At 42.6% G+C, this 236,559-nt stretch overlaps 8 protein-coding genes and 1 pseudogene across 11 annotated transcripts; 4 read left to right on the top strand and 5 right to left on the bottom strand.

Annotated features, from left to right (window-relative positions):
- Positions 1 to 1,397: 1,397 nt before the first annotated feature.
- LOC120063882 (ubiquitin-associated protein 1-like) lies at positions 1,398 to 38,949 on the bottom strand. Its single transcript, XM_039014203.1, has 7 exons — positions 38,783 to 38,949; positions 17,056 to 17,096; positions 16,833 to 16,957; positions 11,994 to 12,770; positions 11,667 to 11,819; positions 4,585 to 4,686; positions 1,398 to 4,254 (listed from the first exon to the last, which is right to left on the bottom strand). The coding sequence occupies exons 2-7, from the start codon at positions 17,087 to 17,089 to the stop codon at positions 4,114 to 4,116; spliced, it is 1,332 nt and encodes a 443-aa protein (XP_038870131.1). The 5' UTR covers positions 17,090 to 17,096; positions 38,783 to 38,949; the 3' UTR covers positions 1,398 to 4,113.
- Positions 38,950 to 44,994: 6,045 nt separating this feature from the next.
- On the top strand, positions 44,995 to 57,108 carry LOC120063894 (ubiquitin-conjugating enzyme E2 R2-like). Of its 2 annotated transcripts, none has more exons than XM_039014211.1 (6): positions 44,995 to 45,610; positions 45,938 to 46,178; positions 51,191 to 51,277; positions 51,364 to 51,461; positions 52,296 to 52,430; positions 52,614 to 57,108. In XM_039014211.1, the coding sequence occupies exons 2-6, from the start codon at positions 45,960 to 45,962 to the stop codon at positions 52,894 to 52,896; spliced, it is 822 nt and encodes a 273-aa protein (XP_038870139.1). In that variant the 5' UTR covers positions 44,995 to 45,610; positions 45,938 to 45,959; the 3' UTR covers positions 52,897 to 57,108. The 2 variants fall into 2 exon arrangements, with proteins under 2 accessions (XP_038870139.1, XP_038870146.1); XM_039014218.1 differs by having other exon boundaries at positions 45,989 to 46,178.
- On the top strand, positions 53,314 to 53,463 carry LOC120028370 (annotated as a pseudogene).
- Positions 57,109 to 61,639: 4,531 nt separating the features above from the next.
- Positions 61,640 to 66,560, top strand: LOC120026226 (Rieske domain-containing protein-like). Its single transcript, XM_038971053.1, has 3 exons — positions 61,640 to 61,831; positions 63,910 to 63,944; positions 65,786 to 66,560. The coding sequence occupies exons 1-3, from the start codon at positions 61,666 to 61,668 to the stop codon at positions 66,086 to 66,088; spliced, it is 504 nt and encodes a 167-aa protein (XP_038826981.1). The 5' UTR covers positions 61,640 to 61,665; the 3' UTR covers positions 66,089 to 66,560.
- Positions 66,561 to 82,241: 15,681 nt separating this feature from the next.
- LOC120063911 (rho-related BTB domain-containing protein 3-like) lies at positions 82,242 to 109,071 on the top strand. Its single transcript, XM_039014227.1, has 11 exons — positions 82,242 to 82,406; positions 83,338 to 83,530; positions 85,216 to 85,373; positions 85,606 to 85,714; positions 87,660 to 88,052; positions 98,328 to 98,437; positions 99,152 to 99,261; positions 100,505 to 100,674; positions 103,170 to 103,336; positions 107,992 to 108,088; positions 108,939 to 109,071. The coding sequence occupies exons 1-11, from the start codon at positions 82,242 to 82,244 to the stop codon at positions 109,055 to 109,057; spliced, it is 1,791 nt and encodes a 596-aa protein (XP_038870155.1). The 3' UTR covers positions 109,058 to 109,071.
- Positions 108,578 to 114,290, bottom strand: LOC120063922 (glutaredoxin-1-like). Its single transcript, XM_039014236.1, has 3 exons — positions 113,972 to 114,290; positions 112,160 to 112,288; positions 108,578 to 109,077 (listed from the first exon to the last, which is right to left on the bottom strand). The coding sequence occupies exons 1-2, from the start codon at positions 114,176 to 114,178 to the stop codon at positions 112,175 to 112,177; spliced, it is 321 nt and encodes a 106-aa protein (XP_038870164.1). The 5' UTR covers positions 114,179 to 114,290; the 3' UTR covers positions 108,578 to 109,077; positions 112,160 to 112,174.
- A 5,293-nt stretch (positions 114,291 to 119,583) lies between these two features.
- LOC120063933 (RNA polymerase II elongation factor ELL2-like) lies at positions 119,584 to 144,465 on the bottom strand. 3 transcript variants are annotated; one of them, XM_039014252.1, is made up of 12 exons: positions 144,287 to 144,465; positions 140,112 to 140,159; positions 138,965 to 139,086; positions 138,588 to 138,751; positions 135,407 to 135,666; positions 133,734 to 133,858; positions 133,523 to 133,595; positions 132,525 to 133,284; positions 125,273 to 125,339; positions 124,900 to 125,071; positions 124,226 to 124,270; positions 119,584 to 122,504 (listed from the first exon to the last, which is right to left on the bottom strand). In XM_039014252.1, the coding sequence occupies exons 1-12, from the start codon at positions 144,458 to 144,460 to the stop codon at positions 122,388 to 122,390; spliced, it is 2,127 nt and encodes a 708-aa protein (XP_038870180.1). In that variant the 5' UTR covers positions 144,461 to 144,465; the 3' UTR covers positions 119,584 to 122,387. The 3 variants fall into 3 exon arrangements, with proteins under 3 accessions (XP_038870180.1, XP_038870174.1, XP_038870189.1); XM_039014246.1 differs by having other exon boundaries at positions 132,525 to 133,287; XM_039014261.1 differs by lacking the exon at positions 124,226 to 124,270 and having other exon boundaries at positions 132,525 to 133,287.
- Positions 144,466 to 157,561: 13,096 nt separating this feature from the next.
- On the bottom strand, positions 157,562 to 165,113 carry LOC120021890 (globoside alpha-1,3-N-acetylgalactosaminyltransferase 1-like). Its single transcript, XM_038965733.1, has 2 exons — positions 165,080 to 165,113; positions 157,562 to 158,460 (listed from the first exon to the last, which is right to left on the bottom strand). The coding sequence occupies exons 1-2, from the start codon at positions 165,111 to 165,113 to the stop codon at positions 157,562 to 157,564; spliced, it is 933 nt and encodes a 310-aa protein (XP_038821661.1).
- A 16,837-nt stretch (positions 165,114 to 181,950) lies between these two features.
- Positions 181,951 to 210,085, bottom strand: LOC120026237 (neuroendocrine convertase 1-like). The gene is made up of 14 exons (XM_038971061.1): positions 209,897 to 210,085; positions 207,011 to 207,115; positions 206,371 to 206,493; positions 201,847 to 201,993; positions 200,122 to 200,198; positions 195,526 to 195,614; positions 193,610 to 193,782; positions 193,166 to 193,378; positions 192,917 to 193,017; positions 192,552 to 192,785; positions 188,502 to 188,659; positions 183,429 to 183,562; positions 183,085 to 183,246; positions 181,951 to 182,364 (listed from the first exon to the last, which is right to left on the bottom strand). Exons 1-14 carry the CDS (start codon positions 210,083 to 210,085, stop codon positions 181,951 to 181,953), a joined length of 2,319 nt encoding a protein of 772 aa, XP_038826989.1.
- Positions 210,086 to 236,559: the final 26,474 nt, after the last annotated feature.

Consider the following 236,559-nt stretch of genomic DNA (forward strand, 5'->3'; position numbering starts at 1 on the left):
GGCCAGGCTACTTGTGGTGTTCACAGGTCCTAGAAGACTGGTTACTTAAGTAGTAGTAGGTGTAAGCAGCAGTGATGTAAAGTAACCAAGTAAACATACTTTTAAGTACTACTTAAGTCGTTTTGTGTGCTTTACTATTTATATTGGTTTACTTTTACTCCACTACATTCCTAAAGAAAATATATACTTTTACTACCATACATTTTCCAGAAGGTTGACATTTGTCATGAGTATTGTCCTGGAGGCAGAATGGAGCAATTTCCCCTTAGATAGGCCAGTTGCAATGTCAAAAATTGGCTATATTGTAAATATTCAGGAAAACTAAAAATGTGCTTTTTGGTCTTAATTCAAGGTTCGGGTTAGCAGTGTCGATAAGGTTAGGTTTTCAGATTTTATGACTTGGTGGCTGTGACAGATGGGGCAGCTCTGCAGAGTGGTCACTCACAACAAGATTCATGATGAAAAACGCTAACCTGCACATTTTCTCTGACACCCAAAAGTAATTGTTACATTTCAAATGCTCAGGCAGAACAGCATTATGGTCCAATTTATGCACCTATCAATATAACGGGTTGTCACCCCTACTGCCTCCGATCTGGTGGACTCACTAAACACAAATACTGCGTTTGTAAATGTGGAGTGTTGGAGTTTGCCCCTGACCTGGCTGTCCTTAAAAAAAAGTAAACAAGAACATTGTGCCATCTGGTTTGCTTAATACAAGGAATTTGATGCATAGCATTTTTACTCAAGTATGAAAATGTAGTACTTTTCCCACCACTGTACTTAAGTACATTTTAAACCAGACACTTTTACTCAAGTAGTATTTGTCTTTTTTCCATTAAGGTATCTTTACTTTTGTTCAAGTATGACAACGGAGTACTTTTTCCACCACTGCTAAGCAGTGTGGTTATTGCTCTATGCAGCCCCTCAATAGGCAGCCGAGCTTCAATCATATTGCTTTCACCTATACAGCTCTTTGAGATCTGTGTGAACACAAAAAGGCATTTTTCACACTGGCAGTTTCAAAGGGTTCTAAAATGGAACTGGGCATGGAACAAACGTAGGTAGATCATATAACAGTACAGGTCAGGCTCTGATGTCAAAGTTAGTAATAGAATATGAACAGAACAGCCCATCTGCTTTGACTCGGGCAGCAAAAAAAAAAGGCACCAAATATATATATATTTTTTGCTGACCACTCCACAACACTGGAAGTTTCTCGCCTTTACCCACAATGCTCAGGGAACAATCATCTCTTTGCATGGTTGTTGATGTGTCGAACAATTGCCACCAAACCATTGTGCTGCTGTACAAACAAAGTGAAAAACATACCATAGCTAGAATTTATATAATTATTTGTTTTCCAAACCATTGATAAAAAACACCAAGACACCTTATCAATAATAACAGCCACACCATTGAAAAGATGTGCATGTTTAATCACATTGAAGAACTGCCAAATTATTCAGGAGGATACAGATTAAAAAAAAGAAAATTATAAAAACTTTCAGGAGCTACCAGGAACACCACATATCATTAAGACATCAAACTCCAGATTCATCATATCAGACCAGCCCTTCCCAAGACTCTCATTGACTCACAATTTATTTTATTATTTTATTTTTGGGGGGGGGGGGGGGGTTTAGACCCAATAATGTCCACAATGAAAAAAAGCAGGCAAGCACTTTCTGTTCTCTCAACCATCAACGTGTTCTATGTGGCTTGGCTTCTTGTGCCCCCCTCCCCAAAGAAGTGTACAAGTTATCAGGAGGCTGAAGTTCACCTTTAGTTCAGAACAAGGTCTGGAGGTGGCCTGGCGTTTAGACGCTATGCTCACAGTCTAATAACGCATAATGGGATCTAGGGTGTTTTAGTATCTGCAGGCAAGTGGATCCTTCTGGGTTAAGGGCACAGTCATATATGTATTGGCAATATACAATCAATAGAAAGATCAAACTCTACATATGTCCTCAATGCCAGATTGTTCTTACAATAGGCCGAAGTGATTTTTGTCAACCTGCAACAATTGTTCGTTCACGAACTAGAACTAGATACAACCTCTGAGCGAAGTGCCAATTTTCAGTCACGTTCCTATGTACTGCTTTTCAGACCATCTCATAATGTGTCACAAGAGCCACTTGATTACCCGAAGATCAAGAATGCATTCTAAAGAGATCTCCCCATGATTAACAGAGGAGATCAAGACTGTTGAATTCTATAAAAGAGATCTCCCCTTGATTACCAGAGCACGATCAAGACTGTTGTATTTTAAAGAAATCTTTTGTCATCTTCAAAAAGTAATCTTGAAGCGTGAATCGACTGGCTGCTTGGTTGGGAAAGGGCAGAGATACTTTTCTGTGCAAGATTCACACATGAAACGGAGAGCATCATCATGGCACTTCAAAAATACCTGTAGACTCATACACACAGATCAGTAGTCAAAAGGGTCGATGCAAGGTGAAAACATAGCTACAATGAAGTACAATTAGAACATAAAATATCACCATAACGAATTTGGTTCATATCTAACTGGTAAGACGTTTAATCTTCTGACCTGTTCTTGGAAGATTCCTATGCATGACACAAGGGGGAGGCCAAAACACACTCAGACCAGCATGAATGTGTGACGAGTCAGACAAACACTACTCATAGTTGATAGTGAAGCATGAACTCCAATAAATGAGGGGAGTAAAATGACCACAAACAACAAAATCAAATATTTTCTTCTACAGATTTCATCCTCCAGTGAGCGTGTCTCCAGCAAAGGCCATCCGTCATTTTGGGATTTGCTCATTGCTCAGGGACGCCAAAAGTACACTGGGTCTGAAAAAGGTGCCCATCTGTCACATAAAACATCTATTGCACAAACGTTTTGGTTGCAAAACAACCTAAAACTAACATTTCAATTTATCTCGTCTCTCTGTCCAGTCTATCGACCCCAATAGGGACCGTTTCAAAGCACCATCATTTTGCTTGCTTATAATTTTTTCTTCATATTGATCTCATTATTAAATATTACTGTACTTTTTAAATAAGTCAATATCTAATGTTGGTGTGTGTGCGTCTGTGCAGTTTGTCACATCTCTGTGCCATTGGGTGCTTGTATGCGTTTGGACAGGTTTTATATTTCCTGCAAAATAATTGACAATCTCTTCTCCACTGGCCTTGCAGTCTGTTCCAGTGCAGGAGGAGCCAACAGGCAGTAGGAACAGTTAATTACTGTTAATGCACTTCCTAAAACAGAAAGCAAAGAAAGAGAATCAAAAAAAAGGACACCAAGAAAAAATGAAATGAATGTGTGTCCTTTCTAACAGAGACAAATTAACAAGCAAAGTAACAGCATAGAAAAGATGAGATCTGTGAAAGCCAGTCGCAGGAATAGGGCACTTCTTGGAGTCAGTTCTCTGTTCTGCGATGATGCGCATTTAGGTTCTGCCGCCGGTCGGTCAGTAAGTCACACATGGGCCGCTTGGCATCCCCTCCCACCATTTTGTAGGCCTGCTCTAAATAGCAGATGATGGCAGCTTAGTTAGCTGGGAGTGTCAGTGTTAACTGTTAATCTGTAGAAAGTAGAGCCTGGCTAGTGGTTCCTCACAGTTCTGGGTCCATTGGTCCTTTGTCCCCTCCAAGTCCCACCCACAGAGTCACTGCACACTGCCAAAGTGCTGTTCAGCATCGAGTCACCTCTATATGTTCCTATGGGAAGTTCAAGCCTCCTTCAAACCACCACGGAGCACACACACACACGGTGATCGACAGACAAGGTAAAACGGGCATGTGGTCAGCATAAACCAACCCCCTCAATTCACAGGTGCTCATTTGTGTCCATTTGCCCACTGCCCCACACTCTAGGAACACAAGGTCTTATTTCTCACTTATGGAAGTGTATGTGTTCACTATCTTTCTTGGAGTCTCTCTTTTGGAGTCACTGTGTGTGAGTGGGCCAGAGTGGGGTCATGAGCGGACGCCATAGCTACATTGGGTGGGGTGGGAGTTCTCCCCTCTGTGCTGTAACTAGGTTGGGGCATGGAGACTGTGTGTGTTTAGGGGTGGAGGGGCGGGTGGTACTGGAAGGAAGCAAGCCTGGGGCCAGAGGGTGGACGGTTGGGGGGCTCAACTGGCTGAGGCGTGGGACATGAGGTCCTCCAGAGCCTTGTCCTGGTCGTTGTTGTGCAGCAGCAGCACCTCCTTGATGGTGTCCTTCTCAAAGCCCATCTCACAGAACCGCGTCATCAGCGATAGGAACTCCAAGGCCTGAGGAAATCATGAAAAATATGAATTCTTGTTACGGACAGTTTATGTACAATTTAACTAACAAAAAAATCGAATAAACAAAGATTGTTAAAAACATTTCAAAAGAATGTTGGAGGAGGAGAGCAGTAGATGCTTGGTGTATCCAAGTTCAGGGAAAACTGGAAGTGAATCCTACCTTAGGCCACTCGACATTTGTGTTCAAACACATCACAGATAACAGTCAATAGCTGGCTATCAGCATCTTTGTTTCTGCATGTTGAGTGCATCTGTATAAACATGCATATCTGTGTGTGTATATGTATGAGAGAGAGAGACTGTGGGTGGACTCACCTTCTCTTCAGAGTTCTGGAACATATCTAAGCACTCCTCTATGGCACTAGGATCAAATCCCCGCTCACAAAGACGCGCGTGAGTAAACAGGTACTCCAGCACCTGGGTCACAGGATGACAGATATTGTTGCTCTTTAGGTGTGGGCTTCCTGTGTAAGCCCAGACTTTATCTGCTAGCTAAGGGACGGATCGACATTTACAGAATGGTTACTTGAAGGAAAATGGGGGAGGGTCATGTAATTTGTAATTGATGAAATTTCTGTTTTAGGCTATATCGATGTGCGCCTGATGCCACCCCTCATCTCTGATTCGCCGCTGGGTGCACAATACAAGTGTGCCTTTTGGCTATTTAATGTGGTCTCAATCAAATTATCCATAGCCTACTAGCTACGAAGTGTATGCTCAGAGAAGCACAGAACAAAGTTATAATATTTCTAAGATACAGTGCCTTCAGAAAGTATTCACACCCCTTGACTTATTTCACATTGTTGTTTTACAGCCTAAATTGATTTTTTCCCCCTCACCCATCTACACACACAATATCCCGTAATGACAAAGTGAAAACATATTGAGAAATGTTTGCTAAATTAGAGAAAATTAAATACAGAAATGTCATTTAAATAAGCATTCAAACCCCTTTGCTATGACGCTCCAAATTGAGCTCAGGTGCATCCAATTTCCTTTGATGATCCTTGAGACGCCACTACAACTTGATTGGAATCCACCTGTGGCCAATTCAATTCCTTGGACATGATTTAGAAAGAAACACCTGTCTATTTAAGATCCCACAGTTGACAGTGCATGTCAGAGCAGAAACTATACCAAGTCCATACATATTCGAGATATAATTGTGATGAGGCATATTTGAGGAAGGGTATAAAACAATTGAGTGTTGAAAGTTTCAGTGGTCTCCATTTGGAAATGGGGAAAAAATATGGAACTACCCAGACTCTGCCAAGAGCTGGCCGTCTGACCAAACTGAGCAACTGTGCAAGGAGGACCTTGGTCAGCGAGGTGACCAAGAACCCAATGACCACTCTGACAGAACTACAGAGTTCCTTGGCTGAGATGTGAGAACCTGCCAGAAGAATGACAGTCTCTACAGCACTTCACCAATCTGGGCTTTATGGGAGTGGCCACTCATGAGAAAAAGACATATGACAGCACGCCTGGAGTTTGCAAAAAGGCACGTGGAAGACTCTGAGCATAAGACAAAAGATTGTGGTCTGATGAGACCAACATTTTACTCTTTGGCCTAAATGCAAAGCACTATGTCTGGACAAAACCAGGCACAGCTCATCACCTGTCTAACACCATCCCTATTGTGAAGCATGGTGGTGGCAGCATCATGCTATTGCAGGGTTTCCCATACTCTGTCCTCGGGACCCCAAGGGGTACTTTTTAGTATTTTTGTCCCAGGCATTTTTCTCACCCACGTACTATAAATCTTATTAGTCACTTTTGAGACATGCTACTATTTAGCAATTTTTTCAGTGAACTTACATGCATTTGAAAAAAAGGACAGCCGAGTATAAAAAGTTGAATTCCCCATACCACTATTAAATATAAAAGGAATGTCAGTTTCACTCCTTTTAGTGGAATACTTATGGTTATCCCGAACCAAGTTAAAGTAGTTATAGGTACCATACTGTGGACAATCTTACGTACAAGACAATTTCATTTGAGAGACTCTCTCCTCCACTTTGAGCCATCTGAGGCATTCTAAGTGTGAATGGTCAAGAGTATGTGCTGGAAGTTTAAGAATAATCCTGACTAATTTGATCGGAGAGATCTGAAGTTTATTTTTAATTATCTTGTGGGCACTATTGTACCAGAAAGAGCATGTATAGTTTTAGTGGCAATGAACAAGATCCACTGCCAATGCCACCATTACATTCTTATCCAGATATTTAGAGGTTCTTGCCAAAAACCTAATTTTATGGTTCACTTTGGAGATAACCATCTGACAGTGGAGAGCATGGCACAAGAAGTTATTTAGCACACATCCAAGATAATTAACTGAGTATTTTGCTGTGACTATATCACCTACTACCCCCTGAAAATCAGGGGATTCCCTCAGTTTCACTTTGGACCCATACAAGATGGGTCCAATAAGTGACAGCTTATTGTAATATAGCCATTTACTGACATTCAGAAGTTAAGCACATTTTTGTCAAACAGTGCAGAATCATCTGCATAGGGGAAAAGGTCACATGTACAAGCAGTTTTCAGATCATTTATATTGAACAGAAATGGACCCAGCACACTCCTTTCCGGCACACCGCAGTTCAAGATTTTTGGGTTTAGACAGGGTCCCATCCATATCCACCATCTGTTTTCTTCCTAGTAGACACATATATCTACAATAACCATACCACAAAATTTCCAGCCAGATGTGGTCAGTTAGATACATTGCATTCGGACAGTATTCAGACCCCTTGACTTTTTCCACATTGTTACATTACAGCCTTATTCTAAAATATATGTTTTTATTCCCCTCAATATACACACAATACCCCATAATGACAAAGCAAAAACAGGTTTAGAAATTTTTGCAAATGTATTAAAAATGTGAAACTTAAATATCACATTTGCATAAGCATTCAGACCTTTCACTCTGTACTTCGTTGGAGAACCTTTGGCAGCGATTACAGCCTCGAGTCTTCTTGGGTATGACGCTACAAGCTTTGGACACCTGTATTTGGGGAGTTTCTCCCATTCTTCTCTCCAGATCCTCTCAATCTCTGTCAGGTTGGATGGGAAAAGTCGCTGCACACCTATTTTCAGGTCTCTGCAGAGATGTTTGATCGAGTTCAAGTCCGGGCTCTGGCTGGGCCGTTCAAGGACATTCAGAGACTTGTCCCGAAGCCACTCCTGCGTTGTCTTGGCTGTGTGCTTAGGGTCGTTGTACTGTTGGAACCGTCGCCCCAATCTGAGGTCCTTGGCCCCCTGGAGCAGGTTTTCATCAAGGATCTCTGTACTTTGCTCTGTTCATCTTTCCCTCAATCCTGACTAGTCTCCCAGTCTCCACAGCATGACGCTGCCACCATCATGCTTCACCATAGGGATGGTGCTTGGTTTCCTGCAGACATGACGCTTGGCATTCAGGCCATAGAGTTCAATCTCTTCGGCCTGAATGTTTCATTAGTTTCATCAGACCAGAGAATCTTGTTGATCATGGTCTGAGAGTCTTTACCTGCCTTTTGACAAACTCCAAGTGGTCTGTCATATGCATTTTACTGAGGAGTGGCTTCCGTCTGGCCACTCTACCATAAAGGCCTGATTGGTGGAGTGCTGCAGCGATGATTGTGGAGATTGTCCTTCTGGAAGATTCTCCAGAGAAACTCTGGAGCTCTGTCAAAGTGACCATCGGGTTCTTGGGCACCTCCCTGACCAAGGCCCTTCTCCCCCAATTGCTCAGTTTAGCTGGGCAGCCAGCTCTAGGAAGAGTCTTGGTGGTTCCAAACTTCTTCTATTTAAGAATGATGGAGGCACTGTGTTCTTGGGGACCTTCAATGCTGTTGAACATTTTTGCTACCCTTCCCCAGATATGTGCCGCTACACAATCCTGTCTCGGAGCTCTACGGACAATTCCTTTGACCTCATGGTTTGGTTTTTGCTCTGACATGCACTGTCAACTGTGGGACCTTATCTAGACAGTCTCATAGCAAAGGGTCTGAATAATTATGTAAATAAGGTTTGTTTTTTAATAGATTTTCAAATATTTCTAAAAACCTGTTTCCACTTTATGGGGATTTGTGTGTAGCATGATATTTAAAAAAAAAAATCAATTTCAGAGTAAGGCTGTAACGTAGAAAAAGTCAAGGTGTGTGAATACTTTCCGAATGCACTGTATAGTAGGCAAGTGTCGGTGGAATGGGATTTCCTGAAGCCAGATTGAAGCTCATATAGTAGGTATTGTAAGGAAATATGACTCAATCTGCTCAAACAATCTTTTCCATGACCTTCGATAAAATAAACAGGATTGAGACAGATCATAGGAACTAAAATCGGCCTAACTTACTCCCTTTTTTTATACAGAAGAATGACCATTGCAAGTTATAGTTCACTGGGGAAAATCCCTAGTTCAATAGACAGATTTACAAAATGTGAGTTACTCAGGGGATGATAATTACCATAGCATCCCTTAAATCTGTCAGGAATGTTGTCAAGGCTAGTTGCTTTGAAATAGTCAAGTTCTTTCAGCTTCTTTAGCACAGCTGACTCAGATGCTTTTTCATTTGAAAAAGTATCTACTTGAATCCCCTGCGGTGAGTAAAACTGCTGGACTTGACTCTCCCCATAACCGGATTGACTAGGTAACTTGCTAACTAATGTATTAGCTATACCCAAGACGACTCAAAGCGGTTATCACCGCCAAAGATGCTTCTTCAAAGTATTGACTCAGGGATGTGAATACTTACGTAAATTAGATATTTCTGTATTTCATTTTCAATACATTTACAAAAATTTCTAAAAACAGTTTGCACTGTCATTATGGTGTAATGTGTGTGAATCCATTTAAGCCATTTGGAATTCAGGCTGTAACAAAATGTGGAATAAGTCGAGTATGAATACTTTCTGAAGGCACTGTATGTACATAAAAAGGTAGGTATATAGTGACTAGGCAACACAATAGATGTGTTATTATTTACATTAGCCCAAAAACGTTTTTTTTTGTGTTATTATATTACAGCCGGAAAGTATTTCGCTACACCCTCAATAACATCTGCTAAATATGTGACCAATAAAATTTGATTTGCATCTGTTATCCTGAAGTCTAAGAAGCAGCAGATCTGTTCTATGTGCGCTATGCTTCCTGTTTTTAAGTTTTGTTTTTGCGTCTTTTACTTCCGGTCTTGTACATCAGGTCCAAACAGCTTAAAATACAATATTTTTGGTTAAGGAAGATATTTCTCACCGGTTTAGACTGTACAATGATTTTCTACACTATACTTGCTGTTTTCGTCACAAACTGAAATTAGGAAAACTATTAGAATTTTAGCAACCAGGAAATGGCGGCGCGATTTCTGCATAGTGCATCTTTAATCCATTTTGAATTCAGGCTGTAATACAACAAAATGTGGAATAAATCAAGGGGTGTGAATACTTTCTGAAGGCACTATGTGACTGAAACGTGCTTGTCCCACCTAGCCATCATAACTCCAGGTAAAAGAAAAACAAATAAACACCCTTCCAAACGTAAAAAATATATTTTCACATCACGACCTACACTAAACTACCTCAACATGTTTATGACCACAAATAACAATAATTGTAGTGACCCTGTGTTTATAAAACGCGGATATCGACTTTGCCTTTTCAGCGTACTTTTGTGGCACAGTCGCAGGGCTACGGGCCAGAAAGTTGAGGGTTCGCCGACCACCAGACAAGCTCGCTGGCTCTCCCTGCTTGTCATTAAACTAGGATCAGAACCGGCTGCAGACAATGATCAGCTGGGGGGGGGGGGGGGGGGGGGGGGGGGTCACATTTTTGACCTAATAATGCTATATTTATATAACATCTATGCAACACCGATTTCGGGTGCTTCAACATCAAAGTTTTTTTCAACACCACAATCAAATAGATTACGTTAATCTCTACAGACAGAAAATACATCCCTCCCTACCTTGTATCCAGTATTGAAGGTTTGGCTAGAAAATTGTAACAGAGGTCCCTTTTCATTCATCAAATGGCATGACAGGTGCACAGTTTGGCTGCTGGAATTATATTTTGGACGAATGTGCGCAGATAGCCTACAGGAGACTTTTGAAATAACCTAATCAGATTAAAACATTGTGACTGGTTGTGTTTATGACACATAAAAAGGTATACATTTTAAACATAAAAAAATAAATATTTAGGCTATATTGAAGCGTTAGGTTCTAGGTGTGCGAGGAATAGCCGCTTGGATCGGAGGCAGAACAGAGAGTGCGTTGAGCTTTCCTGAATAATTGGGCATGCTGAGAGCATATGTGTCCACATTATTATAGGTTGACTTGGGAGAATAATCAGCTGCAACACAGCGGATCTCAGTATTAGAATTTAAAAAATAAACTGCCAAACTGGCCTGCTACTGTGCCTTTCCGTTATTCAAATGCAATTATTTCCTTTTACAGCCTAGAGTATGTTGTACTCACTTGAATATAACAACGCAACTATTCACTGCATTATGGTGTTGTAGGCTAGTCTACATAATTCCTTTGGGGGGGAAAATAAAAGTACCAATGGGGGAGCTTTTTGAACTGCACGTCTCATGTTTTCACTTTATATTGAAAATTGGTGCAGCTTTTAATGATTTTGTGTATAGTATGATTTCTAGTTAGCCTATTGCAGATCTGGACAACCGATCCACCTACACTATTGTCACTATGAATGGTGGATAGAGGGCAGGATAAACCGTTAGACTACATTGAACTGTGGTATAGTTAGCGTGCAGAAAAGTCAAACCTGCAAAAGGGCGAATGTAAACCATGGAAAAAACGCACTATCCCATGCCCAATATATAAAGAAACACAACACCCCCCCCCCCCCCCCCCCCCCGAAAAAAAAAAGCTAAACAACCCTCCCCTATTTTGGACCACTTCCCCCACCCCGGTAATTTTCTGTACCTTAATATTCTTTGTTGATTAGAGGGATAGCTAAATCCACAATATTATACTCGAGTGATGCTAGCAGGAAAAGTACCATAAACATCCACTGCGTATATCATTACATTGTTAGCTAATGTTTATTCACCATTAACAAGCCCCTAACATGTTTGTTGTGTCTGATGCCATCATAGTGTTGAGGGTTGCATTAAACCAAGGTGGTGGATGGTGTCGAGACAAAAAATGCTTCGTAAATTCAACTGATTTATTCACAACCACCATCCCCATTTTGTTGCCTGGTGGACTTCTAAAGCCACATGTTGTGAACACACACAATCACATAACGATAATGATTTCAGAGTCAACCATGGGCGCAATGGGCAGTGAGTGAGTGACATCAGAATCAAATAGAACATTTCTTTATAATAGATCTCTATGGAGAAATGGGCTTAGGCTGCTGTGGCCTGGAGGAGGGAGAGCGGAGGGGCGCACCTGCTCCACGTTCTGGCCTCGCCTCTGCATGGCCCGCAAGACCCCTTCGTAAGAGTAGCCCATGGCCACTATGGTCTCCACACATTGCCGTTCACTGGGGGACAGGCTGAGCAGCGCCCCGCTGCATGGGAGAGGGGGAGGACCTGCATTTATCTATGGAGGGAGAGAGTTTTTGTAGCGTCATATCTGTATACGGGCAAAAAATATATATACACATCTTCCTCTTGTCCACAAAACCTTGAAGCCTTTGAGAAGTTTCAGAGAATTAAGCAAAGCATTCAGTAATTGAAACTAGGCAAGGCATGTGCGTGCGCGTGCAAAGCTCACCTGCTTTAGTGCCCCATTTTGGGTGTCTTGGGTATGACTGGGTGGCTCCTCCCTCTTCTGCTGGGGTGCCGGCGGGCTGCCGTTGGGTAGGCTACGTGGTACAGGGGCCAGACAGTAGGAGTCAAAGGTTGAGTCCCCGGGGTCTGACAGCTTGGGGAAAGTCAGCGAGCGGATGTTGCAGGGCCGGTCAGGGTCCATTGTCCGTCCCCGAGCCAGATCCCTGGCTCTGTCCATGTCCTGTAGCACCACAAGCCCGTTGGGTTTGTGGGCAAAGACCGTTTTGGCTGGAAGGCTGGTGGCGGGGAGCTGGGGTGGAGGGGTGCTGCCTCGAGATGCTGGCCTGGGTTGGGGTGCCTCAGGCGGGGATGGAGTTTGTGGCTGGGGCTGGCTCTGGAGGATGTTGCGTAGCTCTTCCCTATCGTCCAGTGTCTTGAGCTCCAGCTTGTCGAAGGGGTCCTCCTCGCGCTCAAAGTCAGCCAGGTTAAGGTACTGTGGGGTCGGGATGCTGGGAGCGGTCTGCCTGGCTGGAGCAGGCAGCGGGGTGAGAATAGCATTGTGGCGCAAGCTGGCCATCAGCGGGTTCATTGCGGGCGGGAGAGCGTCCTGCTCCTCGGCAGGGCATGGTCTCTTCCCCCCGCAGGCCGATCCCCCGTCAGGGTCCTGGGCAGGGGGCGAGTGCTCCCTGCTCTCTAGCTCCGCCCTGGCTGCCTCTGCAGCCCGGGCCTCAGCCAGCTCCGCCCCCCAGCGCACGCTCCGCCTCTCCAGGGAGAAATCATACTGCAGTGCCCAGAGAAGAGGGAAGAGAGAGAACCGGCGGGACTAGTTAGTTGAGCAGCAGCAGACATGAGAGTTAAGGAATTGAGATTAATCAAGCCAGCTGAATCTGGTCAAGTCATGAGCAGTGGTATAAAGTACTTAAGTAAAAATACTTTAAGGTACTACTTGAGTCGTTTTTGGGGTATCTGTACTTTACTATTTATATTTTTGCGAACTTCTACTTCACTACATTCCTAAAGAAAACAATGTACTTTTAACTCCATAGATTTCCCCTGACACACAAAAGTACTTGTTACATTTTGACAAGAAAATGGTCCAATTCACACACTTATCAAGAGAACATCCGTGGTCATCTACTACCTCTGGTGAGTCCGCCAGATCAAACACAAATGCTTAGTTTGTAAATTATGTCTGAGTGTTGGAGTGTGCCTCTGGCTATCTGTCAAAATTGTGTCGTCTGGTTTGCTTAATATAAGGAATTTGAAATGATTTATTCTTTTACTTTTGATACTTAAGTACATTTTAGCAATTCCATTTAGTTTTGATACTTAAGTATATTTAAAACCAAACACTTTTACTCAAATAGTAGTTTACTGGGTGACCTTCACTCGAGTCATTTTTTATAAAGTTAACTTTACTTTTACTCAAGTATGACAATTGAGTATTTTCCACCCAATGGTGGAGTATGTGCACATGAGGAGCATGAGGAGTATGTGCACATTATTCAAATTATTGATGCAACCATGGTTTAAATGACACACTACCTTGAATAAGTGCCCCAAAAAATGATGGGATGGACTGGACCAAGACCATTTCTCAATGCTAACATTGACATTTTAACAGTTAGAGGTGCCCCCCTAATACAGACTCAGAATGTGACAAGTGTGAAAATGTCTTAATGTTTAAACTGCCATTTGGTTATCGGTTTTCCGTTAAAACAATAAGATTCATAAAATTCCATGTGAATTCACAATGCAGCTGCACTGCTGTCAGCAATGGTTTGGGTCTCACGGTGCGTCCCTTTCAGATGGTTAAGCATTGCAACTGTACTACCATTACTGTACCGCAAATTCCACCACAAAGTTCGCATTTCTTTCTCATTTAACTTCTCAAAAGTATTGCTGCGTGATCTGAAAAGTCAATTCATCAATAATACTCTTAGAAAAATGGTTTCTTTAATTTACAATCTGTAGAAACTATGAGAATAGAAAAGGTTCAGAACTTTTGTGAAACACCACAGCACAATTGAAAAATATAAAGCAAATTTAAAACTGGATGGTGTTCAGAGATGGATGGTAGGGGTTGAGGGTAGCTGAAGGATGGGACTAAAAACAAACAAAAAGATAACTAATGTAAAAGATACTATATACATTTTATGGACACAGTAAGTCGGAAGTTTACATACACTTAGGTCGGAGTCATTAAAACTCGTTTTTCAACCACTCCACAAATTTCTTGTTAAACTATTGTTTTGGCAAGTCGGTTAGCACATCTACTTTGTGCATGATCCAAGTCCATTTTCCCAACAATTGTTTACAGAGATTATTTCACTTATAATTCACTATCACAATTCCAGTGAATTGGTCAGAAGTTTACATACACTAAGTTGACTGTGCCTTTAAACAGCTTGGAAAATTCCTGAAAATTATGTAATGGCTTTAGAAGCTTCTGATAGGCTAATTGACATCATTTGAGTCAATTGGAGGTGTACCTGTGGATGTATTCAAGGCCTACCTTCAAACTCAGTGCGTCTTTGCTTGACATCAAGGGAAAATCACAAGAAATCAGCCAAGACCTCAGAAAACAAACTGTAGCCCTCCACAAGTCTGGTTCACCCTTGGGAGCAATTTCCAAACACCTGAAGGTACCACGTTCATCTGTACAAACAATAGTATGCAAGTATTTACACTATGGGACCACACAGCCATCATACCGCTCAGGATGGAGACGCATTCTGTCTCCTAGAGATGAACGTACTTAAGTGCGAAAAGTGAAAATCAATCCCAGAAAAACAGCAAAGGACCTTGTGAAGATGCTGGAGGAAACAGGTACAAAACTATCTATATCCACAGTAAAACAAGTCCTATATCGACATAACCTGAAAGGCTGCTCAGCAAGGAAGAAGCCACTGCTCCAAATCCGCCATACAAAAGCCAGACTACAGTTTGCAACTGCACATGGGGACAAATATCATACTATTTGGAGAAATGTTCTCTGGTCTGATGAAACAAAGATAACTGTTTGGCCGTAATGACCATCGTTATGTTTGGAGGAAAAAGGGGGAGGCTTGCAAGCCGAAGAACACCATCCCAACCGGGAAGCAAGGGGGTGGCAGAATCATGTTGTGGGGGTGCTTTGCTGCAGGAGGGATTGGTGCACTTCACAAAATAAATGGCATCATGAGGAAGGAAAATGATGTGGATATATTGAAGCAACATCTCAAGACATCAGTCAGGAAGTTAAAGCTTGGTCGCAAATGGGTCTTCCAAATGGACAATGACCCCAAGCATACTTCCAAAGTTGTGGCAAAATGGCTTAAGGACAACAAAGTCAAGGTATTGTAGTGGCCATCAAAGCCCTGACCTCAATCCCATAGAACATTTGTGTGCATTACTGAAAAAGCATGTGCGTGCAAGGAGGCCTACAAACCCGACTCAGTTACACCAGCTCTGTCAGGAGGAATGGGCCAAAATTCACCCAACTTATTGTGGGAAGCTTGTGGAAGGCTACCCAAAACGTTTGACCCAAGTTAAACAATTTAAAAAGGCAATGCTACCAAATACTAATTGAGTGTATGTAAACTTCTGACCCACTGGGAATGTGATGAAAGAAATAAAAGCTGAAATATCATTCTCTACTATTATTCTGACATTTCACATTCTTAAAATAAAGTGGTGATCCTAAGTGACCTAAGACAGAGAATTTTTACTAGCATAAAATGTCAGGAATTGTGAAAAACTGAGTTTATATGTCTTTGGCTAAAGTGTATGTAAACTTCCGACTTCAACTGTATAAACTGGAAGTAGAAGCCTTAGTGTTATTGTCCATTAGGTTACTCCTATTAATGGAGGGGTGGTAGGGTTAGGGGGAAAATAAGGAAGAAAAAAAAGGATTGGAAATGATGCAGACAATTACATTGATAGAAGCCACAATCTATATGCAATATTAAAGCTGATCCACCCTCTTGCCTTTCTCTGCCATTTTTTAAACTGTTAACGTAAATGACATAAGTGGTGGAGCATAGACTCCAAAATAATTAATTCCTCTACTCCTTGCACGTCGACTCCCAATGTCGACTCCCATTTCTGAGTGTCAAAATTCCTAAGATTAAGTATTTTTGAAAACGGAGGAGACTAATTAGTTGCAGTACTTCCGAGAACAAAAACACTTGCATCTTTCATAGCGAACTAGCAAGGGACGGAGAGAAAGGGGAGGGGGCACAGACTGTCTGCCGCCAGGCAGACAGTCAGAACTGTGCACTAGGCCTATCTGCAATGAAAAGCTGTATCTTGCAATAGAATGCTGTCTCTCACAATTTCTTGGCTTGCAATGTCTTGGAACTTCAGTAAAGCAGGGCATCATCAATGAATAGGTTAGGATATTGAGATGAGCGAGATGGAACACTTCGCTCTCACACAGTATCTGTGCATGTGCACGGGTTCGCATCACGCTGTTCAGTGCGGTAGCGAGGGCCTCGCGCTTCAATGCTCTTACTTGTTACGGAAATTGTCCCACTAGGCCTATGCTGTTTGTTTTCTGCATCTACATCATATGGCTGAGTCTACCTTTCAATTACCCAACTTTCCCCAGGCCTTTATAGCCTTTCGTCTAGTTAGGCTATAACACAGAAAATAATGTTTTGTGATAACTGCACTGTGAACGTATTTTTTAAATATTGTGTAATTTTTTAAATATTGCGTATTTTTTAAAGTGTTTCGGTTACGTATTTTTCTTAAAGTTAAGGATCCCAGACTAATATAAAGAGGGTGCGATACAAATCACCCCCAAGCATCCCAGTCATTGAAGCCCTTGATGCAACAGCGCCAAAGTCAGAAGACTTACCTGCAGATTGGCGAGCACAGAGTCACAGTCAGGCAGGCAGATGCCAACGGGAAGCCCCACTTTGGCAGGGCAGCGGAACTTATCGTTGATTTTGAAGGGAACGTCATCAAGGTAGCTAATGGGTCCTGGAAAAACAGTTTGAGGAGGCAGCCTGAATGAAAATTACACCAAAATGAGCAGATGGATGGAGAAAATTAAGAGGCAGAAAGAGAGACACACTCACCATTGTTGTGGGTATCAGACTTCCTCGCAGCCATTTAGAGTCTGAAACAAACACAGGGCTCATGAGTGGACGCAGTGAAACAAAACCAAGATATCAACACCACATCTACCATTACAACTGTATCCCTGCCTGTCCAGAGTTGCATCATGGTAAGGTTACAGGTTTTGGATACATAAAAGATAAGCACATCATCACATTTTAACATTGCATTTAGGTCATTTAGCAGACACTTATCTAGAGCAATGCATTCAACTAAAGTTAGGTAACACCACATATCACAGTCATCTTTTTATTTTCTTTATTAAAACTGTAGATGTTTCAACCGTCATGTAGCCTACATCAGAATGACTATAAGGTGGCATGCTTCTGGTAAGCCCCCCCTCCCAAAAAGCTCAAAGACAGCTAAGCAAGCCCCCCTCTGTGCAGACAGTGGCATGTCCCCGGGTGCACAGGGCCAATTAAGGCTGGGCAATATAGCTAAAATACCACACTGTCAATTATATGAAAAATAGTGTGATGACATATTTAATGGTATTTTGTGTTTTTTAAACCTGCAATATGTAACTTTTTGGGAAACCCAACCAAATTCACATAGAAATGAGAGTTATAGATGTGATTCTGATTGAAAGCAAGTCTAAGAAACTTAATCAAGCTAGTTGTCTTGATTACTTTCTCGGATCATCACATATATATATATTACTCTTACAGAATTTCCACGTGGGCAAGGATATTGGAAATTTAAATCAAAGCCTACTGGATGATAACTTGTTTATAACTAGAACAGAATAACTTATAACTGACGCTTTCCCGACAACCTAGGTACAGCAGATCCCCTTATTGTTTGAGACACTTTTAAATGTGCCTTTAGAGGCCATGCAATTCAGTACTCATCTATAAAACAAAAGCTATTTAGATCAAAAGAGTCAAGGCGGAGGTAGCGGTCCTGCTGCTGGGTTGTTGCCCTCCTACGGCCTCCTCCACGTCTCCTGATGTACTGGCCTGTCTCCTGGTAGCGCCTCCATGCTCTGGACACTACGCTGACAGACACAGCAAACCTTCTTGCCACAGCTCGCATTGATGTGCCATCCTGGATGAGCTGCACTACCTGAGCCACTTGTGTGGGTTGTAGACTCCGTCTCATGCTACCACTAGAGTGAGAGCACCGCCAGCATTCAAAAGTGACCAAAACATCAGCCAGGAAGCATAGGAACTGAGAAGTGGTCTGTGGTCACCACCTGCAGAATCACTCCTTTATTGGGGGTGTCTTGCTAATTGCCTATAATTTCCACCTTTTGTCTATTCCATTTGCACAACAGCATGTGAAATGTATTGTCAATCAGTGTTGCTTCCTAAGTGGACAGTTTGATTTCACAGAAGTGTGATTGACTTGGAGTTACATTGTGTTGTTTAAGTGTTCCCTTTATTTTTTTGAGCAGTGTATTATACAAATAAAGCGAACTGAATGGAATATGGGGGAAAATGCACCAATCTTCAACATAGAAATGCTACCAAAAAAAATGTATTGAAACTTGTTACAAATGGAGCCACGCATGATTCACCAAATTATATTTTGAAAGAGGAAGTACTTTAAGAATGTTTGTTTCAGTCTCCTCCATCTCCACTAACCGAAGCGAATTGAATGTATTTTGTTCCTATTAATAATGTAAAATTAACATCTGTACAGAAAGACTCATGTGAAGGCCAAATTACAGAGGAGGAACTTCTTGATGCAATTAAAGCCTTTAAGACTGGGAAAACTCCAGGGCTGGATGGCATACCATTGGAAGTATACCAAACCTTTTTTGATATACTCAGGAGGAGCATTATTAGCATATTTTAACCACCCCTATATAAACTGTAGGTTATCGGACACGCAACAAGAAGGTCTGATTTCATTATTACTGAAACAGGATCCAAGTGTGGTGTGTGTTTTATATATATATATATATATATATATATCCAGTCCATTGAAAAAATTGGAGGCCTTTTACACTGTTGTGATGCAAAATTTCTAGGTAAATGCTTGGCGCATAGAATTAAAAAAGGTATTGTCAGATATTATTCATCCTAAATCAGACAGGTTTTTACATGGACGATACATTGGAGATAATATAAGACAAGTACTGGAAACAATAGAATACTATGAAATATCGGGAAAACCAGGCCTGGTTTTCAAAGCTGATTTTGAAAAGGCTTTTGATAAAGTACGACTGGAGTTTATATATAAATGCCTAGAATATTTCAACTTTGGAGAATCTCTTATAAAATGGGTTAAATAGGTGTGTAGTAACCCTAGGTGTAAAATAGTAAATAATGGCTACATCTCAGAAAGTATGAAACTGTCAAGAGGAGTAAAACAAGGTTGTCCACTATCGGCATATCTATTTATTATTGCCGTTGAAATGTTAGCTGTTAAAATTAAACCCAACAATAACATTACGGGATTAGAAATCCATGGCTTTAAAACAAGTGTCATTGTACACTTTTGATTCATGTTGTTTTCTTTTAAAACCACAATTAGAATCCCTCCACAGCCTCATAGAGGATCTAGATACTTTTGCTATCCTCTCTGGATTAAAAACAAATTATGATAAGTGTACTATATTAGGTATTAGATCACTAAAAAAACTTTTACATTACTGTGTAGTTTACCAATAAAATGGTCTGACAGGGATGTGGACATACTCGGTATACAAATCCCGGGAAAAAATGATCTCACTCCAGTAAATTTTTATAGAAAGTTACCATAAATAGACAAGATCTTGCTACCATGGAAAGGAAAATACCCATTTGTTGAAAAATCACCCTGATTAACTCTTTAGTCATTTCACAGTTTACCCATTTGCTTATGCCTACACCTAGTGACCTGCTTTTTAAATTATATGAACAAAAACATATTTGATTTTTATTTGGGAAGGACCTATTTATATAACAAATATGAATTCAGAGGGCAGAAATTATTCAATATTAAAGCATTAGACCTCTCACTACAGGCATCAGTCATACAAAAGTTATACTTAAATCCGAAATGGTTCTCTAGTAAATTAGTAAGAATGTCTCACCCAATGTTCAAGAATGGCCTTTTTCCTTTATTCAGATTACAACTGCTCACTTTTGGTTATTTCTCCAAAATATCGTTCTTTTTTAAACAAGCCTTATAAAGTTGGTTGCAATTTCAGTTTAATCCACCAGAAAATACAAAACAAATAATAAAGTTAAAATCAAATATAGTAATTGATAAAAATAAATCAATAAAATGTTTAAAAAAGGTTTCATTTTTGTAAATGATATCATAAATAGGACTGGTGGAGTTGTGTCACACATGCAGCTAACACAGACATATGGAAATGTCTGCTCTACCCAAACTTACAACCAACTAATTGCAGCATCACCACAAAAATGGAAGAGGCAAGTAGAAGGGGGAAAAGTAAGGAACTTGTCTGTCGGCTCTTCATTAAAAACCATAAATGGTTAAAGAAAATTGTGATAAATAAAAGCATATACCAATTTAATTTAAGGACCAAAAAATTTACAGCTGTGCCATATAAATTGCAAAATAGTTGGGAAAAGATGTTCGATGTACCAATTCCATGGCACATGGTTTATGAATTGACACGCAAAATAACGCCGGATTCAAAACTTAAAATATTATACAAAATTCTTGCAACCAATAGAATAGAATATATATATACAATCTTATATATGGAATATATATATATACAATCTTCCCAGTTCCGCAGATTTTGCTGCGAAGAGGCAGAGTCATTAGATAATTTATTAAGGTACTGTCCATATGTAGCTCGATTTTTGGTTACAGGTACCAGGAATGGCTGAACAATTGCAAAATTTACCTAGAACTAACGCTGCAAATAGCAATATTGGGTGATTTTAAAAGTCATAAGTTTATAATTATTTTAGCAAAAAATGTTCTTTAATTTACAATCTGTAGAAGCTATGAGAATAGAAAGGTTCAGTACTTTTGTGAAGCATCACAGCACAGTTGAAAAATATATGGCAAATAGAAATCCAAAATGGATGGTGTTAATAGATGGGAGGGGTTGAATGGAGCTGAAGAGTGGGACTAATAAAACAAGATACCCAAAGTAAAACATACGGGGTCTCTAAAATGTATTTAGGTTCAGAAATTGTGAAATAGTACAGTTACAAATAGAAATCAAAATAGAAGGACTAAAAACAAACAAAATATCACTATTGTAAAATAGATTATGTCTGTAAAATGTGTATAATATGAAGGTAAAAGCCTAAGTGTTAGTTTATTAGTTGACTCCAATTGGGGGAGGGCTGGTAGGGTTTGCGGGGAATTATAACAGATATATATATATATATAAACAAGTTTTAATGACTCCAGCATAAGTGTATGTAAACTTCCGACTTCAACTGTACATACTTATATATATATATTTTTTTTTAAGTATGTACAGTTGAAGTCGGAAGTTTACATACACTTATGCTGGAGTCATTAAAACTAGTTTTTCAACCACTCCAAATTTCTTGTCAACAAACTACAGTTTTGGCAAGTCGGTTAGGACATCTACTTTGTGCATGACAAGTAATTTGTCCAACAATTGTTTACAGACAGATTATTTCACTTATAATTCACTGTATCACAATTCCAGTGAATTGGTCAGAAGTTTACATACACTAAGTTGACTGTGCCTTTAAACAGCTTGGAAAATTCCAGAAAATTGTGTCATGGCTTTAGAAGCTTCTGATAGGCTAATTGACGTCATTTGAGTCAATTGGAGGTGTACCTGTGGATGTATTCAACGCCTACCTTCAAACTCAGTGCGTCTTCGCTTGACATCAAGGGAAAATCACAAGAAATCAACCAAGACCTCAGAAAACAAACTGTAGCCCTTCACAAGTCTGGTTCACCCTTGGGAGCAATTTCCAAACACCTGAAGGTACCACGTTAAACTGTACAAACAACAGTATGCAAGTATAAACACTATGGGACCACGCAGACGTCATAACGCTCAGGATGGAAACGCGTTCTGTCTCCTAGAGATTAACGTACTTCGGTGTGAAAATTGCAAATCAATCCCAGAACAGCAAAGGACCTTGTGAAGATGCTGGAGGAAACGGGTACAAAAGTATCTATAGCCACAGTAAAACGAGTCCTATGTCGATATAATCTGAAAGGCCGCTCAGCAGGGAAGAAGCCCTACTGCTCCAAAACCGCCATAAAAAAGCCAGATTACGGTTTGCAACTGCACATGGGGACAAAGATCGTACTTTTTGGAGAAATGTCCTCTGGTCTGATGAAACAAAAATAGAACCGTTTGGCCATAATGACCATCTATATATCTGGAGGAAAAAGAGGGAGGCTTGCAAGCCGAAGAACACCGTCCCAACCGGGAAGCATGGGTGTGGCAGCATCATGTTGTGGGGGTGCTTTGCTGCAGAAGGGACTGGTGCACTTCACAAAATAGATGGCATCATGAGGCAGGAACATTATGTGGATATATTGAAGCAACATCTCAAGACATCAGTCAGGAAGTTAAAGCTTGGTCGCAAATGGGTCTTCCAAATGGACAATGACCCCAAGCATACTTCCAAAGTTGTGGCAAAATGGCTTAAGGACAACAAAGTCAAGGTATTGGAGTGGCCATCACAAAACCCTGGCCTCAATCCTATAGAACATTTGTGTGCAGAACTGAAAAGGCGTATGCGAGCAAGGAGGCCTACAAACCTGACTCAGTTACACCAGCTCTGTCAGGAGGAATGGGCCAAAATTCATCCAACTTATTGTGGGAAGCTTGTGGAAGGCTACCCGAAACGTTTGACCCAAGTTAAACAATTTAAAAGCAATTCTACCAAATACTAATTGAGAGTGTGTAAACTTCTGACACACCCCGAATGTGATGAAAGAAATAAAAGCTGAAATAAACCATTCTCTCTACTATTATTCTGACATTTCACATTCTGAAAATAAAGTGGTGATCCTAACTGACCTAAGACAGGGAATTTTTACTAGGATTAAATGTCAGGAATTGTGAAAAACTGAGTCTAAATACATTTGGCTAAGGTGTATGTAAACTTCCGACGTCAAATGTATACACACACTATCGTTCAAAAGTTTGGCGTCACTTAGCAATGTCCTTGATTTTGAAAGAAAAGCAAATTTTTTGTCCATCAAAATAACATCAAGTTGATCAGAAATTCAGTGTAGACATTGTTAATGTTGTAAATTACTATTGTAGCTGGAAACGGCAGATTTTAAAGTATGTACAGTTGAAGACCCACTACAACCATCTCTCCTGTGTTCCAATGGCACATTGTGTTATCTAATCCAAGTTTATGATTTTAAAAGGCTAATTGATTATTAGAAAACCCTTTTGCAATTATGGTAGCACAGCTGAAAACTGTTGTTTTGATTAAAGAAGCAATAAAACTGGCCTTCTTTAGGCTAGTTGAGTATCTGGAGCATCAGCATTTGTGGGTTCGATTACAGGCTCAAAATGGCCAGAAACAAAGGCCTATCTTATGAAACTCGTCAGTCTATTCTTGTTCTGAGAAATGAAGGTTATTCCATGTGAGAAATTTCCAAGAAACTGAAGATCCCGTACAAGGCTAGGTACTACTCCCTTCACAGAACAGCGCAAACTGGCTCTAACCAGAATAGAAAGAGGAGTGGGAGGTCCCAGTGCACAACTGAGCAAGAGGACAAGTACATTCTAGTTTGAGAAAGAGACGCCTCACAAGTCCTCAACTGGCAGCTTCATTAAATAGTAGCCACAAAACACCAGTCTCAACGTCAACAGCGAAGAGGTGACTTGTGGGACGACACACCATAGAGGTTAATAACAAACCATCTGTAAATACCAATAAAGTTGTTATATTACAAGGCAAGCTGGTTTAGCCACATAAGACAGGAACCTTACCGCTAACCATGATAGGCTGAGATAATGAATGTGCTGGGCATGCCGAGAAATAAGTTTCGTATTGGTCTGCCGTGTAGCATCTTGTCTATAAAGTGGGAAAAAGTTGTGATGGACTACTTTCAGGAGGACAATCTTCCCATGCTGGCTCTCTCAGACTCTGAAAATGAATCAGACCATGTGAACCAGGGTGACTTGACACAATGGGCCAAGCAAGCTGTACAAACAAAAACGACACAGGACGTCTTATTCAATAAAAGGGGTTTCAGTCTGCCGTGAAGTGTTCATCCATGTATACGGGTAAGAGTCTAGCTACAGTTTCAGACATTATGCGTTTCTAATTTTGTCAGAAGGTTGTTTTCATTGCAAGTTAAAGCTTACTGTTAGCTAGCTAGCTGACGTTAGGTGTCTGGCTCGCTAGCTAACATTACGTGTATGATCTGTGGAGTAGTATCTCAAAGCCATTTGCATTGCTAGTTATAGCCTAAGGTTAGCTAGCTAACATTGGACCCATTTGGGTAACTTTAGCTAGCTATGACAAAATGGTTTGTATTGCTAGTACTCTATGGATTGGGATGATGGTTCATTGTTTAGCTAGCGAGCTACACGTCTTTTATTTAGACATCTGACTATCCACCAGTCATACAAGGAGAATGGTCTAATGCCTCCCATCAAAAAGAGAGCTGGCCCAAGCAAGCACTTGTTCATCGTGAGCGGTCTGTCTACCTGAAGCTGGTTGCTGACTGCAAGACCACCTGTCAAGACCTACAGTTGTCTCTGGGGGGCCCTACTGAACCAGCAAGGAAAGACATCAGGATGCATTTACAGCTTTGATTTTTCTCAAGTAAGCAATATGTCCTCCTTTATACTGATTAACAGCATAGCTGGATAGATGCACACAAAATATAAACTCAGCAACGTCCTCTCACTGTCAACTGCATTTATTTTCAGCAAACTTAACGTGTAAATATTTGTATGAACATAACAAGATTCAACAACTGAGACAAACTGAACAAGTTCCACAGACATGTGACTAACATAAATGGAATAATGTGACCCTAAACAAAAGGGGGGGGGGTAAAAATAAAAAAAAGTTACATTCAGTATCTGGTGTGGCCACCAGTATCTGGTGTGGCCATCTCCTCATGGACTGCACCAGATTTGCCAGTTATTGCTGTGAGATGTTACCCCACTCTTCCACCAAGGCACCTGCAAGTTCCAGGACATTTCTAGGGGGAATGGCCATAGCCCTCACCCTCCGATCCAACAGGTCCCAGACGTGCTCAATGGGATTGAGAGCCGGGATCTTCGCTGGCCATGGCAGAACACTGACATTCCTGTCTTGCAGGAAATCACGCACAGAATAAGCAGTATGGCTGGTGGCATTGTCATGCTGGAGGGTCATGTCAGGATGAGCCTGCAGGAAGGGTACCACATGAGGGAGGAGGATGTCTTCCCTGTAACGCACAGCGTTGAGATTGCCTGCAATGACAAGCTCTGGCCGATGATGCTGTGACACACCGCCCCAGACCATGACGGACTCTCCACTTCCAAATCAATCCCGCTCCAGAGTACAGGCCTCAGTGTAACACTCATTCCTTCGACGATTAACGCAAATTCGACCATCACCGCCGGTGAAACAAAACTGCGACTCGTCAGTGAAGAGCACTTTTTGCCAGTCCTGTCTGGTCCAGCGACGGTGGGTTTGTGCCCATAGGCGACGTTGTTGCCGTTGATGTCTGGTGAGGACCTTCCTTACAACAGGCCTACAAGCCCTCAGTCCAGCCTCTCAGCCTATTGCGGACAGTCAGCACTGATGGAGGGATTGTGCGTTCCTGGTGTAACTTTGGCAGTTGTTGCTGCCATCCTGTACCTGTCCCGCAGGTGTGATGTTCGGATGTACCGATCCTGTGCAGGTGTTGTTACACGTGGTCTGCCACTGCGAGGATGATCATGACCATGCACAAGCTCCAGCAGTCTGGACCTTCACTTCCTGATCACAGGCCACACCAAGTTTGCCCCCCGACTGGTGCATCGGCCTCATCAAGCAGCACTTCAGAAATACCAGAGTTAACACTTTGAGATTGCTGGTGTTGTGAAGGACAGCACTGTGACAGGGGTCAAAATCCCACAGCTGATTGGACTGGAGGATGGTACGGTGCTGGTGGAAAGCTATGGCTGGCAACAACACCTCACTCTGTACTTCAGGATGCTGCCACAGATCAAGCAGTACCAGCACTTCAGGTGAATATAATTTTCATTGCATGAGGTTATTCTTCTTATCTTAACTTGGGAGGTGAATTGATGTTATGTAAAGTTGTAATTTCACATTTTAAGGGGGGGGGGGGGTTTCCTGTTTTACAGCTTCGATGCACTGGAGCATGGTGTTGTCTCCAAGGAGCGTTCGGACTCAGTCGGGACCAGGTTTCAGCTGCTGCGCAACGCGGACATCCTTCCTGCCATAGATGGTCTGCATGTACAAGCACCACCTGGACTGGCCACAGCTAGACAAACGTGTCTTTGAGAAGATCATGGAATTTTGCGACAGAGGCGATGGACATCACATGCCCTGTACCAAAGTCAAGGGCAGGACAGAAACAGGATCTCCGAATATAGATTCCTTGTTCATGCGTGGTTCAGACAGACCAGTTCATCACTGGGGGCGAGTTCCCAGTCATCATCACTTTATGCAGTGCCTCTATTCACATGACATGCTACAATTTAGTTTTTGTCCTGCTGCTCAGCCACTTAACCCCTGATATAACTACCATATCACTTATATCATTATTGATATTGTTCTTGTACACACTGTATATTATGTTTTCTCTACTGGCATTGACACTATCTATTTTTGATATTGCTACTATGCAAGTAACCAGTTCGCTGTACCGTTTACACCTTCTGTAGAGACCCATCCACTTGGCAAGACGCAGCTGCGGGATATAACTTATCTTTCACATGACCCATCAATTTAGACAAGTGTGTCATCTAATATTTATAAAACATTTTTATCTGGACACTTTGTTTACCTGAAATATTTCCTTATTGTAGGCTACTACTTTTACCACTTAGTCTTAAATCTTTACTACACTACTCATTGTTTAGCACATGACCTCACAATCCTTATAGAGATGGGTGGGGCTGGCTTAAGAGGCTGTGAAGAATGCTGAATGGGAACAATGCTGTGAGGAATGCTGAATGGGTGTAGACAAAGAAGAACTCTACAGTAGGTGTACCAAAACATTCAAGAGCCAAAGTGGGGGTTACAAGTTTATCAACTTTTGAAGCAGAATAACTTTCCCATTGTTCCTCAAATGCAGTGTATGATTTACCATTGTGTAGCTCTGTGTCTCTGCTTTTATCCAATGTAGAACACACCATTTCAAATTTTGCTACATAAGACCGAATCAAGGCGGTCGGTCACATAGAGTAGGCAGCACTATGAATACATTGTTGTTTGACATGACAAATGAATAAGCCAGATAGGTATTATTGTAGAAGGGTAGGACTAAAAGGTGTTGGTCAGCATTTCCCAGGGGACCCTATACAATGTTAAATACCCCTTCATCGTGTAGCTAGCTAGCTAACAGTCATGCTTCGTCTATTCCTCTTTTATTTAGAAGATACTGTACTGCACCAAAAACATGCTGATCGAGGCCTACACCAGCACTCATTTCAGGCTGATATCAGATAGCTAAATGTAATAAGTCAGATCAAACCTAGCTAACTAGCCATCCAACTAACTAGCAATAAGCATTAGAGGCTAACATGATTTATTGTCAGTCACAACTTGCTAAGAAAACACGACACAAACTAAGTGTCATTATAGAACGCTTTGAAAGCAGCATCGTTGTCACTAACATCTTGTTGCGTTTGACCATGCAGACTAAGTGAATGGCATGTGAAGTGCTCTTAACTCTGTGGTCAAGCAACACCAACTGCTCTCCTTTAGTAAAATGGGTTAGGGCTTGTTGTGGGAAGTGGCATGCAGGCAATGATGTATACAGTGCATTCGGAAAGTATGCAGACCCCTTGACTTCTTCCACATTTTATTACGTTACAACCTTATTCTAAAATTTATTAAATAAAAAGGTCCTCAATCTACACACAAAACCGAATAATGACAAAGCGGAAACAGGTTTTTAGAAATTTTAGCAAATGTATTAAAAAATAAACAGATGATAAACAGACATGATTTGAAAAGGCACACACCTGTCTATATAAAAAGGTCCCTGTCAGGGTCCCTGTCAAGGTCTCTGTCTCTGACAGTCCATGTCAGAGCAAAAACCATGGATTGTGTCGAGGCACAGATCTGGGGAAGGGTTCCAAAACATTTCTGCAGCATTGAAGGTCCCCAAGAACAAAGTGGCCTCCATCATTCTGAAATGGAAGAAGTTTGGAACCACCAAGACTCTTCCTAGAGCTGGCCGCCCGGCCAAACTGAGAAAGATCGGCATGACAGCCTGCTTGGAGTTATCCAAAAGGCACCTAAAGGACTCAGACCATGAGAAACAAGATTCTCTGGTCTGATGAAACCAAGATTGAACTCTTTGGCCTGGAGGAAACCTAGCACCATCCCTACGGTGAAGCATTGTGGCAGCATCATGCTGTGGGGAGGTTTTTCAGTGGCAGGGACTGGGAGACTAGTCAGGATCGAGGTGAAGATGAAGGGAGCAAAGTACAGAGAGATCCTTGATGAAAACCTGCTCCAGAGCACTCAGGACCTCAGACTGGTGCGAAGGTTCACCTTCCAACAGGACAACAACCCTAAGCACACAGCCAAGACAATGCAGGAGTGGATTTGGGACATGTCTCTGAATGTCCTTGAGTGGCCAAGCCAGAGCCCCGACTTGAACCCGAACGAAATTGTAGCATCATACCCATGAAGACTCGAGGCTGTAATCGCTGCCAAAGGTTCTTCAACAAAGTACTGAGTAAGGGGTCTGAATACTTATGTAAATGTGATCCATTTAAAAATAAAAATAAATTATATATGTAAACATTTCTAAAAACCAGTTTTTGCTTGTCATTATGGGGTATTGTGTGTAGATGGGGGGGGGGGGGGGGGGGGGGGGGAGACAAATTGATCAATTTTAGAATAAGGCTATAAATTGGTTCGTCCTTTAAAAGTTGCAGCGTACTGCGGCGCAGCTTGCATGGTGCAGCAGAATTCTATGGCAGGTTATTTAAGTGTGAACCACCGGTACCATTAATGCTAGTTAGACTACCGGAGGGCATCTTTGAGAAGTATTTTATAGCCTTCAATAGTGTCTTTACTAGAGAATTTAAAACCTTTTTTGTAAGAACATAGTATACGGGGCTGATAAAGAAATGTTGCTTAATTCATTTGATTAATATTATATTGTTTCTATTCCAGGAAAACGAAAAGCCCTCTGTTTACGTTAGGATGGAAAGGAAAATATGGAGCTGTACAACGTGACAGTCGGGAGTAGGCTACAGTGCTTGGCTATTTAGCTAAAGAATCCCCGTGCCATGCGGGAGACCGGGGTTCAATTCCCCAACGGGGAAGGAGTAGGCTGTCCTTATAAATAAGAATTTGTTCTTAGCCGACTTGCCTAGTTAAATCAAGTTTACACTAAGAGCATAACATTTCAACACCATAATTGCAGTCTAACCAATACCCAAATGGAGATTCAGTGAAAATATCTTTGATTTATCAAGACCAGTCGCCATGCTTGTCTCAAAGCAGCGCGAAACTGTGCTAAAATAGTTGTAGGCTATTGCTTCAAATCCTATTGCTTCTAACTTCAATATGATCTTTAAATAAATAAGACCTACACCACTTTTAACAGCACATTACTCAACACTAGTGAGACTCATGTCGCCTACGGTAGGCCTACAGTATATCGAAAAATATCGATTTAGATGGCGATATCGAATATCGCCATCAATTGCATAGAGTATTGGAGAATTCTAAATTAAAACCAAAAGCCGCCTCACGGGTCTCCCGGTTTCGGCCGGAACGGGTATAGAACCTGCATCTGTTTGTACTGCGGGAGCCCCCATCCACTCTGGAGCACCTATCCAAAGTATCAAAATACAGAGAGGTGTTGTTAAAGGTATATTGTCCTGCTAATAGGCCATAATGGGCTATTATAATACTGTACATGGTGTCCAGGTCAGGATACCCAAAACATTTCAGAAAGAATGCTGGTACTTATTTTGATCCAAAGCCATGAATGAGCGAGTCACACAGCTTTATGTAGGTGCTGGCTATATGACTGTGCCATCAACTTGATTATATATGAGGTTATTTTGTTTTCAAAAATACGAAAGTGAGCGATTGTAATCTGAATAAAGGCCAAAATAATATTTGTAAAGGCCAATACATTTATTTCTGTTTTTAGAGGAAGAGAAACGCTGGGTCAATTGTTTGCCGCCCTATGGGACTCCCAATCACGGTCCGATGTGATACATAATAATACTTTTTGTTGTATTATTTGTTTTGTCTTTTCTGGTGGATTAAACTGAAATTGCAACCAATCACGGCCGGTTGTGATACAGCCAACTTGTTTACCGTCATTAGATAACTTTGTTCTAATATTTCTGTACTCAGTGATATTTATTCCCATAGTAATTCGTTATGGATCCACAACAAAATATCTGCATTTTGAAAGTATTTATTATTTTATTAACGAAAGCATAAAGATGCCATTATTAGTTACATTGTTTTAGTTTGGACGTGCAGACTGGCACTAAGAACAGCGGGAACGTTTCCCCGAGTCAGTGGCATTATTTGTGCAATGCCCCTTAGTGTTGCTCTGTGCTACCCAGTGTGGCGGTCTACCTCCCCTCCCTCATGGGCTAGGTCCGTCTCCTGTACGCGGCTCTGTGGCCCATCCCCTGCCCTCGTACCTTGAGCGCTTTCAGTGGATACAGCTGGAGAACTGCATGGCAATCCCATTGTGCACCACCCGGGAGCCATGACAAATATATATTGTCCTGCTAATAACATATGTGAGAATTTCCAAGGGGCTTTTACATAATTCTAAACTAATAAATAATACATTTTGGAGATTATTTATTTTTCATAACGTAAAACGAGCGAGAAAAAAGCCATTCTTGAACATGGGGTGAGACATTGTTAGTAATTTGTAAATAAAGCAAGTTTGTTATTTAGAAGTATTTATTTATGTTTTTAGAGGGAGAGATACCAAAATGCTACAGTCATCTCATGGGTCTCCCAGTCGAGGCCGGCACAGGTATTGAACTAGCATCTGTAGCAACACAGCTTGCACTGCTATGCAGTGTCTTAGACCATTGCGCCACTCAGGCGCTGTACAACGTGACCGGTCGGGAGTGGCCTACAGTACTACAGCAAGAGCAAAATAATCCTAACAAAATAAAAGAATAAAAACCTTAATGTAATAGCACTTTTAGTAAGTAATACTGAAGTCGTGCACAATGAGTTTCTATTTCGGTTTATGTCACCCATTCATTGTCAGTTAGACACAGTAGGACCCAAAAGCATAATCAGTGCTCCAACTCCCCCTTGCGCTGGTCTGGAGCAATGAAGTGGTGACGCAGGGTACCGTACTAAACGCAGGGTACAGTACTAAACCCGCAGCATAATCGCAAAAGTTTTAGTGGGGCAACCACTGTATATACAGCTGAAGTCGTAAGTTTACATACACATAGGCTGGAGTCATTAAAACCCGTTTTAGAACCACTCCACAAATTTTTCCAATGACTTTGTTGTTTACAGACAGATCATTTCACTGTATCACAATTCCAGTTGGTCAGAAGTTCACATACGCTAAGTTGACTGTGCCTTTAAACAGCTTGGAAAATTCCAGAAAATTATGTCATGGCTTTAGAAGCTTCTGATAGGCTAATTGACATCATTTGAGTCAATTGGAGGTGTACCTGTGGATGTATTTCAAGGCCTACCTTCAAACTCAATGCCACTTTGCTTGACACCATGGGAAAATCTAAAGAAATCAGCCAAGACCTCAGAAAAAAAATTGTAGACCTCCACAAGTCTGGTTCATCCTTGGGATCAATTTCCAAACACCTGAAGGTACCACGCTCATCTGTACAAACAATAGAACACATGTATAAACACCATGGGACCATGTAGCCGTCATTCCGCTCAGGAAGGAGAGGCGTTCTGTCTACCAGAGATGATCGTACTTTGGTGTGAGAAGTGTAAATCAATCCCAGAACAGCAGCAAAGGACCTTGTGAAGATGCTGGAGGAAATAGGTACTAAAGTATCTAAATCCACAGTAAAACGAGTCCGATATGGACATAACCTGAAAGGCCGCTCAGCAGGGAAGAAGCCACTGCTCCAAATCCGCCATAAAAAAGCCAGATAACGGTTTGCAACTGCACATGGGGACAAAGATCGTACTTTTTGGAGAAATGTCTTCTGGTCTGATGAAGAACAAAATAGAACAGTTTGGCCGTAATGACCATCGTTATATTTGGAGGAAAAAGGGGGACGCTTGCAAGCCGAAGAACACCATCCCAACCGTGGATCACGGGGGTGGCAGCATCATGTTGTGGGGGTGCTTTGCTGCAGGAGGGACTGGTGCACTTCAAACTAGATGGCATCATGAGGCAGGAAAATGATGTGGATATATTGAAGCAACATCTCAAGACATCAGTCAGAAAGTTAAAGCTTGGTCGCGAATGGGTCTTCCAAATGGACAATGACCCCAAGCATACTTCCAAAGTTGTGGCAAAATGGCAACAAAGTCAAGGTATTGGAGTGGCCATCACAAAGCCCTGACCTCAATCCTGTAGAACATTTGTGTGCAGAACTGAAAAAGCATGTGCAAGCATGGAGGCCAACAAACCTGACTCAGTTACACCAGCTCTATCAGGAGGAATGAGCCAAAATTCACCCAACTTATTGTGGGAAGCTTGTGGAAGGCTACCCAAAACGTTTGACCCAAGTTAAACAATTTAAAGGCAATGCTACCAAATACTAATTGAGTGTATGTAAACTTCTGACCCACTGGGAATGTGATGAAAGAAATAAAAGCTGAAATAAACCATTCTCTCTACTATTATTCTGACATTTCACATTCTGAAAATAAAGTGGTGATCCTAACTGACCTAAAACAGGGAATTTTTACTAGGATTAAATGTCAGGAATTGTGAAAAACGGAGTTTAAATGGATTTGGCTAAGGTGTATGTAAACTTCCAACTTCAACTGTACATCATTGCATGCAGGAGAGGGAGAGAGGCGACTTGAAAGTAGCTAACAGTAAAATAAAAAAATTGACATTACACACGCATCACATTTAACAAACCAAACATTGAAATTCCGTTATAGAAGGTAAAGTAAAAACTCAAACCAGTCCGTGTATCAATACCAGTATATAGTAAAACAGAGTCAATTACCTTGACATTCTTATTTTACAACATGATCGGCATCTACTTGAACTTGCCAACATTATCACTTCAATATGGACAAATCAACTCCTTTACAAGGAAGGAAAAAAATACCCAGACAACATGTTTTCTAAAGGAAATTGGAACCTTCACAAAGATGCAACTGAGCAGGAAACATCTCAATGAGAAATGCACATTTCAAGCCCAAATCCACATTTTAAAAAAGGTAGGGGTGGTGAGCAATGAGGCTTTGTTTCATCTGACAGAACTCCCCTTAGGACATTAGTGCTCCTTTGACATCCTGGGGAATAGCCTAGTCTTTCAGTCCCCAAGAAAGTTGGTTGTAATCAGTGAAGTCATGGGCTTTCTTTTTTTATCTGCATGACCAGAGCATTAGGACAGTGCGCTACTGAAGAACCATATCTGCCATAGTAATTACATATTCCTCTTTCTGTTCCTGTTGTTCTTTTTCTGTGAAAATGTGTTTTGATTTGCATCTGAATTCACAAACCGGTAAATTGGTTATTCTGCCGCACGCCACGCCACAATCCCTGGCATTATAAATAGAGGCGTGTGTGTTAGTGTTCAGATTTGATTGGAGTTTGCGTTGGGTGCTGCTTCGGCTGTATTCTAAGTAGGCTATAGCATTACAGATGTCAACGTGCGATTGATACTGGGATATAAAACTAACAGAAGCAACTGCTCCAATGAATGCTCTGCCACATACCGAGGTAAAAAGGTTTTATATCAGACGTTCACTAGAAATTTGCCGTAAATGTTCATTCCTCTGATTACTACGAAGGATCTTTCACAAGCAAATGCTTTTGTTAGGGACCGGGCAGATTGCACTTTCATCCCAGTCAAAAAGAACAATCACTATGAGGGCCCTTGAGTGTCTCAGTGATGAGGTTATTTCTTTAAATATATGTACCTTTTAACTGTAAGATCTCTTTGAATGATTGTTACATAAACCTCAAATGTTTTTGAAAAAGCCTGGCCCACTTCTTCAACTAAGTTTTGATTTGATAGAAATGATCAAATCATAACAATATGGCTAAGATAGTAAATCATTGAACATTAATGGATTGAATGGACCTGTTAAACGAAAACGAGACCTTATGTACTTGAAAAGACTGATGTTGCGTTTATACAAGAAACACAACTAACAGGGGCAGAACAATAAAGTTAGAGGGAATGGGTTGGACAGGTATTTGCCTCTTCATATAAAACAAAGACACAGGGAGTAGCTGTGTTGATTAATAAGAATTTACCCTTCTGTGTAACGAAAACAATTATTGAGCCACTGGGACGTTAAGTAGTGGTCCATGGAAGAATGTATTCTGAATCTTGGACCTTGCTTAATGTATATGCACCTAATTATGATGATAATTTTTATTCAAGATATATTCCTCAAGGTAGTGGAATTTCAGGGAACACTTAGTTTGGGGCGACTTACATTTTTGTCTGGATCTGATTCTGGATAGATCCTCAACTAAAGCAACTTTATTGACTAAGTCAGCCAAATGTATTATCATTTATAAAAGACTTCAATTTGAAAGGCACATGGAGACAGCTCCACCCCCAAGATAGGGATTACTCATTCTACTCCTGCCCGCATAACCCAGATTGATTATTTTCTCCTATCAGCAGAGGTAACCCATAGAGTTGTGGAAACTGAGTATTTATCCAGAACTCTCTCAGATCAAAAGTGTGAGGGGAGCTTGGATGCCAGATGGAGTTCAAGGGACCTATAGATGCCGCCTAAACCCAAGTCTTTTCAAGTAGGCAGAATTTTGTCAATTTATCAAAGACCAAATAAAGTTTCTGTAAAAACTGTCCATCCTCTCCCTCTAGTTTTGTACTCGGTGATACATTAAAGGCCTTTCTTATGGGTCAAATCATTTCCTATACCAAAAGGTCAAAAAGAAAATGCACTGCTGAATTAGAGAATTAAATTCTTTCACTACAAAGGAGTGTGTGACCCTAGGGTGGCAACACATATTTTCAAAATTATTTCAATGGGTCTTTCACCATTCGGATTGTTTTATACTGTTCAATTCATGCCAGCTAACTAGCGATTAGCATTAGTGGCTAACACGATTTAGCTTAACTTCCTAAGAAAATACAAACTAGCTGTTTTCAGATGTAATAAACACAAACTAATATTGTAATTATAGAACGCATGTGGATTTATATTAAGATCAAAGTAGAAACAACATTGTTGTCATCAACATTGTTGTATGTGCTGCATTGACCATGCAGACTGAACGAAAGTGTCTCGTGGTCAAGCAACAACAAACGAGCTCCTTGAGTGACAGGGGGTGGGACTAGGTCTGTGTGGAAAGTGGCATGGAGAGAGAGCGGAGAGGGATGACCCAAGCAGCAGAGTAAACTATAAAAATTGACGTTATACACAGCGTATCACATTTAACAAATCAAACATTAAAATACCGTTATAGAAGGTAAAGTAAAAACCCAAACCGGTCCATGAATAAATACCGGTATATAGTAAAATATGGTATAGCGCCCAGCCCTAGCCTGGCAGAAAAAAGCTGAGGAGAATTTGAGAACCATCAACACAGAACGGTCTGTGTTGGTCTCACAACGGTCTCACAATCCGGAAGAGATGATTCATTCATTTAAACAATACACTTCTGATGGAACGAAACCAGCAATGATAGCCACATTTCTGTCTACTATTGAACTACCTCACACACGAAGAGAAAGCAATTCCCTCTCTACAATCTGGCAAATCACCAGGAGACAATGGCTTTCCCCCCCAGGAGTTTTATAAAGAGTTTAAGGATTCGCTTATTCCTCTTGATGGATGTTCTAAAATAAGCTGCTGAGATGCAGAGCCTACCGGACTCCTTTTCCACTGGCATTATAACAATTATACAAAAAAAAAAATCCTCTACAATGCTCTTTCTATAGGCCAATCTCGCTCCTCAATGCTGACTATAAATCCATTTCTAAGGCGATGGCTAGTAGATTAGGACAATATTTGCCAAACCTGATTAACACCGATCAAACGGACTTCAGAAAAGATCCTCCACCAATAATTTCCGTGGGTTATTCAACGTAATGTACATGGCCAGTGTAAGGAGCGATCATAGTATAGCGGTATCGCTAGATGCTGAAAAGACATTTGATAGGCTGGAGTGGCCATACCTGTTCAAGGTCCTTGTTAAATTTAACTTTGGTCCTTCGTTTGTCAACTGGGTGAACACTTTATACCATAAACCGCAAGCCAAGATATCCACTAATGGCATGATGTCAGCCATATTCCCACTCTTTATAGGTAGACAGGGCTGTTCACTTTCTCCACTCCTTTTCGTGCTAGCCATAGAACCCCTGGCGGAGGCCATAATGGATCCTGGCATAAAGGGCTTTCAGGTAGGCCAGATAACGCACAAGATCATTGTTCGCAGACAACATTATTTTGTTCCTCTGACTCGACCCCTCTCAAGACTTCAGATGCTTTTGGGTACATAAAGGTCTATATCAGGTTACAAAGTCAACATGGACAAAAGTGAAATGCTTTGCCTATTATGTACCTATTTGAATCTTTACCCATAAAACTCCAAGGGTGAGCCTGGACAAATTAACATGGGATTATAGTCTAGGAGGTCTCCGGCAACCAAATTTTAAGATGTATTACTGGGCAGCAGATATTAGATTCATTTCATTCTCAACTGAAACAGAACCAGCCCCTTTGTGGACTCAGATGGAAATGTATGCTCTTAATGATGTCAGGAGTAATACTATATTAACAAAAACGACCAATCCCTGTACCATCAATTTAGTAAGATCTTGGTATGAAATTCATAAGTTATTTGGTCTGAAACAAGACTTGTCCCCCAAAACACGCCTGTGGCAAAACAGACTCCTGGAATGAACAACTACTCCATGATAACCATGACTCATAGATTTATATCCATATATTTTTGTATTATTAGTGTAATTAATCACATCACTGAGAGGGCCTGTATAGTGACTGCACTTTCACCCCAGTCAAAAAAACCTAAACAAGAAATCTGCCGGTCCCAAACAACAACAAAAAATATTGTGAAAGATCCTTTGTAGTAATCATAAAGTAATGGAAATTGTTGTCAACGTTAACATAGGCTACCAGCAAATGTCTGTTATAAAACCTACTTTACCTCGGTCTGCCACAAACCTTCCTAATAGTTTGAGCTTCCATCCCCTTGACAACAATTTGTGGACTTAAAATAGCAGACTCATAGTTTGTGGACTTAAAATAGCAGACTCATAGTAGCAGGAGGCTACTATGAACTAAAATAGGCTCCCAGAGAAGACAGTAATGTGTGTTACTCAGCAAAATATCTGTAGCCTATATCTTGAGGTTTAAGGGCCTGTGTCTATTGGCTACTGAGTAGTTTTTCAATATTGACACGGCAATGTATTGGATGGGTTAAGTAAAAACCTGCACACACATAAGCAGAAATCAACACACAAAGTTTAGTAAGTGAGAGTGGCAAGACTAATTGCATAACTCACACCACTGTTCAGCAAGCACAGACCCATCGCCTTTATTATACTGTTACATAAGGCGGCCCCCAGGTACAGTTTGTCATGAGAGGACTCATTGGCGTACCATGGAGTGAGATCTAGCTCGATCAGCCAGAATGTTCTATCTATAAACAGTCAATGCAATGTCCACCACAGCAACATAGCTTAGTGTAGTTTACTCAAACCCTAAACAACAAAAACACCTGAAAATTTGAAGTAGATAGCTAACTGTGTTAGCTCATCGGGGAAACATTTAACGAGTCATAACGTTACTTGCATGACTCGCTACCTGCATCAGAGGTTAGCAAGAGTATCTACAACTTTAAGGTGACAGTTAGGTAATTCATTATAGACATCTGCAGTGTAAAGTTAGCAAGCTAGTAGAAAACGTAGATATGTTGTAGGCTACAGTGCAGTAAGGGCTACCCCGCTAGCCACTTTGACAGCTAGCTTGCTAGATGTCGCTCCGCCTGGCCTGGTTAGCTACTGGTAGCGTCAGCTAGTTTTGAATGAGTGATTCAACGTAATGCGACCAAGGCAAGAGGGACCTGGCGGGTATGTTTGGAAAACAATTAATTGCCGAGTAGATTAACATAGAGGACGACATATAGCTAGTTAGCAAGTCGGGATGTTAACAGTTTCATGACGAGTTAACGTTAGCTAGCAAACGAGTAACGACGTTAAATGGATGACATGAAATAACCAAGCTAACGCGCAGGCCTTAACGTTACTTGGCCAAAAGACTGGCACATAGCTAACTAAGTACATAACTAGGTTACGAATACAATCAGACATACAGAATATCGAATGTCCACATCTTAGCTAAATAGTTAGCTACTTAACTAGCTGGCCTGCTGCTGACTCGTTCACTCCCCCTGCCACCGCCCCTGAAAGAAAATGGACATAACATCTTCCATGAATCTTCTTACCAGTATCTGCTCTGTCTTGCGTCTCCAAAAACGTATTTACACCCCCCGGCAAAACACTGTCTTTAAACTTTCTCTAGACAGAAGTACGTTTTTATTGGAATCGAAATCTCTTTCCTGCATCATCGTGGGACGCCATCTTGATTTGTCAGCCTTCCTATGGTTCCTGTTTGATGTCACATTTTCACATCATGACGACACAGCCGTAGATAAATATTACTGCGTTCAAACCTACTGGGAACTCGGAAATCCGAGTTTTCAAAACAACTGGGAACTCCGACTGTGAAAAATCGATGTGAACGGTCATCCAACTCGGAATTCCAACTCGGGAACTTGGGCCTAAATTCAAGAGCTTCGACTTTCCGACCTGAAGATCACTGACATCCTGATTTGACCACGTATTTTCTGAGTTCCCAGTTGTTTTGAACGCGGCATATGGTGCTTTCGGGACAACTGGGAACTCTGGGGATAATATTTTTGGTCAAATCATGAAGTCGGTGATAATCAGGTTGGAAAGTCGGAGCTCTTGAAAGATGCCAGAGTTTCCGACTTGAAATTCCTAGTTGAATGACTGTTCACAACGATTTCTTCCCAGTCTGAACTCTTTTTTCCCGAGTTCCCAGTGGTCTTGAATGTTGTATTGCTTCCATGCTGTGTTGTTGTCTTAGATCTCTCTTTATGTACTGTTGTGTTGTCTCTCTTGTCATGATGTGTGTTTTGTCCTATATTTTTATTTAATTCTATTTTTTTTTAATCCCAGCACCGGTCCCCACAGGAGGCCTTTTGCCTTTTGGTAGGCTGTCATTGTAAATAAGAATTTGTTCTTAACTGACTTGCTGACTAGTTAAATAAAGGATAAATAAAATAAAAAAATAACAACAATAAAACACTGAACTCGGAAGTAGGAGATTTGCCCTGCAATATTGAAGAGGAATTTATAAGTAATTTATTCTTTGAATGTATTTGTACTAAGATCTTGTTTAGATCAACTGGTGCTAGGGTTCGGCTTGATGGTAAAAATGTTTGACTTTTGTTTGATGATAAGGATGTAGATCAAAACAAAGTATATACACTATATATACAAAAGTACCGCTTCAAATTAGTGGATTCGGCTATTTCAGCCACAACCATTGCTGACAGATGTATAAAATCGAGCACACAGCCATGCAATCTCCATAGAGAAACAGTGGCAGTAGAATGGCCTTACTGAAGAGCTCAGTGACTTTCAACGTGTCACTGTCATAGGATGACACCTTACCATAAAGGCTGTTCGTCAAATTTCTGCCCTGCTAGAGCTTCCCTGGTCAAGTTTAAGTGCTGTTATTGTGAAGTGGAAACGTCTAGGAGCAACACCGGCTCAGCCGTGAAGTGGTAGGCCACACAATCTCACAGAACGGGACCCCAGAGTGCTGAAAAATCATCTTTCCTCGATTGCAACACTCACTACCAAGTTCCAAAACGGCCTCTGAAAGCAACGTCAGCACAAGAACTGTTCGTCAGGAGCTTCATGAAATGGGTTTCCATGGCAGAGCAGCCGCACACAAGCATAAGATCACCATGTGCAATGCCAAGCGTCGGCTGGAATGGTGTAAAGCTCGCCGCCATTGGACTCTGGAGCAGTGGAAACACGTTCTCTGGAGTGATGAATCACGCTCCACCATCTGGCAGTCCGACGGACGAATATGGGTTTGGCGGATGCCAGGAGAACGCTACGTGCCCCAATGTATAATGTCAACTGTAAAGTTTGGTGGAGGAAGAATAATGGTCTGGGGCTGTTTTTCATGGTTCGGGCTAGGCCCCTTAGTTCCAGTGAAGGGAAATCTTAACGCTACAGCATACAACTACATTCTAGTGCTTCTGATTCTGTGCTTCCAACATTGTGGCAACAGTTTGGGGAAGGCCCTTTCCTGTTTCAGCATGACAATGCCACAGTGCACAAAGCGAGGTCCATACAGAAATGATCTGTCTAGATCGGTGTGGAAGAACTTTACTGCCCTGCACAGAGCCCTGACCTCAACCCCATCGAACACCTCTGGGAGGAATTGGAACACTGACTGCAAGACAAGTCTAATCGCCCAACATCAGTGCCCGACCTCGTTAATGCGCATGTGGCTGAATGGAAGCAAGTCCCAGCTGCAACGTTCCAACATCTAGTTAAAAGCCTTCCCAGAAGAGTGGAAGCTGTTATAGCAGCAAAGGGGGGACCAACTCCATATTAATGCCCATGATTTAGGAAGGACATGTTCGACAAGCAGATGTCCACATACTTTTGGTCATGTAGTGTATAACGAATCTCTTCATTATGTAAGGAAAATATTACATACATACATAAATGCAAGTAGGCAAAAGAAAGCAAAATATTTTTTAATTTGTCTTGAATTTGATCTGAAAATGCTGCAAAGTCTGAAAAACAGTAAAGCAAAGCAAACCCTGTATTTTTGTTTAAATGTGTATACCCCTGTGTATACATTTTGTCTCTGTTATTTGATATACTGTTTTGTAAGATATGTTTCTATATTGTGTTATATGCTATTTGTTGTTGATTAAAAAATTAACAAAAATAAAAAAGGATGGCATGCAATTTTTTTCATCGTATTCTCTTTGATAAAAATGATAAAACATTAAATTGCACATAATAGTTGGGCATGTTTATTTTCTAAAATATAATAAAAAGTAGGAAATGCTACACTTTTGGATTACACAAACATGACTGAAATTGGACAAAAAATGTAATTCTCTCAGAAAATACAAAATGTTATTTAAAAAATCATTAAACAATTAAACAAAACAAAAATCACATCCCAGTGCAATGTATAGTATTTTTTTTGGTCCATCATCCGTGGGCTACACTGAAGAGATGTTCCCAAACATTTTCTTTATAGGATTTGTGTCACCCTAACCTGGATTCATTACTTATTTAAGCCCCGTGAAATATATTCTGAACTGGGGTCAGGAGAATATGATGGCTAGTCAGTCAAGTGTTTCCGTGGACCACTATAGGCCGGGAAAGAACAGCTAGTTTTCTCTTGAGCGCCCATTGCCAACGTCGTTGGGTTTATTGATAATTTTCATAAAACAGTGACTAGATTATAAACCCAACTTTGGGGATCCAATGTGGGTAGGAGATTGCGCAAAAGCATATCAACATGAGATAATTCAGCATTATGCATGATTACCCTTTCAGAACAAAATAGCACATGCGACAAAGCATATATCTTCATCTGATCCTGACTACAAATTTCTTTAAAGCCACAGTCCTTGACTTTGTGTTTCAGCCCAACGGCAGCCCCACCACTTGGTTTGTTATAAAGTTAAGGGATGGGGCTGAGGAAATTTAACTACTCTCAAATCCAAACCCAAGTCCCTGCGACTGTTAGTCCAATAGCTTAACCGTTACACAAAGAGGTCCAGGTTAGGTGTTGTTGTCAAGACTTCCGCCGGAGTCGGTCCCTCTCCTTGTTCGAGCGGCATTCGGCGGTCGACGTCACCGGCCTTCTAGCCATCACGATCCACTTTTCATTTTCCATTTGTTTTGTCTTTGTTTTTTACACACCTGGTTTCAATTCCCCCATTACATGTTCATTATTTAACCCTCTGGTTTCCCCCATGTTTGTGTGCGTGTTTGTTTTATTGTTAAGCTGTATCTGACGGCTGGTATATTGTTACCGGGTTTTGTTATTACGCCAGTTTATTTCGTGGTACCGGTATTTTGTCCAGTTTTTTCTTGAATTAAATACCTTGTCTACGCATCTCAGCTCTCCTGCGCCTGACTCCTTTCACCAGTTACCCACAGCCTTGACAGTTGTACTAACATGTCCCTTTAATTCACTCTCACAAGTCCCTTGTGCCCATACCTTTGGGACATACTTTACCAGGGTGAAAGTCCCACTTCGAACACCAATATAGTGAATTCATGGGGTATCTCAACTCAATCGGAGTCTCTTAACGAGATTGCTGGGTGTTGATGTAAGCCTGCTACATCATCAGCTAATTGAAATTACCATTGAAGAACAGGAAATATCCCAGATTGTGCCTTTAATAGTACTATCAGCCAAACTGGACTTCCTTTCCTTCCAATGCTTTGATCAAGGAGGCGGGAGATGCAAAATAAAAAATAATAATAGTGAAGACATCAAAACTATGAATTAACACACAAAAGTTAAACAAATCAAAATGTATTTTAGATTATTCCATATGTGTTATTTCATAGATTTGATGTCTTCACTATTATTCTACAATGTAGAAAATAGTAAAAAGAAATACCCTGGAATGAGTAGGTGTGTCCAAACTTTTGACTGGTACTGTATATATATTTTTTTTCCGGCACTCCTACTTCCTGCGGCTATGTGGTTGGTATGGTTTACAAACTTGGGAACCAAGCTCCAGTGTAGCCCTGTTATCGCCTGGACATGTTGAAATATCTTCACGCCTAGAAAAGTCTCCCATAGCTTCAAAGTACTGTAACACTTGAATCAGTGGGATCTGTTAAACTCTATCAATCATGTTTTACAAGTCTCTTTAAAAAAACATGGTTATTTTTAAAGTGTTAAGATAAGGAATATTTAGAGATAGGGTACTTACTGGGATGTAGTTCCAGTCAGGGTTTTGTCTGCATGGCTTCCCAGAGGAATAACTCTTACTTATACTGTAGAGAGAGAGACACACCTCCACACCTCACCTCCTTCAACGCAATAAACTAAATAGACAGCTGCGTTTCGTGTGTGTGTGTATGTGCGTGAGAGAGAGAATAAAATAATCTGCCAATATTTCTTGATATTCTTTCATTTTACAAAAAAATCGAATTAAATAGTGCATATTGTCCATTGGGTTTTATAAAATGTATTATAATTAATTCTTTATATGTACAGTATGTGTGATATACAGTACCAGTCAAAAGTTTGGACACACCTAAGCATTCAAGGGTTTTTCTTTATTTTTACTATTTTCTACATTGTAGAATAATAGTGAAGACATCAAAACTATGAAATAACACATGGAATCCTGTAATAACCAAAAAAGTGCTAAACAAAGGCAAAGGGTGGCTACTTTGAAGAATCTCAAATATAAAATATATTTTGATTTGTTTAACACTTTTTTGGTTACTACATGATTCCATGTGTTATTTCATAGTTTTGATATCTTCACTATTATTCTACAATGTAGAAAATAGTAAAAATCAAGAAAAACACTGGAATGAGTAGGTGTGTCCAAACTTTTGACTAGTACTCTATATACTGCAATTCAGCTTTTAGATGAAATATTCTCTTCTCAGGTAGGCCTATTAATAATTTATGAAGCAATATGAGAAATACAAGCAATAAGCATGAGGATTAAAGACAGATAAAAATAAATATCCAGGACACACGAAAGCAGCGTAAGTTATGTTGAATTCACCAATGGAAGCCATCAGGCTGTAATTTCATAAAGTAGATGACTTAACTGTTGTCTCATTTATACTAGCTTGTGTGTCCTATTGTACTTTCGTAGTAATTTATACCCGTGTGTGAATCCTTTATCTTATAACTATTTGACAACCAAGATGACATTTTCTGTAGGCTACAGCAATGACCCGTTGGAATCGAAACTTGGCAAGGAAATGTTTTAGCCTACAACACGTTTAAACTTTCGGTCTTGTAGAAGATTCCTCATGTGTAGGTGTGTGTCTGGGATGAGGTGTGTGGCAATACACAGTGGTTTGACGTGCAGCCCGTTGGCAGTGCTTGCTGTGACTTGTAGTGCAGTGCATGGCAGGCGGTATGGAAGCGGGCCTAAATTAATTGACAACTCAAATCATTGCCCTGACCAGATTGAAACGTGTCATAGGCCGGATTCAGCCCGTGGGGCTTGTGTTTGATACATGTTCTAGAGTGACTCTAACTTGTTTTGTTATTGCTTTAATGGTATGAATTGTAAATGGGTTTGTCCTTGTCTCCCTAGGCAGAAGGGAGACTAGGGTATAGAAACTAATTACCATTGAGGGTTTTATACCCATCATCTGGGTGCCAATTCATCATATTTTGTTGTCACTATTGAAAGTCCATTGTCTATCAACTCTATCTGTAAATTATACGTGAGGAAAAACTATAGGCTTTAATTACATTAAATTATGTTATTGACGATACATTAAAAAACTGCCAAACAAAAACAAAGTGCACATCATTCTGAGAAGACCGCGCACGTTGGACGTGAGTCTAGCTACGCAAGTACGTCGTGGAGACACGCGCAATGATAGCCGGAAGCATCGATAGGGTGAGAATATAATTCGGTGAAATTCAGTGTAGTTCGTAAATGCAAAGCTTTCACTGTCTGCCTTTTTCACGAAAGTTAGCTCGATAAAATACAGACCTCTCGACGTGGCGGTGGAGGAAATGCTGTGGAGAAGGCAGTTCCTTTTTTCGACGAAGTTACTCGGTGGTGTTTGAGCTGACGTGGGGAGAAGTTCGAGATGCCAGAAAAGAGCAGATAAACAAACAGCCAGCGGATTAATCAACTGAGCGACTGTCCGAACGGGGGCTAACCAGGGGACACGGGGGAAATGTCAACGAGACCAATTCGTCGCTAGAGTTTTGGACCCAAGAATGGCTCAAATAATTTTCTAACGTTGTTGTTTACCCTCATGCCAAGTGCCAGCAGTGGCACAAGGAAGAAAAATACCACGCGAGGAGAGATTTTTTTTCCAATGTGTTCCTGTCCAGCTTGTCAAGATATAACAGTTCTGTCAATATGAAACTTGACATGATTTGACTGTATGCTTCACCAGTTACAAACGAAATAGTTTGCTATATCCCATTGAAAACAGTACAAGATAGTACAAACACTGCGTGGATATAGGTAATTAATGTTTAATTAGCTTGAATCCATTCGAGTTGTCAAAGGCCTAATCGTTGCAGTCAGCCTCAGGCTTTGCTACACGATACAGAACTTGTCCTACTTTGAATTTGACATGAATTTGCTATTTGCCAGCCTTGTCATTGCTCTCTCTGTACTCAAACTGCATGAAAATCTTCCTTAATAGCCTTATTAAACTATTGTATAATATTGCTCCTGAGGTTGAATAGGAGCCAACCTTATAAATGTATGGCATGTGTATTTATTGTAGCCAGTAAGCCAACAATGTCCAGTTATTAGTTGATTTGTTTGTCATTATACGTCAAATAGTAAACCCACAAGGAGAAAATACATGAATTCTGAAATGTCCCCTGGTGTCAGAAGTGGGATAGCCATGGCCCACCATTCGACGCCCAGTTCCCAGAAGGCCCTGATGATGGAGCTGAAGTCCCTGCAGGAGCAGCCAGTGGAGGGCTTCCGCATCGGCCTGGTGGAGGAGTCGGACCTTTACAACTGGGAGGTGGCCATCTTTGGACCCCCCAACACACTGTACGAGGGAGGCTACTTTAAGGTGAGGCTACTGTGTAGGGGTGTAGCAGGTTTGTGTGTGGTGAGCCAACCGTGGAGGGAGGGGGGTGGGATGTACAACACGCTGCTTTGTTGCCTAGGGGTGTAGCAGGTTTGTGTGTATGTCTTCAGGTGTTTCTCCCTCCAATCTCACTCTGTCTCTCTCTTTCTTTCCCACTCACCCCCTCCCTAGCCAGTCTCCTTCCCACTTGCAGTTTGATCGTTATGCTCCAGACTCCTATTTTTAGCTGTGGAAGGATATAAATGGCACCTAAGCATAGAGCGAGCGAGGAAGAGAAGGGCATGATGAGACTCTTCTCCTTTCCCCTGAGTGACTTATTCAGTGTGTCTAGTCCACCACATTAGCATAGAAGTCTGGTGAGAGGGAGCCCACATCCAGGCCATGGCATGTACTCTTCCAAGTGGGCAAAACTGGTTGCAATGACATCAGTGCAATGATCATTATAACATATTTTGTGAGTGATGTCATTGTCAGGTTGTATACTGGTTTTAAAGGGAAGTTTTGTAAATGTTTTTCTAGCAACCACAAAATATGTATTTATCTGGTTATCGGACCAAATAACTACTAGGGCTGTGATGATACCAGTGTCGCAATATTTTTTCCAAAAATGAAAACCCGACGCTTGAAAAATGAATGTGATTCTGGATGACAACATAATGTTTGTTTCCAACATTAGGGCTGTTTTGCTAAAGAAGTTAAATCTGCTTCGTGATTTGTTTCCTTGCCGCGATACTGGTATCGTCCCGGCCATAACAACTAAAATGTGATGTCTATCTGAGGAACAAAGATGTCATGTGACTAATCTAGTTACATGACGTCTTCTCAACCAGATAACCGATTTACAATTAGAGAACGACCAATCTTGATTTTATTTTTTAGGGTCGATACCGATTTTTGGGTCTCAAGGAGGCCAATATTTTAGACCGATAGTCAATATAATAAAATGTTAACATTTGTGACAAAATGTCATAAACAGCCATGTATGCATTAATGAATCAATTTGAAAATCAAACAATACATTTAACTTTGGTAACAACAATCTAACTACATACCAGCATGGTAATTTAATATTATATAATGGTAAATCTCTTGATAAACTGTAAATTAAGATTGCATAGTCCTACTTACAATACAGGTGTATTAATATTTAATAGGAGTGTGTGCATGCATTGCGTTACTGAACTTGTTTTGGCTGACCAGTGGTGTCTGGTGCTACAGATGACAAAAAATCTGTTTGCTTTCCATTTGGGACTTATTAGCCTACTGATCAACAACATTTGCGTAGAAGCAACACTCCAGCATGTCATGCCTGTATGGAAGGACATCATATAGGCACTGCTGTTAGTTTGAGAATATAAAATAACATATTCAATGGAAATTGGTCCAACATAACGTCATGATTTGTGATCACAGATAGTGTTGTTATTAATTTCATCAGGGAAAAGTTTTTTTTTTCAGCTGTCAGGACACATCTCTAAACAACTCAGCTGCCAGGACGAAATTAGAAACAACTCAGTTGGCTAGTTCAACTATCTGTCAAGAAATGGGCAGATTGAAACTTGATCCTATTGCTACGATTGGCTAGAGCGAGGCTGTAACTCTGCTCTCTTTCACATCTCCTCACAGCTCTCTCCATTGCTCATATCACTTGTTACTGTTTATTGCTACTATGAGAACTAGCTCAATGGTGATGACATTTGCTTCCAAGCCATAAATATGGATAATATCTAACAAGGAGCGCGAGGGTTGTAAAACAGATGAAACGACGATGGACGTTCTGTCTAAATTACTCTAATCTGCCCATAGTTTAAGAAGTGAGAATGCACACATGCTCGCTGATCTAAAGCTTATTGGTCTATAAACATGCAGGAAAATTCTTAGGTAGCTAAACCTATTGACAACCTTTATTGTGGTATTTTAAAACACTACTTTCCCTGTTACGACAATCATCTAATCCAACTATTAACTGTCAATTTACAGATATGATTGCGGCTGGTCAGATCAGCGCACCAGGAAATGGCTCGTTGCCAAAAAGGGTGCATGTTCAAAATGATAACCAGCTAACATTAGCTAACTATGTTGGGTATTAGCTCCTATCCGATCTTAGCACCATGTTTATCTAGTCAGCTAGCTAGTATAGTAGCTAATATAGCTAGCTAACACCACAGATGAAAGGGGTTAGTTAACACATACATACAATAGACTTCTTGTTATTTTGCTAAGTGCTTTGTTTAGTAAAAAAATATAGGGGCCATACAAATCAAATTTTATTGGTCACATACATGTGTTTAGCAGATGTTATTGCGGGTGTAGCAAAATGCTTGTGCTTCTAGCTCCAACAGTGCAGTAATATCTAAGTTTCATAACATATACCCTAAAAAACATGTAAGTCATGTAAGAACACGTAAGAATGGATTAAGAAATGGATTAAGTATATGTATGTATGTGCATTTATATTAGTTGAAGTTTGCATACACATAGGTTGGAGTCATTAACTTGTTTTTCAATCACTCCACATATTTCTTGTTAACAAAATATAGTTTTGGCAAGTCGGTTAGGACATCTACTTTGCATGACACAAGTAATTTTTCCAACAATTGTTTACAGACAGATTATTTCACTGTATCACAATTCAAGGTATTGGAGTGGCCATCAAAAAGCCCTGACCTCAATCCTATAAAAGATTTGTGGGCAGAACTGAAAAAGCGTGTGCGAGTAAGGAGGCCTACAAACCTGACTCAGTTACACCAACTCTGTCAGGAGGAATGGGCCAAAATTCACCCAACTTATTGTGGGAAGCTTGTAGAAGGCTACCCAAAACGTTTGACCCAAGTTAAACAATTTAAAGGCAATGCTACTAATTGAGTATATGTAAACTTCTGACCCACTGGGAATGTGATGAAAGAAATAAAATATTAAATAAATCACTCTACTATTATTCTGACATTTCACATTCTTAAAATAAAGTGGTGATCCTAACTGACATAAAACATGGAATTTCTACTAGTATTAAATGTCAGGAATTGTGAAACTAAGTTTAAATGTATTTGGCTAAGGGGTATGTAAACCTCAGACTTCAACTGTATACACACACATACATATTTATGTATATATGTCAGAGCAGCATTGGACTATGATACAGTGGCATTTATATAGAGTACAGTATATACATATGAGATGGATGATGCAATGTTTAAACAGTTAGTGACTAAGATACTGTAGAATAGTATAGAGTACAGTTTACACATGAGTTGAGTAATGCAAGATATGGAGACATTATTAAAGTGGCCAGTGATTCCTAATCTGTCTATAGGCAGCAGCCTCTGATGTGCTGGAGATGAGTGATGTAGTATACAATACAGTATATTCTTATGAAATGGGTGATGCAATATGTAAACACAATTTAAAAGTTACTAAGATAGCGTAGAATAGTGTGGAGTGCAGTTTATACATATGAGATGAGTAATGCTAGATATGGAACATTATTACAGTGGCTGATGATCCATTTCTAAATGTGGCCAGTGATTCCTAATCTGTCTATAGGCAGCCGCCCCTGACGTGCTAGTGATGGCTGTTTAGCGGTCTGATGGCCTTGAGATTGAAAAATAGCTTCTGTCTCTCGGTCCTAGCTTTGATGCACTTGTACTGACCTCGCCTTCTGGATGGTAGCGGGGTGAACAGGCAGTGGCTCGGGTGGTTGATGATCTTTTTGGCCTTCCTGTGACATCGGGTGCTGTAGGTGTCCAGGAGGGGAGGAGTTTGGCCTCGGTAATGCATTGGGCAGAACGCACCACCCTCTGGAGAGCTTTGAGGTTGTGAGCGGTGCAGTTGCCATACCAGGCGGTGATACAGCCCGACAGGATGCTCTCAATTGTGCATCTATAAAAGTTTGTGAGAATAAACTGACGAGTTTCAGAAGAAAGTTCTTTGTTTCTGGCCATTTTGAGCCTGTAATCGAACCCACAAATGCTGATGCTCCAGATACTCAACTAGTTTAAAAAAGGCCAGTTTTATTGCTTCTTTAATCAGAACAACAGTTTTCCGCTGTGCTAACATAATTGCAAAAGGGTTTTCTAATGATCAATTAGCCTTTTAAAATGATAAACTTGGATTAGCTAACACAACGTGCCATTGGAACCCAGGAGTGATAGTTGCTGATAATGGGCCTATGTAGATATCAATTTTAAAAAGCAGCCGTTTCCAGCTACAATAGTCATTTACAACATGAATCATGTCTACACAGTATTTCTGATCAATTTTATGTAATTTTAATGGACAAAAGCAACAACAAAAAAAGCAAAAACAAGGACATTTCTAAGTGACCCCAAACTTTTTAACTGTAGTGTATGTGGCGATATTATTTTCTGAAGCTACTCTGAACATATCCCAGCCCGCATGATCAAAACAATCTTGAAGCGTGGATTCCGATTGGTCAGACCAGCGTTGAATAGTTCTCACCACAGGTGCTTCCTGTTTGAGTTTCTGCCTATAGGAGGGGAGGAGCAAGATGGAATCGTGGTCCGATTTGCCGAATGGCCTTATAAATGCATTCTGGAAGGTAGTATAGCAATGGTCGAGGGTTTTAGCAGCGCGAGTACAAGTCAACATGTTGGTAGAATTTCGGGAGCCTTTTCCAGGAACCTGATCCAAAAGGGAAGCAGTGAAGTGTATCAAGTAAAACTCACAACGACCTTATGTCTGCACAGGGCATGTTTTGAAACGATGATAATACTATCTGATGTGAAGCAGAGCAGTGCATCTCCCCAAAGGGCTGGGGCTGCTGGACACAATGTTCTCACAGACCTCCATGCCCGCTCATACATACAGATACACTGGGCCCCCAATAGCTCATACACATTAACATGACAGACAACCTAGGGGATCGTTCTCATGCTCTCTGAATTGTATCCAACTAATTGTCAGGGTTATTTGGCTTTAATAAATGGAATTAAAATATGTCTGAAGCTGATGGTCATTTCTGTCGTCTCTATCAGTCTCACATCAAGTTCCCCATCGACTACCCCTACTCCCCGCCGACCTTCCGTTTTCTCACCAAGATGTGGCATCCCAACATCTACGAGGTAAATGTATTCCCAAAGTATATGAATCCAAACATATTTGAAGAGTTTTCTCCATCCAGAATTTGACTTTTTTTGTGTTCCAACAGAATGGCGACGTGTGCATCTCCATCCTCCACCCTCCCGTTGATGACCCCCAGAGCGGGGAGCTCCCCTCAGAGAGGTGGAACCCCACCCAGAACGTCAGGTACCTCAACCCGCTACAAACATCGTGTTCATTAATTATGGCATGCAATTGAAAACGTTTAAAAATGTTTCGCTACGGAAAACAAAAATAAGCTATTTTTATTTGCTGCCTAATGAGTACACTTTGGCTCAACCACAAAGCTCAAACACTTTCAGATACTCAAGATGCACTTGATATAGCTTGATGAAACGGTGGAATCAAGCGAGTAGTCCCAAAAGGGCAAACATTGCACACCTGTATTTCAAATTATTTCCCATTTGTATTTGACCTTGGTCGGTCTATCGCACTTCACATGTTTACCCATTTTGAGCACAAAAAAATGTAAATGAAAAGACAATCAACCTTTAGACTATATGTTGAAACAGAGGACTACACATGCAGAAAAAGCCATTGACATCACAACCTTCCAGATCTTTGGGGGAGACCAAAAGACAATATGGAGTGTCATCATAATGCCTCAATTGCGTGTCAAAGGTTTAAAGTGCAGAGCTCAGGAGTAGACACAGTCCCTAACAGTCAAAGTGCCAAAAAGATAACACATGCCAGTCGGCGAGACACTTTCTCAACCCCCGGGGCAGGTTGAGAGTGCTGAGTGTGTGTAACCAAACATCCAGAGAGGAAGTAGCATCTAATGGAGCCACATGGGTGAAATGGTGAGGTAACATTGCTGTCACAGAAGAAGTCAGTTCAAGTAACTCAACCATTCAAGGAAATCAAGTAAAGCCACATTACTTAGAAGCTACGGTAAAGGACCCATTGTAAATTAAATATTCAGGTAATAGGTATGTTTTAGAGAACATAAAGTCAAATTTAGTAACGTGTGTGTGTGTACAGGACCATCTTGTTGAGTGTGATCTCTCTGCTGAACGAGCCCAACACATTCTCACCGGCCAACGTGGACGCCTCCGTTATGTTCCGCAAGTGGAGGGACAGCAAGGGCAAGGACAAGGAATACGCTGAAATTATCAGGTAGGAAGAACACATGCACACTAACCCAACCACTGATTTACCTTTTAAACAACAAAGTTGACACACACACACACACACACACACACACACACACACACACACACACACACACACAGTCACAGTGAGTGAACCCTTTGCGATTTCTCTCTCCCCAATCCCCCCCCCCCCCCCCCCCCCCAACAGGAAGCAGGTGGTGTCCACGGTGGCAGAGGCGGAGCGCGACGGTGTCAAGGTTCCCACTACGCTGGCTGAGTACTGTGTCCAGACCCGGGTTCCCTCCCAAGACAGCAGCTCAGACCTGCTCTACGATGACCTCTATGATGATGATATGGAGGAGGAGGAAGAGGAGGATGAAGATGAGGAGGAGAGCGACATGGAGGCAGGGGGGACTAGTGGAGGAGAAGAAGGGGTCACTACTGGCTGCTATGACGACGACCAGGAGGATTCTGGGAACGAGGACTCTTGATGATGACGAATGCCCCAAATCGACGCACCACTCCCTGCCACATCCGATCCTAGCTCCCTCCTGATCCTGTTAAGCCTGGATCATCCCCTAAAACAAATACATGTGTCTGGTGCATTGATAGTAAATTAATAACTGGACAAATTAGTGGAATTCCAATTACAGGCGTGGTCGACCACAAAATAAAACTAAAATATCTCCGCGAATATAATTTGTATAGTTAAGAGCAGTCGGAAATGTCTTAATTTGTCCTTTGATATTTGACTTGACCGCATGGTTTTGGTTTCCGTATTCGATGGTCACATAGTCAAAGCCTGCCTCCCTGGTCTGATGGATTGATAGAAAGCAGACAGTTGATGATGAACACAAACAAACAAACAGCCGAGCCCACAGGAGTTTGTTTTGTTGCGAGATGTGCAGATAATATCTGCTTTTTGGAGAGGATCAAGTGTAGTATCTGTTCATATCAGTTTAATATCCAAATGGAATTTATGAACGGGGAGTCGGAAAAGGGGCTTGCTCCATGTAACGACCCAGTATTGCAGTGCATCTGGGAACGGAGCACACAAAAAAAGATGCAGCTGAATGGAATGTGTGCTACTGCGGTTGCTATTGTTTCTGTTCAACTGTGCGTTTTATCATGTCACTAGACGCATTTGCTTTAAGTACGTTCCGGGCTTAAGTCTTTAATTTTCTAACCAAATTCTCAGAACCCAGACACCTCTTGGCCCCTTCACACCCTGGTAGTCTTTCATATTCAAGTGTAAGCTGGTTGGCTTTCTTTCTGTGTGGATGGCTGAATTTTGGTATTTTTGTTAGCCTGGCAGGCTGTCTTGCTCAGTCAATGTGCCCCACTTTCCGTCTCTGGCTTGTCTCACCCTCGTTGCCAGCCAGCCTCAGTCGTTATGTCCGTTTGACAAACACACAAATCTACAGACAAACTGCCCTGACTGACCCCACACCTCCTTTCACCTCTGACCTCTCCAGAGCTGGGGTGTGTTCATTAGGAACCAAATGGCAGAAAACTGACAAACGGGGAAGGACTACCACCTGTTTTTGTTTTCTGTTGCAAAACAGTTTGCTACGGTGTTCCCTAATGAGTACGACCCTGTATAGGGCACTAGGAGGAAGTGCTGTCTCGAACATAGAACCAAAGGAGTTCATTCTCCTCTCCCGCCCGCCCTCCCTCTCCATCCATTCTTTCCCTGCCTCCAAACCTCAGGGCCTCCATAGACTCTCACTGGGAGAAAACCGGGGATGTAGTGGAGGACAAACGCACCTTAACACCGTCTACACACCTATATGTTGTGAAAAGTGTTCCTGCGCCTATTACGCTAAATTAGCGTAGTAAGCGTCCGCTTCATTCATTCAGCGTTTACCCACCTTATTTCTTTACTACTACATCCCTGGAGAGAGCTCACACACAAACTGCTCCTCAGCTTGAGCTTGGTATTGTTTTAATGTGTGTTTTTTGCGGGGGGGGGGGGGTGTTTTAGAGAGGAAACTTCAAATCTCCAACAACACCATTGGTCCCCATGTCTCCTACCTTTTTCCCCTCCAACCTCTGTGAGTTAGTCAGAGGAGGCTGGTGGGAGGAGCTATAGGAGGATGGGCTCATTGTAATTGCTGCAATGGGATAAATGGACCGGAGTCAAACATGTGGTTTCCATATGTTTGATGTGTTTGGAGAAGCTATAGAGCCCGTACTCTATAGCTTCTCCCACAAGCCTCCTCTGGATTCAGTGTGTTCTCTTTTTTTTTTTTTTCATCGCCACCCATTTCTGTGTGTTGCCCTCTTCTATTGGCCATGCTTCACAAAACTACACCAGAAAAGGCTTCTCATCATACATGCTTGATATGCTTTCTTGGAATTGGCGCAAACTCCTGGAATTCCAGTAAGCAAGCCAGGTTAGGTGGTCAAAATGGAAAGTGAAGTTGAATGAGTGGAATTCTGTATTTTAATCAACTATTTACACATGCCAAGAGGCATTAGCCATTGTTTGTTAGTTAGCACATATAGCTAAAAGAGCACATTTAGTTGTCCTCAACATATATCAGCTAAGCTATGACTTGAGCACATGCCACATTGGTGATTCAGAGCTACATGGGCACTATTGCATTTTGTGTGAAAAAGGATGTTTCTTGAAACTCTGTTGCAAATACTTTGGCTAAAGAACAGCATAGGCCCTAAGTAGTAATGCTGAAGTTGTGTAAGTGGGGCAAAGTTAGTCAGGCCAACCCATCAACTGTGCTCATTAGGCCTGCAGTTTTCACATGGGTGTGTGTGTGTTTTACCATTACCTGTTTAATGGAACACAGGACCTGTTACACCTTTCACTCACATGGAGGTGCTGGCCTGGATTGTATGCCAAGGAGATTACGTTTCATCACCACTTCCAGTGACGCTACAATCAATCAGTTATAGATAGGTGTGGAGTATTCATTTTCTGTTTGTAAGAGGGAGAGACTTGACTTCTGTCTGAGGAAGACTAACATAATCAAAATGAGAACTTTTCTCCTACCTTGCTCTGTTGAACTGGGGCTGGCGTCAAGTCAAAAATGAGTTGACCGATGGATCACAAATGGATTGTTCTTCTCAGCCACTGGATGTTTAGGGATGTGATGTCAACGACCTGGGTGAGCCATGTCTCAATACTCTAAAACGACTTCCTCTCTTCACCCCCTTTTCTTCATGATCACTGATCGGTGAAAGGAGTGGATACATTTCCACCATATTGCTTTTTCCCCCCAACCTGCCATGCTATTTCAGATCTGTGGTAATGAAGAGGGAAGGAAGCCATTGAAGAGTCTTGAGATGCAGCCGGGGGTACTGTCTCATGCTCACTGACATTTGCCTCCTGTATTAACTAGTAGGAGACTGTTGGAACAGTGTTTACCTGGTCGAAATGACACTCGACTAGAAGGACCACATGCTAAGCTGTCAGACTCAGTGTTGCAAAGGTGGAGAGCAGTGGACAATTTTTCTCATGTATTGTGTGGGTGAGTGTGTATTTTAAAGATGTTTTTTTTTAAAGGAGATTTTCCCTCAGGCTGAAAATGGTCTCGTTTGGACAAAAAACGACTGTGCCCACAGCCAGTGATGTGGACAATGCTGTCCTCCTTTTTTCATAATTTTCTCTACCTTTTGTGTTCTGAGGATGCAAATGTCACCTATAAAATGTATATTATAAAATGTTGAATGGACAGGATTGTCTGAAATGTCTTCAAATGTTCATTTATTATCTGTTGTGAATGATGCCATTTGTTTCTTAGAAAGCATTAGCTGCTGTACTTTGACATGGGAAAACTGGGAATGATAAATTGTTTTTCAAAGCAGGTAGTAACTGTTGGGCCCTGTTTGAGTAGTTTTCAAATGCGTCTTTCCTTGAACCATAACTGAATCATCACAATTGTGTAGGTGAAAACTGGGGTTACCCTACATACTAAAACACTGATCTGACATGAGATTGTATCATCTTGAAAGTATCCAAACACTGCCCCAGTTTCTCATTGAATTTACCACACAACTGTGCAACACAATCCTCCCGCCCTTTTTAATAAAAGTCCTAATTAAAATGGTATGAACCATTGGGCTATGCAATTATGGAAAGGAAGCTCGAAGAGGGAAAGTGTCAGTGTAGCAAAATTAAATACGTTTAAACTCCAACTTTTTGTCCAACTTTCAAAGGACACACAGTTTAACTGAAAATTAATTTAAGGTGAAATCAACCATGTCCTTTTGCATTCTCGAGAACATGTTGATGAAGCCATTGGAACTGTTAGGTCTGAGGACTTGAATTGGCTCACTGCTCTTGACTATTCTCAAATACGTTTACCACAGGAGTGCACATGTCCCCAATGGATGTAAAGACCTGCTCATTTTAATTTAAATATGAATCAAGATTCATTATCGTCAACGTCAAAAGTACCTTCATCTGATTTCTCAAGCATGAAATGAGCCACCGGCTGAATGATGCCCTGGCTGGCCTGAGACTTAACTGGTGCACCTCCTGTGAAATACAACTTTTTGTCTCCACCTAGTGTTGATATTTGTTGCTGGAGCACATCTTGCTGTCAGTGGAGTTGGTAACTACTGCTGACATTGAGATCATAAACCTAAATCACCATTTTACTGTGTATTTTCCATAAATATCTCAGGAGTAAAGCTGGAAGATTGGAGTCACACAAGTTATGTAATAAAGGTCAATTTTTGAAGGGATGGTTTTTATTCTTGTTTAAAGTGCAAGACAAGTAGGCTATTGGGCATAACAATGTTAAAGTGCAATTCTGCCACTTTTTAACCTCATCTCCAGCACCCTACCAGTGTCTGCATATGTGAAAACGGTGCGTTTCTATGATCTATGGTTAAGATAAAAGTCCTAAAACATGCTTCTCTGTAGCTAGGTTTCCATCCAATTGAAGACAGATTTTAATGCGAATATTCTAAAATCTGCACAAAACTATACGTGCATTTTCCCACCAGAGATGTTTCTATCAAAATGACTTATTGCGGATAAAAGGCTGTGCGTGATGACGTAGGGCACATAAAATAACTTGGGTTAAATTCCCATGTACTGAATTAAAAATGCAAGTTAAATGGATTTCCATCGAATTTTTAACTCTACTGATGGTTTTGTCACAACTGTTGCGTTAGCACAATATAGCCTATATAGCAAATTGTAACATTTGACTGTTTCCACTATCCAGTCTTTACTTTTTTCATGCATCAGGTAATTCATCGGCATGACATGCTTAGATGGAAACCTGGTTTGTGACATCTCAAGGTATAGGATTAGAAGTGATTTTCAAAACCTGAAACGAGTTTCTAGCCAGAAGGCATAGTATGGACGCCGTTTGGGTCTTTGCGTGTCAAAAAAGATACACGTCAAATAAGCTGTGAATTTGACACGTCAAATAACACAATTCTATTATAGAATGTTGTGTGTGCTGAATTTGCACGTGCAAGCCAAGCGCCACCACTACTATCAGTAGCACTGTCAAAGCTGTACAAAAAAGTGCAAACAAGCACACACCCGCCCCGAACGATGGGTTTACAATACAGCGTTGGTAATAAAGCATTATTTGTTCGACCGCAACTTCAGGGGTAGCTAGCTTTAGCTTGGTACCTAGCTAGCATCAATACAACCATCCTGAAAACAATGACCAGTAGAAACTGCAGTCATTTTTATTATTCTTAGCGATGATTTTGGAATCCTTGTAAGTATTAGCTAGGTAGCCACTTGTTGTTCGCCTATTGAAATTGAACTTCAGTTCATTAAATAAATAGCTAGCCAGCTACTTAACCCTGTTGCCCAAAGCTAACGTTTATAAGCAGCCAGCTATCTTCATCTGGCTAGTGATGCTCGACCGGACCGGGTTATGTGTTGTGAAAATAGCCACAATAAGGATTAGGCACAATAGTGAAATTTGCGGTTTGCCTTCAAAATATAAGTTCATATTTGAAAGTGATGCAGAAGATTACAATTAATGGAATATGTGGCCTAGATCAGGTTAAACAAGGCTAGAGTGTGGAGCAATTAAATTGTGTATAGGTCTACTCATACTTTTGGGGTGGCAGGTAGCCTAGTGGTTAGAGCTTTGGACTAGTAATCAAAAGGTTGCAAGATCGAATCCTCGAGCTGACAAGGTAAAAAATCTGCCTTCTGAACAAGGCAGTTAACCCACTGTTCCTAGGCTGTCATTGAAAATAAGAATTCAGTTCTTAACTGACTAGTTCAATAAAGGTTAAAAAAAATTAACTCATTGACACCCACAGAACAACTGTGAAGAATTTATGCAAATATTAGCATCTTAGTTCTTATTGCGGGAAATCACCTCCCCAGTCAGTGCGTATTGACATTCATATTTGTTTTATTTAACTAGGCAAGTCAGTTAATTAAGAACCAATTCTTATTTATAATGACAGCCTAGGAACAGTGGGTTAATTGCCTTGTTCAGGGGCAGAACAGATGTTTACATTGTCAGCTAGGGGATTCAATCTAGCAACCTTTCGGTTACTGGCCCAACGCTCTAACCACTAGGATGCCTGCCGCCCCATGTCATTGATCCACAATCCATAGGTAAAGGAAATAAGTATGCCCCCAATGTAATTCTATAGTCTTAACACATTCAGTGTGATTTCAACCGATTTTTGTCAAATTAACAAATGATTGTCTATTGTTGAATTTATATAAGAACATTCCAACCTCGTTTAGCATGATCTATTCCATTATGTCATGATTCCACTATTTGTTTTCATTTGCATTACTTTCATTGGTAGACTTTTATTTTGAAGGCGAATCACAAATTCCACTTTGTGGCTAATCCTTATTGTGGCTAGCTTCACATAGGTGGGTCCGACCAACATTAATCAAATAAGAACTGTCTTCGAAATTAGGGGTATTTTAAATGATGCCACCTAGCTAGAAAGTTAGCTAACTATAGCTACTAAAATAGGTTGTCGTTTTGCTGTTTTTGGGGAATAACATTGTTTGCATCCATCAGCTAGCTAGCTTGTTTTATGACCAGCCCTGTCCATAGCTTGGGGAAGTGTGTCTACGCATACGTATCGGTGAATCGTTGTGACATGAAATACGAGTGATAGTGTAATCAACGTATTAAAAATGTATGAACGTGTTAAATTATAAAGACCCAAACTGTGGGTATTTTCTTGCTCCACACGTTACCGCGAATCTCATATTGTTTGAAAATAACTTTTGATGATGTCATCGGGATGAACTTTTTTAACTTATTTTTTTTCCTACAAAACAGAAATGCGCCGTTTTCACATATGTAGACACTGGTATTGTCCTGGAGATACTCAATATGAGTTTGAAAAGTGGCGGAATTACCCTTTAACACAAAAACAGTGGTAGTCAATGATTGGAAAGTACATTAGCCTTTTCTGCCCATTCGTTTGGTGTCTATTCCTTGGGTGTATAGCTCATAGAAGGGAGAGTGGGGTATGTTGAGCCATTTTTACATTCAGCATTACTACGTCAAGGGAAATATAGTATTCTTTCAAACAAATATATCAAGATGTGTATCCCTGGAAATAATCAGAATTCCTGTAAACATAGCTCGTCCAAAAATTAGGTAAATTGAGCATCGGGACAGGGTAAGATGAGCCGCCTTATTTGTCCGCTAAATTCTTGATATGTTTAGCATGCTCAGAATCCATGTTATTAGACAAGATCTTGTATGCCTCTGCGACTATCGTAGCCTCTCTTTCGCACAGGTACATGGTCATTTTATTTTTGTCAATGCCAATGTACCTCTACAGTGTCATTCGGTCAATTGTTTTAATCCCTTGCTGCTGATCGTATGGACTTTTTCTCTTCTTTCACTTCCTTGGTTGCTCTTTTAAGAACCTCAAGAGGGGCCAGACTTCATCATGTCCCGTGTATACAAACGTAAAACAAGCAGGTGTCTGCTCTGTTAACAATAAATTCATATGCATGACAAACTGCAGAAACACTATGCATTTTATGCATAAAACGGACAAATGTAATCATTATTTGTATGGGGTATGTTGAGCCATTGGCTAATTTGTTCCCACAATAATCTAAAATGTATTTTTATAGGAAGTTGTATACATTCACAACACTTACTTTGAAATTAGCCACTTTTTTTTTTAGAAATACATTTCTTGATTTCAGACACTGGACGTAGATCTCCTCATTTTCGCGTTCCGATTGGCTGAATGGCTACTGGCTAGGCAAGTGGTACGCTGAAAAAGGGGTCTGGAGTGTTCATAGTGATCGCATTAAAACAAAAAAATATACGAATTAATTAACAACAACAAGAAAAATGACAGCACACATCTTAAGATAATTAACATGTTCATAGTTAAGATGATTTTTGTATTTGAAATCTTTAGCAGGCTATCACTTTGTAATTCGTGTATGATATATCCATTTACTAAATCATACTAATTGATTCATTTTAAAATATGTAATCCTTTATCTTACAGAACAAATTATAGTCTGTCTGTGTGAATATCCACCTTGTGTTAGACAGAGATAAGAACAACATCCCCCCTCCAGAAAGTGAGATGGGTAGATAGGGACAACTGAAATGGGCCGGAGGGGCCAGATAACGACATGGTATACCGCCTTATTAGACTAGGCCTCTGGGTACATAACAAATGAGCTCATTACAACTTCTGCAAGAGAGGAAACAAGCTGCTACCAAGGTAAAAATTTTAAAACACAATTTAACATTGATTTGAAAGTGGGAATGGAAACTTGTTTTCACTTTCTGATGGAGAGAGAGGGAGAGAGTTTGTTTTTATTCAAACAATCTTCATTAAGGATAAAATACATTTATCTTGTTAGCGTCAACTGATTATTGTTGTGTATCTAAATAGGCCTATTAAATAGAATGCATCAGGGCGACATGAAATATGCAGCTTACTAAATGACATGGTTTAGCCAGAGGGTGTTGGACATGTGGCACAGACTCCTGCTACTCATACTATTTATGTGCTATCAGAAATTACTCAACTTGAACTGATATGCTCATTATCTGTAATACATAAAATACTTAAGGATCAGATTCCATCAAGTAGCCATGACAGATTTATACTGTCACTTTAATTATATGGACATGCTCACAGACAAATGTTTTGAAGATGTGAGAAATCAAATACATTATGAATTGCATCTGCCTTTTACTCCAAAGCATTTTGTCACTGTTGATGTATACAACATTAAATATTGAACTGGCACTATATTTTGTACTACAAGCAGTGTTTGGAGTATCATCATATCCATGGAGGACATGGGAGAGGGGGAAGAGCCTGCAGCCAGTCTGCACTTTGTGGGCATGAAGGAGGACCTGATAAAAGCCAAGCGGTCGTTCAGGAACCTGGAGGGCAGGGACATACTGGTGCTCTATCACCAGGAGATTTTCTATGCTCTGGACTTCCACTGTTACCGTGAGTAGAATAAATGGTCCTTCCTGTGCTTTGAAGATAGCCTAAGTCCCAGATCTGTTTGTGCTGTCTTGACAATTGCCATTACCAACTCCTAGCACCCTGTATATGTGGTGCTAACATGCTTCTTTTGTCCTGATATTGTCAACATTATGATTTTGACCACTTTTTTTGACAGGGGTAGACGATTAAAATACATTGTGATCTAATTGTGATCAGATCTTCCTGCCTACCTACAGAGGTACACTCTTTAAAAAAAGGTTATATCTAGAACCAAAAAGGGGTTCTTCGGCTGTCCCCATAGGAGAACCCTTTTAAGAACCCATTTTGCTTTCAGGTAGAACCCTTTAGGTTCCAGATAGAACATAGAACCCTTTCCATGTAGAACCCTTTCCATAGAGGTGTAAGCAGCGCTTTTGTTTGTTGTGCCAATGATAGGAGTTGGGCAAGACTTCACAAACAGATCTTTGACTCAAGCTAATTTGAAGATGCATTCTGCAACATTCTCAGTATTCAGACCTCTTGACTTTTTCGTAATTTTGTTACGTTACAGCCTTATTCTAAAAATGGATGAAAACCTTTTTTCCTCAGCAATCTACACACAATACCCCATAATAACAAAGCGAAAACAGTTTTTTTTACATTTTTGCAAATGTATTAAAAACAAAAACAGAAATACCTTATTTACATAAGTATTCAGACCCTTTGCTATGAGGCTCGAAATTGAGCTCAGGTGCATCCTGTTTCCATTGGTACACAACTGTCTATAAAAGGTCCCACAGTTGACAGTGCATGTCACAGCAAAAACCAAGCCATGAGGTTGAAGGAATCGTCCGTAAACCTCCTAGACAGGATTGTGTCGAGGCACAGATCTGGGGAAGGGTACCAAAAAAATGTATGCAGCATTGAAGGTCCCGAAAAACACAGTGGCCTCCATCATTCTTAAATGAAAGAAGTTTGGAACCACCAACCAGGGAGGTGACCAAGAACCCGATGGTCACTCTGACAGAGCTCCAGAGTTCCTCTGTGTAGATGGGATAACCTTCCAGAAGGACAACCATCTCTGCAGCACTCCATTAATCAGGCCTTTATGGTAGAGTGGCCAGACGGAAGCCACTCCTCAGTAAAAGGCACATGACAGCCTGCTTGGAGTTTGCCAAAGGCACCTAAAGACTCTCATACCATGAGAAACAAGGTTCTCTGGTCTAATGAAACCAAGATTCAACTCTTTGGCCTGAATGCCAAGCGTCACATCTGGAGGAAACCAACCACCATCCCTACGGTGAAGCATGGTGGTGGCAGCATCATGCTGTGGGGATGTTTTTCAGCGGCAGGGACTGGGAGACTAGCCAGCATCGAGGCAAAGATGAACAGATCAAAGTACAGAGAGAGCTTTGATGAAAACCTGCTCAGGACCTCAGACTGGGGTGAAGGTTCACATTCCAACAGGACAATGACCCTAAGCACACAGCCAAGACAACGCAGGAGTGGCTTCGAGACAAGTCTCTGAATGTCCTTGAGTGGCCCAGCCAGAGCCCGGACTTGAACCCGATTGAACATCTCTGGAGAGACTTGAAAATAGCTGTGCAGCAACGCTCCCCATCCAACCTGACAGAGCTTGAGAGGATCTGCAGAGAAGAATGGGAGAAACTCTCCAAATACAGGTATGCCAAGCTTGTAGCGTCATACCCAAGAAGACTCAAGGCCGTAATCACTCCCAAAGGTGCTCCAACAAAGTACTCAGCAAAGGGTCTAAGTACTTTTGTAAATGTGATATTTCAGGGTTTTAAAAATGATAAATTAGCAGCATTTTTAAAAACCAGTTTTTGCTTTGTCATTATGGGGTATTGTGTGTAGATTGATGAGGGGGGAAAAACTATTCAATCAATTTTAGAATAAGGCTGTAAGTCAAGGGGTTTGCACAGGGGAGCATCTCTCTACCGTTGTGGTAGATTTACTTTGTTTTCTATGGGATATTTTCCCACATAACATCTGTATGGTGTGTCCAGTCAGCAAATTGTTACAGTGCCATGAACTGTTTTCTTATTCTGCAATACTCTGATCCTTTCCTCTTTGGACAGATGCTGGGGGACCATTGCAAAATGGAGACATAGAGGTGAGTGACTTAGTATTGTAAGCTTGATCCAAATAAATCTATTTCTTTGCCGATGAATAAATATCTCAGGTGCCGAATACAGCCGTGGTGCCTTTGATCAAGGCACTTAACCCCCAAACTGCTCCAGGGTCGCTGCTCTGCAGCTGGCCCTGTGCCTCTCCCGGCCTGATTGTGTGTTTGTGTGTTCATGTGTCTGGGTGCGCAGGGCTGTAACCAGGGTTTGAGTTTTAGTGAGGTCCCCCACCCCCTCATTTACTGCATTTCTATACAATTAAAACACTTTAAAATGCTATTGGGAGAACAGCAAAAACAAGCAAAAATTACCCCAGCCTCGATTACGCTCATGCCTCGAGCACACCGACACCGTCATTGCATTTTGGTACACCAGAAGTACATAAATTTCCAATGGAACGCTGTGTTTGCCTTGCAGCATTGCATTGCAGAGGCAGTTGCAGTGGGTTCTGTGTGGTGCATTGGTTGTATTTATCGAATTTACGCCTTGATCACACCTACAGGGTTTGCGCAAAATGGTACGGAGCATCATCTGGATATGTGTGCAACAAAAGTTCAACACTCACCTTCTGCTACCATTTCTGTCAAAACGTCTACGCATACAGTTTGACGCATATGTTTGACAAGTCAAATGTGTGCACCACACAGAACGCACTGCAACTGCCTCTGCAACGCAATGCTACAAAGCAAACGCAGTGATCCATTGGAAATGAATGTACTTCTGTTGTACCGAAATGCAATAACACTGTCGAGGCATTATGGATGGTGTGACGCAATGCTGAGCCTCCAGAGGCACACAGAGGCCAAACTGAGCTCTGTGCCGCATCTCCGTGCGCCTCTCAAATGTTTTAACAATACAGAGGGCTTCGTATAGCTCTGCATTGACATGATTGGTTGACGTTAGGTGAGGGCGGGAGGTCCTGTATAACACGAACTCACTTCCTTGACAATTTCTTTCACAACAGGCAACAGCTCTGAGCTGCTCCGAGAAGCGCAGGAAGTATGAATTCCCTGACTTCTGCAGAGGCCAGATCACCATAAATGCTGCACGGCCAATGCAGACTTCGGATTGACCATGTAGCGCCTTCCACTACAATATAAATCTCTGCCCGCTGCTTGCCACCTGACTATTTATACGCAACTATTCACCAGTTGTGCACTAATTTTCAGAGAATCGGTAAAAAAATTGCCTTTTATCCGGCATCTCGCAAACACATCTCGCTTACTTGAGCCGACCCTTACCTGGGGTTGTTCGTTTCACGGAGTTAACCGTTTGAGAGAGTGGTGAATGTAGGCTTCTGCTAAAAACGTAAATCCGGGGGACGCAGGCTAATGTAACGAACAATCCACTGTCATGATTCTTCTTGTCTACTTGTTCGCAAAGAGGCAGGCGCGATTAGAACTCAGTCAGATCAAAAATATAAGCGTTCTGAGCTGGGACCAACACAAGCGTTCACCGCTGGGACCAACATATAGATGTTGACCCGTAATTGATTTTCTTTATTGTGTACAAAATATATATTTTTATTCTTGTACTTTTTTTCAAATGAGAAAAAAAATACCTTAGTGTCCTCATAGGTAGTTACGGCCCTGTGTCTGTGCCAGGTTGGTAACTCTGTCAGCAAATAAGTAATTGGTTTCTATAATAAAGCAATATTTTTAAGTCAACATCCATTTCACATCTTTCACATTTACAATTTGCTCCACTATTCATGTACCCTGGTTGGAAACGAGGTACTAGCGACATACCTTTTCCTCTGTACGTGCATGCCCAATCTAAATCAAATCTATTTGATAAATACCTTATCTTGATTTCATTCTTCTTGCAGGAATTTGACGGCAAGCTGTGCATAGTGTGTCCAAAGCACAAGTACAAGATCTCTCTCGCCGAGGGGGAGGGCATCTACAGGGCCACCAACCCTTATGCCCCAGTGCCCACAACAAGGTGGTACTCCAAGGGCATTAAGCAAAGAGTCCACACGGTGACCGAGACTGACGGGGTCGTTTATGTCACACTGTCTCACATGTCCCGTTTTATCGAGTCTGACTACTTCCAGGGAGAGAAGGGCAAAGTAGAGAGGGAGAGAATGGAGGCCAAAGATTCTTCTAAGAAATCTAACACAACCTCCTGATGGACTGTATGTCAATAGTCTAAAATGGCTTCCTCTCCTTGCCTCCTCATCTGCACTGATCTGAAGGGAAGGTAAAGGAGGGAAGGAGGCGAGGAGAGGAAGCCAGGTCCAACTATTAACATACATTTGGGGTTTTCCTAAAGTTTACTTGTCTTCAAATGGGGATGTAGTAATTATAGCAACCTTGACATTTGATTTGTGTCCAGAGACTTGAGCAGCCAATCAGATCTCTGACATAAATATGCTAAAGGCAGGATGTGAGTGAACTGAGTTTAAAAACGACCAATCACATGTTTCCTTACTGTATGGGGTAGGGGTAACGTTATCGTTTTTTTTTTGGTGAACATTTCATACATTCCACAAGAATCTGTTGTTTTTATGTGTTTTAGGCTATCACGTTACGTTATCTTATACAGATTATCTCACTCACTGCTCAGTCGACTTGTAAATTGTAGCTCCTTCTCACGTGGGATGAGTTAAGTGTACCTGGAGAGCACAACACTCCTGTGGTTCAGTAATAAAGCTAATAAAACGAGTGCTGATGGCTTGTTTTCTTTTGGTTTGGATGTGTAGCAGCCTATTATATAATGGCATTATGTCCCAGTGGGGATGAGCAGGATTAAGAAGTAGGCCTAAGTAAGTTGTGTATTCAGTGCTTCACAGCAGCACTGAACTCCCCTTTCTCTTGTTCATAGGAATACCTATTGATATTGTTAACATTGAACTCAATTAAATCTGTGGAAAGAGAAAATAACCCATAAGCCCATTGATTAGAATAATGCAGAAAAATACAGAGTATACAAAACATTAAGAACACCTGCTCTTTCCAAGACATACTGACCAGGTGAAAGCTATGACCCTTTATTGATGTCACTTGTGAAATTCACTTTAACCTGTCTCCTCCCCTTCATCTACACTGATTTAAGAAGGATTTTCAATCATTGAGACAATTGAGACATGCATTGTGTATGTATGCCATTCAGAGGGTGAATGGGCAAGGCAAAATATTTAAGTGCCTTTGAATGGGGTATGGTAGTAGGTGTCAACCTCACCGGTTTGTGTCAAGAACTGCAACACTGCTGGGTTTTTCACCATCAACAGTTTCCCATGTGTATCAAGAATGGTTCACCACCCAAAGGACATCCATCCAACTTGACATAACTGTGGGAAGCATTGGAGTCAACATGGGCCATCATCCCTGTGGAACACTCGACACCTTGTAGATTCCATGCCCCGATGAATTTGGTCAACTTAGTGCATCTGCATGCATGTATTGCTATTGTAATAGTCTACATGTGCATCTCGAAAGGATAGCCAATAGACCTGTGTCAGTTACCTCTCTCTGAGAACGTTTTCAGCAGGTTGCAGCAGAACCAACCCAGCCGCTGCATCAATGGTCTGCAATAAGCACCAAATTAACATCCCCAGGACATAAATTCATTAATTTAAGAAAAATATATTAATTACAAGAAAAACGTTCTGATGGGATGAAATGTTAACCAAAAACATGGAAAACGTACACTGTTCAAATAGAAAGACTAAAAACACCATCATTGTGTACTGAAACCATGAAAAGTAGTGCACCTAAACTGAGATCTGGTGTTTGGATGGTCTTTGAATGTAACCCAATGTAAGTATTCTGATACACAGAATATGTTTTAAAACAGAATGGAAGTACTCTTAAACACTCAAAGGGGATCTTCAATCTGAATATCGGTGTTTTTAAAAGTATTGTGAAAACAAATGCGGGGTTTCAGTACAAAAATATTTTTGTATACTCTCTCACACAATCCTTTCCAGTGACTCATTTTAGAAATGTATTGAGCTTAAGAGCCAGAGCTGATATATTTCTCCATGATTTACTGAAATATGTTCATATTTTAAAGAGGATACAGGAATTGAATACTTTTCCAATGGCACTAATTATAGACTATTACAGTTTCCAGGCTCATTGTGAGATTATAAATTATGTTACAATCAAAATATTTAACGTTATCTAAGTTATAGTAGAGGACACATGTATAAAGCTGGTGTATGTGTGACAATATGGATTTGAACCTGGGTCTCCTGCTTGTCAAAACACTGCCTTAGTCCATTCAGCCAGTCTTCAGTTTTAACAGCTGTGCTGACCACCCTTGTTACACTGAGCACATTGGGGCCGATTCAGTCTTGAGATAAATAGACCTACATGGATTTGAGTCAATAAAACATGGACATTTGTTTTACTTATTCCATGTTAAATCAACATATCTCCACCTACATTTTTTTCAATACTTTATTTAAACAGATTATAAACAGGAGGATAAAGAGAAGGAATAATAGTGGGACATGCGGAAGCGGGGATTGAACCCACTCAACCATATCTCCACATGACTTGTAAGGAACTTGTAAATCACATTGAGTTAAAGCCTGGGTCCCCATGTCAGAAGACAAATGTTTAGATTAAAGGTAAAATGTGAATTTCAAACGTTGTGCTGCCATACTGTTCAGAATTCCCCCAGTCTGGGGCATGGAGGTGGAGAGAGGGCATTCATGGCAGGAGTGCCCTCTAGATTATTCTTTGGTCTAGTGTAAAAACAGGCAAGTTTGTGTGTGCCTCCCCTCTCTTTGGGTCCTTCAGAAACTCAGACAGGCGAGAGCACACCAAACGCTCAGGTGAAACTTTCCAAAACAATCCAAGAAAGTGTGCGTCAATGAACACTTGAGTACAAAATGTTTTCACATTGAAGAAGGAAACAGAAAAGGAATTCACTCAACATGAACATGTGTTTTGTGTAGCATTTCGGACGCAAATGGTCCAAGTCAAGCTGTCAAGTCAGGTTTAAGTCACTAGTGTAATAGTCCAAGCCAAGCAGCCATTTTGATTAATTGATCAGTTTTCTTTACGCTAAATGTAGTTGTTAATTGACACGTTGTTGTTTGCACCTTTTGTGCATGTTTTTTAATGCAAATTACATCCTTTTTAGTTAATACTGCTGGTTTGTTTGCCTACTAGCTTTATGAGCTTCATCAATTTTTTATGCTTGCCCCACATGCTGCTACAGTGAATAGCCACTGCTAGTCTGCTCTAGCTTTGGCCTTTCATGCCACATTACATCCTTCTTTAAAATGTAATGTTATCGTGTTGCTATATTTGCATAGCTTTATTCATATATTTGGATTTTGCTTATTGATAATGATATTTGTAATAATTGTGTATTCATATATACATTTATTAATATTATAACAGTTAATACGTAGTTATGCATTGTGATACTATTTCTCTGTCTCCATGCAGAAAACCATAAATACGGGTCAATTCTAACCAAAGCCATTCAAGACAAGGATCAGACTAATGCTGACTGAAATGTCAATTTTCTCATCTAGCTCAACTGTACTGTGATTCAATCCATTGCAACATGTACCATCTGAATATAAAGACTCAGGTCAGAGATGTAGTTTGTACATGTGGAAAGACTGCCTGTCTTCTCTAACCAGAATCCCACGGTAGATGGTCATCATCTTTCACCAGCCCTATACCCCTAATTCTTTGTATATTGTAGTACACTTAAGCCTGTTTCTACTGGCACTGAAGTCACCCCAGGTTGGGCTGGAATTGGTGGGCTAGCTCAAATAGCGTTTTATTTATTTTTTAGCTCAAATTGCGTTTCCACTCCCTCCAGAAATGAGAAATTATTTAATGTTGCTAGGTAGCCAATATATGACTGCAGTTGGCTTTGCTGATGTTGCTAGCTAACAAGATGTTGAGGATTTAATTCTCCCTCATCATGGTGCATTTAACTTTACTCTATACAGTGCCAGTCAGACTCAGAGCCATGTATTTAGCTTGCTGACGTTAGCTAGATAGCTGGTTAGCGTCGTCGCTAGCATTACAGGCTAGCTTAATTCCTACCTTGCTTACCTTGACATTGGCTATTAGCTAGCTAGCTAACCAAGCAAAGCAGACGACAGGCTTGATAAAATGTAGCTAGCTAGCTAGCTTTCAATGCGACCTGGCCAGCTAAAATTCCTGCTACGTTAGCTAGCTAGTTTTTTTTTCAACTCTGATTTGCTAGCTAATGTTAGATAGCTAGCATTTGAGGGCTGACTGTTCTCATAAACGTTTATTGTGTAGTGCAAAAATGAATGAAGGACCCATCTATGGTGGTAATTTGTGTCATGTTTGATTACTGCAGTCCTGCTTGTCCATGAACTAGCTAACAGCAACAAGCCCAGAATGAGCTATCTAAATGTTGTCAGCATCCAGCAGTAATGAACTAGGTGGATGTAAAAAATAATAATATATATATATAAAACAACTTTGGTGCTTGTATAGTAATGGCGTCACCAGCCCGAATTCTAATCGAGCTGGCTCCAATTGTGAAACTCGGTTGCGCTGGCCCGAGTTTCCCTCGACCCTGCTCGAATTTTAGAATTCCATTCGAGCCAGCTCGAATTTGGCTCTAATTTTAAGTGGCCATGGAAATTGGGCTTTAGAGGTAGCCCTTATTCAGGACTCCAATTACATTACAGTGGAACCATTCCACGTCGCCTTTTGCCTTGTAAGGGAAATGCCCAGACGCTGAGTAGGTCCTGTACTTTCCCCAATCAAGCAATGAACCTGCAACTTACTGTACAACAACACCCACTCCTGAGAATATGAATACGCTAAATATGTTTCAGATCTTAGTAGAACTGTCTTTATCAATCTACAAATGTGAATGACCTGTTAAGGTTTTGTTGTCATTTGATAAAATGCCAAGAAAATAAAGCATTTAAAGCTTCAATGTATTAAATATTACTCTGGACAAACTTACAAGTATATTTTCACCAAACAATCTTTTCTCGTGTTCTTTGCTTGAGCATAATACTTTGACCTTTTGGAATTACCAATGAGGGGTTTATCAGCACACCATATAAGAGCAGGGAACACACAATAAGAGGGACTCCCATTTACAGTATTTTGAAACACCAGAAGGGATCTAATTCTGCACTATACAGGATTCGAAACACCAAAATAGTGTTTTGAAGCTTTAAAGAAAGGAAACGACACCAAAATAGGAGGGAACTAATTCTGTGCTAGACAGGATTCTAAACACTGTTAAAGTGTTTAGAATCTTTAAAGAGAGGAAACAACACCAAAAGAGAAAGGATTTAATTCTGCACTAAACAGGACTTGAAACACCATAATGTTTTCAACCCTTTCCGGTAGTGTTCCCTGTCTCTGGCAAGGTGTTGCACAACTCTTGATTAAGTGATACAACACACTGTAACATGTTTCAGAACATCTCAGGGTGATGTTTCAATACTCCAACAAAGTTAAGGTTTTGTCTCCTTTAAGTTGGTTGCATTTCAGTTGCCACTAGTTTTAGTGTTTCAAAGCACTTAATTTTAACAGTGTAGCATGTGACAGGTGTAAAGGGACCAACCAGGAAGTTACCAAACTACTGAAGAAGATGAAAATGTGTTTTCAATGATGGGTTTAGGGGATAGCTAGCAACTTATAAGCAATTACCCATTCCTATAAATGAGCAGTGGCGACTCGTCATTCAGGGCTACCCCATCTGTTTTGAGACCCACATTTTTAGCAAAAAAAAATCTGTTTAGCATGTTATTTTGGCATTAATACGTGTTACATATCTGTTTGCAAACAATGTAAGAAAAAACATAATTGAGTTAACAAAGCCGCATACAAACATGGTCTCTTTTTTGCTTTATTGAGTAAGGCAGCTCCAAAATGCAGGTGTTTCAGCCTAGCTCAGTGCTTTCTGTGGTGGTGGGGCAGCCAGCGGAAATACGGAGCGTAGGGGTTGGTAATGTTCTCTTGTTGCGCCATGATTGAATGCTCAGTGTTCTGTCACTCATGGGAACACTGCGTCACCGCAAAATATATGGGTAGAGCTCGAAAAATTCAAGCCCCCTGTGTGCTGCCATAGAGTTACATTAGAAGTGCGCATCCATGAAGGCACAAGGTCATTGGCCACAGATAAAATGATGTCAAATCATGTTATATCTACTGTAGCTTTGATTGGACTGATCATGTCAATCATGTTTCAAAATCTTAGTTAGCAAGCTAGCAGTCATCATCATGAATCAAGTGGACAATCTACTGGCAAATCCTTTTCAATCCTTGTCATATGAAGAGGAATTATATAAAGAGAAATTAAAGATAAAACGTATCGGTGCTCATCGGCCATTGGACATAAACATAAACATTGTACAACAAGTTGGAAATCGCAAATTCAACAATGAGTGGTTTGGAAGGAATCAGTGGCTAACTGCAAGTTTTGCAAAGCAATCACTAGCCTGCTATTCAGTGGAGTGGGTGTGTAGTTCAAGTCTTAAATTAGCCCACGAAGGACCGCCATGCCACCTTCCTGTTCAAGTGAGCACATTACAACAAGGTGAGTCCAAACATGTATTTTATGCTGCTGCATTACTGATGTAATATGCCAGGGAGATATGTATACTGTAGCTAAGAAAGTACTACTAAATGTATCTTGTGTAGTAAGCTATTAGTAGCCCATGTGACTCACCCTAATAATTTGGTCCCTTTCCCCCTCATAATTTAGCCTATTGTTCTGACTTGGTGGTGCACATGTAGCCTATAGCATGTTTTAGAGAAAAGTAATCATCAAATATTGTAAGAGATTTCATTGTCTGCTTATATGCGCCATTTATTCATCCTACGGTTCTGAATTGGTGTACAGGGAGAATACTGTAAGAAAGGCCCATGTTCTGTATTCTGTTGCTGTACATTTCAAAAGTGCTTATTGACTACGTCCGTCCTAGCTCGCTCATTACTGTCTGATTGAAATTACAGATTGCCTCCTATCCGTTTGTCATCCCCTTATGACATAGTTTGTACATTTCAATTGTCAGTAGAAACCACATTTGTTTAAGCAAGTCAGCCATATCAGCTATGTTTTTTTAAAAAGGCAGTAAATGAGTCTGAATGAACTGTTTCAATGCCAGAAAAGTCTTCACTGATAGCCAGGTGTAGCAGTGGTAAGGATTCACTCCATGGTGCTGTAAAGAAAGCTTTGCTGTTGGGACAGGTTTATGTAGACCCTAACAGTTTGTGGGCACCGATTGTCACCATTATAGTGCAATTAATGTGATGTGTAGTGGCTTTGCTGGCATGCTTCTAAAAAAAGAATTGTTGAGATTGCCGCACCAAGATTTACATGATAAAATCGCCATTGTAAATGTGTACTATTTTAATAGTATGTTAAAAATAATACATATTGGCTGTTAAGCCAATTATAGGCTACTTTATGAATGTTGCCTCCCGTTTTAGTTAATTGTCTTGGTAATGACGTTTGTTTTTGATGATAATTATTAGGTAGAGTGGAGGTCGCTAGCTACAGTATAGCCTAGCTTTTAGCTAGCGGCTCTGTAAGCTAGTTTAACTTGCTAGAAAGTTATAGAAACAAGTTGAGGAAAAAGTAGCCTAACTAAACGAAACATGTTTTATTATCAACTGAAACAATATGTTTCTCCTGTCTTGAATGAAAAGGTCATATTTTACAATCTCCCAAAATAAATGCAATCCCTGATGAGAGACTAGGCCACTGTAACGGTCTTGAGACGATAGACGCTGGGAGACGGGAAGAAAGTACAGGGTCAGGATTTAATAATAAATAGACATGAAACAAAGTAAAAACAGCATCTGGACAAAAGAAACAAAACAACATCAATGCAGACACGGGGAGTCCGGTGAAGCGCTAGCACGTGTAACGATGGTGACAGGTGTGCGTAAGGATGAGCAGCCTGGCGGCCTTGAGCTCCAGAGAGGGGGAACAGAAGCGGATGTGATTGATCGAACATTTAGCCAGATATTTCACCGGATGTATAAATGTGAAGTATCCGGTTGGCGTTTCCACTCACTACCAAATACGGTGATTGATGAGAGGAATCCCAGTGGCTGGCGGTGGGAGAAGATGGAGCGAGATGGATTTTGGCCGACATTCTGCACATTTTCTCATCGATGAAACATTTGATCTCCATACAGTTTTCTGTTTCCAAAACTAGAATCTATAACAAACAGAGTGGACTGCGTTATGTAGACTTTACCCTTTGCCAAAGTTTCCTTGCTTTTTCTGCCCACTATGATTAATTTGCTCCAATTGGAAATGACATGCAATGGTCTATCTTGGGTTAGTTATAAAAATATTTCACTCTCCTCCATCTTGTCTTGCGTTGTGAAACGCTCCCTATGCTCTCCATCCAGTTGCAGAACGAGATTGCATGAAGATGACCTACGGCGTAATGAAATACGGCTTAATTAAATAAGTTGAGATGTAAACGGGACATTACTCAAAGAAAACTTGAGCAGATTTTTGTTTAGACCTAGGCTCATGCAATGATGTGTGAATTAATGTTTAGTAACGGGATTGGCCTACCAAGAGTCTGAGAACAGTATTGCAATAATAACATTCAGCCTATTTATTTCCAATAATTTCACAATTCAAATTTTCAGGGGAAAGGGGAATGAGAAGAATAGTAAAAGCATGGCAGAATGTCTTATTAGCAGGCCTTCCTGCAACCGCAGGCCCAACCATTGCATGAGCGGCCTGCCAGGGGCATGGTACTGTTCAATGGATGTGGTGCTGAATTGGCGAGCTTTAAATGTAGTTCGCCCTAATCTTGGCAGTGTCCAGGTGCTGAATGTTTCTGCACCAGATTTCCGCAGGCAAGTAAATGCTGTCACAGGCTTCTTATTTAAGTTTGCCAAAATACGCTCTTTATTTAAGCATGTAGTAGGCTATCTAATTTCAAACCCAAATAAATGTAATTTAGGTTGCCAGGCCTCGATATATAGGATACAGTTGAAGTCGGAAGTTTACATACACCTTAGCCAAATACATTTAAACTCAGTTTTTCACAATTCCTGACATTTAATCCTAGTAAAACTTTCCTGTCTTAGGTCAGTTACGATCACCACTTTATTTTAAGAATGTGAAATGTTAGAATAATAGCAGAGAGAATGATTTATTTCAGCTTTTATTTCTTTCATCACATTCCCAGTTGGTCAGAAGTTTACATACACTTTACATACACTACATACAATTAATATTTGGTAGCATTGCCTTTAAATTGTTTAACTTGAGTCAAACGTTTTGGGTTGCCTTCCACAAGCTTCCCACAATAAGTTGGGTGAATTTTGGCCCATTCCTCCTGACAGAGATTGTAGGCCTCCTTGCTTGCACACGCTTTTTCAGTTCTGCCCACAAATTTTCTATAGGATTGAGGTCAGGGCTTTGTGATGGCCACTCCAATACCTTGAGTTTGTGGTCCTTAAGCCATTTTGCCACAACTTTGGAAGTATGCTTGGGGTGATTGTTCATTTGGTAGACCCATTTGCGACCATGCTTTAACTTCCTGACTGATGTCTTGAGATGTTGCTTCAATATATCCACATAATGTTCCTCCCTCATGATGCCATCTATTTTGTGAAGTGCACCAGTCCCTCCTGCAGCAAAGCACCCCCACAACATGATGCTGCCACTCCCGTGCTTCACGGTTGGGATGGTGTTCTTCGGCTTGCAAGCCTCCCCCTTTTCCCCCCAGACATAACGATGGTCATTATAGCCAAACAGTTCTATTTTTGTTTCATCAGACCAGATGACATTTCTCCAAAAAGTACGATCTTCGTCCCCATGTGCAGTTGCAAACCGTAGTCTGGCTTTTGTATGGCGGTTTTGCAGCAGTGGCTTCTTCCTTGCTGAGCGGCCTTTCAGGTTATGTCGATATAGGACTCGTTTTACTGTGGATATAGATAGTTTTGTACCTGTTTCCTCCAGCATCTTCACAAGGTCCTTTGCTGTTGTTCTGGGATTGATTTACACTTTTCGCACCAAAGTATGTTCATCTCGAGGAGACAGAACGCGTCTCCTTCCTGAGCGGTATGCCGGCTGCGTGGTCCCATGGTGTTTATACTTGTGTACTATTGTTTGTACAGATGAACGTGGTACCTTCAGGCATTTGGAAATTGCTCCCAAGGATAAACCAGACTTGCGGAGGTCTCCATTTTTTTTTCTGAGGTCTTGGCTGATTTCTTTAGATTTTCCCATGATGTCAAGCAAAGAGGCACTGAGTTTGAAGGTAGGCCTTGAAATACATCCACAGGTACACCTCCAATTGACTCAAATGATGTTAATTAGCCTATCATAATTTTCTGGAATTTTCCAAGCTGTTTAAAGGCACAGTCAACTTAGTGTATGTAAACATCTGACCCACTGGAATTGTGATACAGCAAGAAATGTGTGGAGTGGTTGAAAAACAAGTTTTCCGACTTCAACTGTATATGGGATATATGTATCCTATATATATAGGATATATACTGAAAATAAATATAAACGCAACATGTGTTGGTCCCATGTTTCATGAGCTGAAATAAAAGATCCCAGAATTTTTCCATACGCACAAAAAGCTTATTTCGCTCAGATTTTGTGCAAATTTGTTTACATCCCTGTTAGTAATCATTTCTCCTTTGCCAAGATAATCCATCCACCTGAAAGGTGTGGCATATCCAGAAGCTGATTAAACAGCATGTTCATTACACAGGTGCACCTTGTGCTGGGGACAATAAAAGGCCACTGTAAAATGTGCAGTGTTGTCACACAACACAATGCTACACAAGTTTTGAGGGAGCGTGCAATTGGCATGCTGACTGCAGGAATGTCCACCAGAGCTGTTACCAGATAACTGAATGTTATTTTCTCTACCATAAGCCGCCTCCAACGCTATTTTAGAGAATTTGGCAGACCGTCCACCCGGCCTCACAACCGCAGACCATGTGTAACCACGCCAGCCCAGGACTTCCACATCCGGCTTCTTCCCCTGCGGAATCGTCTATGACCAGCCACCCGGACAGCTGATGAAACGGAATAATATTTCTGTCTGTAATAAAGCCCTTTTGTGGAGAAAATCTCACTCTGATTGGCTGGGCCTCGCTCCCCAGTGGTTGGGCCTGGCTCCCAAGTGAGTGGGCCTATGCCATTCCAGGCCCACCCATGACTGCGCCCCTGCCCAGTCATGTGAAATCCATAGATTAGGGCCTAATGAATGTATTTCAATTGACTGATTTCCTTATATGAACTGTAACTCAGTAAAATCGTTGAAATTGTTGCATGTTGCGTTTCTATTGTTGTTCAGTATAGAATAGTGCAATGCGATTTCAAATTCAACATGCAAACTAAAGAGGTCAGTAAAATAATCTTAGTGTCCCCTTTGTCCCTTTGAATAGCAACATATTATGAGCTAGTTTCTCACCACAAAGGAGCATAATTATCAGTCGGGTTGAGAGTGATAGACTTAGCTGTGCTCAATCGCCCGTGGAATAGCAGAAGTCAGTGGGCCAGGAATTTGTGTGGGGGGCATATGAATATGCTCTTGTTAATGATCCTGTTCTCTTCTGCTGACCTGCAGTAACCATCGATGCAGGCTGATAGAGCCTCTATCCCCTTATGTGACGCATTGTATTGCATCAAGACAACACAAAGCCCAAGGTAACACAAATAAGAAAGCTGAACACGAAATAACTAAGAAATGGAATATTAAAATATGCTAATGCTATTAACAAACATTGGAGTGCACAATCAAACAATGCTGAATTAGCTAAATATATATATTTTTAGGGGTCATGCCATGAAAAGGTAGTCTAATAGGTTCTTATGTTTTGATCCCACTGATAGCATTATTGCGCAAAATAGTATGCAGCATCATCTGAATATGTGTGTAACAGAAGTTCACCATTCCCCTTCTGCTACCATTTCTGTCGAGGAGGCTACACATACAGTTTGACGCATATGTTTGATAAATACAAGGTAGGCACCACATAGAACGCACTGCAACTGAATCTGCAACAGAATGCTACAAGACAAACATAGGGTTCCATTGGAAATTAATGTACTTCTGGTGTACCAAAATGCAACAGCACTGTCAGTGTGACCGAGTCATTACATGCTGACCACACCGCTCGCTCGGGTTACAAAATAAATGTACACATACATGTTATTCAATTATTGCATCCAAACTGCTTGCGCGTGTCAATGAGCTTCTGCAAAGCCAGACACTAAAATAGAACTTGGTTCTATTTGTGATGCTTGAAGCGCTGCAAGACCCGCCTCACCCATCTCCTCATTGATTTTTAGGAGCATATACCCACGTGGGTGATTTAAGCAATAAGGCCCGAGGTGGTGTGGTATATGGCCAATATACCACGGCTAAGGGGTGTTCTTAAGCATGACGCAATGCGGAGTGCCTGGACACAGCCCTTAGCCATGGTATATTGGCCATATATCACAAATCCCATAGGTGCCTTATTGCTATTATAAATGGGTTACCAATGTAATTAGAGCAGTAAAAATAAATGTTTTGTCATACCCGTGGTATACGGTCTGATATACCACAGCTGTCAGCCAATCAGCATTCAGGGCTCGATCCACCCAATTTATAATGAAAGATGAACTGATGTCCACACTTCAGTCCAGTTGGTGGTGGTAATGCACTTTAAAGTTGGTTGCCAACCACCAGATAAAGTCCAAAGAAGATGACTGAAGGAGGAGAGATTACTAGAAATTTACTCGGTTTACCCTTTTATCTGTGGATTAATTGTCGGAGTAGAGGACCTTGTGCATTTCAGGTAAAATAACAACCCAATATTTATATCCCAGGACAAATTAACTAGCAACAGCAAGCTAGCTACCTAAATTGCCATGAATATTTAATGCTTTTCGACCTGTTCCCAAATTAATATAGTTGGTTCAGAGTTTGTTTGTGCGTGTCCTGATCATGTCTGGTGTGGATGGACAAAATCAACATGAGCATGATGGTGCACACGGAGCATGCGCGCACCCGGTCTAGTCAGCATGTTAGGCTACACACAAAAAAATGGTTCTAGTGCCAAATTAGGGTTATTTGGCTTGTAACCATAGCAGATACCTTTTTGGTGCTATATTGAACTCTTTTTTTAAAGGTTCTATAAAGAACCATGCTCATGAGGTTCTAAATGGAACATTTATGGTGCTATAAAGAACCCTTTCCTAAGTTTCTACAAAGAACGGTTCTATATAGCATCAAAAACGGCTCCGCTATTGTTCCAACCTTTTTTGGTTCTATATAGAACCCTTGTTAATGGTTCTATAAAGAACTTTTCTCAATCTCAAAGGTTAAAATACCTTTTGAAGAACCATACATGTTTTTTTCTTCTGGTTAGCTATATTATAGTGTTAAAATTCCATAGGTGTTAATATTGTGTTAATTGACAAGTTGAATCATGTGTGCTGGCTGGCGGTACCTGAGGAGAGAATTGAGAACCACTGATTTAATCAACAGTTCTCAAGTGACACAATGCCTTACATGAGTATTTCATGAGACACCATTACTGGCCATATGATATTTAACATATAATGAAATAACACAACCGATTAGATAAACTACAATGTCACTCTCACTCACGGTTGCACAAAAAGAGCGCAAACCAAGCCCCAAAATATTAGAATGAGCCACCGCACCTACATTTTAATTATCACTAAAAGATGGAACCCTCTTTTCTTAATGTATATTTTTTGTTCAAAGACAAGGACAACGTTGCTAAGCATTTGAGTGCAAAGTTTGCAACTCTTTCTTCTGAAGACATGAATATAAAATATAAAACGTAATTTGCTATGTCAGTCATAGTGAAGGTCTTTGACTCCTCTGCATCAATAGGGTTGGAACCATAGCCGCGGGAAGTAGGGGTGCTGAAGGTGCTGCAGCACCCCGGAAAACATACAAAAATACAAAAAAAAAATATGAAAACATCGCTGCACCCCCACCCCCAAACTACTTCTTGTGGCTATGGTTGGAACCATGGTCTTCTATACACTGAACTAAAGCAAACGCATCACACAATCCAAAACACGTTACACTTCACCCCCCTTTGACCTTTTCTTCTTCGCAGATATACATCCAAGTCAGAACACCACTGTGACTGCGGACTCAGACTGTGTTAGCCCACTGAGCTAAAGGGCAGCCGGTAGCCTAGCGGTTAGAGTGTTGGGCCAGTAACCGAAAGGTCGCTGGTTTGAATACCAGAGCCAGCAAGGTGAAAAGTCTGTCGATGTGCCCTTCAGCAAGGCACTTCACCCCAATTTGCTCCAGGGGATCTGTACTACTATGGGTGACCCTGTAAAACAACACATGCACCTATCTGGTAACAAATAATTTTTTTGTATAGGCATTAGCTCTGAGAGTCAACGCAAGTCTTCAGGTCTCACTCAGGCAAGGTTATTATATGAGCGTTGTTCACCGAACAACCTCTATTACAATTACAGTTAGGCCTCTTGTTTTAAGGTCCCTCACAGTGAACAACCCCCTTAGGTCCTACTTATACTGCACATAACTCATTAGAATCGACTACAGTATCACACCGCATCAACCCTAACACCAATTTTTCCACCCGACTCAAGCTTAATCAGCATAATAGCCCACTTCAACACCACTTCATTATCATGTCATTATCATTGTGTAGGGCAGCATGTCTTGGTGTGCATATGGTGTCTTGGTGTATAGGCCCTATTAGCAATCATGCCATAAACATAAAGTATTGCAAGTCAATTCCATACATTGGGAGAGTAAATTAGCCTTATTCGTTATACATGATCCTGAGAGACACAATGTTGGAGCGGTCAAATAGCCTACAGTGAGAATAGAGCAGTGTTTGTCACTTTCTCGATGTTCCATGTTTTAAAGATTATCCCGCCTAATTACATTTTATTGGAATTTATTTGTGTTCACAGCCACTGAATAATGCTAATCTAAGACCATGTTGGGAAACTCAATCCCTTGCATTAATTATTAATGGGAGCTGGAATAATGAGAATAAATAAGATTAGGTTAACCAACGGGCGAGATTTTTTTTTTTACAGTCTGGAGAAACACAGTGGGTGTGTGGAGAGGTTCGCCTAATGAGGTAAGGACATAACAATAGCAATTTGTGCTGCGCGTCATTTGTGGATGTAGATGTGTGCTGCTGTTGGCGTGCGTGCGCGCGTGTATTGTTTGCTGCTGAGTCAGGCGCGTCCACTCTCCATCAGCACGGTCTGTTGCTCTATCCCAGTCTCTCTCGCTCTCTCCGTACATTACCTCCCCACTTTTCTTCCTCTGCCTAGTAGACTTTGTTTTATACAGCGACGTCAATTTTCATTGGATAAAGCGGTGGCATGAGTGCCAGGAATATTGAGGTGCTGGTTTCTCCGCGTCGTTATTTTTTAAATATTTTTTAGCCATTGACAACTTGTTTATTTTTTAGCGCAGTGGTAGTCCACGGCGCCGGCTGGATCCAACCAGTAGTGTTTACATTCCTTTACATTACCGTAAACTGTAAGAGGTTTTGCTTTATGAATGAACAACGAGAAGGAAATAGACCGGATTGTGAAACTCTCCAACCGCGGTCGCGGGAAGCGAGTCACCGATATGAGGGATTAACGTCCCCATACTCGGGACTCATTGCGGAAAAGCCTCTCACTGCGGACCCATGTGAAAACGCACGGTGGGAGAACGTGTTCAAGGCATTGACCAGCAGAAACCCGTGGTGACCATGTAAGTTGCTGTCTGCACCTCGTGAATTGATACAAAAGACAGGGTAGCCTACTTTCCTCCCGCGTTTCTACTGTGTGCTTGTACCACGCATGTTTTTGCCAATAATGGGTTATGAATAGGATAATTGCAAAAATAATAATTCAATTATCAATTGTTTTTTTTTATCTAAACAAATCCGACAGAGCAACGCCTGTCGGTGTCATTCACTCAATGGCTCAATGACACAACCTGATGCAATGTCTCCGTGATAGACATGTATAATAAGAGGAAAAGGCTTTTCTTAATTCCCTCCTTGCTGCATCTCTCACAGGCGCAGTATTAGAGACACGTTCACCTGACCTCCCCCTAATTCCCTTCTTTGCTGCACCCCACACTGCATTTGAGAGACACATCATATTCACCCTATCTACCCCCATAGTGTACCAGGCAGCACACCCTATCTGCCAGCCCATCTCTGCTTGTCTGGTTCCTAATGGGTCTGACCCTGACTGTGTCCCCCCATCTGGTGTGCTTTGCTTACAGGTCCATTCATATTGTTGCACTGGGCAGTGAGTGCCCCGGGGGAGTGGGGCCAGGAGAAGAGGCCATGGGTCAGGGCCAGCTCCAGGGGGGCCTGCTGTGGAGTTATTTGGGCCACGGCGCCATGGCCGGAGGGCCTGAGGAGAGCAGCCTGTCCAACCCGGCCTTCATGGAGTACACGTCCCACGTTTTTGGAGACGTCACTGTGGTGGTGCAGGACTGCCCTAGCTGGGTAAGTGTGTGTGTGTTTTGGCTCTGGAGATGTTGGGCTGGGTGATTATTTTTATATTATTTCAAAATATTTCAAAATCTCACTGCATTGTTGGGAAGGGCCCGAAAGTAAGCATTTCACTGTTCGTCTACTTTCCTGATGCTTTGTCTTCACCCAACAGTGGCTAATCTTTTCCCTTTCAGAATGAATTTCATTAGTGGAGACAGATGTAGGTTATCAGGGGCCCAGCCAGTCCAATAAGCAGGCAGGGAAAAATGCATTTGTATGGTCAGAAGAATATTGTCATTATAAAGGAGTGAGTGAGTCACTCTGCCAGCCACTGTTTGTGTTTGTTTACCTGGCTTCCTTGAGTGTGAGGGGCGCTCTTGAGATGCACACACATTTTGAATTCAGAAATTGTTTTCAGCAAGGTCAGTGGAACAAATCTAACCACTTCTTCTCAGGTCTGATGGAGACTGATTACAAGAAGCAATTAACCGTTATTTTTAGGGGGGGGTGGGGCTTAAACTGGATCTGGGAAACAGGCCCTATAATGTTGATGCATTCAAGATGTGTGTGTGTGACAGACAGTGCAAATTCACAAACATTATCTTGTAAGATTTTGGTTTGATGTTTATCTGTTTTCTTTAATACTAAAAACACCAGCCCCTTATGTCACACTTAAACAGCCTTGGTTATCAGTGCAACTTGTAGTGCAGATATTTAGGGGTCTCGGGCATGACCGTACGTGGCCTTCAGATTGCAGGACTGCATAGGACAAAGGCAAAGCAGCTAGCAAAATACTGCTCTGTGTCAGCTGTCATGGGCAGCCTAGCAGTTTTGAGAAAAATATATCCGTGTCCTGTAAAATGTTTGAATCCTCGACCGTAATGTGATTTGTGGATTCAAAGAAAGTATTTAAAATGTGTGTATGTACTCTGTGTGTGGACAGGATCTGTTGGACAGTGACTGGGCCAGTGTGCGGAGCGTTCTAGAACAGGCTGACATCCTGGTCATCAAGTACTCGATCAACGACAAGCTGGCCTTCCAGCAGGTGCGCAACGGATATGCCCCTAGACTCCGCCCCCTGCTACGTCACTGGGGCGTGCCCGTCATTTTGGTTGCTGTGGGCGCCCGCCTAAACGGTGAGATCCCATTGGTCTATCCTTGACCACAACACCATTTTTTCCTGTTGCGACGTGTTGTCTTCTTGTGCTGTATTACCATGCACTTACCACATGCCAGGTCACCATCTTAAATAAAATACAAATCTTAATGGACCTGCCTTGTTAAATAAGGATGATATTTTGCATCATGAGTCAAGTGGTAGAAGTTTTGCTAGGCAGTCTTACATTCCGTTGCAGTCAGTGGTTGCCTCATAGCACTTAAGAGTATAAAAATACTGACAATGATTGGTTATGTGGCCTCTCACACCATTCATAAAAGGTTATGACATCCAACCATGTTTATGACATGTGACATAACTCTGTTTTTACGATCCAATAAACCCAAACTAATATCATCCAAAAATCACAGAATTTTGAGTTTTTTGAAATAGTCTTAATTAATTGATCTTTATATTTGCACATTTTACAAATATGGCTTACCAAACGATTGCTACGTTACATACTCTAGGACCAGGGAAAACTGCTGAAGGAGTGGATTTGTCTTTTCCCTGTCCTCTCAGTTAAGAGCATGATGCTCATCTTATGATTCAATCTCAAACAGGCCCCAGGATTTTGTCTCTAAGTAATGTCTTTGTGGCTAAAACAACAAACAAACCAAGCATAATTTGGTGCAAGAAAGAAGTAGGCAAAGTCAGTCCAAAGCCTGACACACACACACACACACACACACACACACACACACACACACACACAAAAGTAACACACACACACACACACAAAAGTAACACACACACACACACAAAAGTAGAACCACAGTACATTTTGAGTGGTACAGTGTGACATGTAGCATTGCCCAGGTCGGTGGTATTAAACTAGCAAAGTATTAACCATCAAGCCCACTTTAATGTCTATATGCATGACCATAAGTCCTTTTCATTTCAGCTGTGTAAACAAATCCAGGACATTCGTGATGGGTTACTTTTTAGCTCAGTGAGATGCTTTTAGATCTTGCCAGAGCTTCATTGCAAGATGATAATAGTATTTGATAACTCTTTGGTGGTGAGAGAGGGGCCTTGTGTGATAGTGGTGGACCTGACACTATGTTTTTGTGTCTTTTTTGTCACTGCTTTATTGTCTATGCTAAAACTATCCCCTAATGAATGTGGAGAATGACAGCTGTGTTTCCTGTTGCCTTGGTTTAGGAGACCACCTAGGGCAGAATCATTGCAGGACACGTCACATACTGTTCACACACACGCACGAACACACACCACAGACAGTGTCTGGCTTTCACCCTATGCCTGTAGTTTTATTAGCAGAGTGATTTATCCCTTGCATTTGGCACTGAGCAGACCGCCACACTCTTTCTGTCTCTCTCTCTGGCTCCTTCTCTGCTTTTATGCTGTTTCTGTACCTCTTTACTCCTCCCTCCATTTCCCTGTAATTTTCTCTCCATATTCTCGCAATCTGACTGTCTCTCTGCATGTAGGCTACAGTATGCGCATGCACAGTGTGCCTCTGTGCATGCATTGTAAATCTGTCTGAATTTCAGTATGTGGTTATATCTTTGATGGATAAAAGAGCATCTTGATATGTTCTGCTGGAAGTTGTGTGGGTAATACCTATTTTTTGCGGGTGTACGTTTAGAGGAGGTAAATGTTGTCCTGTCTCACTCACCTCTTCCCTGTCCCCTCACTGTCCAGATGAGGGGCCCCCCTGCACGTGCCCCCTGTGTGCATCAGACTGGAGCAGCTGTGTCCCCCATAGTGAGGGCCTGCAGCTCTCTAGGGACCTGGGGGCCACTTACCTGGAGCTGCCCTCCCTGAACCATGTCTTTGTGGGTCGCTACTTTGGCAGCGTGGTAAGTGTTGGCATCAGCCAGTTATTAACTGATTATATTGTTTGATGGTGTGATTTATGATTGGTGTGTTCTATGTTATCAATCATCATCGATGATGCAGATGTCAAAGTATTATGTTATTGGCCATTGTACTAGTGAAGATAAGAATGGGGACTGGCTGCTATGTGATTAAAATGTTTTATTGGTGTGTGTGGGTTTATTCTAACAAGCGTGTGTTTGTGTATGTATTCAGCTGGAGTACTTCATGATTCAGTGTTTGAAGCAGAAGGCCAAAGAGAGGCCGGAGAAGAGGCGGGGCAACAAGCTGAATGAGCCCCACCCCCCTCATCTGGAACAGCCAGGTGAGAGACTGGCAATGCAAGATGAGAAGCCCCTTTAAATAATTTATATGTGTCTTTGTATGGTATCAACTTTACTTGTGGTGTTCCTCAGGGTTCAATTCTCAACCCTTTCTTGTTCTCTGCACATGCTGCTGTTCTTGTTAACATGCTACTAGATATTATTGTTAACTTAAATTATATTTAACATTTTTAAATCAGCCAACTGTATGTGACTCTTTAATAACCAACCAAATTCACAGTTTAAGTTTTAACTAAATCGATAGCAGACACAGATTAGTGGAATAGTGTTAATATTTCTTCCACAATTGCCCCAATATAGTAGATTCATTACTTTTGGGGATTTATTATTGCATGGATCCAAAGTCTGTGAGATCTGAGATCAGAACGCCAGGGCTATTTTGGGCTCATGGGCTTAATTTTGAATTATGAAAAGAGAGTAATTGCACACATCCAAACATGCCACAGGAGCTGGACAAAATAAAGCAATGAAAATGAATACAGACTCACCGTTTGCTGCTCCTAAAGAACAGTTAGTGAAGCTTAGTGATAGTACTACAATACTCAAGTGACGAAGATCATATCATGTTGGTTGAAACATTGTTGAAACGTTGTCACTTCAATAGAAGATCACATTTTGGTGTAGCAAACAGTTAGTGGACAATTTTCTTCCTTTACTAAATATAGAATATAGACTTTCATTGCTTTATCAAAGTTTCGAATCATCTGTTAGTCAGCCCTTCACCCTATAGTGTTCATTATTTTATTATTTATTCCTGTAAATGTGTTATTACAAGTTTTACACCTATCTGTGTTCATGGACACAGAAATAGAACACACGGCTAAGCCAGCCGTGACCGGGAGTCCCATAGGGGGGTGCACAATTGGCCCAGCGTCGTCCAGGTTAGGGGAGGGTTGGCCGGGGGGGCTTTACTTAGCTCATCGCGCTCTAGCGACTCCTTGTGACGGGCCGGGCGCCTGCAGGCTGACTTCGGTTGTCAGTTGAACGGTGTTTCCTCCAACACATTGGTGCAGCTGGCTTCCGGTTTAAGCGAGTGGGTGTCAAGAGATGCGGCTTGGCGGGTCATGTTTCGGGGGACGCATGACTCGACCTTCGCCTCTACTGAGCCCGTTGGGGAGTTGCAGCGATGAAATAAGATCGTAATCCCGAAATTGGGGAGAAAAAAGGGGGCAGAAATTACAACAAAAAATCTAAAATAAAAATATGAACACACGGCTAAGCTACAGTTAACATACTGAATATAGCAGCCTTGCCATGTAGCCGCTATGTCTGATGAACTTTGACCTGGTGATTGACAGATAAGAGCAACACTGCCAAAGTGGGTGCGTGGGTGGGCTGGCTTGGCTGGTGCCCGTCCAACTACTTAACTTTCTCTCCTTATAGTGCACAGTCCATGAAATATGAAGTGCATTGATTCCTGGACAGCCTTGCCTGTATACCAGGCTAAAACAGAGTGGCCATAAAAAAGTGATGAGGTGCACAGGGGTACAGCATGGATTAAGCATAAATAGGTTTATAATAGAACAGTGATTTACATACCTTCACACTCTCTCGCTCTGTTTACCTTCTACTTAATACTCTCTGCTTTTCCCTCATCCCTCGTTCCCACGCCCAACTCCCTAAGCTAACTGTCTGATCATCTTTTTGTTCTCCCTCTTTTTTTTTTCATCAATCCTTTATTCTTTCCAACCTTCTCCCCTCCATTATTTTTCTGTCTCTGTTTCTTTCTCTTGATCTCTCTCTCTCTAACCTTCCCCATTTTTATTCCATCGGAGCCACATACGTAACGATGTTGACACTTACTCCTCCCATTTTCCCTCTGTGCTTTTACTCTCCTCTCTGTCATTCCAACATCTCATCTCCTCTATTCCCTTTTCTCCCACGACTCCCCCTTTCCTGAACCCATCTCTCACTCCATCCCTTCAGCGCGTCTTCCCCCCATCCGAGTGGAGGAGTCCAGCTTCTCTAAGGACCTACAGTGGCTGCTGGAGCGTGGCGGCCAGTTCGCCGACGTCGCCTTCTACTCCGGGGACTCTGGCAAGGAACTGGGCTGGGGGCACGCCGCTGTGCTATGTGCTGTCAGTCCCTATTTCAGACAGCTGCTGCTGGGCCCTAAGGCCAGGGAGAGGCCCATATCGCGCTGCGCCTGCCGGGGGGATGGAGGCCCCCCATCGCTGCTCTCCACCTGGGATGGGGGCCTGGGCATGGAGGACGGGTCGCGGCCCGACGGGCATCTGGCCGGACGGCTATCGCGCCTGGTGGTGAAGGACCCCCTGCTGTGCCTGTGTCTATGGGAGACACTAATGTTCCTCTACCGAGGTAAACTACTGGTTTAAGTGCTGTTGTTTTGAAACAAGTGCCAAGTGCTTTAAGCATGTGGATCAGCACTAGAGAGCGAGGCTTTAGCTAAGTGAGTTAATGTCTGCTTTGGTGGGTGCAATCATTTGCAGTGGATAATTTCCCATCACTGTATGAAACATACTGCTATGACTCTATCCGTAGTCTTCATTGTGTGTGTGTGTTGGCTGTGCTTAGTCATGGTACCACATAAAGATCATCAGTGTTTAATTAAGATAATTTTACCCTCCATTTACCCTGCATTGTGAACCAAACTAACCAATTAACCTTTTCCTTGGGTCGACCTACCGTTGTCTTGGAGGAAATTTCAGCAGTTGATTTTCAGCGAGAAAGCTTTGTCACAGCTTGGAATTAATCTCCTGAATGAGGTGTTTGTGGGATATTACCCTGCGCTGGGTGTTTAAATTAATCCTTGTATCAGCTAAAGTACCTCCATAAAAAGTGATGAGCTAATACCCCTATAACTCACCTCACCTCCGCTGCAATGGTCTGTTTGCCTTCGTATATGAAGGAATACTCCACCCACCCCTTCAAACTTCAAGGCTGCCTGAAGGACTGTTGTTTGATGATTTCAAGGAATATGCTAATTGAACGAATTTTCTGCCTTTTCCTTGGGATACTAACTCACGATCAATGTTTTTTCTTTCTCGCGGGTACTTCCTGAAAAGTAGGCCACTGTGATGTAGTTATGAGTGTGACTCATATGCGACTCTGTGGATCTTTTTGTATTTGCATTGGTGTTCCTACAATATTATGTTATATGAGAGAGAGTACACAAAGTTGTTTATATTTGAGTCAATAACCATGTTTCCATCCACAGTTTTTATGCGAGTGATGGAAGCTTCGGTACAATTTCATTCTGGTGACATGATGATCGAAGCGTGACTGCCGTTTGACAAATAAATATTCTCGCTCTTATCCATAATAATCTCATCATTTAGACTACCCGCACAGCCTACCCGCACTGTATCTGCGAGCTGTTGTCTAGAATGCATGTGTCAAGACTAGAATAGGCCCATATGCTTAACTCAACAGTTTAACGCAACAGTTTTTGTGACAAAACTATCGGTAGAGTTGAAAATGCGATGGAAATTTAGATTTGTATTTAGTAGATGAAAATGTAAGTGAAAAAGTACATTTTGTCTGCACTACGTCATCGCACACTGATTTTTATCTGTAAACAAGTCAGTTGGTGAAAACACACCACTGGTGGGAAAATGAGCATATTTTCTTCATGCAGATTTATGTGGTAGCATATATATTAGTATTAGTGTTTCTGTGGTAGCCTACATATTAGTATTAGGGTTTATGTGAGTCTGTGTCCGGGGTATATATGAGTATATCTGTTTCCGTGGTGTGAATATTATAGTGTTTCTATGGTATGCATGAGTGTTTATACACTGAGTATACCAAACATTTGGAACACCTTCCTAATATTGAGTTACACCCTTCCCCCCAATTCGTCGGGCCATGGACTCGACAAGGTGTCGAAAGCGTTCCACAGGGATGCTGGCCCATGTTGACTCCAATGCTTCTCACAGTTGTCAAGTTGACTGGATGTTCTTTGGGTAGTGGACCATTCATGAGACACACGGAAAACTGTTGAGCGTTAAAAACCCAGCAGTATTGCAGTTCTTGACACAAACCGGTGCGCCTGGCACCTAGTACTATACCCCGTTTTAAGGCACTTAAATATTTTGTCTTGCCCATTCACCCTCTGAATGGCACACATGCACAATCCATGTCTCAATTGTTTCAAGACTTAAAAATCCTTCTTTAACCTGTCTCTTCCCCTTCAACTACACTGATTGAAGTTTTCCATGGCCCTGTATAAATTGGTCATAACATTTGACCTGATCTTCATCTAAGTCACAACAATAGACAAACACAGTGTGCTTAAACTAATAACACACAAAGTATTTTTCTTGTCTATATTGAATACATAATTTAAACATTCACAGTGTAGGTTAGAAAAAGTATGTGAACCCCTAGGCTAATGACTTCTCCAAAAGCTAATTGGAGTCAGGAGTCAGCTACCCAGGAGTCCAATCAATGAGACGAGATTGGAGATGGTTGGTTAGAGCTGCCCTATAAAAAAACACTCACAAAATGTGAGTTTGCTATTCACAAGAAGCATTGCCTGATGTGAACCATGCCTTGAACAAAAGAGATCTCAGAAGACCTAAGATTAAGAATTATTGACTTGCATAAAGCTGGAAAGGGTTACCTTGACAAAAGCCTTGATGTTCATCAGTCCACGGTAAGACAAATTGTCTATAAATGGAGAAAATTCAGCACTGTTGCTACTCTCCCTAGGAGTGGCCGTCCTGTAAAGATGACTGCAAGAGCACAGCGCAGAATGCTCAATGAGTTTAAGAAGAATCCTAGTATCAGCTAAAGACTTATAGAAATCTCTGGAACATGCTAACATCTCTTTTGACGAGTCTACGACACGTAAAACACTAAACAAGAATGGTGTTCATTGGAGGACACCAGGGAAGAAGCCACTGCTGTCAAAAAAAAAACATTGCTGCACGTCTGAAGTTCGCAAAAGAGAACCAGGATGTTCCACAGCGCTACTGGCAAAATATTCTGTGGCCAGATTAAGCTAAAGTTGAGTTGTTTGAAAGGAACACACAACACTATGTGTGGAGAAAAAAAGGCACAGCACATCAACATCAAAACCTCATCCCAACTGAAAAGTATGGTGGAGGGAGCATCATGATTTGGGGCTGCTTTGCTGCCTCAGGGCCTGGACAGCTTGCTATCATCTACAGAAAAATTAATTCCCGAGTTTTTAAGACATTTTGCAGGAGAATGTAAGGCTATCTGTCCGCCAATTGAAGCTCAACAGAAGTTGGGTGATGCAACAGGACAACGACCCAAAACAGAGAAGTAAATCAACAACAGAATGGCTTCAACAGAAGAAAATGCGCCTTCTGGACCTCAACATGATTGAGATGCTGTGGCATGACCTCGAGAGCGGTTCACACCAGACATCCCAAGAATATTGCTGAACTAAAACAGTTTTGTAAAGAGGAACGGTCCAAAATTCCGCCTGATCGTTGTGCAGGTCTGATCCGCAACTACAGAAAATGTTTAGTTGAGGTTATTGCTGCCAAAGGAGAGTCAACCAGTTATTAAATCCAAGGGTTCACATACTTTCCCCACCCTGCACTGTGAATGTTTACACGGTGTGTTCAATAAAGACAAGAAAACATCATTGTTTGTGTTATTAGTTTAAGCAGACTGTGTTTGTCTATTGTTGTGACTTAGATGAAGATCAGATCAAATTTTATGACCAATTCATGCAGAAATCCAGGTAATTCCAAAGGGTTCACATACTTTGTCTTGCCACTGTACATGCGTTAAAAAGATCAATCGAACTCGGACAAATCAATGGAAACACCTCTATCGCGTCCTTCCGTGTGGGAAAGATTCTGAATCTCCTTATTGCTTCCCAGCAAAATTAGCATTAAGGCTAATGTTTGTGTATTCACACTATTTTGGGTGTCATTGTTACCAGTCAACTGCATTACACTTACAAAAGACTCCAACTACCACTTCCAATTTCTATATGGCTAGCCATGCTACCAGCTTACATGAACTGGAGTTAGCATTTAGCAAAACGACAAATATTTCCAAATCAGATTTTAGTAACCACATTGTGGGCTTGTTAGAACACTGACATCATGACGGATTTGAGGAATATCCACTTTGTTAGATCAGATTTTTTGAATGGGCACCAATTTATTTCCCTAATGGTCTGCATTCCATTGACCTCTTTGCCGCATCTATATATACACTACCGGTCAAAAGTTTTAGAACACCTACTCATTCAAAAGGGTTTTTCTTTATTTTTACTATTTTCTACATTGTAGAATAATAGTGAAGACATCAAAACTATGAAATAACACATATGGAATCATGTAGTAACCAAAAAAGTGTTACACAAATCAAAATATATTTTATATTTGAGATTCTTCAAATAGCCACCCTTTGCCTTGATGACAGCTTTGCACACTGTTGGCATTCTCTCAACCAGCTTCACCTGGAATGATTTTCCAACAGTCTTGAAGGAGTTCCCACATATGCCTTGCACTTGTTGGCTGCATTTCCTTCACTCTGCGGTCCGACTCCCAAACCATCTCAATTTGGTTGAGGTCGAGGGATTGTGGAGACCAGGTCATCTGATGCAGCACTCCATCACTCTCCTTCTTGGTAAAATAGCTCTTACACAGCCTGGAGGTGTGTTGGGTCATTGATCTGTTGAAAAATAAATGATAGTCCCACTAAGCCCAAACCAGATGGGATGGCGTATCGCTGCGGAATGCTGTGGTAGCTATGCTGGTTAAGTGTGCCTTGAATTTGAAATAAATCACAGATAGTGTCACCAGCAAAGCACCCTCACACCATCCATAACACCTCCTCCTCCATGCTTTACAGTGGGAAAAACACATGCGGAGATCATCCGTTCAACTACACAAATCTCCAATTTGGACTCCAGACCAAAAGACACATTTCCACCGGTCTAATGTCAATTGCTTGCGTTTCTTGGCCCAATCAAGTCTCTTCTTCTTATTGGTGTCCTTTAGTAGTTTCTTTTGCAGAAATTCGACCATGAAGGCCTGATTCACACAGTCTCCTCTGAACAGTTGATGTTGAGATGTGTCTGTTACTTGATGTCTGTGAAGCATTTATTTGGGCTGCAATTTCTGAGGCTGGTAACTCTAATAAATGTATCCTCTGCAGCAGAGGTAACTCTGGGTCTTCCATTCCTGTGGTGGTCCTCATGAGAGCCAGTTTCATCATAGCGCTTGATGGTTTTTGCGACTGCACTTGAAGAAACTTAAAAAAATTATTGAAATGTTCCGCATTGACTGACCTTCATGTCTTAAAATAATGATGAACTGTCGTTTCTCTTTGCTTATTTGAGCTGTTCTTTCTCAAATGCATTAAGAAGGAAATAAATTCCACAAATTAACTCCCTCATTGTCGTCACACGTCATCGGAGTGCGCAGCTGAACATGATTAAAACAAAACCGCTACATATATTGCTAGAACCTATTTCTTACATTTTAAATATCAGACATTTGAAAGCTCTAGTTTTGACCGTCATAATACCTCTGATGGCAGTAACTTTACAAGCACTAATCAATTTAGACTGAGAATAGTATCTAGTTATGGTAAGGGGTGAAGTAAGTATAGCCAGTTATAATTGTAACGGTTTAGCAGATAAAAAAAAAAGATCAGTCTTTACGTGGCTAAAAGAAAAGGAATATAACATATACTGTTTACAGGAAACGCACTCTACATCCTTAGATGAAGTTGTGTGGAAAAAGGAATGGGGTGGTGAAAAAATGTTCTGTCATGGACAAAGGAACTCAAAAGGTGTGATGATATTAATTAACAAAAATTTAGATCTGAATGTGCAAATAGTTAGAAATTATTCGCAAGGAAGGTGGATCTTTTTTAATATGAAAGTGGATGAAAAAGATATCTGGCTCATTAATCTATATGGTCCAAATCAGGATGATCCATACTTCTTTGAAAATATTTATACCGATTTATTGAACTTACAGGCAACACATGATCAAATCATTATGGTAGGAGACTATAACACAGTGTTAAGTACCTCAATGGACCGTAAAGGAAATCACTCTACAAACTATCATCACCGTGCCCTTAAGGAAATCACAAATATTATGGACACATTAGAAATAGTGGATATTTGGAGACTAAAAACCCGACCTAGTGAGATATACATGGAGGAGAGCTAGTCGTCTTGACTACTTTCTTGTCTCTTTCTCTCTTGCATCAAAGGTTAAAAAAGTTTTAATAGGAGACAGAATGCTATCGGAGCATCATCTAATTGGCCTTCACATAACTCTTATAGAATTTCCACGTGGACGGGGATATTGGAAATTTAATCAAAGTTTACTGGAGGACACCTTATTTTTAACTAAGACAAAATAATGATTTTTTCCCAGTATAATATAGGAACAGCAAATCCACTTATTGTTTGGGATACCTTTAAAATGTACCTTCGGGGCCTCCCGGGTGGCGCAGTGGTCTAGGGCACTGCATCGCAGTGCTAGCTGCGCCACCAGAGTCTCTGGGTTCGCGCCCAGGCTCTGTCGCAGCCGGCCGCGACTGGGAGGTCCGTGGGGCGACGCACAATTGGCATAGCGTCGTCTGGGTTAGGGAGGGTTTGGCCGGTAGGGATATCCTTGTCTCATCGCGCTCCAGCGACTCCTGTGGCGGGCCGGGCGCAGTGCGCGCTAACCAAGGGGGCCAGGTACACGGTGTTTCCTCCGACACATTGGTGCGGCTGGCTTCCGGGTTGGAGGCGCGCTGTGTTAAGAAGCAGTGCGGCTTGGTTGGGTTGTGCTTCGGAGGACGCATGGCTTTCGACCTTCGTCTCTCCTGAGCCCGTACGGGAGTTGTAGCGATGAGACAAGATAGTAATTACTAGCGATTGGATACCACGAAAATTGGGGAGAAAATGGGATAACATTTATATTAAAAAATTAAAATGTACCTTCAGAGGTCATTCAATTCAATATTCATCAATAAAAAAGCAGTTTCTGTCTAAAAAGACAAGACTAACAAGAGAAATACATGAACTAATAGTACAGGTAGATAGCAATAAAAACAATACTACAGAGATACAACATAAATTAGACGAAAAACAAAAGGAACATGAAGAACTTATTCAAAATTACTTGATAATTGAAATGCATTCCAGGTGACTACCTTATGAAGCTGGTTGAGAGAATGCCAAGAGTGTGTAAAGCTGTCATCAAGGCAAAGGGTGGCCATTTGAAGAACCTCAAATATAAAATATATTTTGATTTGTTTAACACTTTTTTGGTTACTACATGATTCCATATGTGTTATGTCATAGTTTTGATGTCTTCACTATTATTCTACAATGTAGAAAATAGTAAAAAGAAAGAATGAGTAGGTGTTCTAAAACGTTTGACTGGTAGTGTGTGTGTGTATATATACACTGCTCAAAAAAATAAAGGGAACACTAAAATAACACATCCTAGATCTGAATGAATGATCTATTCTTATTAAATACTTTTTTCTTTACATAGTTGAATGTGCTGACAACAAAATCACACAAAAATTATCAATGGAAATTAAATTTATCAACCCATGGAGGTCTGGATTTGGAGTCACACTCAAAATTAAAGTGGAAAACCACACTACAGGCTGATCCAACTTTGATGTAATGTCCTTAAAACAAGTCAAAATGAGGCTCAGTAGTGTGTGTGGCCTCCACGTGCCTGTATGACCTCCCTACAACGCCTGGGCATGCTCCTGATGAGGTGGCGGGTGGTCTCCTGAGGGATCTCCTCCCAGACCTGGACTAAAGCATCCGCCAACTCCTGGACAGTCTGTGGTGCAATGTGGCGTTGGTGGATGGAGCGAGACATGATGTCCCAGATGTGCTCAATTGGATTCAGGTCTGGGGAACGGGCGGGCCAGTCCATATCATCAATGCCTTCCTCTTGCAGGAACTGCTGACACACTCCAGCCACATGAGGTCTAGCATTGTCTTGCATTAGGAGGAACCCAGGGCCAACCGCACCAGCATATGGTCTCACAAGGGGTCTGAGGATCTCATCTCGGTACCTAATGGCAGTCAGGCTACCTCTGGCGAGCACATGGAGGGCTGTGCGGCCCCCCAAAGAAATGCCACCCCACACCATGACTGACCCACCGCCAAACCGGTCATGCTGGAGGATGTTGCAGGCAGCAGAACGTTCTCCACGGCGTCTCCAGACTGTCACGTCTGTCACATGTGCTCAGTGTGAACCTGCTTTCATCTGTGAAGCGCACAGGGCGCCAGTGGCGAATTTGCCAATCTTGGTGTTCTCTGGCAAATGCCAAACGTCCTGCACGGTGTTGGGCTGTAAGCACAACCCCCACCTGTGGACGTCGGGCCCTCATACCACCCTCATGGAGTCTGTTTCTGACCGTTTGAGCAGACACATGCACATTTGTGGCCTGCTGGAGGTCATTTTGCAGGGCTCTGGCAGTGCTCCTCCTGCTCCTTCTTGCACAAAGGCGGAGGTAGCGGTCCTGCTGCTGGGTTGTTACCCTCCTACGGCCTCCTCCACGTCTCCTGATGTACTGGCCTGTCTCCTGGTAGCGTCTCCATGCTCTGGACACTACGCTGACAGACACAGCAAACCTTCTTGCCACAGCTCGCATTGATGTGCCATCCTGGATGAGCTGCACTACCTGAGCCACTTGTGTGGGTTGTAGACTCCGTCTCATGCTACCACTAGAGTGAAAGCACCGCCAGCATTCAAAAGTGACCAAAACATCAGCCAGGAAGCATAGGAACTGAGAAGTGGTCTGTGGTCACCACCTGCAGAACCACTCCTTTATTGGGGGTGTCTTGCTAATTGCCTATAATTTCCACCAGCATGTGAAATTTATTGTCAATCAGTGTTGCTTCCTAAGTGGACAGTTTGATTTCACAGAAGTGTGATTGACTTGGAGTTACATTGTGTTGTTTAAGTGTTCCCTTTATTTTTTTGAGCAGTGTATATATGAGTATTATAGTGTTTCTATGATATACAGTGCATTCGGAAAGTATTCAGACCCCTTGACTTTTTCGACATTTAAATCGTTTTGTTGTCCTCATCAATATACACACAATACCCTATAATGACAAAGCAAAAACAGGTTTAGACATTTTTGCAAATGTATAAAATAAAAAAAACTGAAATATCACATTTACATAAGTATTCAGACCCATTACTCAGTACTTTGTTGAAGCACCTTTGGCAGCGATTACAGCCTCGAGTATTCTTGGGTATGATGCTACGAGCTTGGCACACCAGTATTTGGGGAGTTTCTCCCATTCTTCTCTGCAAATCCTCTCAAGCTCTGTCAGGTTGGATGGGGAGCGTCGCTGCACAGCTATTTTCAGGTCTCTCCAGAGATGTTCGATCGGGTTCATGTCCGGGCTCTGGCTGGGCCGTTCAAGGACATTCAGAGACTTGTCCCGAAGCCACTCCTGTGTTGTCTTGGCTGTGTGCTTAGGATCATTGTCTTGTTGGAAGGTGAATATTCGCCCCAGTTTGAGGTCCTGAGCACTCCGGAGCAGGTTTTCATCAAGGATCTCTGTACTTTGCTCCGTTCATCTTTCCCTCGATCCTAACTAGTCTCCCAGTCCCTGCCGCTGAAAAATATCCCCACAGCATGATGCTGCCACCACCATGGTTCACCGTATGTATCAGTTTCCTCCAGACGTGACACTTGCCATTCAGGCCAAATAATTCAATGTTGGTTTCATCAGACTTAAGTGTCCTTTAGGTGCCTTTTGGCAAACTCCAAGCGGGCTGTCATGTGCCTTTTACTGAGGAGTGGCTTCCGCCTGGCCACTCTACCATAAAGGCCTGATTGGTGGGGTGCTGCAGAGATGGATGTCCTTCTGGAAGGTTCTCCCATCTACACAGAGGAACTCTGGAGCTCTGTCAGAGTGACCATCGGGTACTTGGTCACCTCCCTGACCAAGCCCCTTCTCTCCCGATTGCTCAGTTTGGCCGGGCAGCCAGTTCTAGGAAGTCTTGGTGGTTCCAAACTTCTTCCATTTAAGAATGATGGAGGCTACTGTGTTCTCGGGGACCTTGAATGCTGCAGACATTTTTTGGTACCCTCCCCCAGATCTGTGCCTCGACACAATCCTGTCTCGGAGCTCTACGGACAATTCCTTTGACCTCATGGCTTGGTTTTTGCTCTGACATGTACCGTCAACTGTGGGACCTTATATAGACAGGTGTGTGCTTTTCCAAATCATGTCCAATCAATTTAATTTACCATAGGTGGACTCCAATCAAGTTGTAGAAAAATCTCAAGGATATTCAATGGAAACAGGATGCACCTGTGCTCACTTTTGAGTCTCATAGCAAATGGTCTGAATACTTATGTAAATAAAGTATGTGTTTTTTATTTTTTAATAAATACAAACATTTCTAAAATGCAGTTTTTTGCTGCTTTGTCAATATGGAGTATTGTGTGTACATTGGTGTGAGAAATGTATTTATTCCATTTTAGAATAAGGCTGTAACGTAACAGAATGTGGGAAAAAAGGTGTCTGAGTACTTGCCGAAGGCACTGTATACGGTATGAGTGTTTATATATTGAATATGAGTCTGTCTGTTGCTGTGGTATATATGTTATTTGTGTGCCTGTGGTTCTGGTGTGACCCAGGGGCGTGGGAGTGGGAGCACCTCCAGGAGGCCGTGGGGGAGAAGCTGAAGAATTCTCTGGCTGTGGCTCAACTCATGGACCGCATCCGCTCCTTCCTGGGCAGAGACAAGGTGACCCACGGTTTACATGGACTCGCACATGCAAAAAAACACCCTGTGATACCCTATTCCCCCATATAACACAATACATGTGGCTCTGATCAAAAGCAGTGTACTAGCAGTGCACTAATTGATTGAATTGGGATAATGTTTACTCTCAGATTGAGCAAAGGGAATGGGATGTGGGCCGCCTTAACATCAGGAGACATGTGACATGCAGGTTCATAATTCAATCTGGTGACCAGGCTTGAGTTCCTTCTATTTCAATTCCATCAGAAGTGAAGTGTCACTTTTGCACTCATCATTTACGAGTATCATTTCTCAATACAAGTCATACGTTTGGTTCCAATCCATCTACAGGCTTGACTAAGCAGTTGAAAGTCAATGATTTGTGTACTCTAAACCAGCAGGCTCTGGCACAATGCGAGCGATGTTATATCACTGCAGCATAATGAAGCCAATGGGTTTGATATGCAGACTGCTCTGGAAGCGAGCCTGCCTGCCAGTCTGTTTCAGCATTAGCCAGCTCCATTGAGGCGGTCTTGGCAGGGAGGGCAGGGACAGTGGAGTTGGCCACTGCCGAGGCAGGCTTGTAGACAGGCTATTTCTATGCCACGGGTGGGTGGTGGAGATGGAAGCTCAGAATGAATGGCACTCATGGTAGTAAATACCAACAGTGGTGGAATCCTCAGACATAACCCACGCTGTGTGTGTCTGTGTGTGTAGGGCTCCAGGGATACGCCTAACGCTCGGCCCGCCCAGCTTGGTCCTCAGTCTCTGGTCAACCTCTTCAACTCTCCTCTCTACTCTGATGTCATCTTCATGGTGCAAGGCAAGTACACACACAAAGTCAACTTTTTTTTATTACACATGATTAACTGATTTCCTCACTGAGGGCCCCCAGGTAGTCAGTCCATTTCATTATAGCACCAGAGAAAAAATGCCATAAACATATTTGTATGACGAACACTTGATATACAATAGTCGCAGTGCTTTAGACATTCATGCCAGATTTTGTACAATTCTTCTGTTTTGTTTATAAGAGCTTAGTAATACTACAGACACCCTAATATTATGTTTACAGATGTTACATTATGTTCACAATTTTACAAATGACTTTGCTGCAGCAACAGTACATCGTTTTTATGACAAACTCTCTCGCAGGGTGATGCCAAGCTCCAAGTTCATAAGCAATCTACATGTAATGAAATATATATTTTTAAATATGCCCGACACTTCAAAATGTATCCACTTTGCAGCATGTTCTTCACCTGCGCTGCACCCAACTATAGAGGGCTGTCATAAGAGTGACACAATGCCTGTCAGACTTCAAGACAACCATTATGTCATGCTTTATAGCTGTCATAAGCTCTGGGTTAATTTAAACAACCCGTTCGGAAAGGCATCAATTCATAACTATGACAGTTTTAGATTACGCCTTGCACCGAGACAGTACATGAGCAGATCATTCGGTAGACGTGATTGGCTGATGTGAAGCTGTAGAGGCTTGTCTGTTTCTTTCAAGAAAATGACAAAATACAGAGAATAGCTTTAGCTATTATCCTCCACTGTATCGTGAAGAGACTAAAAACCTTACAATAGAGGTATGTCAGAGTGTGATTAGCAACACGTTACCGAAAGCTCTCTCTCTTCACCTGAACCATCATTCAACCCCACTCCTCCTCAACTCTTCCCCAAGGCCTTGCTGGCAAGGAGAATGTATAAAGGAGAATGTGTTCTCAGCAAAGTAACCTGGTAAAATAGGGACTACATTCAAGCAATAGGGCCCGGGGGGGTGTGGTGTATGGCCAATATACCATGGCTAAGGTCTGTTCTTGGGCACAACGCATCGCGGAGTGCCTGGACACAGCCCTTAGCCGTGGTATATTGGCCATATACCACAAACCCCCAAGGTGCCTTATTGCTATTATAAACTGGTTACCAACGTAATTAGATCAGTAAAAATACATTTTTGTCATACCTTTGGTATACGGTCTGATATACCCTGCTGTCAGCCAATCAGCATTCAGGGCTCGAACCACCCAGTTTATATTTTAAAATAGACTGTGTTTCAGGGAGTGTGTTACCAGCTCACCGGGCGGTCCTGGTGGCTCGCTGCGATGTCATGGCGGCCATGTTCAGCGGGAAGTACGCGGAGGCACGGAGTCGGGTGGTGCCCATCCACGGAGTCTCCTCTGACACCTTCCTCTCCTTCCTGGAGTACCTCTACACTGACACCTGCTGTCCTGGTGGGTCCACTGCTGCAGGGCAGGAGCAAAAACAGGCACTTTGTATAGGTCCCACTCGGGGTAGACATGGGTTAGGGCTAGACATGGCCTTGAGACCAGGGGTGGCCAAACCATCATTCTGGAGAACTATTGTTCCAACTTATGCTGCGTTTAGATGGTACGAGGTAGACGGCAAACCGGATGTCATTGTTTTCAATAAAAGCACAATGGTAGACGGGACTTGTCGCCAGAGTTCAGATATTTCAATGTTGATTTGCCCTGTTTGTTTCCTGAAATCACCATAGCAACACATACCATCGTGCTGGCTTGCTTTTGCAGTCACCCTCTTTTTTGCTTTCTTGTCCCGCTATACCGACTGGTATGACGTTTTTTTGTGTGTCCCTCGTCTAAATGCAGCATAACACTCAGTATTCAGCCAATTAAGGTCTTTATTATGAGCAGCTGATTCCCTAGAATTACAGGAAATTAGCTGTAAAAATTCTAAATTCTCTCAGCCCTCATTGCAAAATGTGTAGAATAGCATGAGATTAGCTATAAAACTGCACATTTTTCTTTAAGTCCCATGTCAATATGTGTAGAATTGCAGGAAATTAGCTTTAGCTCAGACTAGGGGTGTAACAGCTCACCAAACCCGGTTTGGTTTCGGTACAGTGGGAAAATGAAATGCCAACAGTTACTGCAGTAAATATTTGTTCATTTAAGAATATATTAAGTGTTGGTATTCCTGTTTCCATATACTGTATGATCATGAGTCATAATGATGAGGGCACAATCAGGAATACCAACACTTTGTATTTTCTTAAATGAAACCACGATTACTCATGAACAACACTAAAATAAAGTGCAATATGCATGTGAAATCAATGTGTAAACATGGCTAAGATATTGTATAATGTTATCTTACAAAGAGAAAAATATGTGATTCTCATAAAGGGGGCGTGTCTGAAGCATGGTACTTCTCGTTTCCCACTCCGGGGTAATGTGATGGGCTATCACTATTAAGTAGCTCTCTGTAGCCCTGGAGGTCCATCCATCTGTATTAAGCAAAACACTGGGTGCATTGGCCAATTCATTGACAACTTCCGCTTTAGTTTGCTTATATAGAGCGGGTACTACCAGTTTGCTGAAATGGGTGCGAGAGAGCCAAGTTCATAATGTGGCTCGAGCACTTTCACGATTTGCTGAAACCCCCTATTCTTCTCAACCACCGAGAATGGGCGCATATCCACGGCTAGGGGGGCAACTTTCTCTGGGGACGGGCATGTTCCCCCCACATTCTGAAATTGCATTTTTGTCCCCCCCAGTTTTATCATTGGAATGTGATACAAAACGTGGCAACGGTGTGCTTTAGGACCATGCGGACGCCTCCAAGCGGTCAGGTAGGCTGTTTGGAGTGTTTATCCGACTGGATTAAAAAAAAATATATATATATAAAATCCCCCCCACTTCTAAAGCCAAAGTTGCGCCTCTGTCCGCAGATATAAACATACCGATCGCTCGGTCAGAATCAGCTGCGAAGGGCTGCTTGAATGCAGAGGGGAGATGAAGTTGTGTTGTTCTTGTGTGTTTCTGTCTTGCTCCGTTAATAAGAAACATGGGGTGAAGTCGGCGTAAATGTGTCAACATGTTTGAGGTGATGGCAGCTGCATAGGCTATTCTCATTGAGCAGTGTCGGCATACTCGCTCTGTCCATCGCCGTTGTAATCTACTGGGAAGCGCAAATGTTCCCGAACTGGAGATTTAAATTATGGAGAATCCACCTCCAACCCCACCTCTCGCCATTGTACAGAACTAGCTCCCAGCTGCGACAAAAGATAGATTGAAATGCTCCAATTAAGATCAGAATTTTGATAACGTTTATGTTTTCTTATTTCAGATTTACTCAAGCCTATAGGCCTAGCGATTTTATATAAAAACATTTTTTTAATGTATTCAGTCAGGTTCACAGTGTGGACCTAACAGAGGTCTCCATACCAAACGGTTCGGTACGAATACGTGTACCATTACACCCCTAGCTCAGACCTTGAAGGGCCCCCGCAAAACTGAGGTACGCCACTGTCCGGGTCCTCGGTGCTGATCAGTAGAGGCTGTGAAATGATTTGCGGTGGATTTACATGCTCAGATGGTATAAATAGTATCTCCTATGGCCTAAAGGGATTTGACTGTCAGCTCCCCAAAGAATTGACAGGCTGGGGGGAGATCAAAAGAAATTGGAGTGGACACTGACACTAGTACGATATGATAAATAGTACTGTATGCCGATTTGTTTTGGAGGGTGAGCGAGTGAGTGTGAGATGTTATCTTGTCATTGGTTTATTTTTCACAGCTGTGTGTGTGTGTGTGTATGTGTGTAATGTGATATGACGCTGCGGTCTGTGTGCGATTTATAAATCCCAACAATGGCACGGATTTCAACCACAATTTCCGATCAAATCTGTGCATGATTTTCCAAATGAGGCTCCAGTATGTTTGACAGTGTCTCTGTATGTGTCCAGCCAGTGTGTTGCAGGCCATGGCCGTGCTGGTGTGTGCAGAGATGTACCAGGTGAAGCGCCTGCAGCACCTGTGTGAGGTGTGTGTGTGCGCCTACCTCCAGAGCATGCCTAGCCGAGAGCTGGCATCAACCGGCATCAGTGTGATCCGGCTTCTCCGTAGGGCTAAGGTAAGTGTGTGAGAGATATTCTCCATTTCAAAATCGACGCCTAGCCCTTACCATCTTGGCACTCCTGTAGATCTGAAACGTTTTATAGGTGTGAGCAATATAGTGAAGATTCTCATACCCGTTTGATTCTTTAAAAATCTACCAACCTGGCCTCAGGGAAATCAATAGGATTTGGGAAGTTTATTTGTACCCCTCCATTTAGTATGATATGTTACAAATGGAATAGTGGTCATACAACATCATTCGAATTGGAGGACTTATAGTATTGTAATGAAACAGGCAGGGAGCAGGTCTCGAACCCTCAACCTTCTAGCCCGAAGTCCAGCGCGCTATCGACTGTGCCCCAAAAGCATGTTCCAGCGGCAGAGTCGATATCCGCGCTTATAAACCCAGGGCCGTTACAGTATCATACGTCATACCCGGTCATACAATATCATACGTATTGGAGGACGTATAGTATCATACTACTGTAACAATGGCGCCGGAGAAGAAGGCTGACGTTTTACGTGTCCCCGACTGATGGTGTTTTTTTGTTCGTTTATTTGCAACTTATTTTTTTAAACTTATTTTGTACATAGTGTTCCGCTACTGTCTCTTATGATCGAAAATAACTTCTGGACATCAGGACTGCGATTACTCACCAGGGACTGGCAGAATCCTTCTTTTCCTTTAACGAGTCTGACGAGGATGATATACTGCTTTCTCGGGAACAGGCCCAGATCTCCGTGATTTGCGTGAAGAGGAGGTGGAGAAAAAGGGTCCAGAGGGCGGGCTGCCTTCTGAGAATTCATAGGCGATCGAATAAACCTCCACTTCCTTCCATTCTGCTAGCAAATGTGCAATCTTCGGAGAATAAAATAGATGACCTAAGCGGGAAGATGAATCTACCAACTGGACATGTAAACTACCAACTGTAATATCTTATGCTTCACGGAGTCATGGCTGAACGACAACACTATTAACATACAGCTGGCTGGTAATACGCTGTACCGGCAGGATAGAACAGCGGCGTCTGGTAAGACAAGGGGCGGCGGACTATGTATTTTTGTAAATAACAGCTGGTGCACAATATCTAAGGAAGTCTCAAGCTATTGCTCGCCTGAGGTAGAGTATCTCATGATAAGCTGTAGACCACACTATCTACCTAGAAAGTTTCTGTATTTTTCGTAGCTCTTTACATACCACCACAGACGGAGGCTGGCACTAAGACAGCATTGAATAAGCTGTATTCCGCCATAAGCAAACAAGAAAACGCCCACCCAGAGGTGGCGCTCCTAGTAGCCGGAGACTTTATTGCAGGAAAACTTAAATCAGTTTTACCAAATTTCTATCAGCATGTTAAATATGCAACCAGAGGGAAAGAAATTCTGCACCACCTTTACTCCACATACAAAGCTCTCTCTCGCCCTCCATTTGGCAAATCTGACCATAATTCTATCCTCCTGATTCCTGCTTACAAGCAAACATTAAAGCAGGAAGTACCAGTGACTAGATCAATAAAAAAAAGTGGTCAGATGAAGCAGATGCTAAGCTACAGGACTGTTTTGCTAGCACAGACTGGAATATGTTTCAGGATTCCTCCAATGGCATTGAAGAGTACACCACATCTGTCACTGGCTTCATCAATAAGTGCATCAATGACATCGTCCCCACAGTGACCGTACGTACATACCCCAACCATAAGCCATGGATTACAGGCAACATCCAAACTGAGCTAAAGGCTAGAGTGGGACTCTTAACCCAGAAGCTTATAAGAAATCCCGCTATGCCCTCCGACGAACCATCAAACAGGCAAAGCGCCAATACAGGACTAAGATCGAATCGTACTACACCGGCTCTGACGCTCGTCGGATGTGGCAGGGCTTGCAAACCATCACAGACTACAAAGGGAAGCACAGCCGAGAGCTGCCCAGTGACACGAGCCTACAAGACGAGCTAAACTACTTCTATGCTCGCTTCGAGGCAAATAACACTGAAATGTGCATGAGAGCATCAGCTGTTCCGGAAGACTGTGTGATCACGCTCTCCGCAGCCGATGTGAGTAAGACCTTTAAACAGGTCAACATTCACAAGGCCGCAGGGTCAGATGGATTACCAGGACGTGTACTGCGAGCATGCGCTGACCAACTGGCAAGTGTCTTCACTGACATTTTCAACCTCTCCCTGTCCGAGTCTGTAATACCAACATGTTTTAAGCAGACCACCATAGTGCCTGTGCCCAAGAACACTAAGGTAACCTGCCTAAATGACTACCGACCTGTAGCACTTACGTCTGTAGCCATTAAGTGCTTTGAAAGGCTGGTCATGGCTCACATCAACACCATTATCCCAGAAACCCCAGACTCACCCCAATTTGCATACCGCCCCAACAGATCCACAGATGATGCAATCTCGATTGCACTCCACACTGCCCTTTCCCACCTGGACAATAGGAACACCTATGTGAGAATGCTATTCATTGACTACAGCTCTGTGTTCAACACCATAGTGCCCTCAAAGCACATAAATAAGCTAAGGATCCTGGGACTAAACCCCTCCCTTTGCAACTGAATCCTGGACTTCCTGACGGGCCACCCCCTTGGTGGTAAGGGTAGGTAACAACACATCCGCCACGCTGATCCTCAACACAGGGGCCCCTCAGGGATGCGTGCTCAGTCCCCTCCTGTACTCCCTGTTCACTCATGACTGCACGGCCAGGCACGACTCCAACACCATCATTAAGTTTGCCGATGAACGACAAGACAGCCTATAGGGAGGAGGTCAGAAACCTGGCCGTGTGGTGCCAAGACAGCAACCTTTCCCTCAACGTGATCAAGACAAGGAGATGATTTTGGACTATAGGAAAAAGAAGACCAGGCACGCCCCCATTCTCATCGACGGGGCTGCAGTGGAGCAGGTTGAGAGCTTCAAGTTCCCTGGTGTCCACATCACCAACAAACTAACATGGTCCAAGCACACCAAAACAGTTGTGAAGAGGTCACGACAAAACCTATTCCCCCTCAGGAGACTGAAACGATTTGGCATGGGTCCTCAGATCCTCAAAAGGTTCTACAGCTGCACCATCGAGAGCATCCTGACTGGTTGCATCACTGCCTGGTATGGCAACTGCTCGGCCATCACTGGGGCCAAGCTTCCTGCCATCCAGGACCTCTATACCAGGCGGTGTCAGAGGAAGGCCCTAAAAATTGTCAAAGACTCTAGCCACCCTAGTCATAGACTGTTCTCTCTGCTACCGCACGGCAAGCGGGACCGGAGCGCCAAGTTTAGGTCCAAGAGGCATCTAAACAGCTTCTACCCCCAAGCCATAAGACTCCTGAACATCTAATCAAATGGCTACCCAGACTATTTGCATTGCCCCCCCCCCCCCCCCTCTCACACCGCTGCTACTCTGTTAGCATCTATGCATAGTCACATTAATAACTCTACCTACATGTACATATTACCTCAACTAACCTGTGCCCCCACACATTGACTCTGTACCGGTACCCCCCTGTATATAGTCTCGCTATTGTTATTTTACTGCTGCTCTTTAATTACTTGTTACTTTTACTTCTTATTCTTATCCATATTTTTAAAACTGCATTGTTGGTTAGGGGCTCCTAAGTAAGCATTTCACTGAAAGGTCTACTACAGCTGTTGTATTCGTCGCATGTGACTAATAAAATTTGATACGCCATACCCGGTCGTATAATATCATACGGATTGGAGGACGTATAGTATTATACGTTATACAATATCATACGAATTGGATGTCGTTATCATTTGTGTCTAACGTTAGTGGATAACACAGCAGGTTAGAACTAACGTACCAGGTTAGGAGAATTTACATTGCATGTTAGTAGAATAAGGTTAAATTAAGGTTGGGAAAAGGTTAAGTGGAAGGGTTAGCTAAAATGCTAGTCGTCCCCGACACAACCATGCAGCCTTTGGGTTGCTAGATGGTCATGTTATATGCCAACCCATCCTCCCCAACCAACTGCTCTACTTTTTGTTAAGTAATCATAAGCATTATTTTATTCATAATGTAACACTTCATAGTAAATAGAGCTACAAATGTAAGTAACATACCCTACGTCTGTTTAATATGGTCAAGGTGAATTTACAGAAGTAAGAAGCCAAGGGGAAGGATTTTGGATTCAGCAAGAGTGTATGTGTGTTCTGACACAAAATAGCTTATCTTTAGTAGCATCCACCACATCGCGTTCCACTCAGTGGAGGTATAGAGTGAGAGAAGACAAGGAAGTCACTTCAGACTATTCAGATGATGCACCCCTTGAAATTTCAATGTTTCTAATATTCAGTGGCAACAAAAAAATGTATGATTAAATAATAGTAGTTTTTTTTATGATCCTTACCACAAACCTGAGAGGATTTGGTTGAGGAAACAACTTGTACCGTACGCTGTGAAGGATTAACCCACCAATGTGCTGTCACCTATCCAGTTCTTTCTGGTCATTGGTTTATAAACACTGGAGGCAGGGAAAGCAGAGAATATGCATGCATGCATGGGGTTGGAAAATGTCATTTTCCATGTGGAAGTCATTGCTGGTGTTAATTTATTCCGCCCTGTATATTCTAAATCTTCAACAGTTACACAATACATCTTTGCTCAAATAGCTGACTCCTCTCCTTCTACCTCTTTCTCTCTCTCGCAGTGCCACAACGCAGAGCAGCTGTACGTATGGCTCCTCCACTTCATAGCCAATAACTACCTAATCTTCAGTCACAAGCCCGACTTCCTGGAGCTCTCAGGTGAGAGATCAGACATAGGACAGGTTTATTGGACATATTGATAACTCAAACTCACTAAGTGTGACTGGTGTTGCAAAATCCATGCTATGTCCAACTAAGGAAATGGACACGCATGAGTCACCATAAGCTAAAGCCGATGCCAGCTGTTGTGAAAGCGAATGACATTTTAATGACAGCTTTGTGTAGACCGTATGTTAAAGGGAAGTAGTGAGGTGTAATCCATATAGGCATGTTAGTTTTGATAGCACATATTAAGAAGGGGACTACAGGTCAAATAAGCAGTTCTGATTGAGGATGTAGTGGATTGTCAAAGCATGTAAAATAACATTTAAGCACCTTTACATTTTCTAAATAAAGCTTGCACACCTATGACGCTAAATTAGCATTTTTAGCATTTACCTTTCTTGCCGCTCGTCAAGCCACTTCATCCCTGGTTATGACACATTTATAAAGCACACACTGGTTAATAAGCACACAGGGCAGGTTTAGTAGCATCTACAACAGGTTTATTTCCATTAACAATGTTTTCATCGTACACCAGTGCATATTTAAGGTCAAATGGACGGGTCTTTAAGGGCACAAGTGAAGTGATACACGATACAAAGACTAAATAGTACTACACAATATTATTCACATTGGTCCAGCTCTTGGGTGTAAACAGAAGTGTATCAGGCAGAGCATGCATGTGGCTTGATGATGGCTTCATAGAAATGTTGGTTTAGGCAATGACGGATAAAAATAAATACTGGCACTGTGTGTGTGTGTGCGCACACGCGTCCATGTGTGTGAGAGAGCGGGGTGACCTGATATCGTCATGGCAACCTTGGTTTTTTGTTGTCTTGGTTGACAGAGGAGGAGCGGGAACAGGTGGAGAGACTGCGTTGGCCTTCCCGAGGTTACCTTCAAGAACTGAGCGAGTACCAGCAGCGCCGACGCAAACTCAAGAAGTCCCGCTGCCTCGTCATGTGACACCCACCCGCCGCCACACCCTGGAGAAGTAGTGAGAGGCGGAGAGGAGAAGAGGAAGGTGTGGGGCGAGAGACAGAGGACAAAGGAGGGGGAGAGGAGTTGAGAGAAGGCATTATAAAACAGACCAGAACATAATAATTGAGTCATCTGCCTCAAATGGACAGTGAAAAAGGGGGACAGAAAGCTAACCAGCTCGGGAGGAAACCCAAATGGTTCAGCGCAGAGCTGAAAGGTCAAAGAGGCCTGGTCGAAAGGCAACGTCTACGGGAGGTGACATAAAAGACTGTGACGCACTCCGGTTCCCGAGGACCAACACATGACTGTGTCCTTGGGACAAAATGACCGATTTACTTAACCAGGGAGAACTTCAAATGACAGCTGAATTCCACTGGAAACCAGGGCAAAAAAAATAAAAGAAATCTATAATGGCCATGTTCCAGGCGCGCTGACTGCATAACTCATAAGATTTCTATATCATACGAATGTGGTTTCTGATATGTAAATCCTTCTCCAGGCATTGTGCACATGCAAAAAAGGTGATCTGGAAAGCCACCATTATCTGTTCATGGAGGACTATCTATAGCCCAATGAATAACGGTATAAAAATGTCCCTTTCAATGGCAAATAACTGTATCCATGGAGAATGCACAGTGATCATCTTTGCCATCTCCACACAGGAGAGAACATTTTGGTTTTTGGCAGAGAAGGTGCTCAAATTTATAAATGTGCCCAGAAACATTCAAAGGAACCTGCTGAAATGTATCCAAAAGGTTTGGGAGTCTGTCTAATGAACGTGACCCGGGATTGTGCGTCTATAGAGGATGTCTATCTAATCTATGCTTGACACAGAATCTTACAGTCTCAAATCAACCCAAGGCACTACACCCAGGGGAAAACAACTACCCCTTCTCATTGAAGCCACGAAAGTTCAAGGTCGACCATGGTACTGCAGGCATTGGTAGCAGGAAACAGGATCCCCCATTAGAGTAAAAATGGCAATCTTCGTGTAAAACAAAAAAAATGCTTCTAATATACCAGATGTCCTTGAACCGATTATTTTCAAAATCGCACACAGAAGTTATAAGGACAATTTAGTTGCTAATATTGGCAGCCTGCGGAACCCCGGTCGGCCTTCAACTTGAGGGGGCAGGTACTCAATGAGAGGGGGCAGCACTTAGCTAGCCTGCAACATCACTTCCTGGAGTAGCTGAAACAGTGCACATGTCTCCATGAGACGCCATCCTAACCAACTTCATTTGGATTCAATGCGCTATTGAGTCTTCACATAGGAATGAACGGTGTCACGGGATCGATGGCTTTGTCCATTCAATATATACAGTTATTGGCTACACCCTACACACAACTTAATGTCCACTTCTTTTATGTCTGTAATGGGTCATCAAGAAGTGCTTAGGGCTATAGGAGTTGATTTGGGACTAGGCCTACATAACTGTGAGTACATAGTGGTTCTACATGGCTGTCTTATTGGGTTATTCTGCAATGCTAAATCCTCTTAAGAGTGTTAACAGCATTGGGGCACCTGGAGACTTAATCACCACATACACACCTTCCGTGGTGAACAAATGATTTGATCTGTTCATTGAAACCGTAACCAAACAACGCCTCTGGTTTGACCTCATTTTTGCCATAAGATTATAATTTGACGGTGCTGCGACTATTTTTGTAATGTGTACCGTCTGTAACAGGGGGTGTTTTGTGTTTTTTTTTATTTTTTTTAACATCTGGAGTAGAGCTAACTGCGTAATGCACCCAGCATGTGGAGAATAGAGGGTGCGGGGTGTTTGGTTTCGTGGCCCTCTAGCCACGGGGGATGGCCGTGTACAGTAATAGTTGTGACCTCTGAGTCACTGGTAATAAAGACATGTTTTAGAAGAACACGTTGGCACGTCGCCTACTGAATCGTTGACATGCATCTGCTCGGTACGAGATGTCTTCTGTCACGTGTGTGTGTGTTACTGCTTAGTGTGCATTAATAATGAACATACATATTCACATACAGCATGTCATGTGTTGAAGGTTAGTCTGAAGCTTGGTTGCTTTTGGCTTGAATTTAAACTGCATACATTTATACACACACACACTATGATTTGAAGCAATTTCAACCTCATAAACCACAAAACACATAAGCAAATTACTTGCATTCCGAAGCTTTTTGTGGGTGTATGGGGAGGTGTGCTCTTTATTACTCATGACCCCTTATGTTTAAAATGTTACAGAGTGTAGTTAACGGCTCTGCATAAGCGCTAAATTAATCAACCTTGCGTAATCTTAACATCTTCAGTTTCACCTCATCCACGTGCGTGTGACGGAGAGTAAGTCACATGTTGGTGTGAGTAACGTGCATTTATGCTTATTTTTTTTCTTGGGTTGTGTCAATGTTGCCAACAACACAAGTTGTGACTAACAGGCCAACTGATGTATTGAGACATACTGCTTTTTTGGGATCTCTAGCAGAGAGGTTGAGGGATACCTTGCTGCAGGTAAAAAATGCTTACATTTCACTCTTCGCTCCCTTCTGCCTTGTTAACATGCTAAAATGCCACATGCATCGCAAACGTCAATCTAATCTTGTGTTGCCATATTCCGTAATCTCACATTTGCTCTGAAAGGGTAGGCTGAATCGAGGCTACCAACAATCTAATTCATACACTCTTTAGTCCGTTTCTGGAGAATAGCTCCCACTCTGTACCTTGGTGGAAGCTTATGACTTAGAGGCTACACCTTTGCCTCTGGGGTCATTCATAAGCCAAAACGGGTCCCCTAAATGGACAGAAATATTATTTAAATCTAGGCCCTTAGTTAAATAAATAAAAACACAACACATAGCCTATGGCAAGTCAGTTAAGAACAAGTAGTTACATACATCTTAGTTACATGTGTCCCAAGGTGACTGTGGAGGATCTGTTTGGCCAGCAGGTGGCGTGGTGCTCTGGCCCCTGAGCTATCTGTTCTCTAGCCTCCTGAAACACCACCTCAGCTTCTCCCAGTCTGGAGGCTTGCTGAAGAGCCACATTACACCCCCACCCCTCGCTCTCTACAACTTCCCTCTCCTCACTCCCTTTCGTGTGTGTGTGTACATACCTGGGGCAGTGTGTGTCACTGCAGCGCGCCAATGGACTGCAGCATCCCCTCCAGTTTCCCACTTTCGTCCAGATCTGCCACGTCACTGCCCCCTCCCACACACTCCTCACCGATGAACACCCGCGGGACCTACACACACACACCACACTGTACTATTTATATTTGACAACTTTATATACTTTTACTTCTCTACATTCCTAAAGAAAATTATGTACTTTTTACTCCATACATTCCCTGACACCCAAAAGTACTCATTACATTTTGAATGCTTATTAGCAGGTTAGGAAAATGGTCTAATTCACACACTTATCAAGAGAACATCCCTGGTCATCCCTACTGCCTCTGATCTGGCAGATGCACTAAACACATGCTTTGTTTGTAAATTATGTCTGAGGGTTGGAGTGTGCCCCTGGCTATCCGTAAATAAAAAATAACAAGAAAATGGTGCCGTCTGGTTTGCTTAATATAAGGAATTTTAAATGATTTTTTACTTTCAAATAAAATCTTATTGGTCACATACGTGATTAGCAGATGGTATTGCAGGTGTAGCGAAATGCGTGTGCTTCTAGCTCCGACAGTGCAGTAATATCTAACAAATTACACAACATATACCCAATACACACAAATCTAAGTAGGGAATGAATTAAGACTATATACATGTATGAGCGATGTCAGAGCGGAACGGACTAAGATACAGTAGAATCATATAGAAATCAGTATATACACATGAGATGAGTAATGCAAGATATGTAAACATTAAGTGACTAAGATACCGTAGAATAGTATAGAATACAGTATATAGATATGAGATGAGTAATGCCAGATATGTAAACATTATTAAAGTGACTAGTGTTCCATTCCTTAAAGTGGCCAGTGCTTTCTAGTCTATGCCTATAGGCAGCAGCCTCTAATGTGCTAGTGATGGCTTTAACAGTCTGGTGGCCTTGAGATAGAAGCTGTTTTTCAGTCTCTCGGTCCCAGTGATGTGTACGGCAAGGAACTTGAAGCTTTCCACCTTCTCCACTGCAGTCCCTTTTATGTAGATAGGGGGGTGCACCTATCTACATAGTTTCCTGAAGTCCACGATCATCTCCTTTGTTTTGTTGACATTGAGTGAGAGGTTGTTTTCCAGGCACCACACTTTGATACTTAAGTATATGTAAAACCAAATACTTTCAGACTTTTACTCTAGTAGGATTTTACTGCGTAACTCACTTTTACTTAAATCCATTATGAAGGATAGTATATGAATATGAATAGCTGAATACATTCACATGTGATGAGCTTCAAGCCAATCAGCCTTCATGGATTGCTGAGTCATTGCGATGGACGATCGAACTGTTATGCCGCGTTCAGAACAACTGGGAACTCGGGAAAAACGAGCTCCGACTGGGAAAAATCGAGTTGAACGGTCATCCAACTCGGAATTCCAACTCGTGAACTCGGGCCTCTTTCTAGAACTCCAACTTTCCTACCTGAAAATCATTGACGTCATGAGTTTCCAGTTGTTTTGAACGCGAAATAACACTGAAACAAAAAATTCAACATGTAACGTTACAATAGTCCGCATATTTTTTTAAACTACAGTATGTCTTTTGCTATACAAAAAAATTGAGACGTCGAGATATTACCCTCGTTATGAACTCCTTCACCGAAAAGCACTCTTTGTTCTCAAAAATCATCAATTGAACGACAGCCATCTTTGAGATTGTATCCAGACAATTGGGCGCAAAGTTACATGCAGTGTTGTACTCACCACAACAAAGGAATAACGAATTGAAATACTGGCAATACTCGAATGAAGACACTCACCGTCCGAGCTCCAGTTATCTCCAAAAAGTAGTCCTGTAAACTACTCATATCGCTCCGTCCAGTTATGTCAATAAATTCTAAATGCCCAGCTTTGAATTTGTACTTTGTCAAGACCTCTTTGGCCGTAACGCAATACGGGCACGATGGTTTGAGAAATATTGTAACTTTGTCTCCTCTAAGTTTAGTTTCGACAAATTCCTGTGCCATTCTAGCGTTAGTTGAAATACAAAAATATTGGCTTGCAAAATTGATATGAACAGCTCGGCAGATTAATGTTTTGATGAGCCGTCTACTTCCTTATTGTGTCAGAGGAGGCGTGTTTATAAATCGAAGGACATGTGTGAAGTTAGCCACAATTGTGGAATTTTAGGTTTGCCTTCAAAATAAAAGTGCCCCATTGAAACTGATCAAAACGGATACATATAGTGGAATAATGCCATATTTGGACTAGATAATGCTTAACAATGTTTGAAATGAAAATAAACACAATAATTAATACATGTTTCAATAAACAGTAAAAAAATAAATTGTTGAAATCCCACTGTGGATGTATTAGACTGCATAAATGTATTGGGGGCATACATACAGCTCTGGGAAAAAAATAAAAGGCCACTGCAAATATCAGTTTCTCTGGTTTGACTATTTATAGGTATGTGTTTGGTAAAATTAACGTTTTTGTTTTACTCTATAAACTACTGACAACATTTCTCCCAAATTCAAAATAAAAATCATCATCACCGATCCTCCACCAAATTTCACAGTGGGTGCGAGATGTGTGGCTTGTAGGCCTCACCAGGTCTCGCACCCACTGTGAAATTTGGTGGAGGATAGGTGATGATCTGGGGGTGCCTCAGCAAGGCTGGAATCGGGCAGATTTGTCTTTGTGAAGGACGCATGAATCAAGCCACATGCTCTAAATGACAAGATTTGTATTTGGAATTTGGGAGGAATGTTGTCGGTAGTTTATAGAATAAAACAAAATTTTTAATTTTACCCAAACATATACCTATAAATAGTAAAACCAGAGAAACGGATCATTTTGCAGTGGTCTCTTCATTTTTTCCAGAGCTGTATATGCACTGTACAGCCTTGCCCTAGCACTTAATCATGACTCTCAGTTCCATGACATTACACATAAGAGTCATCGGACGAAGGCGTCTTCTGTACGGGGGAGTGTTGTTAAGAGCCCCAACGCTTGGTCTGAACGTTAACACGACATTAACCCGCATCGCTTGCGGTACAGTTTTGAAAGCATAAGGACCTTATCTTTCATGTCAGTGAGAAATCATTTTTTTTTTAAAAGAGGTTCAATTGATACACACCTTTTATAGGGTTAGGGTTCCCACACGGCCATATCTTCATGTTACAGTGTGTGTTTACAAAAAACCGACGGAAGACAGTCAACTACCTCTCCTAATTAGCTATTAGCTAATTAGCTCCTAATACCTGTGTGTAATTGGAAGACGGACGCCACAAAAGTGTTGTCACTGAAAAATTCTGTTGGCTGCAACTGTGTTAAAATCGGTTAAAACAGTGTACAGTAAATATGTATTTTGCATTTGTGAAATTATTTTGATACGATATGAAAGTAGAGAGATTTATGTTTCTAGAACCATCGGATGACTCAAGCAATTGAGAATCGATTCTTGTTTAGGCTGTTTTGGCTTCCAGAGCCAAAAACAATGGTCCATGTAAGGTCCTTGAACTATAAGGGGTAACGTTAGACTCCTTTAGTCCCACTTTGGGCTATGTACTGCCTTACCTGCACCCATGGAATTGGGTATCAACCTACTCAGTGACACCCACAGATTACAATTCCAAAGAGTTTACACAAATATTAGCTTCATAGCTCTTATTGCAGGACTATAAAATGAGCCACATTGACACATTAAACTCACCAGTCATTCATATTGGACTAAAAAGCCTTACCTTTAGAGTGTGCACCAATGAAATGAGTGTGCACCAATGAGTGTGCACCTATGAAATGGGCTATCAGCCCACACAGAACACAACTATGTAGAGTTTACACAATTACTAGCTCTTATTGCAGGACTCTGAAACTAGCTCACCAGTCAACATATTGTGTGTATTGGACATTCATATTGTACTGTACAGCCTTACAGTGGTTTGAAATAAACCCAACCCAAGGAAAATGGTTATGAGACCCTTCATTCAGTGATATAAATGTTTTTCCTAATTATCTCGCAAATCTCAGTTTTGGACAAGATTGAGTTTATGACCAAAATTGTCCTATTTTCACTTTGTAGTCAATTTTGACACTATAATAAATGTTTCTTACTAATACATGTTTCCGTTTTCTACCAGAGAAGTTGTTTATGGCCTTCAACTGCTCTTTAAAGATGCGGTGTGGTATAATTTTTTATACCCTGTCATTTTTTCTATCCAAGTAGAATGTGAAATAAATGTCAATTTTGTTATCAGATATATTTTTATATCAGTGTTCAAGAAAAAAACATAGACCAATCGTTCAACCAAATCTACTAATGTAGATAGCGCCGAGACCCTTAGAAGGTGTAGTTCTTCCTGATGTGGAATTACCTCTAGTTGTCAATGCAGTCAGTCCAGCCGGCTATACAGTTGTGCCCCTCGTATATACAGTACCAGTCAAAAGTTTGGACACACCAACTCTTTCAAGGGTTTTTCTTTATTTTGACTATTTTCTACATTGTAGAATAATAGTGAAAACATAAACTATGAAATAACACATATGGAATCATGTAGTAACCAAAAAAGTGTCAAACAAATAAAAATATACTTGAGATTCTTCAAGGTAGCCACCCTTTGCCTAGATGACAGCTTTGCATACTCTTGGCATTCTCTCAACCAGCTTCATGAGGTAGTCACATGAAATACATTTAAATGAATAGTTGTGCCTTGTTAAAAGTTAATTTGTGGAATTTATTTCCTTCTTGATGTGTTTGAGCCAATCCGTTGTGTTGTGACAAGGTAGGGGTGGTATACAGAATATAGCCCTATTTTGGTGAAAGACCAAGTCCATATTATGGCAAGAACAGCTCAAATAAGCAAAGAGAAATGACAGTCCACCATTACTTTAAGACATGAAGGTCAGTCAATATGGAAAATTTCAAGAACTTTGTGCAGTTGCAAAAACCATCTAGCGCTTTGATGAAACTGGCTTTCATGGGGACCGCCACAGGAAAGGAAGACCCAGAGTTACCTCTGTGGCAGAGGATAACTTCATTAGAGTTAACTGCACCGCAGATTGCATGCCAAAGAAATGCTTCACAGAGTTCAAGTAACAGACATATCTCAACATCAACTGTTCAGAGGGGACTGCGTGAATCAGGCCTTCATGGTCAAATTGCTGCAAAGAAACCACTACTAAAGGACACCAATAATAAGAAGAGACTTGCTTGGGACAAGAAACACAAGCAATGGACATTAGACTGGTGGAAATCTGTCCTTTGGTATCTCCAAATTTGAGATTTTTGGTTACAACCGCAGTGCCTTTGTGAGACGCTGAGTAGGTGAACGGATGATCTCTGCATGTGTTGTTCCCACCGTGAAGCATGGAGGAGGAAGTGTGATGATGTGGGGGTGCTTTGCTGGTGACACTGTCTGTGATTTATTTAGAATTCAAGGCACACTTAACCAGCATGGCTACCACAGCATTCTGCAGCGATACGCCATGCCATCTGGTTTGCGCTTAGTGGGACTATTATTTGTTTTTTAACAGGACAATGACCCAACACACCTCCAGGCTGTGTAAGGGCTATTTGACCAAGAAGGAGAATGATGGAGTGCTGCATCAGATGACCTGGCCTCCACAATCACCTGACCTCAACCAAATTGAGATGGTTTGGGATGAGTTGGACAGCAGAGTGAAGGAAAAGCAGCCAACAAGGGCTCAGCATATGTGAGAACTACTTCAAGACTGTTGGAAAAGCATTCCTCATGAAGCTGGTTGAGAGAATGCCAAGAGTGTGCAAAGCTGTCAAGGCAAAGGGTGGCTACTTTGAAGAATCTAAAATTATATTTATCACTTTTTTGGTTACTACATGATTCCATGTGTTATTTCAGAGTCTGATGTCTACATTGTAGAAAATGGTAAACAAAGAAAAACCCTTAAATGAATAGGTGTGTCCAAACTTTTAACTGGTACTGTATATACACACAGACATACACAAAATATGGGGGATTGGAAATTATGCAGATAATTACATTGATGGAAGCTACAATCTGCAATATTAAAGTGGTTTTACCCCCATTTTTTATCAAACATTTAATCTCAAAAGAACACGGCTTGGGTCATGGACACAAATCAGGTCATCCAAAAGAAAACCAAACCCAAGAAGGAAAATTCCTCTGCAGAGGAGTAGCTGCCATCGATTATGGAGCCACACTGATGCCAGATCCTATCAGATAACAGGACGACAACACTTGCTCTTCCCCAGATGGTCTTTAAATGCGGTATTCCCTAATCACATTTGCAGAGATCTCAGATACTGTTGCATTGATGACATCCTGACAAATATGGGGCATCTCAGGTCATGGAGGACTGAATGCCGCAACCTTGGATTCAAACCAAATACTACTTTGAGCGACCAAATTAAGAAATATCCTTCATTTTCCTTGCAAAGCAGCAACATGAGTAGACATTGAGCGATCATCAGGACCGTGATTAGTTGATTCAGGTGTTAAGAGCAGGGCTGCTGCCAGTGTAAGCGATTGGGGTTTGCACAAGACTGTTTGGGGGAGTGAACAGAAGTCCTCAGATCTCAGGCAAGGTTACGTGTCACAAGTGTGGCGAACCAAACTACCTTTGCTACACTTCACCCTTCTTCGACCACCTCCTCTCCGAATCCAAGTCACTGCACCAATGTGACTGGCTGGGTTTGAACCTGGGTCGCCCGCGTGCCATAAGTCTGTTAGCACGCAGAGCTAAAGCCTGTAGGCATTTGCTCAAGGAGCCAGCTTGTTTTCAGGCAAGATTACTCATCACATGGTTCACCAAACCACTTACATTAGTTAACATTTAATTATATAATGGAAAATGTATCGTCTCTGCCCTAGAATGTATAAAACCGCAGGCACATAAATGTGTTGAAATATTCATGTAGTCACTGACACTTGGAAGGAAATTTGCATTTGTCCATTCAAACTTAAGACCAGCTCTGCAAGTCCCCCCCCCCCCCCAACTGTTCAAACAAATGACTTTTCCATGTGTGCACCAATGCCGGATCTGGATACCTTTACAAGGATGGAGCATCTTTCCAGTTTGCAAGTTTTAAGATCCTATCGGCTAAGAGACGTTACTGACGGAAGGAACAATCATTCAACAGCATGATTTTCACACCAATCATGAGACATTTATGTGAAGTCTTGTTAGCCGTAATAATCTATCAACATCAAAGCATCCAACCCACCTCAACAATGGGTTGCATTTATGGCACTTTTAACCTCAAGGCACTTTACATTGTGCTGGGGGGTACATGACACTAATATGTAATCCATGTCAATACACAACTTATTGACCATAAAATGGGACCTGTTGGATGACAGTAGTCATTTCGCATGGTAAAGAAATGGATGGCATGCAAAAAAATGTAAATAATGAACACTCCACAACATTCAATGTAGAACCAAGTTGGCTTTTATTGTACTGATTTAATGCATTTTCAGGTGGGCAGGTTTACCACTCCTTCACAATCCATACAGTTTTGAAATGGTGTTTAACACTTGTTTGCCCTTTATCTCATTAAAACTTGACCCCTCCTCCCCCAACATAACAAAAACAACTCATCTGCTTTTGCGCTCTCAGCCCTCCTTCCTTGCTTCCAGCAGTACTGATGAGTCACTTAGCGGCCTGCCATGTTAAGACCCAGCTAAATGTCCTCTGACCCATCTCCTGGCTGACGCTCCTTTAGCTGGGCATTAGCCTGCGGGGTCGCGGCGAGGACAGCCTCTCCCTGAGCCCCAGTATGAGAACGATTAGCGATTAGCAGAGTGGCTTACTGCTTCAGAGGGGCTGGAAGGGAGTGGGGCTTAGCAGCAATGCAGCTATGTTACAGAGCTGTCTTTAAAAATGAGGAAGGAGGGGAGGCAGTGAGACGGACTAGACCTTGGGAGTTGTGTGCAGCCTAGCGTACATTTTGGCTATTGGGTCAACCTTGGGTGACTCACAAATTCTGGGAAACGACTGCAATACAGTTATGGGAAAAGGGGAAAAATAAAATAAACTGAGCCCATCACACAAATTATTTGAGTGAGGCTCCGACCAAGTACCCACTTTCCTGGGAATGGACCCTGTACTTCAGTACTCCTCTTGGGACTCATGTGTCACAATTATTCAGGATCTGCAAATAAGTATTTTTCATGTCTACAAATCCCTCTTAAGCATGTTGAGCTCATGGTCCTTATAGAGTGTGACTTAAATTGAAATACAGCAACACTGAAATATAGTTGGCTTGTGTGACTGGAGAGAGCCAAGCTCCTGTTTTAAAAAGTGACACTACCTCTGGAAAGAGTCGGTCTGCTGCAGAGACTGGCCCATTCAAAGGAAGCCCCAATCATTTCACTACAGTTGATATGAGCTCTATCACAGACTTACATTACACCATACGGCAGCAAGTTTGCATCTTCAGTTTCTTACAATTATATATAATTATAATTTTTTATACCCCCCACCCCCCGGAAACAGAAAAAAAGTTCAAATGAAGAATAAGTATTAGAATATCCCCGCCCCCCTCAAAAAAAAGAAAAAAAAGAAGCAATTTTCCAGGGAATACATTTCATATCCTGTCTCTGGCATCAGTGTGACAACTGGTAGGTAGATACCCCACTGGAATACCAGAACAGTAAATTTTTGGGCAAACATTCTAACACAGGTTTGTAAACATAATGTTTCCCTTGAGCTCAAAGGAGCTTGTTAATTAACAATATCATGAAATAGACTCAAAAGTTGATTTTCATTATCATAACCCATCCAAACTAAATCAGCATGAGTTTAATTCAAAAACCTAAAACAGAAATGCTAAATCGTAGTTCTTCCATAGTTCTGCTGCACTGCCAAAACTGGAATCGAGAAGAAAATAATACATTTGTCATCGTAATACAGATTTGTCTTCTGGTGGATGCATTCGTTTTTTCCCCCCTTGTCAAACAGAACACAGCCTGTTTTCCTTTAAATAAGCTGGCGAGGCAACGCTGTAGTCCTTCTAGAGATTTGCTACTCTAGAACAGCCTCCCAATTAAGAACATGTAACTTTAGCCAGGTTGATCCTGAGGGCTCTGGCTCTTCAAACAAAGACTAAAGCAGCTTTTTTTTAACTTTTTTCTTTTTTTCTTCCCCCCATTTGTGTTTTCGCCCCAACCTGTTAACCCCCCATTTTACATTGGCACCCACCCATACACAGGTCACACTCACACACACACAAACCACCCTGACCTTTGTAGCCCCTCTTGAAACCCCCTCACCTCTCAAAAAGGTACCACTTAACCTCAGACATATTCTTTACTGTCCCCCCCTCCCCCCGACACACACACTGGTCTGTGTGACCTGTAGCCAGGTGGTTGTAGTTCCCCCGTGTTGCCTTGGGGACCCTAGAAGTCTCAGCGACTCGACATTGCAGTGTAAACTAAACACGTTAAGGCACCCTTTTGCACTGAGGGCAGAAACACTGGTGGTGCTCAGGGTAGCACGCCCCTGCTGTCAGGGGACAGATACTACTAATTTACCCATCCCACCCCAATTATAAGCCATTTATAACCCATGCACACACACATTGGTGTTACATCTCAATTGCTCAAGTGGATTCCTTTCCTTGAGCCCTCTACTTTACAATGAAGATGAGCCACTTTGGACCACTGGGATGCAGCATGGGATCTCTCACGTGCAAAATGGCTTCATAAAGTCAAACACATAAGGCCCACGTTTTTTTGCATTGCTTTTGGAAAATATAAACTTTTTAAACAATAAATCATCTGTGGACCGCTCCTCCATCATAACAGTCCAAAATAAATAGATCTCCCTCTTTATTTACTTAAATACAAGTGTAAGTATAATATTTTCTCTGCTTTCAAAAATAAGTTTAATTTTTGTTGTTCATTTTTAGGGATAAGTCCTTCAAAAGGTAAGACGCGTTAAGTATTTCTGCCCTACCACCCCCTCACATGTAGCTCCCTTCCTCTAGACCAGTGTTGTAGCAATGGAGAGGAGCTTCAGGAGAAACCAATACGAGAAAAGGTAGGGGGGGGGCAGTGAATAAGAATTTGAAGATGGTGTACTGTAGCCTCCTGCAGCCTGTGGAATCAAAAAGGTAGAAAGAAAGGGTAAAGGAAGGAAGCGGTGGCAGAGGGGTCTGAATAAATAAAAGCCAGTTGGACTCCCCTTGCTCTGCCCACCCCTCAACACTGTGGTCTTGAAGCTGGAGCTCTAGCGCCAGGACTGGGCCCTGCGCTGGTCAAAGTCAGCGATGAGGCGCTTGATGTGGGCCAGCTTGTTGTGCAGGTACTCGCAGCGCTGCTTCTCCACCTGGTAGTTTGGGCTGTGCTGCAGGGTGACAGACACACAAAGAAATTAGACTCCATAATATGTTACATGAGAAAGCCATTTAAAGTTTGTTTATTTACTTTTATTTGACTGTTCAAAGTTCCAACGCTGTGTTTGGTTGATAACGCAGTGCCTTGAAGTGTACAGAATGCTTGCTTTTGTTGGCGGCCGCCCTGCGCTGACTCAGCCAAGCAAATCAACCTAGGTAATGTTAAAAAGCTCCCACTAATATTAACCCTTGGTTCACCCATGTGTGTGACACTAACAAGCTAGAGTCATTAGTGGTTTGCTAGCAATTAGCACTGGTCACATAAGCTAACTAATGCACAGCGAGTAAGCCAGCTAGCTAGCCAACCCTTTGGCTGTAAACAAGTTTCAAGTCTTCCTTCCACAACTGGTTATTCCTCGTGGAGCACAAGTACACAGCCAGACTTCAACTCCACTCCATCTGGTGCTATATAGCTAGCGATTAGTGTCATGTAAAAAGTGTTGGTCCCATGTTTCATGAGCTGAAATAAAAGATCATAAATAAATGTTCCATATGCAAATTTCTTCACATCCCTGTTAGTGAGCATGTCTCCTTTGCCAAGATAATCCATCCACCAGACAGGTGTGGCATATCAAGAAGCTGATTAAACACCATGATCATTACACAGGTGCACCTTGTGCTGGAACAATAAAAAGGCCACTAAAATGTGCAGTTGAGGGAGCTGTTGCCAGAGAATTGAATGTTCATTTCTCTACCATAAGCCGCCTCCATCATTTTAGAGAATTTGGTAGTACGTCCAACCGGCCTTACAACCACGCACGCCCAGGACCTCCACATCCAGCTTCTTCACCTGTGGGATCGTCTGAGACCAGCCACCTGGACAGCTGATGAAACTGGGGGTTTGCACAACCAAAGAATTTCTGCACAAACTGTCAGAAATGTTCTCAGGGAAGCTCATCAGCGTACTTGTCGTCCTCAACAGGGTCTTGTCATGACTGCAGTTCAGCGTAGTACCGGACTTCATTGGGCAAATGCTCACTTTTGATGGCAACTGGAACGCTGGCGAATTGTGCTCTTCACGGATGAATCCCGGTTTCAACTGTACCGGGCAGATGGCGTCGTGTGGGCGAGCAGTTTTCTGATGTCAACGTCATGAACAGAGTGCCCCATGGTGGCGTTGAGGTTATGTATGAGCAGGCATAAGATACGGACAACAAACACAATTGCATTTTATCAATGGTAATTTGAATGCAGAGATAGCGTGACAAGATCCTGAGGCCCATTGTCATGCCATTCATCCACCGCCAACACCTGATGTTTCAGCATGATAATGCATGGCCCCATGACGCAAGGATCTGTACACAAAGCTGAACATGTCCCAGTTCTTCCATGACTTGTATACTCACCAGACATGTCACCCATTGGGCATGTTTGGGACGCTCTGGATTGATGTGTACGACAGCGTGTTCCAGTTCCTGTCAACATCCAGCAACTTCGCACAGCCATTGAAGAGTGGGACAACATTCTTTTTTTTTTATTTTTTTTTTAAGGTATCTGTGATCAGATGCATTTCTGTATTCCCAGTCATGTGAAGTCCACAGATCAGGTCCTAATGAATTTATTCCAATTGACTGATTTCCTTATGAACCGTCAATCAGTTAAATCTTAGAAATTGTTGCATGTTGCGTTTATATTTTTGTTCAGTGTATACTGCATTATTTGTTTTACTTACTTGTCTCATTTTATTGTACTCCTGCAACACTTCTTCATGTACTTCCTGAAAAAGTACAAACAATGCTTACATTTACATGAGCAAAATGTGTTGACATTTTACCCACACATTTATATATATATATATATAAAAAAAAAAGGGTTTTATCTGACCTGGTACTCTGGTGTAGTTTGTTATATTTAGACCTGGTACTAATGGTGCGTTCACGTGCTGTCAAAGTTACCGGCAATTCCGACTGACGTTTCACTTTAACGACCCTCCAAGTAGTAATTACTAGTGGGAAACTCAAAAGAAAATATTGCTACCCGAGTTGCGATGTTTCACCACTGACCTTCCACTTTTTCAACAAAAAGATGTAGCTAGTTTGACCATATTGTCAATGCAAGCTAGCCAACTTTATTATTTGCAACGTTAGCCATCTTATCTAGCTAGCTAAAATCGAATTGGTAGAACAATCGTCTTCCGACTTCAAAAGCACTTGAACACAATCATGTCGGACTTCCTTATTGGGACGTTTTGCATTTCCGACGAGCACATGAATGCAGCATTACTCGGTGAAGTTTGGTAGAATCTGGCCTGGTACTCTTTGGTGTAGTTTATTATAATTTGATCTGGTGGTGAAGTTTGTAATATTTTATCCTTGTATTCTGTGGTGTAGCATGTTATAATCTGACCTGGTACTCTTTGGTGCCGGGAGGCAGCCTCCTGGACTCGGTGTCTAGATGGTGGAAGCGGCGGGTGATGTTCTCCACACGGGTATGCAGGACGCGGTACTCCTCATACTCGGCGTTGAATTCGTCCTTGTAGGTCTGCCTCTGGTCCATAGACACCACTGCCGTGTACTTACTGTAGGGGGACAGCAGCACAGGTCAGCGACAAGGAGACATTCACACACAGGGTCCTTCAAGTGCATTTGAGAGGGGTAAAAAAGGAGATACCATCCCCCAAAAGGCTGATGATTGGTAGCAGTGGTGCTCTTTTGTGGAAGCCTTATGTCCCACATAGGAACAAAGAGTATTAAGTAAGTAAAAAGGGGGTAGTACTCACCTTATGTAATCTGGCATCACAGTGGTGGAGGATAGGTCTGACGAGTGGACTGGCCTCTCTTTAGTGTCTGGGGAACAGCAGAAACACGTCAGACGATTATTCTCCATAACCAACTGATATCCAAACAGCTCTCTTCACTAGTCGTAGCCTTAAAATTATGAGCCATTCAAAAGTACTGGTCTTGAAACAGTTGTTAGAGGCAGAACAAAGAGTCAAATGGACTGATTTCTGAGTCTGCTGCTCAGGGCAGGCCATTCTATGACCACCTTAATATCATATACTAAATATAATAAATACTACCTACTAAATTTCAAACCCCCAATAAATGCTAACCTCCCCCGTTATTGGTAAGGTTAATGTCTTGGGGGTATGATCTTTGTGCCTCCAACTTTCTCACTCATTATTCACGATTCATTCAGGATTATCTGTAATCATGGTTACATTCACATGAATGTAGAAATGTTCAGAAACATATTCTATTAATTTACAATTAAAGTGACAACAAAATGACAATACATTATTTACCATTAATTTCATATTGGGCACAACATAATCTGAAACCAAAACAAACTGCAAATACATCCAACAAGTCTGTAGAGTCACAAGCTTGATGTAATCATTGCGTGCTAGGAATATGGGACGAAATACTAAACCTTTGACTACGTTAAAATCGCATATACGCACAAACGAGTGTACAAAACATTAAGAACATTTTCCTAATATTGAATGGCACACACACTATCCATGTCTAAATTGTCTCAAGGCTTAAAAATCCTTCTTTAACTTTCCTGCTCACCGTATCTACACTGATTGAAGTGGATTTAACAAGTGAGATCAATAAGGGATCATAGCTTTCACCTGGTCAAGCTATGCAATGGAAAGAGTCCTTAATGTTCTGCAAACTCAGCGTAAGTGAATTTGTCCAAATACTTTTGGTTCCCTAAAAATGGGGGGGCTTATGTACAAAAAGTGCTGTAGTATCTCAATATGTATGAAAATACCCACAAATTAAAGCTGACTGCACTTTAACCTCAGTCATTGTATCATTTCAAATCCAAAGTGCTGGAGCACAGAGACAAAATAACAAAAAAATCTGTCACTGTCCAAATACTTTGACCTCACTGTACTTTGACCTCAACTGATCCAAGATGGCATAGCAGTCAGACATCTTTGTCTGTCTTGTCGTGTCTCATGTATATATATATATTTTTTTCGCATATCTTTTCTTATATTTTTCTAAACCTCAACTTAAAAATACTCTCCTGCAACCCGCCTCACCCAATGTGGTGTGGATCTGTTTTTTCTAAAGTATTTTTATTCACCTCGGAACCGGAATCCCCAACAGAAGCTAGCCAGCTGACTAGCTACTAGCTAGTAGTCAGCTAACCACTGCTAGCGGTCATCAGCTAACCTTTAGCTCAGAAAGCTCTCGCCAGTTTGTACAATGTGACTCAGACCAGAGCATACCAGACCCATTTTCTCTCCATATCCTCGGATTTCTATCGCAAGCTCTGGACCTTTTCACCTGGATCATCGCAGCTAGCTAGCTGCTATCCGAGTGACTACTCCTGGCTAATCATCTGTCCCAAAGCAAGCACCAATTAGCGTGGAGCTAGCCCATGCTAGGCCCATTCTCCCGGCTAGCTGAAGAGGCCCATCAGCCACTCCTGGGCTACAATACCGGGACCCCTTCTACTGCCGGTACAGGGCACGGAACCCCGCCGATCCTTCGCGACTGGACTACGACGTAATCTGCTTGAGGGGGTATTCAACTGGCCCCGACATCGCGACGTTAACCGAATGCCCATCTGCTAGCCACAGCCCGCTAGCTGTCTAGAGCATATTGGACTGTTAGCTGAATAGATCCATCGGCCAATTTCTTGGGCCACTATAATCATTTTTCCAATTGGACTTGGACCCCTCTGCTACTCGGAACGCTACTAATCCATCACGACTGGTCCATCGATGTCACAGCACGCGGAGGCTAAAACAGACTTTCCTTTGTCGAGACATCCCTCTAAGGTCCTTCTGCTAGCCCTGGCCTGCTAGCTGTTGAATCGCCATGTCTCCAGCCAGCCCAACCACTCACTGGACCCCTATGATCACCCAGCTACGCATGCCTCTCCCTAATATAAATACGCCTTGTCCATTACTGTCCTGGTTAGTGATCGTCTTATTTCCCTGTAGAGCCTCTAGCCCTGCTCAATATGCCTTAACCAACCATTTAGTTCCACCTCCCACATACGCAGTGACATCACCTGGTTTAAACGTCTCTAGAGACAATATCTCTCTCATCATTACTCAACGCCTAGGTTTACCTCCAATGTACTCACATCCTACCATACCTTCGTCTGTACATTATGCCTTGAATCTATTCCATCGGCCCAGAAACCTGCTCCTTTTACTCTCTGTTCCGAACGTAATAGACGACCAGTTCTGATAGCCTTTAGCCGTACACTTATCCTACTCCTCCTCTGTTGATGTAGAGGTTAATCCAGGCCCTGCAGTGCCTAGCTCCACTCCTACTCCCCAGGTGCTCTCATTTGTTGACTTCTGTAACCGTAAAAACCTTGGTTACATGCATGTTAACTTCTTATGGCTGCAGGGGCAGTATTGAGTAGCTTGGATGAAAGGTGCACAGAGGTGCCCATATTAAACTGTCTGCTCCTCAGTCCCAGTTGCTAATATATGCATATCATTATTCATATTGGATAGAAAACACTCAAGTTTCTAAAACTGTTTGAATGATGTCTGAGTATAACATAACTCATATGGCAGGCAAAAACCTGAGAAAAAATCCAAACAGGAAGTGGGAATTATGAGGCTGGTCGATTTTCAACCAAGATCCTTTTGAAATCACAGCGAGATATGGATGAGTTTGCACTTCCTACGGCTTCCACGAGATGTCAACAGTCTGTAGAACCTTGTCTGATGCCTCTACTGTGAAGGGGGGCCGAATGAGAAGGGAATTAGTCAGGTTTGCCATGACCTGACCATGCTCTAACCATGCGGTTTCACATGAGGGAGCTCTGTTCCATCGCTCATCTGAAGTCAATGTAATTCTCCGGTTGGAACGTTATTCAAGATTTGTTAAAAACATTCTAAAGATTGATTCAATACATCGTTTGACATGTTTCTACTGACTTTTACGGAACTTTTGGACATTGTCAGCTTTTAGTGAGCGCGCTTCGTGACTTTGGATTTGTTTACCAAACGCGCTAACAAAAGTAGCTATTTGGACATAAATGATGGACATTACCGAACAAAACAAACATTTCTTGTGGAAGTGGGAGTCCTGGGAGTGCATTCCGACGAAGATCAGCAAAGGTAAGTGAAGATTTATAATGCTTTTTATGAGTTTTGTTGACTGCACAATTTGGCGGGTAACTGTATGGCTTGCTTTTGTGGCTGAACGCTGTTTTCAGATTATTGAATATTGTGTTTTGCCGTAAAGCTTTTTGAAATCTGACAAAGCGGTTGCATTAAAAACAAGCGTGTCTTTAATTCTATGTAAAACATGTATCTTTCATCAAAGTTTATGAGTATTTATGTTATTTGACGTGGCTCTCTGCAATTTCTCCGGATATTTTGGAGGCATTTCTGAACATGGCGCCAATGTAAACTGAGGTTTTTGTATATGAATATTAACTTTATCGAACAAAACATATATGTATTGTGTAACATGAAGTCCTATGAGTGTTATCTGATGAAGATCATCAAAGGTTAGTGATTAATTTTATCTCTATTTCTGCTTTTTGCGACTCCTGTCTTTGGCTGGGAAAATGACTGTTTGTCTGTGATTTGGCGGTGACCTAACAATCGTTTGTGGTGCTTTCGCTGAAAATCCTATTTCAAATCAGACACTGTGGTGGGATTAACAACAAGATTACCTTTAAAAATGGTATAAGATACATGTATGTTCGAGGAATTTTAATTATGAGATTTCTGTTTGAATTTGGCGCCCTGCACTTTCACTGGCTGTTGTCATATCGATCCTGTTAGCGGGATCTCAGCCATAAGAAGTTAACATTAGAAACCTCCTCCCTAAGTTTGTTTTATTCACTGCTTTAGCACACTCTGCCAACCTGGATGTCCTAGCTGTGTCTGAATCCTGGCTTAGGAGGAAAACCAAAAACCCTGACATTTCCATCCCCAACTAACATTTTCCGACAAGATAGAACTGCCAAAGGGGGCGGTGTTGCAATCTACTGCAGAGATTGCCTGCAGAGTTCTGTCTTACAATCCAGGTATGTACCCAAACAATTCGAAGCTTATACTTTTAAAAAATATACCTTTCCAAAAACAAGTCTTTCACCGTTGCAGCAGACCACCCTCTGCCCCCAGCTGTGCCCTGGACAGCATATGTGAATTGACTGCCCCCCATCTATCTTCCGAACTTGTGCTGCTAGATGACCTAAACTGGGACATGCTTAACACCCCGGCCATCCTACAATCTAAGCTTGATGCCCTCAATCTCACAAATGATCAATGAACCTACCAGGTACAACCCCAAATCCGTAAACATGGGCACCCTCATAGATATCATACTAACCAACTTGCCCTCCAAATACACCTCTGCTGTTTTCAACCAAGATCTCAGCGATCAATGCCTCATTGCCTGCATCCGTAAGGGGTCTACAGTCAAACGACCACCCCTCATCACTGTCAAACGCTCCCTAAAACACTTCAGCGAGCAGGCCTTTCTAATCGACTTGGCCCGGGTATCCTGGAAGGATATTGACCTCATCCCGTCAGTAGAGGATGCCTGGTTATTCTTTAAAAGTGCCTTCCTCACCATCTTAAATAAGCATTCCCCATTCAAAAAATTTAGAACCAAGAACAGATATATCCCTTGGTTCTCTCCAGACCCGACTGCCCTTGACCAGCACAAAAACATCCTTTGGCGTTCTGCATTAGCAGAATAGCCCCCGTGATATGCAACTTGTCAGGGAAGTTAGGAACCAATATACACAGGCAGGAAGGAAAGCTATGGCTAGCTTTTTCAAGCAGAAGTTTGTATCCTGTAGCAGAAACTCAAAAGTTCTGGGACACTAAAGTCCATGGAGAATAAGAGCACCTCCTACGAGATGCCCACTGCACTGAGGATAGGAAACACTCACCACCGATAAAGCCACTATAACTGAGAATTTCAATAAGCATTTTTCTACGGCTGGCCATGCTTTCCACCTGGCTACCCCTACCCCGATCAACAGCCCTTCACCCCCCACAGCAACTCTCCCAAGCCTACCCCATTTCTCCTTCACCAAAATCCAGATAGCTGATGTTCTGAAAGCGCTGCAAAATCTGGACCCCTACAAATAAGCCGGGCTAGACAATCTGGACCCGCTTTCTAAAATTCTCGAGAAATTGTTGCAACCCCTATTACTAGCCTGTTCAACCTCTTTCGTATCGTCTGAGATCCCCAAAGATTGGAAAGCTGCTGCGGTCATCCCCCTCTTCAAAGGGGGAGACACTCTAGACCCAAACTGCTACAGACCTATATCTATCCTACCCTGCCTTTCTAAGGTCTTCGAAAGCCAAGTCAACAAACAGATTACCGACCATTTCGAATCGCACCGTACCTTCCCCGCTATGCAATCTGGTTTCAGAGCTGGTCATGGGTGCCATAACCGCCATCGATAAGAGACATTACTGTGCAGCTGTATTCATTGACCTGGCCAAGGCTTTCGACTGTCAATCACCACATTCTTATCGGCAGACTCAACAGCCTTGTTTTCTCAAATTATTGCCTCTCCTGGTTCACCAACTACTTCTCTGATAGAGTTCAGTGTGTCAAATCGGAGGGCCTGTTGTCCGGATCTCTGGCAGTCTCTATGGGGGTGCCACAGGGTTCAATTCTCACGCTGACTCTCCTCTCTGTATACATCAATGTCGCTCTTGCTGCTGGTGATTCTCTGATCAACCTCTACGCAGATGACACCATTCTGTATACCTCTGTCCATTCTTTGAACACTCGGTTAACTAACCTCCAGACGAGCTTCAATGCCATACAACTCTCCTTCCGTGGCCTCCAACTGCTCTTAAATGCAAGTAAAACTAAATGCATGCTATTCAACCGATCGCTGCCTGCACTGTAAACTCTCCTTCCAGACTCACATTAAGCATCTCCAATCCAAAAATAAATGTAGAATCGGCTTCCTATTTCGCAACAAAGCATCATTCACTCATGCTGCCAAACATACCCTCGTAAAACTGACCATCCTACCGATCCTCGACGATGTCATTTACAAAATAGCCTCCAACACTCTACTCAGCAAACTGGATGCAGTCTATCACAGGACCATCCATTTTGTCACCAAAGCCCCATATACTACCCACCACTGCGACCTGTACGCTCTCGTCACCAAACCCACTGGCTCCAGGTCATCTACAAGTCTCTATTAGGTAAAGCCCCGCCTTATCTCAGCTCACTGGTCACCATAGCAGCACCCACCCGTAGCATGCGCTCCAGCAGGCATATCTCACTGGTCACCCCCAAAGCCAATTCTTCCTTTGGCCGCTTTTCCTTCCAGTTCTCTGCCGCCAATGACTGGAACGAACTGCAAAAAACACTGAGGCTCGAGACTCGTATCTCCCTCACTAGCTTTAAGCACCAGCTGTCAGAGCAGCTCATAGATCACTGCACCTGTACATAGCCCATCTGTAAATAGCCATTTCAACTACTTCATCCCCATACTGTATTTATTTATCTTGCTCCTTTGCACCCCAGTATCTCTACTTGCACATTCATCTTCTACACATCTACCATTCCAGTGTTTAATTGCTATATTGTAATTACTACGCCACCATGGCCTATTTATTGCCTTACCTCCTTTATCCTACCTCATTTGCACATACTATATATAGATTTTCTACTGTATGATTGACTATGTTTGCTTATTCCATGTGTAACTGTGTTGTGTCAAACTGCTGTGCTTTATCTTGGTCAGGTCGCAGTTGCAAATGAGAACTTGTTCTCAACTAGCCTACCTGGTTAAATAAAAAAATATATAAAAATATACATACAACCGAGATACATGCTCCAACTCACACAAGGCAATGCAAGCATGCCATCATGTTCAAAGCATGCACACACTTATTGCAGTTTTTTTTTTTTTCCCCCCAAGGTTTGAAAGCAACCACTACGTCACTTGAAAATGAGACCTTTTGGAACCAGGCCATGCACGCTAATAAGCAAGCACACACTTCCCTTTTAACCATGAAGCCAAACCAAGACATTAAGGGAGACTACCTTCGTCCGGGCAGACTGGGCTCTTGGCGGGGATGACTGGCGTTTGTCTCTCCTCCGCCTTGGCGCGGTGTCTCTTCCTGGGCCTCTGAGCGTCCACAACCGGCACCCCTCGGGGGCTGACACCAGGGCCATCGCCTTTACTGCTTCGCACATCCTTGCGCCTCTCCTTCTCTTTGTGCTTCTTTGACTTTTTCTTAGACTTCTTGCTACTGCTTGGCGAGGGAGGGGGAATAATAGTAGAAGATGAGGAGGATGAAGAAGAGATGGTGAGGGCTGAGTGGCTTTGGGGACTGGAGCTGGCTGGTGGCGGCATGCAGGGGCCATAACGGTCAGCGGTCCTGCTCGGGGGGCTGGAGGTGGCCATCGGTGAGGAGGGGGGTTCCAGGCAAGTCGAGCTCTGGTCCAGGGGCAGGTCCTGGGTGCCACGGCCCTCAGGCGTGCTGGGCGAGTTGGAGTTGGAGCCCGGGGGAGGGCGTTGAGAAACCTGAAGCTGGGAGGGAGGGGGAAGGTGGTGGTGGTTGAGGGGCGGACCAGCAGTGGTGGTGGTGCTGGCTGGGAGAGACGAGCGCTTTGTGTTGGTGGTGGCAGCGGCGCTGTGGTGGCTGTCGTCCTCCTTCGGGGGGGCGCGGCGCTCTCTAGAGGATGAGGTGGGGATGGGGGTTGGGGCGGAAGGGGGCCCTTGGCTGGTGACATGGGAGATGCGGGGCTTCTTCGGCATCAGAGGGTCGGTGAAGTGAACTGGCAACTCGGGCTGGCACTTCTGCTAAAAGACCATAACCAAACCATCAAACAAGGATTTCTACGGTGAATGAGTGATAAAGGACCAATGTTTCCTTTTGATCTTAGCAAACAAGTCATTGCATAGGTTTAAGATAAAAATGTATCTTTACAGGAGAGACCTGGTCATTTGGTTTGGCTCGTCTGTTCGCTATGCATTGGTTTGTGCGAGTAATACTGAAAGTGTTTGTGTCCAGCAGGGTGTACTGTTGAGGGGTTACCTGTGGGGAAGCCGGGAGGCCGTCTTTAAGAGGACTGCTGGAGGAAAGTGTCTCAGTGGGAAGGCCCAGTTTCCTGAGAGAAAGAGGAGACGAGATGGTCAACTGACCGTAAGCCGCTGCTAAACAGGGTCCCGTTCGCAATAAAATGGAGGGGCCTGTTCAGGAGGGTGCAACGTCGCAAAAACATTCAGACAAATGCGTTGTGACCTACCGAACCAAGATCCCGTTGACCTGAACGCGGTCATCCTCGGAGTAGCCCGGCCAGTCCCTCTGCACATCGCGGTACACAAAGTCCTTCAGAGAGTAAGAGTTATCTTTGGGGTTCAGGTTGGCCACCTGCGGAGAAACAAGCAAACAAGATCAGCAGCGTCTAATTTTGTCGTCGTTCCTTTTCAAAAAAGTGCTGCCCAATAATTTGGGAGCATTAAAAGCAACAAATACAACCGCTGGTAATATTTTTGTCTCTTTACTTGAGTCAAACAAATCCTAAGGGTTAAAGACTTTTCTGTTGGTGCCTGCCCTACTTGCGTCAACCTGGGTGTAAATTCATTGCATTTAATTAGCATTTCATCCCCAAACCCAGTGTCTCTATTCTCCATCACAACATTATGCAAATCCCTAAGCGAGTCTGTGTGTTGTGTTTTATGTACCTCAACCATGGGGGTAGTCAGCATTGTAGTCAGACAACTCATTTGCTTTAGGCAAATAAACCAGTTGGAGTATGTTATCGATAAATGTGTGCGTGCTTGGTTCATGCTGTGTGTGTGTGTGTATGACTAATGGCTTTAATGTATAGCTGCTTCATTCTTGCTGTGTGCTATGTTCAGTAGTGGTGAATGAAGGTCTTTGTACTACAGGGAACAGGTCCTCTGTGATTTGCATTCTGTGGTCTAATGCCTCAGAAGGGTGAAGATTCCTAGGGGCAAACTGGGACATGTGTCTTCTCATACACAGTGCTACCAGTTATTCATACTTTAAAATATTTATGAACTTAAGTGCATGTTTAGGAATCACTTTATATATATCCATGTATTATTTATTCAAGCTCTAGCCATCTTATCTATGTGTTCTAGTGCTGAGCGATAACAGACATCGGTTTTTAAAACTAACTGACCGACATCTGTTCAACGATTAGAATGTCATTGTTAGTTTTTTCTCTCCTGTGAGCTCAATGTGCACATTTTCTCTAGAAATAAGATCAAGCTCGAGCGGTGCGATGTAGTAGGGAATTGTAGTTTCCAAAAGGCCAATAGTGAACATAATCACTATGTTTTCTGTGCTAAACTAACTACAATGACCATAATCCATTGTGCACGTACTTGTCCAGTCTGTTTCTTTTACATCTGCTAAGTTAAAGAAGAACGTGTGATCAATATTAACTCGAGAGCAGTTGCTTCGCAAGGTATCTCTACCTGAAAATACATGATCTACTGCAAGAGAGTGATAGCTGGTGTTCAGCAGTCATAAAAGCATCCCTTATTTACGTTGAAGAACTTCTCAAATAATGATTTTGCCGGACAGCGTAGGCAGCAGCTCTATAGAGATGACTGCGAATGAAATAGTAGTCAAATAATAATGTATGTAATAATCACAACAACTTATTCAAGAAAAGTGATTAATAAGTGATAATGTAAATGGGCAGTCACTACCATTATGGAACTTTAATTAATTATTTTATTCTGTGTGTTCAACCCACATATTGCATGTAAAAAATAAAATAAAGCCGTGATTATAAAAAAGATCATCAGCGCTAATGTGTTCCCCTACCAGTTTCAGAGAAGGCTCTGTAGTTGTTGGCCCCTTCCCCCCCGGTTTCATCAAAAACTAACTATGAAACACTATCCTCCACCCTCTCGGTTACTTGTTGCAGGGCACTAGCCTTACTTGCTGCAGGGTGCTCCCCAGAGAGCTGCGGTCCTTCTGGCTGACCCCGTCCCGTTGCAACCTGGCCAGTAGCTCCAGCTTCTTGTAAGAGCGCAGAGCCAGCAGGTGGACGAGGCGGTCGCGGTAGGGCCGCTGGGACACCGGGTTGTTGGCAAGGCACTTGCGGATGGTGTTGGCTGGGTTGATGGGGGTGGAGCGTTTGCGCTCCGCAACTGGTTCGGAGCCTGACGGCGCTGGCTTGCGGATCTGGACTTTCTTACCTGATGTTAGAGAGGGGTGAGGAAGGCATAGACGAGAAATGTATTTATTTGATCTGTTTTTGGTTTCTCTTATGCTAAAAAATGGACCAATTAAAATGTTTTCTTGCTAACACCTCAGAATTGAGTTTACAGCAGAAATGACTAACTCGCTAACTAGCAGCTAAGTCGCTTGCTGTCAATCCCACAATGACATTTTTTATCAACATGACAACATAATGTTATAGGGTTATTGGATACTGACTGAAAGATAAGGACAAAAGCCAGCAAACACTTGGAACCCTAGAGGGTCAAAGTCGTTAGGCAACCATTTTGTGTTCGGAAATTGAATTTGAACTAACCGAGCACTACTAGTACAAGTTGTATCATACAAGCTCGATTTGAAGAGACCGAGTTCCCAATGTAAATGTCATTAAAAGCCTACAGAGAATCTGGCCCCCAGCTCATTAGTCCCTCTGCTTAGTCAGGATGCCTTGACATCTCGTCATACTGTTCTCAGTGATCATGAAAATCTAAAGCTCTTTAAGAGATTAAGGTTAGAGAGAAACTTGTACCCTCGTCTGCCCCCTAGTCCCTTCGTCTGGGCAAATGCTGATAGACATGCGAGAGATCGCTAAGCACACAAACCACACAAATTTTTGCTGTCTCAGCCTGGTGAGACTGAGGCAGGTATGATGCTTGCATCAGCTGCGAATGCGTTTTGCCTGCAAGCATTAGGCCAGCCTAATGAGTCTATACAGTGGGAGATAAAGGACTGCAAGACAACACAGCAAGTCTGTTGGTTTGCTACCAGAATTACATGGTTTCTGCCATAATACGCATGTGTTTAGTGTACAAAAACTCTGAATGACATCAAGTAAAAAGGCTCTTATTTATGTCAAACCCCGTATAGGGTCCCAGACCAACATACCTAACTGACATAGCCTAAACAAACAAGATAAATGCAGGTTACGGCTCATTTTTGCTAATAGGGTGCTTCTATTGAGCCAGCTGTTACAAGCCCAAACTCCACCCCTTTCCTCTGCTCCCCTCTCAGTTTCCATCTGGGCCATTGTATGCAAATGAATTCCCAAGGGAAAGAGGGTTTAACTGACTAAGTTTCTGAGTGGGTGGGACTTCAAGTTCAGAGTCACGACTAGTAAAGCAGATTTCAGGGATTCCTGCAGTCAACTATAGTTCCAGAGTGGCGTTAGAGGTAGAAGAATAAACCTCCCAAAGATAATGCGCTTACTGTTGAGAAAACATGCAACCCCAATGAATGTTACAGACAATACCAATTTATATGTAGATAACTTACTTACTTAAATAAAGTTCCAGTTAAGTAAGCCGTGAACACCCCCCTCCTCCAATAGGGCCCTATAAAATCTGCTAAATGTTTTTGCCCTATTCAGTTTTTGATTTCTCCATTTTGTTTTTACAGGTTTCAGATTTGTTCATGTATTCCAGGTTTTTGCTCTCAAAATCACAATTTGTTTTTTATTTAACTAGGCAAGTCAGTTAAGAACAAATTCTTATTTACAATGACGGCCTTGTTCAGGGGCAGAACGACAGATTTTTTACATTGTCAGCTCGGGGATTCGATCGAGCAACCTTTCGGTTACTGGCCCAACGCTCTAACCACTAGGCTACCTGCCGCCCTTGTTTTTATTCTAGAATAAAAAGAGGTGTTAAGAGGTTAGAGGTGTTTCTGTAGCACACATGTGATTGCAGTTTGCTAAACAAATCACCACTGGATTGATGCAAATAATCATGATATCATTCTGCCTGATAGAGCGACTACTTTGTAGGCAACGTAAAATTGAGGTTTTTGAGAAAGCATTTCCATCTACAGGAAAACGGTTGTCATTAGCATAATCGCTAACGGCTACACAAAGTGTTATACAAATGCTCACACACACACACACACACACACACACAGAGGGGAATGTCTACACTGTTGCCTCTTGAGAAAGATGAAGGAAAACACAAATCACTTATGCATTTTGTTCATGTCTTATAATCTTGGGAAAATTAATACAAATTTGAATAAGTTCAATATATTTAGGCGTTCAATAAAAAATAAATTGTTGAATTCCGTTTTTCTGGATTCCGTGATTCCTTCCTCATCGCAGATTTTAGAGCCCCACTACACCCTCTCCGCGATCGTTACCATACACTGTTGTGAAAACAAGACAGATTTATACTAGAATATATCACATATAAAAGACGTCTATGGGGAACACATCTTTTAGAGTTCTATAACAAGTAGCAAAAGGTGACACCAAACCTCTGTTGCAGTTCGGGGCTAGAAAATAAACGATTTGGCAGTAAAGCTCAGTATATGGTTCTCTGCTGTGGGAGAACTGAGTCCCAGGTCAGCAGAGGCAGATTTGGCATGACCAGTTAAATGAACACTGAGCTGTTACATTGCACACTCTCAATCTCCATCGTATCTCCACCGGCCAGACGGGACGGGAGATTGTGACAGAGCGAGGGGCCAAATTAGATTAGCTTTTACTTTTCCACTTGCCCAACCTCAATCTAGTTGCAGTGTATTAGAAAAGGCAAGACAATTGGTTTACAGGTGTGTGTGGGTGTATGTGTTGGGAGAGAGTGGGGCTGTAGGCCAGGGTTGTTGTTAAATAAGCACTATTTAGAGTGCAACTTTAACCCAGATATGGCTGTGTTGGCAGACCGTGTCAATATTCATAAATAGCCTCCTTCCCTCGCCTTGTGTAACCACTAGACTGAACCCAAAGGGCTTAGTCAGGTACAAACGATGGAAAAGTGGGCTTTAAGTTCCATTGCTTTTGACCAAGCTAGTTCTTAAGAGAATCAGTGGTTCAAAAAGAGAGGAGGCTAGGAAAACAAAGCCATTTTGGAGTAGTGGGACCCGGCCTGTGAGAATACTACTGTTGGGGGGTAGATTAGTCCATGGAACTTGCCTCTGAACTGGCCCACAGGCTTGAGGACCTTGGTCCCCCGTTTGCGACTGTCCTCCTCGGCCTGCGCCATGCGCTCCCGGGTCACCTGGTAGGAGTCGTTGGTGGCACACACTGTGACTTTGTCCTGAATCGTCCCCAAGGACACCAGGTGGGGGGTCCCTGAGCTGGAAAGGATGGGGGGGGGTTTCAGTCATACAGCACAGGGTTTCTCACCTTGGACCCAATTCAATTAAAACGATTCCTCATTAACAAGGCTCAATGACATGGTCAAATTCTGACACCAGAGTGACATGCATTCCAGTTAACGAACCAGTTTATGTTGGGTCTTCAGTAGCGAGCACTGGCGCATGCTCGGTTTAGTTCCAGAGGGTGCTTACCTGGACACGTATTGTTGGATGCACTCAAAGCTTCCCTGAGGGTTGTCCTTGCCCACGTTGGACAGATAGAAGTCAAAGTTCTGAGAGCCATCCAGAGAGTCAGTCCTTGGGATCTTAATACGCTGTGAGGTTTACATCAAAAGGGACAATTAAAGAAAATGAATTAAATGTAAAAAATTATTTAACCACAGAAAACCAGGAAGGCCTCTTTGCCCTCAAGCTGTACGCATGAGTAAGGAATTGAATGGAGGTACTCAATCATTCTGAATGGGGTGTGAAATGGGGATTCATTTTGCTCTACTGCTATAGCTTCGGGCTGGGAAGAAATTTCACTCATATTTGAATGTGAGAGTCAGTCATGCCAAATAGCGAACCATCTGTAAAAACACTTCAAGTGGGCCTCATTTCTCATGGTCTCGTAACATTATCCCTTACAGTGATGTGTGTGTATTGCCTCTGTCAATATAGACTGATCTGAGCTATGGAATCTCAGATTAATGAATGTGAGTTTGCATGACAGGCAGATCTTTGAGGTCTAAGTTTCTGGGAGTATGTGTGTTGAAAGTCTACAGCTGGGCCCAGAGCACAGGTACCAGACTAGGGTTCCTACATTCTGGGAAATTTCAATAAATTCCCTGGTTTTCCTGAAATCCTGGTTGGAGGTTTCCGGATTTCCTGCTTTCTCCCCCCTGATGCTGGGAATCCACAAAAACGAGATATTGGGAAAACCAGGGAATTTATGGAAATTTTGTAACCTTAGTCTGGTCCCTGTGCTCTGGGCCCAGCTGCAGACTGTTAGAGCAGTATTTATAGATCTTGGGAAATTGGAGAGTTAAACTCTTCATAGTGCACAGCCAGGGTAGTCAGGGGTTAAGCGGATGCTTTCAGAGGGGTAGCAAGAGTCAGGCAACAAGTCACCAAATACACCTCGTAGCTGAACAAATGCCCATTTCACTGAAACCAAGACAATCATTGGGTCTTCAACAACATTGGTCACAATTTTCTTATGTCTAGTCTATACCACCAGCACTCAAATGTTAACTTATTCAACCTTTCATGGTTGCTTTACAAAACTCAGTCTACCAGCCACAGGGTTGACCAGTAGTACTGTTGTCAAAATGAAGATTTTAGGTGTGAACATACTTACCCCTTGGAGTCCCTTGAATTGTATTGTTGGCCGCGAGGACGGTACATTCTGAAAAAGAGAGGACAGGGATTGGACATTTCCAACGTAAGTGTCGACTGCGAGATTGACATTTGACTGATTATGATGGAAAATCTCTGTTACAATTGGAGTATCACTGAGCTGTGGTTGAGAAAAACACCCAAAGCTTTTTCTAATTTAGTGACAAAATTAACCTATTCTGTCAACCAGTCACGGCTCATATGCCACTGGTGTGCTAGCTAGCATGTTTATAGTTTCATACATTTGTGACGAGTAAAAGTAAAAATTAAGAGCAGGAATTAGCAACTCGCTCATGTTGAAAGCCGTGTAGGCCTAAATCATAGGCATCTCAAACAAAGTGGTCAGGAATATCAGCTTTTCCTCAGAATTAGCAAATGGAATTTATGTCAGATTATGATAGCAAATCACATGTAGTCCAATTACATCAGCAGGTTGCATATAATGGTAGCACCATGAGGAAACATAGCCAGTGAAGAACCTATCCTGCAGTGCCGGTTTTGAAACTTCAGGAACTTCCCTTCAGCAACTTTCCCTTAACAGTGTACACCGAAAATTATTAGGGTAAGTAAACTTGCACAGGGATAGACCATACTAACATTTCCCAAAGTTTGTTTCCTGGGCAGGGCTTATAGGCCACAAACCATTTTCTGAGCTCACAACATCAATTCTAAACAAAATCCTATTAACACACAGCCTAAGCCACACAAAATTCACGAGTTAGCCTATATTTGTGGCTATTCAGCATAAATATCTTTAGAGTAGGCTAAGGCCTAGTCTCAAATACACAAGGTTTTACTTCTGGGTTTCTGAGAAAACTCGTTGCCATACTCCCATCATTCAGCCATTTCCTAACAAACGTGTATCACCATTTTATTTTGATATCTGTCTTCAAACAATAGGTAAGTGATAGTTTACACTAAAAAAAAGTGCAGTTCACTTCACACACACCAAACTAACTAGCTACAGTCCATTAGCCCATGATGAGTAAAGTTCTGTAAAGTAAACAGTGTTCTCTTGCATTTGGGCTGAGTGCTGAATCCGGCACAGTTTCCTCTACAGAAGATTGTAGAACCAGCCACAGCATTTCACCCATCCCCCAACACACACTCACAGACCATCCAGTCCACACATACACACTCCTGATCACATTTCATGCCACCACACAGCGCCAGGGCTAGGCAGCTTTCCCACTCCAGTAGATATAGTTCAGCCCCCACACAAATCAGAGAGAAAGAAACAAAAAGCAGGCAGTTTTGGCTGCTCAGTCAGCAAGATATGGTAGGCTGGTCATTGCAGCATACAGGCCTACTGTCACACTTCCAATAAGGTTGTTGGGTCATCAGAATATAGGCCTAGGCTAACTACTAGGACTTGGAGTAGATTTTAGTATAGAGGTTTCATTATCCCCCTACGGCAATATACTTTGCAGCAAGTAGGTCTAGTCAGAAACCATTTAGATGTAAAAACAGGCAATACAATACAAAACACTTGTGTGATGTCTGCTAGGCCTATCATGTATTTGTGTGTTCTGTACCAGTCAGATACAGTGACGCGATCCTGTTCATTTTCTAACTTTGATTGGCTTGTCAGCTTGTTCTAAGCACCTATTCACCAAGGCGGTGTTCCTTCCCATAGCACCGCCTGACACCCTTCCACCCCAGACTTGAATTAGCCTACGCCAGAGGGGTATACTAACTACAAAAAAAGCTAGATCTACTCAGCGTTTTCAAAAGCTAGCCAGCTTCAGTTAGCTTTCCATTCCAGCTCGGGCTTTATCTATACTATGACGGTGGACATTTTTTATCCGCCTGCCGCTATCTCTAGCAGGCTTGTAAATGCGCCAGTTCCAAATGAAATCATTTTGATCTGGATTTTTTTTTAATGAACTAGGCCCTGAACATATGCTACACCAAGTCTGACTAGCTTGTTGCTGGAATTATGTAACTGTTGTTGGCAGTCCATTGAACTTCCCAGGGTTCCTGGCCTCAGTTGATCACAGGCACCTGAGGCCCGTTTACTGCATCTCTGAAATGCATCCAGATAATACAAGTTGTACGGCCATCGGATTAACATGTTCGTTTATTTTGGTCCCTACAGGTTGGTTCCCTAACAGCATCTGTAAGGGCCCAGACATGAAAGGCCTCTGCTACAGCAATTTTTATCAGCACAAAATCTGCAATTCTCTTTTAGTGTGAGATGTGCAACGACATTTTGAGAAGGGTGATCAGCAATTGCCAAATGAGAGCTTGCCAGAAAAGCAGCCAGTGAGATGTTGTATCACACATAGAAATCCTATTAAATTACTATTATTCCTAAGTCTATGGTATCGCATCACCCTGAATGTGTCTGGAATCTGGTTTTCGACAAAACCAAAGCCAAATCGTTAAAGCTCTGAAGTTCACAAGCAATGGGATTCAATTAAAAATGTAGGCTATTAGCTAGATATTTCAACTCTGTATGGCAAGTGTGAATGCCTGACTGAAAACGTCTGCTTTGAGCCACAGCTTGTTCTATCTAACCACATACTTGTTTTCAAGAGACAACTTGGTCTTTAGGATTTTCTATACCACACTAAGTGTGTGTGACCCACGTATGCCACATCGTTTAGTGTGCGCACCAACCACTATGCTGGTAAAACTAAAAAGGAAAGAGTCAGTGACTGTTTCATGGCTAGAAGGGATCTAGCTTTTGTCAAATTAACGTTGATTTTACTTTTCGTAGCAGGCTATGAGAATTTACGCAGCATGTTAGGATAATCAACGCAAAAGTTTAGGCGAATGGGGTTAAGGCTAGAAAAGGGGTTAAGGTTAGCTAAAATGCACAGAAAAATATAATTTGACGCTAATTTGACAAAAACTTGATCCCTTCTAGCCGGGATCCTATTTAGAGGCTCAGCGATGTTGGGATTTTGAAAGTCGTGTAGGGTACAGTACTGTAGCTTTAAGAGAGAACACCAGATTAGAAGTAAAATGCGAGAAAACGTCATCGAGTGAATAGTATTTTGAGGAAAACAGCAAATAATCCGATCAATATTAAATGGGCCTAGCTATAACGTTTTCATAACAAATCGCAGTCAACCGACAACATATCTTAGGCTACCTGACTGTGTACTTACAAAGATGAGCAACATTTGTCGTAAAGTTACTCGCCTGGGAAGAAAGCTAAAGAATATAACATTCACATTTATATCAAGAGTTTAGTCCTGAACATAACGAGCCGTACCAAATGGACGAACTTTCAGTGTGGAATGCAAGAGCAACTGGATAGGTCTATGGCCAAAACAGTAAAGTTATATGGTGTAGCCTATTGCCATTCCAAGTTTTTTGGGGGTATAAAACCAACATTTTGATGCGGATAAAAGGAAGTGAATGCCAAGAGTGAATTTGATAATTTGTGAATAAAGGTGATTTTGGGGGGAGATTAATGTAAGTGGTAAAATACACATGTAAGAAAATATCGACCATGGTGGCGTGAATATGTAAGTTATATTTTTAGAAATATTGAAAACTGATTTGACCTCCCTATAATGGTATGGTAGCAGCCGGTGACAGTGGCTAATTAAACACAAACGGTTGACAACTGTATCTGACTACTTTCAACATTAGCCAATTTATTTTGTAATTTGAGTAATGTCACTTTAACTACCTCTGTTAGTAGTTAGCCATTTGCCAGGTACGTTAACGTTATTCGATAATATTTTTTTTCTCAGCTAGATTGGCTGTAAGGTTTGACTATTGTCAGAAATTCATTTTACGTCTGCCAACTTCTTTATAGGTAGGACGTGTGTCACTCATAGCCCCCCAGATAACTAACGTTAGCTAGCTAAACTTGTAATGTTAAACTCTTTAACACATATCCAAACGCCCAAATACTGACTGCAGTGCCAATCGTCCTGAACATACGGTAAATTATCGTTAGCGAAAGATGTCAAGCGAAATTGCCATCCAAATATTCATCTATTTCACCAAAGTCTCATACTTGAAGTGCTCGCTTGAGTAGAATAAAATTGACTTGGCCGGGGATAATGTAGCTCTAGACAGCTAACGTTAGCTCAAACTGGCTGTGCGTGGCAGTTTGTTCACCAGTTTTGATAGCGTCGTATAACGTAAGCTATAAGACATATTCATTCAACTTACCTTATTGGTTTGGTGGCTCTCTATTGCTCTGAAAGCTGTCTCTGTCAATTTGACGTGCAAAACGGTGACTCGATCTGCATTCCGTCGGCCACAATTCAGTCCATACCTCCCATCCTCGGAGAGCGCCGCCATCTTTACCAGCCCTCCACCATCGTCCCTCTGACGTCCGAGCATATAGCAGCTCTACCTCGCTAAAATTCAAGGGAGGGACTTCCACAAAGGCTTGTTCTAGATTTTTTCGTCTGATTGGGTTGACTTTTTTTTGCTCCCTCACTGACTTCACTTCCTCAGTATATGAATGTTAGTACAGTTCGTAATTGTAGAACTATTTGAAAGGTGATCGATCGAATCAGATGTGTTCTGTCCACTATTATGTCATATAGCTATGTATACTTGGAATTGTATCAGTCATGTCATTATGCTTAACAACAGAACAACCTTCACTGCTATCAGTAGAAATGAATGTGTGCTGACATGGTACAACGAACAACGTTTTATTGCTGACATTTTTTTACTCTATAAAGTCATACTGACAGGGATTACTTTGACATCTATTATTATTGTTTGCTTTTCACTGACAATTCAGATGATCTCACAATTAATATATCTTGAAGGGTTTTGTAAAATACTAGCTATAATAGACCTGATGAGTTCTTCATAGTAAAGAATATTAGAGGCATACTGGCCAAACCAGAACCCAGTTGTCTCAACCTTTTTTGTTTACACATTTTGCTCTGTCTGGAGTACCCCCAAGGTACCCCCACGTACATTTTACCAGTACCCTCTGTGGATAGGCCAAGTACCTCCAGGGGTACATGTAGGCTACCCCAGGTTGAAAACCACTGTTCTATAATGCATTTTTTTTTTTTTATCAGGCTTGAAAAGAGTAGGGGAGTGGACTCAAAAGGGCATTAAAGCACAAGTCTCCTTGTGTGTACACACCTGCACTATCTCACCCAGTCAGTCCTCACTGAAGGTTGATTATGCAGCGTGTTTTGGTGTGGTGTAGCCTCAGCCAGGGTGTGGGAAAGCCTGTGTGAATCCAGCAGATTACTGTAGCCTGTCCACCACACCCATCCTGTCAGTTTAGTCAATCTCACACACACACACAGGCACACACACTAGAGAATGACCGATAATCGGCTGGGCCGATATATCAGGCCGATATTGGCTTTTTCTAGTCTATTGGCCCTTCTCTATCGGTTTTGCCGATAGTCAGGCTACATAGCAAAACTGCTGCTATGCCAGCTGCCACTCACCACCTGAGCCATGAGCACTGCACAAGGAATGTCTAGCTGGGAAAATCAGCAGAAGCAGCAAGCTAGCTCATTTTTCAACAGAAAGGTGCGGTATTGAGAAATGGATGAATTGACACAGTGACCAAAATGTAACACCTGTTGCAAATATTAATAAGCCTTGTGTTGACGTGCCTGTTCTTTAACACACACACATGACGTAAATGCAATACACAAGCTAGCTATGTGACCTGTTAGCAAAGATTACAATACCTAACCCTTTCATCTGTGGTGTTAGCTAGCTAGCTATATTAGCTAGTATGCTAGCTAGCTGGCTAGATAAACATGGTGCTAAGATATCAGATAGGAGATAATAACCAATGTAGCTAGCTAACGTTAGCTAGTTATCATTTTGAACAAGCACCATTTTTGGCAACAAGACATCTGACTTGCGGTGTAACGTTAGCTATTTACTGGTGTGCTGATCTGACCAGCGAGAATCGTATCCTTAAATTGACGGTTGATAGGATTAGATGACTGTCATAATAGGAAAATAAGTGTTTTAAAATTCCTAAATAAAGGTTGGCAATAGGTTTAGATACCTAAGAATCTTTCTGCATGTTTATGCACAAAGAAAGCTGTAGATCAGCGCGCGTGTGTGTGTGTTGACTGTGCGGCCACGCACTTCTCCAACTCAACTATCAAGTTTCCAGATGACAACAGTGGTAGGCCTGATTACCAACAACAACGAGACAGCCTACATGGAGGAGGTGAGGGCCCTGGCAGAGTGGTGCCAGGAAAATAACCTTATCACTCAATGTCAACAAAATGAAGGAGCTGATCGTGGACTTCAGGAGACAGCAGAGAGAGTACGCCCCTATCCACATGGACGGGGCTGCAGTATAGAGGGTGAAAAGCTTCAAGTTCCCCGGTGTGCACATCACTGACAACCTGAAATGGTCCACCCAAACAGACAGTGTGGTGAAGAAGGCACAACAGCGCATCTTCAACCTCACTTGGCTTTTACAGATGCACCATTCAGGGCATCCTATCGGGCTGTGTCACCGCCTGGTACTGCAACAGCACCGTCCGCAACTGCAGGGGTCTCCAGAGGGTGGTGCGATCTGTCCAACACATCACCGGGGGCACTCTGCCTTCCCTCCAGGACCTCTACAGCACCCGGTGTCACAGGAAGGCCAAGAAAATTATCAAGGACCTCAGCCACCCAAGCCATGGACTGTTCACCCTGCTACCATCCAGAAGGAGGAGACAGTACAGGTGCATCAAAACTGTGACAGAGAGACTGAAAAACAGCTTCTATCTACTGGCCTACAGGCTGTTAAATAGTCACCACTTGCCGGCCTCCGCCCAGTACCCTCCCTGAACTTAGTCACTTTTACTAGCCGGCTACCATCCTGTACTCTACATTGCACCTACGAGACTGCTGCCCTATGTACAGTGCATTCGGAAAGTATTCAGACCCCTTGAATTTTTCCACATTTTGTTACGTTACAACCTTAATCTAAAGTTGATTCAATAGTTTTTTCCCCCTCATCAATCTACACACAATACCCCATAATAACAAAGAAAAAGGTTTTTTAGAAATGTTTACACATGAAATATCACATTTACATAAGTATTCAGACCCTTTACTCAATACTTTGGTGAAGCACCTTTGGCAGCGAATACAGCCTTGAGTCTTCTTGGGTATGACGCTACAAACTTGGCACACCTGTATTTGGGGAGTTTCTCCCATTCTTCTCGGCAGATCCTCTCAACCTCTGTCAGGTTGGATGGGGAGCGTTGCTGCACAGCTATTTTCAGGTCTCTCCAGAGATGTTCGATCGGGTTCAAGTCCAGGCTCTGGCTGAGCCACTCAAGGACATTCAGAGACTTGTCCCGAAGCCACTCCTGTGTTCTCTTGGCTGTGTGCTTAGGGTCATTGTCCTGTTGGAAGGTGAACATTTGCCCCAGTCTGAGGTCCTGAGTGCTCTGGAGCAGGTTTTCATCAAATATCTCTCGGTACTTTGCTCCATTCAGCTTTCCCTCGATCCTGACTAGTCTCTCAGTCCCTGCCGCTGAAAAACATCCCCACAGCATGATGCTGCCACCACCATGCTTCACAATAGGGATGAAGCTAGATCGCAGTTGTAAATGAGAACTTGTTCTCAACTGGCTTACCTGGTTAAATACATTTTTTTTAAATTTAAAAAATGCCAGGTTTCCTCCAGACGTGACACTTGGCATTCAGGCCAAAGAGTTCAATCTTGGTTTCATCAGACCAGAACATCTTGTTTCTCATGGTCTGAGAGTCTTTAGGTGCCTTTTTGCAAACTCCAAGTGGGCAGTCATGTGCCTTTTACTGAGGAGTGGCTTCCGTCTGACCACTCTACCATAAAGGCCTGATTGGTGGAGTGCTGCAGAGATGGTTGTCCTTCTGGAAGGTTCTACTGTACCATCTCCACAGAGGAACTCTGGAGCTTTGTCAGATTGACCATCGGGTACTTGGTCACCTCCCTGACCAAGGCCCTTCTCCCCCGATTGCTCAGTTTGGCCGAGCGGCCAGCTCTAGGTAGAGTCTTAATGTCACGTTCTGACCTTAGTTCCTTTTTTATGTCTTTATTTTGGTTTGGTCAGGGCGTGAGTTGGGGTGGGCATTCTATGTTCTATATTCTATGTTTTGTTCTATGTGTTGTATTTCTGTGTTTGGCCTAGTATGGTTCCCAATCAGAGGCAGCTGTCAATCGTTGTCTCTGATTGAGAACCATACTTAGGTAGTCTGTTCCCACCTGTGTTTGTGGGTTGTTTCCTGTTTTGTGTTTGTTTCACCATTCAGGACTGTTTCGATTTTCGTTGTTATTTTACTTTGTTATTTTTGTATTTTCGTGTTCTATTAAAGTAACATGGACACTTACCACGCTGCGTTTTGGTCCGATATTTCATATTCCTCATCAGAAGAAGAAGAAAATCGTTACAGAACTACCCACCACAAACGGACCAAGCAGCATGGTAACAAGGAGCAGCGCGATCTGGAGAAATGGACATGGGAGGAGATATTGGACGGCAAGGGACCCTGGGCACAGGCTGGGGAATATCGCCGCCCCAAAGAAGAACTGGAGGCAGCTAAAGCTGAGCGGCGGCGATATGAGGTAAGGCAGCGCAACAGGCACGAGAGGCAGCCCCCCAATTTTTTGGGGGGAGGCATACGGGGAGATTGGTGGAGTCAGGCGATAGTCCTGAGCCAACTCCCCGTGCTTACCGGAAGAAGCGCAGTACTGGTCAGGCACCGTGTTATGCGGTCAAGCGCACGGTGTCGCCAGTACGCGCTCATAGCCCGGAGCGCTATAGGCCAGCCCCCCGCAAGTGCCATGCGAGAGTGGGCATCCAGCCAGGGCGTATTGTGCCGGCTCAGCGTGTTTGGTCTCCGGTACGCCGTTTCGGCCCAGGGTATCCTGCGCCGGCTCTGCGTGCTGTGTCTCCGGGGCGCTGGGAGGGTGCAGTGCGCCCTATGCCTGCGCTCTGCTCGTGCCGGGCGAATGTGGGCATTGAGCCTAAGGGAGAGGTGCGAGTGGTATGCACCAGATCTCCAGTGCTCCCCCACAGCCCGGTTCAACCTGTGCCTGCACTCTGGAGGGTCCGGGCTAAAGTGGTCATCCAGCCTGGAGGAGTGGTGCCAAAGCTGCGCACCAGAGCTCCAATGCTCCCTCACAGCCCGGTCCATCCGGTGCCTCCTCCACGCACCAGGCCTCCTGTAGGTCTCCCCAGCCTGGTGGGTCCTGTGGCAGCCCCACGCACCAGGCTGACTCTCCGTCTCCTCCCTCCAGGTTCTCTCTCCAGTCCGGAGCTGCCAGAGCCGCCCGTCAGTCCGGAGCTGCCAGAGCCGCCCGTCAGTCCGGAGCTGCCAGAGCCGCCCTCCTATCCGGAGCTGCCAGAGCCGCCCTCCTGTCCGGCGCTGCCAGAGTCTCCCGCCTGTCCGGCGCTGCCAGAGTCTCCCGCCTGTCCGGCGCTGCCAGAGTCTCCCGCCTGTCCGGCGCTGCCAGAGTCTCCCGCCTGTCCGGCGCTGCAAGAGTCTCCCTCCTATTCAGGGCCCGCTGTAAGGGTCCCCAGTCCGGGGTCGCCGGCGTGGGTCGCCACTCCAGAGGCGCCACATAAGTGGGCCAGGACTAAGGTGGAGTGGGGTCTACGTCCCGCACCAGAGCCGCCACCACGGTGAAATGCCCACCCAGACCCTCCCCTATAGGTTCAGGTTTTGCGGCCGGAGTCCGCACCTTTGGGGGGGGGGGTACTGTCACGTTCTGACCTTAGTTCCTTTTTTATGTCTTTATTTTGGTTTGGTCAGGGCGTGAGTTGGGGTGGGCATGCTATGTTCTATATTCTATGTTTTGTTCTATGTGTAGTATTTCTGTGTTTGGCCTAGTATGGTTCCCAATCAGAGGCAGCTGTCAATCGTTGAGAACCATACTTAGGTAACCTGTTCCCACCTGTGTTTGTGGGTTGTTTCCTGTTTTGTGTTTGTGTTTGTTTAACCATTCAGGACTGTTTCGATTTTCGTTGTTATTTTACTTTGTTATTTTTGTATTTTCGTGTTCTATTAAAGTAACATGGACACTTACCACGCTGCGTTTTGGTCCGATATTTCATATTCCTCATCAGAAGAAGAAAATCGTTACACTTAATGGTTCCCAACTTCTTCCATTTAAGAATGATGGATTCCACTGTGTTCTTGGGGACCTTCAATACTGCAGAAATGCTTTGATACCCTTCCCCGGATCTGTGCCTTGACACAATCCTGTCACAGACAATTCCTTCGACCTCATGGCTTGGTTTTTCTTCTGACATGCACTGTCAACTGTGGGACCTTATATTGAAAGGTGTGTGCCTTTCCAAATCATGTCCAATCAATTGAATTTACCCCATGTGGACTCCAATGAAGTTGTAGAAACATCTCAAGGATGATCAATGGAAACAGGATGCAACTGAGCTCAATTTCAAGTTTCATAGCAAAGGGTCTGAATACTTATGTAAATAAAGTGTTTCTGTTTAATATTTTTGAATGAATTTGCTAAAATGTCTAAAAACCTGTTTTCGCTTCAGACGCTGGTTCGATCCCGGGCTGTGTCACAACCGGCCGTGATCGAGAGTCCCATAGGGCGGCGCACAATTGGCTCAGCGTCGTCAGGGTTAGGGGAGGGTTTGTCCAGGGTAGGTGGTCATTGTAAATAAGAATTTGTTCTTAACTGATTTTCCTAGTTAAATAAATATGAAATAATATATATATATATATTTTTTAGAATAAGGCTGTAACGTAACAAAATGTGGGAAAAGTCAAGAGGTCTGAATACTTTCCGAATGCACTGTACATAGTCATTGAACACTGGTCACTTTAATAATGTTTACATACTGTTTTACCCACTTCATATGTATAAACTGTATTTTAGTCAAGGCTCATCCTATATAACTACTGCTGTATACACATTTTCTATTCATATACATAATGGATGTATTTCAATTCAGGACTCTGTCTTTGCTTGTTCTAAATATTTCTTCATTCCTGTCTTTAAATTTGTGTGTATTGTTTTGTATTGTTAGGTACTACTGCACTGTTGGAGCTAGAAACAAGCATTTTGTTGCACCTGCGATAACATCTGCAAAATACACTGAGTGTACAAAACATTAAGAACACCTTCCTAATATTGAGTTGCACCCACCTCAGAACAGCCTCAATTCATCGGGCATGGACTCTACAAGGTTTCAAAAGCATTCCACAGGGATGCTGGCCCACGTTGACTCCATTGCTTCCCACAGTTGTGTCTAGTTGGCTGGATGTGCTTTGGGTGGTGGCCCATTCTTGATACAACTGTTGAGTGTGAAAAACAGAGCAGAGTTGCAGTTCTTGATAGCCTCAAACCGGTGCGCCTGGCACCTACTTCCATACATACCCAGTTCAAAGGCACTTAAATATTTTGCCTTGCCCATTCACCCTCTGAATGGCACACATGAATGGCTTAAAAATCCTTAGTTAATTTGTCTCCTCTCTTCATCTACAATGATTGAAGTTAATTTAACAAGTGACATCAATAAGGGATCATAGTTTTCACCTGGTCAGTTTATCTCATGGAAAGAGCACGTGTTCCTGTTTCGTTTGTATGGGTGCGCGACTAATACAATTTTATTTACGTTCTCACTTCTCAAACTATGAGCAGATTTTAGTCATTCAGACACAACATGCAACGTCGTTTCATCTTTTTTCCTACACTCGCTCTCCTTGTTAGATATTATCCACATTTATGGCTTGGTAACAAATTTCATCACCATTGAGCTACAGGAGTTCTCATTTTAGCAGTAAACGGCAGCAAGCGATATGAGAGATTTGAAAGGGACAGGAGTTACCGCCTCGCTCTATCTAATCGAAAACAGCAGGATCAAGATACAACACGTGTCTTGACAGATAGCTGAACTAGCCAATTGATTTGTTTCTCATTTCTAATTTTGTTCTGTTAGCAGAGATGTGTTCTGATCAGCCCCAAAAAATGAAATTTTCCCGATCACGGAAAATTACAAAAAATACTTGTTTCATAAGCATCACTGATCACAAATCATGACATTACGTTGGACCCATTTTCACTGAATAGATTTTGTCGTCAACAGTTTCAAATGTAATTATATTGAATATCTGCCAAAAATATCAGCCATCGGCCTCCTTGACCCTAAAAAATCGGTATCGGCCCTAAAAAAATACATATTGTCGTTCTCTAAGACAAACACACACCTGAAACAGTCATCCGGACCTTGATAAACCAATCAACGTACCCTGATGAGATATTGTCATTGTCGTCTTACAGGAATTACTGCATAATAACAGTGAGATTTCTTCACAGATTCATATCATCTCATATGATGACATTTCCTCTGTAGCATGCCTCCTCTTTGTTGACACAAGTGCTCATTGTTTGAGGTTGTCAGTACTGAGTGGGGTGACAGAAGAGGTCCTCAAGACTGTGCTTCTATTCAAGCCAGGCACCCTGCTGGGCACATAAAGCGCAACGGATGTGATTGGACTAATTCACTTAACAGCCATTGTTTTTATAACAGCATAGATGATAACAACAGAGAGTAGCAGCAGTGTAAAAGAGGGGGGCATTGCAAATAGTCTGGGTAGCCATTTTATTGAATCTAATTTACATAATATCTAATTTACATAAGTATTCACACCCTGAGTCAATACTTTGTAAAGCACCTTTGGCAGCAATTACAGCTGTGAGTCTTTCTGGGTAAGTCTGTAACACCATGCTCAAACCGGACGCATAATAAGGTGTATTACCACGACCGACTGACCTCAGTTCATCTTTCAAACACACACGTGGGTATACCCATGTGCCAGCTCCTCATTGGTTATCTGCTTCTATAAACCGAAGAGGAGATGGGTGAGGCAGGACTTGCACCGCGTTCAGCATCACAAATAGAACTGACTTCTATTTTAGCACTTGGCAACGCAGACGTTCGTTGGCACGCGCGAGCAGTGTGGGTGCAATGATTGAATAACATGTATATGTAACTTTATTTTGCAACATTGGCAGCATGTAAGAGCTTTCCACACCTGAATTGTACAATATTTGCTAATTATTCGTAAAATAATTCTTCAAGCTCTGTCAAGTTGGTTGTTGATCATTGCTAGACAGCTATTTTCAAGTCTTGCCATAGATTTTCAAGCCGATTTAAGTCAAACCTTTAACTAGGCCACTCAGGAATATTCAATGTCGTCTTGGTTAGCAACTCCAGTGCATATTTGGCCTTAGGTTATTGTCCTGCTCAAAGGTGAGTTTGTCTCCCAGTGTCTGTTGGAAAGCAGACTGAACCAGGTTTTCCCTCTTGAATTTGGCCTTGCTTAGCACTATTAGTTTCTTTTTATCCCCCCAAAAAACGATATTGTCCTTGCTGATGACAAACATACCCATACATGATGCAGCCACCACCATGCTTGAAAATATGAAGAGTGGGACTCGGTGATGTGTTGTGTTGGATTTGCCCCAAACATAACGCATTGTATTCAGGACATAAAGTTCATATCTGAGCCACATTTTTTGCAATTTTAATTCAGTGCCTTATTGCGAACAGAATGCATGTTTTGGAATATTTGTTATTCTGTACAGGCTTTCTTCTTTTCACTCTGTCATGTAGGTTAGTATTCTGGAGTAAGTAGAATGGTATTGATCCATCCACAGTTTTCTACTCTCACAGCCATTAAACTCTATAACTGTTTTAAAGTCACCATTGGCCTCATAGTGAAATCCTTGAGTGGTTTCCTTCCTCTTCGGTAACTGATTTAGGAAGGACACCTGTATCTGTGTAGTCGCTGGGTTTATTGATACACCTTCGAAAGTGTAATTACTAACTTCACCATGCTCAAAGGGATATTCAATATCTGCTTTACTTTTTACCCATCAACCAATAGGTGCCCTTATTTGTGAGGCATTGGAATGCCTCCCTGGTCTTTGTGGTTGAATCTGTGTTTGAAATTCACTGCTCGATTGAGGGACCTTTCAGATAATTGTACAGGGATGAGGTAGTCATTCAAAAATCATGTTAAACACTATTGTTCCACACAGAGTCCACGCAAGTTATTTTGTGACTTGTTAAGCACATTTTTACTCCTGAACTTATTTAAGTTTCCCATAACAAAGGGGTTGAATACTGACTCAAGACATTTCAGCTTTTAATTTTTCATTCATTTGTAAAAATGTCTAAAAACAAAATTCCACTTTGACATTATGGGGTATTGTGTGTAGGCAAGTGAAACAGCATTTCATTTGAATCCATTTTAAATTCAGGCTGTAACACAACAAAATGTGGACAAAGTCAAAGGGGTGTGAATACTTTCTGAAGGCACTGTAAAGCCTTAAGTGTCAGCTTTTATTCCAAAATGGCTTCTTTGGATTCATTAGGCTTATATCACATTGCATTGTGAATAGCCGTAGGTAAGATTCAGCACAGGGATTCTCGACAGCGGGGAAATGTAAATCACAGAGATACACAGGTTCTGGCCTATATCCATATGCACATTGTACAAGAACTCACTTCTTATAATTTCCATTCATTTTGCAATACACGCTCTGCCTGTCTGGCACTCAGACTCTCCTCCCACCTCTGAATCTATTTTGAACGTCAAGAAAAGTCAATCATTAATCAGCGTGCTATTTGGACAGGCTCCCACATCGGTGATAATCAACAGCACATGCTCACTGGACTGCCCCTAAAGCCTCTAATCAGTACACAAAGAGATAAAGATGCTCTTTCTCCTTTGCCAATACTCAGAGGCCCTGTTAATGAATGTGTTATGCCCCAGAATTGAGGTCAATTGTAGGATATAGATTTTTTTATCACAAATCTAAATTTGAGTTCGAAATAGCATTTGTAAGAAATCCACTTGATAAGCCGCACCCCAGAAAAGTTTAAGTGAAACACTAATTCTGGCTTATTCTAAAATTGTGGCCCTCCAGAGTGTTCAGACTCTTGGCCAGGTCATAATCTGACCTAAACCCAATTGAGATGGTTTGGGATGAGTTGGACCACAGATTGAAGGAAAAGCAGCCAACAAGTGCTCAGCATATGTGAGAACTCCTTCAAAAAGCATTCCAGTTGAAGCTGGTTGAGAGAATGCCATGAGTGTGAAAAGCTGTCATCAAGGGAAAGGCTGGCTACTTTGAAGAATCTCAAATATAAAATATATTTTCATTTGATTAATACTTCCTTGGTTACTACATGATTCCACATGTGTTATTTCATAGTTTTTATACCTTCACTATTATTCTATAATGTAGAAAACAGTCAAAATAAATGAATGAGTAGGTGTGTCCAAACTTTTGACTGGTACTATATATAAAATGTAATATTGGGATGCAAACTCAAAATTGAATACATTTCAACCATATATATCTGACATGGTACAGGTGTCTTCTTTTTTTCAGCCCATAACCATGTGTGTATTCTTTTGTTTCAAAGTAGATTTGTTTAAGAATACCAATAAACACTCTGTGTGACCCTGATTTAGCCCACTGCAGTAAAAGATTTAAGTGACTTGCCTAGTTAAATAAAGGTAAAAAAATTCAATGTTGAACTCTTATTGAAACACATTAAAGTCTGCTATGGACCCAGAGAGTCAGTGATCCTACATTTGGTGGTTTGTTTACTAAGCAACAGCTTAAAATGATTGAGTTCAAAAGGAGTGGTAAGACCTCTGTTAGCATTCTTCAAGTAGCATGCGTAAGTCACTTATTCCTTTTATCAGTGTTTAAAGTTAATATCGGTGTATAAAGATGAACCGTAGTGGTTCGTTTGAAGTTTGAGCTTGCTTTTCTGTTGACTTGCACTAAAGATGAGGATGCATATTTATGACAATTAAAGGGCAACTCCGCCACTTTTCAACCTCATATTCATTATCTCCAGCACCAAAGCAATGTCTACATACATGTGAAAACAGTGCGTTTCTATGATCTGTGGTTAAAAATATTAGAAGAAAGGGCCTAAAAAAATGCTTCTCTGTGACTTCACATGGTAGGATTAAAAGTAAGAAAAACTGTGATTTTCCAAACCTGGAACAATTTTCTAGCCAGAGAGCGTATCTTCTTGCTGCCCACATCACAATCTCATAGTGTTTGAAAATCAGTTGTACATTTTTTTTTTAAACTTTTGATGATGTCATTGGGTAGAACTTTTTAAGATGATATCTTCTTTCTACAAAATGTAGAAATGCAAAGTTTTCACATATGTAGACACTGGTTTGGTGCTGGAGATAATGAATATGAGGTTGAAAAGTGGCGAAGTTGCCCTTTAAGCCAACAGCTATGCAAATGACATAAATATCATAAATATCAAAATATAAATATTTTGCATAGTTTGAACCTCTACAGATGTGTTCTATCAAAAGGAAGTGTTACTGTGGAAGCGTGACCAAGACAGTTAAGAGTTCACTGGGACTGTGAGACAGTAAAAACTGAAGAATGACTACACGTGGCGATTTGGCCCTGGAGACAGCTACTTTTGGCAGTGGGAAAAAGCCATCTGCCCGTGTTAGCCTTCCCATTGAAGAGTAGTAGCATGCAAGAATGGGAGGAGAGAGAGAGAGCAAGAGAGAAACAGAGAGAGAGAGTAATGCCAGAACATGTTAGAGAACCTAAAAAAGTAAAATTGTATTAAATCCATAAAACTAAGAATGAGTGTCTTAGGAGAAGGATATCGCTAAGCTTCTCTTCACCTGAGGAAGATATTGAAACATTTGTGTGTTTAACAAGTTGGTGAGTTATAGCTGGTCTTTTTGTGTCATTTTCAGTACTCTCATGCTTCTTCCCAAGCACCTGTCACTATATTGATATGCCGAGTGCATATTCTATTTCACCCAGCACCGAATGTGCTGTAAAAGACCGGTTGGGGAACAAACATTTTCGTAAGCAGTATAAGAAAGAGGATACTTATTACATTGACAATGGGAACACTTTGCCTAGCGTCCTCTAGTTCTGCACACACACAGCCCTGAACGCAAAGGCCAATATGGCACGTGGGGAAGCAGCATCCCACTGCTGTGTATTTAAAGACCTTGAAACGGCAGCTCCACCAGTTAATGATTGGCCAGTGCAGTGAAAGTGGGCACTTACAATGTTGACTCTTATTGGAAACCACAAAAGCCTTTGGAGTCGTATCTACAAGCTGACATTAATGGTATAGGCCTGTGTCTAAAGAGACAGGTTAATTCATTTTTTGTCTGGTGCAGAAGAGATAGGCTGCAGACAAACACACACACACACACACACACACACACACACACACACACACACACACACACACACACACACACACACACACACACACACACACACACACACACACACACACAGTATTTACTCCAATGGGTCTGCTGCCATTAGTTTAATTACTGACACATCAAAAGATTCCAAGGGATCCTTGTATTTGCCTTAAAATTGCTTTTGGAATGTATCTACATTTTATAGTTGTTATAATTCTAAGACAAAGCAAAGAAATAACCCTCTCAGCAGTCCTGCTCCTGTCTCTTTTGTGGCTCCAGGGAGTCACACTGCCTCCCCAGGGACACCACCCTCCTTGTGGGCACGTCGGCGGCCAGGGCTGAGTCCCACCAGCTGTACTCGGGCGAGAGGACACAAGTGGGCCTGCGGTTGATCAGGTAGCGGTTGAGGTAGCTCTCCTCCAGTCCGCGAGCCCTCAGACCCTTTTCCTGGTCCTGGAGGATGAGCTGGGAGCAGGCCCGGGCCATGGCGTACACCTCGGCGCACAGACCCCCGTACAGCTCCGACGTGTAGTAGTAGTCGCCCTCGTCCTCCTCCACTTGGGCCAGCGAGGTGGGCTCGCGCTCATACGGGAAGGTGTGGCGGGGCATGCCGTAGAGTTCCGGGTGCAGTGCGGCCACCAGCTCCCCCAGGATCTCAGCTCCCACCGGGGCCACCAGCTCCTGGTCCACGTCCATGCAGAAGACGTACTCCACCTCGTGCCTGACCGGCTCTTTAATGGCGGCCGCCAGCAGGGCCATGCGGCCCTGGGCTAGACGCTCCCAGCCGGGCATTTCGGCCACAGGGACCACCCTCAGCTCTCTGCCGGGGCCCAGCGGGGTCGGGGGATCCAGGGCGCGAGGGCTGTCTGTAAGAACGTAGTAGACCACGGTGTTACCGGGCAGGAAGTAGAGCTCGGCCGAGGAGAGGAAGCGGCGCAGGAAGTGGCTGTAGGGCCCCACGGCGAGCGTCAACAGGCCTGTGCGGACGCTGCGGTGGGCAAACTCGGCCCTCCGCCACGCTGAGCCGTCAGAGTCGCCCCACACCAGAGGAGCGCCCCAGGATGTCTCCAGGGGGAGGCGCTGTTGCTGTTCCTCCACACTGCCCACCCCTATGTCTCTGACTTCACTTCCTGATTCTGCATCTAGAGAAAGAGGAAGAGGGTGCGTGTCCACCTTGAGCACTGCTCTCCTCCATCTTAAAAAGTCTGAGGAGAAAAAAAGTCAAGAATTTGTCAACCATGTTCATAACGTGCAATTTATTCACTTTTACAGATTAATTACATAGAAACACATCAACTATACGATAGGAACAAATCAAATATTTAGTGTGAGTGGTTCTATTACAATGTGAAGCAATAAGAGCAGTGCACTTTTCTAATGAAGTTTATAATGTACTGAGTTGGTCTTAATTATCTTCATCTGTCCATATTACCACAGAATGTTTGGAAAGACGTGTCACCGAATTGTTTGTCAGTATCATATTTTCTTAGCAGACTGCTGAAAATGTCTGAAATGAAGGGAACTACTTTTAGACACCAGTCAGGGCAAATGAGGTCACAGCACGAAAGGTACCCTGACAAAAACAAAAGCGTTCTCCACTTCCTGGGCACAGAATGTGACGAGAGAACAAATACTGATGTAACACTCACAAACGAGCAGAGATAGGAGCAGACAGTACAGGACCAGCTGCTTCTTGGTCACTCTGACTGACCCTGTTGGATAAAACACAACATAGCCTACTGGTTAACTGACCTGGGGCTGGTGCGCACACACACACACACACACACACACACACACACACACACACACACACACACACACACACACACACACACACACACACACACACACACACACACACACACACACACACACACACACACACACACACACACACACACACACACAAACTTACCACACTGGTTCCATCAGCCTAGAATATACAGTAATGGATCTGTGGCCCTTTTGATTCGAAGAGTGAGAGCATACATTCCTATCTTATTTACTGCAGTGGGCTAAATCAGGGTCAAACAGAGTGTTTCTTGGTAGTCTTAAACAAATCTATTTTGAAAAAAAAGTATACACTTCACACACATGGTTATAGGCTTAAAAAAAAGAAAACACCTATACCGTGTCAGATATAGAGTTGAAATGTATTCCATTTTTATACATTGTACTTTACAGTTGAAGTCGGAAGTTTACATATACTTAGGTTGGAGTCATAAAACTCGTTTTTCAACCACTCCACAAATGTCTTGTTAACAAACGATAGTTTTGGCAAGTCGGTTAAGACATCTACTTTGTACATGACACAAGTAATTTTTCCAACAATTGTTTCCAGACAGATTATTTCACTTATAATTCACTGTATCACAATTCCAGTGGGTCAGAAGTTTACATACATTAAGTTGACTGTGCCTTTTAACAGCTTGGAAAATTCCAAAAAAAGGATGTCATGGCTTTAGAAGCTTCTGATAGGCTAATTGACATCATTTGAGTCAATTGGAGGTTTACCTGTGAATGTATTTCAAGGCCTACCTTCAAACTCAATGCCTCTTTGCTTGACATCATGGGAAAATCACAAGAAATCAGCCAAGACCTCAGAAAAAAAATGTAGACCTCCAGAAGTCTGGTTCATCCTTGGGAGCAATTTCCAAACACCTCATCTGTAGTGAATGTACGCAAGTATAAACACCATGGGACCACGCAGCCGTCATACCGCTCAGGAAGGAGATTCGTTCTCTTAGAAATGAACGTACTTTGGTGTGAGAAGTGTAAATCAATCCCAGAACAACAGCAAAGGACCTTGTGAAGATGCTGGAGGAAACAGATTCAAAAGTATCTATATCCACAGTAAAACAGGTCCTATATCGGCATAACCTGAAAGGCCGCTCAGCAAGGAAGAAGCCACTGCTCCAAAACTGCCATAAAAAAGCCAGACTACGGTTTGCAACTGCACATGGGGACAAAGATCTTAACTTTTGGAGAAATGTCCTCTGGTCTGATGAAACAAAAATAGAACTGTTTGGCCATAATGACCATTGTTATGCTCGGAAGAAAAAGGGGGAGGCTTGCAAGCCGAAGAACACCATCCCAACCGTGAAGCACAGGGGTGTAACGGAACTCTAATTCCTCCTCCTCCTCGGACGAGGAGAGGAGAGAGGGATCGGAAGACCAATTTGCAGCGAGGTAGGATGACATAATGAATTTATTTACAAAACGAAACTAAACACACGAAGAACACTTGAAAAAATACAAAACAACAAAACGACGTAGACTGACCTAAAACATGTGAACTTACATATAACGAAGAACGCACGAAACAGGTACAGACTACAAACCAACGCTACAGTCCCGTGTGGCACGAACATACATACAGACACAGGAGACAACCACCCACCAACAAACAGTGAGAACAACCTACCTTAATATGACTCTCAATCAGAGGAAACGTCAAACACCTGCCTCTGATTGAGAGCCATACCAGGCAACCCAAAACCAACATAGAAACAGAAAACATAGACTGCCCACCCAAAACTCACGCCCTGACCAATAAACACATACAAAACAAGAGAAAACAGGTCAGGAACGTGACATAACCCCCCCCTTAAGGTGCGAACGCCGGGCGCACCAGCACAAAGTCTAGGGGAGGGTCTGGGTGGGCATCTGACCACGGTGGTGGCTCAGGCTCCGGACGCTGTCCCCACACCACCATAGTCACTCCCCGCTTCTGTATCCCCCTCCCAATGACCACCCTCCAACTAAACCCACCTAAATGAAGGGGCAGCACCGGGATAAGGGCCAGCACCGGGATAAGGGGCAGCTCCGGGCTGAGGGACGGCAGCTCCGGGCTGAGGGACGGCAGCTCCGGGCTGAGGGACTCTGGCAGGTCCTGGCTGGACGGCTCTGGCAGGTCCTGGCTGGACGGCTCTGGCAGGTCCTGGCTGGACGGCTCTGGCAGGTCCTGGCTGGACGGCTCTGGCAGGTCCTGGCTGGACGGCTCTGGCAGGTCCTGGCAGGTCCTGGCTGGACGGCTCTGGCAGGTCCTGGCTGGACGGCTCTGGTAGGTCCTGGCTGGACGGCTCTGGCAGGTCCTGGCTGGACGGCTCTGGCTGGTCCTGGCTGGACGGCTCTGGCTGGTCCTGGCTGGACGGCTCTGGCTGGTCCTGGCTGGACGGCTCTGGCTGGTCCTGGCTGGACGGCTCTGGCTGGTCCTGGCTGGACGACGGCTCAGTCCAGACGAGCAGTTCATGCGGCGTTGGGCAGACGGGCAGTTCAGGCGCCGCTGGGCAGACTGGCAGACCTGTAGGGAGGAGACTGAGAGACAGCCTGGTGCGTGGTATAGGCACTGGCTGCGCTGGAGAGGAGGAAAGCTCTGACAGCGCTGGACAGGTGGGAGCAGCTGGAGAGAGAACCTGGAGAGACAGCCTGGTGCGGGGGGCTGCCACCGGAGGACTGGTACTTGGAGGTGGCACCGGGTATACCGGACCGTGAAGGAGGACACGTGCTCTTGAGCACCGAGCCTGCCCAACCCTACCAGGTTGAATGGTGCCCGTAGCCCTGCCAGTGCGGCGAGGTGGAATAGCCCGCACTGGGCTATGCTGGCGAACCGGGGACACCATCTGTAAGGCTGGTGCCATGTATGCCGGCCCGAGGAGACGCACTGGTGGCCAGATGCGTTGGGCCGGCTTCATGACATCCGGCTCGATGCCCAACTTAGCCCTACCAGTGCGGCGAGGTGGAATAGCCCGCACTGGGCTAAGCACGCGTACTGGGGACACCGTGCGCTTTACCGCATAACACGGTGTCTGACCAGTACGACGCCCTCTCACTCCACGGTAAGCACGGGGAGTTGGCTCAGGTATCCTACCCGGCTTTGCCACACTCCTCGTGTGCCCCCCCCCAAGAAATTTTTGGGTCTGACTCTCGGGCTCCCAACCGCGTCGCCGCGCTGCCTCCTCATACCAGCGCCTCTCTGCCTTCGCTGCCTCCAGCTCCGCCTTGGGACGGCGATATTCCCCTGGCTGAGCCCAGGGTCCTTTGCCGTCCAGGATCTCCTCCCATGTCCATGAATCCTGGGATCTCTGCGGTTGCTGTCGCTGCCCTTCTCCCCGCTGCTTGATCCTGGTAATTTGGTGGGTGGTTCTGTAACGGAACTCTAATTCCTCCTCGGACGAGGAGAGGAGAGAGGGATCGGAAGACCAATTTGCAGCGAGGTAGGATGACATAATGAATTTATTTACAAAACGAAACTAAACACACGAAGAACACTTGAAAAAATACAAAACAACAAAACGACGTAGACTGACCTAAAACATGTGAACTTACATATAACGAAGAACGCACGAAACAGGTACAGACTACAAACCAACGCTACAGTCCCGTGTGGCACGAACATACATACAGACACAGGAGACAACCACCCACCAACAAACAGTGAGAACAACCTACCTTAATATGACTCTCAATCAGAGGAAACGTCAAACACCTGCCTCTGATTGAGAGCCATACCAGGCAACCCAAAACCAACATAGAAACAGAAAACATAGACTGCCCACCCAAAACTCACGCCCTGACCAATAAACACATACAAAACAAGAGAAAACAGGTCAGGAACGTGACAAGGGGTGGCAGCATCATGTTGTGGGGGTGCTTTGCTGCAGGAGGGACTGGTGCACTTCACAAAATAGATGGCATCATTAGCAAGGAAAATTCTGTGGATATATTGAAGCAACATCTCAAGACATCGGTCAGGAAGTTAAAGCTTGGTCACAAAAGGGTCTTCCAAATGGACATTGACCCCAAGCATACTTCCAAAGTTGTGGCAAAATGGCTTAAGGACAACAAAGTCAAGGTATTGGAGTGGCCATCACAAAGCCCTGACCTCAATCCTATAGAAAATGTGTGGCCAGAACTGAAAAAGCATGTGCGAGCAAGGAGGACTACAAACCTGACTCCGTTACACCAGCTCTGTCAGGAGGAATGGGCCAAAATTCAACCAACTTATTGTGGGAAGCTTGTAGAAGGCTACCCAAAATGTTTGACCCAAGTTAAACAATTTAAAGGCAATGCTACCAAATACTAATTGAGTGTATGTAAACTTCTGACACACTGGGAATGTGATAAAAGAAATAAAAGCTGAAATAAATCATTATCTCTACTATTATTCTGACATTTCACATTCTTAAAATAAAGTGGTGATCCTAACTGACCTAAAACAGGGAATTTTTACTTGGATTAAATGTCAGGAATTGTGAAAAACTGAGTTTAAATGTATTTGGCTAAGGTGTATGTAAACTTCCAACTTCAGCCTGTATATAGATCACAGAAGACTGAAATATAACAAAAACATTTTATATAGAAACACCAGATTTTAAGCAGGTTTTTGAAATAATGTTGATTAATTATGAAATTATGAACAATATTAATAACATTCCACCCATGAGGCCACTAGATCGCGATTTGGTAATTTCACTGCAGGAAAGGGCTACAGGCCCAGTGCAGTCAAAAATGTGTTTTATATATATTCCCACACTATGAGGTTGGAATAATACTGTGAAGTTGTGAAAATTATGATAATGCCCTTTTAGTGTAACAGTTGTTTGAAAAGGCCGCCTGAAAATGCAGCCTGTTTTGGTGCAATGGAGTTTGGCCTGCCTGGTGATGTCACCAGGCAGTAAATTAGTTAATAGACCAATAATCAATCAATCAATCAAATGTATTCATAAAGCCCCTTTTACATCAGCCGATGTCACAAAGTGCTATACAGAAACCCAGCCTAAAACCCCAAACAGCAAGCAATGCAGATGTAGAAGCTCGTAGAAGAAGATAGAAGATAGTTCCAAAACTCTCTGCCAATAACAGCTAGATTTCAGTTTTCCCCTCCCTGCTCAGAACACTCTCAGACAGTCCTAGCAAAATTCTTGTTTAAGAAATTGCTCTTTTCTCTTTGCTGAAAAGCCATTTTTCTTATTTTTTAAAAGAATTTTAATTGAAGACAATCACATTAAGGTACTTAATTGTTACCCAGAAATGATTTGATATTGAGATAAAAACAGCTGCATTGGGCCTTTATGTACACAGCTTACAAATGTCTCAGTGGCTCTGAAAATGAAGCATCGATGAGGGAAGAAATGTTACATTCCAGGTTGGGAATGAGAAGAATGCACTTACACTTCGGAAGTGTGACACCTTGCAATTCTTTTAGTAGTGAAAGTCTCTCTCGGTATCATTACAGAACTTGTAGGCTGTGTCACCCAAGTCAACTTTCTAAATTAGCCTGCTTCATGTAGGCCTACCATCGTGTCCTGAAAGTCTTGTAGTCAGTGAGCTACCAAGATCTTATCTAAGAAACAAACTGTGTTAGATCCAAAATGTCAAATCAGGACACCAGGATTGTGTTCATTAGGGGACACAGTAGAAAAACTTTTGCAATAGAAAATGGAAACAAGTGTTTATTTTTGGGTGTCCTGTTTCACTCTGTTTTGCGTTTTCTTCTGTTTCATGCCTACTGCACAGGTTGATTGCTTCGGATAGAACAGTATGAGGTTAAAACATGAACCAAAAAAACATCTCTCACTCTCCTCCATTTCGCAATTGGAAAAACCATGACCTGTTTACCAATTGCCTGCGATGTGAGGATTCACAGAGAGAGGAAAGTGAGGTATAGAGAGAAATAAGGAGATAGAGAGAGAGAGAGAGAGAGAGAGAGAGAGAGGAAAATAAGAAGTGAAGGTGCCTTGATGGATAAGTTGGACTGACCTGAGAGCAGTTTGCAGAGTGGGAACAGCACCATGTTCTGGACAGACAAGAAGCGGCAGCAGGACCTGGCTTTGGGCTGAGGCCTGGATAGTTGCCAGGATACCCCTATTCTGTCTCTCTCTCTCTCTCTCTCTCTCTCTCTCTCTCTCTCTCTCTCTCTCTCTCTCTCTCTCTCTCTCTCTCTCTCTCTCTATATATATATATATATATATATATATATATATATATATATATATATATCCTTCTTTCTCTACGTCTAGCACTTTTTAAGATATCAATATTGTCTTTCTCAGTCGTCTTTCTCCGTTGTGTTTTCCTCTCTCATATCCCACTCCCTTGTCTTTCCTCCTCTCTTTCTTTTCTCCCCCTCTCTTTTCACTCTTTCCACTTCAGGGTTCTGGATGCTTCTCATCTGGAGCATGCCCAAAGCAACCAGATGTTTTGGGAATCTGGGCAGATGGGATGAGTTTGGAAATAAGATATGGAGAGAAAGGAGATGAGAAGGAGTGGAAGAGAGGAAATTAGAGTGGAGGGTGCTTTCAAATGATAGAACATGAGGCCTTCATTTAATTCTTTACAAGAAAACAAATGCATAAAGGTTGTGGTAGTCTTAAGATAAGAGAGGTGGGCCAGTAACCTGAGGTTTGCCTGTCTGAATTCCAGTGAGCTGCAGAGATCTAGCCTTTTGGTGGCCCTAAACCAGATTTTGTTGCAGTTAAAGTTCATTTCCTGAAATTCCCAAAAAACGTGCCATTACTTATGCCATTTGATTGGATAATGTGACAGATGATCATTTCATAATGATAATAACTAATGCATTCTGTTTTGTTATTATTATTCATGGTTTTCCATCTTGGATAATGGAGGATCAAGAAAACCTTTCTGTTTTACATCATAGTGTCAGGTTAATCATTTTTACAACATGAAGATGGTCATCACAATATGAAGATGACCATCACAATGTCAGCGATCAATAAAAATCTAAAGATTCTCATTGCTCTCCCTCAGAGATGAAGATGGAAGAAGAACTAAATGAGATCGACAGGCTGCCAGAAACTAGAAGACAACGACAGACTTGAAGAGAAGAGGAAGGCATCGAGTGAATCTGAAGAGAAGCTAAAAGATAAGAACTCAACTCTGGAGGAGAGAAATAATTTAAAGATGCACGGCAGGATCTTAAGCGCAACAAATTCGTAATACACTGCTCAAAAAAATAAAGGGAACACTTAAACAACACAATGTAACTCCAAGTCAATCACACTTCTGTGAAATCAAACTGTCCACTTAGGAAGCAACACTGATTGACAATAAATTTCACATGCTGTTGTGCAAATGGAATAGACAAAAGGTGGAAATTATAGGCAACTAGCAAGACACCCCCAATAAAGGAGTGGTTCTGCAGGTGGTGACCACAGACCACTTCTCAGTTCCTATGCTTCCTGGCTGATGTTTTGGTCACTTTTGAATGCTGGCGGTGCTTTCACTCTAGTGGTAGCATGAGACGGAGTCTACAACCCACACAAGTGGCTCAGGTAGTGCAGCTCATCCAGGATGGCACATCAATGCGAGCTGTGGCAAGAAGGTTTGCTGTGTCTGTCAGCGTAGTGTCCAGAGCATGGAGGCGCTACCAGGAGACAGGCCAGTACATCAGGAGACGTGGAGGAGGCTGTAGGAGGGCAACAACCCAGCAGCAGGACCGCTACCTCCGCCTTTGTGCAAGGAGGAGCACTGCCAGAGCCCTGCAAAATGACCTCCAGCAGGCCACAAATGTGCATGTGTCTGGTCAAACGGTCAGAAACAGACTCCATGAGGGTGGTATGAGGGCCCGACGTCCACAGGTGGGGGTTGTGCTTACAGCCCAACACCGTGCAGGACGTTTGGCATTTGCCAGAGAACACCAAGATTGGCAAATTCGCCACTGGCGCCCTGTGCTCTTCACAGATGAAAGCAGGTTCACACTGAGCACATGTGACAGATGTGACAGAGTCTGGAGACGCCGTGGAGAACGTTCTGCTGCCTGCAACATCCTCCAGCATGACCGGTTTGGCGTTGGGTCAGTCATGGTGTGGGGTGGCATTTCTTTGGGGGGCCGCACAGCCCTCCATGTGCTCGCCAGAGGTAGCCTGACTGCCATTAGGTACCGAGATGAGATCCTCAGACCCCTTGTGAGACCATATGCTGGTGCGGTTGGCCCTGGGTTCCTCCTAATGCAAGACAATGCTAGACCTCATGTGGCTGGAGTGTGTCAGCAGTTCCTGCAAGAGGAAGGCATTGATGCTATGGACTGGCCCGCCCGTTCCCCAGACCTGAATCCAATTGAGCACATCTGGGACATCATGTCTCGCTCCATCCACCAACGCCACGTTGCACCACAGACTGTCCAGGAGTTGGCGGATGCTTTAGTCCAGGTCTGGGAGGAGATCCCTCAGGAGACCATCCGCCACCTCATCAGGAGCATGCCCAGGCGTTGTAGGGAGGTCATACAGGCACGTGGAGGCCACACACACTACTGAGCCTCATTTTGACTTGTTCTAAGGACATTACATCAAAGTTGGATCAGCCTGTAGTGTGGTTTGCCACTTTAATTTTGAGTGTGACTCCAAATCCAGACCTCCATGGGTTGATAAATTTGATTTCCATTGATAATTTTTGTGTGATTTTGTTGTCAGCACATTCAACTATGTAATGAAAAAAGTATTTAATAAGAATATTTCATTCATTCAGATCTAGGATGTGTTATTTTAGTGTTTCCTTTATTTTTTTTAGCAGTGTATATTGCACAAATTGGATTTGTAACATATCACACAAAATGGATGATGTAGTACAGAATTGAATGACGTAGTACACAAAAAACAGGGACCAGTTTTGGCTAGTGAGCACCTCTTTCAAAACTACTGGCTGAAATGACACAAACGTTAGAGAATGCATCTTTACGGCCAGAGGGCAGCCTAGAAAAAACTACAAAGCATCTGATTGAGGACATCAAACACCTCCAGGAGAAAGACACACAACTGGATGATATGACCAAGCAAATGAGAGAGAAAGAGAGATTAATGGAAAACACTATTAAAGAAGTGGAGAAAGTAAGAGACAACTGGAGGCACTGGGGAAGGACCTGCAGGACAAGAACAACCAAGTAGATAACTTTAGAGTCCTACTGCAGGAAAAAATATATTCAGCTAGAAGCCAGGAACCACAGACTGGGAGAGAAGGACAACCTATTGGAAGAGAGCGATAAACAAGTGGAGGATGTCAGCAATGAAAATGTAAAACTGGGTAAGATTATTTAAACAATTTCATCACCATCTTTACTGTACAGTGTACGTTCCTCAACCAGGTTATTGAAGTAGACTCTCCTCAAAGTTACCAATACGGTTGAACATCACGTCATACTTTCCATCTGCCTAATATTTCTGCCTAATGTTAGTTCTCCTCTGTCATTTCAGCTAAACAGATACAGTGCATTCGGAAGGTATTCAGACCCCTTGACTTTTTCCACATTTTGTTACATTACAGCCTTATTATAAAATGGATTAAATTGTTTATTTTTTCCTTCATCAATCTACACACAATACCCCATAATGACAAAGCAAAAACAGGTTTTTAGGAATCGTTGCCAAAAACAAAACAAAAAACAAACGGAAATATCACAATTACATAGTTATTCAGACCCTTTACTCAGTACTTTGTTGAAGCCCCTTTGGCAGTGATTACAGCCTCAAGTCTTCTTGGGTATGACGCTACAAGCTTGGCACACCTGTACTTGGGGAGTTTCTCCCATTCTTCTCTGCAGATCCTCTCAAGCTCTGTCAGGTTGGATGGGGAGCGTTGCTGCACAGCTATTTTCACGTCTCTCCCTAGATGAATCAGCAAACCTTCCTTCATGACCTGGCCTCTGTAAATTGGTATAGAATAAGCTTGATCCCCTCTGTCGAATACGCTTGGACCTTCGTTTTGGCATTTTCAGTGGTATTGTTAAAACACGCCCCATAAAGAAAATGATAATTAAAAACAGGTTCAGCCCCTGGTTCGACCGTGATCTGGTACTCCACCTCAAGAATTCCATTTGGCGAAAAGCTCGGCACACACATAATCAGGCTGACTGGCTATATTTCAGGCAAAGGAGAATAAGTGCACTCAGGCTGTCCGAAAGGCCAGTGGCGATTGTAACATGTAAATGTTGGTGGGGCAAAAAAAATATATAGAGTGGGATGCATGCCAGCAAAGCCACTACACAACACAACACTAAACAATACATTAATTGCCCTATAACGGTGACAAACGGTGCCCATAAACTGTTAGGGCCTATACATAAAGCTGTCCCAACAGCAGTACCAACATCTTACCACTGCTACACCTGGCTATCAGCAGAGCCTTGTCTGGCAGCGAAACAGTTCATTCAGCCTCATTTACTGCCTTTTAAAAAAACATACTGTAGCTGATATGGCTGACTTACTTAAACAAATGTGGTTTCTAGTGACAATTGAGATGTACAAACTATGGCAGAAGGGGACGTAATTTCAATTAAGACATTAATTAGCCAGCTAGGACTGACATAGTCAATATAACTATTTGTTTAGCACTTTTGAAATGTACAGCGACAGAATTCAGAACATGGGCCGTTCTTACAGTATTCTCCTTGTACACCAAGTCAGAACCGTAGGATAAATAAAGGGGGTATATAAGCAGACAATGAAAGCTCTTACAATATTTGATGATTATATTTCTCTAAAACAGGTTATAGGCTACATGTGCACCACAAAATAGACCAAATTATTAGGCTGAGGCACATGGGCTACTAACTATCTTTCTACACAACATACACTTAGTATTACTTTATTAGCTACGATATACATATCTACCTGGCATATTACATAATTTACGCAGCAGCATACAATACATTTTTGGACTCACCTTGTTGTGCTGTGCTCACTTGAACAGGAAGGTGGTGCGGTGGTCCTTCGTGGGCAAATTTTGTCATCAACGTCTGGCATTCTCTGTATTTATGGTGCATTCAAAACAACTTGGAACTTTAAAAAAACAAGGTTGACTCATGATGACGTAATTGATCTTCAGGTCGTAGCTATAGAAGAGCCCGGATTTACAATTCCGAGTTGGATGACCGTTCAAAACTTATTTTCAGTCAGAGCTCGTTTATTCCCAAAGTCAAGTTTTCGCATTTCCGAATTAACAGTTGTTTTGAGCGAGGCACAAATCATGCTTCATTGACAGCTATAACGACACAGGGTGAGACCCAGATGCAGACACAGGAGGCAGATGGTTCGAGTCTTTGATATTTATTAAACAACAAGGGGCAGGCAAGAGGCAGGTCGAGGACAAGCAAATGTTCATAAACCAGGTCAGAGTCCAAACGGTACAGAGCGGCAGGCAGCCTCGAGGTCAAGGCAGGCTGAATAGTCAGACAGGCGGGCTTAGTGTCAGGGCAGGCAAGAGGTCAGAACCGGGAGCACTAGAAAAAACAGAGACTAGGAATAAACAGGAGCTTGGAAAATCACACTGGTAAGCTTGACAAGACAAGACGAACTGGCAACAGACAAACAGAGAACACAGGAATAAATACACTGGGAATAATGGGGAAGATGGGTGGAGATTATAACAGAACATGGCCAAGATGTTCAAATGTTCATAAATGACCAGCATGGTCAAATAATAATAATCACAGTAGTTGTTGAGGGTGCAACAGATCAGCACCTCAAGAGTAAATGTTAGTTGGCTTTTCATAGCCGATCATCGAGAGTATCTCTACCGCTCCTGCTGTCTCTAGAAAGTTGAAAACAGCAGGTCTGGGACAGGTAGCACGTCCGGTGAACAGGTCAGGGTTCCATAGCCACAGGCAGAACAGTTGAAACTGGAGCAGCAGCACGGCCAGGTGGACTGGGGACAGCAAGGAGTCATCATATCATGCCAGGTAGTCCTGAGACATGGTCCTAGGGCTCAGGTCCTCCGAGAGAGAGAAAGAAAGAAAGAAAGAAAGAAAGAAAGAAAGAAAGAAAGAAAGAAAGAAAGAAAGAAAGAAAGAAAGAAAGAGAGAGAGAAAGAGAGAATTAGAGAGAGCATACTTAAATTCACACAGGACACCGGATAAGACAGGAGAAATACTCCAGATATAACAGACTGACCCTAGCCCCCCGACACACAAACTACTGCAGCTTAAATACTGGAGGCTGAGACAAGAGGGGTCAGGAGACACTGTGGCCCCATCCGATGATACCCCGGACAGGGCCAAACAGGCAGGATATAACCCCACCCACTTTGCCAAAGCACAGCCCCCACACCACTAGAGGGATATCTTCAACCACCAACTTACCATCCTGAGACAAGGCCGAGTATAGCCCACAAAGAGACTCTTAATCCCAGATTTGGGTCCTCACAGCCACTCCACTGAATAGCAGGCTAGTGATTGCTTTGCAATGCTTGCAGTTAACCACTGTCACTGATTCCTGCCAAACCACTCATTGTTGAATTTGCGATTTCCAACTTGTTCTCTAATGTTTATGTCCAATGGACGATTAGCACCAATACGTTTTATCTATCATTTCTCTTCGTTATTTCTCTTCATATGACAAGGATTAAAAAGGATTTGCCAGTAGATTGTCAACTTGATTCATGATGATGACTGCTAGCTAAGATTTTTAAAGTATGATGTTGACATGTTCTGTCCAATCAAAGCTACTGTACATATAACGTGATTTGACGTAATTTTATCTATGGCCAATGACCTTGAGCCTTCTTGGATGGGCACTTCTAATGTAACTCTATGGCAGCACCCATGGGGCTAGAATTTTGTAGCTCTACCCTTAGACTTGACGGTGACATAGTGTTCCCATGAGTGACAGAACACTGAGCCAATCACGGCGCAACGCTCCGTATTTTCTGCTGGCTTGCCCCACCACAACAGAAAGCACTGAGCTAGGCTGGAACACCTGCATTTTGGAGACGCCTTACTCAAGAAAACAAAAAATAGACCACGTTTGCTTTATTATCTCAATGATACTTATATATTTTTCTGTTGCTAAAAATATGGGTCTCAAAACAGTGGGGGTCAGGATGGGTCGCCACTGCAAAAGGCTAAAGCTAGTTACTTTAAGGAGCAGTTCTCGCTCTGTGGGTCTAACCCTAAGAAGTTCTGGAAAACGGTGAAAGACCTGGAGAATATACCCTCCTCCTCACAGCTGCCCATGTCCTTAAATGTTGATGATGTGGTTGTTACTGACAAGGAGCACATGGATGAGCTCACCACTTCATTAAGTCAGGATTCTTATTTGACTCAGCCATGCCTCCTTGCCCGTCCAACATTTCCTCATCCCATAATGTGACTAGCCCCGATGCTCCTCCCTCTTTTTCCCCTGCCCCGCTACAAAGTTTCTTCCTGCAGCCGGTCACCGAGTCTGAGGTGCTGAAGGAGCTCCTTAAACTTCACCCCCAAAAAACATCTGGGTGATGTTTTAGATGGTTTAGAGCCTTTCTTCTTTCAGGTTGCAGCCCCTATCATCGCCGAGTCTATTGCTGAACCTGTTTCTCCTCTCTGGGGAGGTTCCCATTGCTTGGAAGGCAGGCACAGTGCATCCTTTATTTAAAGGGGAGATCAAGCTGATCCTAACTGTTATAGGCCAATTTCTATTTTGCCCTGTTTATTAAAAGTATTGGGAAAACTTGCCCATAATCAACTTCCTGGCTTTCTTGATGTCTATAGTATTATTTCTGGTATGCAATCTGGTTTCCGCTCAGGCTATGTGTCAGGATGTGTCACTGCAACCTTAAAGGTCCGAAATTATTTCACCATTGCCCTTGAGTCTAAGCAATTTTGAGCTGCTATTTTTATGGACTTGGCCAAAGCTTTGATACGGTAGACTATTCCCTTCTTGTGGGCTGGCTAAGGAGAATTGGTGTCTCTGAGGTGTCTTTGGCCTGATTTGCTAACTCCCTCTCTCAAAGAGTCCAGTGTATGAATTCAGAATATCTGCTGTCTCAGGATCGAGCCTTGGGGTAAGGATCGAGCCATGGGGGAGTACCACGAGGCTCGATCCTAGGCCCCACGCTCTTCTCAATTTACATCAACAACATAGATCAGGCAGTAGGAAGTGGTCTCATCTATTTATATGCAGATGATACAGTCTTATACTCAGCTGGCCCCTCCCCAGATTTTGTGTTAAACGCTCTACAACTGTCACGTCTACTCCAGCTCCTCCCCTCCGGCGTTCGACGTTGCCGGTTTACTAAACACCGGTCCTGGGAACCATCATTACGTGTACCTGGCTTTCATCATTACGCACACCAGCGCTTCATCATTAAGCACACATGGACTCCTTTACCTCACTCATTACCTCCCCTTTATCTGGCACTCCCTTAAATTCCTTCCCCAGGCAGTATTGTTTCTGTTGTTCATGTCTAGACGCTACTTCTACGTTGTATTGTTCCATAATATTTGTTATATTAAACTTACCACCTGCACCTGCTTATCGACTCCCAGTCGTGTGGTCCCAGGATAACAACCTCTCCCTCAACGTGATCAAGACAAAGGAGATGATTGTGGACTACAAGAAAAGGAGGACCGAGCACGCCCCCATTCTCATCTACGGGGCAGGTTGAGAGCTTCAAGTTCATTGGTATCCACATCACCAACAAATTATCATGGTCCAAACACGCCAAGACAGTCGTGAAAGAGTGCACGACAAAGCCTATTCCCCCTCATGAGACTGAAAATATTTGTCATGGGCTCCTCAGATCCTCAAAAAGTTATACAGCTGCACCATCAAGAGCATCCTGACTGGTTGCATCACTGCCTGGTATGGCAACTGCTCGGCCAACGACCGCAAGGCACTACGTAGTGCGTACGGCCCAGTACATCACTGGGGCTAAGCTTCCTGCCATCCAGGACCTCTATACCAGGCGGTGTCAGAGGTAGGCCCTAAAAATTGTCAAAGAATCCAGCCACCCTAGTCATAGACTGTTCTCTCTGCTACCGCATGGCAAGCAATACCAGAGCACCAGGTCTAGGTCCAAATGGCTCCTCAACAGCTTCGACCCCCAAGCCATAAGATTCCTGAACAGCTAATCAAATGGCTACCCAGACAATTTGCATTGTCCCCCCCTCTTTTACGCCGCTGCAAATCTCTGTTTATTATATATGCATAGTAACTTTAACTATACCTACATGTACATATTACCCCAATTACCTCGACTAACCTGTGCCCCCGCTCATTGAATCTATACCGATACCCCCTGTGTATACCCTTGCTTCTGTTATTTTACTGCTGCTCTTTAATTATTTGTTACTTATATTTTTTATTTTTTACTGATCTATTTTTTACTTAAAACTTATTTTTTCTTAAAGCTGCATTGTTGGTTAAGGGCTTGTAGGTAGGCATTTCACTGTAAGGTCTACACCTACACGGCGAATGTGACAAATAAAATTTGATTTTAATCATTAATTTGTTCATGTCATCACACAAGTCATTCATTATTTAAAATGCAATCAAGCATATTCGTTTTTAAATAAATTAACAAAGCCACCCTTGAATAACCTGAATAATTAGCGTAAACGATAAATAAACCGTTCCATGTCGGCAATTGCATTCACGAATGCATACAACTGTTTTTAATCTTTGCTGTAATAAAGGTTTTCCCCCATCAAAAAAAAAAACGTTACAACAGACTCTCTGTTACTGTAAGGGGTGCGTAACTGGTGGCAGGGAAGTCAGACGCAGGAGAGCAGAACTAGGTAATAGCCAGAGCAGTTTAATTGCAAAACCAACTGTAACGCTCGTCTTCCTCCTCGTCTGAAGAGGAGCATGGATCGGACCAAAACGCAGCGTGGGTTGAATACATATCTTTAAATAAAGCAAAGAAGACGAAAAACACACTTGACAAAATACAAAACAAATAAACGACGTGAACAAGCGAACGAACGAAAACAGTACCGTGTGGCGCACAAACACAGACACGGCAACAATCACCCACAAACAAACAGTGAGAACAGCCTACCTTAATATGGTTCTCAATCAGAGGAAACGTAAAACACCTGCCCCTGATTGAGAACCATATCAGGCTAGTTGACAACCCAACATAGAAACACATAACATAGAATGCCCACCCAGCTCACGTCCTGACCAACTAAACACATACTAAACAAAGGAAATAAGGTCAGGAACGTGACACCAACGGCATAAAGAATAACAAACATGGGTACAAAACCCGTCGCGCACCAGTAAACATGTGCACAAGCACTTACAACAAACAATTCCACACAAAGACATGGGGGGAACAGAGGATTAATTAAATACACAACAATTAATGAGGGAAATGAAAACCAGATGTGTAGGAAAACAAGACAAAACAAATGGAAAATGAAAAGTGTATCGATGATGGCTAGAAGACCGGCGACGTCGACCGCCGAACGCCGCCCGAACAAGGAGAGGAACCGTCGTGACAGTTACCTTATCATTTATTTTGTGTCGTTTACATTGTTCCAAATGGTCAGAAAAATTATAATGTAATCTAACAGCACCTGTTTGGCACACATAATATACACACAGTGCTTGCTCCTTACCTTATTTTTCTTGGTCTCCAGTATTTTCCACAACTAGTCAAATTTATTCCACACATTTGACTTCCCCTTTACCTCCTGAGCAACCAAACATTCCCTGTCACGTGTTACGATGTTCAGAGTTTGTTATAACCAATTTATTCATATGATTATGATATGCTATAGGTCAGGCCCTATTGGTCATGTGCATAGAATGCATATATGTGTCACGTAAAGAGAGCAAAGGTTGAGGGAATAGGGAACGTTTTTCCTAGACAAATTAGGGATTTCCGTAACAGAAGTTTTCTGTCAGAAATGCCTATAATTATGTTGCAGCTTCAGCAAAACTGGAGACATAGAGACGGCTGGTGCTGTTGGACACTCCAGACTGATTCTGCCTTGGACACTCACTGGAGGGGATGAGAGGGTGTGGGACTCTGTGGCCATCTGTCTGCCCAGGGACCCCACACCTTCTTCCTGGTCAAACCAGTGGAGCCCTCCCAAGAGGGGGGAGATAGAGCTGCTGGAGAGAATGGAGGAGATGTTTGGGGAGGGTTGCTGGGGACACACTGTCATTCTCTTCACCCATGCTGACGCCCTGGAAGAGCAGAGCATTCTGTAGTTTCTCCAAGCCAGGACCTCGAACAGCTTGTAGAGAAATGTGGGAGCTGGTACCTCAACATTAAGGACAGGGCCCATTGTACTCAGGTCCCAGATCTGCTGGAGCAGGTAGATGAGATGGTGACGGGAAACAGAGAGAGCTTCTACAAAAGTCAGACCTACTAGGAGGCAGATGCCCAGGTCAGAGAGATGTAGGTAATAATACAGAGAGAGCGCGCGAGAGAGAGAGAGAGCGCGAGAGAGCGCGAGAGAGCGCTAGAGAGCGCGAGAGAGAGGAAACAAGAGATGAGAGAGAGGCTTGAGAAGGAGGTGCAGGAATGTCTGAAGAATAAAGATGGAGTAATCCATACATTTATGGGAGATATCAGAGCTGGATAGATGAGAGGGATGAGGAGAAGAAAAGAGAGTTGGAGATTGAGTTTAAGAGGTGGTTTGATAGGATGGGGGAGACGGAGAGAAAGCTAAAGAGATTTAGAGAGAAAGGGAATGAGAGGAAGGAGATAAAGGAGAGACACAGGCAAGAGATTGAGGAGATCATGGAGTACTATGAAGAAGAAGCCAGAGTTGAAACAGAATGAAACCTGATTAAGATATTGTAACCAAATTTAGAGGAAGGCCACTATTAAACAAAGAGAACTACACCGTATTTATCCCACAACATTTCAACTTTTCTTTTCAAGTGCACATACTGTATCTCTACAGTTAAGGATTGATGAGTAATGTGTTTGTTTATTGTTCAGTGCCTATAGGTCGAACATTCCTTCAAGTTACATTGTAAAAATGTATATAAATTAATTCATGTTTTGAAAAGTAAAAAAAAAAGGCTATTACTTTTTGCACCCATCTCTCATCTACTGTACCAATCTGAAAATACAGGATAGGTGGAAGGGATGTGGTACTAGGAGTCTGCTTTCACCCGTCCAGTTGTGTTGGAACTGTAATATACTGACTGGCTGCGTTGAAAAAGGGTAGCTATTAATTTTTGGCAGATTTCTCCCAATGATTTAGCGTTCACTGTTTATCCCCCCCACTGTGTATTGTTGTGTTTTTAGCCACAAGGTGGTGGTATTTAACAAGAAATCGGCATATGACATGACTAGGAATTTCAAATGACAAAGTATGACATAGACCAACCTAGTCCTCAGGAACCCCCAGCCATTGCACATATTTGTTCTATTCCAATATCCATATTCACAGCAATTAATCAGTTATGGAACTCAAAATATTCTCAGCAAGGCCAGAGGAAACAATAGCTTGTTTGGAAAGGTAACATGACCTGAAATGTCTACGCTATATGAACTGGAATGTCCAACACTACTAATAGGTTTCAGAGCAAGTGACGTAACTGATTGAAACGCTACTAGCGCGTACCCGCTAACTAGCTAGCCATTTCACATCCGTTACATATATGAACTGAAATGTCTATGAACTCAAGTGTCCATATGAACAGAAATGGCCATATGAACTGAAATGTCTATATGAACTCAAGTGGCAGATCACAGTCACAATCCCAACAACTCAGACACACTCACAAAGTCACTTTGCAGTTTATTACGATAAATCTAATTTTGTACATCCATACAGAATATTTCAGCTTTTGTAAACAACTTTGGACAGAAGCATCGATTAAATCCAAAATATAAACAAACATTAGAACAACACTGGCTACATTGAAAGATGTATAATTATAGGATGCATGTAAACTGTTCTTCATCTGTTGTTTCAATCTTTCACCTTGTTTGGCAGAGAGCAGGGCTAGAGCCAATACCACAGAAAATAGGGGCTACTTATCACTGTAGTGTATGGGGCTCTACATACATAGGGAAACATCACATTCATAGCAGTTCATTACACTGTCATAAGCACTACATAAGCATTTATACATGCAAATGTAAGCTAAGATTAACAACCGCAAGTTGACATAAGATATGCAGTGACATCTACCGACCTGCAGTTGTGAGCATAAACGTGAGCGTTTATGTAGGGCATATGAAGGTATAATATATAGCTTAGAAATGTGTTATAGTATTTTAGTGTAAAGCCCCTACATTAAAGTATTACCAGTATACAGTTTACTAAAGTATACTTTGATTGAATGATGAAAGGTCCACTAATACCAAAGAGTAGAAATGTAGAAATGAAGATATCCAATGCGTTGCATATAACTAGGTAGTTGTGTCAACATGAGTTTGTAAATGAAGCAACAACATCCAAGCCTGTTTTACAATCACCCAAACACAGAAAAGCTATTTTTCTTTAGCAGCACAACAGTTTGGCAACGTTCATTTCTATTCATAATTCCATTTATTTTGTTTTAATTTAAACCTAGAATTTGACTGAAAATGTCAACTAAAACCACTTGTAATATAAACGGAACGAATTAAGGGATTTATGGATATATCATTTTTTATAAACTGATGAATTTCTAGAAAAATATTTCATTTAATGCAGCGTTGTACTTTGAATCTAAAATAAATCAAATTACACAACATGTGTAGTATATATATGTATATAGTTATACTGTATATATAGATATATATGTGAAATGTTTCCTTTTAGAGTTATTTTATATTGTCAGTTAAAATAATTATTCAAATGGTTTCAACATGACCAATTTGCAAAAGCTTTAATTATATTCATTATATCTATAGATCTCGAAGGTCGAATAACCTCCAAAATAATTACTCAACCAATTGCTTCTTGGTCATTTATTGTCCCCATTTCTTGTTCTTTCTTTTTTTTTCTATTATAAAAGAAAATCCCAAAGAAGTGAACTTTACTACACATTTTTTCTCAAGAGAACAGCATAAAAGACTGCCGTTCCCAACTCTGAGTTTTCAGTTTGAAAAACAGTAAGGGGACTGCATTTTTTATACATAATAAAGTATGGTCGGAATCCTAAATTGAAATTGTGAATATACCTCAAAATTACATTCCAAAAATCAGGATTTGGGGCTGAGATACAGTAGCACAGTGAGTACGTCTACTCTTGCCAAAAACAAATATATGCCAAAATAAATATGTCAAAATATAAATATTAAATAGAGATTTCAGATTTGGAGTTTAGAGAGGTGGTTAGTTTAGAGGTCAAGTATATTTATACTGAACAAAAACATAAACGCAACATATAGTGTCGGTCCCATGTTTCATGAGCTGAAATAAAAGATCCCAGACATTTTCCATACACACAAAAAGCTTTTTACATCCCTGTTAGTGAGCATTTCTCCTTTTCCAAGATAATCCATCCACCTGACAGGTGAGGCATATCAAGAAGCTGATTAAACAGCATGATCACTACACAGGTGCACCTTGTGCTGGGGACAATAAAAGTCCCCTCTAAAATGTGCAGTTGCCACACAACATAATGCCACAAGTTTTGAGGGAGCATGCAATTGGCATGCTAACTGCAGGAATGTCCACCAGAGCTGTTGCCAGAGAATGTAATGTTCATTTCTCTACCATAAGCTCCAATGTCGTTTTAGCGAATTTGGCAGTACGTCCAACCGGCATCACAACCGCAGACCACGTTTAACCACGCCAGCCCAGGACCTCCACATCTTCACCTGCGAGATTGTCTCAGACCAGCCGCCCGGACAGCTGATGAAACTGTGGGTTTGCACAACCGAAGAATTTCTGCACAAACCGTCAGAAACAGTCTCAGGGAAGCTCATCTGTGTGCCCGTCGTCCTCACTAGTGTCTTGACCTGACTGCAGTTTGGCGTTGTAACCGACTTCAGTGGGCAAACGCTCACCTTCGATGGCCACTGGCACGCTGGAGAAGTATGCTCTTCACAGATGAATGCCGGTTTTAACTGTACCGAGCAGATGGCAGACACCATGCATGGTGCCGTGTGGGTGAGCGGTTTGCTGATGTCAACCTTGTGAACAGAGTGCCCCATGGTGGCATTGGGGTTATGGTGTGGGCAGGCATACGCTACGGACGACGAACACAATTGTATTTTACCGATTGGCAATTTGAATGCAGAGATACCATGACGACATGCTGAGGCCCACTGTAGTGCCATTCATCAGCCTCCATCACTTCATGTTTCAGCATGATAATGCATAGCCCCATGTCGCAAAGATCTGTACACAGATGGAAGCTGAACATGTCCCAGTTCCTTCATGGCCTGCATACTCACCAGACATGTCACCCATGAGCATGTTTGGGATGCTCTGGATCAATGTGTACGACAGCGTGTTCCAGTTCCCGCCAATATCCAGCAATTTAGCACAGCCATTGAAGAGAATTGAGACAACATTCCACAGGCCACAATCAACAGCCTGATCAACTCTATGTGAAGGAGATGTGTCGCGTTGCATGAGGTAAATGGTGGTCACACCAGATACTGACCGGATTTCTGATCCACGCCCCAACCTTTTTTTATGTATCTATGACCAACAGATGCAAATCTGTATTTCCAGTCATGTGAAATCCATAAATTAGGGCCTAAGGAATGTATTTAAATTGACTGATTTCCTTATATGAACTGTAACTCAGTAAAATCTTAGAAATTGTTGCATGTTGCGCTTATATTTTTGTTCAGTGTAAAAACAACATTACATTCATTGTCTTTGTATAATATATAGATAATAGTGTCAGGCATAATACAATTATGAACTTGACATTCTAAAGGTATAGCATGCTCAAGCAGGTAGTGCAGTGAAAGGAGAATAGGGCTGTGTCCCAAAAGTCTTAAAAACATCCTTTCCTCATCTCTTTCTCCTTCTCTCGTCTCCTTACTTTCAATGCCACTGACAGGTAAAGGTGGTAAATAGAGCAGCATTTCCCCTATATGCATTTAGCAGCGCAGTGGCTATGTTTTTCATCAATTTGAGTTAATACAGCTGGATCTACAAAACAGATGTCGTGGGGCCTGGACTCATCCTTACATCAGACCACTTTTGAGGGCTGAAAACATTGGATGAACGTTGACTTTGATGTTAACTGTCATTTTAAGACTATTGGGACCCATTCTGAGGCGGATGGATGGCTGGAGGAGGGGTGGAATGCAATCCCAGATTCATTTAAATACGTTACAGGGGTTCCCTTTCCTTGTCTCCTTTCCTTCATGCATATTGATATGAAAAGAATGAAGCAATATGACAGAGGTCTGTGGTCTATGGGTTAGCTAGACTTCAATACATCAGGAGGAGGGGGGAGGAGGAAAGGAAGGAGGAGGAGGAAAGGAAGCCACTTGTGGGTATTGAGATGCAACCGACCTACTGTACAGAATGAAAGACAAAACTACAGACAGACAGGCTAGAATGCTGCAAGGAAAGAAAAGTAGCTTTTTGGAAAAACAACATCACAATTGGCTGGAAGAGTTTCTATCTGGCTTTCACTCTCCCCCTCCCTCGCTTGCTCCTTCAATGCCCAGCCCCCGCCTCCTCACATTTTCTCTCTCACCCCTTACCCCATGGGTGGCCAATCTTGACCAAGGAGAACGGCAGGGCTGTGCAGGCTCTAGCCCAGCACTTACACACCTGATTCACCTACCGGTAGTCAACGAAGGAGGTCTTCAATGTAGACCGTGTTTAGTTAAATCGGGTGTGTTCATTTGGCCCCGAATCCTAACTCGACTCGAGTTAGGATTCGGGGGCCGGATCTGTTAAGCTAGAACAAAAGCCTGTACACACTGCAGCCCTGCAGGACTGGAGTTCCCCCCTTGCCTTACCCACTCTCCTCCCATCTCCTCCCTCCTCACTGCCTGTCGTCAGAGAGCATGTCGAAGAGCGCCTGGAGCAGCCGGTCATCTCTGTGTCTGTAGGGCTTGGTGCTGTAAAAGCCGTCGCTGTAGTCGCTATACAGGCTGTTGTCCTGGCCGCCCAGCTGGTACTGGTTGATCCTGTCCAGGGCCTGGTACAGCTTCTGTGGAGCGATGTGAGGGCCTGCTCCCCATGGAAGGGAGGGGGCCCTGCCCGTGTGCTGCTCTCCCCAGTTAGAGGCCTGGGGCAGGGCGGCTGGGGTCTGTCTGTTGAAAGCCGTCTGGAGGAGACGCAGAAGGGCCAGGGAGGGGGGGAAGGAGGAGGGTCTTGTCTCCTTCCTCTCAGGGGTGGCAGGAGGAGGGGGCTGGGTCTTTTGTGGTGGGTGAATCTCAGCCTGGGTGGGCAGCTCCTATATGACAGGGAGAAGGACGAACAGAAAGTCAGAAAATGGTTTAGAGGGGGCTTCTACCTAGGAGTTGATTTAACTCCTCAGTTCTGCACTTTTTCAGTGGATAAGGTCAGTAAGGCACACAGAATTGCATTTGAGATCAGTCAACAGACCATACATACATACATGTATCACATACTGTATTCACCCCTTATTTTACCTGATAAGTTGATTGAGAACACATTCTCATTTACAGCAACAACCTGGGGAATAGTTACAGGGGAAAGGAGGGGATGAATGAGCCAATTGTAAGCTGGGGATGATTAGCTGGCCATGATGGTACAGTATGAAGACCAGATTGGATATTTAGCCAGGACGCTGGGGTAAACACCCCTACTCTTACAAATAAGTGGCATGGGATATTTAGTGACCACAGAGAGTCAGGACACCCGTTTAACATCCCATCCGAAAGATAGCAACCTACACAGGGCAATGTCCCCTGTGGGATATTTTTTGGGACCAGAGAAAAGGGTGCCTCCTACTGGCCCTCCAACACCACTTCCAGAAGCACCTGGTTTCCCATCCAGGGACTGACCAGGACCAACCCTGCTTCGCTTCAGAATCAAGCCAGCAGTGGGCTGCAGGGTGGTATGCTGCTGTATGTAGAAATTGATATGCTTCTGGAGATAATGAATAGGAGGTTAAAAAGAAGTGAATTGCCCCTTTAATTATCGAGCTCACCTCTATCATGTCATCCATGTGCTCCACTCCTCTACGGTCATTCTGGACAGCGTTGTAGGGGACGTACACTCTGGGTTTCTTCATGTGCTCAGGCTTTTCTGACGTGCCGTGGAGAATAAGCTTCCAGCTCAGGATCTGACCTTCGTTCTCCATTCGCCCCGACTGACAGAGGGAAATTGAAAAAGAGTGTAAAAATCACCCTGTTTAGACAACATGTTGATACAATTACCAGTTACATTTTCTATGTGGTTCGACATTTGTTGGAAAATACAGGATTGGAAATATCCCTTAAAATATATGAAACTTGTGAAACAGCCAAAGCGTTCTCCAGCCCTGGGACTCACTGTGTCAGTGATCTTAAGGGTCCAGGTGCCAGTGGGGTCCTCTCCCCATGTGTGAACTGACATGAAGTCCCAGTTCCTAAAGCCGTTAGATGACGTGTCCCTCTCTCTCTCCGCCAGCAGGACTGTGCTGGTGCCTAATGGGAGAAAATAATGTACAATATAGAGTTGTTTAACTCCAGTTTCCAGTTTTATCTATATACAGGGCATTTGGAAAGTATTCAGACCCCTTGAATTTTTCCACATTTTGTTACAATACAGCCTTATTCTAAAATGGATTAAATAGTTTTTTCATCATTTACATAAGTATTCAGACCCTTTACTCTATACTTTGTTGAAGCACATTTTGGCAACAATTACCGCCTCGAGTCTTCTTGGGTATGACGCTACAAGCTTGGCACACCTATATTTTGGGGAGTTTATCCCATTATTCTCTGCAGATCCTCTCAACCTCTGTCAGGTTGGATGGGGAGCATCGCTATTTTCAGGTCTCTCCAGAGATGTTCTATCGGGTTCAAGTCTGGGCTCTGGCTGGGCCACTCAAGAACATTCAGAGACTTGTCCCGAAGCCACTCCTGTGTTGTCTTAGCTGTTTGCTTAGGGTCGTTGTCCTGTTGGAAGGTGAGCCTTCGCCCCAGTCTCAGGTCCTGAGCGCTCTGGAGCAGGTTTTCCTCAAGGATCTCTCTGTACTTTGCTCCCTTCAACTTTCTCTCAATCATGACTAGTCTCTCAATCCTTACCGCTGAAAAACATCCGCACAACATGATGCTGTCACCACCATGCTTCACCGTAGGGATGGTGCTAAGGTTCCTCCAGACGTGACGCTTAGCATTCAGGCCAGAGAGTTCAATCTTGGTTTCATCAGACCAGAGAATCTAGAGTCCTTTAGGTGCCTTTTGGCAAACTCCAAGCGGGCTGTCATGTGTCTTTTACTGAGGAGTGGCTTCCATCTGGCGACTCTACCATAAAGGCCTGTTTGGTGGATTGCTGCAGAGATGGTTGTCCTTCTGGAAGGTTCTCCCATCTCCACAGAGGAACTCTGGAGCTCTGTCAGAGTGACCATCGGGTTTTTGGTCACCTCCCTGACCAAGGCCCTTCTCCCCCGATTGCTCAGTTTGGCCGGACAGCCAGCTCCAGGAAGAGTCTTAGTGGTTCCAAACTCCTTCCATTTAAGAATGGAGGCGGCCACTGTTTTCTTGGGGACCTTCAATGCTGCAGAATTGTTTTGGTACCCTTCCCAAGATCTGTGCCTAGACATAATCCTGTCTTGGTGTCTCGGACCAATTTCTTTGACCTCATGGCTTGGTTTTTGGTCTGACATGCACTGTCAAGTGTGGGACCTTATATAGACAGGTGTGTGCCTTTCAAAATCATGTCCAATCAATTGAATTTACCACAGGTGGACCCCAATCAAGTTGTAGAAACATCTCAAGGATGATCAATGGAAACAGGGTGCACCTGAGCTCACTTTTGAGTCTCATAGCAAAGGGTATGAATACTTATGAAAATAAGGTATTTCTGTTTTTATTTTGTAATACATTTGTCTAAAAACCTGTTTTCGCTTTGTCATTATGGGGTATTGTGTTTCAGATTAATAAGGATTTTGGGTGTGAGACTCTGTGGCTTGTAGGCCTCTCCAGGTCTCACACCCATTGTGACATTTGGTGGAGGATCGGTGATGATCTGGAATCGGGCAGATTTGTCTTTGTGAAGGACGCATGCATCAAGCCACGTACAAGGTCAAGATCAAGACCCTGTCATGGCCAGTCCAATCTCCAGACCTGAACGCCATTGAAAACCTATGGAATGTGATCAAGAGGAATATGGATGGTCACAAGCCGTCAAACAAAGCCGAGCTGCTTGCATTTTTGCACCAGGAGTGGCATAAAGTCACCCAACATTAATGTGAAAGGAGAGCTGAATTCTTGCTCAGTTAAAACATTAGTATTGTGTTGTTTAAAAATGAAAATTAACTTATTTCCTTCGCATTATTCGAGGTCTGACAACACTGCATCATTGTTGTTATTTTGACCAGTTGTCATTTTCTGCAAATAAATGCTCTAAATGACAATATTTTTATTTGGAATGTGGGAGAAATGTTGTCAGTAGTTTACAGAATGAAACAAAAATGTTAATTTTACCCAAACACATCCAGTTGAAGTCAGAAGTTTACATACACCTTAGCCAAATACATTTAAACTCAGTATTTCACAATTCCTGACCTTTAATCCTAGTAAAAAATTCTCTGTCTTAGGTCAGTTAGGATGACCACTTTATTTTAAGAATGTGAAATGTTAGAATAATAGTAGAGAGAATGATTTATTTCAGAATTTTATTTATTTCATCACAGTCCCAGTGGGTCAGAAGTTTACATACACTCAATTAGTATTTGATAGCATTGCCTTTAAATTGTTTAACTTGGGTCAAACGTTTTGGGTAGCTTTCCACATGCTTCCCACAATAAGTTGGGTGAATTTTGGCCCATTCCTCCTGACAGAGCTGGTGTAATTCAGTCAGGTTTGTAGGCCTCCTTGCTCGCACACGCTTTTTCAGTTCTGCACACAAATTTTCTATGGGATTGAGGTCAGGGCTTTGTGATGGCCACTCCAATACCTTGACTTTGTAGTCCTTAAGCCATTTTGCCACAACTTTGGAAGTATGCTTGGGGTCAATGTCCATTTGGAAGACCCCTTTGCGACCAAGCTTTAACTGCCTGACTGATGTCTTGAGATGTTGCTTCAATATATCCACAGAATTTTCCTTCCTCATGCCATCTATTTTGTGAAGTGCACCAGTCCCTCCTGCATCAAAGCACCCCCACAACATGATGCTGCCACCCCAGTTCTTCACAGTTGGGATGGTGTTCTTCGGCTTGCAAGTATCCCCCTTTTTCCTCCAAACATAACGATGGTCATTATGGCCAAACAGTTCTATTTTTGTTTCATCAGACCAGAGGACATTTCTCCAAAAAGTATGATCTTTGTCCCATGTGCAGTTGCAAACCGTAGTCTGGCTTTTTTTATGGCTTCTTCCTTGCTGAGCGGCCTTTCAGGTTATGTCAATACAGGACTCGTTTTAATGTGGATATAGATACTTTTGAATCTGTTTCCTCCAGCATCTTCACAAGGTTTTTTGCTGTTGTTCTGGGATTGATTTGCACTTTTCGCACCAAAGTACGTTCATCTCTAGGAGACAGAACTTGTCTCCTTCCTGAGCAGTAGGACAGCTGTGTGGTCCCATGGTGTTTATACTTGCGTAGTATTGTTTGTACAGATGAACGTAGTACATTCAGGTGTTTGTTAAATTGATCCCAAGGATGAACCAGGCTTGTGGAGGTCTACAATTTTTTTTCTGAGGTCTTGGCTGATTTCTTTTGATTTTCCCATGATGTCAAGCAAAGAGGCACTGAGTTTGAAGTTAGGCCTGGAAAAACATCCACAGGTACACCTCCAATTGACTCAAATGATGTCAATTAGCTTCTCAGAAGCTTCGAAAGCCATGACATCATTTTATGGAATTTTCCATTCTGTTTAAAGGCACAGTCAACTTAGTGTATGTAAACTTCTGACCCACTGGAATTGTGATACAGTGAATTATAAGTGAAATAATCTGTCTGTAAACTATTTTTGGAAAAATTACCTGTGTCATGCACAAAGTAGATGTCCTAACCGACTTGCCAAAACTATTGTTTGTTAACAAGAAATTTGTGGAGTGGTTGAAAAACGAGTTTTAATGACTCCAACCTAAGTGTATGTAAACTTCCGACTTCAACTGTACCTATAAATAGTAAAACCAGAGAAACGGATAATTTTGGAGTGGTCGCTTTTTTCCCCCAGAGCTTTATATATGCACAGTACCAGTAAAACGTTTGGACACACCTAGGGGTTTTCTTAATTTTTACTGTTTTCTACATTTTAGAATAATAGTGAAAACATCAAAACAATTAAATAACACATATGGAATCATGTAGTAACCAAAAAAGTGTTAAATAAATCAAAATATGTTTTATATTTGAGATTCTTCAAAGTAGCCACCCTTTGCCTCGATGACAGCTTTGCACACTCTTAGCATTTTCTCAACCAACTTCATAAGGTAGTCACCTGGAATGTATTTCAATTAACAGGTGTGCCTTGTTAAAAGTTAATTTGTGGAATTTATTTCCTTCTTATTGCGTTTGAGCAAATCAGTTGTCTTTTGACAAGGTATACAGAAGACAGATTTGGTAAAAGACCAAGTCCATATTATGGCAAGAACAGCTCAAATAAGCAAAGAGAAATTACAGTCCATCATTACTTTAAGAATTTGAAAGTTTCTCCAAGTGCAGTCGCAAAAAACCTCAAGCGCTATGATGAAACTGGCTCTCATGAGGACCGTCACAGGAAATTAAGACCCAGAGTTACCTCTGCAGCAGAGGATAAGTTCATTACAGTTACCAGCCTCAGAAATTGCAGCCCAAAGAAATGCTTCACAGAGTTCAAGTAAAAGACATACCACAACATCTACTGTTCAGATGAGACGTGAATCAGGCCTTCATGGTTGAATTGCTGCAAAGAGACTTACTTGGGCCAAGAAACACGATCAATAGACATTAGACTGGTGGAAATCTGTCCTTTGGTCTGATGAGTCTAAATTTGAGATATTTTGGTTCCAATTCCTGTGTCTTTGTGAGACGCAGATTAGGTGAACGGATGTTCTCCGCATGTGTGGTTCCCACCGTGAAGCATGGAAGAGGAGGTGTGATGGTGTGGGTGTGCTTTGCTAGTGACACTGTCTGTGATTTATTTAGAATTCAAGGCACACTTAACCAGCATGGCTACCACAGCATTCTGCAGCGATACGCTGTAATCAGCCAACAAGTGCTCAGCGTATGTGGGAACTTTTTTGGTTACTACATGGTTGCATATGTGTTATTTCATAGTTTTGATGTCTTCATTATTATTCTACAACGTAGAAAAAAGTAAAAAAATTAATAAAAAAAAACCTTGAATGAACAGGTGTGTCCAAACTATTGACTGGTACTGTATACATATAGATTTTGTGTGTGTGCATGTGTGCATGTGCGTGTGTCTAACGAACCTGATGGGGAAGTGAGTGTGATGTGTAGGTCTCCTCTCCTGGTGTACTCGATGCTGGTCTCCACTTGCACATGCTCCAGTGAGAGGACAGCGTTGTCCTGGCCGGCACAGGCCTTGGTGGGGATCTCAATGGTGATTTCCCCTGCTGCTTTCAATGCCCTGGCAGAAAGACACAGCACAGAGAAATCAGTACTGTGGTTCCAACACAGCACAACATACCAAACCAAACAACTTTAGCTTAACATATAATGGTCATTACTCATATATTAACGAATACAGTCAAACACAACAAGCTGGCATACAGGACTAGAGGAAGGGGGGCTGCAGACCAGTGAGCAATGACACAAGTGGAGTCTTAAATCCTCCTGAGATGCTGAGATGGCATGATCATGATGGCCTAGGTAAAGGGGAAACTGGATGTCAATGCCAATGAGTCGCTTAACCCAAGCTGCCTGGCATAGGGACACAATCAATAATTGAGTTATTAGCTAGAGACGATAGTAAACTTAAAGGATGCATTTGGTATTTTAGAATGGACAGTTATGTGGTCCCTCATACTGACAGTAGTCTACGGGCCAGGGAGTTCTTTAAAAAGCCACTACTAACTGTATTATTCGCTAACCACAAATCAATGGGCCAGATTGAGAAACCGTTTCATGTCATTTTTTGTAGATTATGTAGGACTTTCAAAAAACAAATTGTAACATGTCACATCATCATGATGATGCAAAACGCATCATCGTGATGATATGGCAAGTTACATTTCGATTTTTGAAAGTCCTATATATTGAAAACTTGATTGCTGACATGCAAAACATTTCGGGACTGTATCAACAGTGGGCCAATGAAACAAACGCCAAAAGATAGTTACGGATTATTCATTTAAAGGCCCAGTGTAACGGTCATCGTTGCATGAAGAAGTGGATCAAAGCGCAGCGTGGTAAGTGTTCATGATTTATTAATAAAACTGAACACTAAATAACAAAACCAACAAAGAGAACGAACGAAACCGAAACAGTTCTGTCTGGTGCAGACACAAAACAGAAAACAACTACCCACCAAACACAGGTGGGAAAAGGCTACCTAAGTATGGTTCTCAATCAGAGACAACGATAGACAGCTGCCTCTGATTGAGAACCACACCCGGCCAAACACACAGAAATAGAAAACATAGAACACAAAACATAGAATGCCCACCCAAACTCACGCCCTGACCAAACCAAAATAGAGACATAAAAAGGATCTCTAAGGTCAGGGCGTGACAGTACCCCCCCCAAAGGTGCGGACTCCGGCCGCAAAACCTAAACCTATAGGGGAGGGTCTGGGTGGGCATCTATCCGCGGTGGCGGCTCTGGTGCGGGACGTGGACCCCGTTCCACCTTAGGCATCGGCCCACTTAGGTGGCGCCTCTGGAGCGGGGACCCTCGCCGCCGACCCCGGACTGGGGACCCTCGCAGCGGGCCCCGGACAGGAGGGCGACTCTGGCAGCTCCGGACAGGAGGGAGACTCTGGCAGCTCCGGACAGGAGGGAGACTCTGGCGGCTCCGGACAGGAGGGAGACTCTGGCGGCTCCGGACAGGAGGGAGACTCTGGCGGCTCCGGGCTGGAGGCCGTCTCTGGAGGCTCCGGGCTGGAGGCCGTCTCTGGAGGCTTCGTGCCATGTCTCACCCCTGGAGGCTTCTTGCCATGGATCATCACTGGAGGCTTCTTGCCATGGATCATCACTGGAGGCTTCGTGCCATGGATCATCACTGGAGGCTTCTTGCCATGGATCATCACTGGAGGCTTCGTGCCATGGATCACCACTGGAGGCTACTTGCCATGGATCATCACTGGAGGCTTCTTGCCATGGATCATCACTGGAGGCTTCTTGCCATGGATCATCACTGGAGGCTTCGTGCCATGGACCATCACTGGAGGCTTCGTGCCATGGATCATCACTGGAGGCTTCTTGCCATGGATCATCACTGGAGGCTTCGTGCCATGGATCACCACTGGAGGCTTCTTGCCATGGATCATCACTGGAGGCTTCGTGCAATGGATCATCACTGGAGGCTTCGTGCCATGGATCATCAATGGAGGCTTCGTGCCATGGATCATCACTGGAGGCTTCTTGCCATGGATCATCACTGGAGTGGAGAGACACACAGGAGGCCTTGTCCTTGGCCAAGGCACCGGATACACTGGGCCGTGGAGGCGCACTGGCGGTCTCGAGCGCAGAGCTGGCCCCACCCGTTCTGGCCGGATGCCAGCTTCCACCCGGCAAATGCGGGACGCTGGCACCGAGCACACCAGCCTGTGAATGCTCCGCCTCGACACCGTATGCATCACCCCATAGCACGGGGCCTGACCAGTCCCATGCTCACCACGGTAAGCACGGGGAGTTGGCTCAGGTCTACTACCTGACTCTGACACACTCCCCGTGTGCCCCCCAAATTTTTTGGGGGGTGCTGCCTCTCGGGATTCCTTGCCAGCCGTTTTTGTGTCGCCAACCCCATTCTCCGGTATCCCTCCTCGCATTGTTCTAGAGAATCCCAGGCGGGCTCTGGCACTCTCCCTGGGTCGACCGACCACCTCTCTATCTCCTCCCAGGTTGTCTCATACTCCAGATAGCACTGCTCACCTGTCCAGGAGTCCCTTTCGCCACGCTGCTTGGTCCTTTGGTGGTGGGTAGTTCTGTTACGGCCATCGTTGCATGAAGAAGTGGACCAAAGCGCAGCGTGGTAAGTGTTCATGATTTATTCATAAAACTGAACACTGAATAACAAAAACAACAAAGAGAACGAACAAAACTGAAACAGTTCTGTTTTGTGTCTGCACAAGACAGAACTGACCAAAAACATGATTTCTTATGCTTTATATATATTTCCACACTGAGGTTGGAATAATACTGTGAAATTGTGGCGGTAAATTAGTTAATAGACCAATAAGAAAGAGAGTTCCAAACCTCCCTGACAATAACAGATAGTTTGCAGTTTCCCCCTCCCACTGTCCTAGCAAAATTCTTGCTTGATAAATTGCTCTTTGCTAAGAAGCTATTTTTATTTATTTTTGAACATTTTAATTGAAAACAATCACAGTAAGGTACTTAATTGTTACCCAGAAAGGATTTGATATTGAGATAAAAAAACGGCTGCATTGGACCTTTAAGTGATGTAAAGGTGACCAAATCATTGAGTTGATTTCAGTTGATTTGGCATTTAAAATTTTAACATTGTGCAGATGTCCTCATCTCTCCCATAGATTTTTTGGGGGTTAGCAGAGGCTAGTAGTGGCTATATAAGAAAATCCTAACCATGAAATACAATCTCTCCTGGCCTGTAAACTAATGCCAGGGTAAGGAACCGTATAACCGTAAGCTCTAAAATACCAAACCTATCCTTTAAGATGAAGGTAATTTAGATGATGTAGCCTAGCCTTGGTGGCTAACCTATTGTAGTTAGTGCACTACATGTCCTGAGGCAGTTAATCCGAAAGGAAGGTAAACAAAACATCTGCTCAGATAAAAAAATCCCTTCCTCCGGAACAGATTTAGTCTGGAGATAAATGTTGACATAGCAATATTACCAGCTAGCCTTAGCTTATCCTAAAGCCTAAAAACCTAAAGTGATTTAACAAATGGAAGATTGCTCCAAAGATTGTTTGAGCCCTCTGTTACAGAAATCTAGCTTTCCGTTACAGAAATCCCAGCTTTCCTACCAATACGAACCATGAGCACGTATGCACATACACATTATTATGAAATACACAAAAATACACACAAAAAAATGAAACCTCTAGCTTTCATTTTACTGTTGTTATATTGTTCCACATGGGAAACTAGTCAAAAGTAGATATAGTGTCTTATCATAGAGCTCTTGATCTGCGTCAATAGAAGAGCCAAAACACAGGGACATCTTAGGACACGGGACTCTGTCCATCAAGGAATTACTGGTACACTATAAGTTTGCTTGCCCACCAGAATTAGTCTGAAGTGAACAATACAGCATGTATGTTATGTCAGGAGGATTAGATGTTTCTGATCTACTAGACTAGTGCAGTGTATTTGTACCTGGGCTGGAAGGAGTCGTCCCTGACGATGCACTGCTTCTTCTCGGGGACATGCTTCCAGGTGGCCGGGTCAGCCAGGTCCACCAGGGCCTTAGCGTTGAGCAGGCCAAATCCAAAACGACTGTTGACCATCAGGCCTGCCCCGTTCCTCTTCCAGCCAGGATTGTTGGCCAGCGGGTCGAACTCGGAAGTCCATACCACCAAGTGCTGCAGATCCCTCCATGTTAGCTCAGGGCTGGGGGAGAGGTTAGTGGGGATGGACAAATACGAAATCAGATAGGAAGTCCTGCACACATATTTCATTACGACAGGAAGTCCTAAACACATATTCCATTGACATTGTTTAAGTCAAGATTGTTGCCTCACTTCTGTTCCAGCGACAGGGCAAATATCCCAGCAGCCAGTGGGGCGGAGGCGGAGGTTCCCGTGTGCGTCTCGGTGCATTCGTTATGCAAATCAGCACTGGTCTGCAGGGACACAGAAGTAAACAAAGACACCACAGGTACAGTAAAGAAAAGTTAAGTCAAGTTAAAAACGCAATGTACCATAACAAAATGTAGCACAATACCAATCTCCACTATCCAGTGGTGTGGTGTGGGGTTCACTTGAACTCACTATTCGCTGGTCGGTGTAGTCTCCGCTGCTATAAGCGGTGGCCAGGGTGGAGGAGCACTTCTCGGCGTACCAGGGAGACAGGCCCTGCTGGGAGGCACTGCTGATGGAGATGGTGTAGATGCTGTCCGTGTAGCCGTCACAGTCGCAGTTGTCCCCCTGACGGCCCCCGTTCCCCGATGCCCACACAAAGATGGAGCCCTTCCCGCCGCGGCCCTGAGGGGAAAGAGACAGGTGTGGAGTTAGTGTTGAGTTTGTTTTTAGTAGCCTTTAGCTTAGGTCCCTTTTCTATCTTCCCTTTTTATCCAATTTCAATGTATTTAGATAGGCCATTTGTTTGGATTTCAGTTTGTTTTGACTGCTTTGTGGGTAAATAATCATTTGAGTAAATTTTACAATTAATATGTTTTTTGAGGGGGTAAAAAAGAGAGGACTGTGGTGTGTTACCTTCTGGATGCCGTACTCAAAGGCCTTTGACGCCAGGCGACCGGGGCCCTCCACCGTCTTGCCATCGTCGTTGGGTCCCCAGCTGGCACTGTAGATGTCCACATGGTCTGGGTTGAAGCCAATAGAACTGGCCTCGATGGCGTCCGTCACGATACCATCCAACATGCGGATCCCTGCAGGGTCAACATGATGAAAATCGTCAGGCTACTAGTTGTTTTTAACAAGTGTTTTAAATCATACTTTGAAAGTAGAGTGGTCTTGTGCCCCAAATAGATTTTCTCATTTTAATATTATATATGAGCTGCCTCCTCTGTGGCTATGTTTCAGCCCCATTGAGGAACAGATGCCCAATTGTTGCTCAGTCATTTAGTTAAGTGGTATTGCGTAATCATCCGCTCAAAAAAGTAGGCCACCACCAGGACATCTTCCAGCTGTTGTCTGGGTCCCACAAACCAGCACGCACAGGGCCGGACTACAGCATTTGGACCCCCCCCCCCCCATTTTATATATATATATATAAAACATTTTGGCATGGTGCAGAAAGAAAAATGTGTAGTTTCACAATGCTATTCTACACATTTTTCATGAGGTTAAGAGAAAATGTCTCAGTTTTAAAGCAAATTTCCTGCAATTCTACACTTTTTGCCATGGAGCAGAGATAAAATGTAGCAGTTTTAAAGCAAATTTCATGCAATTCTACACATATGCTATTTGGATGCCCCTCGACCTTAGATAATCCGGCACACACACACACACACACACACACACACACACACACACACACACACACACACACACACACACACACACACACACACACACACACACACACACACACACACGTGTGCTTGCGTTACATTAGCAACAGTCATAGAAATTGTTCAAATGCAATTCTAAATGCAACAATTGGACAATGGATGAAGATACTCCAAACGTTTAGAATGTTTTAAATCCCTCAGATATTGACTGAATTATATTACATAAAAGATTGTTCTGTAATAAATAAATTGAGGCATTTTGGTGGGAGTTCAGATATTCAATTTATTGTAAAATGTCCCCCAAAAATATTATTATGCATTCATATATATATTTTTTCTTAGTATATCGGGTATTTTTGTAATACTTTGGGATAAAATTACGAAAATGATATCTGCTTCATTTGCATATATACAATGGGTGTATTTGCATACATTAATAAATTAATATAAAGAGATGCAAGTTGCCTGCAACCACCAAAAATGGGCTCTGTCTGGGCCTACCTGTGCTCACCTGTGCTGTCTAGACTTCCTCATTAATGATTCATTCACTACTGTTGTTGTCATGTTCTCTTGCATAAGAGAAGGATAGCCACACGATTTAAAATCAAAACACTTGGCTCTAGATAACACCTATTTGTACATACTGTACGATACATTTTTTGCGAGATTAGACATAATATCACTATAATCTGAGTGTTCTTTTTCGAAAGTTTCTTTCATTTCAGCACATCTCATTTGTAATCATTTCAACTACATTAAATCATGCATTTTTATCAATTGTACAAAAAATCTACACACACCAAAATAAAGTTATCTTTCTTCTCTTTGTTGTGATGTAAGTGTTGAGACGGCGTGTTAAATCCTGACGAAGCGTTAACATTCTTATAGGTGCAACGGAAAGCCAATGTATTCCACTGAGCCCATTTCAGCCATTACTGGAGTGTTTGACACGTCATTACAACGGTAGTTACATTAACAGGAAAAAACGAATGGCACAAGCAAGAGTGGGAAGGAGTCTCCAGAGTAAAATTCAAGCAATTAATCTAGGCATATTTAAGTGACAAGGGGATTTTGCAGCCCTCAAACACAGAAATAGAAAAAGAAAAAGAGAGATCATCAGGTGGGTGGTGCATGCACGTTGCTAGTAACATCTCTTACCTCCAACCTTGGAGTTGTACGCCACCCCAACTCCACATTTATTGTTATCTGCCTGCATGGCGATCTCACCGGCACACCTGGTTCCATGCCTGAGTACATACAGAAACAGAACACACACTTACAACTATACATAACTGTTTTTTCTTCACAAACTGGCCCACTAACAGACAAAATTCTAATTTCTAATATTCTGAGTTCTAATTTCATATACATGTAGCAGTGAATTCAGAATAATCAAGTCTGATCTGGAACCTTTGTAAACTGGTTAATAAACTTTAAAATTTCAAAAACAGATTGGATCCATCATAAAACCTCATAAAGCCAGTGTCCCTCGATTAGTTTCGACGTGGTTATGTAAGATTCTTCATTTAATTATGTGCTTGCCATAGAAAATATTGATATTGAGGGAGAATCTTGTCAACCAAAAATGGAAGGCCCTTTGGTTTCATGTCGTTTGGCATGCTTATAGGAGACAATAAACAGCCTACTGCTGGAGTCTAAATTATACAGAGTGTGATCAGAGTACATTGACAACAAAAGAGTGCACTAACAGGGGTGGGGAGGGGGGCTGAGTGTGTGTTTGTGTAACCCTCACAGCTGGCATAGAGTGAGTCATCATTTACAGGTATTGTCTGTGAGACAAAGGCCCAGAAAGAAAGAAAGTGAGAGAGAGAGAGAAAGAAAGAGAAAGAGAGAGATAGCATTGAACCATTGAGAGGGTTTTAGTAAGGGTTTCTGTGTGCTTTTAACGTTTTCTCTCTTTCCCTCTGATTCCGACGATGTGGCATTTTGTCAGAGGTCAAATGGACTGCTTTGAGTTGCTATGGTTGGATATACAGTGCCTTGCAAAAGTATCCATCCCCCTTGGCGTTTTTCCTATTTTGTTGCATTACAACCTGTAATTTAAATGGATTTTTATTTGGATTTTATAAAATTGACATACACAAAATAGTCCAAATTGGTGAAGTGAAGTGAAAAAAATAACTGGTGCATGCATATGTATTCACCCCCTTTGCTATGAAGCCCATAAGATCTGGTGCAACCAATTACCTTCAGAAGTCACATAATTAGTTAAATAAAGTCCACCTGTGTGCAATCTAAGTGTCACATGATCTGCCACATGATCTCAGTATATATATACATTATATATATACCAGTTCTGAAAGGCCCCAGAGTCTGCAACATCACTAAGCAAGGGGCACCACCAAGCAAGCGACACCATGAAGAGCAAGGAGCTCGCCAAACAGGTCAGGGACAAAATTGTGGAGAAGTACAGACCAGGGTTGGGTTATAAAAAAATATCCGAAACTTTGAACATCCCACGGAGCACCATTAAATCCATTATAAAAAAATGGAAAGACTATGGCACCACAACAAACCTGCCAAGAGAGGGCCGCCCACCAAAACTCACAGACTAGGCAAGGAGGACATTAATCGGAGAGGCAACAAAGAGACCAAAAATAACCCTGAAGGAGCTGCAATGCGAAGATTGGAGTATCTGTCCATATGACCACTTTAGGCCATACACTCCACAGAGCTGGGTTTTACGGAAGAGTAGCCGGAAAAAAGCCATTGCTTAAGGAAAAAAAATAAGCAAACACGTTTGGTGTTCGCCAAAAGGCATGTGGGAGACTCCCCAAACATATGGAAGAAGGTACTCTGGTCATATGAGACTAAAATTGAGCTTTTTGGTCATCAAGGAAAACGCTATGTCTGGCGCAAACCCAACACCTCTCATCACCCCGAGAACACCATCCCCACAGTGAAGCATGGTGGTGGCAGCATCATGCTGTGGGGATGTTTTTCATCGGCAGGGACTGGGAAACTGGTCAGAATTGAAGGAATGATGGATGGCACTAAATACAGGGAAATTCTTGAAGGAAACCTGTTTCAGTCTTCCAGAGATTTGAGACTGGGACAGAGGTTCACCTTCCAGCAGGTCAATGACCCTAAGCATACTACTAAAGCAACACTCGAGTGGTTTAAGGGGAAACATTTAAATGTCTTGGAATGGCCTAGTCAAAGCCCAGACCTCAATCCAATTGAGAATCTGTGGTATGACTTAAAGATTGCTGTACACCAGCGGAACCCATCCAACTTGAAGGAGCTGGAGCAGTTTTGCCTTGAAGAATGGGCAAATATTCCAGTGGCTAGATGTGCCAATCTTATAGAGACATACCCCAAGAGACTTGCAGGTGTAATTGCTGCAAAAGGTGGCTCTACAAAGTATTGACTTTGGAGGGGTGAATAGTTATGCATGCTCAAGTTCAGTTTTTTTGTATTATTTCTTGTTTGTTTCACAAGAAAAAATATGTTGCATCTTCAGTGGTAGGCATGTTGTGTTAATCAAATCATACAAACCCCCCCCCAAAAATACATTTTAATTCCATGTTGTAAGGCAACAAAATAGGAAAAATTCAAAGGGGGTGAATACTTTCGCAAGCCACTGTACAAATAGACATATAACTAATATAATTATACTATCTGTAATTCTACATCTATGGGATCTACCACAAGCTAATGCTAACAAGCACAATGGGAAATAGACTGGAAAGATTTAGTTGATAGCCTGAGTGTCATTCTGGCACTTCTTTTACTGACTCAAACACCAACCTATAGTACAACATATATGGTTCCCAGGCTACAATCTTATGGGCATGTCCAGTGGGTATAGAAAGTCACCACCCCCTTTCAAAATGTTCACCTTTTGTTGCCTTACAGCCTGAAATGAAAATTTATAAAATGTGACTTTTTTTATCCAAGTGAATAAAACATTAAAATAACCTATTTGGATAAGTGAATACCCCCCCCCCCACCCCCCCCCCCCCCTACAATTGCAATTGCATACTTGCTGAGGCATAACCGACCACCTTCCAGATCACAAATCAAGCTAATTGGCTTCCATCTGTGATCAATTGTACTGATTTTTATTAGGTCAGATTAAAAGCAGTTGTTCATAGAGGACTCCACTGTTTAGTAGTGTAATTCAAAGCAAAGAATCCACTATGGGCGGAAAGATGTACGAGATAAAGTTGTGGAAAGGCACAATTCAGGGGATGGATATAAAAAGATTTCAAAGGCTTTGTCTCTCCCTCGGAGCACAGTTAAAACCATTATTAAGAAGTAGAAGGGCGTATGGCACCACCCAGACCCTGCATAGATCAGGCCGTCCCTCCAAACTGGATGACCTGGCAAGGAGACTGATCAAAGAGGCTGCCTAGAAGCCAATGGCGACTTTGAAGGAGATTCAAGTCTTTATGGCAAAGACTGGTCAATGTGTGCATGTGACCACAATATCACAAGCGCTCCACAAATCTGGCCTCTATGGGAGGGTGACAAGAAAAAAAAACACTCCTCAAAAAAAGCCACATCAAGTTTTGTTTGAGCTTTTCCAAAAAGCACATTGAAGATTCCAAGGCCTCTTCAGCAGGGACTGGAGCACTTGTCAGGATAGAAGGGAAAATGGATAGTGCAAAATACCGACAGATTCTTGAGGAGAACCTGCAGCCCTCTGCCAGGAAGTTGAAAATGGGAAGATGGTTCACGTTTCAACATAACAATGACCCAAAGAACACCGCCAAAGCAACCGTACAGTGGCTGAAGGACAAGAAGGTGAATGTCCTTGAGTGGCCTAGTCAGAGCCCCGACCTAAATCCCATCGAGAATTTGGAATGACTTAAAGAGTGCAGTCCATGAGCGGTCACCATGCAATTTGACTGAGTTTGAACAATTCTGCAAGGAAGAATAGGCAAATATTGCACAGTCTAGGTGTGCAAAGTTAGTAGAGACATATTCAAAGAGACTCATGGCTGTAATTCAAGCAAAAGGTGGTTCCACAAAGTATTAACTCAGGGGGGTGTTCACTTATCTAAATAGGGTATTTTACTGTTTTCATTGTAATTTATATTCAAAGTTTACATTTTTTTTATTTGGATATCGTGGGTTGCTGTGTGTAAATAAAGCCGAAAAAAGTCTGATTTGATGTGTTTTCATTTCAGGCTGTAAGGCAACAAAAGGTGAACATTTTGAAAGGGGGTGGTGACTTTCTATACTCACTGTATGTAGTACAATAAATACTGTATTTTACGTTAAATGTCGAAAAACTGTAAATCTATAAATTCCTTGGGAATCTGCGAGAAATCTTAAAAGAAATATGACTGCTGTTACATCAACAGCTCCATCTGTGTGTGCCAGATATGCCCATTTCCAGCGAGTGTGACCTGAGTGTGTCAGAGTGTTCCTGTAAGCCTAGCAGGATAGCTGGCTGCTCCCCTTCTTATCTAGTTGTGTAATCGACAGTGAGGATGCTGTAACTAGGAACAGGATTACAGGGTTATATAGTGGTCACCAGACTGCATGGGACTTGAACAATGAGGAACATGTATTCTCCATTAGTACTGGATGTCAAGATCATTTTTATTGGCTACTATGCTACATAGCCCATATAAGTAATAGGCCTATGCATGTAAATAATGAATATACAAGTGAGGACTTGAAAAGAGACAAATGTGTGTGAAAAATGCTACACACTTCTTCCATATGTCACAAAAAACACCATGATAGTAGGCATATCCCTAAAATAAATAGACAATTTACTTGTTCTCATTGGTGGAGTCGTATCTGGGGAAGGGGTCAGGGTCGTTGTCATTGAAATCGTAGCTGGCTGCTGCGTCCTGGAGAAGAAAGAGAGAGAAGGGAAAATCACCATACGCTCCAGAACCCAATCTGTCAACCCACTTAACCCACTTAGGTGACCGCACCGAGGACCTGTCACTGAGAGGGACTGTAAATTACATGGATGGTTGAACACCAGACAAGAGGACCGGGGAGGAAATTATTTAGGGCTGAAACAAAGCCATTCTTTTTGAGAAAGGGGAAAATCGAACATTTGTCAATATGTCTTCGTCTGAAAGGTTTATTGCTACACGGTTGGAGAAACTGAATAAGACGTCTCAATATTTTCTGCAGTAAAGCTGAGCGTCTGAACCACACACAATCTTATCCATACATTTTGAATGCATCTAATTAATTAAAATTCACTTTTCAACCTGGTCTCAGGGCAATTCATAGGATTTCATATGTATATTTGCTCCCGCCATTGAGTATGATATCTTATGTTACGTTAGGTTACATTGCGAATGGAATAATGATTGTACCATATCATACGAATTAGCAGGACGTATAACCCTCAAACTCAAATCTGGACCTCGAAGCCAGTTCCACTGCTGTTTTTAATTGTTTCCCTCTAATCAGGGACTGATTTAGACCTGGGACACCAGGTGGATGCAATTAATTATCTGGCATAACAGAAAACGAGCAGGCTCCGGACCTCGTAGGGTAAAAGTTGAATACCCTAATGCCTAGTATCACACATCTATAGTGTAGTATTATACGTCTTCTCTGAGACTAGGTTGCTTGTTTTATTATGGCAACAAAGGAGAATTATGGGGAGAATTTAGATTGGTGCTTAGAAGAACTAACGACAAAGGTTGGGATAATGAACGTAAAATGTTAGAAGAACTAAAATGTCAAAGGTTTGGGGAATTTACGTAAAAGGCTAGGAGAATTAGGTTAAGGTTGGGAAAATGCTAAAATGCTAAAATGCTACAGTTGTCCCCTGCGCGACTCGATGCGACCTTTGGATCGCTAGTCGGTTCGAGCTATACGCCCACCCATCCTCCCCGAACCTACCTACCTACTTTTGTTTCTGTCTAAAGTAACTAGACGATTAGTACATATCATAAGTCTTGGCGATGCAGAAAAATGTGTATAGTATGTTTCGTATGGCTCTGAGGTCAGGCTGCACTTTTATACCTACATTGCATCAGAATCACTGAAACAAGTCTGCTTCGAGACTTTGAGTGAGGATGGATAAGCATCTCGCTTGATTAAGTCCCTTTCATTAATCACAGTCGCGCTAATTATAGTCAGAGTCGATTCTATCAGCCTTGTTGTCATACTTCCTCTCTCTCTCTCTCTCTCTCTACCTCTCAATCTACCTCTCAATCTACCTCTCTAGAAAGACCCTAGAGCTGTCTCCCAATGCCTTGTGATAGAAAGAACTGTTTGCCTCCAAGCCACCTATACTGTAGTTCCTGTCAACACAACCACTAAAAAATAATCCAGGACCATAATAATTCCACCTATTATTGATTTCCAGTTCTATAATCTATGCACGCTTACAACCGTCATCACCACCTATCATATTGCAATTTATTACTGCTTATTAGTGCTTCATGGATGGCTGTGTAAGTGTCACCGATGTTGCTATGGGAACGGTCTCCCTTAGTGATTTCTGTTGCCATGGAAATGTGGATTTACGTAGTTGGGGTAGATGTCGGTGTGGTTCCACTCCAGACCGTCATCCAGCACGGTGATGACCACTCCTTTCCCTGTGATCCCTTTCTTCCACACAGGAATTACGTGGAGGTCCAGCTTGGGCAGGGAGGACGACGTCCGAGTGTCTTGCTGGAATGGCCGACACAGGGGAGGAAGAGGAGGAGGAGGAGGAGGAGGAGGAGGAGGAGGAGATGGGAGAGTAGTTTTAGTTATTTGTAATTAAATCATGTATACAGTACATATAGCATTAAAGCATACATTAAGGTCATATAAGCTGGAAGAGAAGGAGAGAGAGCGGTTTTCATGACAATTGTTGAACTATTGAACCCTATTCATAAAGCATATATATATATACAGTGTTCATAGAGCTTATAAGCTCATTGACATACGCATGACATTGGCACTGGATTTACATACAGGAAGTAGCACACCTATACTGAAACTGGGAAAAAAAGGCATTTTACCAATTAAGGAATGAGGTACTTCACCTAAATTGCCTCTGTGAAAATCAAGTATTATGAAAAAAATGGAGAAAGGTCAACCTAAGACGGCCATCTGGCTAGACTAGCTCCACCTTCGCTAATGGAGACAGTCATGTCCCACATTGACCTTTAGCAATTCATTATCAATATGTTGCTTTCTTTGTCCTGGCTCTCTTGACCGCTTACGGTAGGCATAAGAAAACCTTGTTATGTAGAGTGTTCAGACTAATATTTCAGCCCAGAACTAAATAATTTATATAAGTGGTTCACTGAAGACCGTGCTAAGGTTGCGAATCTTGCGATGTGTAATAAAATGATAATATGTCATGATTATGTGTCATAGTGCAAGGCTAAGCCTCTGTCACCTCTGTCACCAATCCTCTATCTAATAATCAGTGGTCCCTTTAATGCATGTAATGAGTGTGCATATGTGTGAGGCGCCCAACTAGTGTTAATTGGCTATCAGTGGGGAGTAACAGTACAGCAGTGCTGTGCTAGCAGCAGTCCTCCCTCAGGGCAGATGGGATGATTCAGAGCAGGAGACAGGACAAAAAAAGACTAGGAACATTTTGGAGCTGCTCTGCTTCCGCATTATGCACAGACTGCAGAACGCCACTCTCTCTCTCTTTGTATCCTTTCTCCTTTCTCCCTCTCTCGCCCTCTTTTTCGCTTCTCTCTTGCTCCCTCTCTCCCCCGTCTCTCCATCTTGCTCTCTCTTTTGGACCCTGTCTTTCTGTTTCTCTCTCTCTCTTTCTCCATTTCCTCCCAAATTCTGGGGTGGTTGTGGGAGACTGTCTCTGTTTTGAATGATCTTTAAAACCATCCTATTCATCCGTATGCCACACCATACGTTTCTGCTACAGGGACGGTTGACAAAACAGTGAAATATAAGACAGATATGATAAAACGTATGAATGTGGCAGCATATCGGAGATATCAGAAATCGAGCTGTGCAGTCCTATTGATGGCTTCTGTAGCTCCTCTGTCTTGGTATCTTATTGGATGACTCATCTATTGACTGGCACATAAACTGTGGTCTCCAAACAACCCAGCTCGCACGCACAAGCATACATTTAGAATGGACACTTGCGGTAAACAAACACATCGGCATTCACATGCGCTTACGTGCACAAACTGAGACCTGAGATCAGCATGCACGCACGCATGATATGCACAGACACACACACACACACAGACACACGTACACAGACGCACGCACGCACGCACGCACGCACGCACGCACGCACGCACGCACGCACACACACACACACACACACACACACACACACACACACACACACACAGCCCATGACTGAGGGAGGAATCTCAATTTATTATGAGTCACTCCTTTGATTGCTTTATCAGGCAGTCACCCACTCCTGGGGCTCAAAGAGACACTCTCCCTGCACGCAGTGACTATCTCTCCCTCCATCTTTCCTCTCTCCACATCACTCTCTCCATCGCTCCCTCTCTCAATTTTGTCTTTCTCCCTCACTGCCTTCTGCCCCTAACTCAACCTCCCTTCGTTTCTGCTGTCCATCAGTACCTCCATACCTCTGTCCATGTCCTCTTCTTCCTCCCTCCCTCCATCCCTCTACCTCTCTACGCACTAATTTCCCCCTCCTTTCCTCTCACGATCACTCTATACTCTCAATAACTACGGTCTCATTGCTGCTATCCGTCATTAGCTTTATCTCTCTTCCTCTATCCCTCCTTTTATGTCCTCCCACCCACCCCTTCCTCACATCTCTATTTTTTTGGTTATTACTACTGCTTTCTTTCTATCTTTCTATCTTTCTTTCTATATATCTACCGATCTATAGTCGGGTAGAGGCCCTCCTAAAGATAAAGCCGTCGTAGAAGAAATGCAAGAAAAAAAGCATTGACATTGTCTCGTTGCTTCTTGCCTATTTGATGTCCCTGACTGACAGTCCCTAGGGCCACCCGAGGCCAATCAGAGTGCTGTCACAAGTGAGTGGGCGGGTGTAGGGGTTTGTCAGCCATGGCCGTTTACTGACATACAGTAAATGAGAGCACTTCATGACCAATTCAATTAGGATCATCAGCCCAGATAAGTAAAAAGGGTCCATCTCGATTTATTTCCTTATTTCCTGTAATGAGTGACTCATAACATCAAGTTCAGGGAAAATGGAAAGAGCAGACAAAATACACACACTGACGCATGTAAACATACAGACACACACACACGTCCTATCTTTGAAATAGCAGGTGTTGACTGGAAAACTAATTAAGACATTTGAAACAATGACTCAATGGCTGTGTCCGAAATATGTCTGCCTACTACTTACTAAAATGACATACTATGTATTAATCATACTACTTAGAACATACTGTTTAGTAAAAATATATGCAGTAAGTAACACGTATCAACATAGTAGGCTCACCCATACTGAGAATGTGTCATCTAATGCGCAATTGCTTTGTTTACCGCCATTCGTTCATTTTGGTATTCAATCCCCTTGTCTGATTATCAGCTGGTTATTAGCTAGGCCTGTTGTCAAACACAGGTGGGTCTGAAAAGACAATTATCTTCCTCAGTAGCATGTAGCGAATTCGCACTAGATAAAAAGCCGAGATTAGTACCACATCCTAGCATCTAAACATAAACATACACAATCTTTGACATTTCACATACTATAAAATGTTCTATTTCAGCATACCCAAACGGCTTACTATTTAGGAAGCAATGCTTTTAAAAAATGACCAAGTACTTTGAATCAACCATGACAAACTGCTCTCTCCACTCTCACAATAATTGCTAAAATGCTATTATTGGAAGCTATCGAAACATAACGATGAAAGAAATCCATCAATCACTAATGACATGGAATAGGAGTCCAATTGGACTACCGTAGGTTAATCCTGAACACAGGACAAAGTGAATGTGCTGTCTGTAATGTATCCGGTAGGGAATACACAGCTGTGACACTATCATCCACTGGCTTGGCTTCAATGGGCTAAAATAACCTCTAAATTGGGCCTTAATGCGTGACAGCCTATTCCGTTCCACTGGATTAAGGTTGGAGAAAGTTGATTTCCCTTACAATCGCCTACCAGGCCAGCATGTTCAATTCAACAAATGGGTCATTTGCCTAGGATTTTGGATGATTACTAATTAATTTGCTTATCACAGAGTAAAAACCTATTGTCTCACATTTCTCGAGTTTCCCATACATATTCATGCGTGATCGCTGAAGATATTTGTCTCATCCTCTCTTGCTATGAAACACATGTGCACGCACACACACACACACACACACAGTATTCCTCGCACATATAACGTTTTCCTTTCATTTTGACAGGTGCTAATTGTGATATAAACTAACCCACAACATATATTCAACCCCCTAATACAAGACCTGCAAGCTCATCACTAAACAATATGTATGACTGTACATCCAAAAGGGTTGTGAAGGCAAAGTCTCCACTCTGTGACACACTCAGCATTGGGGAGCTGTCCAGCGCTGAATCTCAGAAGGCTCTGGGATTGTGTTAGCCCAGTCCCAGATCTGTTTGTGCTGTCTTGCCAATACCTAATGACTATGACCATTAGGAATTGGCAAGACAGCACAAACAGATCTGGGACCAGGCTAGGATTGTGTTTGTGAAGCAGGCCAAACAGAAGGCAGCAGAAGACACCAGCTGGATCTGAACTGATGGTCGGGTCAGAAAACACATTTTCTGCAGTTTATGTAGGACTTCAATTCTGGCACCAGCTATTGGCCACCATGAGAACCAAATAACCATAAATAACATAAACACCCAACCTAGTGTTAGAAAACACATGTTTGATTGCTGTGTATGTAGGGTTTGAATTCTAACATTGTGGCATCAGTTATTAGCCACCATGACAACCAAAATAACCAAAACACCACATGGACCACCAGACAACCAAAAAACAACCTTAATAGACCCATCTTAATATCCAAACTGATATGTCACCAACTGGGTATGACTTATCCTATGAGAGAGATAAGGGAATGTGTGGCTCTTCAGGACATACCAGGTACCACTGCTGGTTCCACATGGGGTCATCGAACAGCTTGTCCACTGGACAGTCCCGGCATGATCCCAGCGACGCCCGCTTACTGCGCTGCTTCTCATACTGTTGCTCCGCCCACGATACCTAGACACCCAACGAGATGAGAGAATCAATCAACATTTTTATAAGGGGTGGGGCAGTCCCATTCATTTCATATTTATTGAGCTTCATTAAAGCGATAGTACAGTTGGAGAAATGGGAAGATAGAGGGGAGGCGGACACAAAGTCGCCTGGTCTCAGATCTGTTTGTGCTTTTGCCTGCTCCATTGTCATTGTCAAGCCAAGGCATTGTCGTTGGCATGACAATCCCATAAGTAGTTGGCAAGATAACAGAAACAGACTGGCACCCAGGCTAGAGGGCAGTGGGCCGGATTCAAATGTATGCCGACTCTGGCATACTTGCGTGCCGGGTTTTGCAGCTATAACCGCTGGACCACACAGGCCAAAAAATCTGTCAATTACTTATGTTTATACTGTAATTTTGTTCACGTTGCTAATGCACACGCACAAGTGTTTTGGTCAAAAGTAGAGCACTAAATAGGAAATAGGGTACCATTTCAAACACAGCCAGAGACAATGTTACAGATATAGGATTGTTTACCCGATCATCCTCAGACAGGCGTTTGGTGATGTGATCGGCACTTCGTTTCGTCCTGCTAGGATGAGTCTGGTGTTTGAACAAGTAATGGTTTTCTAGCGTCCCAATCTGCAGATGAGGAGAGTGGTGGGTTATTGAATATTTCACAGCAGTGGTGTGACACAATTAACATTTTCCTGTCAATCCCCTAACATAGGACTGCATGTAATTATTAATGCAATCATTTTTAATTATAGAAGAGAATCGAAGAATAGAACCTTATTGTCCATCCAGGATGGACATTTTCCTTTGGCATCCTTTGGCATCACCATACAAGCCTTGCGTCATATTACACCAGTCAGGACATCTCACTTTGAATGTCTTGAACAGCTTGTTAAATCAATAGGCTACCTTAGATCGTTCTCAAATATCGGTGGATGTTGACATTATATTATTATATTTATGTGACTGGAAGGCAGATACCACAATAGGCGTGCCAGTTTCCTTGGTACTTATAAAGTCAGGTCCCAAATGATTGGCAACCTTGATAAGATGAGCAAAAAAGACTGTATAAAATAAATAATGAAAATATTGAGCTATATAATATTGTATGCAAAAAAAAAAATGGGAACCAGGTTTTTGGCTAAAATGTCCTGGTACTTGGTAGAGTTCATGGTACCGGTGACCTTAACAAGGGCACCAGGACCAGTGGAGGCAAAATAGACCCATAACATCAAAGATCCACCACCATATTTTACAGTAGGTATGAGGTACTTTTCTGCATAAGCTTACGTTTTCTGGTATGCATAGCCAGAGAGCTTTATTTTCATGTCAGCTGGAGTTTTCTAAATGGCATTGGTACTTGGCTTGGCATGATGAACTTTACCAAGCACCCAGCAGCTGCAGCACACCAAAACCTGGTTGCTTCTGCAAGGAGGCTGAAACTTGGCCACAAGTAGATCTTCCAGTAAGAAAATAACCCCAAACGCACATTAAAATCCACAAAGAAATTATTAATTGATCACAACATTTTGCAATGGACATCTCAGTCTCCGGGCTTGAACCCCATTGATAACCTGTGGTTTGAATTGAAGAGGGCAGTCCAGAAGGGCAGAATAAGGATATCAAGGATCTGGCAAGATTCTGTATGGAGTAATGGTCTATGATCCCTCCCAATATGTTCTCCAATCTCATAAAACGTTTTAGAAAAAGACTCAGTGTTGTTATCCTCATAAGGGTGGCAGGTAGCCTAGTGGTTAGAGTGTTGGGCCAGTACCCAAAAGGTTGCTGGATCGAATCCCTGAGCTGATAAGGTAAAAATCTGTTGTTCTTCCCCTGAACAATGCAGTTAACCCACTGTTCCCAGTAGGCTTTCATTGTTGAAAGAAGTTGTTTGTTACTGACTTGTCAAGTTAAATAAATGTTTTTAAAAAAGGGGAGGGTGCTGGAGGTTTGAAAGTAAGGTTGCCAATGATTCTCACCCCTATATTTTGGAGATTTTTTAAAAATAACTTCTCTTCAAAATCTCTTTCTCTAATTGTATTAGTATACAATAATATAATTTTAACTTTTTTTAGAGCTCAGTATTTGTATTATTTATTTTATAGTATTTTTTTGCTCATCTTTATAAAGGGTGCAAATAATATCGGACCTGACTGTATTTACAGCAGGCTTTGTTCAGCAATTTCCTCAGAAAGCAAGATTAACACAGCTGAACCCACTGAATCTACAGGTGTTTGTCACGATATCACACAAATTGTGCAAATGTGCAAATAATGAATCAATCACAGATATTACTGTTTACCTTTTAAATCAGGGTCACACAGAGTGTTTCTTGGTATTCTTAAATAAATCTAGTTTGAAACAAAAGTATATGCCTAACACACAAAAAAAGAAGACACCTGTACCATGTCAGATATAGAGTTGAAATGTATTACATTTTGAGTTTGCATCCCAATATTAGACTTTATGTACATCACAGTAGACTGAAATATAACAAAACCGTTTGACATAGAAACACCAGATTTTCTGTGTTTAAAAAAAATTCATTATGTAATTATAAAAAATATTAAAACCATTCCACCCATGAGGCCACTAGAGGGTGCTTTGGACAAGGGGGAAAATAAAATAAAACTGAAATTGCATAAATTATTTAGGCCTAACCTATATGTTATTCTAAGCCACAGTTCAGGCCTATTATATTGATAATACACAGGTTGTTGACCTGTGTAGTCAGAGAGCTAGGTTCCTCTGAGTGGACTATAGAGAGCTCATCAGGGGGTGTACAGGCCTAATGATTTGGACAAGGTAGACAGTGAATTACAACATTGGCGATAGACATATTTACATATTTATATCTATTATATACAGTACAAAATTAACTTATTCAAAAGAACAAGTCTTAAAATATGTATATTTTGCCCAAATACACTGATAGACTAAATTCTTTGTTTTTGATTGATGATATCAATTTACTTAATATAAAGTAACAGTGATACCGAATACACTGATGGTAAAAAAGACAGTAATGGAAATTTCATAGATTACACAATTGAATTTCCCTGCTCACTCTGACCAGAATAATGAAGATGATTGACAGAATACACCAATCACTATAGTTGTCGTGTTTTAATCTTGGCTGAAGCAGAAGTTCAGTAAGGATGCTGTACAGGCTACAACATCAGCAACAAGGCTGCCGTGGCGCCCTCCATCAGCTTTCAACAGCTATGTATTAATACAACCAACTGAATAATTTATAAAACAAAGCTGAATAGGCTACTGAGACCAAGACATGGATATTCCCTGAGCCAAATGTAACATTAATTGTATAGCGTAAAGAGAGTAGTACACAGTTCCAATAGTACTCGAGGATTAACGTGGTCTCGGGGCGTTGCTGTGGCGCTAACATACCTGGCGGACTAGTCGGTAGTCCAGTTCTTTGGCGATGGACCTGGCGGCGTCCGGTCCTCCCGGAATCTCCACCGCCCATTCGTTGAGGTACTGTCTGTCCCCGAATGAAGCATCCACGGAACGAGCGATGGAGAACAGCACCACAAAAGCACAGCACATTACCGTTGTTGGGCGACATCTCATTTCCATCTCAGAGAAAATACGACTAGATTGATGCTCTTAGAAAGCATATAAGACAATTCAAAACGAAAATGTAAGTAATATTAAATAAATAAATGTATGTTGGTTCCCCTTGGTTCGTGTCTTTTTTCCTTCAAAGTGCTGGGTGGGAATGAGAGGACCTGTCACGGCGTTATTGTCTTATTGAACCATCAAGGAAAGCAAGCGGAGAGTAAACCCTGGAAGGGGACGAGAATGTTTACACGTCAAATTACGAAGGGTCTCTGACGTCAACGAGTCTATACCTGGGATAGGGTCTATGCTTGAGTCCTGAGAGAGACAGGCGGGGAGAATGAGCGTCAGAGGGGAAAGTTACATCTAAAAATATCCCTCGATTTTTTTATTCAAGTTTGCAGTATAAGAATGAATACTAGGTTACTATAAGAGTAATGTATGTGCACCAAACATGTCTGTGCAGAGCCTAACCATAGCCTACGTCAGCCAAGTAGACCATCATCTGAAGCACGCCCAAACTTCATGATTATGTTATTATTGCGTTATCTCTATGATTTGTTGTTGTTATTGTGCAAGGAAAATGCAAGGGCAAGAATAGGCTAATATAGGCACTATAGTCTTTTAGAATTGCAGTATACTGTGTGGGTCTTTGAGATGTGTAAGATAATGGCACGACTTAATTTCAATACCTCAGATTGACGATTGTCTTCAAGTGTATCTGTTACATGCCCCCCGCAGGAGAGCTCACTGTGGTGACGCATTTATGCAGCGCACGTCACGGGAGTGTAGACGCTGTTTCAGCACCACGGCATTGGACAGCTCTTTGGGTGAGGACAAGGTGAAAGCAAGCAAGTGGTTTCAGATGGGCAAATGATTCTCGGTGAAAAACATGGATGATTGAAATAGATATTTACTGTGTGCTTTGAATTTAGGTCATATATTATCATCTTAATACACTCAGTATACAACACTTTAAGAACACCTGCTCTTTCATGACAGACTGACCAGGTGAATCCAGGTGAAAGCTATGATCCGTTACTGATGTTACTTGTTAAATCCATTACAATCAGTGTAGATGAAGGGGAGGAGACAGCTTAAAGAAGGATTTTTAAGCCTTGAGACAATTGAGACATGTATTGTAGATTGTGTATACTCAGTGTATAACAGCCTGTATAATAGGGCATAGGGCTTAAAGGGCATACAACCTAATACTAGGCCTATGTTTATGATACTGAATGATAATGCATTTTTGGGGGGCACATGCCTATTATATAGCCGAGACTTATGATAAGAATAGGCTAAGGAAGTAGCCTAAGTAGTCTATTAGTATTTTGTAGACTAAGTAGTGTATGTTATTTGGAATTTGACTGTAGGGTGTCAGAAGATATAATTAAAAGTTTACCCTATTCGCCTATGGCAAAGATACTATATGTTTCCCCTTTCATCTGTGTCTGGTGTTAACTAGTTACTGGCTAGCTAGGTGTTTCAGACAGCATGGAACAAAAGGGGGGAAGGGTTATTGAAAACTCTGACACAGTTGTCAAGTCAACATATCCGTCAGTGCTGCTGTGAAACGCATCACAAGAGACATGCCAAACGAGAGATCTAAATGAAAAAAATATATATCATTGATGCAATTTCAATGTTTCAGTTGCTTCATGTATCACCAAATTACCTTGAGATGGTTTTACTGCAACACTGCTCACTGCATCCAAGTTGCTTGACATAGGCATTTCACAGAGCTGTCAGTCAAGGCAAGCATGAATATATATATACAAGCATGAATATAATAATATGAATATATTCATGAATATAAGCTCCCCGCCCACTCAGCCTGTTTTTTCAAACTTCTTGGTAGTTAGCCATGAGAGAAAAAGTACTTTCAGAATGACTGTTCAGGACCTTTGAGGGCTCAAATAAACTCATGAATAGGCATAACCTAAACCACCTACACTAATGTCACAATGCATCATCCAGCCACAATGTCGAAAATTGGTTTAATTGAAATCCGGCCCACTTATAATATGCTCTCACACATAATTAATGCTAATGCCATGCCCTCCCATCAAAGCAAGGAGTGTGTTGTGTGCTTTGACAACCTGGTCTCATAGACTAGACGTAACATAGTAAATGTAAATTGGTATGATATGTTGCACAAGACAGCATGTTACTTACGCAAAATATATATAACGCGAACATCTAGCAACCTAAACGTTGCATGTTCAAATCTCATCACAGACAACTTTAGCATTTTAGCAACTTTGCTAGTACTTACTACTTTTTAGCTACTTTGCTAACCCTTCCTATAACCCTAACATTACCCTTTAACCTAACTCCTAACCCTAACCTTAACCCTAACCTTAATCCCTAACCCCTAGCTAATGTTAGCCACCTAGTTAATGTTAGCAACAATACATTTGAATTTGTAACATATCATACGTTTTGAAAAGTCATAACATACTGTACAAATTGCAATCCGTAACATATTGCACGAATTGCAATGCTTAACTTAAATATCATACACATTTTAATTTGAAACAAAACATATGAAATGGATGATGGACATCCACAAATTAATACATACCAAACGAAACGTAACATATCATACTAATTGGAATGTTCCGGATTTACATTTACTATGTTACATCTACCCCTGAGTCCAGGTTGGCTTTGATGACCATAGCGACAAACTCACTTGGTTGTATTAAAACTAAGTGTCCTTTTTGATGTTGTGTTTCCCTTCTTTGACATGCAATTGTGTGTTTGAGAAGAGTTATCTTGCCTTCTCGAGCAGCTAAATTAATTGACCCATCGGTAAGCCCCGTCCCGGAATTCTGGGCAACCAATCGCAGCACTCCAATGGATAGCAACTGTCGAGTCCGACATATTGCTCGGACAAGCTCACATTTGAAACGCATGAAAGCCAGTGAGGGCAGTGGGACAGAACAGCAGCCTCTGGTAAGATACGGGGCGGGGGCCTATGCATTTATGTAAACAACAGTTGGTGCATGATATCTAAGGAAGTCTCAAAGTTTTGCTTGCCTGAGGTGGAGTATCTTATGATAAGCTGCAGACCTCACTATTTACCCAGAGAGTTTTCATCCGTTTTTTTCGTAGCTGTCTATATACCAACACAGAGCGAGGTTGAAACTAAAACCACACTAAATGAGCTGTATTCTGCCATAAGCAAACAGGAAAACGCTCATCCAGAGGCGGTGCTCCTAGTGGCCGGTGACTTTAATGCAGGGAAACTTAAATCAGTTTTACCGAATTTCTATCAACATGTTAAATGTGCAACCAGAGGTAAAAAAAATTCTAGACCACCTCTACTCCACACACAGAGACGCGTACAAAGCTCTCCCTTGCCCCCATTTGGCAAATCTGACCATAACTCTATCCTCCTGATTCCTGCTTACAAGGGAAAATTAAAGCAGGAAGCACCAGTGACTTGGTCTATAAAAAAGTGGTCAGATGAAGCAGATGCTAAACTACAGGATTGTTTTGCTAGCACAGACTGGAATATGATTCTTCCGATGGCATTGAGGAGTTCACCACATCAGTCACTGGCTTTATCAATAAGTGCATCGAGGATGTCGTCCCCACAGTGACTGTACGTACATACCCCAACCATAAGCCATGGATTACAGGCAACATTCGCACTCAGCTAAAGGGTAGAGCTGCCGCTTTCAAGGAGCGGGACTCTAACCCAGAAGCTTATAAGAAATCCCGCTATGACTTCAAGAGAGCCATCATAAAGGCAAAGCGTCAATACAGGACTAAAATCGAATCATACTACACCGGCTCTGACACTCGTCGGATGTGGCAGGGCTTGCAAACTATTACAGACTACAAAGAGAAGCACAGCCGAGAGCTGCCCAGTGACACGAGCCTACCAAATGAGCTAAATAACTTCTATGCTCGCTTCGAGGCAAGTAACACTGAAACATGCATGAGATCATCAACTGTTCGGGAAGACTGTGTGATCACGCTCTCCGCAGCCATTGTGAGTAAGACCTTTAAACAGGTCAACATTCACAAGGCCGCTGGGCCAGATGGATTACCAGGACGTGTACTGCGAGCATGCGCTGACCAACTGGCAAGTGTCTTCACTGACATTTTCAACCTCTCCCTGTCCGAGTCTGTAAAATCAACATGTTTTAAGCAGACCACCATAGTGCCTGTGCCCAAGAATACTAAGGTAACCTGGCTAAATGACATCCGACCTGTAGTACTTACGTCTGTAGGCATGAAATGCTTTGAAAAGCTGGTCATGGCTCACATCAACACCATTATCCCAGAAACCCTAGACCCACTCCAATTTGCATATAGCACCAACAGATCCACAGATGATGCAATCTCGATTGCACTCCACACTGCCCTTTCCCACCTGGACAAAAGGAACACCTACGTATGTGAGAATGCTATTTATTGACTACAGCTCAGCGTTCAACACCATAGTGCCCTCAAAACGCATCACTAAGCTAAGGACCCTGGGACTAAACAGCTCCGTCTGCAACTGGATCCTAGACTTCCTGACAGGCCGCCCCTGGTGGTAAGGGTAGGTAACAACACATCCGCCACACTGATCCTCAACACGGGGGCCCCTCAGGGGTGCATGCTCAGTTCCCTCCTGTACTCCCTGTTCACTCATGACTGCACGGCCAGGCACAACTCTAACACCATCATTAAGTTTGCTGATGACACAACAGTGGTAGGCCTGATCACCGACAACGATGAGACAGCCTATAGGGAGGAGGTCAGAGATCTGATCATGTGGTGCAAGGACAACAACCTCTCCCTCAACCTGATCAAGACAAAGGAGTTGATTGTGGACTACAGGAAAAAGAGGACCGAACATGCCCCGTTCTCATCGACGGGGCTGCAGTGGAGCAGGTTGAGAGCTTCAAGTTCCTTGGCATCCACATCAACAACAAACTAACATTGTCCAAGCACACCAAGACAGACGTGAAGAGGGCATGACAAAACCTATTCCCCCTCAGTAGACTGAAAAGATTTGGCATGGGTCCTCAGATCCTCAACAGATTTTACAGCTGCACCATCGAGAGCATCTTGACGGGTTGCATCACTGCCTGGTATGGCAACTGCTCGGCCTCCGACCGCAAGGCACTACAGAGGGTAGTGCGTACGGCCCAGTACATCACCGGGGCCAAGCTTCCTGCCATCCAGGACCTCTATACCAGGCGGTGTCAGAGGAAGGCCCTAAAAATCGGCAAAGACTCCAGCCACCCTAGTCATGGACTGTTCTCTCTGCTACCGCTCGGCAAGCGGTACCGGAGCACCAAGTCTATGTCCAAGAGGCTTCTAAACAGCTTCTACCCCCAAGCCATAAGACTCCTGAACAGCTAATCAAATGGCTACCCAGACTATTTGCACCCCCCACGCTGCTACTACTCTCTGTTATTATTTATGCATAGCCCCTTTAACAACCCTACCTGCATGTACATAATTATCTCAATTTCCTCGACACTGGTGTCCCCACACATTGACACATTGACTCTGTACCGGTACCCCCTGTATATAGCCCGCTATTGTTATTTACTGCTGTTCTTTAATTATTTGTATTTCTTAATTTTTTTAATTTATATTTTTTGGGTATTTTCTTAAAACTGCATCATTGGTTAAGGGCATGTAAGTAAGCATTTCATTGTAAGGTCTACACCTGTTGCATGTGACAAATACAATTTTATTTGAAAATGTTAATTTAAAAAAAACAGTGCACCAGGGGCAATTCCTCGTGCCTACCAATGGTGGCTCCTTGGGTGGAGACGGTGTTGCGCAGCTGGCCTGGGTCTGCTGGGTTAGTCATGGCCAGTTCGTACTATCATGTTTGAAGGTAAGGTCCAGATGCAGACTGTGTCGAAGTAACAATGTTTATTACAGCAACAGGGGCAGGCAAATGACAGGTCAAGGTAGGCTCAGGGTCAGGTCAGGCAGAGGTCAGTAATCCAGAGGTCAGTAATCCAGAGGTGGAGCAAAGATACAGGACGGCAGGCAGGAACAGGGTCAGGGGCAGGCAGAGTGGTCAGACAGGCGGGCTCGGAGACAGGACAGGCAAGGGTCAAAACCTGAAGGGCGAGAAAAAGAGAGACTGGGGAAAAGCAAGAGCTGAAACAAAACGCTGGTTGACTTGACAAACAAGACGATCTGGCAACAGACAAATAGAGAACACAGGTATAAATACACAGGGGATAATGGGGAAGATGGCCGACACCTGGAGGGGGGTGGAGACAATCACAAAGACAGGTGAAACAGATCAGGGTGTGACACATTCAAGATTTCACATGACTGGGAATACAGATATACATTCGATGGTCACAGGTACCTTGAAAAAAAGGTAGGGGCGTGGATCAGAAAACCAGTCAGTATCTGGTGTGACCACCATTTGCCTATTGCAGCGTGACACATCTCTTTCACATAGAGTTGATCAGGCTGTTGATTGAACTCTGTGGAATGTTGTCACACTCCTCTTCAATGACTGTGCAAAGTTGCTGGATATTGTCGGGAACTGGAACACGCTGTCATACACGTTGATCCAGAGCATCCCAAACATGCTCAATGGGCGGCGTGTCTGGTGAGCATGCAGGCCGTGGAAGAACTGGGACATTTTCAGCTTCCAGGAATTGTGTACAGATCCTTGCAACATGGGGACGTGCATTATCATGTTGAAACATAAGGTGATGGCGGCAGATGAATGGCACAACAATGGGCCTCAGGACCTCGTCAAGGTATCTCTATGCAGTCCAATTTTCTTTGATAAAATGGAATTGTATTCGTTGTCTGTAGCTTTTGCCTGCCGTACCATAACCCTACCGCCAACATGAGGCACTCTGTTCACAATGCTAACATCAGCAAACCGCTCACCCACACGACTCCATACATATGGTCTGTGGTTGTGAGGCCGGTTGGATGTACTGCCAAATTCTCTAAAACGATGTTGGAGCTACATTTGCCCGGTACAGTTGAAATTGGGATTCATTTGTGAAGAGCACACTTCTCCAGCATGCCAGTGGCCAGCGAAGGTGAACAATTGCCAACTGAAGTCAGTTACGATCCTGAACTGCAGTCAGGTCAAGACACTGGTGAGGACGACGAGCACGTAGATAAGATTCCCTGAGACTGTTTCTGACAGTTTGTGCAGAAATCTTTCGGTTGTGCAAACACACAGTTTCATCAGCTGTCCGGGTGGCTGGTCTCAGACGATCCCACAGGTGATGGTGCTGGGGTGGGCTGGGCTGGCGTGGGTACACGTGGTCTGCGGTTGTGAGTCAGGTTGGACATACTACCAAATTCTCTAAAATGACGTTGGAGGCTGATTATGGTTGAGAAATTAACATTCAATTCTCTGGCAACAGCTCTGGTGGACATTCCTGCAGTCAGCATGCCAATTTCACGCTCCCTCAAAACTTGAGACATCTGTGGCATTGTGTTGTGTGACAAAACTGTACATTTTAGAGTGGCCTTTTATTGTCCCCAACACAAGGTGCACCTGTGTAATGACCTTCTTCATATATGCCACACCTGTCAGGTGGATGGATTATCTTGGCAATGTAAAAATGCTCGTTAACAGGGATGCAAGCAAATTTGTGAACAAAATTTGAGAAAATTAAGATTTGTGTGCGTATGGAAAATGTCTGGGATCTCTTATTCAGCTTATTCAAAAATATGGGACAAAAAAAATGTGCATTTATATTTTTGTTCAGTGTATATTGACCTCCATGTTCCACCACTAACAAACAACCTACATTTAAGAGGGAATTGAAATGATAGCAAACAGATTTATTTGAAATGAATAATTCACATCTAAGACATAATAGAAATGTGGAAATAAAACAGCTTACTAAATCTACACATTGAGCCAAGAGTGATGAGGCAGGATGTGGAGGCTTGCCCTCTCAGGGGCGCCATGGCTTCTTCTCATCTTGTCACCTGGCTGTGAGCAAACAGTACAGGAGCAGATCTGACGTGGTTTCCACCTCTACCTAGCAACACCTGTTTGCTTTAGTAGAACACTCACTAAGAGCATGGCCTGATAGAATTTACACAGGAAAACAGGCTGCAGAGGAGGAGGAGGAGGAGGAGACGCTATATCCCGCTGACGTTTTAGGAACATGTTACACACACCGAAGAAGGGTGACACCGAAACGTCTATATGAAGTTATCGTAAATCCACTGATTGCTGTGTAAGCAAGAAAAATTACATTTTGAAACATACAAGGAATATTTCTGAAGCTTTGTCTATTTTTGTGTCCAAACCATTCTCTTCATTTTTTTGGACGGAGGAGGGTACTATGTCAAATGGAGGAGGAGGAAGAAGAAGAGGAGGAAGAATTAAAGGAGGGAAGAGAAACTAAAATAAATCCTTTACAAAGTACAGTATACTTAATGTAAAGTGTTACAATAAAATATCAACTTACACTCGGCCCTATTGTCGTCACCTAATTGTGTTGTTTTTTCCAGCTCCAATCAGGGTTGTGTCTACAGAGAGGTGCATGGGAGGTGAATGTCCAAGTCTAATGATGTGTAGAATGACGTCTGTCTGTGGAGCCCAACAGCTAAAGAGCCCCTACCACAGGAAATTACTGTCCTGTATAGGCTCAGTGGAGACTCTGAGTCAGCCGAGGAGACGTGTCAACGTGTCACTTTCCAAGGGGGACAGCAGCAAGCTTTTTAGTGTCGCAATCACTGGCTTCCTCTGGAATAGATCAGACTAGAGTTCTGTTGAATGGATTGCACTGTGCTACTGCTAAGGCAACTCGTGGTCATTGGAGCAGACTCTTTTAACTTAATCGAATTACAGCATATGTGGCTCGTGTTGGAATCGAGCCCACAACCCTGGTGTTGCTAGCCCCGTGCTCCAATCAACAGAGGCATCAGAACCGGTACCTTTCTATGGAAGGTCTGATATTCAGGCTTTGTTCTTGATAACGTGCACTAGATTTGTTGGCATACTGTAGAAGGCAACACAGATACTGTACCTAAAGCAAGTAGGCAGCCAAGTAGGCAACACACACCATTTTTATTGCTTACAGAGCAGCACGACTAATGGAGACAATATGGTCTGTAGGCTTGGAAAACACCCACTCCTGACTACATACATTTTAGGCTTAGGGCAGCTAACCTATATGGGTATGGTTGATAGCACAAACATTCCAAAGTCAGGGACTTAAAGACAAAATCAATAAAGTCAGAGGATAGTAGAGATGGTCTTGAAGTCTCTATCCCAAATCAAATGAAATCAACCAACACAGATTTAGGATCACAATGCTCCATTTACCCCCCTCTCAGACATTCATTAAAAACAATTATTACTCTCTACCACTCTTTCTTCGCCTACTCTTCGTCTCTACTTCTCCTAGCTCAACCATGTCATGAATCATTTGTCATCCCTTTCCTCCGATCTCTCTTAATGTAATGGAGTGTGCGGTGTGTGTGGAAGCACCTGTGTTTGTGCATGGAAAGAGTCAAACAAAGGGGAAAAGCGAGAGATAATGACAGAGAGATGACTACAGGTTCTCTCTTTCTTAGCCCTGTCGGTCTCCCATGGGCTCTTTCTCCATAACAACTCTTACAGGAACAGTTCTACAAACAACAATCCTAGCTTTGAATGTGATGAGCCATAAAAATGCCTCTGGACTTGTTTGGTACAACACAAACGGCCCTCGGAAGGCTGGAGCAAGTGAATAGTGAACATGAGAATATATCTGTACGATTTGTTTTATTGTTGGAAAAGTTGATAGATAAAACATCAAAAAAGAGTATGAGAGGAAAAAAGAGAGGGGCCAAATACCAATCTGTTATTTGCACACTTTCCCTCCCACTGTACACTCCTGCCATATGGATTCCACTTAGAGAAATCCAGATTGAGGAGGAAGTGTGCAACTGTATTGATGTGACCAGTTGAGATTGAGACAAGGTCCTGGCATTATCAGTCCTTGCCAAGCCTTGCTAGCCCTGTGTGTGTGTGTGTGTGTGTTTGTGAGTACATTCCAGCTGCTTGGGAAGATAATGTGAAGAGACGACAGAGTGGGAACCATTATCAAGCATCTGTGAGTGAAAGACAGTTATCGACACTGTTTGCCTTAGAGTCCATTGATTCTCCATTTAGGTTAGGTGAATGGAGAGAACTGCGGCAGACTGAAGAGCTGGATGACAGCCCAAATGTGGTAACAGAGCCTAAGGCTGGAATTCAATGGCCGCAGACAGCATTTCAAAGTGCATCGTAATACACAGTGAACAATACATAAATGTCTGCATCTCCACAATTTAACACGGTTAAAATGCCTCCCTGATTAAAATTAAGTGTCCTCTCCGTCAACCTCCAAAATCCAACGCAACAACGGGGCTCGTAGACCTTGGAAACATTGAAGGAATGTTTGTTCCCTTACGTTGCACCAACGTTTGTGTGGTAGCGATAGGCTGTTATCTGTGTGGAGGAGATCGAGTCTGAAGGTCAGCTGTATCTGTGAGAGCCATCGCCACGGCTCACAGCGTCATTGTCACCTAATTGGCTCTGCGTTCCACCTGGCCACGAACGGTCATCTACATCTGGGGGCTGAGCTAAACAAAACACCCTACTGCACACGTCATCCATGCCCTTTCTGACGAAGGAGAGACAGAGATGAGAGACAAAGGAGATAGTGGGAAGAAAGAGAAGTATTGACAGAGAGATGGAGCAAGGGAGAAAGAGAGAGAGAGAGAGAGAGAGAGAGAGAGAGAGAGAGAGAGAGAGAGAGAGAGAGAGAGAGAAATAACCACTGTGACTGACCCAAAATTAAGGAAAGCTTTGACTATGTACAGACTCAGTGTGCATGGCCTTGCTATTGAGAAAGGCCTCTGTAGGCAGATCTGGCTCTCAAGAGAAGACAGGCTATGTGCACACTGCCCACACAACGAGGTGGAATCTGACCTGCACTTCCTATCCTCCTGCCAAATGTATGACCATATTAGAGACACATATTTCCCTCAGATTACACAAACACACAAAGAATTTGAAAACAAATCCAATTTTGATAAACTCCCATATCTATTGGGTGAAATACCACAGTGTGCAATCCCAGCAGCAAGATTTGTGACCTGTTGCCACAAGAAAAGGGCAACCAGTGAAGAAAAAACACCATCGTAAATACAACCCATATTTATAAAATGTTCCCTTTTGTAGTTTAACTATTTGCTCATCATTACAACACTGTAACAACTTTTGTGTAGTGTTTACTGTCAATTTTGTATTGTTTATTTTTATTATCTATTTCACTTGCTTTGGCAATGTTTCCCATGCCAATAAATGCCAATAAATGCCAATAAAGCCCCTTGAAATGAATTGAGAGAAATAACGAGAGAGAGAGAGGAAGTATGACAACAAGGCTGATAGAATCGACTCTGACTATAGTTAGCGCGACTGTGATTAATGAAAGGGACTTAATCAAGCGAGATGCTTATCCATCCTCACTCAAAGTCTCGAAGCAGACTTGTTTCAGTGATTCTGATGCAATGTAGGTATAAAAGTGCAGCCTGACCTCAGAGCCATACGAAACATACTATACACATTTTTCTGCATCGCCAAGACTTATGATATGTACTAATCGTCTAGTTACTTTAGACAGAAACAAAAGTAGGTAGGTAGGTTCGGGGAGGATGGGTGGGCGTATACCTCGAACCGACTAGCGATCCAAAGGTCGCATCGAGTCGCGCAGGGGACAACTGTAGCATTTTAGGTAACCCTTCCCCTAAACCTTTTCCTAACCTTAACCTAATTCTCCTAGCATTTTACGTATATCCCCCTTTTCATTTTAGTTCTTCTAACATTTTACGTTCATTATCCCAACCTTTGTCGTTAGTTCTTCTAAGCACCAACCTAAATTCTCCCCATAATTCTCCTTTATTGCCATAATACAACAAGCAACCTGGTCTCAGAGAAAGATGTATAATACTATACTATAGATGTGTGATACTAGACATTAGGGTATTCAACTTTTACCCTACGAGGTCCGGAGCCTGCTGGTTTTCTGTTATGCCAGATAATTAATTGCATCCACCTGGTGTCCCAGGTCTAAATCAGTCCCTGATTAGAGGGAAACTGGCTTCGAGGTCCAGAATTGAGTTTGGGGGTTATACGTCCTGCTAATTCATATGATATGGTACAATCATTATTCCATTCGCAATGTAACCTAACGTAACATAATATATCATACTCAATGGCGGGAGCAATTATACATATGAAATCGTATGAATTGCCCTTTGACCACGTTGAAAAGTGAATTTTAATTAATTAGATGCATTCAAAATGTATGGATAGGATTGTGTGTGGTTCAGACGCTCAGCTTTACTGCAGAAAATATTGACACGTCTTATTCAGTTTCTCCAACCGTGTAGCAATAAACCTTTCAGACGAAGACATATTGACAAATGTTCGACATTCCCCTTTCTCAAAAAGAATGGCTTTGTTTCAGCCCTAAATAATTTCCTCTCCGGTCCTCTTGTCTGGTGTTCAACCATCCATGTAATTTACAGTCCCTCTCAGTGACAAGTTCTCGGTGCGGTCACCTAAGTGGGTTAAGTGGGTTGACAGATTGGGTTCTGGAGCGTATGGTGATGGTAGAGGAAATTAGAAAGAAAGGGACTGTTTTGTTTTGAGTCTTGGGGTAAGAATTGCTTACAATCCTTACCATATAATTCCAAACAATATTGAGCCCATTCACGTGGATTTTGATGCAGTGGTCATATTGACCTTCAGTAAATTATTTCTACCAGTGGGGTGGAAGTAGAAGCGAGAGGGTTGACTTACTTTTTAAAATCCAATCAAACTAGACAGTGAGTCATCCTTCTGGGCATGCTCTTTGATCCCAAATATAACCTACAACAGAACCCAATCAAAGATGCTGAAAAACAAGATCCCGTAAAAATACACCCACTACCGTATGAATGTAGATGACTCAATAGATGCATGAAGTTCTTTATAAAAATGCATTGTCCAGTTGAAGAAGAAAGACATTTCATGACAATTACGATGAAGTATTTTCAGTTACCTGGAGAGGCACTTCAACTAATGACATCATCTCCGAGCATTTCTGTTTCCCAGAATCTCCGAGTCATCAGCATCTAAAACTATCCCTCCCATTCATTGTTTTGAAAATGTATAGGCTACAATAGAAACGGTCTAGATTTGAGACAATTAACAAGCTACCAAGGAGAGCACTTGTGTCGGAAACAATCCCTGGCTGAAAATAAACCAGTGGGTGTATGAGTGTACAAGTGGTGAACCTGTGTGTTTGTGTGAATAGAAAATCAATGGTCGTTGAGTCATACACAAGAGGAAGAAATTAAGTCAGAGTAAATGTTGACTGTTTTTCAAAACCCTCCTCATCTCAAATGAATGTACCAATCCCAGTACCACTACACCTTCTTCTACCATTATAAAAAGCACACACATTTTCTTCAGAAAATTGACCTTTTCTAGGTGTGTTTACAATTCATTAACAATGATTTCAATAAAAAAACAATACTTTCAATAATAGGTGTTTATTTATTGTTTAAAAATGGAAGTCATTGAAGTCTCAGGAAACCAGGTACAGCCCCTCCATCTTGACCGACGGCTGACGTGCAGAGACAGGCCATAGGACTGGAGCAGGTGAGATCATTCCACAGCTTGACTCCATAAGAGTTTGTATGCACACAGTCTTCATTCATCGGGGCATCAACTTTACAAGGCGTCCAAAACGTTCCACAGGGATGCTGGCCAATGCTGACTCCAATGCTTCCCACAGTTGTGTCAAGTTGGCTGGATGTCCTTTGGGTGGTGGACCATTCTTGATATACACGGGAAACTGTTGAGTGTGAAAAACCCAGCAGCGTGGCAGTTCTTGACACAAACCAGTGCAACAGGACCTACTACCATAGCCCATGCAAAGGCATAGTCTTGCCCATTCAACCTCTGAATGGAACACATACACAATCCATGTCTCAATTGTCTCAAGGCTTAAAAATCCTTATTTAACTCATCTCCTCCCCTTCATCTACACTGATTGAAGTGGATTTAACAAGTGGCATCAATAAGGGATCATAACTTTCACCTGGATTCACCTGGTCAGTTTATCATGGAAAGAGCAGATGTTCTTAATGTTTTGGATAATCTCATTTTAACAAAAAAAATGTAAAGTGTTTGAAAAAGAAATGAGACCGAGACTAGAACCTGGGTCCGGCATCTGTCAACCCATCTAATTAGCCATTACGCCAAGAGAACCGAGGAGCTTGACGAGGTTGCTAGATGTTGGGTTAAGGTTGCTACAATACTTACTTCTTCTTTGTTGCTCGACCGAGACTAGAACCTGGGTCCGGCATCTGTCAACCCATCTAATTAGCCATTACGCCAAGAGAACCGAGGAGCTTGACGAGGTTGCTAGATGTTGGGTTAAGGTTGCTACAATACTTACTTCTTCTTTGTTGCCCGACCGAGACTAGAACCTGGGTCCGGCATCTGTCAACCCATCTAATTAGCCATTACGCCAAGAGAACCGAGGAGCTTGACGAGGTTGCTAGATGTTGGGTTAAGGTTGCTACAATACTTACTTCTTCTTTGTTGCCCGACCGAGACTAGAACCTGGGTCCGGCATCTGTCAACCCATCTAATTAGCCATTACGCCAAGAGAACCGAGGAGCTTGACGAGGTTGCTAGATGTTGGGTTAAGGTTGCTACAATACTTACTTCTTCTTTGTTGCCCGACCGAGACTAGAACCTGGGTCCAGCATCTGTCAACCCATCTAATTAGCCATTACGCCAAGAGAACCGAGGAGCTTGACGAGGTTGCTAGATGTTGGGTTAAGGTTGCTACAATACTTACTCTTCTTTGTAAAAGAGCATAAGGCTGTATGCCATATTATCTGAATAACTCCTGATTTCACAACAAACACTCCCTTACAAACACTCTCACAACTTATTCTCCAAAACACAAAACGTCTGATATCTACATGCAAGCGCAACGTTGAGACAATGCTAGCGAGTGGTAAGGGTTATAGTTAGGGTAAGCCAAGGTTAGGTGAAGGCACACACTCTTATTTAGTATTGCTTTATCATGATTCCATTGTATCCCTTCTCCCTCAAAATGAGTGGTTTAGGTCAGGAGAGCTGTTCTGAGCTCAGTTCTTACAAAACTTACCCATTGGCCCTTAGACAACCCTATCAGCAGCAGCCTTCTTCATTCCCTGTCGTCTCGGATTAAATGTCATCTGTGTCACACCACTACAGTGCTCAGGGCCATTGGCCCAATCTCAGTATCTCCCCCCCAATCCAACCTTCTCACAAGGTCTCATTACGCAAACGAGAAAACCCCATTCAGGAAGACAAAAGAAAAGGCCATTCAGACAGATAGCACTTTTTTCCAAGTGTTCAAAGCACTTTACATAGTAAGAAAAAACTCACCTTATCCACCACCCCCGATGTGTAGCACCCATCTGGTTGATGCCATGGCAGCCATTTTGCGCTAGTGTCACGGAGTTGCTGTCAGTCCGTGCTTCATAGGCTGCCCTGCCTTATTTAATACGCCTAACCAGATGTGTTAAATGGTTTATTGATAATGTAATAATTGAATGTTCGTTTATAATCAATGTCCTCTGGTTCTGCCAATGTAAAAGAAAGTAAACACGCGTCAGTTATATAGTTCAACGCCGGCAAGTAAATGGTTTTAGCGTGCAAACCTATTGTTTGTTGCTGATCTAATACTATCACTTCTAATCATATCTTTTGTTACCACTACAAAGTTCATATTTTTTGATAATTAAATCACTATTTCTACATTAAGAAATGTTGCAAATTTACCTGTTAATCCTCATAATTGAAGAGGTGAATTTACCAATGAGGCCCAAATGAGGTGTGATATATGGCCAGTATACCATGGCTAAGGGCTGTTCTTATGAATGATGCGAAGTGGGGTGCCTTGATACAGCCCTTAGCCATGGTATATTGACAATATGCCACAAACCCCTGAGGTTGCTATTATAAACTGGTTACCAACATAAATAGAACAGTAAACAAGCATTTTTGCATCATACCAGTGGTATGTTGTCTGATGTACACACGACTGAAATGCTGTCTCAGCCAATCAGCATCCAGGATCCAAACTACCTGGTTTATAATTGCTATGCTGCATTCATAACCAAGTGGGAAAGTGGTTGTGAAGTCATAAAGACCAGTTGAATGCATTCATGTGCTTTGAACTGTTTGAGAGAAACTATGATTGGCTAATGGCCAACAAGCTGTGTCAACCATACGCTAAAAGTACAGATGTAGGATCTTAATTGGATCACCCTGTGGCAGGAGAACATTGCAAGAAATGTGAAACTTCTAGTGTATTTGAGGTTTAAAAATGCTTCTGAAGTTTGTAATTTTCACTTTGAAATGTCAGACTTGATTTTCCCTTATGAAAAAATGCATCAACCCTTTCAAAGGTTTATATTAATTATAATCCACATAATAATTCACATTTCCTGTTGCTGCAGGATTATTTTGCTGTGGCAAACTAGCTCAAATTATGATCGTACATCTGTACAGCTATCATGCTTGTAAAAAAAAATGATAGTATTTAAAAATCATATTAATAGATTGCTTTTTAGAAAGAATGTTTTGTTGCATTTAACTGCTGAAATTTGGATTTATCAAGGTAATTTCCTGAGTAGGTGACGTCAGAGGTCAACATGTGGGAGAAGTCGGTGCTTAGGGATGATAGACAAGTTTCCCACTAGTAATTACCATTTGGAGGGGCGTTCATATGGATCTTTCCCAGTCATGTGTGGTAAATACCACTTTCCCACTTGGTTATGAAAGCAGCATACTTTTGGCTTGGGTAGGGGGTGGAATTTCTGAAACAGAGCTGCATTCGCCCTAACCCTAATTATCCTGTGGTAATTAGGTAGAGAAATGTGTACCCCGGTTTAATTCTGCTTATTGCAAGGTGATACCCTATTATATAAAGTGTGTATATTTATGGTAAATGAAAACGTGTACGTTTATTGGGATTTTATGTTTATTGGGATTTAATTTTCATTCCCAGGTTCCTATTTAAATCTTGTTATTTTTCTCTTGACCAGATCGGGGTAAGGTTGGCATACTGCGGGTGAAGGCATTACTGAGGTCTGGTTCGTTTTGAGCTCAACTTATTTTTTGATATACATTCAGTTAACTCTCAGTTTATGCTACCTTCTAGTCCACATCATGTTTCTTATTTTGTTGTAGGCCTTACATATGGACATAGTGTACCATTTGCCAACTACTCTCCACAGTAAATAAACGCCTCATCCTGGGCATTGTAACGCTACCATCTTGTCTGCTCCTCAATGAAACCTTCCATGCTAAGAGCGTCTCTTTCACAGCCAGAAAGCTCCCCACACATCACCTATCACAGAGGCAAGGAGTGATCATGCCAGTTAGGAAGCAGGGGATGATTAGATGGCCCAGATAGAGGTTGTGTTCCCGGCCGACTACATGCATTGCATCAACCGATACCAATGGTTGTGTGCCACGTCATCGACTTTGCAGTCGGGCATCAGATTGCTATATCATATGATGTGGTTATCTGAGATACTAAACACCTGTCCAAGCGTTGGGAGATCTGGCATGTGTTTGTAATTTAGTTAGCTAGGAACATGACCTGTATGAGGGGCATGTTGGGAATTTAGCCAGGACACCGCCTACTCTGTACTACCTCTGTTTGACATTTCATCTGAAAGATAGTACTTGAACAAGTGTACAGCCACACAAGTAATTTATAAAAAAAATCTTATGACATGTTATGTTATGACAGATGTTATACCATTCTTATGACAGGACTATGAAGGCACTGCGTTGTTCTGAAGAGCGACAATATCCCATTGGCCATATCTGTCAGTTGAAAAGGGATTCATCATGAAAATCACGGAAATATGGTAATGTGTCAGTCAGCATAATTTCTCCTCCAAGTGCACACGCGCACACACACATCCGCACGCACAAACACTCGCACGCACGCACGACCACACACACACACGCACATACACAAGCGCACACACGCACAGACACACAGGTCTGATCCCTGGGTCACATTCATTGATGTTCACACACACGCTGGTGACGCACATCTCCCTCTCTCTCGTCACAGTCTAAACACCAGGGGGTGGGAGCGGTAGGCTTCACGGCTTCATTCCCAACCCAGCACTTCTGATGAAATGCCCTCAACACATTTCACATTATACAATGGAACCTGTGCTGTAAATGCTGTTTTTTATTGAGCACCATATGCTTTAAGATGTTTCATGCCATACTGAATATCTAGAAATATATGAGGAGCATTGGGAATACTGCTAAAATAGGCAAATGCCATGAAATGGCAGTAGGGTCGAATCCGTACCACCAATAGATACCAATTGCTAGTAATGGCTATGACCAAAACAGTGCTTTTGGGGAGAATTGTAAGAATATTAGCAGTAACATTGAAGGCAATAACAGTAGAACAGATACATTTGAAAATTGCACCACCTCCTGGGCTAAACTCCCATGCTGCGAGTGTGACCTGTGGTTGCATCACCATACCTGCAGACTATAACTTTCTATAATCAGGGTCCCTAGGACTGTGAGTCCAACACCTGTTGTGAAAATGTAACAAACGAGTGAAACGTGCATATTCTCTATTACATGTACCAAAAGGGTCCTATATAGGTTTAGCTTTATTTGAACATCTTGGTACATATACAGAAACATACCTAAAGTGTGATGAAACATGAAACAGCAACACATGTTCCATGGACGGCTAGTGCATCACCAATATCCGACATAACACCCTTGCAGACTCGAAATCTCATCATGTCTATCAATACTTCAGTTCTTGACTAAGATTTTTCATGGATTTACAGGGTTGACAAACAGAACGATTCATTGCTCAATATAGATCAAATGTGTGGGAATATCCATTATGGAATATCCCTGTGGCAACCAGAATCATTGAATACCACCAGGGGGCATAAACGATAGAACCTCCACTGGGAGTCTAACGAAAACAATCTTGTGTTACTCAGACATTCTGTGGAATGATGGGGCGTGGCATCTCCCTATTCTGCAAGTAAAAGCCAGGACAAAAGTATCTTTCATCTTTCCATCTTGTAGCCCAAGCAAAGAAAGGAAATCACAATCTAGATAAAAGACAACTGACTACTAGGCCTAGCCTGGTAATCAGTGGCGACCCGTCATTCAGGATAGAGACCCACCTGTTTTGAGCCCCACCTGTTTAGCTAGAAAATATATATACAGCATATTATTGAGTTAATAAAGCCGCATACAAACAGGGTCTATTTCTTGAGTTAAGGCAACTCCAAAATGCAGGTGTTTCAGCCTAGCTCAGTGCTTTCTGTGGTGGAGGGGCAGCCAGCGGAATATACAGAGCGTAGGTGCTGGTAATCTTCTTTAGTTGCGCCGTGATTGGCTCAGTGTTCTGTCACTCATGGGGACACTACGTCACCGCAGAATCTACAGGGAGATTTAGGCAGTTCAAGCCCCCTTTTGGTGCTGCCATAGATTTACATTAGAAGTGCCCACGCGAGAAGGCTCAAGGTCATTGGCCACAGATAAAATGACATTGAATCACATCATATCTACCGTAGCTGTGATTGGACTGATCATGTTACTCTCAAAATCTTAGCTCGCAAGCTAGACAATCAGTCATCATCATGAATCACGTCAACAATCTACTGGCAAATCCTTTTCAATCCTTGTCATATGAAGATAATTATAGATAAAAGGTATTGGTGCTCATCGGCCATTGGACATAAACATTACACAACAAGTCGGAAATCGCAAATTCCACAATGAGGGGTTTGGAAGGAATCAGTGGCTAACTGCAAGCGTTGCAAAGCAATCACTATTTTGCTTCGCCTGCCTGCTATTCAGTGGAGAGGGTATGTGGTCCAGGTCTGGGTTTAAGGATTTAAAACATCTGTCTGAAATGGTATCTTTTCCAAGCTTAAAAGGATAAACATTCACTCGCAACACCATGGGCCAGAAAATATTGAATATATTGGCCATGCTGTCAATCCAGCATGACTTCTGCCGAGTTGAAAACAACTGCAAACTCTGAAAAAAACGGGCTCCAACTCATAATTCCAAACCGGGAACTCTTTCTAGAGCTCTGACCTGAAGTCACTGACTTCATGAATAGACCTTGTTTTTTTCGACTTCCCAGTTGTTTTGATGACAAAATTTGCGCACAAGAAGGACCGCTGCACCACCTTCCTGTTCAAGTGAGCACAGCACAACAAAGGTGTGTCCAAAAATGTATTGTATGCTGCTGCATAAATTAGCTCATGAGCTTTTCTTCATGAGGAGGGGATACTAAACTCAGCAAAAAAAGAATTGTCCCTTTTTCAGGAACCTGTCTTTCAAAGATAATTCGTAAAAATCCAAATAACTTCACAGATCTTCATTGTAAAGGGTTTAAACACTGTTTCCCATGCTTGTTCAATTAACCATAAACAATTAATGAACATGCACCTGTCTTGTCTCATTACGCACACCTGGTTCCCATTCCCCTTGATCAGTATGTTATATATGTGCAATCTATTCCCCACTGTCCTGGTTTGTTATTGTTCCCATGTCCGTTGGTCTTGTGAGTACTTTTCTTTGTTGTTTCGGCTTTGGTGCTACGTGTATTGTGCACTTGTTATTTCGGGTCTCATCCTGTGTAATATTTAGAGGTTTAAACCTCTCTTTTGTTTGGGTTACATCCCTGTGTATTTTATATACATGTTTGTTTTGGTCATTTCTCTCCGTGCCTTTTTCATGACATGTTGTATTTTGGATGGAGTAATACAACTTTTATGTATTCCTGCACCTGTCTCCGATTCTTATACAACGTGACAGCATAACCGACCCATCAAAATGGAGAAAGCGGGAAAGGCAGAGCTGGCGACCATCGTAGAGACAGTCCAGCATCACGAGGACTGTCTCTCCAGACTCTGCAGCGCCATGGACAGCGTGCTGGCAACCATCCTGCGTTTGGAGAGGAATGGGCACAAAGGTTCTTTTTACGCACGTCTACCGGCACTACGGGATCCCGGAGGACATTGTGTCAGATCTTGGTCCTCAGTTCACCTCACGCATATGGAAAGTGTTCATGGATCACCTGGGGATCACGGTCAGTCGACCCTAGCACCTTGGCAGCCGAGCCAGACCGAGGCCCCTGCGGTGGACAAGTGGTTTTGGCGTGCTGAGGAGACCTGGAATGCTGTGCACATTCGTCTCCAGCGGGCTGTGCGTCGGCACAGGGTACAGGCCAACCGCCACCACAGTGAGGGGCCTGTTTTCTCTCCAGGAGACCAGGTCTGGCTCTCCACCCGGAACCTGCCCTGCCGGAAGCTGAGCCCGCAGTTTGTGGGGCCGTTTAAAGTCCTGAGGAGGGTTAATGAGGTAACGTACCGTTTGCAACTCCCTGCTGATTACCGCATTAACCTGACTTTTCATGTGTCTATCCTAAGGCCAGTGGTGCCTGGTACCCTCGCAGAGGCTGGACCCAGTGACGCCCCGCCTCCTCTTCTAGACATCGAGGGAGGTTCGGCGTACTCGGTCCGTGAAGTTCTGGATTCGAGGCGTCGGGCGAGGCGTCTCCAAGACCTCATCGACTGGGAGGGGTATGGCCCAGAGGAGCGGTGCTGGGTTCCTGCGGTAGACATCCTGGAGTCGGTGCCCTGATTCCGTGCACCAGCTCCGGAGGTCTATGTCACTGGCTTTCTAGGCGTCACTGAACTGGATTCATTATCACCAACCCTGGACTGTCTTGTCTCATTACGCACACCTGGTTCCCATTCCCCTTGATTAGTATGTTATATATATGAGCCCTCTGTTCCCCATTGTCCTGGTCGGTTATTGTTCCCATTGTCCGTTGGTCTTGTGAGTACCTGTGCATTGATTCGGCTTTCGTGCTATGTGTATTGTGCACTTGTTATTTCGGGTCTCGTCTCGTGTAATATTTAGAGGTTTAAACCTCGCTCTTTTGTTTTGGTCATTTCTCCCCGTGCCTTTTTCATGACATGTTGTATTTTGGGTGGAGTAATAAAACCCCCTATTACATATGTAACAGTATAACTTTAGACCGTCCCCTCGCCCCGACCCGGGCGCGAACCAGGGACCCTCTGCACACATCAACAACAGTCACCCACGAAGCGTCGTTACCCATCGCTCCACAAAAGCCGCGGCCCTCGCAGAGCAAGGGGAAACCCTACTTCAAGTCTCAGAGCAAGTGACATAACCGATTGAAACGCTATTAGCGCGTACCCGCTAACTAGCTAGCCATTTCACATCCGTTACACATATTCCTGTGCCTGCCTCCGATCCTTATACAACGTGACAGACAGACACCGTTTGTCACCGTTATAGTGCAACTAATGTATTGTTTAGTGTAGTGGCTTTGCTGGCATGCATCTAAAAAACAAGTGGGACGTTTGCCCCACCAGGGGAAGATAAGGTCTTACAAACCTAAAGTTTGATAATCCAAACTTGACCGTGTTAACCACCTTCTTCACCTGTTTCTTTTAGTTCAAATATTTTTTATTGAACACACACAAGAATGGTGTATAGGTATAAAAGACAGGTATACAATTCTTATCTAAACATAAAAGAGCAGACAGAGACAAAAAGACCCAGAGTTCTGGGTACAAAACAAATATTACAAAACAAGACATACAGAACAAGGACAGGTAGAAAGAAAGAAGGTAGATGTCACCCCCCACTTATTCCCCCACTTCTTCACCCCCTTTATCCCTTCCCCTTATTCCCCTCCCGACTGCTCGGGTGGCGGTGCCAGCACATGCCGCCCAAAGGTGGATTAAAATATTACAATTGAGAGTGCGTTAAAAAGTACAAATTCACAGCGCCGAATGGTCCAAGTAAGAGAGGAAAGGCTGCCAGATTAGATCAAATGTTGATAATTTATTGTTCAGAATATATCTAATTCTTTCTAAGTGTACAGTGTTTGCCAATTCGCTGAGCCATAATTTGGTAGTGGGCGCTTCCCTCTTTTTCCAAAACAACAAGATTAGTTTTTTTGCCGAAATGAGACTGTAAGAGATGAGTTGTTTTTGAGGGTTGGTTAATCCGTTTAGGGAATCAGACACTCCCAGGATTATCAGAAGCGGGTCTGGGTCAATTGAAGTCTCCAGAACTTCAGAGAGGATCCTAAAAATTCCACACCAATAACCATACAAGCTAGAGCATAGGGCAAAGCAGTGAAGTAGTGTACCCTGTGCAGCCTGACATTTATCACACATAGGGGATGTATCAGGAAATATCCTATGCAGTTTGGTTTTGGAATAGTGTAATCTGTGTAATACCTTGAATTGTATGAGACGATGTCTGGAGTTAATGGAGCAGGTGTGGATATACTCCAAGCTATCTTCCCAGTCTGCCACCGAAATGTCAGTCCCTAGTTCTTCCTCCCATTTTGCCTTAATGGCATCTGTAGAAGGTGTGCTAACAGATTGAAAAGCATCATATAAACGAGATATCAGTTTGTCTGAGGTGGGGGATGTTTTTATGCATCCGTCAAACATGGAAGGCTTAGCGTTCCCAAATGTTGGGAGGTGTTTTCTAACATAGTCTCTGATTTGTAGGTATCTGAAAAAGTTACTTCTGGGAAGATTATAAGTTTCCCTCAGCAACTCAAAGGAAGCAAAGGTCCCTTCTATATATAAATCCCCTATGGTACTTATCCCCAACTCTCCCCATTGCTCAAAGGTGTTATCAAGGTTAGAGGGGGCAAAGGAGGGGTTCCTGGCAACAGGGAGCATGAATGACATTGGTCTAAGCTCAAAGTGGGTTTTAATTTGCTTCCAGATTCGGACTGTGCTATGTACTTCACCTGTTTCTTAAATGTTAAGTTGGAGTCCAAAATGACGCCGAGATACTTGATGTTAGACACAACCTTCAGATTCTCCCCGTCGACAAGAACAGCTCGTTGGGAAGAATCATTGGTTTTCTTTAGAGAAGTACATACAAACAGTCCAGTCAATATTTAAATGCAGGCAAGAATCAGTCATCCATTTAGCATAGCTTCAGTTAACTTGTCGTCAATTTTTTGAGTGTACATACAGGACTGTATCGTCTGCATAAATATGCATGTCAACTTGTGGGCAAGCAAGTGGGATAATTTTTATAGACGGTGAACAGAAGGGGGCTTAATATTGACTGAGTGTCTCCCAGACTAACCCTTTGGCTTCTTTTTGTCAGATAGGAATGCATCCAACTAATGGCTTCAGTGGACACATTAAGGGAGGGTATTTTGGAAAAGAGGACCTCATGATTCACAGTGTCAAAGGCCTTTATTAAGATCCATAAAGACTGTGCCGACTTCACCACCTATGTCCAGTTTAGAGTTAATGCACTCCAGAAAATAGCAATTGGCTGTTTCGGTAGAATGGTTAGTTCTGAATCCAAATTGCATTTGATGTATGGAGTTTCCCTGAATGAGGTGATCAGTCAGATGATCAGCCACCCATCTTTCTGCTACTTTTGATAGCACTGAAAGAATGCTTATAGGTCGGCCATTTTCCACCAGTGTTGGGTCACCAGATTTTTAAACAGGTATCACTGCAGCAGACTTCCAAGCATTGGGGAAGAACCCATATTTGATGGACAGATGAACTAGATGTACAATAGTGGAAATCAAATTGTGTGTCTTCAGGAATACAGTGTCTTGACCTAAATACATATTTTGTTCTAGAGCTCCTGAAGAAGCTGATAAAACTGTCCACTGCAGAAGCTGAGATTTCAGGAATTTTGAATATTGGTTTATTATTATCCATGGGGGGGGGGGGGGGGGGGGTGAGAACTGTGGTCGTGCTTGACAATCTTTGAGCCAGTTCCCTGACAGTCAACAAAAAAATTGTTAAAGGTGGTGGATATTAAATTGGAGTCTTGAATTAGAATGCCATTAACCTTTAAATCAGGATGCTTTTTGGACTATTCAGCTCCTCTCCCTGTTAGTTTGTTGAGATTTTCCCAAATCACTTTGCCATTTCCTTTTGCTTCGTTGATCACTCTGAGGACGAACTCTGCTTTTGTTTTTTGTATATTCCATACCAAATTATTTTTCAGTGATATAAATATAGGTAAGTTGTCATGCTGACCATATTTCAGTGTTTTTTTTTTCAAGGAAAGCTCCTGTTCTTGCTTTTGCTTTCAGATGTCCTCGTTGAGCCATGGTAAAGAGGTTTTACGTCTTGGATTATTTTGAAATTTCCTGGTAAAAGATGTATTCACGTTGTCAATAGCTGACAGAAATGTTCTGTTTCAAGACTCTGGGTCTTCATTGCGTAACAGATCAGACCAGTCAATTTGATTTATAGCTGCGTCGTAGTTACTCTGCTTCATTTTCTGTTTGTTTTTTTAGCGTACTGTTGCACATTGATATGGTTCTTAAAACTATTTCTAGTGAGCTTTCTAAGCATCAATGTAACATTGTGGTCAGATATGCCAGTTAATAAGTTAATGAACTTAGTTATTCGATGAGGCCTGTTAAAGAACACCAGATCAATCAAAGTCTAGGATGTCTGTTACTTTGGCTGGTCCTTGTATTATTTGAGTCAAATCAATATAGATTAAATGTGTGGGAATATCCATTATGGAATATCCCTGTGGCAACCAGTACCATTGAATACCACCAGGGGGCATAAACGATAGAACCCTCACTGGGAGTGTAACGAAAACAATCATGTGTGACTCAGACATTCTGTGGAATAATGGGGTGTGGCTTCTCTCTCTTCTGCAAGTAAAAGCCAGGACAAAATTATGTTTACAAACCACAGAACTCGTCTTTACATCTAGTAGCCTAAGAAAGGAAAGGAAATCCGCAATCTAGATACGTGACAACATTCATGTACGCTCGCGGGAGGGGTATAGCCTACTACAAACCTCATCAAGGAGTTAGTCAGCTAACTTCGATAAACAACCAGAAATAACTACAGATGTTCTGGATCATTAAGAGATCTGGATTTAGATGTGTTTTTGGTTGTTGAGTCAATTAGACCATGCCCATTTCAAGCTTATCTTTCTAAAAAAATAAAACGTTATTTCAGAATATTTCGGCAAGTTAGCTGGCTAACTCATTGATCCCATTGATTCTGCTTTGTAGTATACCCCCTCATGCAGCTGGTGAGGCTACATTAGGCCAACAATATGAAGCTGTCAAGAATAACATGTGAGTGCATAAAGAGGGAAAATGTAGGCATATAGCGTGCTGAAGTATTTTATGGCCAATCTGGAACAAGCCCTATCTATCGGTTGTGTTTGGTAGACCAGATGTGTCCATATACATGTAGATATGTTTGAGGATTTGCCTTTGATCCTTCCCTATATTTACTTATTTACTTCACTAAGTAAATAATTGGGATGTGATGTCATACGAAATACATTCAAATGAGATTAGCAGGAGATTTAATGGGTATGTTACCTCAGGTTCTTTATT

The sequence above is a fragment of the Salvelinus namaycush genome, chromosome 2 (genome assembly GCF_016432855.1).
Source record: "Salvelinus namaycush isolate Seneca chromosome 2, SaNama_1.0, whole genome shotgun sequence".
In the NCBI taxonomy this organism is placed as follows: Eukaryota; Metazoa; Chordata; class Actinopteri; order Salmoniformes; family Salmonidae; genus Salvelinus; species Salvelinus namaycush.

Excerpts from the sequence above, each read along its gene's own strand:
- LOC120063882 (XM_039014203.1), bottom strand. The coding sequence starts at position 17,089 with ATGGCTGCGAGGAAGTCTGATACCCACAACAATG. Across the intron at positions 11,820-11,993 it reads AAAATGGGGCACTAAAGCAG|ATAAATGCAGGTCCTCCCCC; the intron begins GTGAGCTTTGCA and ends CTCCCTCCATAG. Across the intron at positions 4,255-4,584 it reads TCCAGAACTCTGAAGAGAAG|GCCTTGGAGTTCCTATCGCT; the intron begins GTGAGTCCACCC and ends TGATTTCCTCAG.
- LOC120063894 (XM_039014211.1), top strand. The coding sequence starts at position 45,960 with ATGAATTCTGAAATGTCCCCTGGTGTCAGAAGTGGGATAGCCATGGCC. Across the intron at positions 46,179-51,190 it reads ACGAGGGAGGCTACTTTAAG|TCTCACATCAAGTTCCCCAT; the intron begins GTGAGGCTACTG and ends CGTCTCTATCAG. Across the intron at positions 51,278-51,363 it reads GGCATCCCAACATCTACGAG|AATGGCGACGTGTGCATCTC; the intron begins GTAAATGTATTC and ends GTGTTCCAACAG.
- LOC120026226 (XM_038971053.1), top strand. The coding sequence starts at position 61,666 with ATGGAGGACATGGGAGAGGGGGAAGAGCCTGCAGCCAGTCTGCACTTT. Across the intron at positions 61,832-63,909 it reads TCTGGACTTCCACTGTTACC|ATGCTGGGGGACCATTGCAA; the intron begins GTGAGTAGAATA and ends CTCTTTGGACAG. Across the intron at positions 63,945-65,785 it reads TGCAAAATGGAGACATAGAG|GAATTTGACGGCAAGCTGTG; the intron begins GTGAGTGACTTA and ends TTCTTCTTGCAG.
- LOC120063911 (XM_039014227.1), top strand. The coding sequence starts at position 82,242 with ATGGGTCAGGGCCAGCTCCAGGGGGGCCTGCTGTGGAGTTATTTGGGC. Across the intron at positions 85,374-85,605 it reads GTCGCTACTTTGGCAGCGTG|CTGGAGTACTTCATGATTCA; the intron begins GTAAGTGTTGGC and ends GTATGTATTCAG. Across the intron at positions 100,675-103,169 it reads CACTGACACCTGCTGTCCTG|CCAGTGTGTTGCAGGCCATG; the intron begins GTGGGTCCACTG and ends GTATGTGTCCAG.
- LOC120063922 (XM_039014236.1), bottom strand. The coding sequence starts at position 114,178 with ATGGCACAGGAATTTGTCGAAACTAAACTTAGAGGAGACAAAGTTACA. Across the intron at positions 112,289-113,971 it reads AGATAACTGGAGCTCGGACG|GTCCCGCGGGTGTTCATCGG; the intron begins GTGAGTGTCTTC and ends GTGTGTGTGTAG.
- LOC120063933 (XM_039014246.1), bottom strand. The coding sequence starts at position 144,460 with ATGCTCGGACGTCAGAGGGACGATGGTGGAGGGCTGGTAAAGATGGCG. Across the intron at positions 139,087-140,111 it reads AATTCAAGGGACTCCAAGGG|CGTATTAAGATCCCAAGGAC; the intron begins GTAAGTATGTTC and ends TAAACCTCACAG. Across the intron at positions 125,340-132,524 it reads CCCAGTCTGCCCGGACGAAG|ACACTAAAGAGAGGCCAGTC; the intron begins GTAGTCTCCCTT and ends GCTGTTCCCCAG.
- LOC120021890 (XM_038965733.1), bottom strand. The coding sequence starts at position 165,113 with ATGGTGCTGTTCCCACTCTGCAAACTGCTCTCAG. Across the intron at positions 158,461-165,079 it reads ACTCTGCAAACTGCTCTCAG|ATGCAGAATCAGGAAGTGAA; the intron begins GTCAGTCCAACT and ends CTCTTTCTCTAG.
- LOC120026237 (XM_038971061.1), bottom strand. The coding sequence starts at position 210,085 with ATGGAAATGAGATGTCGCCCAACAACGGTAATGTGCTGTGCTTTTGTG. Across the intron at positions 192,786-192,916 it reads GCCCTGTCGCTGGAACAGAA|CCCTGAGCTAACATGGAGGG; the intron begins GTGAGGCAACAA and ends CCTCTCCCCCAG. Across the intron at positions 182,365-183,084 it reads ACATGGATGACATGATAGAG|GAGCTGCCCACCCAGGCTGA; the intron begins GTGAGCTCGATA and ends CCTGTCATATAG.